This window comes from Schistocerca americana, chromosome 1 (genome assembly GCF_021461395.2).
Source record: "Schistocerca americana isolate TAMUIC-IGC-003095 chromosome 1, iqSchAmer2.1, whole genome shotgun sequence".
Lineage (NCBI taxonomy): Eukaryota > Metazoa > Arthropoda > Insecta > Orthoptera > Acrididae > Schistocerca > Schistocerca americana.
This window is the reverse complement of record NC_060119.1, coordinates 1,201,988,009-1,202,276,366: the sequence shown is the minus strand read 5'-3', so window position 1 is coordinate 1,202,276,366 and position 288,358 is coordinate 1,201,988,009. Positions and strand designations below refer to the sequence as shown.

Here is a 288,358-nt window from a genome sequence, read left to right as displayed (position 1 = left end):
AGCAAAAGGGTGAATGGCTTTTCAGGCCAAGATGCGCAGATTTTAATACTAAAAGTCTTTTGTGCTCAAACAAAGGTCACATATAGTTGCAAGCTATGTAGAAAATTAATCCAACAGCAACCTTCTTAAGGAACAAGAAAGGGAGGGTGTTTATAGTGCTGATAGCATAAATGATAAATATAATGCTTTCCTGCTGGCCACGGTGGTCGAGCGGTTCTAGGCACTTCAGTCCGAAACCGCGAGACTACCACGGTCGCAGGTACGAATCCAGCTTCGAGCATGGATGTGTGTGAAGCCCTTAGGTTAGTTAGGTTCAAGTAGTTCTAAGGTCTAGGGGGGACTGATGATCTCAGATGTTAAGTCCCAGAGTGCTCAGAGCCATTTCAACCATCTTAATGCTTTCCTTAACTCATTTCTCATGCTCTTGCAGAGTTGCTTTCCATTAGATCTTTCTAAACGGGATACTAGCAGCAATAGTCAGCCTGCGTGGCTGACTAGTGGGATAATGATATTATGTAGAACAAAATGGGAACCATACAAAAATGTTAGATGAGGTCTCAATCAAGCTACAGTAGACCACTACAAACAGTATTTTATTAGGAAGGCAAAGAGTATGTGGTATGCAAAAAGAATAGCTAATTAACTGGATAAATTTAAAACCATATGATCAGTTGTGAAGGAAGAATCTGATTAGCAGCACAAGGTCGACGTTATAAAGTATGTTCGTAGTAAAAATGTTTCTGTTACTGTTGGTGCATTAAATAAAAGTTTAGTTTCTACAGGGAAACATATAACTGTCTTGACGGATACCTTTCCGAGATATATGTCTGAAATACTCCTCTGTGATAGAGACAAGGGGGAGATTGAGTCAACAATTAAATCGCTGAAGACTGAGGACTCTCATGGATATGATGGAGTGCGCGCATGTTAGCCCTGTATTTAGTAATATTTGTGATTTTTCCTTTAGGAATGAGCAGTTTCTATACGATTAAAGTACTCAGTAGTAAAGCCACTTTATAAAAAAGGAGAAAATGATAGTGCAGACAATTTTAGACCTATTTATATGCCATCAGCCTTTGCTAAAGTTATTGAAAAGGCTGTGTATGTAAGAATAATTGATCATTTTTTATCATACGATTTGCTATCATATATACAGTTCATCTTTATAAGTCTTTTAACAAAGGAAAATGCTATATTCTCTTTTCTCTGTAAGGAACTTGATGGGTTAAACAAAGGTTTCGAACGCCATGTATATGTTTTCATTTAACTAAGGTATTTTATTGTACTGGTAACAAAATATTACTCCAGAAGTTGGACCATTACGGAATACGGGTAGCAGCTCACAACTGGTTCACCTATTACTATAACAACAGTCAGAAAAAGGTCATTGTTCGCGATGTTGAGAACGGCTGTGATGTGGGGTGTGAGTGGGCCTCATATTTCTCTCTTGGTTCTTGTACATATTACATATTACACATCTTTCCCTATTGCTGACTCCGATGTTTCTCAGAATTTCGCTCGTCTTTCACATTTTACACTGTCGAACGGCCTTTTTTTTTTTTTTTTTTTTTTTTTTTTTTTTTTTTTTTTTTTTTTTTTTTTTTTTTTTTTGGTCATCAGTCTACTGACTGGTTTGATGCGGCCCGCCACGAATTCCTTTCCTGTGCTAACCTCTTCATCTCAGAGTAGCACTTGCAACCTACGTCCTCAATTATTTGCTTCACGTATTCCAATCTCTGTCTCCCTCTACAGCTTTTGCCCTCTACAGCTCCCTCTAGTACCATGGAAGTTATTCCCTCATGTCGTAGCAGATGTCCTATCATCCTGTCCTCTTTATCAGTGTTTTCCACATATTCCTTTCCTCTCCGATTCTGCGTAGAACCTCCTCATTCCTTACCTTATCAGCCCACCTGATTTTCAAGATTCGTCTATAGCACTAGGTCTCAAATGCTTCGATTCTCTTCTGTTCCGGTTTTTCCACAGTCCATGTTTCACTACCATACAATGCTGTACTCCAGACGTACATCCTCAGAAATTTCTTCCTCAAATTAAGGCCGGTATTTGATATTAGTAGACTTCTCTTGGCCAGGAATGCCTTTTTCCATAGCAAGTCTGCTTTTGATGTCCTCCTTGCTCCGTCTGTCATTGGTTATTTTACTGCCTAGGTAGCAGAATTCCTTAACTTCATTGACTTCGTGACCATCAATCCTGATGTTAAGTTTCTCGCTGTTCTCATTTCTACTACTTCTCATTACCTTCGTCTTTCTCTGATTTACTCTCAAACCATACTGTGTACTCATTAGACTGTTCATTCCGTTCAGCAGATCATTTAATTCTTCTTCACTTTCACTCAGGATAGCAATGTCATTAGCGAATCGTATCATTGATATCCTTTCACTTTGTATTTTAATTCCACTCCTGAACCTTTCTTTTATTTCCATCATTGCTTCCTCGATGTACAGATTGAAGAGTAGGGCCGAAAGGCTACAGCCTTGTCTTACACCCTACTTAATACGAGCACTTCGTTCTTGATCGTCCACTCTTACTATTCCCTCTTGGATGTTGTACATATTCTATAAGACCCGTCTCTCCCTATAGCTTACCCCTACTTTCTTCAGAATCTCGAACAGCTTGCACCATTTTATATTGTCGAACGCTTTTTCCAGGTCGACAAATCAGTGTCTTGATTTTTCTTTAGCCTTGCTTCCATTATTAGCCGTAACGTCAGAATTGCCTCTCTCGTCCCTTTACTTTTCCTAAAGCCAAACTGATCGTCACCTAGCGCATTCTCAATTTCCTTTTCCATTCTTCTGTATATTATTCTTGTAAGCAGCTTCGATGCATGAGCTGTTAAGCTGATTGTACGATAATTCTCGCACTTGTCAGCTCTTGCCGTCTTCGGAATTGTGTGGATGATGCTTTTCCGAAAGTGAGATGGTATATCGCCAGACTCATATATTCTACACACCAACGTGAATAGTCGTTTTGTTGCCACTTCCCCCAATGATTTTAGAAATTCTGATGGAATGTTATCTATCCCTTCAGCCTTATTTGACCGTAAGTCATCCAAAGCTCTTTTAAATTCCGATTCTAATACGGGATCCCCTATTTCTTCTAAATCGACTCCTGTTTCTTCTTCTATCACATCAGGCAAATCTTCACCCTCATAGAGGCTTTCAATGTATTCTTTCCACCTATCTGCTCTCTCCTCTGCTCCTGGGTACGCCTTACAATCCAGTATCTGATTTCGGAATCTCTGTCTGACCATGATGTAATCTAATTGAAATCTTCCCGTATCTCCCGGCCTTTTCCAAGTATACCTCCTCCTCTTGTGATTCTTGAACACCGTATTCGCTATTACTAGCTGAAACTTGTTACAGAACTCAATTAGTCTTTCCCCTCTTTCATTCCTTGTCCCAAGCCCATATTCTCCTGTAACCTTTTCTTCTACTCCTTCCCCTTACAACTGCATTCCAGTCGCCCATGACTGTTAGATTTTCGTCCCCCTTTACATACTGCATTACCCTTTCAATATCCTCATACACTTTCTCTATCTGTTCATCTTCAGCTTTCGACGTCGGCATGTATACCTGAACTGTCGTTGTCGGTGTTGGTCTGCTGTCGACTCTGATTAGAACAACCCGGTCACTGAACTGTACACAGTAACACACCCTCTGCCCTACCTTCCTATTCATAACGAATCCTACGCCTGTTATACCATTTTCTGCTGCCGTTGATATTACCCGATACTCATCTGACCAGAAATCCTTGTCTTCCTTTCACTTCACTTCACTGACCCCTACTATATCTAGATCGAGCCTTTGCATTTCCCTTTTCAGATTTTCTAGTTTCCCTACCACGTTCAAGCTTCTGACATTCAACGCCCCGACTCGTAGAACGTTATATTTTCGTAGATTATTCAATCTTTCTCTCATGGTAGTCCCCTCCCGGTGATCCGAATGGGGGGACTATTCCGGAATCTTTTGCCAATTGAGAGATCATCATGACACTTCTTCAAATACAGGCCACATGTCCTGTGGATTCACGTTACGTGTATTTAATGCAGTGTTTTCCATTGCCTTCTGCATCCTCATGTCGTTGATCATTGCTGATTCTTCCGCCTTTAGGATCAATTTCCCACCCCTAGGACAAGAGAGTGCCCTGAACCTCTATCCGCTCCTCCGCCCTCTTTGGGAAGGCCGTTGGTAGAATGTGGCTGACTTCTTATGCCGGAAGTCTTCGGTCACCAATGCTGATTATTTATCAAAATTTAGACAGTGGCGGGGATCGAACCCGGGACCGAAGACGTTTTCGATTATGTATCTAAGACGCCACCCATAGACCGGGGTATTTACTCGAACGGTTCATCCAGATCTTAATTAGTGGTTCAAGTGGCTCTGAGCACTATGGGACTTAACTTCTGAGGTGATCAGTCCCCTAGAACTTAGAACTACTTAAACCTAACTAACCTAAGGACATCACACACATCCATGACCGAGGCAGGATTCGAACCTGCGACCGTAGCGGTCGCGCGGTTCCAAACTGGAGCGCCTAGAACCGCTCGGCTACTCTGGCCGGCGATCTTAATTATTTTTCAGTCTTACTTCCATTGTTAAGAGCAACGTAAGAACTATTTTTGTGGTGCCTTAAGATTTCCAAAAGGTCCTCAGTTTTCTTCTCGGCAACTTGGATTCATGAGCTGTTATCCCGACTGTGCAGTAGTTCCCTACTTCTCTGCCCTCGCTACCTTCGGAACTTTGCGAAAGTCTGATGGTATGTAGCCGGTCCGTTAGATTCTACACACCAAGGTGAACAGTCACTTGGTTTGTCACGTACCCCCGGAATTTTAAAAATACCGTTGGAATGTAATCTATGCCCTTTTTCATTACATGATCTTAAGCCTTCCACAGGTTTATAAACTCTTACTCCAGTATCTGATCCCCATATCGTCCCAGTCGATTCTTGTTTCTTCTTCTGTCACGTCATCAGACAAGTACTTCCCCTCACTGAGACCTTTAGTGTACACTTTTCGCATATCCGGACTCTCCTCTGCGTTCAAAAGTGAACTTTCCATCTCACTTGCCACCTTTGTTTTTAAATTCACCGAAGATTATTTTGACTTTTCTATATGCTGAGTCTGTCCTTCCGATGATCACTTCTTTGTTGATTTCTTAACATATTTCCCGTACCCACTTTGCCTTGGCTACCCAGCACTTCCTGTTTCTAACATTACAATTTGCTTTACATTTCTGTATCACTGTCTTTATCTGAAAATTTTTGTACACCCTTCTTTTAAGTATTTCTCCTGTTACGCGAGGCTTCTTCGCAGTTACCTTCCTAATACCTGTGTTTATCGTTCCAACAGCTGTGATTGCTCTTTTTAGAGACGTCCACTCCTCTTCAACTAAACTGCCTACTCTGGTATTCCTTATCTCAGTATCCACATCAGTAGCGAACTAAAACGCGTTTTACAATTCCTCAATACTTCAGTATCCCATTTTCTTACACATTGAATTTTCCATACGATTCTCTTAAAGATCAGTCTACTCTTCATCATTACTAAAGTTTGATTTGAGTCTACATATAATTTCCTCATCATAAACAATCGTACTCCAGTTTACCATGTTCTGCTGCTACCCTATTTTCGTTTGACCAGAAATCCTCATCTTCTTCCAGCTTCACTTCCCTGTCCCCCACTATATCGGTTTGATAAGAGGTCTTAATCTGAAAAATACATTTTTGAGAATGCATGTCCGGAACACTGAACTGACTGGGTAAACTGGAAAACAAGGGAATTAAAACGTTTGACATGTGGTGTTACAGATGCATGCACAACAACTAAGTTGACGTTCAAGATAAGAAATCAGTAGCTCGTCCACAGAATCATGGAAGAAAGGAAAATGTGGTATAATTGACTAGAAGGAGAGACGGAATGAGAGGACAGGTGTTATGAAATAAGGTAATAACTTCCGTGGCACTAGATGGAGCTGTAGAGTGCAAACACTACAAGGGGGCATTGAGGTGGAAAGATACTTAACGGATAGGCGGGAGTGTTTTGTGTTGGTGAGCATCTGAGATGAAGAGGTTGAACGAGGCGGCGAAGTCATGGTTTCATACATCAAACGAGTCTGAAGATTGCTGACGTCAACCGTCCCATGCCCACTCCAGGATACTAAACGAAGAAGTCGCCCGCTTAATCGACTAGGGAATAAATGTAACGGAACCACTGACTGAAAGAAGACGAAAGGTGATAGGTGTTATTAAAAAGACAAGGTTAATTCCCATGGCTGTAGATGGATCCGCAGTGGGCAAAAACTTTAGGGGAAGAAAAGTGGAGTACACCCAACAAATAAACAAGGACGTTAAGTGTAAGTGCTGTTCAGAGATGACGAATTTGGCACAAAAGAACGGGAGGGATACTTCAACCGAATCTAAAGAGTAATGCCTCTTCCACCCAGACTAGTGTTACACCAAAGAAAAATGAGCTTCATTGCGGAGTCTCCATCTGCTGGCATTCTATTGAATATGTTTTGTGATCAGAGTAGAAAGCGAGGAAAGCGAGCGCGGCACACGGAAAGGGAAGTGGTCATTTGCCATGGAGATGAGTTAGTGGTACTCCAGTACAAAGGAGGACTGCGCAGACTGAAGCAGTTAGTGTGGCGAATCTAATTTGCCTGTACTGCGAGCAGAACACACGTCGCAGGTGCCCCCGTGTCTCTGAGGTCCCACCCACGCTGCCTGCGATTCACCTTTGTGCTACTCCCTACTCTGTCCTTTTGTCGCATTAGGTTGTGCGGACGGAGTGGCATAGTTACAACGTAGACCGCTAGGTCGCCTTATACGACGTTCCATAATAACAGCTTCCCAGAAACAGTTGTTTCAGTGCTGCAGCATTGTTTCTAAAGTGCTCATTAAGAAGCGTTATATTCTCTTGCGTAACTCATGCCGTCATTTTATGTTGCGCTAACGTTAAATGTCGTTACTGTATAACTGCAGCCGGCAGAAGTGGCCGAGCGTTTCTAGGCGCTACAGTCTGGAATCGTGCGACCGCTACGGTCGCAGGTTCGAATCCTGCCTCGGGCATCGATGTGTGTGATGTCCTTAGGTTAGTTAGGTTTAAGTAGTTCTATGTTCTAGGGGACTGATGACCACAGAAGTTAAGTCCCATAGTGCTCAGAGCCATTTGATAACTGCATATGCCCTGAGTTGCCGACGGGCTGCGAAGACAGTCGCAGCCAAATTCTCATATTTGACCGAGAACTACTCGTTGCTTCACAAGCTAAGATTATATAATCCTTATCTAATTGTTTTTCAGTCTGGGTATTTCATTTCAAGCTGTTTATACTGTTACAATTCAACGTGAAATTAGGCTAAACACAGGAATGTCTGTTAACATCTGTGAGTAGACGACACTTCCAGATCTATGTGGATGTCAGTGAAAAATATCTTTTCTAGAAAACTGTTTTTGGACCTAGAAAGTAATCCAACATTGTAAATAAGTTTGATCCCACGGAACTGGCCATGTTTCAAATCAATAAAACGAAACGCGTATGGTGAAGTGAACACAAAATTTTAGTAATTGCAAATATAGAATAAAATTTATTTATTCTTACGTGAAAGTAGTAACCCACAGTTAGTTCTGTGAAATTTACATGCTCAAGTCGTGCTTAATTCTAACTATATGGCATGTTTTAATTTCTACGTAAGCTAAATAGCAGCGTTTTTACTTGCTTTTCGTTTCTTCCCTAACCTGTAGGTCTGAAGATGGACAGTGGCGTTTGAAACCAGGATAGACAATTTCAAAAACATTGTTTGCAATCACGGGTGCTTATTTCGCGACTGAAATGACATTTCGTCAACAGTTACCTCTATAGACCAATTGGTTTCCTAGACATTCTCGGATTCCTGCCTTGGCCGTCACAGTGTCAGCCTTAGACGCATAGAACAATGAAGGCTATCTTACAGTTGATTATGACTATTATGCTGCGGTGTACGTGGGCCTGGGAGAACTGGGTGCAAGATTCATTATGAAATACTGAAAGGTAGATGTAATAATTTTTTTAAATTTATGATACTCTCTCAGCTTCATTCATGTTTAAGTTCCGATATTTATTTCGACAAGATGCTGCCGTTATCAGGTGCCCAGTTTTTAGTATTTTATGCATCTGCAGCTACTCTATTTGTATTTATTGAAATAATCGAGAGCCGGTTGCAAAAAATAAATTTTATTTACAAGTTAGATAAGAATATTCAATGTTTAGAACGAAAAGTTTAAAACTTATCAAAATTATAAGATAAAAAATGGTACACTGTTAGAGCTATTCCATTATTCGCGAGTGCAAAAATACGATGCATGCAGCGATATTGCTGTGCCGCTAAAAAATACAAGAACAATGTAGTGGAATAATGAATCCATTGATACAATAGATGAAGTTCACAGTGCCTGTACAAAAATGGTATAAGCAAGCCCAACAATAATTGCAGACGCCGTGCTAGCACTGGAGCTAATCAGCTACTTGCATGCATATCCTGAGGCCGGTCCCAGGGAGGGGTTAAAGTACGACAGAGTAATAAAGCGAAACCTTGTACAACGTAGTTGCCATAAGGCATAAACGAGAATGAGATAGCCCATATGGAGCATAATAAGTTACATAAAAAACTAATGATAAATATACTGACGTTATACCAATAACAAATGGCCCTAAATTGCGGAACTAATCTCCAATCATCTGTGGTGATGTCAGCAGCACGCTAGCATGGAACCTGTCAGCAAAAGCAATCCGCAGAGTGCATCATGGGGATGGAAACTCTAGCTGGAGCAAGTGGAGAGGCAATACGCTATCATTGGCTAATATTAAGGATAGGAAAGTGACTATAGAGGAAAGGAAGCTTGGGTACAATTGTATACTTCTAACAACGGGTAAAAATCGGTCGTCTGTTTATTTGTGCTACTTTCTAATATGTACTTGAATCAACTTCGTCAATTGGAATCATAACGGTTATTTTTCCTGAAGATTTGACTGCTCTTTTTGGACATTGCCTTACTTCAAGTCAGTTCCAGTGGGACGATGAATTTTGTGAGCAACGTGACTTTGTAGGAGTGGGTAACCCATTACGTCTTGCGATCGCTCACTTCTATACGGAGAAATTCGAACAATCGGCTCTGGAAAAAGCAAATAAGAAACCATTTCGCTGGTATCTGTTTGTATGTGACACATTTGTGGTTTGGTCCCAACGGTAGAAAGGCTTTGGACGAATTCGTTGGTCATCTAAATAAAATAACTCCAAAAATCCAGTTCACCATGGAAATGGAAAATGATAACAATTCCTACATAGGTAGGAATGATCATCAAAATAAAATAAGAGACATCAGAGCTCGAACTGAAAGGTTTAGGTGTTCGTTTTTCCCGCGCGCTGTTCGGGAGTGGAATGGTAGAGATATAGTATTATTGTGGTTCGATGAACCCTCTGCAAGCACTTAAATGTGAATTGCAGAGTAGTCATGTAGATGTAGATGTAGATATCTTCCTTAGATGCTTTAGTTATGAGACAGTCCAATGGAAGTTTGGAACATAAAGTTTATTTTTAATAGCAACACATACCGACGGATATTTGCATAAAAACTCCAATCACCATCCACAACAAAAGAGAGGTGTCATTAAATGTCCTGTCGATAGCGCTGAACGGATATGCACATCGGAACACCTGGACGCTGAAATAAAACATCTGAAGTAGACCTTCGAGAAATATAGCTCCTCAGGGAAAGAGGTAAAGAGAATTTTGCGACCGAGGAACAGAAGACCAAAGGACAAGGATGATCCGCAACGACGGAAAAATACAGTTTCTATCATTTTTATTTAAAAAATAGAGGATCAGATCGGTAAGAGTTTACAGAAACATGACATCAAGCCTTTATTTAGACCAACAAAGAAAATAAGTCAAGTACTCCGATCTGTAAAGGATAAACGCCCTCCTCTGTCGACATGTGGCATGTACAAAATTCCGTCTACATGTGGTAAAGTTTATACTGCAACTACCAAGAGGAGCATAATACGACTAAAAGTGCCTAAAAGTCTTTGCCAACTAGGAAAAATATAGAAATCGGCTGCAGCAGATCATGCTCTTCAGTCAGAAAATCACGAAGTTAAGTTTTATGAAACAGAAATATTATCTAAATCGTCGAACTATTATTCACGACTATATACAGAAGAGACTGCAATTTATAAGCATCAGGATAATTTTAACAGGAAAGAGGAGGCAATGAAACTTAGTGACACATGGACAGTAGCTCTGCAGCATAGCTAGACAGTTTTATCTTTGACATGAGGACAGTCGATAGTTAAGTTTTATCTTTAACAAGGGTCATCTCTGCTCATCACGTGTTACTTCGACCACGCCCACTTCCCCACAGTGTATTTGTCGCTCACGGACATCCGACCGGTCAGTGGGCAAGACTCAGCGGAGGAGTGCCTCTGAAGATGTCCAGCGCAGTCCTGAACGAAACGTCATGGAATTTCTTGTACCAAGACCTCACATCCCGAAAGGTTTAAAGGTTTACAGCAGAGAAGTTAAAATGTCCAACTCCTTAAACAGATGATTACAAGATAACCGTGTTTGAGCACAGAATAATATTCTTACAGCACATTGTTTTTGAGTACTGAAGACCTTTATTCTTAAAGATGAGTTGCCCCTGAAGATTATTCCATATGACATTTTGGAATGAAAATACGCATAACATGCGTACTTAGTGACTTCTCTCACCCTGAGAAAGGCAGTGATTCTAAGTGCGAATGTGACTGAACTAAGATGTTGTAGGACTTCCAAACTGTGCTTTCTACATTTTACATTCAAATCAATATGGAGACCGAAAAATTCTGAAGTTTGCATCCAGTTTATTAGATGTACATATGTGAATATGTTGTGTCTTTTTATGGTAGAGGGTGACACCATCCGCAGGAAATTAGTCAGTGACACTTTTAAGAACATTGTTTACCATTTCTCCTGCTGCTCTATGTATACTTGAATTGAATGGAAAGGTAATCTCATCCGTGAAAAGAACTAATTCTGATTACTGAATATTAGACGGAGGATCACTTAAGATAATACTGTCATCAGAATATGTTTTGCTTTCTCGAGTAAAATAGCAGCGTTGTGAAGCGAAATTTCGAATTCATCAGTAAATTTTTGTGTAGCATTAAAATGTACGGGATTTGATTAGCAAGAACAAAGAAAGCGGGAGTGTGTATTTGTATTAATAACTCACCTCGTTATTTGGAGTTAAGGTTGCAATTCAGAATATAGTGTAGTAATACCTCAATATATTTATATGCGTCCTTCTAGTATGAGGCTCCAGAAACCCAAGTTCACTATCTATTCTGCGTCAGACAAAAAGAGAAAACGGCAGGAGCAGTACATCTCCTTACGAATAGAATCCTCCCGAAAAATACCATCATGAAGCAACATAATTTCCCGTGAAACTAAACAGAAAGTTACTGTTGCAGATGTGGAAGGTATCGCTGCATAGGTTTTCATAAAAGTGACCACCATCTTTCTCCCAAATGCTATGCTAGGAAACTTATACCAACATGAAGGGAGTTCTCGACAGGGTCCTACAAGGAAACATCCAGGGTGCTATGACTGGGAATTTCACTAGCCATTACTAACAGGCTACTTTCAACATCGCACAGGCGGTGAACGCCACTACAACAAATATTATTGTTCATAGTCTTGTGAAATGTTATGCGCCCTATTGTTCATTGTATAATTTGAATTAATGTTCTTTTTATTTAAAGAATTATTCACATTTACGCTCATAAACGTATTCAGAATCTTTATCTGGCTCGTACTTTTTTTGTTGCTATTGTTTCAGCAATAACCAAACCCATTGAACCAAGACTGACAAATTCTGAAACTTTCCCACACTTTTACATTACACGTTTCATGGCACACACATTCAAAATATCCAGAAAAATTCATAAATAAAATTTTGTCCATTCATCAATCAGAGCTTCTGTCAAAAACTAATGAGGTGTTGAATGCTACAAAAAAGTGACAAGCATTTTTATTTTTGAGCCTTCGTTCTTCTGACTGGTTTGTTGCGACCCACCACGAACCACGAATTCCGCTCCTGTGACAATCTCTTCATCTCGAATAGCACTGTCAACCTTCATCCTCAATTATTTGCTGGATGTGTACCAGTCTCTGTCTTCCTCTACAATTTTTAGTCTCTACAGCTCTCTCTAGTACCATGGAATTTATCCCATGATGTCTTAACTGGTGCCCGACCATCCTGTCCCTACTCCTTGTCAGTGTTTCCCAAATATTCCTTTCCTTACCCATTCTGTGGAAAACTGCCTAATTCCTTACCTTATCAGTCCATCTAATTTTCAACATTCTTCTGCAGAACTGCATCTCAAATGATTCGAGTATATTCTTTTCCGGCTTTCCCTGAGTCTACATTTCACAACCATGCAATGCTGCGCTCCCAACGTACATTTCTTCTTCAAATTAAGGTCTATGTTTGGTACTAGTAGACTTCTCTTGGTCAGAAATGCTCTTTTTCCCAGTCGTAGTGTGCTCTTTATGTCCTCCTTGCTCTGTCCGTCATTCGTTATTTCGCTGCCTAGGTAGAAGAATTGCTTCACTTCATCCACTTCGTATTCAGCAATCCTATGTGTAATTTCTCACTGTTCTCATTACTGTAACTTGTCATTGCTTTCATCTTTATTCGATTTACTGTAAGTCCATATTTTACACTCCATACTCATTCCGTTCACCAGTTACACCTGAGAATTCTAAACTTTTAAATCTATGCTCAGAAATCATGTTATAATCGATGGCCATACCATTACTTGGCCAGTAGGAATGGTCAGTGCTTATCGATGAAAACTGATGTCCGAGAACTCAGTTTTTCGTATTAAGGTGACCAAGGTTTGCAAGCAGATACAGGCATATTAAGCACACTGGTGTCCAAAATTAAAGCAACAAAGTTTTAGTTCCCCGATTTGTGTATAATCAAAAGTGTAATCATACAAACTGTCAACACATGTACGCACGCTCGTGTTCTGCATGCAAGGTGGCATTCCGGTCAATGGACAACCATGCCATCGATAATGTCAAGGCACCTATCAAACGGGGTAGTGTTTGCGAGGTAGTCAAGCATCCACAATTGCTCTGTACACAGTCACAGACGGTGCCGTATGGCACAGAGAAGAGCCTACCAGATTCTCTGCGGTGGAGGGCCTTAGGAAGAATGGAAGCAGGACAGTCACAAACTCATGTGGTCCAATGGCTTAACGTGAATCGTTCTGTTGTTTCTCTGTTGTGGGCGATAGTTGAAGAGACCGAAATTGTATCCCGAAGACCAGGGCAAGGCCGATCATTTGTGACATAAGAAAGAAAGGACGATTATTAGAATGAAGGGCATGCTGGTTCAGCCTTCGTGCTCTACGTATCTACATCTACATCTACATTTACACTCCGCAAGCCACCCAACGGTGTGTGGCGGAGGGCGCTTTACGTGCCACTGTCATTACCTCCCTTTCCTGTTCCAGTCGCGTATGGTTCGCGGGAAGAACGACTGTCTGAAAGCCTCCGTGAGCGCTCTAATCCCTCTAATTTTACATTCGTGATCTCCTCGTGCGGTATAAGTAGGGGAAAGCAATATATATCTCATCCAGAAACGCACCCTCTCGAAACCTGGCGAGCAAGCTACACCGCGATGCAGAGCGCCTCTCTTGCAGTCTGCCGCTTGAGCTTATTAAACATCTCCGTAACGCTAACACGGTTACCAAGTAACCCTGTGACGAAACGGGCCGCTCTTCTTTGGATCTTCTCTATCTCCTCCGTCAAACCGATCTGGTACGGATCCCACACTAATGAGCAATACTCAAGTATAGGTCGAACGAGTGTTTTGTAAGTCACCTTTGTTGATGGACTACATTTTCTAAGCACTCTCCCAATGAATCTCAACCTGGTACCCGCCTTACCAACAATTAATTTTATGTGATCATTCCACTTCAAATTGTTCGGCACGCATACTCCCAGATATTTTACAGAAGTAACTGCTACCAGTGTTTGTTCCGCTATCATATAATCATACAATAAAGGATCCTTCTTTCTGTGTATTCGCATTACATTACATTTGTCTATGTTAAGGGACAGTTGCCACTCCCTGCACCAAGTGTCTATCCGCTGCAGATCTTCCTGCATTTCGCTACAACTTTCTAATGCTGCAACTTGTCTGTATACTACAGCATCATCCGCGAAAAGCCGCATGGAACTTCCGACACTATCTACTAGGTCATTTATATATATTGTGAAAAGCAATGGTCCCATAACACTCCCCTGTGGCACGCCAGAGGTTACTTTAACGTCTGTAGACGTCTCTCCATTGATAACAACATGCTGTGTTCTGTTTGCTAAAAACTCTTCAATCCAGCCACACAGCTGGTCTGATATTCCGTAGGCTCTTACTTTGTTTATCAGGCGACAGTGCGGAACTGTATTGAACGCTTTCCGGAAGTCAAGAAAAATAGCATCTACCTGGGAGACTGTATCTAATATTTTCTGGGTCTCATGAACAAATAAAGCTAGTTGGGTCTCACACGATCGCTGTTTCCGGAATCCATGTTGATTCCTACATAGAAGAATCTGGGTTTCCAAAAACGACATGATACTCGAGCAAAAAACATGTTCTAAAATTCTACAACAGATCGACGTCAGAGATATAGGTCTATAGTTTTGCGCATCTGCTCGACGACACTTCTTGAAGACTGGGAGTACCTGTGCTCTTTTCCAATCATTTGGAACTCTCCGTTCCTCTAGAGACTTGCGGTACACGGCTATTAGAAGGGGGGCAAGTTCTTTCGCGTACTCTGTGTAGAATCGAATTGGTATCCCGTCAGGTCCAGTGGACTTTCCTCTGGCATCTGACCCCACAGCATCCACTGGACGTGTTGTATTGAGGCACTGGATGTGTTGTATCGAGGCAAAAGATTTAATTAAGACTTCGGGAGAGTAGCTTTTACGTCGGAGATATGCTGTATGTGCACCTCTGACGCCACTTCAAAGAATGGAACGTCTGGTGTCTTCAGCTTGCCACCTGGACAGTCGAACAATGGGCCAATTTTACTTTCAAACACGACTCCCGATTTGTTCTGGAGAGTGATTCTCACAAGACTCGCATCTTGAGTGAATGTGGAACTCTATTTAGCGACCCGAACAATATGGACAGAGACGGACTGATACTGGAGAGGATCCCTAATGGTGTGGGCGGGGATTATGTTGACAGCTCCAACACCTCTTTACGAAATCGTACAGGTGAACCGACAAGGTCTAACAGCTGTCAGTTATAGTGACGAGATGTTGGGACCTCACTTGCTGTTGTTGCGAAGTGCTATGAATCCAGACCTGGTACTGGTGGACGATGATGCTCGACGTCGTAGAGCACGGGTGGTTGATTTTCTATTGAAAAAGGAAGATACTCAACTCATGGCGTGGCCTGTTCGCTCTCCCTATATGCATCCCATAAAGCATGTCTGGGATGCGTGGGGAGATGGGCTGCGTCACTTCAGCTTCCACCAATCACTCTCCAAGACAGGCGAGCACCTCTGAAGAGGATCGGGCCCTATTGCCTCAGCATGAGATTAATGACATCATTTAGGGCGTGCCCTGTCGTTGTCATGCCCGTATTTTTGCCAGAGTTGCTCGCTGAGCACATTAATCAGATGTTACAGTGTGTCAAGTTGGAAGAAATGAAGAACACTTTTGTCTACCATTATGCATGTTGCAGTTGTTTGCGTTCTGTATTCCTTACACCGTTTCTGCTTTAATATCACTTGTTTATACTGGTTTGTGGCAAAATAAAGTAGATCTTGCAAAATTTAAGCTTGATGCTTCAGTTTCTAACACCAGTGTAGATACAGGCAGGAGATCAAATTGAATGAAATTTTCACTCTGCAGCGGAGTGTGCGCTAATACGAAAGTTCCTGGAAGATTAAAACTGTGCGCCGGACCGAGATACGAACTCGGGACCCTTCCCTCTCGCGAGCTCCATCGTCTGAGCTACCCAAGCAGAACTTACGCCCTGTCCTCACTGCTTTACTTCAGCCAGTACGTCGTCTCTTACCTTCCAAACATCACAGAAGTTCTCCTGAGAAGTCATTATTACGTTTTTAATTATTACTGTTCCAACTAGTTGTTTTCCAGAAAAAATAGAGAAATATTCTGCTTCTATATGAATGAAAAATCTATGTTTCAGTGAGATGTATATCTGTATGCTGTAATGGGGATTTGAATACAACTGGTTTTTTATTGACAAAACAAAAAATGTTGTTTGAGAAAAATTCAAAAGATGAATTTACATTAAGTAAAAATACATGAAAATATCTAAAATTTAAATAAGGAATTAATGCATACGCCAATATTTATTATTCTATCTGTTCATAAGTACTCGTTCGGCAATGTGTTTCTCTGTAAGTTGACTCAGTTCGCTTGCGATAGTATCATTCAAAACAATACCAATCTTCCGGAAGCCACAGAACATCTACGAAACTCATTTTTAGAAAGGTTTTATTTGAAAACCAAAACGTTTTGTCCACTCCAATAATACCAAGATAGATTTCACTACCGGTTACCAGTAAAAAATAACCGCTATAATCGAGATTCACCAAGTACCGAAAACTACTGGTTATTCAGAAATAAAATACCCATGGGTGTTGTAACTGGTCGGTTTATCGCTACGTGGAACTATCAACTTACATCAAGCTAGTACATCACATACCATGTTTTACACGCAATAACTCTCATCGACTGTCCCTTATCATTGTTTACAGACGAAGTATCCACTTAAGGTTCATCAGCTACTGGGACTAGACTAACACTTGCGAATAGTAACTTTAAATAATAGTGATGGCTCAGGAAGGATAAACACATTATTCTCGAATTAGACCACAGATTTACTGTTATCAATTACAACTTCATTTATTTTATTTTCACAACAAGTTTCAGATGTTTGAATTTCCATTTTTGTGAATTCATACGACAAATGGGTCAAATGGCTCTAAGCACTACGCGACTTAACTTCTGTAGCGTCTAGAACCGCACGGCCACTCAGGCCGGCATTCATACGACAGTTATGTGTAGTGTCAAAGACTTAGGAAAACGTGTGGCACTGTCTCGAGTGACCACAGGTTAAATTTGTACCGTGTTACATCACATACAACATTACATCACTTTGTAAACGAAGAAGTGAGCGAATGGTAATAGTAAATTAGTTGTTTCTTCAGGAAGTTTGCATCTCACATGCAGGCAATCATGTAGTTCGCTTGTAACAGATGGTTGTAATTAAAGTACAGCTGCACCCGAACGTCCATTGTCGACCGTATTTATCGTATGGGAGCGAAACGCGGTGGATGTGCTAATGCATTAGTGCAAAACCGATTTATATTGGAAAAAAGTTGTTCTAATTTAGGACAGCAGGTGCGAATCTGGCACTGTGAAGGCACGAAAGACGTGTAGAAATATTTCCACATGTAACGGATTAGGAAAGGGATGTGGGAAGAAAACATAAAACACGTGATATAGGCATAATGTTGATTTTAATACATATCCACCGCTTACTCATTTTGTTCAATATGAGCACAAGAGCAGCCGAAGAGATGCTGTATAGGGCCACATTGACACCTGGTGGCAAAAATTGTTAATAATTTTGTTCAAGTGAAAATCGACTCCGTGGCAACGCATTAGCATATATACCCAGTTTCACTGCCACTCGATAAATACAGTCCTCACTGGACCCCCGTAAGTAGTTGCACTTGAATTGTAACCACCTAGTACCATTTACGAATAGCTCCATATACTCGCACCATTGTCGAAATCACTGTGCTTCACCAGAAGCCTTTGACCACCACAGAAATTCCTGCTTATCAGCTTACAAGGAACTGCCTGACGGCTACCGCTGACCACACGTTTGTGAGAGTGGGGTCTCTGTTTTGGCATAGCGACGGCCACTGTTTGGCTTTCGGTCGCGGATTCTCGTTGGCGGGAATCTAATTTGCAGCTGGACCGTGGCGGCAGGGCTCACCTGTTTGTACCGAGGACGCGATTGTGGCGATTCCCGTCCCTTTGTGGTGCACTGCCGACACTCATAGCTTCCCCAGAGTCGCAGGCGCCCTCCAGTTAACTGCTCGGCGCGCCACAGGCGCTCGAGGCACTGTCAGACGAGGACCCCTACTGCGTGCCTGGAGTCCTCGCTGCGCCAGCGTCCGCTGGAGCACGGTCGGCCGCGCCCCCACTGTGAACGTATTGGAACGCGGGAGCGCTCGCCTATCCGACCGTTCCGCCAGCAGAGGGCAATGAAAGCGTTGGGGCAGCAAGCGAGCGGCTGGCTTGTTTTTGCAGCGGCTACCTGCTCCCGGCGTGTTTTGTTTACGTTCGGTTCCTGCCGGGCAGAGACATCGCTCCGGTCGGCTACGCAGGAAAATGTTTTTCTTCGCTCTCCAGCACCAAGCACCGTTGTGTTTTGTTTCAAACCCACGCACGAAATTTATTTCCCTCAAACATACATCGCCAGTTTGACATTTGAAACGAAACTATGATCACTACCGATTTCTTACATAGAAGATCTCGTATATTTGTTTGTGTTTATTATATTGTTTGGACACATACCATAAGGTAGAGGGGTAGATCACATAACTAATGAGGAAGTATTGAATAGGACTGGTGAGAAGTTTGTGGCACAACTTGACTAGAAGTAGGGATCGGTTGGTAGTACATGTTCTGAGGCATCAAGGGATCACCAGTTTAGTATTGGAGGGCAGCGTGGAGGGTAAAAATTGTAGAGGGATACCAAGAGATGAATACACTAAGCAGATTCAGAAGGATGTAGGTTGCAGTGGTACTGGGAGATCAAGAAGCTTGCACAGGATAGAGAAGCATGGGAGAGCTGCATCAAACCTGTCTCAGAACTGAAGACCACAACAACAACAACCATAAGGCTTTCCGAAAAATATCATCCGCACAATCCTGTATATATCAATGGCAGATAAGTGCGACAACTGCCACCAATTCAACTCAATGGCTCGTCCATCCTAATTGCTGTCTAGAATAATATACGGAAGAATCGAGGAGGAAGCTGAGCGTCTATCAGATGACGATCAGTTTGGTTTTCTGAAAGGTAAGGACATCAGGGATCATGAGGGAAATAGTGATTGATAAGTAAAGCAAGGTTGAAGAAAAATGAAGATAGGCTCATAGGATTTGTCGATCTAAAAAAAGCTTTCAGCACTCTAAAATGGGGCAAAACGTTCGAAGTTCTAAGTAAAATGGAAGTTACTATTTATTCGTCTCAGAAGTACCAGGACACAGACTGTGCTGATTTAAAAATATACATATTTGTAATCATGAGTAATTCAAAGACATATAAACGTATTAAAACGAACACAGAGAGAAAAAAGAGTAAGAAATTCACATTTAAATATTACACACAATAGTAAGAAATCTATATTTACGTAATACTCACAGGAGTAAGAAATCAATTTTTACGTAATAAACACATTTACACTAGTTGTGTCCAGTATTTGGCAACACTGACTGCGTTGCTGCAAGCCAAGGCCAGTTGCAGTCCTGTACACTCACACAATGTGTCTCCGCCTTGTGCGATGCCCAATTTCTTCAGGTTGTCCCTCGTTCTTGCTAAGCGGGAACGCAGTCTGTTCGAGGACTTCAACGTGCACCCTCCTTCTTGGTGACCAGGTGGCAGAGTTTCTTCAATTACGTTTCGCTCTGGATGGACAGGATGTCTTTTTTTACACAGTTCAACCTTGCCTATACTTTGATCTCTGTCAATTGGGACAGAAGACTGTAGAAATTTCTTCCTGGACTTCAGTCGAGGTGGTGGTGGCTGATGTTTGAGCAAGAGGTGGGCCGAGATATTGCATATCTTTTGCCTCTTGTTGCTAGCAGCTATCTCGCGTCTAATATCGGGTGCGGCTATACCTTCAAGTGTATATTGCTTCTGTATTGGCGTTGGCTTCAGACAGACTGTGAACAGCCTGCTGGTTTCATTGAGGGTGACGTACGATATGTTCAAGAACTGAGAACGATAAGACTGAAAGACCAAGAACGAAGGGCTCGAATTAAAAACGGATTAAATGGATTAAAAGGACAGTCAACTTCGTCTTCCGTAAGGCAGGGATCCAGTTTGTGGCCTTTGCTATTCAGACTATATGTCGAAGAAGCAAAGACATAAGTAAAAGAAAGGTTTAAAAGTGAGATTAAAATTCAGGGTCAAAGATTATCAGTGACAACACTCGCTGCCGACATTACAGTTCTCAGAAGACGAATTTTGCAAACTGATGAATGGAGTGAACAGACTAACGAGTACAGATTATGGATTGAAACGAAACACGCGAGTAATGGATAGTAGTAGAAATGATAGTAGCGAGAACTTGACATTGAAATTGGTGGCCACGAAGAAGACAAAGTTAAGGAACTCTGCTACCTGTAAAGCAAGATACTGTATAAGAATCAAGGAGGATATACAGTGCAGATAAGCACAGTCAAAGAATTAATTCCCGATCAAAATACGTTTGCTTGCATCAAAAATTTGCCTTAACACAAGTAAAAAGTTCTGAGAGTGTGGAAATAAACATTCTGGACAGACGAATACATCGTTACATCTTAATAAAAACGGTAGCAGAAAACTGTGGAACGGGAACAGGATTACTTACGAATATGACATTGGGCAGAAAGTGCGTTACTGCGAACAGCTCTTGTCGTAAGAACAAACGTCAGAATAACTCCAACAAAGATTATGCAATGCGACGCTACAAGCAGAAAATGAAGAGATAGAGAAAGTGTATGACGACATTTACGTGTAATACAGTATGTAAATGAAGGCGGTAATTCGACCATAATTGGAGAGAAGAAATAGAATAAGTTACAGGAAAATACTGGGTTGGTAAGCTGGCAGTCTGAATATAAGGAAACGTATCATGAAAGGTTTCGTTTGGAGTGTGGCGCTATACGGATGTGAAACTTGGACAATTGGAAGAGAAGAAAGAAGAGGGCTAGCGGCCCTGGAAATGTGGTGCTATAGAAGGATGATGAAGATCAGCTGCAGAGATAAAGTAACAAATGAAGAGGTGCTTAGAAGAGTACAGGAAACCAGATCTCTGCGGAGGCACATCCAAACAAGAAGAGACAAACTTGTAGGGAACATCCTACGACACAACATCATTGGAAAAATAGCAGAAGGAGCTATTGAGGGAAGGAATCGGCGGAGGCGACCAAGTAAATCATACATGCCACAGATCATGAGTGATGTTGGATGTAACACATACGTGGAAATGAAGAGGAAGGCAGACAGAAGAGAGGAATGACGCTCTGCTGCAGACCAACCTCAGGGCTGAACACTAATAGAAAAGAAAGAAGAAGCTGGCAGTGGACATGAGGAACCTGTGTTGACGAATGCATCTGGAGAGTTCGAAGGAACACTGAAATATTTTAGTTAATGAAGCAACCCACTATTGTAAAGAAATTAAAAAGTAGGAGACTCTATTGGGATGGGCATGTGGCTACAATGGAAACCTACAAAATTCGTAAGAAGGGCTTTGAGGGCACTCTCCAAGCAATAAGATCACTGAGTCGACGTTGCACACGGTGGAAAGATGACCTAGAGAAGGACGTCGCAACATTAGCAATTCTCGCAGGATGGAGAAAGACAGCGGGAGACTGAAGATGGAAACAGGTCGTGGATGCAGCGGGTGGTCTACAGGATCTGTGATCGCTGAAACGAAGAAGAAGATGTAGAAATGAGAGAGGTGAATAACTAATTCAATTCTGCAATAATTTGCCGATAGAAACAGCAGATACACAGTTAAAAAAATCACGTGATAAGTAGGTATATTCAGTAAAGGCCTGGGGATGCAGGGTCACTCCAGCTGGTTTACATTGTAGAGACTCAGAAACGGGACGTGGGCATGAAAGGTCAAACAAGTGAGAAAAGGGTAGTGTTTATTTTATCATTAACAGATTATTCAATATGAGCAACGAAGACGTCGACGAGAGGCTGGGTCCGAAACGACGTGACAAACAGCTGCTCGTAGCACTTCCGGTGGAATCTCAGAAATGTGTTCCTGTACACTGGCCTTCGGATCGTGTAGAGACTGAACGTGTCCCTGTTAAACACGACCATTTAGACACCCACGGAGCTAAAAGTCACATGGACTCAGATCAGGTGATCTTGCAGGCGACGCATCTCGAAGACATCTGGCGATAACACGTTCGTGGAAGGTTGCATTATGCAGGAATTTCAGTCGGCAAGCGACATGCGGTGTTGCCCCATCTTTCATGTAAACAGTGGTTTGCACACAGTACGCCCTTCCAAACCAGGGATCACGTGCTGCACAAAGAGGTCTCAATAGCGTGCAGACATCACGGTGCACTTGACACGCCCTTTGGGTGTATTGTCTTTAAATAAGAACGGAATGAGAATAGTGGTGCTTTGAATCCACACCACGCACTCCCATAAGGCGTGCAGAGGTCTTTCGTGCACAACACGCGGCTTCACAATAGCCATGATTCGGCAGTTCTGCTCATTCACTGCGTCCTCTGCCTCGTCACTCAAGAAAGTATCGCCTGGCCACATGTTATCAACCGAAGAAACAGAAGAGCAAGTTCAGAACGTTTCTGGGGGTTATGAGGTTCTGTTGTTGCATTGTCTGGATCTTGTACGGGTTAAATAGACCGCAAAGTTTTCCTTACTGTTGACCGTAAGATTGACAATTCTCACGACACATACGAGCACTAGCAGTACCTGGGAGTCGGCCACGGTGGTCTAGCGGTTCAGGCGCTCAGTCCGGAACCGCGCGACTGCTACGGTCGCAAGTTCGAATCCTGCCTCGGGCATGGATGTGTGTGACGTCCTTAGGTTAGTTAGGTTTAAGTAGTTCTAAGTTCTAGGGGACTGATGACCACAGATGTTAAGTCCCATAGTGCTCAGAGCCATTTTTGAATCAGTACCTGGGAGACATGGTAAGTTATAGCAACCTCGTCAATAACTTCCACCGGGGTAGGACGCCTCCCTCTTCCAGGTGTCACACCAAGTTAACCATTTTTCGAAGTTCATTGCCATCCTCTTTAAACCACTTAATAAATCGGGCTTCTCGATAGGTCATCCTCTCCATGCCGCACTATAAATGAAGCCGTTCACATAAAACAGCTTCACTGACTGCGCTCGGTAGCCATACTGTTCACTCACAGTATGGCTTATCGAAAGACAGCGTGGATGCAATACCGTCAAACAAACAGTGTTCAGAGCCAAGCTTGCACCTGGGGGCCACAATTAGAGATAATTTGTTTTTCAGCGTGAATCGTTTCTTCATTAATGCATTACCATATCTACCAAGTTTCACTGTCATGCGATAATTGCAGACCACAACGTACCTCCACGAGTACCTGCACTTTAATAATAACCACTTGGTATTTCGAGAGAAACAAATAAAGGAGAAAGAAAAGGCATTAGATAGAGAAAATTTTATATCTTAACATAATAAACACAGAAAACTTTCGTATGTGTTTGGACTCAGTCACCCAAGCGAAATTATTGTAGTATATGTAGCTCATGTTAACATATTCATGAACACTGCAGATGAAATGAAAAATAGATGCTCAAAGCGAGCCATGTTGATGTGAAGTAAAACAACGTGTAAATATAGGTGACGTTGTGAGGTGCCGGGGCTAGCAGTGTATTTAACACTAAATTCTTCTAGAATCTACATATGTAAATGATGCTCTAAGCCCCCCCCCCCTGTTCTAACTCCGACTTTTGCTGTTGCACATGGATTAAAAAGGAACGCGAATTGACTGTAATCGACCCTGCAAGTGGAGTAGAAAAGAGTTTGGCACCTGCAATAACTTAATTTGATAAATAAGTTAAATAAAGGAAAGTTTCATTAACGTAGTGAGAAATGATAGGGTTGCTCTACCGATTAACAGAATGAAAGTTCTGTCCAAACTAACAATATGATTTATTATGACTAAACTCAAAATAATAAACAAAACACATGAAACATTTACAATACATCAAATTGGCTCAAATTGGATACTCAAATAAATGCTGTGAAGGTGAAGTTGACCCTAAACTAGATTGTGACATTTATGACGAAGTGGTACTTGGAGCCAATTCCTTGCAATTCAAACCTTAAGAGACACACAGCCAACCCAACATTAATTGCTGCTACAGTAGTGAGAGCTCAGACAATGAACACCCAAGACAGAACAAAGTTAGAAAAGACGAACAGGCGCGCTCTGCTCAGCTCTGATTATCACCTAGAAAAATTGCCTGCATTGCCAGTGCTGCGGACGTACATTACCAAGCTGTCTTCGTAACTGCACGGACACGATCTGGCGTACCGGAGGCGATGGCTGGTTGCTTCGACGTCCCGTCGTGGTGATGATAATGTCGCGAGTATAGCCCGAAACAAATTATCCTGGTCTGGTTGTTCCAGACTAAATACTTCCTAGCAATACAAATGCGCCTCTGAGGGAGACGAAGAAGGCTCGCCACACTATCACTGACGGTACAGTGATTGATTTTAGCAAGTGAAGCCACACAGTAACTCCAATACAGTCAACTTTAGCCAAAACTGCTCAAGACAGACAACATAGGCTGCTTGTACGCAGAACGCTCAATTGCCAACTGTACTCGGAAAGTTACATTGAAGTCGAAACTTCAGCAACTTCGTCAAACAGTTACAATCAAATAAAAGTATATTAGACAGCCAACGGAAGGCAGGCTGTCGAAAGCTGCGAGAGCTCAGTCCTCTAACCTACTCCGACCGAAAGGCGAGAGCCGACTACCACAAGAGCACCCGTACGAACCGAACACAGAACATTCCCGCCCCCACGACAGTGACCGTTGTTAAATGTTCCAATCAGCAACTTGAAAACCGCCGGAAAATTCCACTCTATTGCCGAAGCACTACCATTCCACCAATGGAGACTCTTGGCGCCAATTTCTGCGCCGATTTTGCTACGTCATGGAGCTATGCCCTGAGCAATTTAATTTTGCAGAAAACGCGGGAATTTGCCAGACAAGGCTGCCTGGGAACACAAGTCATTCCCATGCCTCGATGGTAGCCCGCCAGAAAGTGTTTTCGCTAAGTTTCTGCGAAGCAGTGGAATCTCTAGCCCAGCCGCTCCTTCAGGCCCCTGTGGGCGTGTCTCCGCCGCTATTATGACAATGTCGGCGTTTGGAAAGCATTCACTCGACTCCCTCACACCTGTCGGCTTAACCCTTTCAAGACCAGCAGAGCCCACCTGTCACCGGACCACCTGGGTGACGAGAGACGCTGTGGGAAGTCCGCGTGTGAAGGAATAGCAACTTTTCACCGCATGCAATTAGAGAGGAAAATTAATTACTCAGAGTAAGATAGAAATACGAGAGGGGGCTTCTGCCACTTTTCAACGTCAATGACAATAAAACTTACGTTTATCATGTTGTTCATTTAAATACAAATAAAAGCAGTGTACAGGATGGCGGGTATGGGCAGGCGGTGGGCGTTATGGAATAATAGTGTAATTTTTAGAGAAAGGCCATTTATTGGCTAAAGCATGATGAAAGGGGCTACATAGGCCTAGGGAGGTGAGGGTGAGCCAGAGCTTGCAATTTGGCGAACATTGTTCGCGAAGCTACCGAAAGTGGTTGTCTGCCAAAACTAAGTCCACAGTGCCGCAGCACCGGGAGAAGCGGGAGATGTTCAAAGCTACAGGGCGCGCATCCGACTCGCGGGTGAGCAAGAATACAAGAGAGCGGGCCCGGCGACGGGCGGCCGGGTATGTTCGACGCACCACGCGGCTTCCTCCACCCTGATTGGTCAGGACCGAGCAAACCGTGCGGGCGGCATGGAACTTTCCAGAGCGTTGCCTGCTAAGCGACGCCTGGGACGGCGTTACCTCGTCAGCACACGAGAGAGGCGCGTGAACAAGGTGCCCTTTCTCGGTGCTGACTTCCTGTTACTAGACCGTGGGACGAAAGAATTTACAGGCAACTAACACTGCCGGCTGTGGCTTGGCCGTAATGGAAAAATGAAGTTACCGTTTGGGTGCTCATATAATAAAGTAAAATCCCTTATTGTCTGGCTCATCCTTTACATTCCTCCCCCTTCCGTGGGAGCGGAGAACGTATGTGAATTCGCTCAATGCAATTATTATTTGAATGTAAACAAATTTATCTTGCAAAAGAAAGTGAACATTGGCTCTCACGTAAGACGGCAGGGGTCTTAATCTATGGGAGGGTATAGAGACTCTAAAGACCTCCTAAGGGTCGCAAGGGAGCTTACACATGTCAACAATATTGTGTGTATACAAGAATCATCATAAAACATCATAACATCATAAAACATGAAAACATCATAAAATCTTCACAAAATTAGAACAAAACATAACAGTGTGAATTAGGTAAACATGCCAAGTGTTCTTGTTGCTAAGTTGAAGTAAAAATGTCTTTTTTTTCCTTTTGTTAAAATAAGTTGAAAATTTAAACACATCACCACTGATGAGTCACGGCGAGGGCGACAGACGCGAGGCGGTGTGGTGTGTTGTCCTCAGCGGGCAGCGCGCAGGCTGTCGGCGGGAAGGGGGCGTGGCCGTGGCCAGGTCCGTGCACTGTAACTCAGCGCAGGGGGAGTATGAGGGGAGGTTCACACGTTTCAAAACACAGTTGAAAAGGGAGTTATCACTAAGGGAACACTTCACTACACTACGCTAGTTTTTCCACATTAACTGATATCTCAGTTTCACTCTTAAAACTAAGGGAGGGCACATGCCTGATAGGTTCTTGTTTTCTCTTTTTTGTTTGGTTTAATTTGCGACTGTTTGCCATTCATTTAAGTGTCAACAGGCGAACGTAAGAAATTTGTCCTTTTTCATGTTTTAGCAAATCATCAATTGACGTTAGAATGTTATTATTTGATTTTTTAGGTAAAACTTGAACGTTAGCTGACAAGGGAATCATGAATGAGCTTTCAGGTATAAAAGCATAATTAAATGGGTGTGAATACTAAGTAAGCCGTAGTGGCATGAAAGGTTATTAGTGGTGTTCCAACGGGAACCGTTTGCTAAAGACCTGCGCGGAGGCTACGTCAGAAAGGCGCGCGGCAGATAACTTCAAAAGCCAGCGCGTCGTCAGGGCTGCACGCGGCAGCTGAGGGGTCTATGACTGTCAAATTCCGACTGTCAAATGCAACAAAATAGAAGTGGGACTACGCGTGACATAAAGCTAGATGAGCTGTTACAGTGGGTTCTGTTTAAAATTACATTAACATACATAAATATAGAAATGAAGCACACAAATATCATATCAAATTGTTGCAAATACCATATCAATAACTGAAAAAAAAGTTAACTGTCTCCTTGGGCTAACCATCCAAGTGTAATAACATTCACATTTTGAGAAGAATTTTCTCGTAACTCAATATATTTGCTGAACACCATTAAGTGAGACTGACAAAGAAAAGTGACACCAGATTGGTGCAGGTGGGGCGTAGATTGTGTCGTAGGATGTCAACGTTGTAGCTAACGAGAGGAGAGAAACAAAACTCGACGATGTCCATAGTGGACACAGAGAGTATAAGGAATTGGATTAGAAAAGACTAGGTTGAGCGTAATTTCTGAAGGACTTTCCCTTTATGAAGGTATAGTGCGCGGCGCATCGTTGACACGACGTTATCGCCTTCTTAACTGTGTAAATGACAATTCTGCGACTCCAAGATAGCTGCTTCATACTTCTTCTTCTTCAAAATCGACTTCTCTCACCTAAAACAAAACTTCACTGCGCGACAAAATTCACCGTCTTCATCCTCTCAACATCTTGCGACTAACTTTACTTTGCGACCAAATTCGCCGTCTTTTTCCTCTCAACATTTTGCGACTAAACTCGCCGTATCTATAACTCCGTAGTACTGGCCTCCTTGGGCCCAGCTGGTTGCTTAAAACTCCGTCTATCCTTGCTTGTATCGCAGTGTCCTGGGACACGTCATACAGTTAAATGCTACTACTTCAATAGTCGGTATTCCTTCGGAAAATAAAATGGGGAAACAAAGAAGGCTCAAGGTTTTGAACAGAGATTTCCGCTTACTGGCGTTTAGCTGCGGGCTAGACGCGGTTCGCGTCTGACGTTGCCTGATCAGCTGTCGTCAGAGAGCACGGAACACTGTTCTCGTGAATTCTTCTTCGAGATGGAAGATCAAAGTCTGGGCTGAATAGTTTTGTGTGTTGAAAGTTGACAGATCAAAGTGGGTAGAACGGACTATGCCGCGAAACGGAAAAGTGAAGAAACGACACAGACAGCTAAGGGAGCGCGCGGGTGCCAGCCGCGTCACGTAAGATACGTGCCCTTGCGGGTGTAGCATGACTCTTCAAGGGTTGTTCTGTTGATAGTGGAAAGATGAAAGTGGGTAGAACGGACTATGTCGCGAAACGGAAAAGTGAAGAAACGACACAGACAGCTAAGGGTCCGCGCGGGAGCCAACCGCGTCACGTAAGGTACGTGCCCTTGCGGGTGTGGTTCTCTTGTTCATCCAACAGACTAGGTATATGGCCAAACCTTGCTCGTTCTGTGGGTGTGATTCACTCTGTTTACGTTATCTATCACGGGGGTAGGCATGTGGTATGTCCCTCCAGATAAACATTCAAATACAAATCAAAATAAAGCATGGTTACATCCTAAACTACTCTTCCAAAACAATTTATCACCTAAGACCTCATTATTATTAAACAAATAATTGGCAGTACTCGGGAACTTACTCTAGCATACTTGAAATCCTACAAAATTATTATCCTCATCAGTATAGTAACACAGCGACACATGGAAACACTAGGTTGATACAAACACTAAATTACTGGTGCTGGCAAAACTTTAGCAAAATTCTCTAAATAGTTAGTAATAAAACAGTCAAAATGAACAACAATAAGATAATACATGGACTTAAGTAATTGGACACAAGTAATTAGACATAAGTAATTGGACGTAATCAATTAGGCACAAGCAATTTGACATAAGTAATTGGCAACTCGTCATAGTGATATAAGCGATGGCAAAACCGTAACAAAAGCAAAAGTTTAAAATATTATTTCCTTCAAACAAAACTTCCTTATCCTCCAGTTACATTTCGTAGCAAAATGAATGTAAGCATCCCTTGGTATTCCTTTAAGCTCTCGTTTGTATTTTCATTCCAACCGATCTTTGGTACTTCTACCCACAGGAAAACTGTCATTAAGTAATGGCAATGTTATGTGTAATGCTGTGGAATAGTGTAGTGTCACGTTAATACTTCCTGTAACAAGATTCTGATGAAAAATGATTTTATGTCTCCTTCAATGGACAGACCAATAATTATTAAACGTGTGATAAACCGTTTCCTGTGTTGATTTGTATTTGCAAATATTGACGATCATCAGTCACCCAACCAATCGTTCCGGTGTGTATTGGTTGTTCCTTTTGTTCATTCTCTCACTTACCTGCTTCCATATAATCAATATTGGCGGCTCGACGAAGCTAGTTGCATCTCGAAGACGTCGATATGACTTACCTGTCGGTGCTTTGGTTTTTAATAAAATTAGAGTTCATCTGTCATATAAAGAGTGTGTAGGGAGCAAAGTAAGTTCCTGACTATTGAAAATGTGCATAACGTTATTCATAGGGTTCGTTATATAATGGTTAAGAATTTCTGTGTTGAGATTCAGTGCAGCTTGAGGTGCTAAGGTGCGACACGCGTCGCGCTCGTGAGATTGTAAAGTTGCTGACAGCACAGCTGACAGTACGGCTGCGTCCGGTTTCACTGGCTGGGCGGCAGAACTGGCGTTCACGCTGGGTCCGTCCTCTTGCTACGCGTGGAGTTAACCTCTCGGTACAGTCACAAAATTTCCTTCCAGAGTTATCTTATGTTGTTCACGACAGTTATGCATAGAGAATGTTCTTTTCTAAGGGACTCTAATAACTTCAATCGCTAGAGGTCACAAAACTATCGGGTTACAACTATTTTACTTAAACACTCTGTTCTTCAAAATTTAGGTAACTGGCAGGTGTTAGGCTTCTAGATAAACTGTATTTTGCGATGGCATTCCAAACCCAACTCCTTGGCTAACGCGTTTCCCACACAGCGGTCGTTTACAGGACAGATATAGCGGCAAGTGCCGGCTTTCTTGACGCCATATAGATCCGTTTATTAACCGTGGTGGTGATACAACATAGCCGGAGATCGATCTGAAATTCCAACATTTACCAATCCTGATGGTTTAGGCAATGCGTACCAGGAAACGTTCTCTCTCACGATTTTTGTTCCATACTGAAAATTCAAATCGACAATACACATAGATTCCCGTCTTTAGATAAGACTAATAAAATCTGTAGGGCAATATTAAGCTGGTGATTTTATTTCTATAACCATCCCTTTAGGTTTGCTGTTTAAACTGCAACGTACGAATGTAGGAATGTGTAGCGTGGCTGAGGCACGTGCCCTGCAGGGCGATGGTTGGGGGGTGTGGAGGGGCGAGGGGAGAGGTGCAGATGCTGCACGCACCATGGACAGAGACGGTGGGTGGGGAAGGGGGAACTGCAATGGCCGCTCTCTCGGCAGGCCGGTGGGTGGGGAGGGAAGGGGGCCGCTTCGCCAGCTGACAGGGAGGGGTGGGACTCGGCGCATGTGAACAGCTGTAGACCACAGTGGAGGTATTTACGCACTCCTTCCGTGGCATTTAATATACAGAAATACGTGGTACCAAAAAACTTACCTCGTTGTCTGTTCAACATCGCATCATGAAAACAATAAAATAGCACTTCAGGAAGACTCCTTTTACTTTAGAGTAGCCTATTTGTTGTTTAACTTGGACGTATTTATTCTTGTTATTATCGTTGCGTGATCATTTAGCAAAACATACATGTAATAGGGCGTCTTTCAAAGTACAGGTAGACGGCTGCATGTAGTCACTGATCTACTGGCAGTTACGAAGGCCTATTAGTATCATGTTTTTATGGTAAAGCTTTAATACCTGTGTTCGTGCACTATTCACTAAATTAACAAGTGAAATGTGAATCCCTTTGAAATATACAAGATTAACTGATTCTTTCTCTACGTGTTCTTTTAACAAGGACAACTTTCCCCTTAATTCCATGATTAAAGAATGTCTGTGGTTTTAATTCTCGGCTGCTACGATAACATTACTGGAGACGTTAAATGACAAGACAAAATGATTACATAACTTCAGTCACTTCCATTAACATGTAACGTCATAAATTCTATTACCAGTTACCAACAGTTGCCAATTTTTATGTCTACTTATAACTAACATGCACAATTTAATTAAATGTATAGTAACTACGGCGTTTTCCGTCAATTGATTCTCTTGCTGCATGCAGGACTTTTCCAACTGTTTACATACCATTCCAGACCTACTTTCAGGAACGCAAATCATAGGGGTTTGACCTTAGAGCATATCTACGTTGCTGTCTAGGCGGTTGTATTACCTTCTTTCTTGCTTTTTTGGGTGGAACTACTGGCGCGATAGGCCCGGTTTCTCCGGTCGGAATTTCGTGCTGAACCAAATCCGTAGCCGGTAGAAACTGCCTCTCTTCAAACAACCACGAAAATTCCTCTAATACGGGCTGCGACATCCTTTTCTCCTCACTATTTAAATGACCTAACTTCTCTGCTAACTGACTCCTTATCGTCGACGCGACATATCGCACTTCTCTAACTGAACATTTCTTTCCTTTCCTGCCTTTCTTATCTTTATTTCGTTGCTTCTCAGCTCCTCTTATTTCCTCAAAGATTTCCTGACCACTGGCAACAATAGTACCATTCGGTATCACAACATCTTCTACACCAAAATTATCTATACTTACTGGTATCGCAAAACCCTTCTGTCTCCTTTCCGGTCGGCAGATACTTCTCTTTATATGTACTGACTGACGATCTAAAACATCATTCTGGGTGAGCGGGTCAACCAGAATGTCTGTATTAGGCTGTTCTTGATTTTTGACATCTATCCAGAGAATCTTTCCACTTCCGCCTTTTATCCTCACAGGGTCAGTGGTTTTTATCGCCCACATCTGCGGTTTTATAGGAGACTGTGAACGGCGCCTTTCGCAGCTCCCTCGCGTCTGACGGGGGTGCGCACGGCCAAATCGGTGAATTGCTTCGCCGAACTGCACAGTTCGCGTTCGATAATCCACTATCCCCTGATAACAGTGCAGGAAGTCATTCCCTAGTATGATGTCAAATTCACCCTTCTTTAGCCTCACTACCTCCATCCTCTGACTGTATTTACCACCGTCGATTTGCAGGTTCACTACACACGAACCTGCAGGGACAATTACTTCCTCTCCAAGGCCACTGATATGGTACCGGGGTGGCTGTAACACCCTTCGATCATTTTTCTCCACAAACAATACACTAACTTGAGCACCAGTATCAACTAAAATTCTAACTGATTTGTTCCCGAGTACGCCAAATAGACTAACGTGTTCCACCTCTTTACATTTTTCGGTCCTAACCGGGTGTATTATTTTTGTCGGGGGCGCGGGTGGGTGGCGGAACCTGCCCCCCAAGCGTTTCCCTGATTCGACCCCGCGTTGCGGCGGTGGCCGCGCATCTGATTTGAAAATGGTGACTTTGTGGAGCAAACATTATTAGCATGACCTACTGTCTGGCAAATAGTGCAATACGGCGCGCGACAGCGCATTGCCGTATGGTTGGGCTTCCCACAACGCTGACAAAATACTTCTTTTGCTGGGACCGGTACTGGGTCCGATGGGCGCGGGGCGGCAGCGCAAAAACGCAACACCTCTTCGCGAAGCATTGCCAAACGAACAGCTTCAAACAGAGAAGTGGGGGAGGCAGCTTTGACTTCTCCTCCGATGCGGGGGTCAATACCGCGAACAAATGCATCAATTGCACGCGCTTCGGCTTCTGAGCGCAAAATTCTGTTTTCACTGGTATTTTCACCTAGCTTGTAGGTACGACAAGATACTGCTCGTATGCGATCTGCAAAGGCATCAAAATCCTCATTAGGCTTCTGCCTAAGGGTTGATAATTGATCTCTGTAATACGTGGTACCTCTGGTATCGGTATAACGCATAGTCAATCCGCGGGCCAATACTTCAAATTCGTGCGTGTCACGCAATTCGTCCACTGTTTCTATGAACATTCGAGCTTCCCCTGTCAACTTGAGTCTGGCTACATTGACCAATAGATCGTCCGGCCAGGCACACGTGCGACCCACATCACGAATATTTTGTAAGAACATAGCTACATTTTCGTGGGACTTCCCAGAAAAGGTGGGAATGAAATCAGCCGCAGGAAAATTGCTTACAGTCGCCATGTTAGCAGAAATTGTGGCGTTTGTATTAGAGACAGAATTAGTGTTAGTTGCCTCTGTTTGAGCATTTGTTACAGGGGTGGAGCTAGCCACAGGTATGGAAGTTCGCGCACTAGCTTCTAGCGTCTGTTTCAAGACGCGGTTTTGCTCAAGTAGCTTCTGATTTTGTGCGAATAACTGGCGCATTTGTGCATGTATGGCCTCGAGCGGGTCTTGCGAGGCAGATGCCTCTACGGGGGTATCCCGTTCCGTCGCTCGTGTTCCCATCGGCATGTTTACAATTTTATGGGACGCTAGTGACCAGAAAAAAGTAATGATTGTTACAAAAAAAGGACGGCCACAAAGATTCTCAATCCAGCGGCGGAAGATCGTCGAAGATATAGTTGTAAGCATCGCGGCGACTTACATGGTGATGGCGGCGGTGCGACGCATTGGTGGCGGCGACGGCGCGGTGCAGTAACTGCGGCGGCGGTGGTCGGTGGTCGGCGGGCGGTAGCGGGCGGCGGCGGCGGTGTCCGGACCCTCGGGCGGCGGCAGATTTGTTGGCGGCGGACGGCGCTGGCTCGGCCGGTCGGCGATGGCGGCAGCCCCTGGCGCGTCGGTGACAGCGGCGGGCGGCGGCGGCGTGGCGGATGACGGCGGCGGATGACGGCGGCCCGGCCGGTCGCGCAGCGCAGCGCAGGCCCCTCGAACTCAGGCAGCGGGCAGCGCGGCGGCGCCCGGCTCACGTGGCTGACTAGCGTGGGCTGCCTCGCTGCAGCGCGCGCCCTGTGCGTGTTTAGTGGAGCAGCCACGGCCCACGTGGAGCAAACGTGGCGGCCGGTTGGCGCATTCCATGCGCGAAGTGTACGGCGTCTTGCCGGGAGAAATTTAGTGTAGCGACAAAGTCACTACGGGAACGGAATCCAAACTTCTGACACCAATTGTACAGGATGGCGGGTATGGGCAGGCGGTGGGCGTTATGGAATAATAGTGTAATTTTTAGAGAAAGGCCATTTATTGGCTAAAGCATGATGAAAGGGGCTACATAGGCCTAGGGAGGTGAGGGTGAGCCAGAGCTTGCAATTTGGCGAACATTGTTCGCGAAGCTACCGAAAGTGGTTGTCTGCCAAAACTAAGTCCACAGTGCCGCAGCACCGGGAGAAGCGGGAGATGTTCAAAGCTACAGGGCGCGCATCCGACTCGCGGGTGAGCAAGAATACAAGAGAGCGGGCCCGGCGACGGGCGGCCGGGTATGTTCGACGCACCACGCGGCTTCCTCCACCCTGATTGGTCAGGACCGAGCAAACCGTGCGGGCGGCATGGAACTTTCCAGAGCGTTGCCTGCTAAGCGACGCCTGGGACGGCGTTACCTCGTCAGCACACGAGAGAGGCGCGTGAACAAGGTGCCCTTTCTCGGTGCTGACTTCCTGTTACTAGACCGTGGGACGAAAGAATTTACAGGCAACTAACACTGCCGGCTGTGGCTTGGCCGTAATGGAAAAATGAAGTTACCGTTTGGGTGCTCATATAATAAAGTAAAATCCCTTATTGTCTGGCTCATCCTTTACAGCAGTAAGTACATAACTCTATGTTACGGAGCCCAGTCTCTAAAACGGCACTGTGAATTTTAGTCATTTTTAATGCAAACAGTGAATGTAAATCTGTTGCATCTCAGTTTCCATGTATCCTAAGTGACTGTCATAGAGAAAGATACAAATGCTACATTACGCATTGTACATCATGCAAAATTTAACATCAAATCGTCAGATAAAATTAAGTCTATGTAATTCTGTTGTCTATCAGTGAAACATTAATAAGCAAGGTAGTACAGTCGTATTGGAAAACAGTTTTCATTTAATGCAATGTCATTTGCAGTACAAAACGAATGCTACAAATACAATTCAAAGTTGAAGTCAAAGACAGCAAAATCGCTTAACACTAGAACAGTGGAAGGGGTCAAAATCACTCATGTCGTAAGTTTTTCTTTCACTGTCATATCAAATTTATTTACATCGTTAATGAAATTATATGACATTCCTAATTTTTTTCCTCTTTTTGAAGACGTTTTAGTGTTTACAAAATATTTAAATTTTCTTCACCATTTCATTCAGTACACCAATTTCACCCCACTGTAATTTCTCTTCTGAATATAAGTAAATTATCCAACAATACAGTGGTACAAGTGAGCAGTAACTCAGAGCAGTTGCTCCTCATTGTTGCAACTTTGCACGTTTACATTCCATTCTGCCACAGCTTACGTTGTGTCGCTCAGTCAGTCTTTGTCTGTGAAACACCTTTTCGAACATGTATCGTCAGCTTGGACTTTCTGACGAAGAAGTGTTACATCAGTTAGAGAATTCCAAAGTTGAATCGGAAATTGACTTTACTAATGAAGATGATCGTTACGTACATGACACAAGTGAAGATGAAGACATTGTGAACGAGGGGCGATTAGTGGAAGAGGATTCAGAGGCTGATATACGTCAATCACCACCTCTTTCACCACAGCAGGTACAGTTGGAAGCGTCTACAAGGGATGGAAGCATGTGGGAGATTGGAAATTATTCATCTTCTGGAAGGCTGTCAGCTGTGAATGTTCTGAAGGAGAGAGGAAGTCCTACTGCTTATGCTTGCCAACGAGAATCTGTGTTTTCTATCTTATCGTTGATGAAGCAATGCTACGTCTTGCTCGAGAAGTACTAAAAAACGATGACTGGACTAGGTCACATGAGGAACTGAAGAAACTGATAGCCATTAAGTATGTTCTGGGTGTATTCTGTGCAAAAGATATGTTTGTGGATGATCTCTGGTCGCACTCTTGGGGCCTACTTTTATCAAGAACATTATTCCAAGGGACAGGTTTCAGGAGCTTTTCAGATTTCTCCGTTTTCATACAAAATCATCCTGGGCTGAACGCCTGGCAGCCAACAAATTAGCATTTGTACCTGAAATTTGGGGAAAGCAGTATTCGCGCTTACCACCATGGAGAAAACAAAACCACTGACGACCAACTGTTACCATACAGAGCCAGATGCAGGTCATGTCCAACAAACCAGACAAATGCTGTCTCAAATTCTTGTTGGCTGTTGATGTAACGACCTCGGCATAGAGGACACGCATAGAGACAAACAACCACTTGGAGAGTACATCGTTCTGCGTTTCATGGAGCCATTTGTAAGACAAGGAAGAAATGTGATCACTGACAACTTCTTTACGTCTCTTCAACTTTCTTCAAAACTCAAAGAACAGAATAGTTGGTACAAGGAACAAGATCCACCGTGAAATCCCCGATGAAGTAAGGAAGCTGAATCCTGAAGTACACTCCACCACAATACTGTACAGTAGTAGCAACACAGACTGCACCACTGTATACGAAGGAAAGAAGAATGAGAATGCCATTCTTCTGAGTATGCTGCATACTAAAGTAGCAATAACCAAGGAAGGAAAGAAAAAAAAACCGAAACCGTAACACTCTACAATGCAACAAAGTATAGGGTGAACATGGTTGATCAAATGACCCTTAAATATACTACGATGTTGGCATGTAGGAGATGGCCAATGGATGTCTTCTACAACATATTGGAGATGGCGGTAATAAACGCATGGGTCATCTATAACGTAGTAACGAACAAGAAAATGGAAAAGGAGAAGTTCATACTTCAACTGCCAAATGAACTCAAAGGAACGAAACAGCAAGCACATCAGGCAAAGGAAGAGGATAAGGGACTGAAATTACCTAGAAAGCGGAGGATGTACCAAATCGGGCTCTGCAAAACCAGAGAAAATTGCGTTAAGTGACACAAAGCCATATACGGAAAACGTACGCCTGAAACAGAACTCACCTGTGCCGAGTTCATCTAGCAGCTTCAAATGAGTTGAGTTAAAAGTAATACAGAGCTGTTTCTAAAAACCACATGAGAGAAAAATGGACCAGAAATACTAAATATGCCCAGAAGGTTGTATTAATAGTTAATAAATTAAAATATATAGTTCAGAAACTTGTTAGCAGTAGCAACAATAAATTTTTATGTGTTGGTGCTCAAATAAATTAGTAATTATTATTTGTAATTGTAACTAATTGTTATCAATTCTAGAAATAAAGTATGGATTAATGAACACTAAAAAAAGTACCTGTTTAAGTCAAATATGAAAATATTATATGTGGGGTCAAAATGACCCCTTTCCATCGTTTTGGGAATGTCAGAAACTTCGCCGTTCTAGTGTTAATTTACCAAGAGAGATAAATGCACGTGTACAGCTGTAAACAACATAAAAATAACTTCAAAACAAACAGAAAATGCGAAGAAAATACGTCAGACCACAGTAGTGTACTGATAAAACTTAGTAATGGAAATTTTTTCTGTCATGAGTCTTCTGACTGATTTCATGCAGCCCACCACGAATTCCTCTCATGTGCCGAACCTTTCATCTTAGAGTAGCACTTGTAACCTATATCCACATTTATTTGCTGGATGTGTACCAAAGTCTGTCTTCCACTACAGTTTTCATCCTCTACTGGTCCCTGTAATACCATACACGGTTTTCCCGACATATTATTTTTCCGATATATTCTTTTCCTCGCAGATTCTGCCGAGAATCTCCTGGTTTCTGACCTTTTCACCCCACCTGACTTCCAACATTCTTCTGTAGCACCACATCCAAAATGCTAGATAGACTTATGCAACGAAAAAATTTCAGGCAAGTTTCATGAAATTCGAAATGTCCAGTCTGAAGATAAAATACCAGAAATATTTATTGCAAGTGCGCACAGCATCGAAAAACAAATAAATAATAGCTTATTTCATCTCTTGCATAAAGCATCAGTGTGTTTTGGGGTCATTGGTAAACCCGTGTACTGAAAATTCTTAAGAAGAGAGAATAGTTAGTAACCGATGTCAATTAATAAGGTCGGCCGCTGTGCCCGGGTGGTTCTAGGCGCTTCACTCCGGAACCGTGCTGCTGCTGCGGTCGCAGGTTCGAATCCTGCCTCGGGTATGGATGTGTGTGATGTCCTTGGGTTAGTTAGGCTTAAGTAGTTCTAAGTCCAGGGGACTGATGACCTCAGATGTTAGGTCACATAGTGCTTAGAGCCATTTGAACCATCAATCAGTACAAATAAGAGAGAACGTTATCTTGCATATAGGTTTCCTTTAGTTATTACAGAAACATGTCGCAGTGGCGACCTGAATTACCTCACGCCATTGCGAGCTCCTGCACTGGCTCATTCCCCTTCATGACCGAGGGCGGAGCCTGGCTATAACGAGTTGGGCAGATCTGCTATAAATACTTGTACTTGCCGCCAAGAACTGGCAGGATACTTGTCTTCGATTACTACCAGCGCCGAGGCATATTCCATGCCAGCTTATGTCCCATGTCAGTCAAGCAGCTTCGTCTGTATCTGGCTGAATCAGCTATCTACTGCTTCACACGGCGCTGCTAGATCTGATGATTAAGGGGCCAGAGGCAGAACCACCACATGGGAGCCATCACCAGGGTAACCTCAACCGGTCTCTGGGCGTCTCCAAGGGGCCTTGGGTTCGAAGCCTGCTCTCCAGCGTGCCTCACATTTGGCCAGCTGCTATATCCGCCAACTGTCCGGCGCTCCCTTGCCCACGAAACATGGATCCACCGCTGCAGTCTCGAAGCCAAAGAAGCCAATAAAGAGCAGGCGAGAAAAGGGGAGGGAGCCCCAGTGAATGCCAAGACTCGACTATCAGCTGGAAACGTTATCTTCCGTTGTTTTTTCGACTGGCGAGTTACTTTGCTTATTTATTTTTTGCATCAGTAATGCACAATCAGTGCTGCGTGGTAGTGCTGGCTATTGAAGAAGGTGTGGGACACAGATCTCCACAAGCGACATTACCAACCGTCTCTACAGGTCATCCTCCTCCGTGACAAAGCCAAGCACTATACTGCAGCTCTAATGGTCTCCAAATTACGGGAAACGCACTGGACTAAACTTAGTCATTCACCTGACAGCCCAAACCTGTCACCCTGCAATTTCCGCTTGTTAGGACCACTTAAGGAATCCCTACGAGGGCACCGATTTGAAGATGACGGGGGCATGTGCAGTTGGCTCCTGATGCAACCATCTTTATTCTACGATGATGCAATAAGAACTTTCCTCCTTGCTGGGGAAAATGTAGTTCCAAAGTAAGAAATCATCTGAAGAAATAAACTGTAACTGCTCTTTGTTTTACAGTGCATTGAAGTTTTAGAAAATAAAATTCTGTTTATATTTGATTCACCGCCATAGATGGTGAGCAGGTGCAATCTGTCTGCATTGGTAACTCTGGAGCAGCAGACATGGAATTGTCTAATGATTTGTTGGCTGCCAGTTTGGAGGTTGCAGAGGAGGATGATCTGGTTGGTATAACTTCAGACCCGGATCAGAAGCAAGTACAGTTAACTGCATTATAGGAGAAAGTAAATCATTTAGAAGGAACAAAAAAATCTGCAATGAAGGAATTGCTGTTAGTATTTGAGGACTTACTTTCCTTGTGGGTCTTCCCTGCAAACAAAACACTGAATTGCAAATGGAAATGAAGCATCTGTGTATCATAAACTGTATTGTGTACCTCATGACCTACGATCAGTGATGATAGAAAGTAAGGTATATGGAAAGAACGGAATAATTAGCAATGAAGGATTTGCTGTTTACCTTGTGAGTCTTTCCCTGGTGATACAACATCGAATTCCATCCGGAAATGAAATATCAGTGTATCATAAACTGTACTATGTACCTCATCACCCACATTGATTAACTAACATTTACTGGACGACGTTATTGGGGAAAGTACCAGTCCTTGCGAAGCATCAGTAGTAGTTGCATAAAAAAAAGTACAAATGGAACCAAACCCTATCAGTTGTGCTGTGACTACTGATATCTTCATATCTGCACAATTATGAATGCCTATCCAATACCGAATATAAAGGATACGTTGAACTATTTGGGACAGTGCACATACTTCTTCTCCATGGATCTGTGGAGTAGCTGACATGAGATGCAGGAGTAATGGTCAACCAAACACGACATTTAGCATTCTTTCAGGACACTACCAGTATCATTGTATGCCATTTGGACTGAAGAAAGCACCTGCCACATTTTAGTATTTCTTAGATCGAGTTTTGTGAGGGGTAAAAATGAGGCAGTGTATGGTATATTTTGATAATATTCTTATCTCTGCGATGGATATGTAACAACATGTGCTATGATTAGAGATGATTAAGATGTTTCAAGCACTATACTTCATATTAAGTACAGGAATGTGTCTCTTTGTACTACAAGAAGATGGTATTTGGGTCATGTGATTAATTGTAATTGGGTTCAGACAGTGAAGGCTGTACAGTATTTTGCAGTGCTCATATGGAGCAGGAGCCATAGCAACTCTTGTGGTTAGCGAATTAGTGTAGAAAGAGGTTTGTCACAAAACTTACCGGAATAGGTCTGCTTCTCACATATTAAAAAAAGATGTAGAGCTCCAATGGATATCAGAGTGTTAGCATACGTTCAGAAAATTAAAGGAATTGTTTACCACAGATCCAGGTTTAATTTACCAAATTACTGGAAGGATTCTTGTTTTTTCTTATGACATAATCATGTGTTAGACCCTGTTTTAAGACAAGAATTAAACCGATTAGAGTGATCAGTAGTCTATGAGTCACGCAGTTGAATAAAGTGCAAAGGAATTGTTCTAGTATGTAGAAGGAAACGCTAAGCGTCATATGTAGTGCAACGTACTTTTGATGTTACTTATATGATTTGAAATGTAAGGTAGTAACAGATTAAGCAACATTCAAGTGGCTACGTGGGTTGAAAGACAAATCAATAATTACATTAACGTAATGGACACTGAAACTTAGCGAATTCCATTTTGAGATAATCCATTGACGTGGCTAGAATCATCGGAATGCTGATAACTTCAGTAGAAAGGTCTGTCGGTTACAGAGAGTGCGTCACACCATTGTGGAGTTGCAGGAGGTGCAAGAAGTTGATAAGGACTGTAAACTACTTGCAAAACATGACTGCAGCTAATTGTCCACACTGAGGTGCTAAGTAAGGAAATTTATCTCTGGAATACTGTTGCCGTTCCACGAATGATGCATGAGGATGTATAGAGACCGGTGCATGATGATGTTTTGTCAACTCAAAGGAACTGCAGAACCATGGAACAACACGTGGATTGGCACTACTGTTGGTGTACATGTAAAGAGGACGTGGAAAGCCAGTATGAAGGCACTCAAACATACAAAACAGACGAGACATCAAAGGCGAAGCTACCTCAGTACTTCAAAGGAAAAGTTTATTTGCTTACTTATTTATTTAACATGTTCTCATTAGAGCCATCAGGTCCTCTGTTACATGAGACAAGGGTTTCACTGATACATTATCTATTGACATATTATTTGCCTAAGAAATAAAAATTTTAATATGGTAAAAGGTATTAAAATCAGTTGAGTGTCTGAAGTGACAATGGGAGTAAATAATACTGACTATGAACCCATAAAAATAATACTGACAGAACTTGTACTACAGCAACTGCTCCAATTAATAGTGATAATAATAATAATATAGTAATCAGTTTAACGAAAATAATGACGACAGAAAATATAAAAATAATTTATAGGTGTACAGGATAGATGTTTCCCAATACAGCTATTTCTTAACTTGAGCATCAGCTAAGAATACACAGACATGAGGATGTGCTTGTTGGAAGGAAGGATGTACACAGGTAACGAGTGCATTCAGGGACAATGATAATTCACATTGTTTCTTTTTGTAAATATGTCATTAAATGTCTTCTGAAGCTGGAGACGTTTTTCAGTTCTCTAATATAACGTCACAGGTTATTCTGGAGATGGCTTCGTGCTACTGTGAAGGGCTTTGAGAAAGTGGGTGACGTTAACTAGCCTCTACACGCAAGGGGAAGACAAAGAAATTCTTCACTCGTTATCAGGGTGCACATCAAGTAATTTAAAAGACCTCACCAGTGACGTAAAGCTACAGCTTCCTACGTCCACGGCTTTCAGGGTGTGCTTGACTCTTTACCGTCATTATAGATACCAGAACGCAGACATGGGCAAAAGAGGAAGGAAGTGGAAGATGCTTCAAAAGGTAGAACAGACTGCGCCCGCACATAGCCCCATATGAATCATGTCCCAGAGTTAAGGCAACGTAGGAGGAAGGGACAGTATATTAGAAATTTTAGTGTTGTAGGTGCCTTTTTGCATATAAAGGAATAAGAATATGCGGAAGGATTGATGTAGGGGTGGAGAAAGAGCTTTGTCTGTATTTGTGAATATTTTTCTTGAGATGGTAGATTATAAGCTGTAATGTGTTGATGTGTTTCAGTTTTTGAAGTATTTTACAGCTATTTGGGGTGCAACGAGTATGTTGTGTATTTGGATTAACTTTAATTGTTGGTTTAATTATTTGGAAGACGTTTTGTGAGGAACTGTGTATGATAGGAGTTGATCTTTCTTTATTACGCGTGTGATTGTAGTCCATATGCCACTAGATTTGCCTCTGGCAAGCACCAATGTCAGATATGAGAGTTACGTCATTCATCTTAATCCTGCAAAATGGCTTTTGGAAAGCTTGTACGTGTTAGGACAAAGGAAATTTAGCACATCACACCAGACAGTAAAAAAAAAAAAAAAAAAAATGCGTCGATATCAGCAGACAAGCTGCGACAATGTCAGAGAGAACATTGTACGGTATGCCTTTCCATGGAGATTCAGACTGTCACAGGAATGTGTGAGAAAGAATTGTTGCTAGTGGTACCAGAACCTCCCCGTGATTCAATCTTACTTCGATAACGCAGGACCTCACTGGGTGTACTCAGTTACCCTGTTCTCGTAGTCCCTATTACCCTGTTGTAGTAATCGCTTCACGCTGCGAGCAGGGACATGCAAATGATGCAGAATGCTTGGAGTTGCTGGACAGCAGTATACTAGTGGACGGTACAAAATGCAACATCCCCGGATCTCCTTTTCGGCTTCCGGTAGCAATGAAGACTCGAAACCTAATTATCCACTACCTCATCTGTCCAAGAATCCTATGGAAGTACTACGCTTTAGGAAGTAGGAACCTTATATTTTTGAGTGATACCTTGGGTCCTACGTTCCTCAGGTCTCTAGACGAGTTTTCGCCACCCAGAAAGAGTTGCATTAGCGCGGAGGAGATGTTGCTACATATCTAGCTTTATCGCAACAGATAAAAGTGCAGGGTCATAGTGATGCTACAGCTTCCTACGTCCACAATTGGATCATCGGAATTTTAACTTCAGGTACCCCTTAATCCTCGTATTCATTCGTGCAGCATATGTCTACAAATGGCGGGGAACCGCCAGATCCCCCAAACGCTCAGTCCCTCGCATAGACTACCGACCAAGAGCGTTATCCCTAAGATTTAAGTAGTTATGAGAGTACCAGTACATGTACATTGTGTGCCAGTGTGTTTTATGTCGTCTCGTTGTCTCTGTGAAGCTGTACCATGGGAAGCAAGGAGAGGATGTTATTTGGTGGCTGGTACCCTCCTTCTATAACACAAACTGCACACATATATTAACTTGGTTCTACATTCATAAGAATAGAAAATTGCTTCTCTCAAGATCGTCGTTATGGGACAATCTCTCTGCATACTCCACGTTAGCCTCACTGCTGGTGTAGTACAAACTCCGCTATGTACACTGTTAGGGTTGTTATGTGCTGACTGTCTCTGAGTTAGCGGTGGAGCTAACTGCTACTGCGATTCCCGATGTGCTGTAACTGATGATACTGGAATTTAATCGGTGCGACAGACTTCGATAGACGCACCCTCCGGTCCGCAGCGGTGATCTAAATACTGCCTGCCGAGAGGGCCTTGCGACGCGTTTCTGGCGAGTCTGTTGTGGCATCTGTCTATCGTCTCACAGCCTCTTTGCCACATGGTGAACTGACGCCAGCTTGTGCCAACATAGAGTGCACAAAGGACACACAGTGCAGGAACTATCACTATGACTACAAGTGAATAAGTGAATGTAAAAATTGCCATGGTGTCAGCTTGATATTTTCAAGGTGATGCTCAAGACTTTGGGGGCTGATAGGGGGTTGATTTGGGGGAGTAGGCCAAACAGCGAGGCCATTGGTCCCATAGAATTAATGAAGGATGCGGGAGGAAGTCGGCCGTGCCCTTTCAGAGGATTCGTCAGGGGATGTGTCCGACGCGATTTAGGGAAATGACGGAAAACCTGAACAGGGTGCCCGGACGCGGGTTTAAACCGTTCAAAATGGTTCAAATGGCTCTAAGCACTATGGGACTTAACGTTTGAGGTCATCAGTCCCCTAGACTTAGAACTACTTAAACCTAACTATCAGAAGGACATCAAACACATCCATGCCCCAGGAAGGATTCGAACCTGCGACCGTAGCAGCAGCGCAGTTCCGGACTGAAGCGCCTGGAACCACTCGGCCACAGCGGCTGGCTTTGAACCGTCGTCCTCCCAAATTCGAGTCCAGTGTGCTACTCACTGCGCCACCTCACTCGCTCTTAAAATTTATGTCTAACTCTTGTGTGTATACTGCTTTCAGTCGTTTGATATCGAGACTAAATGTCGATGATTATTGTTCTGTAGTCAAGTGATGCTTCAAGCTTGGTATAGAGACCGAACATCGAGACCGACTTCAGATGGGGACACACCTTGAATGAGGCGAGCAATACTTATGTGGTAACTGACCAACGGTGGATGAACTCCCGGAAATGTAGACGTCAGTCTCGACCTGAGCCGATACCAAAAGGCTCTCTTAGACAGATTCTAATTATTCTTCAGATTAAGTCGTAAAGTCCTTTTAACGTGTATTGCTCATTCATTATGACTCGATCGTACCCTGCGATCACGGCCAGGATGCGATACATCGTGCTGCGTCCTTTGTACTGCCTGGCTGTGGACAGTGTCAGAGTGCGTGTACCATCGTGCTGGCCACTTGGACGCTAATCACCAGGAAGCGGCGGCGCCTCTGGTGTGGGGGAGGGACGTCCGAGCGCGCCTAATTGACCGCCCAGGCCACCCCGGCCTCCTGGAGGCACTGTAACCGCCCCCAGCCCCCAACTCCCACCCCCATCACACTGTATCGCATCACTGCCTCCTGCTCCACTGCCCCTCCTCCGATCACACGCGGTCCAGCGCTCGTTTCCGGGCGACGGCATTGTCCGATCTGTCGCCTGCCTATGCTTGGGACAGTGGGTGGCAGAGCACGGCAGCCCTGAATGCAAGACCACGTAATTACGTCATCCAGCAGCGCACAGTGGTCGGCCGTCCAATTAACTGCCCTATGCTACAGGCGCCACTGATGATTCATGAATATGATTATGCACGTTCCATAAGACACCCCCCGTTAACCAGCTATTGTTGTTATCTGTTTAGAATATCGGAACTTTTATTCAAGTATAATCTACGAAATGTGTTTGTTTTTCTTTTCCGTTTGTGTGCTATTCCGTTGTACAAATGTGTTTTTATAACGACCCTTATTATTCTTTTCACTGAAATATCCTTGGAATTATGGTTCGGCAGATAAGTGCCTACATCCACAAAACGAAATTCTAATCTGATGTGTATTTCCACTCGAGAAAGCGAGTGTATACCGTCTAAATGTGTCGCTGAAGGAAACAAGAAGTGATTGCAGCAGAAAATATTTTAATTTTTCTTTTATACTACAAATTATATATTAATTTATATAATTTGTGATATACAGAACAAATTAAAATATTTTCTGCGGTAACTGGCCTGGAGACACTGAAAGGTTTCAGATAGATTATATAATAGTAAGACAGAGATTTAGGAACCATGTTTTACACTTAAAGACATTTCCAGGGGTAGATGTGGATTCCGACCACAATCTATTGGTTATGAACTGTAGATTGAAACTGACGAAACTGCAGAAAGTTGGGAATTTAAGATGTGGCCTGGATAAACAGAAAGAACGTGAGGTTGGTGAGAGTTTCGGAAAGAGCATTAGGAAACAACTGATAAGAACAGGGGAAAAATGCAGTAGAAGAATAATGGGTCGATTTGAGAGATGAAATAGCGAAAACAGCGGAGGATCACATAGGTAAAAAGACGAGGGCTAGGAAAAATCCTTGTATAAGAGAAGATATATTGAATTTAATTGATGAAAGGAGAAAATATAAAAAATGCGGTAAATGAAGCAGGCCAAAAGGAATACAAACGTCTCAAAATTGAGATTGACAGAAAGTGCAGAATGGCTAAGCAGGGATGGCTAGATTATAAATTAGATGATGTAGAGGCATATGTTACTAGGGGTAAGATAGATACAGCTTACAGGAAAATTAAAGAGACCTTTGGAGAAAAGCGAACTACTTATATGAATATCAAGAGCTCAGATGGAAAACCAGTTCTAAGCAAAAAATGGAAAGCAGAAAGTTGGAAGGAGTATAAATATGGTCTACACAAGGGTGATGTACTTGAGGGTAATATCGTGGAAAAGGAAGAGGACGTAGGTGAAGATGAAATGGGGGATATGATATTGCGTGAAGAATTTGACAGAGCACTGAAAGATCTAAGTCGAAACAACGCCCAGGGAGATGACAACATTCCATTAGTACTACTGATAGCCTTCGGAGAGCCATCCGTGACAAAAACTCTACCGTCTGTGAATAAGATGTATGAAATAGGCGAGATACCCTCAGACCTCAAGAGGAATATAATAATTCCTATCCCAAAGAAAGCAGGTATTGACACGTGTGAAAGTTACCGAACTATCAGTTTAATAAGTAACGGCTGCAAAATACTGACACGAATGGAAAAAATTATAGAAGCCAACCTTCAGTTTAGATTCCGGAGAAATGTAGGAACACATCAGGCAGTACTGTCCCTTCGACTTGTCTTAGAAGATAGATTAAGTAAAGGCAAACCAACGTTTCTAGTATTTGTAGACTTAGAGCAAGCGGTAAAGGAAACAAAAGAAAAATTCGGAGTAGGAATTAAAATCCACGGAGAAGAAATAAAAACTATGATGTTAGCCGATGACATTGTAATTCTGCCACAGTGAGCAAAGGACATGGAAGAGCAGTTGAACGGAATGGATAGTGTCTTGAAAGGAGGATATAAGATGAACATCAACAAAAGCGAAACGAGGATAATGGAATGTAGTCATATTAAATCATGTGCTGCTGAAGGAATTAGATTAGGAAATGAGATACTTAAAGTAGTAGATGTATTCTGTTATTTGGGGAGCAAAATAACTGATGATTGTCAAAGTAGAGATGATAAAATATGTAGACTCGGATTGGCAAGAAAAGCGTCTCTGAAGAGGAGAAATTTGTTAACATCGAGTTTACATTTCAGTGTCAGGAAGTATTTTCTGAAAGTATTTGTATGGAGTGTAGCCATGTATGGATGTGAAACGTGGACGATAAATAGTTTGGGCAAGAAGAGAATAGAAGCTTTCGAAATGTGGTGCCACAGGAGAATGCTGAACATTAGAGGGGTACATCATGTAACTAATTAGGAGGTACAGAATAGAATTGGGGAGGAGAGGAATTTGTAGAACAACTTGTCTAGATGAAGGGATCGGTTGGTAGGACATGTTCTGAGGAATCAAGAATCATCAATTTAGTACTGGAGGGCAGCTTGGAGGGTAAAAATCGTAGAGGGAGATCAAGAGATGAATACACTAGGTAGATTTAGAAGGATGTAGGGTGCAGTAGTTACTAGGAAATGAAGGAGCTTCCACAGGATAGAGTAGCATGGAGAGCTCCATCAAACCAGTCTCAAGACCGAATACCACATCAAGAACAACCAAAAGTAGTCAAAGTTTTCAAATCGCAACCAGACGTGACCGCCATAATGTTAAACGAAGACTGCGGTCTGAGAGCTCCGTGCCAAAGAAACGAACCTGCGGGACACATATGTCATTTAGCTTTGCCTATCCTCGACGTCGCCAAGGCGCACGAACAAGTAATGGGTGAGTACTACGGACATGCTGAGCAACGTGAACAGAGAGCGGTTTAGACGCTGTCCATCTCACGAAAGCTTGCTTATAATGTTTCAAGAGCTGTCATCAAGCAAAGAATCTTGAAATTTACTAGTGCCCTCCCATACATCGCTCTTTTATTGACGGACAAAAAAAGAATAGTTAAATTATAGCACCCACGGAGGCGTTCAGCCAACCATCCTTCCTGCTCTCAATTCGCTAATTGATCGGTAGGAAAGTAATAATACGATGGAGGTACACTCTGCCGGATCCTTTTCAGTGGTTTACGGGCAGATCTAGAAACGAGAACTCAACTGAGCCTGATTTTTGACTACCAATGCCGCTTTTGTTCTGTCAGTAAACTGGAACCAAATGCTTAATTCCGTATGATACGTGCGACAGCCAAAGCCAAATTCACGGGACCAGAAATGTGACACATGAGATCCGGTACGTAAATAGCATTGCACAGCCTATCGGTCAGAAACTCGAGAAATCCCGCAGATCACGCCAATGAACAACCTCGCTTCTTGAAACTAAATCTTACATGATTTTACTTTTTAGTGGTTAGAAATTTGAGAGTAGATATCGATAAGTATTACAAATCGATTTTGGAATTAGCATCTTAGTTCCTCGACATTTGCACTTCGAATCTTTGCAGATCTTGGCTGGAGAGAAATCAGTAAGCTGGACATATGTTGCGCATTTTTGTTGAATAATATCAAATGGATTAATTTTCAAGAGTAAGGTATCATTACGAAAAACGTCCTCAATCCTCAAAAAGTATTGTAAAGATTATATGTGGTGCTCACCGACGATCATCTTGTAAAAATTTGTGTAAGGATGTGGGAATTTTGACTACTGATTTATTGTGTATTATTCACTCTGAAGTTTGTTATAAACAATCCACTACAGTTCAAAGGAACAATATTGTACATAATTCTAACACCACAGGAAAAACTGACATTCATTACTCCACATTAAGATTGTCTTTAGCACAAAAATGGGTGCACAATGCAGCAACCAAAATATTTGGTCACTTAATCATTGATATAAAAGGCCTGTCAGACAGCAAAGAGAACAAACGGTAGCAGTTTAACTTGTACAACCCTTTCTATTCCGCAGAAGGATTTCTGTTTTAGTAATATGTAAATCCTAGGTGGTGGGCATATTCCCATCAGCATTCAAAAGACAAAAAAAACACCTTGTCAGTTTTGAGCATATAGTCATATTTACAAATGAATGGGTAAAGTGAGTGTGAAACAACTCGTTCCACAACATTACAATCAATCGTAGAAAAAAACATGAAACTAACTCGCTAACTGATTTTCACTGAATAGTTAATGTTAACCGGTCCGTCCACTAACTGTTTAAGCCGTATATGGAAGACCTTTCCGAGGACTAACGACGGTGTGGATACTTTCAGGAAGACAGAGAAACAGCACACTCTGCTTTGAAAACCTTCTCGCGCGTGCTTGAGGCGTTCTATGAGGAGAGGACAAACAGCAGAGACTTCTGACCAACTATATTGCTTAACCTCAAGTGTATTCAAATAATGCCCACACACTGGAAGGGCTACAGAAGAACACTAAAGCGCTAGTACTTCTGTACGTCAAGCAGAGCTGCTACGAGTGTCTCACACTTCGATAAATCGAGCAGAGCGCAACATCGATGTCAACGGTAGCCTTCCCAGCATCTTCGTGAAGTTCGTTAATAAGTGGAAGTCCGCGCGTCAATTTTACTGAAAATATTTTGCGGGCTACTTTCATTTTCCCCACCTTGTGTTAGTGAATCGATCTCTGGCGTCTTCCGTGGCGATCACTCCTTATTAAAAAGAAACAGGAGTCACTTTTTCCAGATGCAGAGTGCTCTCGTGCTTCCCAAGTCGTCACAGATGAACTTGCTCTTTGACATTTTGCTTTTTCTGGGTACCATGACGCGAAGGACAATGGACCGTATACTAATTCATATACAGTGATATAGAATATATTTCAAAACTTGTTTAAGAAAGGAAATTGTCAGACACAGAACATAGCTTTGGTGCAACTTCCAAATGCGAGGATCAGTTTACAATAGGAATACTGAAAATTTATAAATGTAACTCACGACGACTACGCATTTGATTTAGCTATTAACTGAGAATACACTATCTCCGAAGGCTATTCTGTCCTTCCATCATCTGGTCAGAAAATCGAGAGAGAGGGCAGCGTTTCCCAGACGTCCTGCTGATGCTCCGATCTTCTGGTGTTGGAAACTTATGAAGATTTTATTCTCGAAGATTGCCACCTGTCTGTTTAGCAATGGTGTACTGCATTAGTTTCCATTTCGTCATTACCACTAAACATAATCAGCTAATTATACTTTCACCTATGACAATAACATTTTAACTGATAATTTATCACCACTGTGGTCTCATTAAATGTATTTCATTGTGTTAGTCACGATATTCTATTTGAGCAATCAAGATTTAAGAAATAAAGACTTTAACTCGTGCCTAATTTAGTTGCTATTTCAGACATAGAATGCGGGAAGCTTCACTTAAAAGCTCGATTGAAACATTTGGGAAGGCCGTATCGGCTGCTTGGGATAAAACACTAAGTGCGTTCACAGGATGCATTCATTGACCCATTGCTGTTCTTGCTTTCGGTTAATCATCTATCATTTTGTTCCTTGATTTGGGCAGAATCTTTTGTACAGGTTATAAGCAACATTACCTCATTGTCCTGGCACATATGTTGAGGTTCAAGTTGTTACATGGTTTTACCAGAATAGGCTAGCTTGTTAATGAAAAAAATACAAGTATTCCATTATTTTACCTCCAGTAATTCTCAGTCTACTATTAATACAGAGCACTACCACCAAACAATAACTAGGCTACAGAGAACTAATGCCTAATAATGAAACAGTAAACAAGAAAAATCAAAACATAAACCTACTAAAAAAGATGACTTCAGCTACTTTACATATAAAAGCAAAAGGTTCAGCTACTTTAGACGTAGGAACAATTGACAATTTTGGGAACATAGAGATCAGCAAGTTAATATAGTCTGATCATTTTACTTACTGATATCTTATAGTATGATATCTCGGGGAACTTCCACATAAGCAAAAAGTATTCTTTGCGCAAAAGAAACTAATTGTGTATGGAGTTTACATACATACATTACAGTCAACTGTTTACAAAACTGGAAATATTAACAACTGCTGTAAGGTAAATTGTACGCTGATCTCTTTTATGGACGACGTACAAAAATTCGATGGCAACCATCCGTATCTTTGAATTCAGCATAATATGCAGACATTTTCTAGACAGTTGAATAACTATTATGAAAGAACGTATCGTTTTTTTAGTTTATGCAGATTATGACTCTTTTATCTCTGTTGACCGCAATACTAGCCATACGTTTATTCTGTTTCGAGCCTGTTATTAAAAACTTTGGTTTTTTTTCTTTCATAATTTTGCTGTTGTATATTTCTTACTTATTTCATTCTACTTTTCCATTGAGGAATCAGATACTGGAACAATTCTACTAGTTCTAAGCCTTGTCTTAGTCGAAAGTTGAAGCGTTTATTAGGCAAGAGTAAATGATCTGAAGCGCATTTGTGATGTACGCTTCGTCTAATTGGTTTTGGATGATGTACTATTAAAATTTTTATTTGCTTGGAGTTTCTCGTTTTTTTATGTTTTTCCAAAACGAGTGTCAGAATAGTTCCTTATAGTGAGAACATACTCGCAAGTCGCATTCGTATATGTCTATCAGGCTGTTATGGGTCTAAGTGCTGATATTGAGACCTTTTTGGTGACAGAGGACATTTTTCTGAACAAATTTCATCAGTATTTACTCAATTCACAGCCTAAAAGTATAGCTATGAGGCGTAGTAACTGTTAGATGAAAAGAAAACACTACCTACAGATTAAAAAGGGTAGATATTATGGTACCAATGATCCCAATACCTGTACTTACATGTCTTAATTTCAAAACTGTTATATCACAGTCAAGTTTGTGTGATCGTCAAGCACCTGTTTTCAAATTACAAATTTTACAGAAATATCTTATTGAATTGATTTAATTATCTTATTTTTTGTGAGTGGTGGTGTAAGGTTCTCACAAAGTTACGGGAAAGAGTTGTCCACTAGAGATTTCCTGTTGAAGCAGGACATCTAAACGCTTTCCTAAGAGGCGAATAATAGCGGAAGTGGTTTCGTCGCTATCTGCAACGAAGGTGGTACAGCTCGTTTGAATGGAAATGTCAACTGTCAAGTTTTGTGTCGAGAAAATTTTTCCTCTAAGAAACTAGGATACTGGCACCTTTTCAGATCTATTTCTTGAATAATACGCGCCAGATTCTGCTTCGACATTTGATTAATTGTCTTCGATATCTGTCTTACGGATTACTTTTATTTTTCTTCAGTTTCAGTTTCTTGGTAGCAGCTCATTCATTTTGGGTATTAGCTACTGGCTACTGCCCACCGGTATCCTAGCGACAGTGTTGTTTATTTTGATTAGTTATGCAGAGTAGTACTTCGTCCACTTCACGGGCAAATTCCGTCTGCAAACACTTAACCCTTTGACGTGGCAACAAAGATAACATCAACTAGGTTAACAGTACATTTATTCAGTGGTGGAATTAATTGACAACAGCATATTGCAGCGTCAGACTAATAAAGATAGTCACTAATACAACAGTAGTAGACAAATAATAAGCATTTCTTTTCAGTGAATTTAACTTTTGCAGAGGAAGCAGTGAAGTACACACTATTATTATTATTATTATTGTTATTATTCAGTTTTACTTTCTTGTAGGCAGCTCAGTCATTTCAGGTATTAGCTAATGCTCATTGGATAGCGGTATTCTGATGACATTATTGTCTATTTTGATTAATTAGGTAGAGTAGTACTTCTTTCACTTCATTGCAAAATTCTGACTGTAAACCATTAACCTTTCGATGTGGCAGTACAGGTAACATCAAATAGGCTCACAGTACATTTATTCGGTGGTGGAATTCATGGACAATAGCCTATTGCAGCATGAGACTCTAAAATATATTCAGGGTATGTTTCATATTTATTTACAATTTTCTTAATTAGTTTTAAAATTAATGTATTACTTTGATGAAGAATAGTTGCTCCATTAGTTGGCAATGCTAAACGGGATTTAAGTAACTACACTACGAAATCTGTTAACTGGTTTGCATAAAGATCCATTCGAAAAAAGTGTGAATCTTAACCCAATTATTCCTCCATTACAAAGTGTTATATGTAACATTTATTCAGTGAAGACGGCTGGGGCACGACCGATGATTAAATCGCATGAGAATTATGTAAGACTTAAACTTTTTATCTGCATTAATTTTGCGAAGCTAGTGTTTCGAGAAAATGTGCGCCGTTATTTATCCATAATACTTTCCTGTATTGCGTATCAGTGACTGATACTCATCTTCCCTTTAAAGTCTTTCTCTTCTTTATAGTGTAGTGTTCTCGTCTGATGTTGGTAGCGAGATGTTTTCGAATGTGCCATTTTTAGGTGCAGTTTTCTCTGGATCACCACCCATTTGATAAGACTTATTGTTAGTGTGGCTCATGATCCTAATTAATTTCACCCCATTCCGATATTTTAGATTGTGTTTGTGGCTGTCGTAACGCCCTTTATCAATGGTTTAGTTCGCTCGAGGACTGGTGTGTGCATGTGTTGAGCAAGCGTCCATAGTCCGTTAAAAGCAAAATGTTTGTCATGCAAAAAAGTAAAGCTGCAAGTGCAGCTGTGGCAGATAAATAGGAGAAAAAAATACGTTAGAGTTTCAACGAGAGTGTTTCATCACAGGAGATTAATCACTGTGGACAGCTGTATCTGTCGTTGCATCGGTGAGAACAGAAAAATCAATTTATATATTGCATTACTGTCACTGGTATCATTCGTAACAACAGCACAACTTACTGATCTATTGGCTCATCTTCTCCAACGACATACACATGACGCAGTACGTACCGTAGGAGAAATATTTCGTACCGTCGGGATGAAGCGATCAATATTTGTGTGCAAACAACATTCCGTGTCTGTCCCACTCAGCAAACCTACGTCGTGTTTCCAATGGAAGGTCGCTAGCGGTCATCATAAGTCAAGACAGCAGCGATAACATTTCCTGCGTGTAGTTAATGTGACTGTAGCCACGTATGTGTGTGTGTGTGAGTGTGTGTGTGTGTGTGTGTGTGTGTGTGTGTGTGTGTGTGTGTATGTTTGTGTAGATTGCTGGCTTGGATGCCATTTGGAGTGTTTGCGAAACTTCCTCACGCACGAAGGACGAGTGCCACACAGCGTCGTGTTTACCACGAGTTCGACCTCAAGGATTACGATCTTCACTGGTGTTAACGTTCTCGCTAACGGACAGCTGACAAGATAACATTTCTGAACTACAAAGACTGAGTCTTGATCCATATATCATCAAGATGTGCGTAGGGATGGGCTCGAATTGTGTCTGGGTTGATTGATAAGTATGTGAGTAAATAATTTTATTGGCCCTCTTCCATTTTTTGCGTTCATCGGATTTGAAACCCATTGCCCGGACATTAATTTCCTACGAGACGTGCGACACAGCTCTAAAAAAATCGCTTTTGACAAGTAGAGAATTTGGGAGCTTGAAACGTCATCGTCTTCATAACATATTCGTATGCAACAAGATTGTAACTCTAACGTCCGTGGCTCTAATCTCCCTTCACGCATTTACTTAACTTGCATCTGAAGCTCATATTTATTTACAAACCAAAACGTTAATAAACCAATATTGAAGCATAAATTTCTGTAAAAATATCATTTTCAAATAATTATTGGTCGTCTTAGGAAAATAAATTAAAACTTCATACAGATATGTGAAATCTCTTTTTGGTTAACAAACAACTGTTAAGTACACCAATTCTGTTCCATCTTTGCAAATAAATAGGTGTTTTGTTTTCTATTTGATGTTTCGTATTTTCATGTTATATTTTAATTTATTGTGAATAGTCGTCATTCCATACAAACAGTAATCAAACATTTTTTAAAATTATGGTTTAATATTCGTAAATTTATATTTATTTTCTTAATAACTAATGAATTACAATAAATATGGGGTGTACCCTAATTCCACAGACAAACTTGCCCAGGTTGTTCAGGAATATCTTGGCTATTCTTCATTTGGTTTCTTGCCCCTATTATCTTTGTGTCTGTACTGCACTAAAAATTGGGTAAAACAGTGCCAAGGTCGACGGTATGCGCTGTGTGCCTTATTTCCATTTCCTCAAGGTACTTAATCCTGTCAACAATAATACCTGCGGTAACTCGTTGCATTCATTACTGCTCGGTTTCTGCCTAGGATTCTGTTTTGTGCGATAACGATGATACACATTAGTATTGTGGATAGGTTTACTTGTGAAGAGTTGGCCGTAATGCACCACGGGTGTGAGTTCACTGAATGCAAGGCAAGAGTGGAACGAAGACGATATAATTATGCCGAGCTGTGCCCACAACGGCGGCAAACCACAGTACTTTTGCACTCGTACAAAGGAACGTCGGAGAACACAGCATCCGCCAGTGTCGTGCAGGCATTTCCACAGAAACAAAGGTAATTGCAGCGAAAATTCGTTCAAACGATAAGAACATTATTGCTCTGTAACGAAACCAAAATACTCAGAGGGGTATCCCTGAACCACTTGTCAGTTATAATCTTAGTGCATTATACATGAACCTACCAAAGAATGTGGTAACTAATAATATTTTTATACTTAATATTCGTCGGTGTTCGGTTTATTTTCAATGGCGAATTTCTTTTATTTGTTTTGATATTTGCGTCGCACTGCTTTAGTTAATTGATGTCACTGACACTCAGATCTTAAAAAAATAACGAAACTGGAAGAGATTCAGCCCTAAAGACCCCCTGTTCATCTCCTACCATAGTGCCCTCACAACGTGAGCATGAAATTTTAAATCCAGTCGGATGAGTCAACTGTTTCTTGTGAGGTTCTCTGACATGGAGGCGTCCACCTCCTCTATCGATATTAATTCCCATACAGTGAAATATATTTCAATTAGGAAAATTAAAAAAGTCAGTTGAGACTAAGGTAGATGAAACGAATTCAGAGGTAATACAATTTCGCCATTGAAATTGTTCTTGTGCAGTCTGTACTGTTGACCTAGTGATATGAAACTCTACTGCAAATAGATCTAGCTCGTTTTCCAGTTTTCTTTCTTGATACGTTCAGGCGATGGAGCGCATTAAAAGCTGCTTACTGTACTTTGTTTATTTCAGTGATCTATAAGAATTACATGATTGTAATATCGGGATTTTTCATTCGACAGACTGTTCTCTCTTCCTCTGATGAACGCATTCAATCTGCTGAAAAATTTCTCCAATTGACACAGTACTACGCTCTACGGGACACAGAACTAAATACGTCACTTCATCCTTTTCCTGTTCTGGTAGTAATTGATGCGCAGGAAGAGTGGTTGCTTGTAAGCATCCGTGGGAGCTCGAGTCTTTGTAACTTTAAATTCACGCACTTTTCGCAAGGTGTATTTAGTAGGAATTAGTATATTGGTAGATTCTACTCGGTATTTTGACAGTACATCACACTGTGAGAGAGGACCTCTCTCTCGTAGCCTTTTCCCGTGTATTAGGTTGCCATCCATTAGGAAAGTGGGTGCACCCAGCGACTGTGATATGATTTATAAATTATCGAGCCGAGCAATCAGTCCTCCTTTTTGTTTTTGCAGGTTTTATTTGGCAAATCCAGATTTCGGCTAGTGCCTAGCCGTAAATCTGTATTTGGTAAATAAAACCTGCAGAAAAAAAGGACGACTGATTGCTGTGCTCGATAATTTATAAATCGTTCCCTGTAATTGTCTGAGCATCTTCGTGATGCTGTCGCACTTACTAAATGTGCCTGTGACGAAACAAGCTGCGCTCCTTTGGATCTTCTCTATTTCCTCTATCAGACGTGTCTGGTGCAGCTCCCAGATGAGGAGCAGTCTTCAAGCACTGGCCGAAAAGGAGTTTTGTATGCCACTACTTCTGACTATGGATTACAAAATAAAGGTTCAAATGGCTCTAAGCACTGTGAGACTTAACATCTGAGGTCATCAGTCCCCTAGAACTATTTAAACCTAACTAACCTAAGAACATCCCACACATCCATGCCCGAGGCAGGGTTAGAACCTGCGACCGTAGCAGCAGCGCGGTTCCGGACTGAAGCGCCTAGAACCGCTCTACGACAGCGGCCGGCTGTGGATTACACTTTCTGACGATACTTCCAATGAATCTGTCTGACATCTGCCTTAGCTGAAGTTCATTTGCGTGGTTATTGCGCCTCAAGCCCCTCCGTACAAATACTCTTGAACAGAGCTTGAATTGTAGTAAATGACGTTCCGCTACTGTAACCATTCAGGTTGTGTTTTTGACATCTAGACTCCCTAAAGAGTTACTTTAACGCTTTTCTGACAATTACAAAAATGAGAATACAAGATTTGATTTACGTCGCTTAACCGCAACAAAATTTCTATTGCACCACATCTCAAAATCTGCGGTTCTGGTAGTTCGTTTTTCTTCAGTGGTACCGGTATTGGTGTACAGGTGCATACTATCACAAATCAAACATTTCTCCTAAACAATTAATGAATATCAGAGACTGTTCTGCAATGATGTAATCAATCAATAATGGATTTTTCTGCCTATTTACGTGGAATATATTAAATTAGTTTGTGTTGAGGCCCAACTGCCAATCCGTGCACCATGCAACCATCCTCAGCACGCGTTCACGTATGTCGCTACAACTTCCTCGCGTTGTGACATCAGCATTTGACTTCCTTTAAACATATTTCGTGAAGAACACGGCCTTGCCACTAAAATACACTGTGTTGTCCAGTATCACGAGTAAAATGAATATGCGAGTATCTGAAATTAATGAACTGAAGTTTCATTTAACAGGTGTAATATGCCTTTTTCTGCTTTACCTATTACATTTGCCTCTGGTAACACTAATGAGCGATAATGCCAAATTCTGCAGTGAACAATTACCATAAAGTCAGCAACAGTAACATCCAGCACACATGTAACGGTTTCATTTTCAGGTTTTCGTGAAAATTCTAGTGTTCTTATTTATTTATATGTCTGCAATAACAGCTTATGTAATGGTTTTCAACTGTCAAATAACCGGCGTTTTCCAATTATGTCCTGCGTGATAATGTCAACCGCTCGACTTTTAAGATTCTCAGACAATAATTAAAATTTATTGAGTGACAAATAAACAGAAAACCAGTCAGAGGACGTGTAAACGCACAATTACGTTTTCTTGTAGCCGGCAGTCAAACAGTTGAGAAGGGAATAGTTAAAAACCTCGCGAATTCGATTTTTTTTTTTTCATTTTCTACGTTATACCTATATTACTTGACTCCTAACCACTAAACCAAAACATCGTGTTGATTTGAAACTTCCAACAAAAGTTGGTGTGCTAGAAGCCAGAGTCTACGAAGATGGTTAACACCAGAATTTGAAACTTCCAACAAAAGTTAGTATGCTAGAAGCCAGAATCTACGATGATGGTTGATACCAGAAGAACGAATCCTCCGTGGGTATACAGAAACATATAAGACCTGACAATCTTTCAGCCAAATTCGTTCCAGCGTAGTATGTAATAAGCCTTAGTAAGGAGTTCGCTTTTAGATACGGTTGTATTCTGTGAATACAGGGCTGTTTAGGTCTCATTGCACTTCTTACAGCGTCACCGCGTCCTGTCTCGTGACATCAGTGTTTTTGGTGATGTGATAATTTGGGCTGAAGTTAGTGTATCTGTGTTCTGGTTGCTGGCGTTTGATGCGATCAACAAATAAACAAATACTCCTCGACGATCCGTTTCAAATATCATGAACACAATTTATAATTCATATCGGAATCTTGTAGCAGGCAGAGGACGACAATATGACGTTACTGAAAAGCACAGTGAAAATTTCCATTAAGGTTCACACTAAAACAAATAAAAGGCTTCTTAAATGTGAACGTCACTGCGTTACAAAACATTTTTTAGTTGTATACTAGCAGAAACAAAATGAAACTCTGCGTTCAACGAATGCACTTGGCTCCAAACATATCAATGTGGCAGTAGTTTCCGTTTTGAGTGGCTTGCTTGCACACTGCAACTACACAGCTATATGATAGGATCAAATGGGTTTAGCCAACAGGTATTGGCAAAAATGAACAGCCACACGGACTAACAACAGTTTATAATGATTTATTGAATGGTTGCTACAACATTTCACTGGAGTTTTAAGATTGTGCTTGGCAATATACATGAACTGTAACTTGCACTGATCTATCTTGAAGGACTGGCGTTGTACTATGTCCATTAACGATGACTACTTCCATTTGTCTAATGTAAATTTGGCTCTGCTTGGCGGAGACTGTAGGTGGGACCTAAGACACTTACTGAGACGCTGTAATGCGTTGAGGTACTGTTCTTGAGGTTCTGACTGACTAACTCACTGAGTGGATCCTTGAGTCTGCTAATATCCACATTTGGTGGATGGATGTCATGAGGCGTGAACCGTGAATTAACTTTCAAAACCATTTCCTAAGAATTTACTTTATTTACTAGCGATTCATCAAGAACATTAATACATTTAATCACACTATGTGAGCGTGCAAGTAGTTGCCAATTGGTAACTGATGAAACAAATGATATTTCAATAAATGGAAATTTTATTCCTAAAAGCCCTTTTTCTTTAAACAGATTTAAAATCATAATCAGAAAGCACCCTGTAATTATCAAGTTACAATTTATTCAGAGGCAGAAATTATAATTCTTTTTATTTTTATTTATTTTTTTATTTTTTTTAATAGTCTGAGCTTTCGGGCTGAGAACCTTGCCGCTTCCTTTTAACACGGCCGTAGTCACGACCGCTCACAACAACCTTTGAAAGGCTACACTGGTGCAAATCCGCAACACACCAGATTACTTTAAACTAAAAATTTTAACAACTTACACAAACACATAAACTATGCACCCCGTAAGAGCGATGGAGATGGTACAAAACACTCGCATTAAAAATTATTTGCCACCGAAAGTGCAACTTGTTTTTAAAAGAACCCTTACGGTGGAAGGGTGGCAACTTTATATACAGAAATGACCATTTAAATAAAACCCATTAAATGCAGTTTTACCTAAAATGTAACAACATGCTCTACATTAAACAACTACCACCTCGCAAGATGATAATCAAGATAGACACATATTTCAGGAATTCGGCCTTTACACCTTGAGCAATAAATTCGTCAATCCGACAAACATGACAGAGGCAGCTATTAACGTACGGCAGGCCGACAGACAGACAGACAGAGACTAACTGCCTAACAAATGCGAACGAGAGACAGACCCAGACTGACTTGGCTGACCAAGTGACCGACTCGCCTCACTCAGACTGCTACTGCCGAGCTCATAGCGCCCCTTAAATGCACGTGAACAGGCAACTTTTCCCCTTTTCCCACCAGAGGGAGACACCAAAGCTGCCACAGCGGCGCCACCGCCAGAAACGGAGGGTGACTGCTTCACACAACGCGCTGCAGCGCGCTCTTCAAACAGCAATTTTTACCACGGCTCTACATCTACATCTACATCTACATTGATACTCCGCAAGCCACCCAACGGTGTGTGGCGGAGGGAATGCAAGGTGAATGCAAAACGTAGTCATTATATGCCCGCCTTATCTTCTGGAGGACACAGTAGAAATAATGTTTATTTCAAAATGCCGTCAGTAATTCCTTCAAATGCCTCAGAATACAAATAGGAACACTTGATAATGGGTTTAATAATGATAATTTTAATTTATCTGTTGGTTTACTTAGAGCGTGCAATTGATTTCGTCTGAGTTTTCATTATATAGACTTTTACACTTGTTCTGTGGTTATATACCGGTATTTGAGTCATCTGGACTTGCAATTCATGCTTATTGTCTTATACTGTAATCTAATTTAACAGTGCGAATTACAACCGAAATGTCTGTTACTCGTGGCTGTGCTCGCATACCAGCAGATACCCAATCCACCCCTCCACCGTGCCTCTCCCGCCCCCAATTACTCAAAAATGCGACACGGCCGCACGTGCTTCTATGCATCATGCCATTGAAGTAGCTATATGATAAGCAAAGTGTACATTACTCAACAAATTTAATATTGTTTAGGATGGTTTATCCTCTCTGACGTAAAAAAGGTTTCCCATTTCCTACTATATTTTCTTAGGAAGTCGACTTTTCTTTATTTTTTACTTTCTAAGTAACGTAAGTTCGTAGTCAACGCTGTCTTCATATCAAATTTCATAAAATTACGTTCAGCGGTCTGACTGTGAAATCATAATAGACAGACTCAAAAAATGGTTCAGATGGCTCTCAGCACTATGGGACTTAACTGCTGAGGTCATCAGTCCCTTAGAACTTAGAACTACTTAAACCTAACAAACCTAAGGGCGTCACACACATCCATGCCCGAGGCAGAATTCGAACCGGCGACCGTAGCGATCGTGCGGTTCCAGAGTGTAGCGCCTAGAACCGTTCGGCCACATAGGCAGACTCAGTTTCGCATTCATGTTATTGGTACGGAAGTATAGATTAAACGATTCAAGAGTCGTACAACGTTCATACTGATCACGGTGAATCGTATTACGTAGATCATAAGAAATGCGATAAACTTAATACGTCAAAGAGTACATTGTTTTTTCAAAGAATAGACATTGGTAATTTCCAATAATGATTGCCTAACGAAGTCGCGGGTTCCAAACGATACGTATCGAACGTGCGATCTTAAATCGATCTCTGGTGGCGGACGCTGTGAGTATGTTTACGGTGGTCACTACAGCAACGACAAAAGAAGATCGTTACAAAAATACTTGTAATTACAAAGGAAACGACGTACCTTACTCCTCGTCCGTGTTGTCGTCATGTGAAAGTCCATGTGATGTGCACGCTACGGGATCTATTCCTTTTTTGCCATAGCCTGGGTAATCTCTGCAAATTTCACTCAAGAATATGGGTAGAGTACCACGTGCGCAAATTTTTTCATGCAAACGCAAGTTGTGGAAATAGAGGTACTGAAACAAGTATAGTTCATCTCTCTGTCCTGGACGCCTTTCTCTTGTAATGGAAGATTTCACAGATTTCCACAGCCGGTCGATGTTCTGCGTGTGCACACTGGGGTCTTCCGGAGGCACGAACTCCACAGATTGGCTGACGAACTCGTGGTCAAATCCTTCTGCTCTGAGTGTCTTGTAGGACTGGAACTCGTCAGTAATGACTTTACTACCAGGCGGTATGAAGTGCTTAGCCAGGCGCACTAAAGTGACCTTGTCTCTGGAAAATACTCTGACAGCGAAACACTTCAGGAACTGTCTTTGTATTCCATCAAATGTCCAAATATGATCGATTTTACTCTTTAAATGTCGTCCTCTCTGATTCTTGCTTCTTGAGATGTGAAATTCGGCCACTTCAACAACTTTACTCAGTCCACCAATCGGTACACCGTCACTAACACATAACATACTGCTATGTAAAACCCGAAATAGTCGCACCCGGTATTATCAGATAACTCAATTTCCGTTGCTGTTGCTTGCAAGGTGTAGTCTCTAACACAGCAAGATACAAGAATTACGCTGTTCTGGATCGATAATTTGGAAGAGTCGAACAATGTATCCTTACTGGTACCCGTTCGTTTTCGCACTGTCCGCAATAAAATTTTAACGTTATTTCAGCATCGAAACTCTTCCTACGATGTTTCGCACACTTCGCACCTTCACATTCTACGCAGTCTCTCGTTTCCTCGTCCGGTAGTACTCCATATTTGCGACGAAAAGTCAAACAATTTTCTATGCTGGATAAGCATGGAATTAGATTTTTCCATGTGAGAGAATCCGCCGAAGAAACGTCAAGATCACCAGACATCCCGCTCACTATCGACATAAATCGTCTGGGTTTCCCTAGAAACTCAGAAATAATTCGCAGCAGTATGTAATTTGGAACAACTATGGGAGCGACAGAAAACAGATAAAAATGACAATCACAAATAATTGATCATAACGCCCACCACCAGAGTCGTATGATCGATTTAAGATCACACGTTCGATAGGTATCATTAGGTACCCACGACTTCGATAGACAATCATTCTTGGAAATTACCTACGCATTTTCCGCTAATTCTCCTTATATTCTTCAAATCAAGAAGTATCTTGCATTACACACTTCGTAAAGTAGTCTGTGCTCTTCCTCAGCGTTCAAACTATCTCCACACCAAATTTCATCAAAATCGGTTGAGCCGTTTGGTCGTCAAAAGCTAACGAACACCCTATCGCTATTATAATATTAGTATGGTTTGTGTACGTTCTTAATTTACTTTAGTATGATAATGTGCTGATCGTTGATTTCAGGTTACTACTTCCTTTTGTTTTGGTTGAGTTGCCACTTGAGTGTTTTTAATTAGTAGAGACATAGACCGATTAATCTGTAGATGACTAAATGCCATTCGTTTAGCCATCATATCGCTGAGATAATATAAGTTACATACAGTTTGTTATTGTGTGTAATCGTACACTATGTATGAAGTATTTGCAATATGGTAAGCTTTAATAAAACTTCACCAGAAGCATTTCGTCGCCACTACTGTTCCTTTACATTTTCTGTATTTATTATCTTCGAGATCTCTGAATAAAACGTTATAGTTCTCATATGGATCCCTGCTCTCTTTTATATTCCTTTAACGTCCTGGCATATTTTAGAACTCCAGTTCGTAAGAAGAAGCGACTGTAAATCGAAATCAATTTATTAGACTTTCAGTGATATTCCCTTTGTTGTCATTTGGTTCACAATAACGTTGTAGTAGAAAAGAATCCACTTACCACGCTCTGTTTCTCGTGAATGAAACCGTGAGAGCCCGCATCTCGTGGTCGTGCGGTAGCGTTCTCGCTTCCCACGCCCGGGTTCCCGGGTTCGATTCCCGGCGGGGTCAGGGATTTTCTCTGCCTCGTGATGGGTGGGTGTTGTGTGCTGTCCTTAGGTTAGTTAGGTTTAAGTAGTTCTAAGTTCTAGGGGACTGATGACCATAGATGTTAAGTCCCATAGTGCTCAGAGCCATTTTGAAACCGTGAGGAAATACGGCTGTATTTGTAGCAAAGGATACGGCGCCTTCTTGCGGGACTGTTTGAGTATTTCTGCCCTAATTCGCCGCGTTGCATTCGGATTTAAGAGGATTCCAAGTTTCGACAGCATTTCGAGCTGCCTGGCTCGTGACTAAAATATCTCCCTTTCCAGCTTGTTGCTCAACTCGGCGGAGGATTGACTGCAGCGACACCGGAGTTAAACGAGCTGCTATTGAAGAATTAACGCTGGGACTGCAGGCGTCTGAAAGAGCAGCGAGGCTGCAGGGAATTGGAAGTTCAGAGTGCGTCTGGTCAAGGATGAACTAGTTCCCCAGTAGCCTCGCTGGCACGAAGACCCATCAACAGATAGTAGTATTACAGTGCTTGAAAATGACAACCGAAAGTACTAAAATAACGAAGTAATAAATCAGTAATAAGCAGAATGAGGTATACATCAATTTCTACATCCACATCTACGTCTACATCTACATGGTTACTCTGCAATTCACACTTACGTAAATGGCAGAGGGTTCATCGAACCATTTTCATACCACTACTCTGTCATTCCACTTTCGAGTGGTGCGTGGGAAAAAGGAACACCTAAATCTATCCGTTCGTGCTCTCATTTCTCTTATATCTGAATGATGATCATTTCTCCCTACGTAGGTGGACGTCAACAAAACATTTTCGCATTCGGAAGAGAGAGTTGGTGACTGAAATTTCGTAAATAGATCTAGCCGCAAAGAAAACCGCCTTCGTTTCAGTGACTACCCCAACACGCTTATCATATCAGTGACACTCTCACCTCTATAGCGTGATAACAGGAAACGAGCTGCCCTTCTTTGCACTTTTTCGACGTCCTCCGTCAATCCTACCTGGTAAGAATCCCACACCTCGTAGCAACATTCGAGCAAAGGACGGACAAGTGTAATTTAGGCTGTCTCTTTAGTGGGTTTGTCGCATCTTCTAAGTGTTCTGCCAACAAAGCGCTGTCTTTGTTCCGCCTTCCCCACAATATTATCCATGTAGTCTTTCCAATTGAAGTTGCTCGTAACTGTAATTCCTAGGTACTTAGTCGAATTGACAGTCCTTAGATTTGTGCGATTTATCGTATACCCAAAATTTAGCGGATTTCTTTGAGTACCCATGTGGATGACACAACACTTTTCATTTTATGCCAATTGCCACTTTTCGGACCATACAGAAATTCTCTATAGATCATTTTATTCTGGGAATTGATCGTCTGATGATTTTACTAGACGGTAAATTACAGCCTCATCTGCAAACAACCTACGGGGGCTGCTCAGATTATCACCTAGATCATTTATGTAAATCAGGAACGGCAGAGGGCCTATGACACTACGTTTCGGAACGCCAGATATCACTTCTGTTCTACTCGAAGATATATCGTCTGTCACTACGAACTGTGACCAATCTGAGAGGAATTCACGAATCCAGTCACACAACTGAGACGATACTCCATATGCACGCAACATGATTAATAGTCGCTTGTGAGGAACGGTATTAAAAGCCTTCTGGAAATCTAGGAATGTGGAATCGATCTGAGATCCCTTAATGGGAATAAGATTTTTCTGAATCCGTGTTGGTTACCTAGCAATAACTCATATTCTTTAAGGTGATTCATAATATTCGAGTACAGTATATGCTCCAAAATCCTACTGGAGATTTAGGTCAGTGATATGGGTTTGTAATTCAATGGGTTACTCCTGTTTCCTTTCTTGAGTATTGGAGCGACCTGTGCTGCTTTCCAGTCTTTATGAACCGACCTTTCGTCAAGTGAGCGGTTGTATATGATTGCTAAGAAAGGCGCTATTGGGTCTGCATACTCTGAAGGGAACCTGATTGTGTACCATCTGGACCGGAAGACTTGCCATCTATCTACATCTATCGAGTATACTAAAGCAGGAGACGGTTACTGGATAGACGTAATGTTTCTGCGTCATTTGTGGATGGCTCAGACGGTAAGAGCGTCGCGTATAAGACACCATGGTGTATATTCAAGATGCAATCGGAAACAATGATGTGATTGCTGTGAACGTTTTTAGACTCGTATACTTAGTTGCAGAAGGAAGTGTCGATTCAGAGAGAACAGTTACATCGTGGTCGAGGCATTTATTGCCACAGAAGGTCTCACAGGAGTGCTGGTACAGCAATATTCAGTAATGTCTGCTCTGTCGTCGCTTCTTTAAGAGGCAACCATAAACACTCTCTCGATCATCCTTCGACACGGCAGACATAAAGGAATTGTCCGTCGATGTTCCTTTCTCGATAGCTGTCGAATCCAACGACTTTCTGCAGCCAATGATATTGCGAATATAATTACATTCCTCATTCTCATTTTTTTTAGTGTGTGCAGTGTGTGGTTGTCCCCAATTTGATTCAGTTCCATCTAAAAATGCAAAAGTTGTATCAAGTCGGTATGTATTTAATCCTTGATTTTGTTCAAAATAGTGCTTGCCTTCAAAAGTTTATCATCGTGATGAATCTAAATTATAAACGCAAGGTCAGAACGCTATTTATTGTATTTTTATTTTCCATACCTCTATGTATCTTTAAGCCCCATATTGAAGTTCCTGTGCACCTTCTGAAGGCAAAGCAGAGTATTTGGAAACAAAAGTCACTCAGGTGATCTGGCGTGACATTTCTCATATCACTTTACGAAATTTCAAAAGTAATTTATGGCTCCGAAGTTCTGTCTGGTCACATTGGCCACTTTTTACCGTAATTAGTCTCCTCAACCAAAAATAGAAATAGTCGTATCATTGAAAAATGGGGGCTGAACCATCAGATGAAAATATTATAAGAATTCAAGTAGGAATCCATAAAATACCAGACATTATCAATAATTAATTGAACAGTATATTTTTAATCAAATAAGAGTAATTTTTCACGAGGTTTGTCTTGAGTGACACGTCTTCTAAGATCTTTTACAATGACATGAAAAATTAAGGTTTCATCAGCGCTCTGCACATAGTTACTAAACTTAATATTGCAAATTATGCGGCTCAGAACTTCGTCAAACTATTACCAGACTGCAACAGATAATGAAGTATACAGAAAATCATTGTTTACGATTTGTAAGACTTGAAACACTCTTTAACAACAAAATTGTGTCTTTATTTTGTGACGTGTTTTAATCCATGGGATAATCAGCAGATGTGTCTGTCTTCCAAAACTCGTAAACAAAACAAAAAACCTATAGTCATGATAGGTAAATTTAAATGATATGAAACGAAGACAGTGATAAACACATACGATCGGCAGCAAAACATCACTGCCAGCAAATTTTCTTGTTTAGTAATTTAGGACGATAATTTTATGGATCGAAACCGGACATACGATAAAAAAAATTTTTGCGATCGATGATTCTGAATGCCACAAACTGCAATGATCTAACCAGGTGTGTCCAAATATACAGAAGAGTTGATGTCAATGGATTAGAAAGGGATGTATATGCATGAAGATGAAGTTTTTTGACTGGCCCCATATTACTCATCAGTGATCTACGAATGTCCGCTTCGTGCTGAAACGTCGAGCAACAACAGTACTTCCTGGTTCGCTGATCTTTGCAGAGGCAATCACAAGACGTTGCTTGCCTAATTGGACGAATAGCTGCTCTCAGAAAGAAGAATGTTCTTTAATAACGTTGCTAAGTTACGTGAATTACTAACACCTGTAAACACAATGGTACGTGAAATCATTAAAGCAAATGTACATTTCGAACAGAAGCTAATATATTATAAGCCACGCCAGCAGATAATTTTAACACCCACATAGAAGATTTTCCTTTATGACTGTATGTGAATTACCTTGAGTAGATGTGGCGACACGTTTGTTTTGCGGACTAATCTAGGAACGGACATCTGATGTGGAGCGTTGAGGAGACGTGAAGTTGGACAACGTCTTATGTACCTCAAAGGCTCTTCCACATAATAGAGATTTCCGTATTACATAATTCGCCAAAAAAATTTTGGGTTTCGTGTTATACACTGCTCGCGTGGAAATAATTACACCTAATATATTCTGTAGATACTACCAACATTGATACCAGATTTTAGTTAAGCTCTTATACCGTTTCCGCTACATGTTATGCTCGAGTCATCTTCGAAAATGCTGATCGTGAAAATACAATGTGAAGAATGTAATTGCCTCAAAATTTAGACCACTTCGTAATATATACAAAAACGCAGTTAGAAGTACACATCGATAGGGTGTTCGTTGTCTGATCAGCACCGTTTGAAGGGCAGAGGTGGTTCTGCATATAAAGAGCTTATCAGCTCAGTTACGATTCGTGCATCGTTATCCACCACATGTCAGATTTTTAAGCGCATCGGTAGGTATTATCAACGCCAAAGAGCACTTTGAGAGCGACTCATAAATTTCGAATAAAGGCTGGTGTTCCACTCTTGACAAGAATGTGTCTTATCGCCAATTCGCAGATCGTAATGGGCTGTGTGTGCAAGACATGGGCAGTAAAGGCACAGACGAGCCGTAAACTTGTTAACGGGCCATTAAATGTTACGTCAACAGCAATACCTCTTTCACATGAGGCCGAAGGACAGTAGAACTTCGCCTAAACTGAAGACGCAGAATTTGTGAAATGGTACGAATGTAACATTGTTATCCATCCAAGAAAGACAGAATCATCTGCTTAAAGGTATTATGGTGTACAGTGTGTCCAGAACAAGAGAAAGACAATTTACCTACAGTCAGCTCTATCAACCAGCAGTTTTGTGCCAGATAGTATGTATACAGGTGGGGTGGGTGTGAGCGAGCACCCGCGCTTATGGGTATGCTGTAATATTAATGTAAAAGTTAACGTTGTTAATGATCAGCATATAGTTGCATTCCCAGAGAAACGAAATTACGCTTTTAAATCAGATGACATGTTCCGCTTCTTGCAATGTGAAAGAACGTAACTGCCTGACCATTCTGTTCAAGTCCTACTTTTGTCGTAACCTCCTCGTCCAGTCCCACCTCTCCCTCCAACTCAAGAATGTTCCGTACAATCAGAGATGGTCGCGTGAATGTTGCTATTGCAATTTACTATCAGAATTCCGTACAGAATATTTTTTCTTTAATACTGACGGCACGAGAGAATGGATGTGAAACCTATGGTTCCACTAAATATGCACAATAGTAAAAGACGAAGAGGTTCCGGAAGAAGATCGATGTGGTTCCAGAAAATGAAAATGTACGAGACAAGCTAGTCGTAATGGACAGACGAATAATTACGAGATCCAATGGTGGACACAGAAAAAAGCATTCGACAACGAAGCTTGAATAACAAGTCCACAGTCTTGGCAGAAGTTAGGCTGCAGTTCAGAGATATGACAGTATTCTATATCTACAAAAACCAAATGGGAATAACAGATGTCGACAGTGAAGACTGGAAAGTTCGTAATAACAAGAGTGTATGATTATTTTGAATCCACAACGTCGATTTTTCCTTTAATTAAATAAGGTTCAATTTATTTACATGTTCCTTATTCAGTTCATATTTTTACTGTTTGTACATCCTCTTGACTTAATTTCTGACTTCCGATGTCACTCTTCGTAATCTGCTTTTTGTGAACCTCCTTTCACTCTAGAACCATCTTCGATCCTACCTTAATTATTACATCCTGTTCTTCTTCAATATTTCATTTAAAAGTTTCATTTTGGTTACTGGTGACCACTTCAAAGCAGATCCATTTCAATCAAGTTCTGTCTAGATTTTCTGTCTTCTATTCTGTATCAGTGTTTATCGGTATTCCTCCAAAATTTTACCACAACTTTCAAATCCTTGAACGTAATGCGTTCTGTCTCGCCCTTTGGATCCTTTTAACCTCCCACACCCGTACCAGGTACCAGCCGATAAAATACCTGCCGTCCGCTATGGCCGAGCGGTTCTAGGCTCTTCAGTCCGGAACAGCTTTGCTGCTACGGTCGCAGGTTCGAATCCTGCCTCGGGCATGGATGTGTGTGATGTCCTTAGGTTAGTTAGATTTAAATTGTTCTAAGTCTAGGGGACTGATGAACACAGATGTTAAGTCCCAAAGTGCTTTCAGCCAATTGAACCATTGGGTAAAATACCTATATCTCTTCAAAACGCTTGGAAAACAGTCGCAGAACCTTTGTCCCCTCAAAATAGAATCCCGACATCAACAGTTCATGTGTTTTCACTAGTTCAACGAATCTCCCTCTCAACATCACGAAACCATTTCTCAATTGTTCCCTTTCTGTTGTTGCCCCACGGCTTCTTTTAAGGAGGCATCAGGAACGCGTTGACGCAAGAAGCTTCAGAGGTGGGGCACACAGAGCGCAGCTAGGCATCCTTCCGCATGAAACAACAAAATTGGCTTTGCTGAGCAAGAATCGCCGCCCAGGCCATGCAGTACGCAAACCAACCACACCTCTCTCACCTGCTTGGTACGGCTGCATATTGCTTACACAGCAGAAGCACATAAGCCGGGCTGTATTAACGCCAAGGAGCTACTACATGTCCTTGCCAAGAATGGGCTCTTCCCTGCCCAGTCTGACAAGGGAGGGACGGGATATTGGAGTTTAACGTCCCGTTGACAGGAGGTCATCAGAGATGAAGGAGGAGCTGGGATTGCGAAGGGTTTTCATCAACAGCATTGTTAGGCAGGTCATGAACGCAAAGGGATCACTTTTTTTAATTAGAGAAATTAATCGTAAAGCTCAAGATTTAATCAAGTTGCACCTTTTTAAAAAACGTTATAAAACAGGGCTAATTTCATTTTATATTCGAGCAGACAGATGTATTGGTTTCTCCTGCACAAAATCGCCCAAAGCCAAACAAAAGCATAGTTGCAATCAATAGAACAAGCCAGATCAAATCAATCGAAAGTAATGCACTGGAGCCAGTCGTTTCAATTGTCTTGGTTTCCTCCCCGTCGACGTTCATTGCAACGTGTTGGATTCTGGTCGTGCCTCGTGTCCTTGTGTCCGTCTGACTTAACCCACCCTTTCTAACATTCGTAATTTATCGTCTAGGTCTTGTAGCTCTTCGAGTGTTTGGTCGCGCGCATGCCGTTATGATCCTTCAGATACCTGTGGTGTGCTTTCGGCTCGCTCATGGTTATGGCCTCTTGTGTTGCTGTGACATCTTTCGATGTTGCCGCGGTATTCTAGTTGTTAGTTGTATCTGAGGATCATGAGGTGTGTCAGTACGCAGTCTGGCAGATACGCTACTGGTCATTAAAATTGGTACACCACGAAGATGACGTGCTACAGACGCGAAGTTTAACCGACAGGAAGAACGTACTGTGATATGAAAATGATTGCCTTTTCAGAGCATTCACACAAAGTTGGCGCCGGTGGCGACACCTACAACGTGCTGACACGAGGAAAGTTTCCAACCGGTACTCATACACAAACAGCAGTTGACCGGCGTTGCCTGGTGAAACCTTGTTGTGATGCCTCGCGTAAGGAGCAGAAATGCGTACCATCACATTTCCGACTTTGATAAAGGTCGGATTGTAGCCTATCGCGAATGCGTTTCATCGCATGGCGACAATGCTGCTCGCGTTGGTCGAGATCCAATGACTTTTAGCAGAATATGGAATCGGTGGGTTCAGGAGGGTAATACGGAACGCCGTGCTGGATCCCAAAGCAGTCGAGATGCAGGCATCTTATCCGCATGGCTGTAACGGATCGTGCAGCCACATCTCGATCCCTGAGTCAACAGATGGGGACGTTTGCAAGACAACAACCATCTTCACGAACAGTTCGACGCCGTTTCCAGCAGCATGGACTATCAGCTTGGAGACCATGGCTGCAGTTACCCTTGACGCTGCATCACAGACAGGACCGCCTGCGATGATGTACTCAACGACGAACCTGGGCGCACGAATGGCAAAACGTCATATTTTCGGATGAATCCACGTTCTATTTACAGCATCATGATGGTCACATCCGTGTTTCTACATCTACATGATTACTCTACAATTCACATTTAAGTGCTTGCAGAGGGTTCATCGAACCACAATCATACTTTCTCTCTACGATTCCAATTCCGAACAGCGCGCGGGAAAAACGAACACCTAAACCTTTCTGTTCGAGCTCTGATTTCTCTTATCTTATTTTGATGATGATTCCTACCTATGTAGGTTGGGCTCAACAAAATATTTTGGCATTCGGAAGAGGAAGTTGGTGACTGAATCTTCGTAAATAGATCTCGCCTCGACGAAAAACGTCTTTGCTTTAATGACTTCCATCCCATCTCGCGTATCGTATCTGCCACACTCTCTCCCCTATTACGTGATAACAGAAAACGAGCTGCCCTTTTTTGCACCCTTTCGATGTCCTCCATCAATCCTACCTGGTAAGGATCCCACACCGCGCAGCAATATTCTAACAGAGGACGCACGAGTGTAGTGTAAGCTGTCTCTTTAGTGGACTTGTTGCATCTTCTAAGTGTCCTGCCAATGAAACACAACCTTTGTCTCGCCTTCCCCACAATATTATCTATGTGGTCTATCCAACTGAAGTTGTTCGTAATTTTAACACCCAGGTACTTAGTTTAATTGACAGCCTTGAGAATTGTACTATTTATCGAGTAATCGAATTCCAACTGTTTTCTTTTGGAACTCATATGGATCACCTCACACTTTTCGTTATTTAGCGTCAACTGCCACATGCCACACCATACCGCAATCTTTTCTAAATCGCTTTGCAACTGATACTGGTCTTCGGATGACCTTACTAGACGATAAATTACAGCATCATCTGCGAACAACCTAAGAGAACTGCCCAGATTGTCACCCAGGTCATTTATATAGATCAGGAACAGCAGAGGTCCCAGGACGCTTCCCTGGGGAACACCTGATATCACTTCAGTTTTACTCGATGATTTGCCGTCTATTACTACGAACTGCGACCTTCCTGACAGGAAATCATGAATCCAGTCGCAGAACTGAGACGATATCCCATAGGCCCGCAGCTTGATTAGAAGTCGCTTGTGAGGAACGGTGTCAAATGCTTTCCAAAAATTTAGAAATACGGAATCAACTTGAGATCCCCTGTCGATAGCGGCCATTACTTCGTGCGAATAAAGAGGTAGCTGCGTTGCACAATAACGATGTTTTCTGAAACCATGCTGATTACGTATCAATAGATCGTTACCTTCGAGGTGATTCATAATGTTTGAATACAGTATTTGCTCCAAAACCCTACTGCAAACCGACGTCAATGATATAGGTCTGTAGTTCGATGGATTACTCCTGCTGGTCTTCTTAAACACTGGTGCGACCTGCGCAATTTTCCTATCTGTAGGTACAGATCTATCGGTGAGCGAGCGGTTGTATATGATTGCTAAGTAGGGAGCTATCGTATCAGCGTAATCTGAAAGGAACCTAATCGGTATACAATCTGGACCTGAAGACTTGCCCGTATCATGCGATTTGAATTGCTTCGCAACCCCTAAGGCATCTACTTCTAAGAGACTCATGCTAGCAGAAGTTCGTGTTTCAAGTTCTGGAATATTCCATTCGTCTTCCCTGGTGAAGGAATTTCGGAAAACTGCGTTCAATAACTCCGCTTTAGCGGCACAGTCATCGGTAACAGTACCATCGGCACTGCGCAGCGATGGTATTGACTGCGTCTTGCCGCTTGTGTACTTTACATAGGACCAGAATTTCTTCGGATTTTCTACCAAATTTAAAGACAATGTTTCGTTGTGGAACCTATTAAAGGCATCTCGCATTGAAGTCCGTGCCAAATTTCGCGCGTCTGTAAATTTCAGCCAATCTTCGGGACTTCGCGCTCTTCTGAACTTCGCATACTTTTTCCGTTGCCTCTGCAACAGCGTTCGGACCTGTTTTGTGTACCATGGGAGATCAGTTCCATCTCTTGCAAATTTATGAGGTATGAATCTTTAAATTGCTGTTGCTATTATATCTTTGATTTTGAGCCACATCTCGTCTACATTTGCATAGTCAGTTCGGAGGAATGGAGATTTTCTCTTAGGAAGGCTTCTAGTGACCTTTTATCCGCTTTTTTAAATAAAATTATTTTGCGTTTGTTTCTGGTGGATTTGGAAGAAACGGTATTGAGCCTAGCTACAACGACCTTGTGATCACTAATTCCTGTATCAATCATGATGCTCTCTATTAGCTCTGGATTGTTTGTGGCTGAGAGGTCAAGTGTGTTTTCGCAGCCATTTACAATTCGCGTGGGTTCGTGGACTAACTGCTCGAAATAATTTTCGGAGAAAGCATTTAGGACAATCTCGGAAGATGTTTTCTGCCTAACACCGGTTTTGAACAAGTACTTTTGCCAACATATCGAGGGAAGGTTGAAGTTCCCATCAACTATAACCGTATGAGTGGGGTATTTATTTGTTACGAGACTCAAATTTTCTCTGAACTGTTCAACAAATATATCATCAGAGTCTGGGGGTCCGTAGAAGGAGCCAATTATTAAATTAATTCAGCTGTTAGGTATAACCTCACCCATACCAATTCGCACGGAGTATCTGCTTCTACTTCACTACAAGATAACTCACTACCGACAGACACAAACACTCCACCACCAATTATGCCTAATCTATCTTTCCTGAACACCGTCAGAAACTTCGTAAAAATTTCTGCATAACTTATTTCAGGCTTTAGCCAGCTTTCTGTACCTATAACGATTTCAGCTTCTGTGCTTTCTATTAGCGCTTGAAGCTCAGGGACTTTCGCAGCACAACTACAACAATTTACAATTCCGACTGTTCCTTGATCCAAGCACGTCCTGTATTTGCCATGTACCCTTTGAGATTGCGGCCCACCCCGCACTTTCCCGAGGCCTTCCAACCTAAAAAATCGCCCAGTCCACGCCACACAGCCTCCGCTACCCGTGTAGCCGCCAGCTGAGTGTAGTGAACTCCTGACCCATTCAGCGGAACCCGAAACCCCACCATCCTATGGCGCAAGTCAAGGAATCTGCAGCCAACACGGTCGCAAAACCGTCTGAGCCTCTGATTCAGACCCTCCACCCGGCTCTGCACCAAAGGTCCGCAGTCGGTTCTGTCAACGATGCTGCAGATGGTGAGCTCTGCCTTCATCTCGTAAGCAAGACCGGCAGCCTTCACCAAATCAGATAGCTGCTGGAATACAGAGAGAATTTTATCAGATCCAAAGCGACACACGTCATTAGTGCCGACATGTGCCACCACCTGCAGCTGGCTGCACCCTGTGATCTTCATGGCATCCGGAAGGACCCTTTCCACATCAGGAATGACTCCACCCGGAATGCACACGGAGTGCACCCTGGATTTCTTCCCCTCCTTAGCCGCCATATCCCTAAGGGGCCCCATTACGCGCCTAACATTGGAGCCCACCCTCTGTGATTTCCCGAACCTTGAAGGCTGAGAATCATCTTCTGAAACAGGGCAGGCAGCTGCATCTGGCTCAGCCAGACACAGTACCTGAAACCTGTTTGTCAGACGCACCAGGGAGGCTTTCTGATCAGCCTCCGGGAACGTCTTTCGCTACCTGCCACGCCTTGGAACGACCTCCCAATCAACCAAAGGCGAGGGCTCAGCCCCACTGCGGGCAGCAACCGGGGCAATCATAGCGGCAGACCGATCTGGGGACAGACGGGACGAGGTTGACATCCCCGTGATACCCAAGTCCGGCTCCCCACAGTGGTGCCCATTGGCAACAGCCTCAAGCTGCATGACCGAAGTCAGCGCCGCCTGCAGCTGTGAGCGAAGGGATACCAACTCAGCCCTCATCCCAACACAGCAATCACAGTCCCTGTCCATTCTAATCGATGTTGAACAACAGTTACTGAAACACGAGTCCGTGCCTAGATAATGCAAGGGAAACGCTAAAAGAATGTATGAACTAACCTGTACAAATGCCTAACGACTGCGTTACAATCTGTCTGAATTTACGATCACAGTAACTAAAACTCGAAATTCCACCTCCTATACGAGACTCACACGCAATTTAAGTAAGAATCTACGAAGTAAACAGAGAAAAGAAGCTAAATACGTATCTTTCTGCGCTGTTGATGTGCACCAACTGGGAGCTCAGGCTAGGAGCTAGGAGCATACGACTTGCTGCTGGCAGCTGCTTATCCAAAGGCGGCGACATTGCGGTGATCGCACATTGGAAGGGTGTATTCGTCATCGCCATACTGGCGTATTACCCGTCGTGAATTTGGAATATGTTTTGTGCTCGCGTATTATGACATTTTTGGAGGCCAAAACTCTCCTCTGTAATAATCAACGCGGCTTCCGAAAACCGCTGCCGTGTGAAAACCGTTGTGAATCGTGGCATTGCAGCGATGCTTTGAGCTGGCGCCACATATGCTCAACTGAATAGTTTGCCGCTGTGTGGTACGCTGAGGTTCTGATTCGCTTCATCCTTAAAAAACGCAGTTGAAATCCGTTTGACGTATGAAAGCGCCATCTAGCGGGTCAACCGAAGCGCCATCTGGTTTCCCCCTTCAAGCTAGACAGGTTTAGGTCTTTGTAGTTGTATGGGGTGCCATTGGTTACACGTCTAGGTCACCTGTTGTTCGCATTGACTGCACTTTGAACAGTGGATATTACATTTCCGATGTGTTACGACAGTGGCTCTATCCTTCATTCTGTCCCTGCGAAACCCTACATTTTAGCAGGTTAATGCACGACCGCATGTTGCAGGTCCTGTATGGGCCTTTCTGGATACAGGAATTGTTCAACTGCTGCCCTGTCCAGCACATTCTCCAGATCTCTCACCAACTGAAAACGTCTGGTCAATGGTGGCCGAGCAACTGGCTCGTCACAATACGCCAGTCACAACTCTTGATGAACTGTGTTATCATGTTGAAGCTGCATGGGCAGCTGTACCTGTACGCACCATCCAAGCTCTGTTTGACTCAATGCCCAGGCGTCTCAAGGCGGTTATTCCGGCCAGAGGTGGTTGTTCTGGGTACTGATTTCTCAGGATCTATGCACCCAAATTGCGTGAAAAATGTAATCACATGTCAGTTCTAGAATAATGTATTTGTCCAATGAATACCCGCTTATCATGTGCTTTTCTTCTTGGTGTAGCAATTTTAATGGCCAGTAGTGTATGTTTTCTTTCTTTTCGGGTCCCTCCGGAATTTGCTTGGTAACAACAGCCAGAGTGGTGTACCCTTTTTCCAGGTCCCACTACGATGAAGGCATTAAGTTTCCCAGTGGTTGTACAGAAATTTCAGTTACTCTGTCAGCCGGAAGGGCCTCAGTGCTTGCTGTTAAGGTAGTTGTGCGCACTGGAGCTTCCAGTAAAGGTTCCCGCTGTCCCGCAGTATGTGCTCGTGTTGCGGGAGTGGCATGTGTTGAGAAGAAATGTAGGTTTCCTGTGTGGGCGTGGATGTTCCTACTCTAGTTGTTAAGTTTTGGATATGCTGTTTTTAAATGATCCGCAAATGGCACAGGTGCGCGGTTGTCCGTCGAATATTACTAAGGCCTTAAATCACTGAATGTATATGTTCCGGCGTAAAGACAAGCGCCGGCACGCCAGTCGGAAACGACAGAGCAGAGGGGGACGAGAAAAAGACGTCAGACAATAGCACACTGACCGACCCCTCTCTAGGACAACAACGCGAGAGCACCGGCCTCTGAAGAGAACATTAGCTCCGCTCCCAACTGGCAGCGTCAAACGTCAAGACCAGCGACCTGGATAGCAGCAGCCACTGTGTTACTTCACTTGTATTGGAATCGTTATACTGAAGGACACTGATTATATGGCATGTCGCCCTTTGTTTGCGACACATCTGTATTTCTCAAAGTTAAGTATTGTCATTGATTCATTTGGTAATAAAACTCTTTAATACGATTTGCGTCATTTGTTGTATAGCGATCCGAGAAGCAGGCTTTCTAGACCCCATCTTTGACAACTAGGCAGGATACAATAGTACACATATGATGCGATACGTTTCTGTAAGTCATTTCCAGCATTCTTCGCCTTATTTGCAGAATGGTCCCATACTAGCCATGTGTCTTCCGAAATTAATCCAAAGTTACTTCAAATGAAACACTGAAAATACTGACTGCCATAAATTCGAGATATGCATAAATAATAGACACCTTGCTGACCTCTCCGTTTGTACACACAAAGTCCGCAGTTCCTTGTACACATAAAGTCCGCAGTTCCTTGGGAACTATCAATAATTGTAGCATAGGTTTCAACACATATTTTAACACATCTACATCTACATGTTTACTCTGCAATTCACACCTTAGTGCCTGGCAGAGGGTTTATCGAACCATTTTCATACTCCATCTCTACCATTCCAGTCTCTAATGGCACGTGGGAGAAAGGAACACCTAAATCTCTCCGTTCGAGCTCTGATTTCTCTTGTTTCATTATGATGATCAATTCTCCCTACATAGGTGGTGTCAACAAAATATTTTCGCATTCGGAAGAGAAATTTGGTGATTGAAATTTCGTAAATAGATCTCGCCGCAAAGAAAACCGCCTGCGTTTCAGTGACTGCCACACCAACTCGCGTATCATATCAGTGACACACTCACCCCTATTGAGCGATAACACATACGGGCTGCTCTTCTTTGCTCTTTTTCGACGACGTCCGTCAGTCCTACCTGATAAGGATTCCGCACTGTGCAGCAATATTCCAGCAGAGGTCAAACAAGTGTAATGTAGGCTGTCTCTTTAGTGGGTTTGTCGCATCTTCTAAGCGTTCTGCCAACAAAGCGCAGTCTCTGTTTCCCCATCCTCACAATATTATCTATGTGCTCTTTCCAAATGAAGTTGATCGTAATTGTAATTCCTAGGAATTTAGTCGAACTGAGAGCCCTCAGATTTGTGCGACTTATCGTATACCCAAATTTTATCAGATTTCATTTAGTACCCGTGTGGATGACCTCACTATTTTCTTTGTTTAGTGCCAATTTCCACTTTTCGCACCATACAGAAATTCTCTCTAGATCATTCTGTTATTGGACTTGACCATCTGACGGTTTTTACTAGACCGTAAATTACAGCGTCATCTGCAAACAATCTAAGGGGGCTGCTCAGATTATTACCTAGAACATTATGTACATGGGGAACAGCAGGTGGCCTTTGACACTACCTTGCGGAACGCCAAATATCACTTCTGTTCTACTCGATGATTGCCGTCTATCACTATGAACTTTGACCTCTCTGAGAGGAAATCACGGCCGGCCGGTGTGGCCGAGCGGTTCTAGGCGCTACAGTCTAGATCCACTCGACCGCTACGGTCGCAGGTTAGAATCCTGCCTCGGGCATGGATGTGTGTGATGTCCTTAGGTTAGTTAAGTTTAAGTAGCTCGAAGTTCTAGGGGACTGATGACCTCAAAAGTTAAGTCCTATAGTGTTCAGAGCCATGTGAACCATTTGAAGAGGAAATCACGAATCCAGTCATAAAACTGAGACGATACTCCACATGCACACAATTTGATTAAAAGTCGCTTGTGAGGAACGGTATCAAAAGCCTTCTGGATATCTAGGAATATGGAATCGATCTGAGATCCCTTGTCGACAGCACTCATTACTTCACGGGAGTAAAGAGCTAGCTGTGTTGCACAAAAACGATACTTTCTGAATCCGTGTTGGTTATGTTTCAATAAGTCGTTTACTTCAAGGTGAATCATAATGGTCGAGTACAGTACATGCTCCAAAATCCTGCTGCAAAATTAGGTCAGTGATATGGGTCTGTAATTCAATGGGTTACCCCTATTTCTTTACTTCAATATTGGTGTGACCTGTGCAACTTTCTTGTCTTTAGGAACAGACCTTTCGTCAAGTGAGCGGTAGTGTATGATTGCTAAGAAAGGCGTTATTGTGTCTACATACTATGAAAGGAACCTGATTGGTATACCATCAGGACCGGAAGACTTGCCTTTCTTAGGTAATTTGAATTGTTTCGCAATACCTAAGATATCTACTATTATGTCATTCATGCTAACATCTGTTCTGGTTTCGAATTCCGGAATACTTACTTCGTCTTAGTTACTGTATTTAGTAACTACGCTTTAGTGGCACCATCATCGGTAACATTTCCATCGCTATCGCGCAGTGACGGTATTGGCTGTTAGGCGTTTTTAGAAAATCGTGCTTAAAACAAAACAGTTCATTGTCACACATACCACTTTTGGACGTTCAAAGCTGTATGCGAATGCAAACCGCAATTAACATTTGCGAATATTGGATATCACGGTTGTATCAAACACTGTACTCATAACAAGAGTTTTGCTGTGCTGTAAAATGTGCAGGCGAGGACGCTGCAGAGCACGTAAACACGTCCTTCCTCGGCTACCCTACCAATACGGCTTGCACATCGGCACGGACTACTCTGGTCCAACGACCTCCCTAACACAAACTACAATACACGCCTTCATCTCATTCTCTGCTTCTAAAACTTTTGCCTTGCTGACGCCCTCTGAGGTTGTAATAGAACCCCATCTTTGTGCGTAATGGGTAAGTCCTTCCTGTACCCCAGGGATAGGTGATCTATTGATCTGATGGAATTACTATGTCCTAAGGACATATGAGTCTCAATTTCAGTAAAGTTAGAAGGCGAAGAAATGAATTAAAATTTATGCCACAAGCAGGGATTTGAACTCGGATCTCCTGAACGTGGTACAAATTTTACTTCAGTTCTTCAGCATCTGTCAGTATCGAAGATAATGTTAAGACTCATATGTCTCGATGAAATTGTACTTCCCTTAGAGAACAGTAATGCGGGAAACGACGACTGAAAGAGCGGTTACCGGTCTCCAGGACTAACGACGTAACAGGAAGCTGGGAGTCAGGGGTGGAATGATTCATCGAGCATTAGAGGACCTTCACTTTTGGTATACATTTATTTAGAAAAAAAAAGACTCCAAAAATAAATTTCAACGCGCAACAGTGCCTGAAATCAGTTATTAACAGAAGTTAATCATAATTTTAGAAATACACAAAAATAAACACATCTCTATTAAACAACAGACTTGCAGCCCTCAGGCTCCTTAATATACGTAAATGTTAAATAAGAATATATTTCAACTATTAAGTTTAAACTGATATTTCATGATAGATCGCCAGCTGGTATTACGAAAATTTGAACAAAATCTTCCCTGAAATGGGTTGGCGACTTCTGTGTAATCAAACGTAATAACAGTAGAAAACGTGACAGATGAACAGTCCCTCTATGCCGTTCAATGGTACTATTAACAACACTACGTAAAAGAAAGAATAGTATTTGATTATGGCGCATTAAAATCAGTTCTTCAAGAGAAACAATATCATTAGCATTGTTAATACGATACTGCAATGCCTGTTTTCTTCCGAATTACGGTGCAATGTTCCTTCGGATACGCATGGATATCAGAAGGAACCGGCACTGCGGAGACTACAACCATTATGAAACACATGAGATGTATTTTCAGTTGTGAATGCGGCCAAACGTCAGCTGTATAATGGAACGCCGACAATGAAAATTTATCCTGGACTGGGACTCGAACACGGATTTCCCGCTTATTGCGAGCGGTCGCCTTACGTTTCGGCTACCCGAGCACGACGCGCGACGTACCGTATGGAAGGTAGTGTGTGGCCGTCCGTCGTGCGCGGAGAGCCAAATGATATGGCGCCCTCTCGTAATAAGTGGGAAATCAGGGTTCGAGTCTCGGCCCCTGCACAAATTTTCACTGTCGTTATTCCATTTTCGCAACTACGAATACATTTCATGTATTTGCTTATGATGTGAACAAGTCGCAAACTGTTGACAAAGCACGTTAATATTTTCATACAGAAGCTATAGCATCTGACCAAAAAAGCTCCGAGACTGATTTTACTTATGATGTATAAATGACATCAAGGCACTAACTAGAAGAAATAAGTTCAAAGAACAGATGTGTCTTCGCCCAGTCAGTTGTGAAAAGCCAGTGTTAGGAAGGGCATGTACGTCCGGAGTGCTTAACATTGCTGTGTCACAAATGGCTACGCAGCAACGTCTGCAAATCAGGTGCTCATGACTTTTCCTGAATGTTTTCAAGAAAACACAAAAGGTGTGTACGAAAGCCATTCCGTACGTCTCGACTCAGGAACAAAATCTACGACGCGTGTACGCCTTCCGCGAAATGACTGAAATGCAGAGCTAGGAAACTTCTCCTGTCGAAAAAATCATCACGGTTCACGAGACATGGTATTATAAATATAAACCTTCCACAAAACGACAAAGAGCATAAATTCACCGCTTGGACTCGATAACCGTCATTCAAGCTGTGAGAGTTGCACAACGGCCCAAAGAAAAGCTTTCTGACAGTTCGACATTGTCGTAAGAATGCACTGTGCGAAGTACGCAGGTGGGGGCAATCAATACTACGCAAGACGTCATCTGAAGCATTAAAACCATCATCTTAATTTTCCTCTGTTTCTAATCAGCCATTCTCCCAAGGTTTGGACTGACGGTGTAAGAATACAGTAGCAGTACAAATAAATGTTTTGTCATAAATTATTGTAATACAACAGGAATTAATTTAATATTATTTTCCATTGTAAAAATATCGGTAAGAGAATTGCTTACTATAGGCAAGTTTCCAAGTTCTGTTCCCGGTCAGAAACACTTTTAATCTGACAGAAAGCTACAAATCAGCGCACACTCTAATGCAGAGTGAAGAAAAAACCATTCTGCAATTACAAGTTTTCCTCAATTCCTGCGAACCCTAGTGTTGATGTCGGTTCCCCTCAATGTTTTATTCCTTTTTGGAAATTTAGTGTCATGTTCGAGTTCTTTTGCGACATTCAAGCTGAACAACAGCAGTGCCTTGACCTGGCTAATTCATTGTTTTCTTTTTCAATCTGTTGTTGCAATTCGAGGCTAAAGAGGATTTTACGGGATGAATTTGCTAAATGGGGACACACTGCAGAAAAACAAGAGGATATGGAGCAAAATAATGTCATATAGACATACCTAGGGAGGTACACCGACTTCAAAGTGACACACGTCAATCCTTCATTGAAATGGCAGGCCTCATGTGTTATTCATAATTGTTTAGCGTCACTACTATCTGAAAGCTGTTTCCGTCAGTTAGTAAAATATTTAATGCTTGTAATTAGTAACATCAGTGATTGACCGAATTAAGCTGCCTACTTTGGTATTAATTTCTTCTCTTTCCTAGTGGCCGTTTTGCATGTAATATTTAGCTGGATATGTGATAAGCCAGGCTGGGCATATAAGCACAGGCCAGTGACTTCGTGTTATGTACGGCCTCCCTGAAAGTTGCATATCGCCTTTCAGAGGAGAGAGTGAGGAGGTAAGGCGAGTTGACAAGACATGCACCGGACGACGGCCCAGTACTGTTTTGCGCAGGTGTCTGTGTGTCGCATTCCTACAGCATGTGGCACAATGTGCTCTGCGTAACATGAGATACACGGCTACATTCACAGATGTAGTGCAACGCATGATGCATGAGGAACACCTGCGCTAACACTGAACCTTAGTTTTTACTAACAGCGCTATTCAGTCAAATAACATTTCAAAGGAACTTTGTTTTGTGGTGAGTGGTCGCCTTCTGAGAATGTTGCAGGTGTGGAAGTCAGTAATAGAAAATGATCATAGTATTCCGTGAGCAACAACGGAGGTGCATTGTGGACAGGAATTCCTTTCTCTTCGTACAGGGATGGGCAGATTTTCTGGCATCACTTTACGTGTGGTGAACTGAACTCTGCCTGACCCAGAAATTTGTAAGAGTGCCGGTCGAAGTGTCCGTGCGGTTAAAGGCGCTGCAGTCTGGAACCGCAAGACCGCTACGGTCGCAGGTTCGAATCCTGCCTCGGGCATGGATGTTTGTGATGTCCTTAGGTTAGTTAGGTTTAACTAGTTCTAAGTTCTAGGGGACTAATGACCTCATCAGTTGAGTCCCATAGTGCTCAGAGCCATTTGAACCATTTTGTAAGAGTAAACCTTAAAAAGGGGAGGAGAAGGAGAAGTCGGGACATTTATCTATTTATTTAACCTGGCAAGATTAGAGCCATCAAGCCCTCTCTTACATCTAACCAGGCATTCTACTTATTTTACATTCATATGTTTTAGTAGGCATGTTAAACTACATCTAGTACAAAAAGTGAAATAAACAATTACAAAGGCACACTTGGAAAAATACATAGATATAGAGTTTATGTTCGTAGATGATAAGGACTGTTATAATTAGACATTATGAAAGAGACAGAGTTTAGATAGGAATGCTATCAGCAGGGAGTAGGTGGTAGACTGATGGTGAAGGGAGGAGAAGAATAGAGAGACATGGTGTAACATAATTAAGGAAATATAAAGGAAAAGAAGATTGCGTGGTTAATAGAGATAGATAAAGCGGAAGAAGAGAAAGGAGCAAGATAGGAGACACTAACTTTGCTATTTGACAGAGGATTGGCCTTGTACATTAATTTTGTGGAAAACGTTATGAGGATGATGGTAGGAAATGCTTCAACTTCTTCTTAAAAACAGTAGGGGATTGAATTTTGCGCAAGGTAAGGGGCAGTTTGTTCCAGAGGCGGACAGCGGCAACTGTGAAGGAGTTTGCAAAAGTTTTTGTTTTGTGAGTGGGCACAGTTAGGATACCAAATAAGAGTGACCTCGTGTTTCGATTATGATGGCATGAAAAGTGTTTAATCTGTGAAGCAAGATACTGGGGTGATTGCGCGACGAGAAGTCGGTGAAGTAGATATAGAGTGTGGTAGTCACGCAATTTGTCCAGCCGCAGCCACCCTAGCTGGGAGTATGAAGCACTAACATGATCATATCGGCGAATGTTGCAGGTGTAACGCACACAGGGACATGGATGTGGACGTGGATGTGAGAGTGGAAGGCGAAGTAGAAAACTTAGCTGACGACTGGGACAGTAACTCAGCATTCTGTAAGAACTCCATATGTACGAGTGGAACGATTGGTTAATGTTGTAAAGCTTTTGCTAGAAGGCCAGAATGTTGCAGAGGCATTTTCATCGGTGCTCTGGAATTGTGTGAGGAAAAACAAGCAGGTGATGGTGGAGAACACTTTTTCGGTGATTGTGAAGAGAAAATGTTGACTCTGGCTCGGGAGGTGCGACGCAACACTCCAGGAGATCAACTAGAGAGTTGATGTGTTGCAGTATGGAGCACCTCATACATCAATGAGTGCAGAATGTGGTGAGAAATTGCAGCTTACGCTATGCCTGAGTGAGCGAAGTTTCGTTGACTACTAGATCAGCAATGCTGTCTACATGTGTAATATCCTACTCTCCTGGCGGATTCAGGCAAACACTGTGTGGCCGCTGCGTACTTTTCTTTCTGCAATTCAATCGTAGATAGCGGTTTCATCTCGTTCACTTGACGCATTCATTGAGATCAGTACTGTCTTATGTCAGCAAAAATTACATTTCTTATTTTCTGCGTTTCTTGTCATCGAAGGGCTCCTGTACTAATAATTTTGTTCGTTAGCACGGAAATTTAGAATATACAGGGATTAATTTGGACTATTGTTTCATTTCATAGTCAGATGATCATCTTGTTTGTTACACCTACTTCTAAATGATTACCTTGCATTTCACAATTAACGCCTGACAGAGCGGTTATCGAACCACCTTCGAGCTACTTCTCTACCGTCCCATTGTCGAACAGCGCGCGGAAGAAACAAACACTTAAATCTCTCCGTGCGAGCTTTTTCGATGTCCTCCGTCGGTGCTATCTGATGCGGATCCCACACCGCTGAGCAGTACTCCAGAAGAGACGTACAAGCATAGCTTAGGCAGTCTCATCGGTAGACCTGTTGTATTTTCTCAGTATTCTGCCAATAACTAGTAGTCTTTGGTTTGCTTTACCCATAATACAATATTATCTATGCAATTGTTCCAAGTTCAGTTACTCTTAATTAGAATAACTAAGCATTTAGTTGAACTTGCGGCCTTCAGACTAATTTGATCGAAATTTAGCGGATTTCTTTTGGTAAACTTATGGATGACTTCACGCTTTTCATTGTTTAAAGCCAGTTGCTATTTTTTGCGTCGTACAGATATCCTGTCTAAATCGTTTTGCAGTTTGTTTTGGTCATCTGATGACTTTGTTAAATGACAGCATCATCTGCTTACAATCTAAATCGTTTATGTAGAACAGGGACAGCAGAGGGCCCGTAACACTTCCTTGGGGAACTCCAGCTATTACTTCTGCTCCACTCGGTGATTTTGGGCCAGCTACCTTCTAAGGCTCTGCAGTCATGGACTGTGCAGCAGATCCCGGCGGAGGTTCGAGTCCTCCCTCGGGCGTGGGTGTGTGTGTTTGACCTTAGGATAATTTAGGTTAAGTAGTGTGTAAGCTTAGGGACTGATCACCTTTGCAGTTAAGTCCCATAAGATTTCACACATATTTGAACATTTTTTTTGGTCAGCTACTTTGAACTGTGACTTTTTTGACAAGAAATCACGAATCCAGTCACTCAACTGAGATGGAAGAGCACAGGCACGCAATTTGATTAGAAGTCGCTTGTGATGAACAATGTCAACAGCCCATCTGGAAATCTAAAAGTATGGAACCAATTTGACACCACTGTCAAAAGCATTCATTATTTTGTAACAACAAGGAGCTGGGTGTGTTTCACAAGAACGACTTCTCTGCATCCCTGTTTGCAGTTTGTCAACAAACCATTGTCTTGGAGGTAACTCATTGTGTTCTAACACAGTATATGTTTGAAAATCCTACTGAAAAATCGACGTCAGCGAGTTGGGTCTGTAATTCTGAGGATTACTTCCTTTTCCTTCTTGGGTATTGGTGTGACTTGTGCAACTTTCCACTCTTTAGGTACGGCTCTTTCAACGAGAGATCGATTGTCTATGATTGCTAAATATGGAGCTACTGTACCAGCGTACTCCGAGAGAAACCTGACTGGTATACAGTCAGGACCGGAGGCCTTGCTTTTATTGTTTTAAGCTTCTTTGCTACATCGAGGGTATCTACTTCTAAGTTACTCTTGTTGAAAATCGTTTTAGATTCAAATTTTGGAATATTTACTTCATCTTCTATCGTGAAAGAATTTCGGAAAATGGTATTTAGTGTCTCTGCTTTTGTGGCACAGTTATCAGTAACATCACTACTTTTATCGCGCAGTGAAGGTACTGATTGTGTCTTTCTGCTGGTGTGTTTTACATACGAGCAGAACCTCTTCCGGGACAGAGTTTCGTTGTGGAAAGTATTAAAGGCATTTCACATTTAATTTCGCACTACATTCGAGCTTGCGTAAATTTTCATTCCTTCTGCAATGGTGATGTTACTTGCTTAGTGCCCGCCCGGTTAGCCGTGCGATCTAACGCAGCGCTTTCCGGGTGGGAAGGCGTGCCGGTCGGCGGCACGAATCCGCTCGGCGGTTTGGTGTTCAGGTCCGGTGTGCCATCCAGTCTGTGGATGGTTTTTAGGCGGTTTTCCATCTGCCTCGGCGAATGCGGGCTGGTTCCCCTTATTCCGCCTCAGTTACACTATGTCGGCGATTGCTGAGCAAACACTTTCTCCACGTACGCGTACACCACAATTACTCTACCAGACATTAGGGTTACACTCGTCTGGTGTGAGACGCTCCCATGGGGGTCCACTGGGGGCCCAATCGCACAATAACCCTGCTTTCGGTGTGGGGCGGCGGTGGGGTGAGTGGACTGCTGTAGCCTGTTATGGGGTTGTGAACCGCTACCGCTGCCGCCTACGGCGGGGGCGAAGCGTCTCCGTCGTTTCTAGGTCCCCAATTCCATACAATACGATACCTGTTTAGTGTACCACAGGATATCCGTACAATCTCTTATTAATTTACTTGGTATATGTCTCTCAACAGCTGTCGATACTATTTCTTTTGCATTCAAATCACATACGGTCTACGCTTACATATTCAGAGTGGAAGGAGTGAAGACGGTCTCTTAGGAAGATTTGACGCCTTTTGTGAGATGCGATAATAATGTCTCATGTTTTCTAGGACCACCTCTGTCCTATTAATCATCTATTGTACGATACCTTTTACTTAACGCATATGAGCCAGGCACATTAGAGGAATTCGTGGTCGGCCGCATCAAACGAGTCGTAAGAAAAAAAGTCCGTGGGAAGCGATCTGGCTATCGGATATCCCAGCTGTTGCGAATCTTTCTGATATCCACAGGGGTATGTCGAAAGCTCAGCTGCGCCCTCAAAAATGTAAAGGTAAAAGATTTTTTATGGTGACTGCGGTATAAGGGTCCAGGCAGGCGACCTTCCAGCATAGGTTTTGAAAGTCAGTACCGCCATGAGACTGTTGTTTATTTGCATTGTTACATTTACACTTACACGATCATGATTTCGGTTTCAAAGAGCCATTACCAAGCGTTCTTAGTGTTGTAAAGTGCCGAAGATGGCATGCTCTCGTATTTAAAATACATTATTAGACACATTGTCTAAGGGTCGATATTTCTGATAAAGCCTACTGCTTTGTTTCGTCACTGAATATACCATTTTGACATAGGGTTGCCAGAGGACCGCGTGGAACATTTTTCTATAATTACTACTTATAACAAGTGCAGGCCTTTTTGCCTGTAGACTTGCCTCTGCAGCGAGGGTTTCCTCGCTGGTTCGTTGGACAGGCGTCAGCGTAGCAGGGGTTTCTGTCAAACATTATATTCACAAATGAGGCCTCCCTTATGGGCGTTGGCATCGTCAACCTTCACAACACCCAGCTGTGGGATATGGAGAATCCTCACGGTATGGTGGCAATCAACCATTAGCACCACTTGAACCTCAGTGTATGGGAGGAGTTATCTTTCCACAGCACTTCACAGGCGCGGCATATCTACAATTCCCACTGCTTACCCCGCCTTCGCCTCCCGAAGACGTGCCTTCGGCGGTACGAAAGCTAGTGTGACTGCAGCGTCAGAGCAACCCGGTTTACGGCCCTCTTGAATGCAGGGCTAAAACGTTATTACAGACAGAACATTAATACTTACCTGGTGTGTTCCCATGTGCCCTTTCAATAATTGAAACCTACACTGTCAAATATCTTTTATCTTCACCTTCAGATGGGCATACCTCCATTGTAACGCATTTCCAGCGATTTATCGATATGACTCGTTTGCTCCCTTACCCGCTCTGATATCGTTTCTTGCAGATTTTCTCCATTTAGAAAACTCACATTGCATATTTTCAAGATGTGTGGTTATATGATGTTGACATCTCCAATGATGTAGCTTTGTGATCATTACACGTTACGTTTTCGGTAGATATCATTCTTAGTCTTTTCGTTGAGATATAACACGTTTTGTGACTGAAATTGTGAACTAATAACAGACCAGAACTGTTGCTCTCTCAGCATGGACTGAAATTTAACGCTGTATCTCCTGACCGTTGTCGTAAGGCACACAGTTAAGCATTCACTCTCTTTTTACTTAGGACGTGGTTTGCCTAATACAACTAAGCGAGACACTGTTTTCATTGTATCTTCAGCCTTTCGATTCTTTCTATTTTTGAAACAAGTTCAGTGGCCTGTAATGCAGTTTACTTTTCTATATAACATTTGCGTTACATAATAATTACAGATTTGTCACTGCGATAGAGTGTTTTGTTATTCTTTAGTTGTTAGGTGAGAAACAAATTTTCAACCAGGAGTTTCGTGATGCTACGTTAATACACGTTTACATGACACTTCACGACAACGTACCTTTTAGATTAAGGTACCATTTCTATTTAGGGCCCACAGTTTTTTGTTAAACGGCCAATAGTGACGCTCTGTTTAGTTTCTTCCTTGAGGTGGCTCTGCTATATTTTGACTTTCTCGCCACTTTATTTAGTGTGCTATCACTTGATTGTTCTGCTGTGAATCAGTAGTTGGACGTCTTAGTTCTTATTTTATTTACTGAATTGTACAATATGTGGTGTGTGAATTAAAACGACTATACTTTCGCTAAAGACGTAATTAAGTCATTAATTCTTTCAAACGTAATCATTCCCTTTTTCGGACAAATGTCACCAAAACATTTGAAGTTGGATATTGATATTAATTTGGAAAACATGGAATGTCTGTCACGCTAGAGCTCAAACTAGAAGTTTTATGTCACATAGAAGGTGATGAAGAAACAATAAACATTTTTAGGCCAATGACACTATCGATGTCCACTGTTCAGAGTATTCGGGATAGAAAACAAGTAACCATGCCGCATTCGTTACCTGCTGCACATTCAAGCGTTTTAAAATAAACTTGCCAAAGAAGTAGATAATGGGTAAAAACGGAAAAATTGTTAGATACGTGGACTGACCGCTGTAATCAATGGAGGATGTCAGTAAACCCAATGACTATCCAAGAAAAGTGTTTTTTCAAAAATTACACAGGTGAAGATGATAATGAATCTATGAAAGACACAAAATTTCAAGAAGCCTAGGTTGGTTAGAAAAATTCAAAATAGCCACGATTTGCACAATTCAAAAATGAAAGGTGAAAGAGATAGTGCAGATACTGACGCACCTAAAGAATATCACAACATTTTGAAGAGGACTGTGAAACTGGCGAACAGTGACTTGAACAAGTTTTCGTTGTGAACGAGACAGGGCTATACTGGAGCGAATGCCTGATGGAACTTACATTTCTAAATGGGAATAGTCTTCATGTGGATATAAGGTGTCAAAAGAGTGATTAACTTTGTTCCTTGGTGATTTTAAGCTAAAATCACTTTTAGTATATCTTTCCGAAAATGCAAGTTGTGTTAATTGACGGAACAACAAACAATTTCCCATCATTTATAGGTCCAACAAGAAACTTGGATGACTAAAATTCTCTTCCAAGGTTGCTTTAAAAATTACTTTTGCGCAGAAGAAAAAAAATTGAAAGATAGTAGCTTAAGCATTACTTATTTTAGATAAACTCGAGTGCACCCGTTTAATTTATCATAATTTCTGTTGAGTGGACACTGGATATCTTCCCAAAAATACAACAGTACAATGGATGAGATTGCAATAGCCACTTTGAAGCCTTATTGTTTACCCAAAACTATTCACAAACTTATACACGAAATCGATGGTGAATCTATAATAGGACAGTTTTGAAAAGAAGAGAAACAACACTAGATATGCAGTAGACAACGTAGTGAATCGTGGAAGGGATTAAATTCCATGATATTGTAGTAAGTCAGGAAAAAATGGGCCATAATGCATAAAAACTAATGAATTTGTAGTTCATTCACTTTCTGATATTCGACAAGACATACTAAGCTTAGGAAGCCATCTTGGGTTTGAAGATTTGGAGAAAGGTTGTTTGATAGTCCTTCTAAATGCTGACAGAGAACCTCTTTCAAACAAGGAACTGAACCATTTAGAAACAGAACGAGCACGTGCTGAAGAGCTAGAACCTGCTGTGTGGCAACAGCATAATGCAAAAAAAGCTTGTCGAATGCTCTTTCTTCGTCTGAGCATGAAATGAACATTCTTCTTTAGAATGATACCGGCGGAGACCGTATCGCTAAAGTCTCACTGGGAGTAAACTAAGCCTTTGGCTGTTAAAAAGCATTGCTAAAAGAGGCAGAATGCATGTGAAACAGAGTTCTTTGCGCTAGTATTTTAATGTGGTGCAATCCGCAACAGTTGAAATTGAGGATGGTAGATGAGGATGATAGACTATGATAGTTTAATGATTCTTCGTGTTAAAGTTCGTCGTTACATTAAAAGAGTCTTTAAACGTTTTTATTGTGTGTATAAACGTATGTATGTGATATTATTTGTGTTTCAATTTGTTTTAGGTTTAAGTAATTTTAAGTTTATCTCGCTTCTCGTAATTGAAATGGTTAATATTTTCTGTCTCTTCTATTGGATTGTTATTTATCACTGACATCCATTATGTTACTAAGATTCCCAAGGTCCAATCTGCGCGCCTTTTAATTTGGTTTGTACCTTGTGCTTGGCTTCACAGTATTCCGTGTGTGTAACTTGTAGTTCTATTTGACGCATAGCAATATATTTTAGTATGTTGACGACTCCAAAAGATTGTGTGTGTGTTTTAATTTTTTGTTTCTCACTCGGATTTTGACGTTGTTAGTTTTCTTCTCTTTCATAACCTACCGACACCGCGAGCTGTGTTTTAATTTAATTTAAGTTCATTGTGCAATGTTTTGTGCTCATAGGTTATATCCTATCGTATGTGGATTGTCAAGTGATGTTCGGACCGGTCTTTTGACTGTTTTTTGGAGATGTCTTAGTGAACATGCATAGCTCTACATCCACACACACACACAGGTACTCCGCAAGCCACCGTACGGTGCGTGGCTGAGGGTACCATGTACTGCTACTGGTCATGTCCCTTCCCGTTCCATCCGAAAATAGAACGAGGCGAAAACGACTCCCTGTACTTCTAGTATCTTATCTTCGAAGTCCTTACGCGCGATATATGTGGGCGCCAGTGGAATCGTTCGACAGTCAGCTTGAAATGCCCGTTCTCTATATTTTCTCAATAGTGTTTCTCGAAAATAACGTCGCCTTCCCACCAGGGATTGCCATTTGAACGCACGAGGCATCTCCGTAACACTCACGTGTTGTTCGAATATACCGGTAACAAACATAGCAGCCCACCTCTGAATTGATTCGATGTCTTCCTTCAATCCGACCTGCTACGGATCGCAATCACTCCAGCAGTACTCAAGAATAGTTGGCCCGACAGTCCTTAGTGTGGTCTCTTTTACAGGTGAGCACAACTCTTTGCTAAAATTCTCCCAATAAACCGAAATTGACCACTTGCCTTCCCTACCACAATTTTCATCTGCTCGATCCACCTCATATCGTTTTTCAACATTGCGCCTAGTTATTGGCTGTGCCAAGCAGGACAATATCAATACCCAATTCGACATTACAGGTTCCTTCTTCCTACAGTCCACATTAACTTACATTATTCCACATTTAGGACAAGCTGTCATCCAGAACAGTAACTGGAAATTTGGTTTAAGTCGTCTTGTCTCTTCTACAGTGACTCAACTGTAACACCTCGGCATCATCAAAAAACAACCGCAGATTGCTGCCCGCCCTATCTGCAAACAACGCTACTATCACACTGGGACACTCCTGACGAACACTACTAGATGTAGATGTAGATCATGCATGGTTCAGATCAGGTTTATCCAAGGTTGTACAGAGGCGAGGAGGCGAGACTTTTTTTTTTTTAATTTGTGGTAAGTTCGTATGGGACCAAACAGCTGAGGTCATCGATTCCTAGGCTGACGCACTGTTTAATCTAACTTAAGCTTACGATAAGGACGACACACACACACACACACACACACACATGCCCGAGGGAGGATTAGAACATGTGAGGGGGAGGAGGGGGGGGGGGAGCCGCACGAATCGTGGTAAAGCGTCCTAGACCTTGGGCCTACTTGATTTTACGCGCAATTGTACCTTGTAATTAGTGGCACACAAAATATTAGTTTTTTCGAGTACTTCGCTTTACTGTCTACTTTGTTCGGTAGCTTATGTTGACTTCTAGTGCTTTCACTTATGTAGTCTTAATCTATAGGCAGATATGACAAAGAAAGAAATACCTACACTGGATGAAACCGCTCGTCATATCAGCTATTGCGGATTTAGACTTTCACTCAGTTTTAATGCAGACTACTTCACCATCTCTGATTTTGAATTAGTTGATTATCCCTCACAGTGAACAAGTTTTTTTAGCTGCGGTTGCCCGACTTATAAAGTTACTTGTAGATGGGTGTGTTATACGGAAGTCTGACTCGGTCCGAGGAACGTGCTCATATAGCCTAAGTGGTAACGCGATTGCTCCCATTGAGCGGCAAATCAGGTTTCGAGTCCCGGTCGGGCAGAAACTTTCATATGCCCTGTTTAGGTAGTACAACCTATTACAGTTAACTTGAATTTCAGGAATGAATTTCAACATGACGGAGAAGGCCATAAATGGAACAAAAGAAAGAAAAATAATAAAGAAGATGAAAGAACACTCAGAATCGAGGGCACCCTGGGGCCGAAATATTTCTACATGTTATCATTCAGAAGAAAACGACATGCTAATCCTTCGTTTCAGTGTCGATAATCAACGTCTAATCATATTTAGGTTTCACTATCTCATTCAGTATCAGTGATACAGAAACATAATTTTGAATAAGTTATAACACAGTGGTTGGCTCTACAGTCAACCTGGTTATTCAACAATTTGTCAAACACTTTAAATTGGAGCATATAAATGTTTTCTTAAATGATTAGGAGAAATAATTTCCTACTAAAAATATTTGTTAAGTACACAAAATGAGAAACTGATTTTATTACCGCTTTATTCCTTTAAGCAGCTAATGTTGGAAACAGTAAAATTTGATTGACCTTTTATTTTGAATGGTCTAGAAGTGCCGTTTAACTAAAGTGTCGCACGCAGTGCCACCGCGGTATGAGTCGACATGTCACAGACTGCGTTGCCCCTCTAGTCCGAGGTTCGAGTCCTCCCTCGGCCATGGGTTTGGGTGTTGTTCATGGCATAAGTTAGTTTAAGTAGTGTGTAAGTCTAGGAATTCCCATAGGAATTCACACACATTTGAACATTTTTGAACCTAACGTGAAATAACACGTAATTCAGTACATAAGGTAAAAATCAATTATCACTCGATTATGGAACTCTGCAGTATTTAGATTCTAGACATACAGCGGTCACAGTATACAACTTGAAGGTTTCATTTCAGTACCTGATAAATTTTTTGTGTTCTTGTGTTTCAAAGTAGAAGAGAAAAATGTAGGCCATGACATCTAGCAATATTAATTACATTGAGCCAAGTAGTCAAACGTGTGATTTTTGCCACATACACTCCTGGAAATTGAAATAAGAACACCGTGAATTCATTGTCCCAGGAAGGGGAAACTTTATTGACACATTCCTGGGGTCAGATACATCACATGATCACACTGACAGAACCACAGGCACATAGACACAGGCAACAGAGCATGCACAATGTCGGCACTAGTACAGTGTATGTCCACCTTTCGCAGCAATGCAGGCTGCTATTCTCCCATGGAGACGATCGTAGAGATGCTGGATGTAGTCCTGTGGAACGGCTTGCCATGCCATTTCCACCTGGCGCCTCAGTTGGACCAGCGTTCGTGCTGGACGTGCAGACCGCGTGAGACGACGCTTCATCCAGTCCCAAACATGCTCAATGGGGGACAGATCCGGAGATCTTGCTGGCCAGGGTAGTTGACTTACACCTTCTAGAGCACGTTGGGTGGCACGGGATACATGCGGACGTGCATTGTCCTGTTGGAACAGCAAGTTCCCTTGCCGGTCTAGGAATGGTAGAACGATGGGTCCGATGACGGTTTAGATGTACCGTGCACTATTCAGTGTCCCCTCGACGATCACCAGTGGTGTACGGCCAGTGTAGGAGATCGCTCCCCACACCATGATCCCGGGTGTTGGCCCTGTGTGCCTCGGTCGTATGCAGTCCTGATTGTGGCGCTCACCTGCACGGCGCCAAACACGCATACGACCATCATTGGCACCAAGGCAGAAGCGACTCTCATCGCTGAAGACGACACGTCTCCATTCGTCCCTCCATTCACGCCTGTCGCGACACCACTGGAGGCGGGCTGCACGATGTTGGGGCGTGAGCGGAAGACGGCCTAACGGTGTGCAGGACCATAGCCCAGCTTCATGGAGACGGTTGCGAATGGGCCTCGCCGATACCCCAGGAGCAACAATGTCCCTAATTTGCTGGGAAGTGGCGGTGCGGTCCCCTACGGCACTGCGTAGGATCCTACGGTCTTGGCGTGCATCCGTGCGTCGCTGCGGTCCGGTCCCAGGTCGACGGGCACGTGCACCTTCCGCCGACCACTGGCGACAACATCGATGTACTGTGGAGACCTCACGCCCCACGTGTTGAGCAATGCGGCGGTACGTCCACCCGGCCTCCCGCATGCCCACTATACGCCCTCGCTCAAAGTCCGTCAACTGCACATACGGTTCACGTCCACGCTGTCGCGGCATGCTACCAGTGTTAAAGACTGCGATGGAGCTCCGTATGCCACGGCAAACTGGCTGACACTGACGGCGGCGGTGCACAAATGCTGCGCAGCTAGCGCCATTCGACGGCCAACACCGCGGTTCCTAGTGTGTCCGCTGTGCCGTGCGTGTGATCATTGCTTGTACAGCCCTCTCGCAGTGTACGGAGCAAGTATGGTGGGTCTGACACACCGGTGTCAATGTGTTCTTTTCTCCCTTTCCAGGAGTGTATTTCGTGTTTGCAACTGTACCTTGGAAACCGTGGATGCACCGACCTGTGATGTTTTAGGTATTACGGTTTGAGTTGACAATGCGCGTCTGAAGCTTGTTTTTGAGTGGTGACGAGGCCTAATGGCATAGAAAAAATTTTAAAATATTTATTATCAAAAACTGTCTTCATCACAATTTATTTATTACGGTGACCAGTTTCGACCACTACTGTGGTCATCTTCAGACCTACAAGTCGTATACAAAGCTTTAATTAGAGGGCTACATACATTAAAGAAGAAAGCTCTAAAGCTATGAAACGATGAATTACCAATGAGTAAGAACCTCCTTCTGCTGGAGAATCACTACTGGAGAAAACAGTGCACGTCTTACTATATGTAATGGAGGCTCCGCCCACTTCTGACGGTAAGATGTCTTTACTAACCAATGACTTATAAGTCGAATAAAATGTAAAATTTCTTAGGTAAAAGGACATTTTCAAGAAATAGAAACCAACACATACTAAACTTAGCTTATTTAACAGCTATTGTCAATTAAGAAGCGTTAAAAATATTTAAACATGTAGGATAAATGAACTTCGTTCTGACAGCACATGGGTTGCCCTCTCAAGACCTGTTAGTGGACCATTTGGAACCACTGGTTGCCATGGTGAAGTTGGACGCCGTTCCAAAGATGAGGCAGCAGGCTTCTTTGCACTGAAGCTCTTGTAAAGTCGATAGGTAAACTAGTGGTGTCATGGTGAGGATAAACGCCAGTGCAAATATGTGGCAGCAGAGTTCTTTCTAACGAAGTTGTCGCAAAAGTGGAATGGCAAAGACTGTCACATCAGACGATGTACTATTGAGCAGCAACAAACCGGTCACCGTAATAAATCAATTGTGACCAAGACTGTTTTTGATACTAAATGTGTGCAACACATTGATCACTGTCACTCCCATAATGTATTCAAAAGTAAAAAATTTTAACACATTTAAAGAGCGATATGATGCTCCGATACATGTTGTGGCAGTAATCACACGGTTGACAACTGGACTCAATTTCCCCAATATTGCTTGAATAACAGTTTTGTGATGACTTCACATCAATTATCATGACATCTAGGATGCCATAGGCCTCCTAAACAGCACGAAAGTACTATTTGTAATGCGACAGAAACGGCTTGTAACTCGTTGTTGTCTCCAGTGGTCATTAGACGCAAGGTAGTGAGCATTAAATTAGCGAACTTCCGGTTGTTGAGCCAGGGGGTGGGGGTGGGGGAGGGGGAGTCGAACAGCAAGTGAGTGTTCACTCATGCGGAAGATGGTCCTCAGCTGTTAATAGCTGAACGTGCAAACATCTTGGATCCCATAAGGTCTCCTAAACAGCATAGAAGTACTATTTGTAATGCGGCAGAAACGGCTTGTAACCCGTTGTCTCCTGTAGTCATTAGACGAAACGTTGTGAGCATTAAATTAGCGAACTTCTGGTTGTTGAGCCAGGGGGAGGGGGGGGGGGGGGTTGGACGAACAGTAAGTGAGAGTTCCTCCATTCGGAATATGGTCCTCAGCTGTTAATAGCTGAACGTGCAAGGATCTAGGAACCCATAAGGTCTCCTAAACAGCATAGAGGTACTATTTGTAATGCGGCAGAAACGGCTTATAACTCGTTGTCGTCTCCAGTGGTCATTAGACGAAACGTAGTGAGCATTAAATTAGCGAACCTCCGGTTGTTGAGCCAGGAGGGGGGGGGGGGGGGGCAGTCGAACAGTAAGTGAGTGTTCCCTCATGCGGAAGATGGTCCTCAGCTGTTAATAGCCGAACGCGCGAGCCGCCGACCAACACTTGGTTTTTGCCCCGGGCTGCCGCGCCGGAGCCGAGTGCGCATGCGCCGACCTGCGGCCGGGTGCGAGCGCGGCGCGCGCGACACGACGCTCGGTCGGCAGTCAGTGTGGCACCGCTCTGCGAGACGGACGCTGCCCGACGCCCACGCACCGCACGCACGACGCCGACGCTCCGACGCAGGCGGTCTTCGACCTGAGGAGCGCACCCACACTATCCCTCCAGGACGCTGCGAATCTACAGTAACCTCAAAACAGTTGCCCCGCAAAAGAACCAAGTGACAGTTGGCACGACACTGACGTCCTCGGCGGACACGCAGTGTCTAGCTGCTCATCTTGACCTCGGGCAGCGCCGAGCGATAAAGAAGTCTGAGACAGCCTCAATAGTGGGGGGACTGCAGATGGTGTGAGCCGGGGGACCACCGTAAAGTGGAGGCCCTTCTTCCAGGACACCGTGTACCCGAGTGATGACGAGACTGCCAATATGACCACGGGCCCGCATCCTCTTCTGACCGCCGGTCTCCTGGTTGCCGTGTACGGTAAGTGACAGTCCTCTGCCCTATTCCCACTCTGAGTCATTGTCGTGGTTCATTGTTAGTGTTTGATAGGTTTGTTCGTCTACCTTTCCCTCTTGAAAGCTTCTAAAAGGTCTAATGAAATCAATTAGCATCAGCAATTGCTGATGCAGATCACTCTTTAATCATACACTAACTAGAGTTCAGCCTTACAGTTTAATGCCTGAACGAATCATCTTAGGTATCAAAATTAAATGAAGATTTATCGAATAATGAGAGTCATTTGTAGCCTCTAATCACTGTTGTACTGACGACGCGAAGAGACTGTTACAGTTACTTTGTCTTGACGATATTCTATTTGTACTACGAACTAGATCTTGATAAATCTAGAATATATAGATCTAGTATGTATCTCTTAGATGGTAATCCACCATGACAAGACGTCACTTGCGCCGGGTGGGGATATGAATCTAAATCTCTTGCTTATGGTTACTAGCTGACAACCAAAATTTGCAATGCGAGCACGTTTCCATTACCGACTGAAACATTTAAAGGCACAGGGCTTTGGTTCCTGTTACTTTCAAGTACATGAACCAATCGTTCTCCAATAAAGTATTTCAGAAAATCTGCAACAACGGAACAAATTTAATGGAAATTATCTGACTTTCAAATGTGTCAAATACCACAGTAACTCAGTAAATGAGCAGAATTCACTGATATATTGTTTTTCAGTGGTAAACCGATATCTCCGACATTAGATTTGAAGTCGGATCGGGAAATATTCACATAAAACTGACTCAGAGCTACTTTTCACCATATCAAGTCATATTACACATCATGAAACAGTCCACTGTAAAAGCACTGTTATCGTAGTAATCAACAAGTTTACTGTTACCAGTAACTCTTTACGGACATCGACAATGAGGTTCGAAGGCGTAGATCTGCATCGATGGATTTATATATGTCACGACTGTGGGGTAACCTTTGGCACTGTCTACAATCGTCACAGGCTTCTTTGGGCTCTGAGCACTATGGGACTTGATTTCTTAGGTCATAAGTCCCCTAAAACTTAGAACTACTTAAACCTAACTAACCTAAGGACATCACACACATCCATGCCCAAGGTAGGATTCGAACCTGCGACCGTAGCAGTCGCGCGGTTCCGGACTGAGCGCCTAGAACCGCGAGACCACCGCGGCCGGCACAGGCTTCTTTCTCTGCAGTAATACGTCATATATCAACTGTCACACTTTGAAAATAAACGAAGTTTGGCACTTTATATGTGATGTTTTACGACAAAGAAAGGATCCTGTGACGACTGGAGACAGTGCCGCAGGTTACACCAGAGTCGTAACACAGCACACGCATGTGCTAGTAACACATATGAATCAATCCGATGAGGGAAATTTATGCCTTTGAAACGCGCTGTGGATGTAAATAAACAGCAGCTAATGACCGTAAACTCGTTGTCTCATACCATATCAGTAACAGTCACGATAAAACCTACCCTAAAATATGAGCATTTAATGATAAACGCTGTTGTTGATTAAACAATGACTACTTGTCCTTCATTTGTTCTAATTCCGCAACGACTGAAACCTTGAACCAGTTGAGGTGCTGGACTCACGTTCGGGGATTGTGGGGTTCAAATCCCGTGAAGCAATTCCGGTTTATGTGACCTGTGACTACCAGTAATTACTAGACGCGAAGTCCTACAAAATAATCTCTTCTATTTCTTTTTGCACAATACGTCAGAGCAGCATCAGTTATTAGTATTTGTGCAGACGTTTTACTCATATCCACAGTCAGGTTTAATTTACATAGATATTTTCGATTTCAGGTCTATGGTCTTCATCAGATAGTCATCTTCCCTGTCTCTAAACAACGATAATCCGAACAAGAGACGTCGCCAGAATAAGATCAACATCTGCAATATAAGCGTGTGACGACAGACGGTGTATGTGAAAATGACCATAGGGTAACAACCGATAATAGCTGGAATCGGTTACTATTCAGAAGTTTCTATCCTCGAGTAAACCTGCAGTCTATTTGCATACCCACCGTTGTTGAATGAACTCCTAATACACCCCGAATGACTTCGTCACGACGGTATATTAAATTCCAGCCGTTCATCCTTCGGTTTTGCAGCTCTTAATTCACTAACTAAAACGTACGTTATTGCGCCCTACCAGAACGACAGTTCCTTATCGACTTAATTTTCTTTCTTTCACATTGCGTATCTGACAAAATTCGTCCTTTCTGGCACTGCTGTAAGCCTATTAACATTAGCTCTTCATTTGCTGCGACGTTGCATCCGAACAGAGTCGTGCAGTGGCTAACGTTATTTTTTCCTACCGTTGACGGGCAGGGTTCAAACCTCGGTCGAGTCATAATGACAAACTTTCCCCAGTTTTAAGAAAATGGCCAATCTGGTGTACTAAATCATTACAGTTCATCAGAACTAGAGCTCTATGAGTAGAGTCGGCGATTTTCTGTGTCCAATCTTCGTTTCTCTATTTTTTTTTTTTTTTTTTTTTTTTTTTTTTTTTTTTTTTTTACCATTCGACAAAGAACATCAACATTTCCGCTTACACCGTAAGCGTCTAACCTATTAATGATTGTCTATGAAGAAGCTACTCATAGAAATGTTATAGCAACAGTCACGACAAAGTATTTTTAAGATTCACCTCTCCGATAGTGACATACCTTTACTGCAGTCATAACGTGTACGTAATATTTCCAGCGGCTAATTTCGTAGAGATAGCTCTCTCTCTCTCTCTCTCTCTCTCTCTCTCTCTCTCTCTCTGTGTCTGTGTGTGTGTGTGTGTGTGTGTGTGTGTGTGTGTGTGTGTGTGCATCCCATTTCGATTTCGTACGTTAATACGCATAAAGGATCTTGCGAGATGGATGAGCTAGCATTTCTTTAAATGTGAAGGGAAGGAACTGCTTTTCATTAAAAGTTCAGTTTACACGCAAGCAGAATTTCTATTTCTCTACAGACAGCGGTGTTGCTATGAAAGATACGTAAATCTCGGTATTCTTCATGGTGAATTCTGTAAGTAGGAAGTCAATTATAAGTAGACCGGAATAGTTGGTGAAGACTAGCAGTTGATTGACCTAACGCGGATCGGAATTGTTTAAATTGCATCGATAGCCGTGTTTCTCTCTTTCGTGTACATGGAAACACAGAGATTTTAAGAATTTGAAAAGCATTTAATGAAGGAGGAAATACAATATCCTTGATATTTCGCTGAATGCTTTCCAGTAATGAGCACGCGAGAATACTGCGTACGTATCTTGTTGGTGTGCAGCAGGTTATGTAACTGCAGACCAGTTGTTCTTACATCTACCGTACAGTTTCTTCAAAAGTTCAACTTTTATCAGCTTTATTCGTCACTCTGCTTAAAAACTTAAAAATGTAACATTTGCAGAAACGCTTTAGTAACGTGCAGGATGCCAATGGGATTCTTAACGTGGTTTACAGAAAAAATTTTAACGCGGATATTACATAAATTCTGGCCAGTATGAATGATCTAAGATTACATAGTACCTAACATGAAACCAAGTGTATAGAAATAATGACCGTAATTAGTAAATATTTCCTGGTACGACTGCAACATCTCACCTTGAACGATGTCACTCAAAGTCACTATAGACAGATGAGTGGCATTTTACATCTACAGGGTGTTACAAAAAGGTACGGCCAAACTTTCAGGAAACATTCCTCACACACAAATAAAGAAAATATGTTATGTGGACACGTGTCCGGAAACGCTTAATTTCCATGTTAGAGCTCATTTTAGTTTCTTCCACCTACGCTCAATGGAGCACGTTATCATGATTTCATACGGGATACTCTACCTGTGCTGCTAGAACATGTGCCTTTACAAGTACGACACAACATGTGGTTCATCCACGATGGAGCTCCTGCACATTTCAGTCGAAGTGTTCGTAGGCTTCTCAACAACAAATTCGGTGACCGATGGATTGGTAGAGGCGGACCAATTCCATGGCCTCCACGCTCTCCTGACCTCAACCCTCTTGACTTTCATTTATTGGGACATTTGAAAGCTCTTGTCTACACAACCCCGGTACCAAATGTAGAGACTCCTCGTGCTCGTATTGTGGACGGCTGTGATGAAATACGCCATTCTCCAGGGCTGCATCAGCGCATCAGGGATTCCATGCGACGGAGGGTGGATGCATGTATCCTCGATAACGGAGGACATTTTGAACATTTCCTGTAACAAAGTGTTTGAAGTCACGCTGGTACGTTCTGTTGCTGTGTGTTTCCATTCCATGATTAATGTGATTTGAAGAGAAGTAATAAAATGAGCTCTAACATGGAAAGTAAGCGTTTCCGGACACATGTACACATAACATATTTTCTTTCTTTGTGTGTGAGGAATGTTTCCTGAAGGTTTGGCCGTACCTTTTTGTAACACCCTGTACAGATTGGCTGCCATTCCGATTCATCATTAGCTCTTGGCTTCATCTGCATCACCAGAAATGTCATTTCTAGCTTTGGACCATTCAAATTAAGCCCATTGTAGTACTTATGGAAATGGATATTGACACCGCGTGAACTATTGGAGTCTTAAAGTCTTTACCAGAACTGCACTTGAGGAAGGGAAGGACTACCTACTTTGACTATGTAGTCGGACCAGTCAATATTAGGTCACTAACTAGCGAAAGGAAGGAACGCGAAGTTTGTGAAGAAGCACGGGGACTGTGCTCTAGGATTTCCGAACTAGCACTCAAACGTGCCTCCATCTAAATTGAGTGCAATGTGGCACCTTCACGGACCGATCGTTACCTCGGTTAACACTTCCAGGCTGAGACGCTGACACTGATACGCAAACCTAGTTCCTAGCGTTTCGTTCCCAGCTGGGAGAGTCATCTTCACCAGCTAACTGCAGTTTATAACCCACAGCTAGAAATAGTGAAACTATGGCTTTACTGTTCCATCAGATGCTATCCGGTAACCTGTAACTTCGTAAGCCTTGAATAACAGTAGAGGCCTTAGTTCATATTTCCTATGAAATGGTCTATGATACGTGAACTCGAATTCCCAGACGAGAATTTCCGTGTAACCCTTATGATAATAAGTGCAGACGCGATGTCCTGTGGGTGGACAGTTCAGCATCGTAACTTTACTGCTGTCTTTAAATTGGGCACGTCGTCAGATGCAGCGTATGTGTTAGAAACTCTTCGCTAAAGGGTTACAAGAAGCCAGTAGAGTTCCATTAGCAAGAATCATCCCAGCAGTTACCTGAAATGACATACCGAAAGCAAACTGGCCACATCAGAGTTTAAACTTAATTTTCATCTGCAAATGAGTACAGCGTCGCGATAGTTATGTATCATTGTAATTAACTGAAATTGTTTCACCTGAATCAAAAATTCCAGTATACAGTTGCAGCAAATTTTCTCTTACATTTTCATCGTGTACTATTAGGGAATCAGCGTAAAAACTGCTGATTTCTTTTCTTCTTGGAATTTCTGGAATATTTATCTGCTGAGACAAAGAAAAATGTGAATGAAAATAATGTAAGCGGTACTGTAAAGCCAGTTTTAAAATTATCTATTCAGTTCAAATGGTTCAAATGGCTCTGAGCACTATGGGACTCAACTGCTGTGGTCATCAGTCCCCTTGAACTTAGAACTACTTAAACCTAACTAACCTAAGGACATCACACACATCCATGCCCGAGGCAGGATTCGAACCTGCGACTGTATCTATTCAGTCCAGGTGCCATTTCAGAATATATAAATGTTGCCAAAAGAAATGTAATCTTATGCCAGTATGTTTTCGGACTGAAATACTAATGACTGGTGAAGTCATTTCCACTACTTAACCGCATATTTCCACGCCCTGGCTCGGGTCAAAAAATTTCGATATTCTTTGTATCCCAATTCTTGGTTGGCACAGAACTGCAGACCAACTCCTCTAACGTCCGTTTGTTTCAGGATTCAAGAGAGTATTTTAAGCTTCGAACGTCCTGATGTTCCTGGGGAAAGAAAGGCTTCCTTCCTCCCCCCCCCCCTCCCCTCACCACCACCCCAAATAACAAAGAAGACCTATTTGTGCCCATCATAAGGTCATCGGAAAAAATTGTAGTCACCCCTGTGCACAAAGACAGATGAATCGAACCACGAGCTTAATCGTTCACGCATTGGCTCTACGATAGCATAAGGAAATAGGTATCAGTCAGACATTGTTTTTTCAAGCGGACGTTGTACGTAAAGATGGTTAATTATAGTTGTATGGACGTCACAGAGTGTCAAAAAGGGACGATCGTGTTTGGCCGTGCCCATGGACCTATAGTGTGTGAAGTTGCTGGAGTTGTATAACTTTCACGGCGGACTGCTCAACGTTTGTACAAGCGGCGGCATAACACACGTGACCACGAAACACGACGTCAGAATTGTGTTGGGAGAAAGGTCGTGACCGACGCGTACTGGAAGTTTCATATCAGCACACACTCCGCTGCAGAGTGAAAATTTCATACTGGAGACGCATTTCACAGCTTCTGAACCAAAATCCCTACCAAACCCTACAGTAATTTCTGCAGGCAGTGAATGAACATCTATGCCCTCGTGTTAGCTAGAGAACATTGCGACGGGAACTGCATGGAATGAAGATTGGCAGTTGGTCACCTTGCACGGGCGCATAAAGCTCCGCGTCTTCAGTGGGCCACAAATAGCAGAGCGTGGACAGTAACTGGTTGTCGGACGTGATGTGGGCTGACGAATCACGTTTCTGTCTATATTGAAATGACGCACGCTGTAGAGTGCACCAAAGGCCACAAGGAGCATTTCATTAGGAATGTGTGCAAGGTCAGGTTCAAGCCGGCTGTGGGCTTGTGATCGTTTTTCTTATCATGAACTGGGCTCACTCACTGAGGTAAACAGTAACTTGAGTCAGCGTACTTATTTCAACATTCTGGAGGATCAGGTGTTGCCTGCAAATGTTTGCGTGGTAATACCATATTTTTTAAGACAATGATAGAATTCGTCCGGCTGGAAGAATATGTCACAGGTCTTCTGAATAGTCCCTCGCCCTATTACATCTCGATTGGTCTGCAAAATCGCGTGACTTGAAACCCACAGAAAGTTTGTGCGACATGTTGGAACAGCGTGTAAAATGCAGACACCTGTATCCCTACAATTTGGTGAAACTGCACGATCATATCCTCAGGAAGTGGCATAGCATGGATCCGACGCACCAGAACGACATTGTGGACTCATTTGCTAACGGAACCCTGGCGGCTATCAAGACCAGGGGCGTAATTATACGGTATTAAATGGTGCTTGTAATGGTTTAGTTAGGGATGGCTAACTTTTTTTTCCAGCGAGCTTTGTTTGCACACACGGACGAAGGTTAAGACTTAGATTTTGTCTTCAGAGATTTCAAAGAGGCATTCGATACCGCACCGTATTGTCGATGAACAACCGACGCACTGTGCGACAGAGTATCTTTCCGGATAACAGAGTGCCTTGGAAGGATGACTAATATAAAGCAGGGCTTTATACTGGACGGAAAATATTCAATAGAAACAAACGTAACGTCAGGTTCGCTCCAATATTCTGAACACACATAAACGCTTTATCAGATGGTGACAGGAACTTTATTACACTGATGTCGTCTACTTAAAGCCTCTAATCTGAACAACCGTAAGGAAATGAAGAAAGCAACAAAATTCTGAGTTTTGTGTAACGAACACAAGATGTCCTTTAACAATGTATCAACGGCAGAAAATTCTCGCTGTAGAGAGAAAAATGCCTAACAGTGTCCGATTGAGATATTAGAGGTAAAATGTCGTGAGTTTTGGTAACACATGAAGCTGACAGCAGAGGTGCCATCTTTAAAGGAAACCGTATGCAAGACGCTACTGCGGACCGTTCTAGCGTACTCGGGTGGTATTAGTGACACCAGACATTGTACGGTTTCAGACGCGCACTGTTAGTATGCTAACAAGTCGATAAAGCCAATAAAAAGCTATAACTGAGATTCTAGGGAATCTGAAAAGGGAGGAAAGACGACACTGTTGTTTTGAAACTCAGAGAAATGATATTAGCAGGAATATACGACTATTTTTCTGGCAGCCTCGTATACGTTGCGTAAGTATAATGATAATAAGGCAAAGATTAGGAAACTTGCAGAGAGATTTATAGCTTTTCGACTGCCAAGTAGCCGGACGTGGTACCCTAGCGGTTCTAGGCGCTTCAGTCCGGAACCACGCGACTGCTACGGTCGCACTTTCGAATCCTGTCTAGGGCATGGATGTGTGTGATGTCCTTAGTTTAGTTAGGTTTAAGTAGTTCTAAGTTCTAGGGGACTGATGACCTCAGATGTTAAGTCCCATAGTGCTCAGAGCCATTTGAACAATTCGACAGCCAAGTATGCAGATAAAACATGTCAGAATAATAATAGCATTTGCGCAAAACACGCTCCGGAATACAATATACAACTGCGTGCGAAACGTATATGAACACGTAATGATTCATCGGAATAGGATGCAGCGAAATTAGTCTTACGTGACCGTAAACTAAGAACCTTATCTCCAACGACCTATAGGTTGGCGAGACACTGTACTCCTAGCTTTCTAGCTTGTGAATGAGTTTCAAGTCAGAACTTCGCACCTGTCTCAGCATAAACCATTCACCGGCTTCTTCACAGAGGATCTGAAATTACTTTGCGAGCTTGAAAGCCAAACAAATGCATAGACGTCAACGCGAGGAAGAAATTTTTAGTAACCGTATAGTTGTATTGTTCACTGCATTGAATGGTAGACGTAGTGAATTGAAGGAACGCTGGGAAAGTAGAGAATGCAAGCTCTTCATCTCAGAGTAGGACTTGAGATCTACGTCCTCAGTTATTTGCTAATGTATTACAATCTCTGTCTTCCTCTACTTTTTCTGCCCTCTACAGCTCCCTCTAATGCCACGAAAGATATTTCCCGATGTCTTAACAGATGTCCTACCATCCTTCTCCTTGTCGTTGTTTTCTACGTATTCCTTTCCTCTCCCATTCTACGTAGAGCCTCCTCATTCCTTAACTTATCAGTCCAATTAATTTTCAGCATTCTGCCGTAGCACCACATCTCAAATGCTTCGATTCCCTTCTGTGTCTCATTGCCCACAGTCCTTGTTTCACAATCACACAATGCTGTGCTCCAAGCGTAAATTCTCAGAAATTTCCACCTCTCATTACGGCCTATGTTTGATACCATTAGACTTTTTTTGGCCCTTTTTGTCACTGCTAGTCCGCTTTTGATGTCCTTACTCCATCCGTCAGTGACTATTTTACTGCCTAGGGAGCAGAATTCCTTAAGTTCATCTACTTCCTGAGCATCTACCCTGATGTTAAGTTTCTCGCTCCTCTCACATTTCATCCGGCCGGTTCCAGGCGCTTCAGTCCGGAGCCACGCTGCTGCTACGGTCGCAGATTCGAATCCTGCCTCGCGCATGGATGTGTGTGATGCCCTTAGGTTAGTTAGGTTTAAGTATTTCTAAGTTTAGGGGAATGATGACCTCAGCTGTTAAGTCCCATAGTGCTTAGAGCCATTTGAACCATTTTTTTCTTCTCATTTCAGCTACTTTTCATTACTTGCCTCTTTCTTCGATTTAATCTCAGTCCATATTCTGTACTCGTTACTGTTCATTTTATTCAGCAGATCCTGTAAGTCTTCTCCGTTTTCACCGAGGTTAGCAATCCTTTCACCTTGCTTTTTAATTCTACACCTGAACCTTTCTTTTATTTCCAAATTGCTTCTTCGATTTATAGATTCAACGGTAGGGCAGAAAAACTACATCACTGTCTTACACTCTTTTTAATCCGAGCACTTCGTTCCTGTCCGATTCTTATTATTGCCTCTTGGCTCTTGTAAACGTTGTATATTAACCGTGTCTCCATATAGCCTACTCCTATTTTCTTCATAATTCCGAACATCTTGCACCATTTTTCATTGTCGAACGCTACGAACGTGTCTTGATTTTCCTATAGTCTTGCTTCCATTATCAACCGCAACGTCACAACTACCTAAAGCCAAACTGATCGTCATCTAACACACCCTCAATTTTCTTGCCCTTTCTTCTGCATATTACTCTTGGCCTCGCTAACTTGGATGCATGAGCTTTTAAACTGATTGTGCGATAAATCTCGAACTTGTCGGCTCTTGCAGTCTTCGGAATTGAATGGATGATACTTTTCCAAAAGTCGGAGGGTATATCGCCAGACTCATACATTCTACACACCAACGTGAGCAGTCGTTTTGTAGCCACTTCCCTCCATAATTTTAGAAATGCTGATGGAATGTTATCTAATCTTCCACCTTATTTGATATTACGTCTTCATAGCTGTTTTGAATCCTGATTCTTATTGTGGATTCCTGTCTATTATATATCGACTCCTGTTGCGAGCTAACATCCCATACATGTTCGGGCTCACATGCGGTTCCTGTTCGTCGAATTGTCTTGGCTCAAACTCGTCCATGGGTTGAGCCGCACGTGTCGCATTACACACCCTAAAGTAGACAATAGTTTGGGAAATACCAAGTTAACATATTATAACAGTAATAATAATATCTGGAACTAAATTAACGAACCATAAATGATGTAGGCCACACAGTTGCGATCTTCTTGGAATAATGTTTATTCAGAAAGGAAACTAATAGCGAAAGAGGTCATATTTAGAGTTACTGTAACACTCGAGCGCATATCCATTTGACACAGTTCCGTCATTCACAATCTCAGAGAGAATTACAAGTTCGATACTCCACCTCGTTAACTATGCGAAAAGTTAGAGTTCACATTAGGAGCACGGCTGTCCACGCTCAGAGACTAAGTCTCGCGATACCACACAACGTGACATTTTCTAAGTCGTTTCACATCCTAGCTGGCTAAAGACCGAATGTCCGTTTTCGTGTCTCTATCCGAACTGTACCCTTTGGCGTTTCCAGCCGCACTGTACTCTTTGATGTCTAGACCGGAACTGCCCTCTGCCTGTCTCTGACCGCGTTTCCCGAGCGCCGAACATCTTCGCTCAACTGACTAACGTAGTTCCCTTTCCTGAAACCTTCCTTCCGATTGTCTACAGCTTATTCTACATTACTTTTCATTTTAACATATTTAAATAATCAAGGCTTGACCACTTTCACGTTCTAAATAAAGTAACAATAATATCCATTACATAATGAAGGTTACATTCTTTTACATAAAACCAATACAATTTCCTTCTTAACTTTGAATGTCGCGGCACCAATGTGCTTTCCGATAAATAAATAAAGAACAAAAGTAACTATTACGCACTAAACGAATATTCTGTTACCTAATGATTCAGTTACGGTGTCATGCTGTCATCCTTCAATGTGTTTTGTGTGGAGGAAATGATGATCTAATGCTTAACTGAAGATAGTGATAATTTAAATTTACTATATCTTTTACACAAATAAAGTTACAGAGTTGATATTTTCAACGTTTGTCATTTTAATGATGCGGTTCTATATGAAATGTCGTTCGTTAAGGTCGACTAAAGCGTTCAGATTTTAGAATTCAGGTTTTTGTTACAAAACTTTTGAATTTCACATTAACAGTAAATGCTAAACTATTATAGATTATTATTGGGATCACCATGAAAATTTATGAAGGATGGTAGATCAAAATTGCTGTTGCTTGATTCCCTACAGAATTAAATAAGTTTTCATAAATGTTTCCCTTAATGGCCAATCTTAGTTCCGCCATATTTAACACTGATGCGTCTCCTTGGCCACAAAAGCCTTCTTCTGGGTTTCCCTATGACGTAGGTCCTCGTCTGCGTCACTCGCACACTACAGCGCTTAGGCCTCAGTAGACAATAGACGCCTGTGAGTTTCCCCATCTCGTGGTGAATCTGTGCGCTCTCTGGCATGCAGTCCTGGACGATAGGGTTCGTTTCACAATTCCTGTAGGCTGCTTCTTTCGGCCATTCACACTGTCTCTTCATCTGTCTCATGAGACAAATCTTCCCACCTTCAGAGCAGTCTTTTGACTTATCCGTCTCTCCTCTGTATTTAATAGCGAGATTCTCATTACACACTTAACGTTAACACACTTGCTTTTAATTCCACTTATGGTTCTTTTGACGTTTCTGTATGCCGGGTCAGTCCTTCCGACAATAATTTCTTTGTGATTTCTTTGTATTTTCCAATATCCAACAGGATACTGAGAACTTTCGTCGTAAGAGCTACCCTGAAGTGAATGATGGGGCAGAGGAGAGGAAATGTAGTGTGCTGTACCATACTGCCTTTCGTTAGCATAGCTCTCTGGTGAGATGTACTATTGGCGTATCCATGGCATTGATTGTGCGATGTATGAGAACCAGAAAATGAAAACACCTCTCTCACATATTCAAAGCGTCAAATTACCGAGACATTTCTCTCTACCCTGGAGGACTATGTGGAGGATGCGGTAGTATGACATTGTAGGAAGTGCTAATGTAATTCACAGCTGCTACCTTCTCTTTTATTTTTATTAATATTTAGCTGTGTCACTTGAATGAGGCGAGTTAGAACTTCATGTGCGATCGATACGCGACCTCAAAAATTGCACGCTATAAATTACGTAAGATGAACAAGCCCCATGGACCTCAAAGCTGGAACTGTCCCACTAATATGATCTCCACTGTCCAAACCGTTATTCTTTTGGACTAGTACATACAGTGGTCTATGTTTCATCGTCCAAATCCTCAAACGTGTTACTGAGGTCAGCTTTGCAGGTCATACAAAATCACTCAGTGAGTTGGTGCACAGTCTGATGTACTGTTATCGTATTCAGGAAGCCAGCAGTTCAAATCCCAGTCTGTCCATTCACATTTAGGTTTTCCGTTAGTATAACGTTTCCGGGCTTCCCGCATTGTCAAATACTTACACACCCACGAGCTCTCACCAGAACGCTCCTCGTTCACTGATCTCAGTGTGGTTGCTGTGCACGTCTGCTACACACGCTTCAATCTCGCAATGGCCGCTTTCTGCACTGTGCTCTGTTCCAAACCACCATCTTTATTTGTAGTGTAGCTTCGTTATTAAACTTCGCTATGGAGAGGGATTCAAATGTAATGCCAGTCACTTTGGGGTAGATTACGTATAACAAAACATCAAAAAAAGTTAATATAAACAGATGTTTGAAAAATCTTCGTCTTCGAGTAATTAATGAAAGTTTACAATTGAGGTGACTGGAGCTCATCAACGCACAATCTCAAAATAAATGGTCGGAATGTCCTCATCTTGCTTCTACGCACGCATGCACTCGTCGAATGACGGAAAGGACTGTCATGTCCTTTACAATACTCTCTGGTGGCCTCAAACGGATTCACAATCTTCGATGAGGATGAGGAATTTCTGGAATTGGCCGGTCTGCTGCATAGACTGATTGCTTAAGGCGCCGCCAGACATTATAACCCCAAAGGGTTGAGGTCGGAGGAATGTGCAGGTCACGAAACTGGTCCTCCTCTATCCATCCATATGCCACGGTAGATACCAGCTAGTACACCTCCAACAATGAGAAGTCGTGAGGCTCCATCACGCATAAAACACACGTTTCTTCTTATTAATAGGCGTATATCTTCCAATTGCTCTCGGTGGATGTTTACAATGAAGTCTCTGTAGACAGGTGGAAGAACATGTGGCTGTACCACAGTCATCTACAATTCCACACATTAATCTTAAACTAATACTTACGTCTAGCCTGTGCTTTAGCTTGAAGATTACGCTCGTCTCATTTGTATCGGATGTGGATATTTGTTATTAAACCTCCTCTAAAAGTTGCTTGATTTATAAACATAGCAAACAATGGATTGGCAGTTTGTGGAACAAACCGACACCAGAAGTTCTACCGTGGTGGGTGATCGGTAGGCTTAAGGTCCTGCACACGTTGATTATGACAGTGATACATGGACTGCCCGTGAAGTATCCCCCGTGCTGAGCTTAGAGATGGACCGCACTCCAGTTGACTTGCGCTAATTCCCGATTCTTCTTCGACAGCCCGTAGAATGTGCTCTTCCCGGTCAGGCGTACGAGCAATAGATGGTGTATCTCGGTCTGGCAACGCCTCCTGATACAGCCGTGCAGCCAAGTAGCCAATGCCTTACGCGTGGCCATACATAAAAATCGTGTTTGACTGCTCACAAAATAAATATTCTGACCCATTAGAATGGAGCCTGTGGTACATGTACACAACGAACGCGTCGAAGACAGACAAGTAAATAATTCACCCTGGTAACATGCCATCTAGAATACAACGAGTTGAACGTGTGCATTGAAACTGTTGGGTTGTAGGGCCTACCTGGAAAGCCAATGAACAACAGCTTTCATGAATAATTTGAAAACGAACGATTTTCAGACCTATGTTTGTACAGTATAAACCTTTTCATGTATTTGTGTGAGAAACATGGCCCCAGGGTCTGAAAAGTATTTTTGAAACACCCCGTATATCATTAGCCTTCTCTGTAATAGAGGTGACGTTGAGTGCAATGTAACGACTGCCTTCCAACGTATGTCCAGCTACCACTGATTTCTCTGGATGGCGGGGTTACAGAAACCTGTCATGTTGTATCCGGCGTCGTCCTATCGTGTGCATGATCTGGGTAACGTAATGATCTCCGCACTCACACGGTATTTTGTCAGCAATGGGCGTTCTGCGGCCTACGTTACCTTTCAAGGACCTCATAAGGTTTTCCGTAATTTCTGCTGATCAATTGTGGTGAATATTGGCAATGAAGTCGCACAGTTTGATATCCTTGCTTATCGTTCTCCAATCCTAGCTTGTACTCCGTCTCTAATGACTTCTTCATCAACGAAACATTAAACGGAAATCTTTCTTCCGTGTCATACACAATCCGAATTGTAATACAAGTTATGTCCCGTCTGTTGCGACTGTACTAGACCCGGGTTCCCGGGTTCGATTCCCGGCGGGGTCAGGGATTTTCTCTGCCTCGTGATGACTGGGTGTTGTGTGCTGTCCTTAGGTTAGTTAGGTTTAAGTAGTTCTAAGTTCTAGGGGACTGATGACCATAGATGTTAAGTCCCATAGTGCTCAGAGCCATTTGAACCATTTTTTTTTTTTTTTACTGTACTAGAAGTATTATTTTGACCCTACGGATTTCTCTATCTTACAGCATCTTCAATGGTCACTGTAACAGCAATGTTTTTGTTAGAATCTGCTCCCATGTTTTTAATTATTACTATTACAGTGTAACGTGATTAATTTACTAATGTTTATTAGTGGTAATTTAAAACGTGATGCCGGCCGGAGTGGCCGTGCGGTTCTGGGCGCTACAGTCTGGAACTGAGCGACCGCTACGGTCGCAGGTTCGAATCCTGCCTCGGGCATGGATGTGTGTGATGTCCTTAGGTTAGTTAGGTTTAATTAGTTCTAAGTTCTAGGCGACTGATGACATCAGAAGTTAAGTCGCATAGTGCTCAGAGCCATTTTTAAAACATGATAATTACTTTTGATCTAGGCACACAGATTTGTACTAAAAAAATTCGTATTGTTACTCTGACCACTGAAGAAGCCTTAAAATAAGGCGAAACGTGTTCCAAAAACTAATAAATAAAAAGAGCGAGGAAGAGAAATGGAAGGGAGATCTGCGAGTGTTAGTCGCGTTCTGATGGTTCCGTAGAAACTAAATTATATATATATAGTGTAAGTATATTAAAGACGAACACTACCTTCACTTAAGGAAGGTTTATTCAGTACTTGCACATACAAGAGCGCGGAGCGAGCTGCCTCCGGCCAGAATACATACGTTATACATACAGCTTCAGAACATTCCAGTACAATGATTCCTTCCATCTGTGGATACTTCTAGAATGTACTCGAATCGAATATGGAAATTAAAGTTTTACACTTCAGGCGAGTTTTGAACTCATGACTCTCCATGCAACAGTCTAATATCATTACCAATTCACTACGAGGACTGTACCACTCAGCTTCTTTTGCGACATCGCTCCCCCCTTTTTTTTTAAGAGGTCGTGTTCTCGGTGTTGCTTCGCCCTAATCCGGGAACGAGCCATCGGTCCTGTATACTCCGACTCCCGATGACTGATGTTCACCCTTGCGGTGACCTTTTTAGATCTTCCCTTGACACTACGTTCTTCGTCACCTTTCAGCTTGTTGCCTGTCGCTGGAGCTTCTAATTTACCCTGGGATGCAGGAGCCTTATAGAGCTTCATTCAAAGGACGTGGACCGTATCTCTGATCTTTCGTCGTCTTGTGTCGGGGTCGAAATCTTCAACTTCGTAAGTAACATCAGACAACGGTCTTATAACCTTATAAGGTCCAACGTAGCGCCTGGGGAGCTTCTCAGACAGACCAACCTTCCGAACAGGAGTGAAGATCCAGACGAGGTTACAAGGTTGGTAGACAACAGGGTGACGGCTCGCGTCAGACCTTCGGCGATCGTTTTATTGAGCCTGCCGCGTGCGGAGTCGAGCTAGATGATCTTGTCTCGTAGTGGTAGCGCTAATATCGCCCGCAGACTCGGCATGGGAGGTTTCTATGACGCTCAGATGTTCTGCAATTAACGGCTCAGCGTTTGCTACGCACATGCGTCTTGGAAGGATCTGTGGTTCTCGGCGACAGTTAACTATCTACAACTCACCGACTCTGTTCTTAAACGAGATGACAGAGGCTGGGATGACCAAGCTATTCTTCAGTCGTATGCATCTCTTACATTCCACTACAATATCCATGGATTGATGCAAGGCATGACACATGACAGTTACCTTTCTAACGCTGACTGCAGGAATGATTTCATCCGGTACACATAATCTCCACACCCCCAGAGGCGCATCTTCCTGTCTACAGTATCTCATCTCGTCTAGCATAATCTTCTAGCGACCACAATCCATAATTGCCTGAGAAGCTTTCAAAACGTCCCATCCGAGAATGACGTCATGACTACAATCTCGTAAGACTACTATGAATTCTAGGGCTGTGTATGGCCACTTATACGCACACGAATACACATCTTCCTGTAGGATTTACAAATTTCCCATTAGCCTCGTTGAGCAGAGATGTTTTGCTGTCGATGAATACGGTTTTCTGCAACTGGAGACGGTACTTCTCCGAAATGACTGAATATCATGCTCCAGAGTCAACAAGAGCTTGGGCTGGTCGGCCATCCGTTGAGAACATATATTTACTTGAATTACAACGCCAACTACCAAGAATCAGAACAAATGTTTAAGATAAAATGTACGGAGGTTTTTATGCAGAATCTGACTGTGCAATAAAAAATGGGGCTTCCTATTTGAAATTTTAAAGTTGCCTCCCTCCCCAACACCAGGGGGCTGAGGTGGCTGGCTAATTTTAGCACCAGCAGATGTCCTCCTCGGAAATAATCAACTTTGGATTCTAGACTTTTTTGTGTGAAGCTCATTTTTCGAGTTATTCTAGTTTGTCAACTTTTTTACTCCCTGTATATACAGCTACAGGATATTCCAGTACAATGATTCTTGCCATTTGTGGATACTTTTAGAATGTACTCGAACCGAATGAGGGAGTTTGCCTGTATCGAAATAGGTGGGTTTAAGTGGCCATAATATCTGTTGACTATATAGAATTAGGAGGTTAAATTGGAAGCATAGATGAACAGACTCACTGACAACAGAGTGATATTGTGAGGGTTCTATTTTAACGGTTGAGGTACGGAACCATAGAAAAATAACATGTATAATCACCATTGTGCCAACCATTCTGAACTAAGATTCCTTACCTTAGTGAAAGTTGCTTGAAACTTGCACGACGTTCCGACTGAGAAGACTGCCGGTAAACTACAGTGAGTGAAAAGTTTGTGCGGCGACTCTGACGAAATAACTGGTATTAAATGATTAAAATTCATTACATTCCGAACTTGTGTCCATTGTCAACTAGGGCATAATGTGTGACCAGCGCGGGCACGAATATACTTTTACACGCGTTGTGACTTGGAAGGAAACAGCCTCTGATTGCCGGCTTGAGAAATTTCTCGCCACGCTTAAACACATGGTTCAGTTCATGAAGCGTGCTGGTTGTGGACTGTTATGAAAGTAGGCTTCTTCCCATTGCGTCTTAGGGGTAACAGAAAAGAGTAATACGATTTCCTCAAGATGTTTTCTGGTCTGAACTGAAGTGAGCGTGATGTCTTGCATTATCCTAGCTGATGGTGCCTTTTGGTGACACAATCACGAATGTTTTGGCATAAGGATTTCCCATTTTCGCCACACACCGGCGAATATGGAAAATCTCACTCCCCTGTGTTCTTTCACGAGGTCAACTAAGGACACACTGGAGTCGGTCTGGTACCAACGAAGTGAGATTCACCGCTGAACTCCACAGAATGCCACTGAATAACCCACATCACACTGGCTTTACGACCACAGAAGTCTGCGTTGCTTGCGGTTTGGTATCACCAGTAAACGACGTATAGCAACTGGTGGTTTTGAACTCAGCTGCCCCTATTCTGTTCCCGACGTATCGTGGCAACACTCTTCTTGTAACGCGCTCGCGTTTCAGCTTCTGACAGCCTTCAGTTCATTAGACCCAGTCTAACAACCCTAAGGCTCTTTCGTAGCGCATTCCTTGTCGTAGGTGCTCTCCATGCCGTTTTCGTCAGTCGGTCTCGTTAGTACTCATTCTACAGAAAACATTGCAACTGCCTTCACGGTTTATCGGCATGACATTCCCATGTCCCTCATGATAAATATTACTTTACCATGAAAGTTGATGACGCAACCAGCCACAAAAACTTTTTAAAGGTTTTATCTAAGTACCATAACTGGTTTCGGGCTGTCATGACCGTCTTGAAATGGCTAATATCTTTCTTTACATAGATATTTTGGTCAACAACATGTCGTCTGCTCCACACTCCACAGGAATATCTGAGTAAACAAGTGATAAAGCGGCACTAAAATCTCCGATATTCTTGTGCAATATGCAGTGTGGAGAAGAAGACAAAAGACCAAAGATCTATATAAAGAAAAATATTAGCCATCTGAAGATGGGCATCGTACCCTGAAACCAGTTATGGCACTAAAATAAATACAGATCGACTGATTGATATTCAGCGATCACAGACCCTGCAGACCACGCGCTGCTTCCACAAACTGCCTCCATTCCTTCCTGTTTTGTGCCCCGTTCCTCCAGGTGTCTTCGATTCCCAGGGCTGCTAGGTCCATCCAGCGCTGTCTTGGTCGTCGAACTGGGTGTTTGGTTTCCCCGCTAGTGCCGTCTTCGCCTGTCTTCCATCTGGAATACGGGCTACATGGCCCACCCATTGTATTCTTTTGCTCTTTATCTTCTGTAGGGTAGTTGGGTGTCGCATCAGAAGGTAGATTTCCTCGTTTTCCCTCCTCCTCCATTCACCGTTATCTAAAACTGGTCCCCATATCTTCCTCACTACTCTTCTTTCCTATATTTGTAGTTTTTCCTATTCTCTCTTAGTCATGCTCCATGTTTCTGAAGGTACTAAAATAAAACATTTAGAAATTATTTGTGGCTTATTGCGTCATTCACCAACTGACATTAGCGGCTGCAGGATTCACAGGATCCAACCTGGATAAAATAACATTTTAGCATATATTATTGTCGCCAGTTGAAAATCATTTTATTTGCCAAGGTCAATATGCTAAGACAGCTACAGGATTACTAGTTTCGGCGATGTGTATTGCCATCCTCAGATCCATAAAACCAGGAAGTGATAGTTACACGACAGTGATACAACTACCATTGCACAATTACATAACAATGGTGTAACTATAGCTGCTAGGTTTTATAGATATTAGGACGGCTATACATACTGCCCAAACTAGTAATCCAGTAATTGTGTTAACATAGCGATCTTGGTAAATACGCGACATGACTATAATATAAAATTACAGATCGCCTCCTGCACTGAATTATCATGTCCGCTAACCATAATGTTTTATCAGTCTAAGAGTCCTGATGTAGCGATATGCTCCACGTCCATGTCTCGTGGTTAACGCCGGCCAGAGTGGCCGAGCGGTTGTAGACGCTACAGTCTGGAACCGCACTATCGCTACGGTCGCAGGTTCGAATCCTGCCTCGGGCATGGATGTGTGTGATGTCCTTATTTAGTTAGGTTTAAGTAGTTCTAAGTTATAGGGGACTGATGACCTTAGAAGTTAAGTGCCATAGTGCTCAGAGCCATTTGAACCATTTTTTCGTGGTTAACGTGTGTTGCGAAATCCCCATGAAAAGTTCCACTAAAGTTAGACATATATTATAGCTACCAAGTATTCACACCATCTAGATATACAAGACTACTATGGCAGAGGGATAATCGAAGCACCTTCAGCCCATATTTCTACTTTTCCACTCCCGAACTGCTTGAGGGAAAAATGAACACTTAAATCCTTCTGTGCTAGCTCTGATTTTTCTTACTTTATAACGATTATCATTTGTCACTATGTAGGTCGGCGTCAACAAAACAACTTCACATTCAGAGGAGAACGTTGGAAATTGAAATTTTCTCGTCACAAAGAAAAACGCCTCTGTTTTAATGCGACCCCAACTCCCATATCATATCGGCGAAACTCTCACCGGTGCTTTGCGACAATATATTACAAACTCCCCTTCTTTGAATTTTTTCATGCCGTCCGTTATTCCTATCCGGTAAAGTTCCCTCAACGTACAGCAACACTCCAGAACAGGACGGAGAAGCGTGTTGTATGCAGTCTTTAATAGTTTAGAGGCCCAAGGTGAATGGCCTCTTCAGTGGGAGAATCCAGTAGCGGCAGTGGTTACTCGTCAAGATGTTGGCCGTTGGTAAGACATGAAAACAGCATCAGTAGTGAAACATTTTATTCAGGCTCAAGTTGCAAGCGTTGCTGTGCACCTGCGGACACCCCCCTCCCCCCCCTCCCCCCCCATCGAGACACCCCTCCCACCTGTGTGAGTGGTGAGGACAGCATACGGAGAACCGCTGAGGTCAGAAGGAGGCTAGAGGTCAGTTGTGAGGTGAACGAGCGGTGGAATGCAGACGCCGACGCAGCTGCACGTGCTCCGGCTATGCACAGCACGAATGCTTGCTGCAAGGCCTGCTAGCTGGTGCGGGGGCCTGCTGTAAATCTTGCAGGGGATTTCAGCCGCTGGATAAGGAATTCCCCCTTACGAGTAAAGACGCCCAGCAGCAGGACACTAGCACCAGCGCAGGAGGGTTAGCGACAGCACTGCTCTGGTGTCGAACGGCTGCCCTCCAGGGCAGAAGTCTGCTGTGGTTGGAGTGAGCTGGAATGCGGGTCACCAGAGGGAAGACACCACGTCGAAGACGGCAACTCAATTCCTGCAGTCGGGGTGACGCTGGTTAACGCCGAATCTGGCTTTCAGAACCATATGGCTCCACCGCGTGGCATTTCCCTCTCCTTGTAGTAGGTGCTGACGGACTGGGACCCCACTGGTTAGCAATGATGACTGTTTATACTGGTTGTGTGCTCATTTGTTGTGCCGATGTACCACTTCTAACCACGTACGCAGCAATCAATCCGTCGCTCAGAAGTGTGTCAGTCCTGCGTTAGCGCTGTTTGTTTGTTGTGTCGCCTGTATTGTGATACTCGGCTCGACTCGACTGGCATTGCGTAAACAGGCCAACAGCCGCAACCAGTATCCACAACTGCGATTCCGGTGCTTTTGGGTCATAAAGGGTTATAAGGTTTCTCACAACTGCTGTAGCAGTGATGCTATTTTCGTGGCAGTGCTCACAAAATATTACTGCGCTATAGTCACATAGCGTTGGTGCCAGGTGTGATTAGAAAGTAAGTCCACTATATTTTTCATATATATTTGAAAAATATGTGTTTCAAAAAATTAAAAGATATTGCTGATACACTTGTCGACTACTGTTCCACATAATTGTCATCCAGTTCAGTGTATGTCGTCGCCCGCGGCACAAGCTTCCTTATGCCCTCCTCGAAGAACTCTCCCACCAGCTACTTCCACCGCTTCATAACCTATTTCTGCACCTTTTAGTAGGATGAAAATTTAATTTCACCTATGTATCCCTTCAGGAGGCTGAAAAGATGATAATGTGAAGACACAAAGTCCCAGACAATTTAGTGCAAAAAAGCATACTCCTCTTGTTAGCATTCCGCTCCTTTTGTTTTGAATGTATTTTTTTGAGTTCTTTAAGATCTCACAATTTCTTTGTCCATTGATTGTTTCCTCGTGAGGCAGAAATTGGACCAAATGACACCTTTTCAGTCCCAAACGTGAGGCCATGATTTTTTTCCCGAAACTGCGGGTTTGAATTTTTAAAACACACGAGGAATTGGTGTGACACCACTGTGACTACTGTCTTTTTGCCTCAGGCGTGTGATGAGCCTCCCACGTTTCACTTTCAGTCACAATAGAGCTCAGAAATTTCTCACGTTTCATTTCAAGTCGGCCGGCCGACGCGGCCGTGCGGTTAAAGGCGCTGCAGTCTGGAACCGCAAGACCGCTACGGTCGCAGGTTCGAATCCTGCCTCGGGCATGGATGTTTGTGATGTCCTTAGGTTAGTTAGGTTTAACTAGTTCTAAGTTCTAGGGGACTAATGACCTCAGCAGTTGAGTCCCATAGTGCTCAGAGCCATTTGAACCAACCATTTCAAGTCGCTCAAGAAACTAGTGGGTGCTGCTGATCGGATTTTTGTTGTGCTGCTGTGTAAACTGTTTTCGAACACATCTTGCGTAGTTTCCGGTATGTCAGCGTTTCTCCGACTTTCTCGTATAAGAGAGTTCTGGATAGTTGTGGAAACATCGCAGATATTTTGTGCACTGTCAATCAGCGGTCTTCACGAACAGTTTCCTTGATCTTTTTTCCTTTCTTTTGCACAAACTCATAAGTTGAACCGGAAGGTCTCCCACGCCTCTGGTAGTCATGAACATTATTTCTGCCTCCATTACATTCCCTACATCTGTTAAATACAATCTCATATGTTAAGCCGGAAGGTCTCCCACGCCTCTGGTCATCATGAACATTATTTCTGCCTCCATTACATTCCCTACATCTGTTAAATACACTCGGTTTGTTGATTAACACCTTCGCCGGCAACTGTTTTGATTTGCGAAAAATTTTCAGTAGGTGTTACTCCTTCCAGCGACTAGGACGCTGATCACAGCACATGACTCCACTTGGAGGGATTCCTTAGCGACGTCCTTCATACAACTGCAGAGTACAACGTGAGTTTACGCTCTACCGAGTTCCTGAGATTCGCACTCTTGTCAGGGAGTCCCTCTCTACCACTCAGTGCTGCCAAGACTCAAAAAACAAAAAACGAAACAAAAATCACAGCCCATTATTCAAGTATCTCTCAGCGGGAACACAGGAACAATAGTGATCAAGTTTTAATACACTTATTCATAACGAAATACGTCAGCTTCGACAGTAAGAACAAAAGCCATTAAATACAGCGTCTCACTAGGTACAGGTACTGAGACTAATGTCGCCTGACTATATATAGTACGCATTAACACTGCTAGGAGCTCCATAGGAAAATGCTCTTGCAGGGATATAATGCTGAAGAATATCGTCCTGTTTAGCTCCAGCACAGGCCCAGGAAAGTCTGTCCTTAATTCAGTCTAAGGCCATAGAGAAAGGAATGACGAAAGCTGAGAACTGGGGAGTCGGTCCCTACGATGTGTTTCGAGAGCGTCCTGAGTTGCATTTGGGAGAACTTGTCGAAAATGGTTTTTGTTGGCAAGTCAGATTTGCAGATTGGTTTCATGGATGCGACTATATACTAAGGTGAAGAAAGTCAAGGGATAGCGATAAGCACATTGAGGCCTACAGATGACAGTTGTATCACGTACACGAGATGTAAAAGGACAGTGCATTGACAGAGATGTCATTTGTATTCAGGTGCTTCGTGTGAAAAGTTTTCCTACGTGATTATAGCCGCACGACGATAATTAACAGACTCTGAACTCGGAATGGAAGTTAGATCTAGATGCATGGGACATTCCATTTGGAAAATTGTTAGGGAATTCAATATTCCCACACCCACAGAGTCAAGAGTCTGCCGAAAATACCAAGCATCAGACGTTGTCGATTACCACGGATATGGCAGCAGTTGATAGCCTCTACTTAACGATCGAGAGCACCGGCGTTTCCATAAAACAGTCAGTGCTAATAGCAAGCAACACTGTGTGAAATAACAGTGGAAATCAATGTTGCACGTACAACGAACGTATGAGTTAGGACAGTGCGTCGAAATTGGGCGTTAATGGTCCGTGGCAGCAGACGACCGACGCGTGTGCCCTTGGTAAAAGCACGACATCGCCTGCAGCGTCTGTCCTGGGCTCATGAGTATACCGGTTGGACGCTAGATGACTCGAAAACCATGGCCTTGTCAGGCGAGTCCCGATTTCAGTTGGTTAGAGCTGTTGGTAGACTCCAGTGCGGCGCAGATACCATGAAGCCGTGGAACCAACTTCTCAACAAGGCACTGTGCGTGCTGGTGGTGGTTGCATAATGGTGTAGGCTGTGTTTGCATGGAATGGACTGGGTCATCTAATCCGACTGAACCGATCATTGATTGGGTATGTTTATGTTTGGCTACTGGGCGACAGTTTGCAGCCCTTCATGTACTTCACGTTTTTATGGATGACAATGTGCTATGTCACTGGGTCCGAACTGTTCGCAACTGGCTTGAAGAGTATTCTGGACAGTTCGACAGAATTATTGCTGTCACCCACATAGACCGATATGAAACCCACTTAACATTTACTGGATATAGTCGAGAGGTTAGCAGGTGCACAAAATCCTACACAGCAACACTTTCGCAATTGCAAACGGCTATAGAGGCAGCATGGCTCAATATTTCCGCAGGTGACTTCCAACGATTTGTTGAGTCCATGCCACGTAGAGCTGCTGGACTACGACAGGCAAAAAGAGCTCAGACACTGTATTAGGAAGTATCCCTTAACTTTTGTCACCTCAACGTGCAGCTGTCGGGTGCGGATTACTGGTGAAACAGTTTCCTTGTCACGTGTCGTGCGGGCGCGTCTAGGTCCCTCGGAGAGGCGGCCTCCGCCAGAGATGTTATCACCGTCAGTGGCCCGGTCGAGGCTTCGACATGGAGAGCACGTGATGATAAGGCTTGCAATAGCCGTGTATATTCCACGTGGGCAGGGGTGCCCGACGGGTTGCAGCTCCCTGTTGCTTAGATCTCTGATTTAATAGTTGCGATCACAGTGGACTTACACTAGTGGCCGTTAAAATCGCTACACCAAGAAGAAATGCAGATGATAAACGGGTATTCATTGGACAAATATATTATACTAGAACTGACATGTGATTACATTTTCACGCAATTTGGGTGCATATATATTGAGAAATTAGTACCCAGAACAACAATCTCTGACCGCAATAACGGGCTTCATACGCCTGGGCATTGGGTCAAACAGAGCTTGGATGGCGTGTACAAGTACAGCTTCCCATCCAGCTTCAACACGATACCACAATTCGTTAAGAGTAGTGACTGGCGTATTGTGACGTGTCAGATGCTCGGTCACCATTGACCAGACGTTTTCAGTTGTTGAGAGATCTGGGGAATGTGCTGGCCAGGAAAGCAGTCAAACACTTTCTGTATCCAGAAAGGCCCGTACAGGACCTGCAACATGCGGTCGTGCATTATCCTGCTGAAATGTAGGGTTTCGCAGGGCTCGAATGAAGGGTAGAGCCACGAGTCATAACACATCTGAAATGTAACATCCACTATTCAAAGTGCCGTCAATGCGCACCAGAGGTGACCGAGACGTGTAACCAATGGCACCCCATACCATCACGCCGGGTGATACGCCAGTACGGTGATGACGAATACACGCTTCCAATGTGCGTTCGCCGCGATGTCGCCAAACACGGATGCGACCATCATGATGCTGTAAACAGAACACGGATACATCAGAAAAAAATGACGTTTTGCCATTCGTGCACCCAGGTTCGTCGTTGAGTACACTATCGCAGGCGCTCCTGTCTGTGATGCAGCGTCAAGGGTATCCGCAGCCATGGTCTCCGAGCAGATAATCCATGCTGCTGCAAACGTCGTCGAACTGTTCATGCAGATGGTTGTCTCGCAAACGTCCCCATCTGTTGACTCAGGAATGGAGACGTGGCTGCTCGATCCGTTACAGCCATGCGGATAAGATGCCTGTCGTCTCTAATGCTTCTAATAGGAGCCCGTTGGGATCCAGCACGGCGTTCCGTATTACCCTCCTGAACCACAGATTCCATATTCTGCTAGTAGTCATTGGATATCGACCATCGCGAGCAGCAATGTCGCGATACAATAAACCTTCATCAAAGTCGGAAACGTGACGGTACGCTTTTCTCCTCCTTACACGAGGCATCACAACAACGTTTCATCAGTCAGTGCCGGTGAACTGCCGTTTGTGAATGAGGAATCGGTTGGATATTTTCCTCATGTCAGCACGTTGTAGGTGTCGCCAACGGTGCCAACCTTGTGTGAATGCTGTGAAAAGCTAATCATTTGCGTATCACAGCATCTTCTTCCTGTTGGTTAAATTTCGCGTCTGTAGCACGTCATCTTCGTGGTGTAGCAAATTTAATGGCCAGTGGTGTAGCATCTGTAGGTGATCGGTTTTACGAGCAACGTACTGTCGTTTAATTTCTGACTGCAGAGGAAGAAACTGTGGAGAATATTCTCAAACGCTTGTGCGAAGTCTATGGAGCCCTCTGGTGTCTACAGAAGTATTGTTAGTCGCTGGGCACGGAAGGCGAGGTCATCAGAAGGCGGCTCGGTGGAGCTTCACAGAAGAAAAAATTAAACGCAACAGGCTCACCATGTTCTGGGACTGCGAAGGTGTGATTATCATTCATGTGATGCCGTAAGGCGGTACCATTAATTCAAAAGCATATGTCAACACATTACCAAAAATCAAGACGCACTTCCGGCGACTTCGGTGCCACAGCAAACCAGGAGATGTTTTACTGCAGCACCATAACCCAGGGTCTAACATAAATCTGAGGACTGCGAAACACATTGCAAAACATTGTTGGACGGGGTTACACCATCCACCCTACATCCTTGACCTAGCCCTCTCGGACTTCCACTTGTTTGGGCCATTAAATGATGCCATTCGTGGAAGACATTTTTAGGACGATGAGGAGGTGATTCATACAGTGAACCATTGTCACCACCACCAGGACCAGGTTGGTACTAGAGTGTTGCAACGCTCAATGCTTGACCGGAAACGGCTCGCCTGTTGACAGGGGGACCGAGCCGCTCGTGTCCGGCGCCACACGACTCGGCTCGGTCCCATATTCGCCCCATGTCTGTTGTCCGGATTCCAGACACGCGGATAACCGAGCGTGACCGGGCACCTCTGACATCTCACCTCGTCTCGCCCCGGCTCGCTGCACTGTACCGTACAAATCCAACGCCTCTCTCTCTCTCTCTCTCTCTCTCTCTCTCTCTCTCTCTCTTCCTCTCTCTTACTCGCTCACACACACACACACACACACACACACACACACACACACACTGTATTTATCTCTGTCTCACTCTCTGTTTTATTACAAAAGGAACGTTTCAAAGAACGGGTGCGTGACACACCTAAATTCATAAAGCACTTGGAAAGTAAAACGATATTTCAATACAATCACAGATAGAACACGAGTCTCATTTCCAAACAGAAGATATGTTTCTCCTTTCGCTAAGAGGAAACATTAAATCAGTACTGTCCCTGTAATCTAGAAGACAACCGTCTTCATAAAGAAAGCATACAAAGAACATTAAACATTTACAGTCGTAACTTGTCATACTCTTCACTTGTTTGCAACAGAAGCAAAATCATAGTTATTGTTGATCAGCAGTAGATCACTACCGCGTTCCGGATCTAATTGGCTGCGGCGATTTGTTAGTAACATGCCGGCGGTTGTAAAGCGTCTTTCACTAGGTGCAGTTGTTGCTGGAGTACATAAAGTACGTCTTGCAACTGCAGCCAGGCCTGGCAGATCTGTTTCATGTCTGCTCCACCACTTTAAGATGTCATCATCATCTCCGGGGAGCATTAAAATGTAGAGATCTACTTCATCTGCTGAGGATGATCCGTTGTTCCTCCATTCCTTGAAACGATCTCTCTTTCTGGGTGGTGATGACATCGTACTTGAAGAATCTATGATAATAAACAAAAGCTCTTCAAAATGGCTCTGAGCACTATGGGACTTAACATCTGTGGTCATCAGTCCCCTAGAACTTAGAACTACTTAAACCTAACTAACCTAAGGACATCACACACATCCATGCCCGAGGCAGGATTCGAACCTGCGACCGGAGCGGTCAGGCGGTTCCAGACTGAAGCGCCGTTAACCGCACGGCCACACCGGCCGGCTAAACAAAAGCGATAAGTAATACAGAACTGATGTGGAAATCATCGAAACGTTCCCGTAAAATCGAGATGTTTTGCGTTAATGAAATATTATACGTATTACAACATTCCCGTTTCTCTAAATTACACTGTCCACTAACAATGCAAAAACGATTATGTTAATGATTGCATGTTGTACCTGCGTACGTAGCACACATTTGTCGCACATTGCAAATAATTTCCTGCTTTTCATTTATTTCAAACGTATTAAGATCACGGAAAGACGCCCAAAGAAACGTAGCATTTTCTTTCTGGAAGTGAATACAATCTCCTCACAAACATAAGTCAAGGCTCGATTTTTAGTCCTTCGTACCTCCTGTTAAAAATACATATCTGTTACTACACATCAATTACGCTAGTTAATTATAAATCTATCGCGTATCGTAATAAAACAGTGCTTTTAACTACAGTAATTACTCACCTGACAGTCAGTGTCATTGGCACTGCTAATTGCTGGCAGTTTGTGAAACCAAAGAAGAACTAACTGGATTGTCGGTTCTTTTTCGCCTTCTAATTCATCTGTGGCCTCTTTAAATGGTCTCAGAAAATACGCAATTTTTCCTGAAATCTCAGTATCATATGCTTGCAATCTGTAAGCGGAGTCCTTTTCCGTCAGCAAAACATCAACTTCGTTATACTGAGTGCGTAAGGATTCCAGTACAGTGTACAAGCTGTTCCAGCGTGTGCAGACCACTTGTTTCGACAATGATTTCAAAGACGAGCAGACGCCATTTTTCTTAATGTACCTTACAATGCATTTTGCAGTATTTATTGTTGATGCGATGTTCGGGGCATGATTTAACTAGAAGTTATCTTCATCGAAAGTATAGCTAAGTGCTGTGTTTATACAATGCGCAGCACAAGGAATCCTTTCGCGAGTTCCCAAATCCTTTATTACATTGGCACCCTGGTCGGAGACCAAAACAAAAGTGCGCAACATGTCCGGCGAAATGTCCCAGTCAGCCACCCTCCCTTCAATTTCTTTCATAATATTTACCCCGTCTTCTTAACGTCCAGGAATTTTGTAGTAAATAAAATGTTGTTCGCCAGAGACCAATCTGAGTTAATGTAAACGTCAGATAGTGCACCTGATTAGGCGAATCAGTCCACATATCAACTGTCGCAGCACATGTTTTATTAATAACTTCCGCAATAACAGAAGGAATTATGCTGTTTCGTACTGCATCAGCTTGTTCTTTGACATGTCTGCTTGTAGTAGAGGGATGTGGCATAACATCTGCCACGTTAACTTCTCCATAATGTGCACCTAGTAGTATTAACTCTTGGCCTAGTTCTCTGAAACCTTCAACGGACACGGCATTAAAAGGTCTCATATCTCTAGCACGCATTGCAACGCACTTTGCTGTAATACTATTTTTTATTACTGCCGGTATCCCTGAAGGAGCTGTATCTTTGTGAGGTTTCTTGCAACTGTGTTTCTTAACGAGGGCCGTTTGAGAAGTCCGTGCAAAGTCCCAGAGATGGCACCACCGGCTCGTATCGAAGGCATATTTAGTTAGTAGCATCTTTTGAAAGAACGCACACCAAGTTTCAGCCGTATTTGTCTATTTCTTTGTGTTTGGCATTAGTGTGAATCAAGGAAGTCGAGCGACTGTCAAAAAATGGATGATAAAGAATTTGATGTGGTGATTAAACATTATTTTACGAAAGGCAAAATGCCTCAGCAGACTAAAGAGAAGCTTGTTAAACGTTATTATATTATTGGAATAGATCAGTTTGTAAGTGGTTTCAAAATTTTTGGAGTGGCCATATGGGCAGAAGTGATGCTGAACATTCTGGACGCCGTGTGGAGGCTACGACTCCAGAAATCATTGATAATATCCATGATATGATAATGGATGACAGAAGAGTTAAGGTGTGTGAGATTGTTAGTGCTGTGAGCATCTCGAATAAACGGGTACATAATATTTTGCATAAACATTTGGACTATCCGCAAGATGGGTTCCGCGATTGCTCACGCTTGACCAAAATCGGAATCGTGTGAAGTGTTGCAACGATCGTTTGTAGCTTTTCAGGAAGAATCCGCAGGACTTCAAGGTCGTTTCGTCACTGTGGATGAACTATGGATACATTACTATACTCCTGAGACCAATCTAAACAATGGGTTACCAAGGGAGAATCTTTACCAAAAAAGGAGAAGGCCATTCCTCCGGCCTGAAGGTTTTTCGTGACTGTCTTTTGGGATTCGTAAGGGATACTCTTCAACGACTATCTGGAAAAGGGTAAAACTATTACTGGTGCATATTATTCATCGTTAATGGACCGTTTGAAAACTGAGCTACAAGAAAAACGCCGGCGATTGGACCGCAAAAAAGTCGTTTTCCATCACGACAATTTACCAGCACAAATCTCAGCAATTGTGGACGCAAAATTAATGGAAACAGGATTCCCACCCGTTTCACATCCCACAATCTCCAGACTTGGCTCCCTCGGACTACTGTTAGTTCCCCAGTTTGAAGAAATGCCTGGCGGGACAAATTTTATTCAAACAATGAGGTAACTGCAGCGACTAATAGCTATTTGGTAGACCTGGACTATTAGTGTTATTCGTAAGCGATCAACAAATTATAACAGCGTTGGACGAAGTGTATAAGTCTAAAAGGATACTATGTCGAAAAATAAAAAAGGTTTACCCCAAACATGTAATTAGTGTAATGGACTTTTCAAGCACCCCTCGCAAATGAGTGTTTCCCGACTGGAAACACAATAATTTGGAGCAGTTTGGGCACGATACGTGCCCAGTAGACGCACTGTTTTCGTCTACAGTCAAAAGAAATCTACTCCATACTTGGCTTTTTAGACATTTCCGTTTCTTCAACGTGTAAACATTGGTTTCAATCTTACGTCTTACTGCACTGGCTTCCTCGCGCTGCATGATTACAGAGAGAGAGAGACACCACAAACGAGAAGCCCGGAGTGGCTGCAGTCTCTCACGGATAATGACACGCGTAATGTGTTTGAAGTTACGTGCTACGTATTCGGTCACGGCTTCTATACTCGGTCACTAGTACTAGTGCGGGCAGCCTATCCAGTTGGAGTGTGCTCGCCCCATCTACATCTAGATCTACATCTACATCTACATACATAATCCGCAATCCACCATACGGTTCGTGGCGGAGGGTATCTCGTTCCACAACTAGCATCTTCTCTCCCTGTTCCACTCCCAAACGGAACGACGGAAAAATGACTGCCTATATGCCTCTGTACGAGCCCTAATGTCTCTTATCTTATCTTTGTGGTCTTTCCGCGAAATGTAAGTTAGCGGCAGTAAAATTCTACTGCAGTCAGCCTCAAATGCTGGTTCTCTAAATTTCCTCAGCAGCGATTCACGAAAAGAACGCCTCCTTTCCTCTAGAGCCTCCCACCCGAGTTCCTGAAGCATTTCCGCAATACTCGCGTGATGATCAAACCTACCAGTAACAAATCTAGCATCCCGCCTCTGAATTGCTTCTATGTCCTCCCTCAATCCGACCTCGTATTTTGTGCTCGCTTACTCGGTCGTGCTGGACTCTAATTAGTATCGACCGGACATACATGCCCTTGTTTCGCGCTGGAGGAAGGCCATATTGCGGGATGGAGATTACGTGGGTAAATAGGGTGTGTAGATAAAACACCTTTCTTTCGTGTGTGTAATTGTATTTATGTTCAATAAAGAATGTTGATAGAAAAAAAAAAAACGTGGTGCACTACTTTGTGGAAAATCCTCGTAGCTTCTTCTGGACAAAAAATGAGCCTGCAAATGGTTCAAATGGCTCTGAGCACTATGGGACCTATCTTCTGAGGTCATCAGTCCCCTAGAACTTAGAACTACTTAAACCTAACTAACCTAAGGACCTCACACACATCAATGTCCGAGGCAGGATTTGATCCTGCGACCGTAGTGATCGTGCGGTTCCAGAATGTAGCGCCTAGAACCTCTCGACCACTCCGGCCTAAATAAGCCTGCATAAGGACGAGATTTTAATCAGTGTATCCCACAAGCTACAGCGTTCGGTAAGTGTGTTCGTGGTGTAAAGCACTCCACTGCCGTTAGCAGAGGTCGGCACGGCACCTCTTACGAGACGAACGCATTTGATCTCAGACCCGCGAGCAGAACTCTGCGACGGCCTAAAAGGGCGAGTACCACAATGAGTCGAAGCGTCGTAACGAACGGAAGAGTGGCAAATTATTCATGCCGGGAAGTTGGCAGAACTAAGTTTGTCGAACGTGATAACTGAATAGCTTGGCAGCGGGGGTGGCGGCGGGGGCGGTGGCGGCGGCGGCCGCGTCTGCGCCGCGCGACGCCCGGGGCCCGGCGGCGGATGTTGCTGCGCCAAGTTGAGCGCCGGCGCCAATTTGAATGGCCTCATCCGGCGCCCGGGGCACGCGCGCGCCTTGTTAAAGCCGCGGAATTGTTGCGGTCTCGCTGGAGGCGGCGTCGGCGGCGGCGCCTCTTGCGAGGAACGTGGGGGCGGCTGCAGCGCCCCCAGCCAAAACCCACAACTTGCCGGCCGCTCACTGCCTGCTGCTGCATTTCGCAATAACTTCATTCTAGCAGCGCCGGTCTTAGCCGAATTCGCCTAAAAGTTGCTCCGCTCCATCTGTGGGGAGCACACAATTAGCGCGGCTCCTTGTATAACACACGCCCTAGTTCGCAAGTTTCGGCGCGGAAGTCGGAATGTTTACACGGGGTCGGTTTATTAATGCAGACATTTTCTTACCCTTTCCAGTACAGTGCAGACTTCAAACATCACCTAACTCAATAGGCTCCATGTCCGTAGAAAACTGCATGGTGTCTGAAAAGTTACGGTGAAAACTTTAATGTGTTATAGCATGCAAACTATGAGGGAAGCCAAAAATTATCCTCTGTGTACCTATACCATTTACTGCAATGCAAATAGCACACATACGTTTATATTCAAATATAGCCGCATTACTTTTTAATGCACTTATCCATCGCCGCACAAGCTTCCTGGTGGCAACAGAAAAGAACTTTCTCGACTGCGCAGCGAGTCACCAATCCATCGCGTCTTGACAACTTTGCCCGAGATGAATCGACAGCCCCTTAATGCCTCTTTGAACGGGACAAACAAGTGCTAGTAGGAAGAAACAAGATCGGCACTATACGGAGGAGAGCCATTACTTCAGACTTCAGTTCCCGGAGCGTTTCAGCAGTGTGAGCATCAGTTCGTGGACGGGCATTGTCATTCGACAACATTACACCTGAAACTTTCTGGCAGATTAAAACTGTGTGCCGGACCGAGACTCGAACTCGGGACCTTTGCCTTTCGCGGTCAAGTGCTCTACCATCTGAGTTACCCAAGCACGACTCAAGTCCCGTCCTCACAGCTTTACTTCTACCAGTACCTCGTCTCCTACCTTCCGAACTTTACAGAAGCTCTCCTCCAAGTTCGCAGGAGAGCTTCTGTAAAGTGTTTAAGGCAGGAGACGAGGTACTGGCAGAAATAAAGCTGTGAAGATGGGCCGTGAGTCGTGTTTGGGTAGTTCAGTTGGTAGAGCACTTGCCCGCGAAAGGCAAAGGTCCCGAGTTCGAGTCTCGGTCCGACACGGAGTTTTAATGTGCCATAAAGATTCATATCAGTGCACACTCCGCTACAGAGTGAAAATCTCATTCTGGAACATTGCACCTTTCGACAGTAGTCAGCGGCGTTTGCTTCGAACTGCATCTTTAGCCCGACAGTAGTAGGTACATTGTTAATCGTTTTGCCATACTTCAGATAATGTTCCAGTACTTGGCCTTATTCGTCCCGAAAAGCGGTAAGCATCAGTTTTCCTACGGATGGTTGGCTGTTGAACTTTTCCTGCTGGGCGATTGTAGATGCACCCATTTCGTATTCCGCCATACGCTGCTGGATGGAAATGGTGGATCCGTGTTTCGTCACCAGTGCTGCTTCTGTCTAAGGAGCCATCACGTTTGTAACGATAGTGATCCAAATGTTTTGTAGATGTCCAAACCCCTTTGTTTATGCAACACTGTGACTTGTTTCTGTATCCATATTGAGCCCAGGGACTCCAGCCAATCTGGCGATCTGGGGACACCTGGATTAGAACATCTCGCACAGACTGAACCCAATGTTTCGGTGCACTGTCTTGCAGCAAAACGACTGGGTCATGGTTGTCAGCCTTTTTTCATCGAGAACCGCTCCAGCAAATTAATGTAACTGTTACAATTAACTGTTTCTTCTGAGAAATAACTGGTAAAATGGAAATGAGCGTGGCAGGCAGGCAGGCCCCTAACGGAGGAGATCCGGTTGCCTTGGTGCAGGTCGTATGATACTCGACGCCACATTGGTCGATCTTCTCCCCGGATTGGGGATGAAATGATGATGAAGACAACACAACGCCCAGTCCCTGAGCGGAGGAAATCCTCGACCTAGCCGGGAATAGAACTCGGGCCCCTCAGGACGGCAGTCCGTCACGCTGATCATTCAGCTGTCGGGGCTGACAAAAATAACTCGTCCCACAATTGCACAGATCAAACAACACCACACATTCACTTTCGAGCGGTCTCGTTCCTCTTCCATCACAGAACGTGGATTTCTTGTGCTCCAGATGCAAATATTGTGTTTATGAAATTGCAGTGTCTGTGTTATTATTAAGAAGTGCAATGCAATCCACTGCAGCGACCACGTCTGCCAAGAAATACAGGTAACGTATTCGCAGTTGCCAGTATGAACCACAATCGGCTGTGTATTGGAATGATGACACAGGCAACTGGTACCGGATCGGGACACGGAACCGGATTTCCCGTTCTACGCGAGCGGTCGCATTCACCGCTTCCGCTGTCCGCGAACGAACCATAACCAGACCCAATCTTACATATGTCGTCATCATGTGTCACAACCCGCACACGTACGTAATGTATTTTCTCGTCAGAAGGAACACTGCATCATATTCTTTCTTTGCCAATACTAGTGGAATACTCCAGTGGAAGACTCTGCAGGAGAGACGCTCAGTAGTTCCGTACGAGCTTTTGTTGAAGTTTCGAGAACATACCTTCCCTTCACCGAAGAGTCAAGCAGTATATTGCTCCCTCCTACGTATATCTCGCGAAGAGACCATGAGGATAAAATCAGAGAGATTAGAACCCACACAGAGGCATGCCGACAATCCTTCTTTCCACGAACAATACGAGACTGGAACAGAAGGAAGAACCGATAGAGGTACTCTAGGTACCCTCCGCCACACACCGTCAGGTGGCTTGCGGAGTATGGATGTGGATGTAGATGTAGATGTAGATGTGGGGCCTCGACTCTCCATACATATGCCCTTTCAGGACTGATTACTTTGATTATACTTACCCCCTCTTCTGCAGTATTGCTGTGCTGTGTTGGATCCGCATCAGACTGGGTTGACGAACGAAATCGAAAAAGTCCAAAGAAGGGCAGCTTTTTTTGTGTTATCGCGAAATGGGCAAGAGAGTGTGTAACACCTAAAATTCAGATAAAATATCTTCTGCACCATCAAAAAATGTTCGCCATTTAATATCCGTTGATAGCTTGTACTGCACTTCTGACTGAATCTGTAAGCTTTATTACAGAAACTATACTTAATACGTATTTCTGATTGCATGGAACCCATTGTTTAGGTCTCTAGAAGAGCGTAGCGTTCCAAAGGATTGGAAAGGGCACAGGTCATCCCCGTTTTCGAGAAGGAATGTCGAACAGATGTGCAGAACTATAGACCTATATCTCCAACTTCGATCAGTTGTAGAATTTTGGAACACGTATTATGTTCGAGTATAATGACTTTCCTGGAGACTAGAAACCTATTCTGTAAGAATCAGTATGGGTTTCGAAAAAGACGATCGTGTGAAAGCCAGCTCGCGCTATTCGTCCAGGAGACTCAGAGGGCCAAAGTCACGGGTTACCAGGTAGATGCCGTGTTTCTTGACTTCCGCAAGGCATTCGATACAGTTCCCACAGTCGTTTAATGAACAAAGTAAGAGCATATGGACCATCAGACCAATTATGTGAATGGATTGAAGAGTTCCTAGATAACAGAACGCAGCATGTCATTCTCAATGGAGAGAAATCGTCGGAAGTAAGAGTGATTTCAGGTGTGCCACAGGGGAGTGTCGTAGGACCGTTTCTATTCACAGTATAAATAACACCGGAAGTTCACTGAGGCTCTTTGGGGATGATGCAGCGGTATATCGAGAGGTTGTAACAATGGAAAATTGTACTGAAATGCAGGAGGATCTGCAGCGAATTGACGCATGGTGCAGAGAATGGCAATTGAATCTCAATGTAGACAAGTGTAATGTGCTGCGAATACATAAAAAGAAAGATCCCGTATCATTTAGCTACAAAATAGCAGGTCAGCAACTGGAAGCAGTTAATTCCATCAATTATCTGTGAGTAGGTATTAGGAGTGATTTAAAATGGAATGATCATATAAAGTTGATCGTCGGTAAAGCAGATGCCAGACTGAGATTCAGTGGAAGAATCTTAAGGCAATGCAATCCGAAAACAAAGTTAGCAGGTTACAGTACACTTGTTCGCCCACTGCTTGAATACTGCTCACCAGTGTGGGATCCGTAGCAGATAGGGTAGATAGAAGAGATAGAGAAGATCCAACGGAGTGCAGCGCGCTTCGCTACAGGATCATTCAGTAATCACGAAAGTGTTACGGAGATGACAGCTGAACTACAGTGGAAGACTCTGCAGGAGAAACGTTCAGTAGCTCGGTACGGGCTTTTGTTGAAGTTTCGAAAACATACGTTCACCGAGGAGTCAAGCAGTATATTGCTCCCTCCTACGTATATCTCGCGAAGAGACCATGAGGATAAAATCAGAGAGATTAGAACCCACACAGAGGCATGCCGACAATCGTTCTTTCCACGAACAGTACGAGACTGGAATAGAACGGAGAACCGATAGAGGTACTCAAAGTTCCCTCCGCCACACATCGTCAGGTGGCTTGCGAAGTATGGATGTAGATGTAGATTGTAATTATAATGAAAATATTGTAAATCGCTGGGTAATATACAATAGAACTTTACTTAAATGTATCGATTGCAACGACTAAATGGCAGCAGCTGTACTGTTGAATATCCTTGCGTATGGAGAAACTCTGACGCTTTGAGAGCAGAGAGGAAGCAGAAGAACTTGAGTCATGAAAGTGCAGAAGTGTTTGCCGGGCGCTCCCGTAGACGCGGTGTGCAGCTATGATTGCGCCAGTATATGGGCACCAAAGTCGTTAACCCCCGAGTATTGAGGCTGGAGAGGCGGAGGAAGCTGCGTTCTAAGTATTGCCTGTCCCGTAATTATCCATGGCTCTAGAGACAGCTCGTGGTTCTCAACCAGCACCAACAGCGACAGTTTAGCATTGTCGGTGGATACATTCTTCGTCATCCGCACAGCTACAATATCGCAAGACTGTCAAGTGAAAAATTGTAAACTTATACAGCCATTACGAAAAGGCATTTCTTTCACAAAGTAAGACTAACCTGAAAAATACCCTGCAATAGTTGACATTTGTAGGGCAACTTTATTGTCATTGTCCTGAGACATTATTACCAAGCAGGGTCTCTTTCCTACCCAGTCGTAAAATTATGGAAACTGATTAACATTATTGTGTCAGTTTTGCGTGTTTGCTAATAACCAGTTTCAATCTAAATTTTCTGCCTCAGTAACTGTTCATTCTTGTACTGCATAACAGAGGCATAAGTAATCTGCAGTTTTGAGTATTAACTTAATTTACGTAAAGTAAAGTAAAATTTCACTGGCAAAACTAATAACCAAACATACAGCTCAAATTAAGAGTGCACAATTTCATTTATTCTGTATTTCGCTTAGCAAGTGACTTCTGCCGACTTGGTATGTATTTAATTGTTGTTATATTGAAAGTAAAATCAGTTGTTCATTTGCTTAAAGGGAATTCAATTTAGTCTTTCAGTAATCAGAAGTAAATTGCCTGCCCTTTTCTAAACTTTGGCAGCGGCCTTGCCGCAGTGGATACACCGGTTCCCGTGAGATCACTGAAGTGAAGCGCTGTTGGGCGTGGCTGGCAATTGGATGGGTGACCATACTGTCGCCATGCGCTGTTGCCATTTTTCGGGGTGCACTCAACCTCGTGATGCCAAATAAGGAGCTACTCGACCGAATAGTAGCGGCTTCGGTCAAGAATGCCATCATAACGGCCGGGAGAGCGGCGTTCTGACCCCACGACCCTCCTATCCGCATCCTCCTCTGAGGATGACACGGCGGCCGGATGGTCCCGGTAGGCCACTTGTAGCCTGAAGACGGAGTGGGGTTTCTAAATTTTGAGTTACTTTACGCTGACGTTACAGAAACTATTTTTTTATACATAACAAAATTTTACTTACACTTATTTAACAAGTAACTCCATTTAATTTTACTTTTTACATTTAGCATTTCAGAATAAAAAACTGCAAGCTCAGTGCTTTCTGATCCACTTACTTTCTTGTTAAATTTTCTGCTGTGGAAAAGCGTGACAAACGTCTGTTGCCACGTCACTGTTTATTTGCCTAAATTTCTTTGACATTCCCTTTCTTAAGATCCTGAAGATTTCATTGCTCTCGCTGGCTAGCCACCGTTTAAGTATCCCCTTTTAAGCTAATAAGTGTTTTCTTTGTATTATCAGTATTTTTTGTGGTAAATATTACGTGGTGCCACTTTCCATCTGCTTCAGAATTATCATCGGAATTTAGATCAGGTTTAGAATAGATTCTTCCTTCAGAAGGGTCTGTGGTACACTTCCCTATAGATTCTTCCTTCAGAAGTGTCTGTGGTACACTTCCCTGCAACTAAGCGGTGTTATTTTCCTTCGGTAACAATAGTGTTACTTATGTAAAATTTCGTTAGACATATGCGATCACGGTCAGTTATATTCCAATTAGGAAGGGGAAGGTTACAGGTGTCACGGATATCATACGCGAATTGGGGTGGCAATCACTGAAGTAAAGGTGTTTCTTGTTGCGGCAGGATCTTATTATGAAATTTCAGTCTGAAACTTTCTCCTGAGAATGTGAATGTATTTTGTTGACGCCTTGTCCATAATGAAAAAAGATCATCATCACAAAACAAGAGCAACCGGATATCGCAAGGAGAGATCTAAGTACTCGTTTTCCCAACTAGCTATTCGAGAATGGAACGGTAGAGAAATAGCTTGTAGGCGGTTCGACCACCAACCCCCTGCGAATCACAGTTGTGAATTGCTGAGAAGTCATATAGATGTCGATGTAGGTGCAGAACCCGCGTTCCTCTGCCGACATTTGTTTCCGCTGCTGGTACTGTCACCCTTTAGAACATATATTCCTACTATTTAGGCACCACATTGAGACTGTTTAACTGAGTGCTATAGGCACCAGGAGCTAGGGGGCCCTTAGACATTCGTTAGTTAACCGAAGATCTTCTTGGTTGTTGCTTGCTAATTGTTGTGACAGGAAAATTATCCTGAATTAAGTTGGCAACTCGTAATTACGACCGCAGCATGAACATCTAATCCTCTGAGCCGCTTGTAGCGTAATCTTCCACGTTCTGCTGCCATGTGGCCGTGCGGTTCTAGCGCTGCAGTCCGGAACCGCGGGGCTGCTACGGTCGCAGGTTCAAATCCTGCCTCGGGCATGGATGTGTGTGATGTCCTTAGGTTAGTTAGGTTTAAGTAGTTCTAAGTTCTAGGGGACTGATGACCTAAGATGTTAAGTCCCATAGTGCTCAGAGCCATTTGAACCATCTACTGCCATGTGCCATTATTAAACAGTATCACCCTCTCTCACTCTCAATTACATGTTTCATTTCTTTATTTTGTACAGATGCTCTAATTAGATACATGCGGGAATTTTCTTGATTTCCCGTTGTCTCCCTTATTCAGTCGTCTGAGCTTCATTACTGATGGTTTTGTAGATATTCATCAACTCCCTTCAGAACGATTCTTCTACCACCAATGTGCATCTACTGCTACAACAGCGATATACGTATATATACACATTCCCTCTCCTCCGCATAGTGCCTAGTGGTGTGTATATGTGGACGTAGGTGTAGTTATATCAGGTGTATAAGTATGAAACCGAAATTTCCCTATAGATGGTGATAACTGTCAGTGTAGGGCCCGTGAGACCGCGTCTGTAGGTGCATCTGCTTCCTGTAACAGCTGACGTTAAATGTTAACACACAGTAACCCAAGTTCCACACACCGGTATCTGTTTCAAACCCGTGCCTACGAACTACGATTTTGCGGACAGCATTTGTTTCCTGTTATGATTTGAAGAAAACTGCTGCAGAGCCGCATCGAATGATTGTCAAAACTTTCGGCTAACATGCTCTTGGGAAAACACTGTTTTTCGAGTGGTTCAAAAAATCAAAAATTTGTTATTTTATCGTGGGAAACGACGAGCCCGGAAAACCACCGAGAAAGTTCGAAGGCAACGAATTGCAGTCCCTACAGGATGAAGATGATACTAAAACTCAAAAGAAACACGCGGAACAATTGAATGTGACGCAGAAAGCCGTTTCTCTTCCGTTGAAAGCAATTGAGAAGATGCAGAAAGTGGGAAGCGGGTTCCACATGGGCTTGTGAAATGCAGCTCGCCAGATACAAAAGAACGTCCTTACTCCATCGAATACTGACAATTGAAGTGAAATGAATATATTTTGAGAATCCTAAGCGTTGTAAATAACCGATGAATCCAGGCAAACCATCGACATCCACATTCACTGCAAGACCAACTTGATTTGGAAATAAGACAATGCTCTGTGTTTGGTAGGATAAGTAGGATGTCATCTATCATGAGCTGCTAAAACCTGGCGAAACCGTTAACACTGGTCGCTACGAAGAGCAAATGGTAGATTTAAGTCAGCATTATGTGATAAACGACGGGAATATGGAAAAAGACAACACAAAGCCATATTGCTCCATGATAACCCCCATCACATGCAGCAAAACGGGTCAGGGAAACGGTTGTGGCGTTCAGCTGGGAAATAGGAGGCCATGCGGCTTATTCTCCAGACTTGCCTCCGTCCGATTATCATCTACCTGCATCACTGGGACTCGCTCTCGCTGAACAACGCTTCAGTTTGTATAAAAATGTACTAAAATGGCTCGCTGACTGGTTCGCTTCAAAGGAAGAACTGTTTTTTGGGCGTGGCATTCATAGCCTGCCGAGGTGGGAGACATTTATAAAAAGCAGTTGAAATTATTTTGAATAAAATATTGTTTATCAGTTTCAAATAACAGACGTGTAATTATTCCAACCAAATTCCGGTTTCATAATTATGCACCTGATAACGGATGTTTTTTGAGTATGCAGATCTCCTTCCAGGTTTCATTTCTAGATTTGGTTCATGTATTGTTGTATTTTCTTCTATATACTGTTACTCTATCGATAACGTGTTCTGAGTCTGTTTCATTGAACGGTTATAAACGTTATATATGGTGATGAGAGTTCTGCTCTTATAGGCCATTTTCATAATTCTATAGCCTGGAATAATGGCTTCTAATTTCAATGCAGCCGACATGATAAATATTACTCTGTAGCCAATAGAGATCCGATGTGGGTCATAGTTAGTTGATACTGCTTGTAATCACCTATATCAGATCACAGAGGTTACCAAAATGCTTTACGTTTCAACTCGTCGTATTTCTCATTGGTATTATGCACGCCCATAAAAAGTCACGAAATATAACTGAAACATGTAGTTTCAGATATCTTTAATTCAGCCCACAAACACAAAATGAGGCTTGAGCGTGTGGCGTACGCATTTTACTGGAAAGAAGAATTGCTCTCATCGTGGAAGGTTTGTTTAGGATTCGCACAACTCTTCCAGCGGGTGGACAAGTATACGGTTCACAGAATTTGCTTAGAACGCCATGCTATCGACCTGAGAATGAAATGTCACCGATATTAGTGCCAAATTCAAATGCAAACAGCGGTAAATTTGAACAAATGCATCAGATGGTGCGGAAATTTAACTTCAAAGGAAATTGTTCAGAGTAAACATACACGTATTGCTCATAAACCGTCATGAAATAAATGCGCACAGAACTGGAATGAAGTAAATGTCAAACTAATATTTTAAAGTTGGGTATGACGTAAAATTTCGGCATATGCTAACTTTCCAAGTTATCGTTACACGAAACATGCAGATATTCACGAGTTTTTACACAGGCTGTAATAGAGTTTCTTTTGTGAATTTTGAGGAGCGGATTTCTCACATCGAAACAGAAAATAAGCCAATATGTACATACAGTTTATAAATAATCCGTTTCTGAGCTATATTCAACGCCTTTCGATTTAAAATCGGACAACAGAAGTATATAACTAAGAAGGAAAATACTTTGTGTCAAATAATCTGGTGATGCGACTGTAACGCAGAAAATTACATCCTGTCCCACATGAATTCTGTGCGATAGGTGATAGGCTAGTACCCGAAAACGACTGGGTTTCTCGACGCCTGATAACAGTACAATGAAAGAAATTCGAACCGTCAACATGTAAGGTCGTGGCGATGGTTTTTGGGATCTGTAACGTATTCTGTTGGTGTCTTTTGCGTCAAAATGTACATGGAGATTAATCTCGTGTTGCTCCATCAAATTTCTGGCGTTCAATATAAATCCCACTATTTCTTCAGAGTGAGCCAAGCATGAAGAGGCCCGACGTTGTTTCAGTTATGCGCTGGATGATAATTTACGAGTAGTGTTGCGTTCTCTAGTTCGCCACCGGATCCCGCTGCAATGAGGTAGCAATATGCTGCTACACGCAATGGAAGTGGATGCAACCATCGTTGTCGTGTTCAGTAACAATACGTTTATTCACAGTGGTCACTATTTTGAGATATTTTTAACCATATGAACCATTTGTAACACAGGGGGTGTACCAAGTCTACGAGTGCATGCGTATATAAAGTGGAAGTAGAGGACATTCTGAAAATTTGTTATGGGTTTGTAACTTGAGGCGGGAGGAAATCTTTCTTTCAGGAAAAACAAAAACCCGCGCTTTTCGATATACACTCTACTGTTTCGAAGAAAAGTCAAATACCAGGACGGAGATATGTGATTACAATGAAGTTTTGAGCATGCTATTTCAAATTGCTGAAACCACAGCCAAATTTCCACATTTTCAAAAAACTAACCCGTACTGGCTGTAGAACAGATTTTTATTAGGTCACGACCAGTTTCGCGTTAATAGAAGATGCATTCCCAGGTGATAAAGACACTTTTTAAAAAGTCGTCGCCGAAATGTAACTGCCCTACACCCACTCCTCGTCACATAGCCAAAGTTGCAAACAAACAGCGCGCTAATAGCGGTAGTCCGTATTTTAAACTGAGGGAACTACCACTTATAGCGGGTCACTTATTTACAACTTGAGTGAATATCGGGAAGAGGCTCTAAGACAGTTACCTTTTGGCGATGACTTGTTAAAAAGAATCTTTATCATCTGAGGATGCCTCTTCTCGTGCCACGAAAAACCGGTCGTGACTTTTAAAAGGACTACTCTAAAGCCAGTGCCGACTGTTTATTTGCAAACAATGAAATTTATTCCACCTATTGCGGACATGACACTAGACAAATGCACAGACTTGTACGCGCGCTGTGTCTGTGGAAATTCAGTACGGAGTTTCGTCACCAAGAACTACACTCAGAGCCGCTAGAGGTCCTGGCATAGAATCAAGGAGCGCATGAGTATACTACCGGGGAATACTCTGCCACGCGGTTTGTAGGCGCGTCCACAAAACATCGACTGTGGTTGCAGGAGTACCTGAACGAAAGACTTGCTGACTGACCATATCTCAGACATGTTCAATGTGCGACATGTCAGGCTAACGGGCGGGTCAGGGAAGCAGTGGTACTCGTCGTCCTTCGAAGAAGGCTCGCAAGTTTCTCGGCACTTGCGGCCGTACGTTGTCCTGTTGAAATATCGCATGTGGAACTGCCTGCAGGAGGAGCAGTGCCTCGGCTGTAAGACTTTCCTGATTTACCAGTAGCTGTTCTTATCTCTCTCAAGACGTAGGAGGAGAGATTGCATGTTATAGGCGTCCCAAAACATTATCTCAGCGTGAAGATGATTCTTATTATATTGTTGATTGCGGTTAGTTCAACTTATGGGTTGACATTTTTCGGTTTCGTAAACATTTTTTAATCTATTATTAGTTTTATGTTGTAATTTCAAGTACTGACACGTTCCATGACCTGGGAGATTTGCTCCTCAATTTGGTCCTACGGAACTTGGCGTGTGAATAAAAAAAATAGTAAATAAAAATAAATGTCCGCTGTAACGTTCAAGTCTCAGCCCGATTGGGTTCACCGAAGGAAGGAAGGAAAATTGGGTTTAGCGTCCTGTCGACAATTAAGTCGTTACAGGCAAAGTACGAGCTCGGATATTGTCAATGATGGGGAAGGAAATCGATCGTGCGCTTTCAAAGAAACCATTTCGCCATTTGCCAGGAGCGATTAGGGTAAATTACGGAAAACTTAGATCTGGATGGCCGGATGGCCCGAATGCGAGTCCAGTATGCTAACCACTGCACCACCTCGATCCGTGACTGCGTTCGGCACAGCGGCGTCAAACGCGCAAATACACTACTGGACATTAAAATTGCTACACCACGAAGATGACGTGCTACAGACGCAAAATTTAACCGACAGGAAGAAGACGCTGTGATATACAAATGATTAGCTTTTCAGAGGGTTCACACAAGGTTGGCGCCGGTGGCGACACTAGAACGTGCTGACATAAGGAAAGTTTCCAACCGATTTCTCATACACAAACAGCAGTTTCCCGGCATTGCCTAGTGTAACGTTGTTGTGAAGCTTCGTGGAAGGAGGAGAAATGCCTACCATCACGCTTCCGACTTCGATAAAGGTCGGATTGTAGCCTATCGCGATTCCGGGTTATCGTATCGCGACATTGCTGCTCGCCTTGATCGAGATCCAATGACTGTTAGCAGAATATGGAATTGGTTGGTTCAGGAGGGTAATACGGAACGCCGTGCTGAATCCCAACGGCCTCGTATCACTAGTAGTCGAGATGACAGGCATCTTATCCGCATGGTTGTAACGGATCGTTCTGCCACGTCTCGATCCCTGAGTCTACATATGAGGACGTTTGCAAGACAACAACCGTCAGCACGAACAGTTCGACGACGTTTGCTGCAGCATGGACTATCAGCTCGGAGACCATGGCTGCGGTTACCATTGACTCTGCATCACAGACAGGAGCGCCTGCGATGGTGTACTCAACGACGAACCTGGGTGCACGAATGGCAAAACATCATTTTTTCGGATGAATCTAGATTCAGTTTACAGCATCATGATGGTTATATCCGTGTTTGGCGACATCGCGGTGAACGCACATTGGAAGCGTGTGTTCGTCATCGCAATACTGGCTTACCACCCGGCGTGATGGTATGGGGTGCCATTGGTTACACGTCTCGGTCACCTCTTGTTCGCATTGACGGCACTTTGAACAGTGGAGGTTACATTTCAGATGTGTTGCGACCCGTGGCTCTACCCTTCATTCGATCCCTGCGGAACCCTACATTTCAGCAGGATAATGCACGACCGCATGTTGCAGGTCCTGTACGGGCCTTTCTAGATACGGAAAATGTTCGACTGCTGCCCTGGCCAGCACATTCTCCAGATCTCTGACCAATTGAGAACGTCTGGTCAATGGTGGCCGAGCAACTGGCTTGTCACAATACGCCAGTCACTACTCTTGATGAACTGTGCTATAGTGTTGAAGCTGCATGGGCAGCTGTACCTGTACACGCCGTCGAAGCTCTGACTCAATGCCCAGGCGTATAAAGGCCGTTATTACGGCCAGAGGTGGTTGTTCTGGGTACTGATTTCTCAGGATGTATGCTCCCAAATTGCGTGAAAAGGTAATCACATGTCAGTTCTAGTATAATATACTTGTCCAATGAATACCCGTTTAATGGCCAGTATTGTAGCTATCATTGTAAGACAAGTTGAAGCGGTATTCGTCCGAAAACACTACATTTTGCCACTCAGCACGACAGTGTCGGTGTTCACGTGCCCATTGCTCTCTGCGGTGTTTAGGTGATCTGGTCAATGGAAGACGAAGCAAAAGCTTGCGTGCCACCAGTCCAGCCAGCTGCAACAGCGTCGAACCGTCCACACAGACAATTCCACCCCGTTGAAGTGCTCCAAAGGTGCTCCAAAACTGTGGGCCAACCCGTTCTGTCCGTTAAGGAAAAGCGACAGGATGGCGGTTATCTCTTGCTGTGGTCACACTTTGTCACCCGGTACCCAGTCGGCTCTACGTAGGGCCATCTTCTCTCGGATAGTTCCACATACACCTCACTGTTGAAACAGGCGCACCGTACCAGTCGCAACGTCGCGGAACGAAAGACCCGTCTCTTGGAGACCAATCCTTCCGCTCGTTCGAACGCATTCATATGCCGATGTTCCACACTGTGTTGTCGGGAAGCCATAGTGGCACTTAGCTAAACATTTCCTCTTCTTATGGTGGCTCCGCACCAACTGAAGGTCCCGTTACACTGACCTGTCCGGTCACACAACAGAGGGTGCTGCCGAGACTACGTTGACGCCACCTCTCTGCCATTTAAACCACTTATTACCGCTCCGTTGTTTTACACATCGTGTTATTGTGGTGTGTTGCAGACCACTGCTTCTGAGTGTTCCGCTTCTTGCCGACAATAGTGTATTTACGAGAATATCAAACAGTAGGTCAAACGTTTTTATGGCAGGTTAAGCAACCTTTATTGAATGCTGCACTACACTTCAAACTGACACATCTATGACACTATTTCTCGACGTGGTCGTCAATCCTCTGCAAACAATAGTCGAAACCTCCTATCAAAGCTTGTAACTTGTTTTCTGAAGTCTCCATGTATACGGAATTCCTTTTCCTTTGCGTGGAATCTCCGTTATTTGTAGAAGATATTACCAACTTGCCTGAATCCTCTGCGAACCACGTCCATCAATTAGTATAAACACGAGTTCTCGAATGGTTTCATTTTGATTTCGTACAAAACATTTTTGTTGTTCTTATCGGGTTCACGAGGATTCGTTTAAACTCCCGTTGCAGTTGAGTATTAATATTTACGCATCAGAAAGATAAACACGGAATTGTGAAGGGGAGCTCACACTGTACGCCAGCGATGCTACTGAAAGGGAGTTCAGCAAAAATAAACATCACCGGATAACAGATATTGTCATTTCAAGTTTTGTTCTTAAAATATACTTCGCTTGCTATTTACGAAATTCAGCACAAGAGTCTCAGACAGGCGATGTTTCCTGGTCGTTTGTCTGGTCTCAAAAATTACAAGAAAAGGCGTACGACCTCTATTTTTTTCGGGAGGCAGTGGCGCAGCTAAGGTATTTCACTTCTCTTTTGTTTCGCTGCTGTTATTTCTGTCGCAGAACAACACGTAGGTACGTGAAGAATGTATCAGGAGGTTTTTCCTCATCGCAGTACGCGAACTCCAGCTTAAATGGTGTATTATGAATTTCAAGAGAAAGAAATACTGGAACGATACGTTCGACTCTAAATGTAAGTCAGTGTTTGTTACGAATAAACTGGTAATTTATTCCGGTGGCACACTTGCTGATAATTTTGTAAGGGAAAAAAGAGATATTAATAATATAAACCATATTCTTTATCTAGAGTGCGGATCGAAATTACTGTTGTAGAAGAATCTGACTCAGTAAGAACTTACAAAACATGAGGAACAGTTGTCAACAAATAGACGCAGTTTTCACAGAATGGGATATTTTTAATAAGAAATACTGTAATACCAAAAAGTTACATTTTCCACAGACAGATGTTATTTCAGTACAGTCAGTATCTCATTTCGTTCCAGTATCTCATTTATCTATGTAGTACATTGCACAGCAGTAGGTACTCACATTTTCAACAGACTTACATGCCAATATACAACCCGACCGTTTACGAATATCGTTGCATAATGCTATAAAGCTACTATAGAGAGCAGCAGCTACATAAAGACCAAAACGGTAATGACTAAATGGTGAAAGAAGAAACGTGCCACGTTGAAGATTACTGTATTGGATGTATCAACTGTACGAAACACTGACAGTAGAAAGAAAAATTACTAGGAGAAGTTGGAATCACGTAGAAGCGAAATTGTTGGAGTACAGCTACAATGATAAACATACAATGTCAAGACATCTCACACACCAATACAAACGAAAGGGGTGAAACAGCTCACATAATGTGTAGCACAACCACGTGTCAAAAATAATGTCTGCCCATCAGTCAGATGACGAAAAGCACTGGTATTAACAACGAAAGATGAAATGACCATTAACGTAAATAAGAAGTTTAAGTAACAGGAATCACAGCGAATTATAATCATGAGGTAGAGGGTGGAAGAAATATAAAGAAAAGTAAGAGAATATTGATGTGCTATGCAGAAAGAGAAAGCAATGAAACGTTCAGACATATGTGTAAGAAGGAATCAATATTATTCAGGATTAACGTTTTGCGATTTGGCGATAGATCAACGGCAACGGAACTCAGAGTTGGTACAGATTGCGGGACTGAGCCATTTTTGTATTCTGGTTTGGGTAAATCATAGAAAATGTCAGCGTTGACATATCGGGATATGAACAATGCAACTAGGGAAGAGTTGAGCGTACGGTTCTTCATACCTTGGCCTGTCTAAAGAATGCTGACGAGAGCACTTCGATAAAAGATAGATCGTGGTGAAATACAAATATGAAAGCATTGCGAAAATTAAGGGTACATCTCGAATGGAAAATTCGGTATGGGTTGCAGTTCTTTGCGAAATGTAGAACTGAAAAACGAAAAGATGTAGTGTAAGGGGGAATTAGCAGAGATGGAAAGCATCTGGCAATGGACAACCCTCCAGCTTCATGTTACTACAGAAATGGAAGACTGTATAATTGAATATTTACTTAGAGCAAAATAGGAAACGGGGTTGATATACAGGGTGATCAAAAAGTCAGTATAAATGTGAAAACTGAATAAATCACAGAATAATGTAGATAGAGAGGTACAAATTGACACACATGCTTGGAATGACATGGAGTTTTATTAGAACCAAAAAAAAAAAAAATACAAACGTTCAAAAAATGTCCGCGACATGGCGCTTCATCTGATCAGAATAGCAATAATTAGCATAACAAAATAAGACAAAGCAAACATGATGTTCTTTACAGGAAATGCTCAATATATCCACCATCATTCCTCAACAATAACTGCAGTCGAAGAATAATGTTGTGAACAGCACTGTAAAGCATGTACGGAGTTATGGTGAGGCATTGGCGTCGCATGTTGTCTTTCAGCATCCCTACAGAAGTCGGTCGATCATGGTATATTTGCGACTTCAGGTAACCCCAAAGCCAATAACCGCACGGACTGAGGTCTGGGGACCTGGGAGGCCAAGAATGACGATAGTGGCGGCTGAGCACACGATCATCACCAAACGACGCGAGCAAGAGATCTTTCACGAGGCTAGCAATACTTTTTTTAGCGTTCCAATAAAACCCCATGTCATTTCAAGCATGTGTGTCAATTTTTACCTCTCTATCTACATTATTCCGTGGTTTATTAACTTTTCAAATTTATACTGACCTTTTGATCACCCGGTGTATAACGTGCTACTTGTTACCGTGTAGCACGAAAGCGTATCACAGCTATCAGCATTTTTTACACTGTCCTCCGCTCATCTGATACTATCCACAGCAACCAAGAATCGAAACTCTCAGACTCAACCAGAATGTGACTCATTCGTGACGGATATTTGGAACCACCCTACTGAAAAATGTGTGGCGAAGGATTCTCATTGGGAACACGAAGGTCGAGGTTGTGGCTGAAGTGACACTCCGATACTAGCTCAAGCCGTTCCATCCACTTACGGCTTCTGCCTATCACGGTAGAAAGCATATTTTTCTTAGTAACGCGTAGGTAAGAAATCCTTCCGCCTTGAGGAGAGACGTTCATCATATAATGTGCGAGGATGGATCTGTCAATGTACCATAAAATCCATTCACTTGAGGTAATGGTGGTCATAACGCCAGTGAAGAGCCCCATACGATAACTCATCATTAATAATCTCATCATTAATAATCTGATTTTGGTTACTATGAAGTAGATAATAAGCTGCATTTATTGTTCAGCTCACTACCCGTTTCCGAGGATTACGCATCATCAGCAGGATGTGTTTGAGATAAAAAGGCATAGACACTTTGTAGTTATTTAGGCAGTTGGTTGCATGTTCCATGGATTATTTTGAAAAATAAATCGTAATTATGTGGAACGAGTCATTTTTACATTCACATGGCAAATTAATTTGTACATGCCGCTACATTCTGAACATTTCAATGTTTTCTCTTAACCTTTGTAAAGAAAAAAGATGTACACATGTGAGTCAGTAATTCATACCCATTGTCGCCTACTCATTACGATAATAGAATCCTTCTACGAAATACAAGGAATTGTCAAAGAGAAAATTCCTGAGTTTGCTATAAAATTTTACCTTGCTACCTCTCACACATTTTATATCAGTGCGTAAATGATCAGAACTACTTGTTGCAGCATTGTGCACCTCTTGTGCTAAACACAACCTTAATGTGGAGCAATGAATATCAGTTTTCATTCCGGTATTGTAATTATGTACCTCATTGTTCCTTTTGAACCATAATGGGTTACTTACAACAAACTTCAAGAAGGAATAAATATACGGGGCAGCAGTAGTCAAAATGTTCAACTCATTAAACAGATGTCTACAAGCTGATTGTTGCTGAGTACCATATATTACTCTTACAGCACATTTTTGCACGATCTACATCTACATCTACATCCGTACTCCGCAAGCCACCTGAAGGTGTGTGGCGGAGGTTACCTTGAGTACCTCTATCGGTTCTCCCTTCTATTCCAGTCTCGTATTGTTCGTGGTAAGAAGGATTGTCGGTATGCCTCTGTGTGGGCTCTAATCTCACTGATTTTATCCTCATGCTTTCTTCGCGAGATATATGTAGGAGGGAGCAATATACTGCTTGACTCCTCGGTGAAGGTATGTTCTCGAAATAACACGAAAAGCCCGTACCGAGCTACTGAGCGTCTCTCGTGCAGAGTCTTCCACTGGAGTTTATCTATCATCTCCGTAACGCTTTCGCGATTACTAAATGATCCTGTAACGAAGCGCGCTGCTCTGCTTTGGATCCTCCCTATCTCTTCTATAAACCCTATGTCGTACAGATCCCACACTGCTGAGCAATATTCAAGCAGTGGGCGAACAAGTGTACTGTAACCTACTTCCTTTGTTTTCGGATTGCATTGCCTTAGGAATATTCCAATGAATCTCAGTTTGGTATCTGCTTTACCGACGATTAATTTTAAATGATCATTCAATTTTAAATCACTCCTAATGCCTACTCCCAGATAATTTATGGAATTAACTGCTTCCAGGTGCTGACCTGCTATATTGTGGGTAAATGATAAGGGATCTTTCTTTCTATGTATTCGCAGCACCTTACACTTGTCTACATTGAGATTCAATTGCCATTTCCTGCACCATGCATCAATTCGCTGCAGGTACTCCTGCATTTCAGTACAATTTTCCATTGTTACAACCTCTCGATATACCACAGCATCATCCGCAAAAAGCCTTAGTGAACTTACGATGTCATCCACAAGGTGGTTTATGTATATTGTGAATAGCAACGGTCCTACGGCACTCCCCTGAAATCACTCTTACTTCGGAAGACTTCTCTCCGTTGAGAAAGACATGCTGCGTTCTGTTATCTAGGAACTCTTCAATCCAATCACACAATTGGTCTGATAGTCCATATGCTCTTACTTTGTTTCTTTCTTAAAGACGAGTTACCCCAGAACATTATTCCATTTGACATTATTAAATGAAAATATGTATGCCGATTTTTCTTTGACCAAGATCTACAATGATTCTAAGCGTTAACGTGGCTGAAATGAATTGTTTTAAGAGTTTCAAAATTTTTGTTCTAGTTCATATTTTCATCAATATGCACCCCTCAAATTTTTTAAGTTTCCACCCTGTTTATTATTTCCTCACCATGTGTTACACTTATCACTGATGTACTAACATTAGATGTGCAGAACTGAATATGTAGTGTCTTTTTAAAATCGGAGGTGAGACAAGGCTCAGAAAACCAGTCAATGATACCTTTAGATCTTTGTTTACCGTTTCTTCTATTTATGTACGCATGTTTGGACTGATTACAATACTAGTGTCATCTGCAAAAAGAAGTAATACTGCTTGTTGTATACTAGACTGAAGATCGTTTGCATACGAGGAATAGCAGTGGACTTAAGACTGAAACATCGGGAGCCCCATACGTGATTTCTTCCCACTCACTAATTATGTCCCTGAATTTTATTGCTTCAATTGCTAAATACAAATTTCTGCATTCTTTGTTTAGATATGACGTTACCCATTGGTTGGCTATAACAGCAGGCCCAAAAAACTTCAATTTTTGTAGTAGAATATTGTGATTCTCATAATCAAATGCCTTGGGGAGGGAGTAGAAAATTCGAACTGCTGCTATTTTATCATTTGATTCATGTAAAATCTGGTGGGTGAACGTGTGAATGGCATTCACAGTAGAGCAACTATTTTGAAATCCAGACTGTGAGTTGCTAAGGATACTGTTGTTGCTAAGGTGAGATACTATTCTAGAATACATCATCTTCTAAAAAATTTTGGAGAAGGATGTAAGCAGTGGAAGAGGTCAGTAGTTATTCACATCGCTCTTATCACCTTTCTTAAAGAGATACATTTCTGTCTCTCCGGAAGAATGCCTTGAGTAAATGATGCGTAACGTATTTCAGACAAGACTGGGATTATTACATGAGAACAAATGTTTACTACTCTACTAGAAGCACCATCAAAATCAGACGAGCTATTGTTTTTGAGAGAATGTATTATTTTCTTAATTTAGGACGGGGATGTTGGTGATGGTCGAATTTTATGGATGTTACGTATTCACCATACTGCTGTGATTTTTCTCTTGAACTGTTTGTTCCTATGCTTTCTATTATATTTAATAAATAATTATTAAATGCGTTTTCTACCTGTGACTCATTATTTATGGCCCTTCCATTGTTCAATAGTGCTGATGTTTTGTTCTGTGCATGGCTGTCCTGTCTCTCGCTTCACTTCATTCCATATAGCCTTAAGTACACTATCGGAAGTTCTGATTTCTGAAATTATTTGCACGTTTCTTGAAATTTTTAATAACCTTTCTTAGTAATTTTGAGTAATTTTTCTAGTGTGCAACTACTACAGGATCCATACTTGTTCTTGCTAAAAGATACATATCCCTTTTCCTTCCACAAGATACTTAAATACCTCTAGTGATTCATGGTTTTTTACATGGCTGTTTAGTGTCCTTGCTGAATAGCTTACGTGGAAAGCTATTGTCATATAATGGTATGAATTAATCATGGAATATATAAATTTTATATTAACATTTGGTTCACTATAAATTACATTCCATGCAATCTCCTGTCAACTACTCTTGAAAACATTTGTCCTGGAATCATTAATCATTCTAACGGATTTCCTCTGAGAAGTATTCAAATTACGCTGCTGTATGTTATTTATCCTAATTGTGCAAGGTGATCAGAGAGGGCATTTGTTACTGGTTAAACAGTTATTTTCTTACTTTGAGCTTCATGGAAGAAAACATTATCAGTTAGGGTCCTACAGTTTTTTTCCACCCGTGCAGGAAAGTTTGTTACGGATATCAAATTACAGAATCCAAATAAGGTTTCCATATCATTTGCTTGTCAGAATCCCTTATGAAATCGCTGATCTAAATCTGAATCTAAAATCTATGTACGACTTCTTCTGATCAACGTGAGGTATGATCTTACAGTGGTCACATGTTCCTCCTCCGGTATTTTTACGTCACACACACTTTCTATGCACTCAACAAAGTAAATATGCTGTATTAGTTCGATTGAATGTGTGTTGGTTGGCGTTTACGAACCGTCGCTCTCGATGCTCATCTCGTGAATCGATGGAATTTGGAATTCACCCTTTGGGTTCTGAGTTGTCCGGACTCTTTACAAAATTCAGCGTTTCAGATACAGTTCACTGTACCCTTGACCCCAAGCTTGCTGATAACTTACATATACCGCATGACATCAGAAACTAAACAGCGGAAAATAAGACAGCCAGTCCATAACAACACAGCCGAAATTCAACAAGTGATCTACAAGGTTTATTATGGAAAAGATGAACGCATTATATTTTGTTTACCAAAACGTTTGTGTGGTTTACAGTATCACTTTACGTACATCAGTATAATATCACTGATTATCAGGGTTGAGACGAGTCGGAAGCCTTACCGTTTCCTGCGAAACGTCACATTTATTGATCATTCAAATGGTAGGCAGGAAGAATCTGTCTCAAAGGAAAGTGACCTGTGATGTTCCTCTGTTGCGTTGAAATCCAGGGAATTCGTGCCCTGGCTATAAGGATGTAGTAAATAGGTCTAAAATTTAACATTCTGTAGACTGTGAAGAAAGCACACCCATTTCTATTAGCGGAGATTTTCTGCAACGATACGTCCTGCTCGTAAATTCTTGCAGGAACATATTCCAGTAGCTTAGCATGCGATAGTTGTTAAACTTGTTACCTGGCACTACTTTTAGATAAAACCCACACAGTGAGTTCTTGAAATTTATAGTTTCTTACGAAGTTGGTAGTATGCAAATCTATTGAAGTTTTTACCGTCGTTGCACCCAAAGGCTATGACTCAAGCTAGGTATTACGCCGTGCGTAATGTTGCTTGCGCGATAACCAGTTCGCAGCAGACAAAGCTTGATAACCTTAAAGATATTGTTTTCTGCCCTATATCCCTCACAAACGTTTGCGGTAACCGCGACACGCTTACACAGCGACAGTTGCTTTTCTTCAGGAGAAGAGCAGTTAACTGTTAATACATTTGTATATTCCCCATATACATGGAACTGCCATTGTCATCGGATGTATACACAGTGTGGGGGAGCTAAGATAGGCCATCGTAGATGTATCCAGATTGAAAAAAAATATATCGAGGTGCGGTATTCATCAAGTTATATCGGAGAATATGGCAAATTTTCTGACGTTCGTAAGTAATTACTATCGTTTATTGTCATCGAATTACTGCACCCAGTCTTTTTTATTTTTATTTATTTATTTTTATTTTAACGAAACTGTATACTTTCTTCTGTGCCTACTGAAAGAAGCAAGTAAGAGAACATGACCAATATAGCATGCATGGAGAAGCAAGTAAGAGGATTTGACCAACATAACATGTATGGGACTTGATCGAACTGCCACGCAAACCACTGTAGCGTCGTCAGTATCGTAAAAGAGATTCCACAAACGTCTGCCCTATTATACCAAACACCATACGTAACTCAGGTACGGTTGTCTGGTCTTGGCAACCTGATACAGTGGTCATTTGTGTTTGTGTGTGTCTGCGTATGCGTGTGTGTGTGTGTGCGTGTGTGGGCGTGTGTTGTCTAATACTGATAAAGAATCTCAGCTGTGTGGTGAGTAGCAACTATCCTTTTCATAATACTGTCAGGTACGGTTCGTGTGTTTATTATCACGGATATCATACCATGTGCTCAATTCGTTGACCTTGAGCGTTGATACGGGCTACAAAGTAATTATGGAGATACAGCAGCGCACGTAGAATATCATCTGGAGTTAACGGCAACACAGGCTCATGTTGTAAGACATTTCATGCCTTCTTGAGTCTTCCGTATTTATAATATAACTCTTGTTTTAAAAAATGGTTCAAATGGTTCGGAGCACTATGGGACTTAACTTCTGAGATCATCAGTCCCCTAGAACTTAGAACTACTGAAACCTAACTAACCTAAGGACATCACACACATCCATGCGCGAGGCAGGATTCGAACCTGCGACCGTACCGGTTGCGCGGTTCCAGACTGAAGCGCCTAGAACCGCTCGGCCACACCGGCCGGCTCTTGTTTTAATTTTCGCCACAGATATAATGTGTAGAATTGTTAAGTTTGGTGAGTGCGCAGACCAATTTTCGCTTCCTCAACAACCGGTCTAATTCTCTTCGAATGTTGTTTCAAGAGGGTACGTCATTACATTTGCAGAATGGGACGGAAATCCGTCACGTTTACGATATTGCGTTACCTGTTTTATTCCAAATCACGATGCATATTTGTACCACACTAACTGTCTTACGTCCAGTGGAATGTCTTTCAATAACTGTGGCTGCAGAGTATCTTAGGAATTCGAGATTCTTGGGTGTATTTAAGTTCCTATAAATAAAACAGGAACCAATGGTTCAGCTCTCGAAAAACACACATCAAACGCTGATATACCAACAATGTTGTTTAAATCAGCACAGATTTTTAACTGACGATTAGTGCATATTACGGAGACTGACTTACCCATGGTTCGCAAACGATTTCTTTCCTGAAAGTTTTGCATAAATATCCCGCATCACTTCGCAATTTTCGTAGATAACATATGGAAGACTATGACCAATTTTAGAGGCCACTGTAACGAAGCTGTATATGCAGTGAAATATAAAGAGAATTAAATGTGATGGAATCTAGCGTTCGCAAACCTCCTAGGTGCCTCTTAGTGACATTTTCGTTGTGTGTCACTACCACCAAAATGTGAGTCTAATATCTTTTATCAATTTTTGTTCTCATTCCTAGGCATATTTTACTCTCCACTCTTCCAGTTTCTTGAACCCTTTTTCATAACGTTTGCAAAGACAGATCGTGCGTGCTTGGTAAGCAACCATAATGCTGCCCCAATAGTTTAGCGACATTCACCATAACGATATTCACTTTGTTGAAACTTCCTGGCAGATTAAAACTGTGTGCCCGACCGAGACTCGAACTCCGTACCTTTGCCTTTCGCGGGCAAGTGCTCTACCATCTGAGCTACCGAAGCACGACTCACGCCCGGTACTCACAGCTTTACTTCTGCCAGTATCTCGTCTCCTACCTTCCAAACTTTACAGAAGCTCTCCTGCGAACCTTGCAGAACTAGCACTCCTGAAAGAAAGAATATTGCGGAGACATGGCTTAGCCACAGCCTGGGTGATGTTTCCAGAATGAGATTTTCACTCTGCAGCGGAGTGTGCGCTGATATGAAACTTCCTGGCAGATTAAAACTGTGTGCCCGACCGAGACTCGAACTCGGGACCTTTGCCTTTAGTGGGCAAGTGCTCTACCAACTGAGCTACCCAAGCACGACTCACGCCCCATCCTCACAGCTTTATTTTTACCCGGAGAGAGTTTGGAAGGTAGGAGACGAGGTACTGCTTCGGTAGCTAAGAGAGTAGAGCACTTGCCCGCGAAATGCAAAGGTCCCGGGTTCGAGTCTCGATCGGGCACACAGTTTTAATCTGCCAGGAAGTTTCATATCAGCGCACACTCCGCTGCAGAGTGAAAATATCATTCACTTTGTTGACTGTCGTAGGCACTGAAAAACTCTAAGCAGCCGTACGAACAAGTTATCTGACGGGCACGGCAACGAAATACAGGCTGATAGGCTTCAAAGACACAGGTAAACACAAGAACCGTACCTGAGGTACGTGTTCGTTTACGTTTGGTATAATAGGGCAGACGTTTGTAGAACCTCTTCTCATGGTTGCAGGACGGTGATTTGCGGCGCTGTAATCTTGACGAAACGTGAACACCTCCCGCGCATGTTATGGCGTTGAAGTACTCTTAGAAACTTTTAAGCTTTCTTCAAATGTCACCAAAACAAATTCAGGGGCTATAAACGATAAAAATTACTTCCGCAGTTCAGGAAATTACCAATTTTGTCCGCTATAACCTTGATATATTTGTTCATCCTGGATGTATATCCGATGGATGGATGAATGGATGGATGGAAGGATGGATCCATTTGTTTTTAGGCGTCTCACGCTCTGCACACAAGGTGTGTATTCACCCAAGACGTGCACCAAAAATATCGCGGAAATGAGACGTGACATTGATGTGCGGTTTTCATAGAATTGAGTGGTGGTCAGGGGCTCGTATTTTTGGCCAATCGACAGATTTTATAGATCTTATAACTAAGTATTCCCTGAGACATTTAAGTCTCATCCTTATGTACGATGTAAGGGGGAAAAAGAGCTGAAGATATGGATTGAAGTTTGTGTTGTGGAGGTCACTTGACCAGGGTCGTTCGTGCAACTCTGTTGACCGAGTGCTCCGGTGGTCTAGTGGTTACCGTTTCTGCCGAGCAAACAAAAAGACCCGAATACGAGTCCCAATTCTGGCTCAAATTTTAAAGTGATTTCTTCTGTTTCCAACACAATCGACAAATTGTAATAATACTTTTGATGTGTCCTTTTTTGTTCAAAGAAACACTATTCTTAATGAACCAATGCCTACTGACATTAACAAATTAAAATTAGGTTAAATTAGAATGTGAGTGGTGTTTGCTGCAGCATTATAGTGCGAGATACCGTATTTTGAAAAGTTCCCACACTGACATTTGTACAATACCTGTAACAGCACACACTAACGAACAACAGAAGTGCATACTGTAGCAACGTGGATTGTTGCTAGTAACAAGGCAATAGACCATCAATGGTTGTGTTCAAAATGACCGCCGGCAGCGGCAGTACTCGAGTCCAGTCTGCTATGGAAGACTGATCGACACGTGGTAGCATTTCAGCGGAGATGTCCGAGCAGGATCCAGTAATACGTAGTTGCATATCGTAGAGTGCAACTGGTATGGCCTGGTTGAAGCGTCATTCAGCTGTCCCCACAGATAAAGGCCTGCAGGCGTTAAATCCATGGACCAGGCCGGCCGAGGTACAGATCCTCTGCGTCCAATCCAACGATTTGGACACAATTCGTGGAGACATGCTGCAGTACTTTCTGAACTATAGGCCATCATATTGGTGCCACTGGTTCCGTCTATACTGCAGAGGAACCTCTTCTAGCATTCGTAGAAGATGGTCTGTTAGGAGCTTGCGATACTTGTGCGTATTGAGCGCTCAGTCTATATGAAACGGGCCTATCAGCTGATGGCTCATTGTCAAACACCGCACGTTTACACTCCATGGGCGTTGGCGTTCCAATGGGGATTGTCAACAGACGAATAGTGCACATTTCATTGATTTACATTGCCGTGATTGGTGAATTTGGCTTCTTCACTAAACAGGATACAAGATATATCTGGAGCTGTCTCAACATCCATGTACAGAAGTTAACACGACAGGGAACCTATGTCGAAGGAGAATGCGTAGGACACGTGCCTGACCCATGTCAGTTCCTCTTGCGATTCCGCGGGAGCTAGCGTGCGGATCACCTGCAAAGCAACAAGAACGTTAATTTCCCTCTCTTCTGTAGTCACTTGTTTCCTTCCGTTATGTAGTCTAGCCCTTAGACTACTACTTTCACGTAACTGGTTGAAGAGATCCACGTAGCTGGTTGAGGAGATTGATAAATTGTTGCCGAAATGGTTGACGTCTAATGCGATACCTTGACGCAGACACCGTACAAGAACGAGCTGTGTTCTTCCTACCTTCTCCAAACCCCATGATCCTGTTCGCTTTTTCTGCCTTGGTAAATCCCATCACCCACTCGCATCCTGCGGCTTGGACTGTGACACATTGACTGACTAGCAAGTCGCATTGCATTCAGGGAATGCCGGCCGCGGTGGCCGTGCGGTTCTAGGCGCTCCAATCCGGAGCCGCGCTGCTGCTACGGTCACAGGTTCGAATCCTGCCTCGGGCAAGGGTGTGTGTGATGTCCTTAGGTTAGTTAGGTTTAAGTAGTTATAAGTTCTAGGGGACTAATGACCACAGCAGTTGAGTCCCATAGTGCTCAGAGCCATTTGAACCATTCAGGGAACATGCAAGCACACTGTAAACGGACATGTAAACATTGTACCAACCAATTACGCAAGTTGGACAGCACAAACAAGTGTAGTTGTGGCAACTTTTCCAACTACATACGCCGAAAACGCTTCGCACTAGGATCCTACAACAAATACCACTCACATTCTAATTTACCTTACTTTTAGCCTGTTAATCTCAATAGACATTGTACCATTTAAAGACGTGTATGCTTGTACAAAAATGCAATTTCTGTGTATCGTTACAGTCTGTTTATTGCAAACAGTACAAGCCCCTGACTACCAATCCATTCTGTAGCACTTTCCATTTCCTCTGTCTTTACGGTGCAAGTTTTAGGTCAGTCACGCTGTATATCATACTGTCATTCCGCGCATACATAATACTACAAAGAGCAACCACGGGTACACTGATGTCAAAACATTTATTCATTATCCTCCATGAGCTTGAATGCCGCCTGTTACCGTTGCTGGATCGCGATGCTGTAAGGGCAGTATACAACAGGAGCAGAGAGGAATAGGGAATTATTCTAGCGATGATTCTATATGGAAAACGAGGAAATCCAATAACATAAACGACATCGAAAAAGGGCAGATTTTTACGGTCCATCACCTGCGATTGTGCGTTTCGAAGATCTTCAACTGTTGGTGTGGTACTTGCATTAGAACCTGCGGAAAGTGGTTGAGCCGACCACTGTGGGCGAGCGGTTCTAGGCGCTTCAGTCCGGCGCCGCGCGGCTGCTACGGTCGCAGTTTCGAATCCTGCCTCGAGCATGGATGTGTGTGCTGTCCTTAGGTTAGTTAGGTTTAAATAGTTCTATGTCTAGGGGACTGATGATCTCAGATGTTAAGTTGGTTGGTTGGTTGGTTTGGGGAAGACCAGACAGCTTGGTCATCGGTCTCATCGGATTAGGGAAGGATGGGGAAGGAAGTCGGCCGTGCCCTTTCAGAGGAACCATCCCGGCATTTGCCTGGAGTGATTTAGGGAAATCACGGAAAACCTAAATCAGGATGGCCGGACGCGGGATTGAACCGTCGTCCTTCCGAATGCGAGTCCAGTGTCTAACCACTGCGTCAGATGTTAAGTCCCATAGTGCTTAGAGCCGTTTGAAAGTGGTTGAAGGTCGGTGAAACTATGAGTAGACGACAAGGTTTTAGACACCCACGCCTCGTTAATGAAGTCGGAAGTTTGGCCGCCTCGCGAAACAGGATAGGCAGCCGTTGTGGCAGATCTGACGACCGAATGCAATGCTTGTTGCTGGAACATTGTTGAAATACGGGGCTCTGCAGGAGAGAACTGCGTTTTCCTATGACGAGTCAACAACCTCATCAGTTACGATTGCTGTCGGCCCGGGATTATCGATATTGATCAGCGGATCAATGGAAACACGTCACCTGACCACGTGAGTAATGTTTCTTGTTACACGAAGTCGATGGTAGTTTCCGGATACGCTGTAATGCAAAAGAACTGCAGCTCGATATATTTACAGCTGCAGGAACGCAGTCCGGCGGAGGTGGGGTGCTGTAGGAGACATTCACTAGGGCTTTCAATGGCCGTTTGTGAGTACTCGAAGGCATTGCGACGACTGAGGGTTGCATGAATATTATTGCAGACAACCTGTATGCTATCTTGATTGATGTCCTACCAAACGGTAAAATGGAAATGAGCGTACGGCAATGTGGGCCGGGAGTCCCCCAGTCTGGGAAGTTCGGCCGCCGAGGGCAAGTACTGTATGCGAAGCCACATTGGGCGTCTTGAGGGTTGGAGATGGGCATGAAATGATGATGAGGACAGCACAACACTCAGTCCCTGAGAGGAGAAAATCTCGTGCCCCAACCGAGAATTGAACCCGGGCCTCTTGGCGTGGCATTCCGCCGCGCTGACCAATCAGCTAACGGGAACAGACTTACCCACAGGTGATGGCATCGTCCAGCAGCATAACTGCGTCACAAGGCCATAATCGTGCTACAGTGGTTTGAAGGACATTATAGGGAATTCACGTTGATATCTTGGCCATCAGATCAGACTGATCTAAGCCTAATGGCAGCATCTGGGACGCGGACGGTAACTGTCGGTCCGCAGTTTGTACATACCTCCGAAGACGCACCTAGTACTTGTGCATCCACATCAGATTCAGAACTGCCCTTTGCTCTTCATTTTGATCAGCACGAGCGATAGTAATTCCCACATCAGACACTATCACCTATTTACGAATCAACACGAGTAAGACAGAAACTCAGGTAGAATCAATATTATTCTTTGATGTAAATGTGAAACAAAATGCAACTTACTTGACAAACCTTAACCTTTTTATACATTGTTACAAAAAATTCGACTGTAAGAGATACTGTGTGTGTCACACTGGCTGCGTAACAGCACCCTACGACAATCCACAAAAAGGCGTTGATCCCTCCGTCTCGAATTTTGTGTCTTGCTTAGTTGCTGAATAAGCGTGTCGAGTGTATTCAGATGCAAGTACGAAAGAAATTTCTCAACAACAACACAGTAGATTGGGAAGAAACGTACACCGAAGACTGTGATCGAAAGGTCATGGATAGGGAATATCTAGTCAAAGCTTTTTTTTCCGATGCATCAGCTTCTGCTTTTATATCTACGTCAATATGGTGGAGCAGCTTTGACAATTTTCTGTGCTTTGTTATTTTGATAAAATTTCTGTCTTCCAAGGTAGCACGTACGCTCTAGCAATATTTGGCTGAAATGTGCTACACAACAAATTTTTTCGTACTATAATAAGATTAAAAGGTGAAAGAATCAGGCAAAATTTTCGTTCTAGAATGCACGACACGTACTCTTCATATTTCCTACGGGCCATGCTGTTTATTTCTGCCTGAAACACATATCAGTTTTAGAGTTGGCACCTTTAAATAAATTGTTTCTCTCGTTCACAATTAGTTTACATTTTCCGGAATATTTCAATATGTTGCTATGTTATAATGGAAGAATGACGCTTTCTAGATTTAGTTTCTTTCGTTTCTCTTGCTAACTTACCTCTTCGACGTAACAACTGCAAAATTTGGTGTTCATGGTTACACGAAGTGAACATTAACACTAAGGGGCCATAATTACTCCAATCAACATTATCTCTTTTCACAATCAAAGTTTCTGAACAGTTAATACCACACGCACTTCTCTCTCTCTCTCTCTCTCTCTCTCTCTCTCTCTCTCTCTCTGCTCATTTTGTTGCTGTTGTTGTGTTTACAGTCCGAAACCCTGTTAGATGATCTCTACACGGTACTTTTATCCTCTACGTGTCTCTTCATCTCGGCTTAATATTGTAATCTACATCCTTCTGAATTTGTTTCATCAAATTTACATTTCATTAATGCTTCACGATATGATTTGTCAACCGAAACCTTCCTTTAATCAGGGTGTACCATAAATTTATTTGCTCTCCAGTCAATTCAATACTTCCGCATTAGTTATTGTATATCTATATATAATTATAAGCACTATTCTATAGCACTATATATCAAAAACTTCCCTCCTCTTGTATGAACTGTTTATCACCCATGTTTCACCTCCGTATAAGGGTACTCTTCAGAGAAATGCATTAAGCAAAGACCTCAAGCATTTACTGTTATAAGGGGCGTTAACAGATTCTTCTATTTAAGAAACTGTCTTCCTGGTAGTGTTTTATATCACCTCTATTTCAGCCATCATCAAGTATTTTTCTGCTCAAATTACAAACCTCATTTACTACTTTCACTGTCTCATTTCCAAATTTCGTTCCGTCAACATCGTCTAAATTGTTCCATTCCCTTATGTTAATTCCTTTGTTGCACATAACGTCTTTCGAGACACTGTCCCTTCGATTCAATTGCTATTCCAAGGCGTTTGCTGTGTCTGACAGAACTATATTCTCACGAACAGACTATAAAGATTTGTTTCTTGTCCCCGACAGCTTGCTCCATGTAAAAACTGTAAACATCTGGGATTGGCTACAAGTCTGTCTCCCTTCCTTCTCAACTACGGCTTCCATTTCATGAGCCTCAACTTTAATAACTGCAGTCTCAATTTGCAAAAGATATAACCGTGACTCCATCTTTGCTGCTTCCTGCTGAAATGGCAAAATCAAAGTCTACCGTACGTCAGTTTTCAAACGCTGTGCTATGATGCTTGATCCATAGTCTGACACTAACTTGTCATGCCGAAGTAACAGAATATCCTGTTTCAGAGAGCAGACAAATCAAATTTATCGGAGGCAGTCAAATGAAAATCGAACACTCGCCACAAAGGGCCAATGATACGGTTCCATCAAAAGTGATCACCGCATGTGTTACGACATTCACTCCACTTGCAGACGAGACGATCAGTTCCTGTTTCGTGGAACGTGGTTAGCCGCAGTGGGATCCACAACCGCATCCACTCTTGCACTTCCTCGTTGGACTGAAACAGACGTCCACGAAAGTCTTTTTTCAGATCATCTAAGACGTTGAAATCACACGGTGAAATATCTGGGCTGTACTGAGGTTGCTGTACTGCTTTCAAACCAAATCGCTGTGTCATAACCATCGTACGGTGGCGGTGTGAGAGTGGGAGCTACCGTGCAACAGGAGGATTCCATCCGACAGCACGCCTTATAACACTACTGTATGCTACTGCTATACCATAACCTTAAAGTTGAAGGCAGATAGTGAAATAAAACTATCTTGTTAAAGCAATTATGGTATAAAGCAACAGAGCAGTGTTACCCTCTGAGAGGAATTTTGTTATGTTGACCCTGTACCTAACGGAAGTGGCTTATCGGAAGTGAAAGTCAGAATTACATAAGTATTTGAACAGCAACAAACAATATTTTTGACTAGCTATACTGTTTCAAGAATAAGGAAAACGGTCGCCAGCCTAATTAGGCAAGAGAATGATTAACATTCTTGTTCAAGAAAACAGTTATTAGTAACTTTAACGGATAAACACAACCTATACTTTGTCACACGCGAGTGCAATGAACTCTGACACATACATATGTTTACGGTAAGATTGAAGCTAACAGCTAGAGCAGCACAAACTATTTGCATAAATATAACAAATAACGAAACACACTATTACTTTCAGTGTTTATTCAAACTGAATGATCTTTATAACGTTATTATTACTATTCACTGCAGAACCATAAATAGGACATAGGTTAAGTCTCTTTCACTTAAATACTTTACTATTTAAAATGAGAGTTAATTGGAATCCACTAACAGGTTGCTTCTCACTATCGTTTGAATAAAGAAATTATGGTTTTCATAAATAGTGGTCTTCCCGTTACTTGTTACCTAGCATTAGCGCAATAGACAAACTGTGGATCCTGCTATACTATTAATATGCACTTCCAATACACAAGAGAGACAAACAATTAGCAGTCATGAACATATAATTTTCTACTATTGCAGTTTTCCACTTTTACTACAGTGAAACACAATGTTGACAAAATTGCAAGAAACTGACTCACCTTTTAGAATTTATTACAGCCACCAATGTGATCATTTACTACGCAAAATTGTATAAGCCTCAGTTTTAAGAGCTTTTATTCTTTAAAAGAAACTGCAAATTGTCTTTATTACCACAGTCTTCTACTTGCAAGTAAATGATTAAATAGGAGACTTTGAAACTCCACAAAACTTTAAATTAGACTGTTTCCATTCCTGGGAGGCTTTCACAAGTTTATATTTACTACCTCCCACAATTTCACTAAATCCACAGTAAATCTAAACACTCCCTTCTTACCAAAGATCAAACAACATTATTTAATGTTCTGAGGCTTTCATTTTTTTCCAAAACTAGGACACTCGGTAATCGTAATTTAAATGGAGAGGAACCTGAAAGGTGTTGTGATAGGGAAAAATCAAGGTAGGTACATAAATTCTGTTATAAGTTACCTTATATTTGTGCACACTAAATTAACAAATAAGCCGATCCTTCACTGTACATTATTATAGTACTCCTTTACAGTGATTGCGCAATGTGGTGGCAACTGCATGTTGGTAGGTGGATTTGCAGACAGAATTGCTGGACTCTGACCTTTCTTGGTGGCGATGATGAATACCAATTCCAGAATCGTTCCAGCTATTTATCTATCCATCCGAGGCATTGGAAAGTAGCAGAAAAAGCCTCTCTCGGAACTAAACCTTTACATGGCAGTACACAGTTTGGTAGTTCGTCCCCGACTGACTCTTGGTTGCACCTTTTCTACCTAGGCCAACCACAATTTGCGCGCGCTACACAGTTCCGTTCCCGAGGGGAACCACTACACCTTTTACATACAAACTAACAACCCTAAGTGTGGATCAGCAGTTTACATAACAGCAACCAAATGCATTAAATAAAACAGAACATTTGCGCATACTGACATTTCTACAAAAAATTATTCACACAGAAATTTCACTTATATATAGTAACTTTTGTTCCCTCCATATGGGACAAAGAATTTAAATAACAGATGTACTGCACTGCATAGAATCAAACCACGACATCAAAGTTTTAACAAAGAAAGGAGTATACAATTTTATGTTATCGATTCAAACACATTTACAGATACTCAGTGTTATAACATTAAACCAAAGGAAAAGGCAAAATAAATCCGTACAGCATTAGAGCCACGGTGTTACAGCCTGGGCGTTCTGGCTTTATGGCGCATCGCAGTTTCTGCGAAGTGTCTGCATAGCGCTGTGGATTGATGTTGGTTCCACGTTCGCGGAACTCGAACCCTTCAGTCGAAGGAAGCGGCCTTCATGACCGAATGGGAACTTGTGAGAAGGGCACTGTATTTATTTGGCGGGGGAGATTTAGTATGTTTCCACTGTTGGTTTTACCGTTTGCCCTCGGGTTCAGTGGCACCACGTTTCGTCCCCCGTGACTGTACGGGACAAAAATGCCTGCCGTTACTTGTGGACTCAGACCAGACTCCATTCTGTCAATCTTTTGTCCATTCTTCAGAAGATGCAGCACCCACCGCGTCCATATTTTGAGGTAGTGCAAGTGGTCTTTGATGATGGCATGTACGGAGCCGTGGCTAATACCATCCTCAACACGAATTTCGTTCTTCACGATTCGTCGATCTCCTCGGATAAGGCCACCAATCTAGCCCTATCACATCAGGGATAACGGCTCGATGGGGCTGCCCCGGACCCGGATCGTCTTGCAGTGATGTGCACCCCTCCAGTAATCTCTTTTTCCACTCGTGCACAGACATCAGGGTCATTCGACGATGAATTTTGCGTTCTACAGCACCATCATCCACCCGGAAACGAATCATACCTCACAACAGCATTTCTTTGATAGCCTCCATGTCGATAGCTGGACGAACACACTAGACCAGTACCCCAACAACTACGTGCAGGTGTGATGCGGCACTACACTGCTCCCCTACAACCAAACGGTGACAGTACCGAAACCTAACGACACTGGGTCCACCAATCGCACGGACTGTGTACTACGGCAGGTGTTCGGTTTCAGTTTGACTGCCCCTTACATTGTACGTATGACAGACTTAACATTCACTACTTACGAACATTTTGCTATCAAACTGCCATTTCTGTGAACTTTCTAAGTTGTTCACTGTCCACCTGGGCCACCCAATATAGACCAGAAAGTTTCCACATGTGAAAGATTTTTCAGAATTATTTGACAAATTTCGGAAACTCTAACACAAATGTACTACTGCCAAAGCGGCTGTTGCCTCTCTCCGACATACCAGGCTGTTACAGTAACTGACCTATTACTTGCAGCCAATTTCGTCGCGAAGTACGTTAAGGCAAGAATCGAACGTTCGAGTCCACCTACGAGCCATTGATTTCCTCGATGCTTCATTGCTCAGTTTTGACATGATACCACCAGGGTCGCTACGGTCGCAGGTTCGAATCCTGCCTCGGGCATGGATGTTTGTGATGTCCTTAGGTTAGTTAGGTTTAAATAGTTCTAAGTTCTAGGGGACTAATGACCTCAGCAGTTGAGTCCCATAGTGCTCAGAGCCATTTTGAACCACCAGGGTCGTGTGCGCTATTTCGACGTCACATTCGCTAACCATTTGGCATTTATGGATACATATATTTCACACGCATTTGATTAATAAATATAACAACTGCGTACGTTACTAGCCAACATACATTTGCAGGCTGCAAATGGCAGCTGTCATCATTTGTCCGTAGAAAATCTCTCGATGGTTTTTGTATATCAGACAAGGTAAAGTCTGCAATAAATAAATATTAAATGTGGTACAATTTAAAGGATTAAGAAGTGTTACACCTTTGTTTCTATAAGGCTTTAACTAAATATTTACGATCCCCCAGGTGGCCTTCTTTTGTAGGCAACTCAACTTCGGCGGCACACAAAATTCAGGGCTTAAAGGCGCTTCCCTTGTTTACCACGTCTCAGGGAGTTCTCCCAAGTGCAGACTACCTAATGGGAATTCGATACCCAGCTTGCCGCTTTACGGCAATATTTAATTTAAACTCCAGCGACGTTCCATCGATCCTGCCCAGAAATGTGATCTAGCTCAGCCGTGAGTTTTAATAATTTACTTATGCCTTAATTTACACTCGGCGGAGCGCAATGGGTCGTAATCGTCCGTTTGTGAAACTTTGTTCCTTGGAAAGTGTTCCCACTGACTGCTGTGTATAAATAATCTGTGCACCTTCTTTCCGAAAAACTAACATAAGCACTACGTTATGTTTGTGAAGAGCGGAGTGCATAAAATGGACCCTATTCTATTATATCATTCGCACTGCTTTGGCATCTTGTTTCATTTGGTACGTCAGTACGCCAAGTATACGTAATGTCTGAGACGTATTGAGCCGGCCGGGGTAGCCGAGCGGTCCTAGGCGCTACAGTCTGGAACCGCGCGACCGCTACGGTCCCAGGTTCGAATTCTGCCTCGGGCATGGATGTGTGTGATGTTCTTAGGTTAGTTAGGTTTAAGTAGTTCTAAGTTCTACGGGACTGATGACCTTAGAATTTAAGTCCCATAGTGTTCAGAGCCATTTGAACCATTTTTTAGACTTATTGAGGAATAGGGTCTGGTTTCACTGTGTGAAACGGTCAGCTCTGGGTCGAACTATTCACATTGAGGGTTTGGGTCTTTTTTTAATCACATCAGAGGTTGATGTAGTTTTCTTCAGAGGCGTTGACAAATGTCGTTTAGTAATTTTGATACATTCAGCACTATAGTGGACATACAACTATTTCCATACGTCCCTAAATCTCTCTCCCTCTCTCTTTCTCTCTCCCTCTCTCTCTCTCTCTCTCTCTCTCTCTCTCTCTCTCTGTCACATCGTGTCCGCCCAGCGTAGCGCAGCAACCCGACGAGGCACGGACTCAACTTGTCGTTGGAAGTCGTCTGCAAATACACTTATCCCTGATGTCTCTATAGCGATCCATAATTTTGAATGTATTGCCCTTGCAAGACTTTGTCCATAGATTGACCTCTCAATTACGTCTCATAAATGTTGAATGGGGTTCATGTAGCGCGGTCCGGGTGACCAAAGTACTCTCTCGAATTCTCCAGCATGTTCTTGAAACCAGTCTCGAACAACTGTGGCCCAGTGAGGTGGCCCTTTTTCGTTGACAAAAAATCCATCGTTATTTGGGAACGTGAAGTCTATGAACGGCTCCAAACGGTCTCCACGTAACCGAACATAATTATTTCCAGTCAGTGATTGGGTTCGACCAGAGGACCCAGTCCATTCCATATAAACACAGCCCACATAATTATGGAGCCATCACCAGCTTACATACTGCGTTGGTGGCAACTTGGATCGACGGTTTCGTGGGGTCTGCGCCACAAACGAACCATACCAACCTTGCCAACATATATCGGGACTCATCTGAGCAGGCCACGGTTTTCCAGTCGTCTAGCGTCCAACCGACAAGGTCACAGGCCCTGAGGCTATGTCGTGGCTGCCGGCCGGGGTGGCCGAGCGGTTCTAGGCGCTACAGTCTGGAACCGCGCGACCGCTACGGTCGCAGGTTCGACTCGTGCCTAGGGCATGGATGTGTGTGATGTCCTTAGGTTAGTTAAGTTTAAGTAGTTCTAAGTTTTAGGGGACTCATGACCTCATAAGTTAAGTCCCATAGTGCTCAGAGCCATTTGATGTCGTGGTGTTAGCTAAAGCACACGAGGCTATTGTCTGCTGCGATAGCCCAGTATCACCGAAATGGCCTAAAGATACGCTCGTCGTACGTCCCACAGTGATTTCTGCGGTTATTTCATGCAATATTTCTTGTATGTTAGCACCGACAACTCTACGCAAACGTCTCTGCTCTCGGTCGCGAAGTGGAGACCGTCGTTGCGTTATCCGTGGTGCGAGATAATGCCCGAAATTTGGTATTCTCGACACCATCTTTCCGCTGGGGATCTCAGAAAATCGAATTACCTAACGATTTCCGAAATGGAACGTCTCGTGCGTCTAGCTCCAAGTACCATTCCGTGTTCAGAGTCTTTTTAAATGCCTTCGTGGAGCCATAATGAAATCGGAAGCCTTTACATATGAATCGCCTGAGTACAAATGACAGCTCCGCCAATGCAGTGGCCTTTTACAATTTGCGTAGGCGATAGTACCGCCATCTGTATATGTGCATATTTCTGTACCGTGGCTCTGTCACCTCAAGTGTAATCATTAATACGAGATATGTCCACCTTTCGCCTTTCTGACGGGTTGAACTTGGACCACTCACCATGAGATGTATGGATGCCTGTGGAGAGAATGGGCACTGGGGACTGGAGCGAAACCGACTTTCTAACTCATCCCAAAGGTGTTCGCTGGGTTTAGTTCGGGTCTCTGCGCAGGCCAGGTTGTTTCAGGAATGTTATTGTCCACAAACCGTTGCCTCACAATACTGCTTTATGAGAGGGTGCATTTTTATGCCGATACAGTCATCATCTCTAATCTGTTTCTCTACTGTTTACAAAAACATACTTCTGTAAAACAAATTCTTATCCTTTCTCGTTCGGCGTTTACTAAAGTTCAAGAAGGAAACCACACACTAACTACGAAAAACACGCGCATACCGTAGCACTATATTCTCCATACATCACTGCAGACACCCCACAAGATGACAGGTAACATTCAACAGGCATTCTCCAGGTTATTCACAGGTACCTCCGCGGTTCCAGAGATGACTACGAGACACACAGAAAGGTGACACATATCAGTGGACAGGGCATTTTTCCAGGTTTCGGTTCGTAATGTGCACCATGCAAAGAGAACTATTAGGCGACGGCCTGGTCAGGAAATGACACATAATGGAGGGTCGTAAGAGTTCTGTGTCCCTGAATTCGGCAAATGTGAATCACAAGCTGCGACATGGTCGCGAATAAAACAGTGATCCGAATAAAGAAAAAAATTCCTTTACTTTACGTCTATGGTCACAAATGTTTGTTATCAGACATCGGTTTCGGTCTGTAATGAACATATTCAGATCTGTTTTATCAAAAAAACAAAAAAGTCCTAATTTACTGGAGCCTTAGTGGTATTGTCAAATGTGCTGGTTCCGATTTTGTGTTTGACATTTGATGATGCCACTATAGCTCCGATACATTAGGACATGTTTTTATAAAACAGATTTTAAGATGGTCATTATAGAACGAAACCAGTAGTACGATGACAAAAATTTGTGACCATAGACGTAAAGTAAAGGAAATTTAAACGTGAGTCAGTTGTAAAAATTCAGCGACGTCTTCGTACCGTGTGTCAGGTAACTGCTCCAAGGTAAGAAAGAAGTCCTCGGGTGGTACAACGACTTGTCTCTTCTTCGGTGATCCCACAGTCACCTGAATTCACTCCAAATTATTTTTTCATATCAGGTTATGTCAAAAATTCTGTGTTCCTGCCTACATTGTCATTTAATGTGTATGACTTGCAAGGACGGATAATTAATGTAGCGCTGATAATGATTATGACTTTTGGAACACATAGGGCAGGAGCTGATATTGACTTTCCCGCATCAGAAAAGTGTCCGCTTTGTGCACCTGTAATGTGAGTTTAAAACGTGGGCTCCGCCCAGTGCTATATGTCTATTTTCTTTGTGTCTTGCAGTTTTCTCGCAGTAGTCTCCCGAAATCCCAAAGGAGGTTAGGAGTAACCTAGTATAATAAATTTTTTTCTGTTGCAAAGGTTTTGGATGCTGCTAGCCGATGCCCTTGGAAGGTGAAGGTTGCAACTCTCCGGCGTTGTTGTGGATTTCGTGTAGTAGAGCTGAAAATGTGTCCAGCAGCACTGAATTATAAGCTACTGTATCATGATGGACTCTGTTTCTTTTGATGTGAACTGTTATCTTATCGGTCTGCCCAGCCACCTGTAATACAGAATTTCATTTATCGCTCGACTGGAATACAAAGTGGACAGCAAAATTGATTAAGGTATTGTGGAGATATCATGTTGCATCAGTAGAGTGAACTGCTATAGCGCTATTTCAATTTAGCAGAAGAATTCATCCCTTGAACAAATTGTGACATGACCATATTATGTGGTGGTACTGACTGGCTATGGGCGAGTCTGTTATTTAGGAGATAAAGGGAAGCATCACCTTGGTTTCAGCATACCTACTGTACGTTGGTTTAGTAAATTACTAGGTTAAATATATTTAATTAACGTCATTAATGTGTAGGTCATTACAGCTACGTGCATCCCAAGTTGCTTCCTGTGAAGTTTAAGATGGTCACTGGGTGATGCTAACATCTTTAGCAGATTCCGTCTAACGTTAATCTGTCTTGGCTAGTTAAGGGATTGAGGATGTTGGGTCACATTCACGATAACGAGGCATGTTCAATTCCATTGCCTTCTGAAAGATTTTGGGTCTGTTAAGATATACTAAAGTTACCTTTTAATAAAGGACTTAAATTTTTCTTAAAAAGACGATGACGATTATGAGCGTATGGCATTGGTGGCCGATAGATCGCTCACTGGGCGGTTCGGCCGCCGCTCCACAAGTTCTTTAACGCCATTACGGCGACTTGCGAGTGAATGAGGATGAAATGATGATGAAAGACACACAACACCCAGTCATCTCGAGACAGAGAAAACACCTGACCCCGCCGGGAATCGAACCCGGGACCCCGTGCGCAGGAAACGAGAACGCTACCGCAAGACCACAAACCGCGCACAAAAAGACGAAGATAGTATTGGTGGGATAAAATCAATTTTGTTGTCATTTGGTTAAGCTTTTGTCTGTTTATGCATATTCTATCGAAATTAAATTTTGGATTTAGCAAAAGACTTTTATGAATTGTGAGAGCGAGAACTTTAAATGAAGGTGCTGCAATGTTCTTGCAAATAACTACAAAATATTAATGCAACCAGCCCACTAAGCAATTCCTTCATAAACATTTATTTGTTCTAGCAGCACGAATATATTCTGGAAAATGCTTCTCAATTTTGCTGCATTGAATTTTATACATTTATTACGATCGGTTTCGGTTTTCATCCATCATCCAAGGAAAAGCAACGAACAATACGACTTTACATTCCAGATACTATGCTACAGACAATGCCACACTGCAGGTCGTATTATGATACACATCAACGGTTGTCAGTGAAATAAGGCATTCGTCTGTAGCGTGATGTATTAAACGCGAAAGTCTTTTTTTTTCCTGGCTAATGGTTGAAAACCGGAACCCGTCGGAATAACTGTGTAAAATTCAACACAAGAAAGTTAACACGCATTTTCTAAAGCAATTCCTGTTAGTTTTACTGGTATATTCTTTCGAGGATGCCTGAGTTTTCGATGTGGTAACATTGCGCACTGGCTATATTTGAGGTGGCGTTAAGCTTTCTTAAGGCACACCCGACCAATATTTCATTTCTATAGAATATTCGACATTCAGTGTAGCGTATTAGATTCTATTACTCTTAGATTCATCGAGCCGGTCACATATTTGTGAGAATAAACCTTATGATCCTATCTTGTTTGGCAAGCAACAACATACTGCTGTGACGAACGCTTTTGGAAATTTAGGAAGATGGACCCCGTGTCTTCACCTGCAAACAGCGGTATTTAAAAGATGTGTATGAAACGGGCCGAATGTGTTTCATACGAATAGTTTTTCCAGCATCCATGATTATCCTTTGAGTGAATGTTGTTACCGTCGGTGTGCCATAATATTTAAGTTTCAAATACTTTCGCGATCCCACAGCAGACGGATATCAGTTAGCGCTCTTATTACACTGTTACAGAATCATATTTAGTCTACTGTGTGAGCACAGTATTTGGACCGCCGCTGTGTAGTGGCAATGGGTGAACAATAGCATAGCTGTATCTGAGATCACTGGCCGGACCAATGACATCCAATGATCAAAATATTCTGTTCCCTTTACAGACAATTCGTGGACACAGTACCCGGCACAGCCAACCGTGTATTGAGGGAGACCACTTGCTCTTCAAAAATTGCAATTTGCAACATCTACGGTATCAGATAACTGGCTGGAAAATATAGCTGTGAGAGTGCTCCGCGGAGGTTATTTAATGAGCAGCCTCTGTTCATAATTATGACGAAATTCACACAGGACCACAAAAAAAGTCACGCAAGTGAAGACACGCTAATACCGACTTTAAACTAGATTTCCTCTATGTCATTTTCAGCTGAAGCCACGCTTTGATGACAATATGTCACTGAGCTAAATAAGTGCCGGGATGTTGTTTCACCCGCTGTTACAACTGCGTGTCTAATTAAGTCCGTACGCACCAGCATAAAGCTTGGAGAATGAGCCAGAGCAACTCCTAAGTGGAGGAAACTCGTCTGACAACTTCGTTATCGATTTCATAAACAGAGGGCTTAATTAAGTGCGAGCGAGTGTGGAGGATTGACACAGCCTTTACCTAGCGTGGCCTACATACTGTGCGCTCGTCGGATATTCTACATCGCTGCGCGTCAGTGTAACTTCGCTGAGGCAAATTCCTCTAATTTTCAGCTTTTAATTGCTGAATAAAGGTTTTAATGCACCACTCGTGGTCTCAGGTTTTATAGTCTGCATAGTCACCCGTGTTGTCCATTCTAATTTTAAGCTATTCAGTACACAAACCCTTATGAACATACGAGATATTTCGAAATAATGCGATTCATGGAAGCAGATCCCATTAAGTTCTTCATTTCTTGCTGCAGCACATTCCTCCGAGATACTATCTCATTTTCTTCGTTTTAATAGTGTTGCACCAGTATTGTACAGGGTGATTCAAAAAGAATACCACAACTTTAGGAATTTAAAACTCTGCAACGACAAAAGGCAGAGCTAAGCACTATCTGTCGGCGAATTAAGGGAGCTATAAAGTTTCATTTAGTTGTACATTTGTTCGCCATTTCAGTCAATAAAGTTTTTGGTCCCTTTTTCTTCGAAGGTGCTACTGTAACTGGACTACAGTATCTGGAGATGTTAGAGAATTGGCTGTTCCCTCAGCTCGAACAAGAAGCACAACAATTCATATTTCAGCAGGATGGAGCGCCACCACATTGGCACTTATCTGTCCGTAACTACCTGAACGTCAACTACCCGAGGCGATGGATCGGCCGCCAGGCAGCCCGTGACAGAGCACGTCATCACTGGCCTCCAAGAAGCCCTGATCTTACCCCCTGCGATTTTTTCTTATGGGGGTATGTTAAGGATATGGTGTTTCGGCCACCTCTCCCAGCCACCATTGATGATTTGAAACGAGAAATAACAGCAGCTATCCAAACTGTTACGCCTGATATGCTACAGAGAGTGTGGAACGAGTTGGAGTATCGGGTTGTTATTGTTCGTGTGTCTGGAGGGGGCCATATTGAACATCTCTGAACTTGTTTTTGAGTGAAAAAAAACCTTTTTAAATACTCTTTGTAATGAAGGTTATATTATGTTTCTTTCATTAAATACACATTTTTAAAGTTGTGGTATTCTTTTTGAATCACCCTGTATTTTAATTTACCCTTTCTACATGCAGTGTAGCTGACGAAAATATTCAGCCTCATAGTACTGCGTAGCAAACACTGGCGCAGCTACTGAAGAACATATTAATCACTGTAACATGTAAATTTTAACTTGAGTGCTATTATAATGGAGATTCGTTCTTTTTTCCGAAAATTCGACTTCGCTGCAGACCGGTTCCCAAGCACGGAAAGTACATAAAACTCTCTTGGTCTCAAAACGCTTACGTAATAATTCCCTCTACAGTTTATACCGATTTATTTACTGCTCTTAGCTGTTACTACTACTGTTATACACACACACACGCACACACACACACATACAAATTCGGTAAAAACTCATTTTTAATTGTTGTTGATGCTCCACGGTGTGCTTTTAAAGTTCACAGTATATCGATTATCTGGTCATCATATAAAGTTGATAGTCGGTAAAGCAGATGCCAGAATGAGATTCATTGGAAGAATCCTAAGGAAATGCAATCCGAAGACAAAGAAAGTAGGTTACAGTACACTTGTTCGCCCACTGCTTGAATATTGCTCGCCAGTGTCGGATTCGTACCAGATAGGGTTGATAGAAGAGATAGAAAAGATCCAACGGAGAGCAGCGCGCTTCGTTACAGGATATTTAGTAATCGCGAAAGCGTTGCGGAGATGATGGATAAACTCCAGTGGAAGACTTTGCAGGAGAGACGCTCAGTAGCTCGGTTCGGGCTTTTGTTGAAGTTTCGAGAACAAACCTTCACCGAGGAGTCAAGCAGTATATTGCTCCCTCCAACGTATATCTCGCGAAGAGACCATGAGGATAAAATCAGAGAGACCGGAGCCCACGTAGAGGCATACCGACAATCTTTCTTTCCACGAACAATACGAGACTGGAATAGACGGCAGAACGGATAGAGGTACTCAAAGTACACTCCGCCACACACTGTCAGGTGGCTTGCGGGGTATGGATGTAGATGTGGATGTCCTCTTGTCCCAAGAGCTCCTTCACCAGCACTATTCGATGCGGCCGTGCTTTGTTACCCGTAAAAATGAAGTCAAGGCCGGATGTAACCCAGGAAAACACGGTTATCAGGACAGAGTACAGTGTCAGAATAACCTGACCTGGCAAGTGTTCCTTGTGCCAAGATCTGGAGGTCAGTAGACGCATGCAACATTATGCTTTCCCATACTATAGCCCTTGGAGCACCAGAACGATCATGGTCGACAATATTCCTGGTTGAATTACATATTCACACCTCCCGCCACATGTGAGTAGCACGTCCGACGTCTAGAATCACTAGGCCGGCCGCTGTGGCCGAACGATTATAGGCGCTTCAGTCCGGAACCGCGCTGCTGCTACGTTCGCAGGTTCGAATCCTGCCTTTGGCATGGATGTGTGTGATGTCCTTAGGTTAGTTAGGTTTAAGCAGTTCTAAGTTCTGGGGGACTGATGACCTCAGAAGGTAAGTCCCATAGTGCTCAGACCCATTTGAACCAGTACCACTACTCAGGCTGGATCCGCTCTCATCCGAGGACAGCACGCTATCCAACGCTTCGTTGGTCCACCCCCTGTGATCTTGAAACTGTCGTACATGGTCCCACAGATAAGCGGGTGTCAACGGTCGTGCTGGTCGTCGGTCAAACAGACCACCCACAAGCACTCACTGCTTCCCTATGGAGCGTGAGATTGCATGCCTTGCATGCCTGTTAAATGTGGTTGCAATTGTGCCCCCTGTCTGACGTGGGTCCCTTCTTGCATAATACACAGTGCAGCCGTCATCTGCTGCCGTAGTTGACCCTGGTTTACCACCTCCTCTCCTTCTGACAGTAGTATGTGGGGTTGGGAACACTTCCCAATCGCGTGAAGCTATGCTGTGAGCTTTATCAAACTATCGGGATACACTCGTCACACTTCGATATTCTTCGACTTTGTCGGTAATTCTTCCCGGTTCGAAGTCATCGAAATGTTGGCTCTGAGCCATATTATAAAGAAGAATATCACCATAGTGTGCCGTACATGTGCTAGTGCTTCTTCCTGGGCGTAGAGTCGCGTCACTTCGAAGGTAGTTGTTAACTGAGTGGATATATCTGACCTTTCGGCCGTGGTTGCAGTGTGCTTCATCTGCGTCAATTAATGCAATTAATGCGAGCTGCCTTAAATGAATTCCAGAACTTTGTCCACAAATTTTTTCTGCGCTGGCCTTTTACTTATTCTGCATGGTCTCCTTTGGAATAGTCTCCTCTACAACTGACACACAGCTCCCAACGGCGTTTCCACATCAGGAAGCAGTCCTGGTATGCCTCTTGCAGGAGCGCGCAAAGCGCCGCTTGCGAATTTTGCTTTATCTCGTCTGTTATTGCAAATCCACGTCCTTTCAATGGGGTTTTCAACTATGGAAATAGAAAAATCCGCAGGGGAGATTAGGCAGCACAGTGAGTTCGTTTTTTGTGCAATAGTCACGCACCAAGAGGGATGAGTGTGTAGGCGTGTTGTCGTGATGCAAAAGGCATTTTTCAGAATGTTTCCTTCTCGCATTTTCTCGCAGGTGTCGCATTACGTCTCGATAGTACCATCGATCAACAGTTTGTCCCTCTGGTACGAATTCATGATGAACTAATCCTTCAAAGCCAAAGAAAACTATCAGCATAGCTCTGACATTTGACTTGATCGGATGAGCATTCTTTTTTTTAGGAGAACTTCTCCCAATCCATTTTGAAGGTTGAACCTTGGTCTCAAAATTATAAGCGTAGACCCTCGTCTCATCACCAGTTATGATTTTCTTAAGGAACATCTTGTTCTCATTTGCACGGTCCAAAAGCTCTTCACAGTTTGCGACTGAAAGATCCTTCTGATCGTGACTCATGGGACATGGGACGAACCTGGCGGCAACACGATCTACATCTACATGGATACTCTGCAAATCACATTTAAGTGCTTGGCAGAGGGTTCATCGAACCACCTTCACAATTCTCTGTTATTCCAATCTCGTATAGCGCGCGGGAAGGATCAACACCTATTTCTTTCCGTACGAGCTCTAATTTCCCTTATTTTATCTTCGTTGCATTCCGTGATGTTGTGTCAAGATTTCATGACATGAAACTACTGAAACGTTACGTTATTCTGCTATCTCTCGGACAGTCAGGCTTCGATTGGCACGCACAATTTCAATGAGGTTCCTGGCATGAGCGTAGTCGGTAGACGTCGAAGGGCTTCCTGAACGAGGATCGTCTGTAACTTCCTTCCGGCCATTTCAAACCTAGTGAACCACTCGTAAAACTCAGTACTGCTTAAGCACTGATCACTGTAGACCTCCTGCATAATGTGTCTCCTTAAAAGTTTTCTAGAGTTTAAGGCAAAATTTAATGCAGACGTGTTGCCCCTCTAACTGTGTGACACAACGTTCTACTCAGTACAGCACTGAACAATAACTAACAGACATACAACAATGTAACTTCCCGCAGTTACGCACAGTAGACAAAGGAGTGTGCAGCGATGCCAACCGCATTACTGGGGAGAAATTACGAATGTTCCGGAATTTTTTTATCAGACTCGTACTCTCTGGATTTACACAAAAATTCTTACTCCACCTCAACAATCTATCCTGTTGCATTCCATGCACATAAATAAACAATATGCATCACCGGTATTGGAAAACACCTGTGACATTCATTTCCTGCACTGATTTTATTTCCTTGTCACATATCCTTCTGTTCAGTAGTGACAATAAACATTGGTAACAAGCGTTAACCAAAGAGTTAGGGCCAGGACAGAAGCTGCAGAAGAGAGCACCCACCGGGTGCATGACACCAGATCACTCGCTCCTCTAGGCGGATAAACAGCATACGTGGGGCTTCGCGTGACACCGGTGGACACAGGGACGCCCCACGCATGTGGCCGAGTGTGACACCTCGCCGCCTACGGCCAGAGAGGTCAGCCGTGTCACGCTCTGTATTGAGTGTTTTTCCACGTCCAATATAAAAGCTTTTACGTTGCAACTCGTTTGCGAGTACACTGTACCCTGCAGAGAAGTATTACGATTGTTTTTTTAGACTGTAAATGTAGTCTACCCTCAGACAGTTAGCGGTGTTCTTTTGCGTTGTTGATGACATGAGAACACTTTGCTTACGGAATCAAAACGATTTCAGTCGATGAAAATGTATTTTTTTTCCTATTCACAGTTTTGTTCCAGAATGTAGTTTTCCATCAATATACATGTCATTGCAGAAGATGCCGTGGCAAAGTAGGTACAGTTCACACTAGTTTGGTATCACTTACCTCAGTGACTTACAGTATCATTACATCCATAAAAAAAGAACAAAAATGAACAGCAGTGATTACGTGTGAGAAAAAAAGTAATTTTTAGCAAGCTAGCAGAGAAATCCTTTCTTTAACTCTCGAGTCTGAATCCTAAAGCCAGCTAGTAATTACGAGCACCTCTTTGTGACATTGTCTGTATACTCGTATTGTGACACAATACAAGTACCATATGTGGCACTCCCTCTGAACTTCAGTTCTGCAGTAGTGACATTAATGCATGTATACGGTTAACATATGGTTTTTTTCGTGGTTTCTTCAGCAAATTTTAGGAAGATATCTATGAAGGCCAAATTCTTCCGTGACGTTGTAACGATGGGAGCCACTGTTCCGAATTCACACTGCGCAAGAGAGAGAGACAGAGAGAGAGAGAGAGAGAGAGAGAGAGATGGAGATAGAGATAGAGATAGAGATAGAGATAGAGATAGGGATAGGGATAGAGATAGATAGAGAGATAGAGAGAGAGAGAGATAGAGATAGAGGTAGACAGATATAGAGAGATATAGAGAGATAGAGACAGATAGAGAGAGAGATAGTGAGAGAGAGAGAGGGAGAGAGAGAGAGATAGAGAGACAGTGAGAGGGGGGGGGGGGGGGGGCAGAAGTTCGTGTGAGCTGTAATGTGGGTTAACGTCTTCACATTGGCACCAAATTTCACCACAAATCTGCCCAACGTCACCATGCACGTTTCACATAGCGAGAAGGTCATCACACTGCCTCTTACCCACATTTCATCCCTCAACGATGGAGGTCAGAACCACGACGACCTAGGTTTGAATCACGCAGTTTTCTTATGGGTGGCCGACAAAAACGTTTCAGATACGTCGCCGCCCAGAACTGACACGAAAATACCTCGGGAGGTGGCATAAGTGGCGTAAATGAAATCATCGCTTTGCTTCGGCTGGAACCTCCCTTTGAAAATTGAGAATGACATTGCTGGAAAAACTCTTACGTTATTTGATTTACAAACAACTGAGCTAAACTGAACGTACTCAGAAAGTTCTCTCTTTACTTATTCTGATCATCACAAAACCGGCACACAATATTTTTAGCGCAACGCAATCTGAGTAACAATAACCTATACCTTCATGAATCACTTACCTCACATAAATCTTCGTTAGTCGAACTACTGCCATACAGCGAGCACCAATATTGCCAACTAAATAAATGATTCTAACTACTGAAGGCACTAAGTACTGATAGGCACAGTTAGCAAATGAAAGATTTTGATAGAGAACAAACAATGTATTTACCTTAATAGTTTTTTTTTAAAAGAGGTGGAGCCCCTCCACGCCCACACCGGCATGATGGCCAACACAAAAGGTCTACTGCCATCTCTGCATGAGGGTTAGTATTCACTAAAGTGAGGTGTCGCAGGATGTGGGTACTGCGATGTTTGCGTACGTCTGGTTAGGATTAACCATTAATACGCTCTCATCTGGAGATAGATTGGTCGAAATCTGACGAAGGGTAGCGGTTTGAAGGGCAGGGGAAAAAAAGTGCCAAGGCAAGAGCCAAGGGAAAAAAACCTCTGCGAAAGTTAGGTCGGGCGGCAAGAGCAGTAGCGGTTGTTATGCTGCCTGCGATAGGTTGTGCAAGGCATGTCGATACCTTGACGTTGTGCGTTTGTGCTGCTCGGCGGCTGGCGCTGGGTGCTGGTACAGAGTCCTCGTTCAGCGTCAGCAACCTGCAACAGTTAGGTTTGTTATCGATCTTGTGTCCGATAGGTCATATACCGGAGGCACAGTGTGAGGGAATGTTGGCAGATTGTTTGTGCGTCTGTGGGCGAGCTCGTCGGTGTCCCTGCTGTGGCCTGTTGGTCGGCACTAATAGCAGCTGGTAGTTGCCAGTCAGTGTTGCTGATATGCAGGGGCTTGCCGACGTTTGTCGCTGTTTGGGTATGTTAGTTAACCATAGGTGGCTATGCCCTAGCTAGCAGTGTCTTTGGCCGCTTGTGCTTCCACCTGTGGTTGTGATCGTAGTTTCCCAGAGTGAGGACGAAAGGATTGTTCGAGTGTGTCGAGTTCCTGTATAGTCGTGTGGCGTGTTTTTTGAATACTTCCTTGAGGGTATCAAGGCGGTATTCATGGTGAAGATCCACGGTGCGAGTGTAGCGTGGAGCGTTGCTAATGATTCGTAGCACCTTGTTCTGTATGATCTGCAGGCGGCGCAGTCGTGTAGGAGCTGCATATCCCCAGACGGGACCTTAATAGTGTTCAAAAGTCATTATATATATGAGTGACATCCAATTAAACAAATTTCCTTTTTCTGACGTACATGCGTCCAGATCGTCCGCTCACAGTAATCTCTCAAATCTCCGCCATCTCTCTCCCCACATCCACCACTACTGGCGGCTCACCTCCAACTGCTCCAACGCTACGCGCTGTTCACATCAAACTGCCCAACACTACACAAGTGAATAACCCAACAATGAGTCCAACCAGCCACAGGCTGCACACAACGCAGTTAGCGATTTTCATACAGAGCGCTACGTGGCGTTACCAACATAAAAATCTAAACAGCCTACTTACAGGGCATTGACACTCAGAAATTCCGAAGTCGAAAACGACTGTCCGCAATGCGATGAACAACAGGACAAAGTTGGCATCGTTCGACACGTCTGACACACCCTGGGCTTTTCAACTCTACTCTGAGTATCTCGTGAGATCATCGCCCCTTTTGAAGCATGACAGCAGTTTTTTGCTCTACTATACAGCCTGGTATCACCAGGGACTGTTAGAAACGATTTAGACGAGTTCTGAACGTGATCCGTAGCAGCAAGGGTTCTAGGTTTTGTGACTCTGTTAATCTCTCCTGTTTTGCGTACTACGGCGTGATCACAGAGGGTGTGGGCTGGGGGGGGAGGGGGGGGGGGAAGAAGGAAGGCGACTGCAGCATTAAGATATTAAGATCAGCTGAATCGGCAAGGGGTCTCTCTACGACGCTCTCAGTTCGGCAACATCCCGGTGCCACCCACACGGCAGATGAACACGTTACAGATGTACCTGTGGGTTAGGCAATCCCTTTGACGCACCAAAGGTGGTGTTTGCTTGCCTTGAGGTACGATTTTTATAATCGAGGTAACAGACTCAAGGAAATTGGCGCACAAATAAAGTCACGTTTAGCCGACTGTAGAGGCTCAAAGTTACTTGGGCAGTTTCCTACTATCTTGACAGCCTCATAACATCGTCAGAAGAATTGAATATCTTCCTGGGATGGTTTGCCCCTTAAGAACACCATCTGTTAGCTACACATCGTGGCTCTGAAAAGCAAAAGATACTCATCATCACATTTCGCAAAGACAATCGGCCTTCGCCTTTATCGGCGATAGTCAATCCACATGTATCGACGGCTTGCTTTGTTCTGTTACATCGGGATCATGGCTATATGCCCAGCAGTCATCCAAGGACATTGGGTGATTTAAGATGTCATCTCCATTGTCGTGACAAAACTGCAAAGTTTCCGTTGCTGTCTCAGTTCGGGTAAATTTTTTAACGGTTACGAACACTCACCTGATCAGGAGGGCGGCGGCGTCCTTTGTCACATTTCGTAATGTCGTGCAATATGTTGGAGACTGATCAAGATTAATTTTCACTTTTTATCGTCTCGCACCTTCGAGCCCATTTGTCTTGCGTTTCCCAGTTCCCTAAAGACGTGCCTGACATAACTGGAACCGTCAACGCAGCCTAACCACTGTGTCATCTTAAGGTACACTGTAGCACGTATTGTTGCAGCGTGATTTCTGTTGAGATGCAAAAGAATTAATTATCGCACGATACTGTAGCTCATCTATGGGCTGCACTATCTGTTTTGGCTTTCTGGCATGTGGCATTTAGTTTTCAGCCTTAAACTATTTTACCCTAAAGCAGGCAGCTATAAGTACGAAGCGTATTTGGAAAGTAAGGTCCGATTAGGTGCCAAATGGAAACTGCTGCGAAAATCCGATGTAACTTTGCACAGTTGCGTTGGGCAGTGTCTTTAGTGTGCCTGTCGGTCGCTTCACGTCGCTCTTATCGGTTTAGAGCGCAAAATGATCACGTAGAACTGTCTAAAACAACAGTGTTTCCCGCCAAGTTTGTGGATCTGGTGAGAGATTTCGCCTGAAGCTCTGCAGCCCACATAACATAAATGTCATTCGTTTCTTTCCTCAAGATAATTTTCTGCCTCATTCTGCAAGGGCAAGAAGACGCCCCTGCAGCGTTTCCGATGGGAAGTGTTTGATCACCCACAATACAGCCCTTAATTGGACCCCTCCGCTGGTCATCTCTGCCCACATGAACTGCTGGCTACGAAGACAACATTTTGGCACAATCAACGAAAGGCAGACCAGCGTAGAGAACTGGCGGGAAGCACAGGCGGCTACTTCCTGTGACGACGGTGCTGAAAAGTTTGTACAACGCCACGACAGATATCTAAGAGGGAGCAGCGACTATTTAGAGAGGCAGTTGAAAGATGTGGCTAACTGTTGCGAATAGAAAAAAAAATTGATTTTCACTGTGGTTTTCATTTCGCGACAGGTCAGATCTTACTTTCCGAACATTCCCCGTATCAGGCACATGTATCGGGCAAAACTATCATCTAATCGGGAGACGCATTTTTCTTAAAAAATTATGCCGTCTCCTTTATTTGGTTTGATTTTTAACTGGTAGCAAAATTTTCCTTAGTATTTTTCTTCCTGTTATTTTCGGTGCTTCCGTCATCCCTTTTTGTTTAAACATTCTGTTGCAAAAAGTGCTCTTGGGCTGATTAGAGTAGAGTAGTGTCTAGTTTGGTTTAGCATTTACTTAGAGAGGTAGCTAGTCGTTTTCATCATATTAACTATTGCTTTAATAGCTTCTGTCTCCGAAATTTCTTGTTGAGTTACTTGTACTAGATACTCGAATTAATTTTTTTCTTCATTAGCATGGGCGCTGCCTTAATCTTTGTCATAAAATTTTGTTTCTTCAAGGATATTAGTAAGCTTTTGCTTCACTATTCTCTCAGCAATTGTTTTTAATAGCTGTTTACATTGAGTAATAGAATAGGTAGGTAGTCTGGAAACGTTAGACATTCTACTTGAAGGTTGTCCCTTTTCTAACTTAACATAATTCTCTAATCGATGTCCATTAAACATCACCTTCGCTACTGTGAAGTTGGTCTCTTCTACTGAACAAGTGCTCATCGGTAATAAGAGTCTCATTTTAGAGCAAATATTTACCTGTCAGTTTTTTCTTATTTTGATTCATACTACCTCCCCAAATATAGAAAACAAAGCGCTTGCGATAGAAGAGATTTGTTTCATACTATCGAAAACAAAGAAGGGCGAATAGATCTTAAGGTATGCACCTTACATCAAATGTATACTAGACGTCAAAGGATCGTTCCTGACGTGTTCCTGCGTATTGACCAATCTTCATGGGGCACACAGTATGTCTCATCGGGGAAGTTATGATTTTTAAGATTATCTACTTTTTTAAAAATCTTTATTCTTTGAATACAAGATACAAAATAACCCACTACCTCACTATCTACTACATTAGTGGGTCCTAATTTATGCTTATTATAATTATACTTGCTGCAGCTTATCTAGTTCTAGAATATGGTGTTCCAGTTTTCTCTATGGGCGTTACTTGCTGTGTCTTTGGGTTACCATTGTTTTACTTATCTACTACTTATTGCTAGTCTACTCTACCTGCAGCGTTACAGGGTTTTAAACATGCATTGTTGGCTGTACCTACCTAGGGCATGCCCCTTGGGAATGCCCTCGGCTCCGGTTTGGCCCAGAATAGTGAATCGCTGCAGTACTATGGAAGGATTATCTGCTTGCTTCATTGTACCCTGTCCGCAGCTCGTGGTTTTGCGGTAGCGTTCTCGCTTCCCGCGCGCGGGGTCTCGGGTTCGATTCCCGGCGGGGTCAGGCATTTTCTCTGCCTCGTGATGACTGGGTGTTGTTGTGTCGTCTTCCTCATCGTTATTCATCCCCATTACGGTCGGAGGAAGGCAATGGCAAACCACTTCCGCTAGGACCTTGCCTAGTACAGCGGTGGCGTTCTCCCGCACCGTCGCCTACGCTCCTTGTAGTATGGGACCTCATCATCTTTGTCCTCTGCCCGCCCATTTTCTTTGTACCTGTAATAGTAGACAAATAACGCCTTTCTTACCTACAAAACAATAACTCGCCGATGTTGCAATCTGAAATGTGCCCACTTGAATAAGTTTTGAAGTCTTAAAATCCGTTGTACACTAACTGGTGACGCAACTGAACTCGGTATTCGAATTAGAAACTGATACTGCTCACACTACAACGGGAACAACGCCGCGCCATCGTGGAGCTTACGTGGTTCCTGTAAGTCGGAACGCGTGTGCAGTGTGTGAGATTCAGACAGCAGTCTGCCCGTAGGCGATCTCAGACAGCGGCAGGGAACGGCAGCGGCGAGATTTAATAATGCAGCCAGGGGGGCAAGGGGGAGGGGCGCGCCGCCGCCGCAACGGTCTGACTCTTCTCAAACAGATCTGGAGACCGCAGCGGAGCATGATCAGCTGGAGAAGTGATAAGGTCTTAGGAATGTGCAAACGCCATCTGCGGCTTCGTATTCGTCTGTCATCCAATATGAGACTAAGGGGTAATTTGGATATCGACCGTGGTTAGCAGACAGGTCATCATCATCATAATTTTTCATTTGTGTGACCAACTTGCCAGTTGTTGCTTTAAAATTCTTGAAGGTAATTTCGTTCTGTCGTTGCAACTACAAAAAGTGCTTTTTCCTTTCTTTTTTTTTTTTTTTTCACCAGACGCGTTTAGTTTTATTGAGCTAAATCATCATCAGTGGTCTGTAATATATTAAGATATATAAATTTTAATTTGCTTTAAGATCGAGAAACAGTTCGTTAACAATGTGCTGGGCATTACTTATGGTTCCAGAATGAGATTTTCACTCTGCAGCGGAGTGTGCGCTGATATGAAACTTCCTGGCAGATTAAAACTGTGTGCCCGACCGAGACTCGAACTCGGGACCTTTGCCTTTCGCGGTCAAGTGCTCTACCATCTGAGTCGTGCTTCGGTAGCTCAGATGGTAGAGCACTTGCCCGCGAAAGGCAAAGGTCCCGAGTTCGAGTCTCGGTCGGGCAAACAGTTTTAATCTGCCAGGAAGTTTCATTACTTATGGTGATTTCCTCTTGATTTCTCGCCTATATTGGGAAATGCCGTCTGCTAGCACATCGTTGATGTTTTTCTTCCTTAGGTACTGATAGCTGTTGTCTAGTTTCTAGTCCCTCTGAAATATTACGCATTTTTTTACGTTTTACACTGCACACCTTTTCACACACTGTTTTCCGTTTGTTTTCATACTTGTACTTGTGTATTGTGGTTTGTATTTTGTAGTGTTGCCACCATAACCTTCTCACAAGTTTGTCTTGGATCTATACACTTTTTTTAGTTTAGTGTATCAGTGTAATTCTGTTTAATTATGTTATATGAATATACGGAATACAGCTGTATACAAATATCCGGCAACATAGTTATATTCTTGTCATAATTCAAGTTGCTGGCAAGAATAATATCTACATCTATCTTCGTGATTACTCTGCTATTCACAATTAAGTATCTGGCAGAGGGTTCAATGAACCATCTTCGAGCTGTCTCTCTACCGTTCCACCCTCGAACGGCACGGGGGAATAACGAGAGCTTAAATTTTTCTGTGCGAGCCCTGATTTCTCAAATTCTATTGTGATGATCCTTTCTCCCTATGTAGGTGGGTGCCAACAGAATGTTTTCGCAATCGGAGGAGAAAACTGGTGACTGAAATTTCATGAGAAGATCCCGTCGCAACGAAAAACACCTTTGTTTTAATGATTGACACTCCCATTCTCGTATCATGATTGTGGCACTATCTCCGCTATTTCGCGATAATACAAAACGAGCCGCCGTTCTTTGAACTTTTTCAATATCATCCGTCACTCCCACCTGATACGGAACCCACATCACACAGCAAAACTCCAGAATAGGCCGGTCGAGTGTGATGTAAGCAGTTTCTTTAGTAGATCTGTTGCACCTTCTAAGTGTTCCGCCAATGGATCGCAGTCTTTGGTTTGCTCTACCCACAACATTATCTATGTGATCATTCCAATGTAGGTTACTTTTAATTGTAATCCTTTGGTATTTAGTTGAGTCTACAGCCTTCAGATTTGTGAGAGTTATCGCGTAATCGAAATTTAGCAGATTTCTCTTAGTACTCATGTGAATAACTTCACACTTTTCTTTATTCAGGGTCAATTGCCACTTTCGCACCACACAGATATGTTATCTCAATCATATGATTACTTTACAAAATGGTAAATGACAGCATCATTTGCAAATAATCTCAGAGGGCTACGCAGGTTGTCTCCTATGTCGTTAATATAGACCAGGAACAATAGAGGGTCTATACCACTTCCTTAGGGAACGCCGGATTTTACTTCTGTTTTATTCGATGACTTTCCGTCTATTAGTACAGACTGTGACCTTTCTGACAGAAATCACGAATCCAGTCGCACAACTGAGGCGATATTCCATAGGCACAAGTTTGGTTTGAAGACGCTTGTGAGGAACGGTGCGAAAGCCTTCTGAAAAATCTAAAAATATGTAGTCTATTTGACATCCCCTGTCGATAACACTTCTGTAAAACTTGGCCAATCTTTGGGATTTTGCGTTCTCCTAAATCTGGCATGTTGTGTTCCTCAAGAACGATATCTTCTGAATTCGTGCTGACTGTGTGTCAGTAAATCGTTTTCTTCGATGTGCTTCGTAATGTTCGAATACATTATATGTTCCAAAATCCTACTGAAAATTGATGTCAGTTTTATGAGCCTGTGATTCAGGAAATTACTCCTATTTCCCTCTTTTGGTATTGGTGTGACTTGAGAAACTTTCCAGTCTTTAGGTACGTAACCTTCTATGAACGAGTGGTTGTATATACACTCCTGGAAATGGAAAAAAGAACACATTGACACCGGTGTGTCAGACCCACCATACTTGCTCCGGACACTGCGAGAGGGCTGTACAAGCAATGATCACACGCACGGCACAGCGGACACACCAGGAACCGCGGTGTTGGCCGTCGAATGGCGCTAGCTGCGCAGCATTTGTGCACCGCCGCCGTCAGTGTCAGCCAGTTTGCCGTGGCATACGGAGCTCCATCGCAGTCTTTAACACTGGTAGCATGCCGCGACAGCGTGGACGTGAACCGTATGTGCAGTTGACGGACTTTGAGCGAGGGCGTATAGTGGGCATGCGGGAGGCCGGGTGGACGTACCGCCGAATTGCTCAACACGTGGGGCGTGAGGTCTCCACAGTACATCGATGTTGTCGCCAGTGGTCGGCGGAAGGTGCACGTGCCCGTCGACCTGGGACCGGACCGCAGCGACGCACGGATGCACGCCAAGATCGTAGGATCCTACGCAGTGCCGTAGGGGACTGCACCGCCACTTCCCAGCAAATTAGGGACACTGTTGCTCCTGGGGTATCGGCGAGGACCATTCGCAACCGTCTCCATGAAGCTGGGCTACGGTCCCGCACACCGTTAGGCCATCTTCCGCTCACGCCCCAACATCGTGCAGCCCGCCTCCAGTGGTGTCGCGACAGGCGTGAATGGAGGGACGAATGGAGACGTGTCGTCTTCAGCGATGAGAGTCGCTTCTGCCTTGGTGCCAATGATGGTCGTATGCGTGTTTGGCGCCGTGCAGGTGAGCGCCACAATCAGGACTGCATACGACCGAGGCACACAGGGCCAACACTCGGCATCATGGTGTGGGGAGCGATCTCCTACACTGGCCGTACACCACTGGTGATCGTCGAGGGGACACTGAATAGTGCACGGTACATCCAAACCGTCATCGAACCCATCGTTCTACCATTCCTAGACCGGCAAGGTAACTTGCTGTTCCAACAGGACAATGCACGTCCGCATGTATCCCGTGCCAGCCAACGTGCTCTAGAAGGTGTAAGTCAACTACCCTGGCCAGCAAGATCTCCGGATCTGTCCCCCATTGAGCATGTTTGGGACTGGATGAAGCGTCGTCTCACGCGGTCTGCACGTCCAGCACGAACGCTGGTCCAACTGAGGCGCCAGGTGGAAATGGCATGGCAAGCCGTTCCACAGGACTACATCCAGCATCTCTACGGTCGTCTCCATGGGAGAATAGCAGCCTGCATTGCTGCGAAAGGTGGATATACACTGTACTAGTGCCGACATTGTGCATGCTCTGTTGCCTGTGTCTATGTGCCTGTGGTTCTGTCAGTGTGATCATGTGATGTATCTGACCCCAGGAATGTGTCAATAAAGTTTCCCCTTCCTGGGACAATGAATTCACGGTGTTCTTATTTCAATTTCCAGGAGTGTAATTGCTAAATATGGAGTTATTGCATTTGCATACTCTGAAAGGCACGTGACTGGTATACCATCTGGACCTGAAGCTTGCCTTTATTGAGTGATTTAAGCTGCTTTGCTACACCAAGGATATCTACTATGTTTCTTATCTTCAAAAATGTTCTTGGTTGGAATGCAGGAATATTTACTTCGCCTTCTTTGGTGAAAGAGGTTCGGAGAACCGTGTTTAATAACTCTGCTTCGGTGGCACTGTCATCAGTGACTTCACCGTTTTCATCGCGCAGTGAAGATATTGATTGCATCTTGCCACTGGTTTGATTTATATATGACCAGAACCTATTTGGGTTTTCTGCTATATTCCGAGACAGAGCTTCGTTGTGGAAATTATTAAAAGCATCTCGCATTGAAGCACGCGCTATGTTCCGAACTTCTGTAAAACTTGGCAAATCTTCGGTGTTTTGCGTTCTTTTAAATTTGGCATGCTTTTTTCGTTGCTTTTGCAACAGTGATTTGACCCGTATTGTGTACCATGGGGGATCAGTACCATCACTTATTAATTTATGTGGTATACATTTCTCAACTGCCGTCGGTAGTATCTCTTTGATATCATTTCCCATCTTTTCTACGATTACGTGATCAGAACGGAAAGAGTAGAGACTGTCTCTTGAAAAGGCGTTAAGAGAATTTTTATCAGCTTTTTTAAATAGATGTACTTTGCGTTTCTTTTTGACGGTTGTGGGTGTTACGGTATTCCGTCTTGCAGCAACTGCCTTGTGGTAGTCTTCATGATACTCCCTATTCGTCCAGGATCATTATTTGCTAACAGGTCAAGTATGCTTTCGCAACCATTTACGCTTCAATTAGGCTCATGAACTAATTACCTAAATAAAATATACAGAAGACTTGAAAATAAAATCAATGTTTTGTTAGATGAGATAAGTTTGGCTTTAGGAAAGGTAAAGACACAAGAGAGGCAGTTCTGACATCGCGTTTGATAATTGGAACAAGACTGAAGAAAATCATGATTTGGTCATAAGATTTGTCGACTTGGAAAAAGCGTTCGACAATGTTCAGTGGCTCAAGATTTTCGAAATTCTGCGAAAAACAGCAATGAGCTATAGGAAGAGACGGTTAATAGATAATTAGTACAAGAACCGAGAGGGAACAATAAGAGTGGAGGGCCAAGAACGAATTTCGTGGATTAAATGAGTGAAAGACAGGGATGTAGTCATTCGCTCCTACAATTCAATCTGTACACTGAAGAAGCATTGACGGAAGTAAAATAAAGGTTCAAAAGTGCAATTAAAATTGAAGGTGGAAGGATATCAATAATTAGATTCGCTGATGATAGTGCTGCTCTTAATGAAAATGAAGAATTACAGTATCCGCTGAATGGAACGAACAGTTTCACCAGTACTGAATACGGACTAAGAGTAACTCGTAGAAAGACGAAAGTAATGAGAAGCAGCAGATATGACAACAGCAAGAAACTTAACATCAATAATGGTGATCGCGAAGTAGATGATTTAAGGAATTCTGCTACCTACTGAGAAAAAGAACCCATGACGGACGGAATAAAGGGACATAAAAAGCAGACTAGCACTTTCAAAAATGTCCTTCCTAGCCAAGAGATGTATATGGTATCATACACACCTTAATTTGAGCAGGAAATATCTGAGAATGTACGTTTGGAGCATAGCAATGTACGGTAGTGAAGCGTGGACTGTGGGAAAACGGGAACAAGACAGTTGAAGCGTTTGGGATGTGATGCTATGGAAGAATGTTGAAAATTAGGTGGACTGATAAGGTAAGAAATGATGAGGTTCCCTGCAGAATCGGCGATGAAAGAAATATGTGGAAAACACTGACGACAAGAAGGCGCAGTATGGTAGGACATGTTTTAATGACGCCAGGAATAACTTTCATAGTTCTATATGGAGCTACAGAGGGTAAAATTTTAGAGGAAGACAGAGGTTGGAATACATCCAGCCAATAGTTGAGGATGTAGGTTGTATGTGCTACTCTGAGATGAAGAAGTTGGTGCAGGAGAGTAATTCGTGGCCGGTTGCATCAAACCAGTCGGATGTCTGATGACTTAAAGAAATATATCCACTTGGAAATGAGGTAGATGTTCACAAGTGTTAATATTACCACCAATTTCATTATTCATTCTTGCAAAATACTGACCGGAATTATTTGTGTAAATGGGGAAAAAAACTAGTAGGAGCTAGCATTATCAAAACTTGGTATTGGCTTGGTTTGGAGCTCGCAGCTACAAACTGTATGTACCTGCTTCGCCAACATCCGAGAACATTTCTGTGATGCTTACCGCTGTGGTTCTCCCCTTGCTATCAGCGAAGGTCCTTCGCTGCAACAAGGGAATCTAGGATTCGTTCAAATTGAGGCTTTCCTAGTTCTTGTTGAATCTATTGTCATGTTTCTAGGTTTCTATACCTTCTCTGAACAAGCGGGTGTGGTAGCTCTTTTCTACAGCAAGACTTTCCTTGTGAGCGAATTATGAAAGGTGTTCGGAAATTCCCGGTGTAAACTGCTATGACTTGTAGAGGGGAGTGAGTACATAATATTTTGAACAGGAACTCCTGTCCCTAAAACGCATCTTTTCCGTTGTACGACGGTTTCAAATTGAGATGTTTAAGGGGCTCCGGAACGCCCTATACTTGCAATGTTAAAATAACGCTTATAAATTACATCTTTCCTCACAAAGTATTTGAGGTAGGAAGTTGAACTTTTCACAAATTATTTATTGGAATATGGGCTACAACTTAACACAGGGATTTTACAGAATTTTAGTTCAGTTATTAAAGATGATTTTTTTTCAATTGTAATGATAATTCACAACATTTTTTTGCAGTTTTTTTATTTATACACTCCTGGAAATTGAAATAAGAACACCGTGAATTCATTTGTCCCAGGAAGGGGAAACTTTATTGACACATTCCTGGGGTCAGATACATCACATGATCACACTGACAGAACCAAAGGCACATAGACACAGGCAACAGAGCATGCACAATGTCGGCACTAGTACAGTGTATATCCACCTTTCGCAGCAATGCAGGCAGCTATTCTCCCATGGAGACGATCGTAGAGATGCTGGATGTAGTCCTGTGGAACGGCTTGCCATGCCATTTCCACCTGGCGCCTCAGTTGGACCAGCGTTCGTGCTGGACGTGCAGACCGCGTGAGACGACGCTTCATCCAGTCCCAAACATGCTCAATGAGGGACAGATCAGGAGATCTTGCTGGCCAGGGTAGTTGACGTACACCTTCTAGAGCACGTTGGTTGGCACGGGATACATGCGGACGTGCATTGTCCTGTTGGAACAGCAAGTTCCCTTGCCGGTCTAGGAATGATAGAACGATGGGTTCGATGACGGTTTGGATGTACCGTGCACTATTCAGTGTCCCCTCGACGATCACCAGTGGTGTACGGCCAGTGTAGGAGATCGCTCCCCACACCATGATGCCGGGTGTTGGCCCTGTGTGCCTCGGTCGTATGCAGTCCTGATTGTGGCGCTCACCTGCACGGCGCCAAACACGCATACGACCATCATTGGCACCAAGGCAGAAGCGACTCTCATTGCTGAAGACGACACGTCTCCATTCGTCCCTCCATTCACGCCTGTCGCGACACCACTGGAGGCGGGCTGCACGATGTTGGGGCGTGAGCGGAAGACGGCCTAACGGTGTGCGGGACCGTAGCCCAGCTTCATGGAGACGGTTGCGAATGGTCCTCGCCGATACCCCAGGAGCAACAGTGTCCCTAATTTGCTGGGAAGTGGCGGTGCAGTCCCCTACGGCACTGCGTAGGATCCTACGGTCTTGGCGTGCATCCGTGCGTCGCTGCGGTCCGGTCCCAGGTCGACGGGCACGTGCACCTTCCGCCGACCACTGGCGACAACATCGATGTACTGTGGAGACCTCACGCCCCACGTGTTGAGCAATTCGGCGGTACGTCCACCCGGTTTCCCGCATGCCCACTATACGCCCTCGCTCAAAGTCCGTCAACTGCACATACGGTTCACGTCCACGCTGTCGCGGCATGCTACCAGTGTTAAAGACTGCGATGGAGCTCCGTATGCCACGGCAAACTGGCTGACACTGACGGCGGCGGTGCACAAACGCTGCGCAGCTAGCGCCATTCGACGGCCAACACCGCGGTTCCTGGTGTGTCCGCTGTGCCGTGCGTGTGATCATTGCTTGTAGAGCCCTCTCGCAGTGTCCGGAGCAAGTATGGTGGGTCTGACACACCGGTGTCAATGTGTTCTTTTTTCCATTTCCAGGAGTGTATATTCGAAAATATACAGTTTTTTGGAAAATGGCTGTGTTAAATTATGCAGAATGTACTGTGTAACATTTACTGAAAGTTTGAAACTAATATGTTTGGAAGATCCTTAGAAAACATGTAATTAGTATGAGAAAATAAAAGTTTTGGGAATCGAGCGACAAAGATTGGATTAACTTTTTAGTGTATTCCAGGTCCATAGGATGGATTATCTTCATCCTCTGCAAACTCGTCCTCCACCTTCCTCTTGTTGCTCCTCCTGTTAACTCTTGCTTGTATTTCTAGACTCTTTACAGCCCTGTCTGCAGCCCGAAGGCGTTCCTTGTCTAAAGCAAGCATCGCTCGTTGTTGTGTTCGTAGATTTTGCTACCATTTTCTTCAGTTGCAGTTACTGCAACACTGTTCCAAAAGGTGGTCATGTATGAACACTTATCACATTTCAGTTGTATTTCACTAGCAAGTCCTACGTGCTTTGTTATGGAGAGTTCCAGACCAACTTCACTACAATGAATACATCTTACACAGTTTGAAAAAATTCCTTTGAGAACCGACATATCAAATATTTCATTCACATCCGATTCGCCCATAAAACATTCATAGTTTTCACTCATTGAAACAAGCTTCCTCTGTGAATTATTTTCTTTCCCACTTTGACTGCTATGGGCAGGTGTACTTGAGAGGTTAGGTTCACTCACTTGGTTATCGTCTTTATTGTTTACAGTAATAACACATACCTTTGGCTTTCCAACATTTTTCCTTTTCTTAAAGGCCTTCAGAGGATTTCTAATAACTTTACTTTTACTCATTATTATACTTCAACAAAACAGAGACTCAAGAAACAGAATTAATTACGATTATTTTCGAGATAACGACAGAGTAAATAAACATGAAACAATCGACAATCACACCAGCGATATATATTGAACCATCACAGGTTAGCCTCAACACATACTTTATCTTACATCACTAAAATGTACCTGATGAACACGGACGTTAATAATAACACCATTTGACAGCAGTTTAACAGCGCCACAGTGGGTCACGCCCATGTAAAACACATTTCAAATTTGTTTTAAATATAGTTGTAGTCTTCGGAATTGAATAAATTATATATTTATTAAAAGGTAATAGTCTGCAGATTCAGAAAACGCAAAAAAGTAAAATTTGAACTTTTCATGATTTTGAGCCTTTCCGGAGCCCCTTTACTCATCCACGTCTGCTTGAGGAACTGATTTAGGCGCCGCGGAGTGTAGTTATTAGGTAACAAGTCGATAGTTAACATAACGAAACATCCATCTATCAGTTAAGCACAGTTGTTTGTAAAAAAGCTTAAACATAGAAAAAGAAAAAAAAAAAAACATATTGTACGCGCAAACAGTACTGATGCGTTTCAACAGCGGTTCGATGTGGCGACGTCCAACTTTGTTACAGGCATTGTATTTACAAAGCATGTTTTGTTACACTCCCTCCATCCTGCCTAGTGCCTCCTCAACTGCTAGTGCTGAGGCAGAACTACCGCCAGCAGATCTCCCTCCGTTTTTACCGGAGGCTAGTAAATTGAACAATGCGTACGACTCCATCGGATGCAGTACACTTTACATGTCTACCCTACTGCATGGCACGACTAGCAATTCCGAGAATTTTCTCGTTCCCTGGTACCCCTGGTATCTGCAGGTACCACTGCGTTTCATTTTGCCATTAACTCTCACTTTTAAGGGAAATTATTTTATATAGAGGCTTTAAGGAAACATATTTCTTGTACATAATGGCCTGGTGCTTCCTGTCGGAAGATTCAGGTGGCATCCTGGAGACATTTTCGCTGGTGGCTCATATGTCCGATGCGAGAGCCGACTTGGCGCCCACAAGCGAGGCAAATATGAGTCACTCCAGCACGAGGGTTAGTCACACGTTCATGTCTGCGCGATCGTTTTGCAGCTAGATTGTTTAGCCATACTTGATCGTGCAACTTGCTTCCATTTGCAGTAGTTTCCACCATTTTAGAGACTTTCAGGGAGAGCATTAGGGAACCATTGACAAGAATGGGGGAAAGAAATACAACAGTAGAAGAAAGGGTAGCTTTGATAGATAAAATAGTGAAGGCAGCAGAGGATCAAGTAGATAAAAAGACGACGGCTTATAGAAATCTTTGGGTAACAGAAGAGATATTGAATTTAATTGATGAAAGAAGAAAATACAAAAATGCATTTAAATGAAGCAGGCCAAAATGAGATTGGCAGGAAGTGTAAAATGGCCAAGCAGGGATGGCTAGAGGACAAATGTAAGGATGTAGAGGCGTATATCACTAGGGGTAAGATAGATAATGCCTACAGGAAGACTAAAGACCTTAGGAGAAAAGAGAACCACTTGCATGAATATCAAGAGCTCAGTTGGAGACCCAGTCCTAAGCAAAAAAGGGAAAGTAGAAACGTGGAAGGAGTACACAGAGGGTCTACACAAGGGCGATGTTCTTGAGGCCAATATTATGGAAATGGAAGAGAATGTAGATGAAGATGAAATGGCAGAAATGATGCTGCGTGATGAGTTTGACAGAGCACTGAAAGATCTAAGTCGAAACAACATTCCACTAGAACTAATGATAGCCTTGGGAGAGCCAGCCCTGACAAAACTCTACCATCTGGTGAGCAAGATGTATGAGACAGGCGAAATTCCCTCAGAGTTCAAGAAGAATATAATAATTCCAATCCCAAAGAAAGCAGGTGTTGACAGATGTGAAAATTACCGAACTATCAGTTTAATACGCCACGGCAACAAAATACTAACACGAATTCATTACAGATGATTGGAAAAACTGGTAGAAGCCGACCTCGGGGAAGATCAGTTTGGATTCCGTAGAAATGTTGGAACATGTGAGGCAATACAGACCCTATGACTTTTCTTAGAAAATGGACTAAGGAAAGGTAAACCTACGTTTCTAGTATTTGTAGAGTTAGAGAAAGCTGTTGAAAATGTTGACTGGAATACTCTCTTTCAAATTCTGAAGGAGGCAGGGGTCAAATACAGGGAGCGAAGGCTATTTGCAATTTGTACAGAAACCAGATGGCAGTTATAAGAGTCGAGGGGCATGAAAGGGAAGCAGTGTATATTGAGCAAACAGTAAAGGAAACAAAAGAAAAATTCGGAGTAAGAATTAAAATCCGTGGAGAAGAAATAAAAACTTTGAGGTTCACCGAGGACATTATAATTCTCTCAGAGGAAGCAAAGGACTTGGAAGAGCAGTTGAACGGAATGGACAGTTTCTTGAGAGGAGGATATAAGATGAACATTAACAAAAGCAAATAAAGTTTAATGGAATGTAGTCTAATTAAATTGGGTGATGCTGAGAGAATTACATTAGGAAATGAGACCCGTAAACTAGTGAATGAGTTTTGCTATTTGGGGAGCAAAATAACTGATTATGATCCAAGTAGACAGGATATAAAATGTAGACTGGCAATGGCAAGGAAAGCGATGCTGAAGAAGAGAAGCCGGCCGGGGTGGCCGAGCGGTTATAGGCGCTACAGCCTGGAACCGCAAGACTGTTACGGTCGCAGGTTCGAATCCTGCCTCGAGCATGGATGTGTGTGATGTCCTTAGGTTAGTTAAGTTTAAGTAGTTCTAAGTTCTAGGGGATTGATGACCGCAGAAGTTGAGTCCCATAGTGCTCAGAGCCATTTGAACCATTTTTTTTTTTAGGAAGACAAATTTGTTAACATCGAGTAGTAGCATGTACAGCTGCATCAAACTAGTCTCTGGACTGAAGACCACAACAACGACAACAGTGAGAACTGTCCCTAGTGTTTCCACACTATACACCACACCAAAAATTGCAGTCGCACAGTACTCGAAACGGATGAGAGCACATTTAATGGGACTGCAGCCTCGTGATGTCTTTAGAGCAGGGTTGACTCGCCCAGGAAGTGAAAACATTGCCAAACACTGTAAATAGTGTCGTCCTTCTGCTCGTCGCATTGCAAACTGTCGTTTCCGACTGCCACATGTGTGGGAATCACTGTCTCAATGAAAGAGGCTGTCTCAATGAAGCCCATTATGCCACCCTCTGATGCCTTTTAGTTTCGATTCTGAGCGGCTGTGTGTCTCAAATGTTTTTCTCAACCACTCGTAAGACAAACAGGGGATTTCAACGTCGCGTTTCTGGTCTCCATTGCAGAGGCGTCCAAAGAAGACTGAAAAGTTGATAAAAGAGGCTGTGAAGACCATCCTGTCTTGTACACGTCTACGGTGGCGTTGGACAGAATTGTAATGAAACTTTGTGCCAATGTGATATCATTAATGTAGGATCCTGGCCACTTGTGTAATATAGGGTGCCTAGGAAGCTGTTTTCTCAGATAGCTAGACAACATACCAGCAAATCATATTAATGGATTTTATCACAGTAATTGAGTTGACCGTACTTAACTTGCGTTTCTACATTGAAGTGTCGCAAGAAATCGGCGACATGTAAATAAATGTCCTTCGCTACATATAATTTCAATGCAAGCAATTAATATAAGGCACAAGTCTCAGCTAAACATTTAGGATGACGCCTCGTCTTCTTGTTCGTCTTCTACCGCCTCTCTTCCAGTGCGGCTCTACTAGTACGGCTGAGGTTACCTGGAGCGGCGCTAGTATTCTCTTCAGTTAGAGGCCACTCCTGTCGTGGTGTAGTCCTACTCAGCGTACTGTCTGTTGGCGTCGTCTCACAAAAATGGTTAAAATGGCTCTGAGCACTATGGGACTTATCTTCTGAGGTCATCAGTCCCCTAGAACGCAGAACTACTTAAAACTAACTAACCTAAGGACATTACAAACATCCATGCCCGAGGCAGGATTCGAACCTGCGACCGTAACGGTCGCGCAGTTCCAGACTGTAGCGCCTAGAACCGCTCGGCCACCGCGGCCGGCGTCGTCTCACTGCCTTCTCTGTAGTTACGTTCCACGCCGACGTGCCGGCGCTTGAAGTTACGCCGGAACAATTAATTCACTTTACACGTCACATGAACATCTATTCGCATATATCGGCATGGCTGTTTGAAGTGTCGCCGAGCGCAACGCTTTTTAATTATTTTAGAGGGGTTTTGTAGGCACCTTTGAGGCAAGTGTCGAAGTTATCCGTTGTAATGGGAGAGAACAACGTGGTTCGGAAAAAATGACCATTTAATTCGGTTGCGCTATGTATTAACCCTCGAGCTAACAAAATAGCGCCAGGTTCTCAGTGTTTAAGGCAATGTCATCTAAATTAGGACAATATTTAGCTGTTAAAGTGATTAATTTCTGTAAGTCACGTGTTCCTGTTGCGTATTTGAATGACTACTTTAAAAGGTGGTTGATCCTATATCAGCGTACTGGAATTTAACGCACAGTTCAACTGATTAAGTCAGTGGTTATTCAGGGAAATATTGTAAAAGGTGGTGTATTTTGGGCATACAAAATACTGCCTCAGGATGAAGTCTTGCTAAGTGATGGACTACATGGGGTGACCAATAAGAAAGCGTACTACAAAAGTTTCAATGTTTGGTCTTTTATCCGATAAGCTACCATTTCATACGTGTAAAAACCACTAAATCTACCAACAGTCAAACACACAGGCACATAAGAACGATTGACATTCAATTTATTAACTGCTTTGCCGTGAGACTGTCATGATCATGAACAAATTAGCAACGGCCAAAGTACTTTATATGGCTCAAATGGCTCTGAGCACTATGCGACTTAACTTTTGACGTCATCACTCGCCTAGAACGTAGAACTAATGAAACCTAAGGACATCACACACATCCATGCCCGAGGCAGGATTCTAACCTGCGACCGTAGCGGTCTGCTTTGCCTTGAGACAGTCATGATCATGAATAAATTAGCAACGGCCAAAGTACTTCATATGGCTCAAATGGCTCTGAGCACTATGCGACTTAACTTCTGAGGTCATCAGTCGCCTAGAACGTAGAACTAATTAAACCTAATGACATCACACACATCCATGCCCGAGGCAGGATTCTAACCTGCGGCCGTAATGGTCGCTCGGTTCCAGACTGTAGCCCCTAGAACCGCACGGCCACAACGGGCCGGCGTACTTTATAAAAAATAGTCTAGTTGTAGAGTCGACGTTCCTTCAGGGGCTCCATACTGAATTTGCAGCTTTAACACTACAGGCGCCGGAATTCATATGTTAATAAATCAGTCACGATTTAATTATATATTATGACACAGTAGAATATTTTTTGTAAATGACAAATTAGTGGTTAACTAGGGCCATTAGGAATCTACATTAGTTAAATAAAGTAAAATTCCAACTATCCACTCTGCACTGACAATAAAGCGGCGCTAAACTAGACTCGATGGTCTGAAAAACTTTCGTCATTATCTCCACGAACAAAGGCGCAGTTCGTTTCCCTCAATAATTTTGTCTCTAATCTGTTCTAGGAACAATCGATTTGTGCCCATCCTCTCTGACATGAGGTTCTTTAATTATATAGAACGAGACTGAATAGTTGCTGAGGCAAGACAAACAACTGGAAAAGAAATGCTGCCCGGGCACTGCTTGGCTTTCCCTGTGCTGTCCGCAGCAGGGGGACTCATCGCAGCTCGTATTTTCTATTCAACCTGCGTTTACTTTGGTTGCCACGCGACGCTTAATTTCGCCGACAGCGTGCCAGTTGCCAGTTTCATGTGGCATGCCAGATGTTATCGAATGTCGGATATCGATCCTTGCCTAACACAAAAATATGTTACAAAACACCGCGTGCTCTGTAGAGCGAAAATTCTGGTGCGCTGCAAAGATACATGATCGTGAAAGGGAGGCTACTCTTTCGACTTCCAGGAGATATTTTATTTCCATTACTACTACAGGTACAGTAGCAATGAATAAATATTCATGCCTTATTCACTTCGACGTATCTCAAAGGAACATTTGGAATATGTTCGGTTTGTGACTCCACTTCACCCAACTGCTACATAATTTACAGCGGCGATGTTACAGATAAAACCCTCTGCTCTCCGGATTACAATCTATGCAAGGCAGTAATTTTTATCAGGAACAACCCAAAATCCTAACAGCTTGAAAAATTCGGTCTTAAAATAACATCTCCATGGTGGCCAACCAATATCTTCACGATATTCTCTCTTCCACCAATGCTAGACCAGCACAATGTGTAAGACAGCCTCTCTGAAGTTTGGAAGAAGGTTACAGGTTTTGCCAGAGTTGAAATGAGGGTGAATATTGAGTCGTGCATGTATCACTTGGTTGTATTTTAGCTGTATCGTTCAGTTAAATAATTTTGAATGCTGCACAAAATTCTTAGTTTTAATCAACTTCAGTCCGCGGCTGATGACGAGTGAGCGACATTGAGATCGAAGGAGACGGAAATAAACAACACGCCAGCCTAAGCAATTGAGAAAGGTTGGACTGAAGAACGCTTACAAGAGAAAGACGCTGAACACCACTATGTACTGAAAAACATCAGAAGGCATTGTGCAAAAAGTGGACAATGTTAAATACTACTGCTTGCTGATTGTGCGTTTAAGAAGATTAAGCATCTAAATTCATGTTCACCTCTCGCAAGCGGAATCAGTGTACAACATCAGTCAGCGTCTAGAGTGTATTCGAAGTTTAAGTGTTAGAAAGTTTTCTAAAAATTTGCGTAGCGTGTATCTGAGGCCGGATGTCGGTACCAGAACAATATTCACCTCGTCAGATGTGGGAAACCACCTAAAAACTATCTCCAGGCTGACCGGCACACCCAACATCGTCATTCGAAATGGGGCCTGTGCATCTCCACATCCCAAAAGCAGGTGCTTTAACGCTCATGGCTTTCCGGGCAGGTGATAGTTTTAAATGCCTCGGCTAATATACAATAGGAAGAAACCGAAACAAGACGGGGTTATTAGAGAGGATGAAGTATAATACGTCTGTTATCTGTAGGATGAGGGAAGTATCCAATAAGAAGAATATACAAGGTGTTATGGGTATAAGTCCAGGTACTTTTATTCGTAACCGAGGACAGCGCACTGAACAACATTACATCTTCATTTCCTTTTTGAAGACTAATAACTACAGCTATTAGGAGCATTATGTTTCCAGCCTGTTCAGTACAACCAAACACACGTGGCAAGATCAAGCCATCAATGCTGATTCCCCCTGGGTAGCAGGTCACCTGCTGAAGTGTGGATGCGTGGACGAAAATTAGTCAGTCCATACTGACAGCCATAGTGGTGCAGTTACATCCGTGCAGAAAACGTAAGGTAGAGTATTTTGTGACGTGTCTGCAGGAAGACTACTAGATTCAGAGGAAAATCAACTTACACGCTGAAGTGGGTGCATGTTGAGGTACCAATGATCACAAGATCAGCACTTATACCCCTGACACGCTGTATGTATGGACGCAAAGATCAGACGCTGGAAGGCAAGTCTGAAGAATGTGGTGCATATTTAACTGCCACGGGAGCACGAGGAAGACAAGTAGGGGACGACTAAAGAGAGAACAGAGGAAGACAGTCTGCAGTAGAAGAGGCAAGAGAAGCCAAAACGGAAAATCTCAGAAAAGTGGGAGAGTGGAAGGGAAAATATGTTCTAGAAGGAGAGGTAGGAAAGCAGATCTATGTAAGGAGTACCCATGATACTGGAGTGGCCGTAATAGACATAGATGTAGCTGTTCATTAATTTTTGGCAAACGTGGGTGTATGATTTCAAATGTGGCTGCACTTTCATGAAGATGACCCACATTTATGACGTTTCCAATATGCAGAACACACAAGAAGACACCAGGGAAGTTGCATTATTAAAACCGACATCCAGTTAGGCGTATAATAAATAACCCATAAATATTTGAAGAAGGAGTATGGAGTACTTTAGATGAAGGATCTAGTATGAAGGAGCTTCATGCAGAATGGGTGTCGTATTTGTTGAGTGCTGGACGCACCAAAAGTGGATGTTGAAAATATTGCGAAAGCTGTTGTCACTTCTGTGCCACGTTCGAGGATTTTTCTCCACTATATTGAGCTCGACGATATTTTTGCAACAGTGATTTGTAGATGATGCCGTTGTGCGCACGGTTTTTGCGGAAAGTCATTGCATATACCAGAAGTAGGAAATACTTCATATGAGAAATTAATAACTTATTGTAATATCATCTGTAGTTTACTGACGAAATTACTGGAAGCATTTCACAAAGCCCCATTAATTACAGTCATTGACCAAAAACGCGAAATTATGAAGGGGCTATACTGTCATCGTTAAACAACATCTAAAGTACCAACAATATTTTACTGTTTTATTTCTCACTTAAATTTTTAAAAGCCGGAGACATAAACTAAAATGCAACATCTGTATTAGAAAGTTCAAAACACGATCACCAGTATCAGCTGAGTAAATTGAGATATGATTAACAAAATTTACAGACATAAAAGGGCAGGATGATGGAGCATGTATGAAGACTTTACAGAATAACTTCATGTACCAAGGCAGTAAAAACTATAGGGAAAGACAGAGCCTGGAAAATATCAAATAATAATTGAATTAGCGTGCAAGAGCTGCTCTGAGATGAAGAGGTTGGCAGTGACGTTCGTGTCACGATGCATCAAACCCCTCAGAAACGTGATGACTTAAAAAAGAGGGTAAGAAGATCGACGGGTAGAATTTAATTTTTCGCTGACGTCAGGATTATTGGCTGGCAAATGGCTCTGAGCACTATGGGTCTATGGTCATCAGCCCCCTAGAACTTAGAACTACTTAAACCTAACTAACCTAAGGACATCGCACAACACCCAGCCATCACGAGGCAGAGAAAATCCCTGACCCCGCCGGGAATCGAACCCGGGAACCCGGGCGTGGGAAGCGAGAACGCTACCGCACGACCACGAGATGCGGGCGGATTATTGGATGTAGAGTACAGTGTTAGTTAAAGATGGATAAGAGAGGACGTGGATTTTCATTCCTTTTTTATGACTTGTGTTAAAGACTACATCGACATATTTTTCGTTGTCTTTTAATGACGCTTTCTTAAGTCTGGTCTAAGTCTCTTCTCACCATTTGTGACAGACGTAGGAGTGTCATTCTTCCTATATTCTATGTTACTAACTGAATTAGATTAAGCAGTCTACCAACGTATAGGAAGCACCTTCTAATATTCAGATGTCACAAATCCTACTATACAGGCACCGAAAGCGGTGGCCAGCCATGATGATCTCAGACCACTCAACCGCAGTCCATCTGTAAATGGGCCTAAAGAATATATATCTCGCTTACTGATGTCTGAAGCATTCCCAATAAAAACGAGGACACTCAAGGCCCTCCTTTCCATGGAGTATCGTTGAAACCATTATTACACAATTCAGCAGCAATGAGAGAGGCGTATTGTCTCTTTGAATGGTTGAAGTGGTTCAAATGGCTCTGAGCACTATGGGACTTAACATCTGGGGTCATCAGTCCCCCAGAACGTAGAACTACTTAATTTTAACTAACCTAGGGACATCACACACATCCATGCCCGAGGCAGGATTCCAACCTGCGACCGTAGTGGTCGCGCGGTTACTGACTGAAGCGCCTAGAACTGCTCGCTCACAGCGGTCGTCGTCTTTTTGAATCTAGCCTATGATATGTTAAGGTGAACCAACATTTGAAATTAATCTTCCATTAGTTTCTTATATCTTCCGCCAATGAGAGATAATGGAATTCTCCGTTTCAATCCCCTAGGCGAAAACACCTCCATTGTCTGCTTGAATAGTATCCTGTTAGTAATCATAACGAATAACAAGATGTAGTTTTCAACAGATTAGTACTGTATCACTGGTGTGTACCAACGCGTATGACGATTCATTAGTCCAGACGATCGTTTTCATTTCTTGTATCTCCAATGGTAGAGTTCTTGTTCCCATGCTATTCTCGGTGCTGTTTGGCTTGTGGTGAATGGAGGTACGCATGTAGTGCGTTGATTTCTATACAATATAGTGAGGGGGTGGTATGGCTGCCATCCTTCAATGAAATGTTGACTAATGTGCTGTACCGTAGCCCGACTATTCGCTGGACTATTCGCGATAGTCCACTACAACCCCTCCTACCAACATGTTGTTACACACGGCAGACGACCGACAGCAATCGTTAACCATTATCGAGGTGCTCGCAGAATACCATTGACACGATGAAATGCGTAGAGTCTAGTGCCCGACTGACCGCGGAGTCTGACGACACCGCGGAATGTGATTGGTCGTATGTCGGGCACCCACTATCTCACTGCAAAGCAATCTGCTGGTACGGAGCGACTTAATCATTCTGTCATCGACTGTTACGCCAATGGCAAGTAGTAGATCTCAAATATCCGTGCCAGTTTAGTATATGCGCAACTTTGCTCGCTGCGGACACTGCAGAGCTCTCTTTTCGACCAAGGAGCTATACCTAATTCGCTGAGACCAAATACCAGAGTACTGCATGACGGGCATTGGCCGGAGTTGCTAAAATTCCGCTAACCATAGGAGCATAGTCAACGCGTTTCATGTATCCCTGAAATCGACTGTCCGGTAGATTCAGGTCATATGTTCAGACTGGCGAATCTGCAGATGAGACGTCATCATCTCATGTAGATCCTTTAAAATAGCTGGAAGGCCTTTTTCCAATTGAGAATCTATTCATCACTTCCCTACTTACTGCTGCCATATGATCCACGACGGTTCGTCGTTAAAAACAGCTTCCATAAATATTCGTAAACAGTCATTTTGTAATGATTCCGGTTAAAAAATATCCGTAAATTGAAAATATAATGTTTTACGTTTCGTAACAAATGACAGTGAATGAATATTCAGTTATAATTACTTTGAAAATTTTTCCTTTCTCCTTTCATCACACGCCTGATATCTCTTTTCCAAATAGTTGCAAGTTAACTGTTTCTGCCATCATCAAGGACGCATTACTTTTTTTTTTTTTTTTTTTATTTATTTATTGTTCCGTGGGACCACATTTAGGAGAAGTCTCCATGGTCATGGAACGAGTCAATACATGAAATTATAACACGATTGTAGAAACAGATAAAATGAAATATAAGAAACATATTCAGGTGACAAGTCGTTAGTTTAAATAAAGAAAATCAAGAATGTAACACTGGAATTTGCTTAATTTTTTAGCTCTTCCAGGAGCTCCTCGACAGAATAGAAGGAGTGAGCCATGAGGAAACTCTTCAGTTTGGACTTAAAAGCGTTTGGGCTACTTCTAAGATTTTTGAGTTCTTGTGGTAGCATATTGAAAATTGATGCAGCAGAATACTGCACTCCTTTCTGCACAAGAGTCAAGGAAGTGCATTCCACATGCAGATTTGATTTCTGCCTAGTATTAACTGAGTGAAAGCTGCTAACTCTTGGGAATAAGCTAATATTGCTAACAACAAACGACATTAAAGAAAATACATACTGTGAGGGCAATGTCAAAATTCCCAGACTATTGAATAGGGGTCGACAAGAGGTTTTCGAACTTACACCATACATAGCTCGAATAGCCCGTTTTTGAGCCAAAAATACCCTTTTTGAATCAGAAGAATTACCCCAAAAAATAATACCATATGACATAAGCGTATGAAAATATGCGAAGTATACTACTTTTCGTGTTGAAATGTCACTTATTTCAGATACTGTTCTAATGGTAAATAAAGCGGCATTTAGTTTCTGAACAAGATCCTGAACATGGGCTTTCCACAACAGCTTACTATCTATCCGTACGCCTAGGAACTTGAACTGTTCCGTCTCGCTTATAACATGCCCATTCTGTCTGATTAAAATGTCAGTTCTTGTTGAATTGTGGGTTAGAAACTGTAAAAACTGAGTCTTACTGTGATTTAGCATCAAATTATTTTCCACAAGCCACGAACTTATATCATGAACTACATTATTTGATAATGTTTCAATATTACACACAAGATCCTTCACTACCAAGGTGGTGTCATCAGCAAACAGAAATATTTTTGAATCACCTGTAATATTAGAAGGCATATCATTTACATAAATAAGAAACAGCAGTGGCCCCAGCACCGACCCTTGGGGAACGCCCCATTTAACAGTGCCCCATTGGGACTGAACATCATTACCACTCTCAATATTGCGGAGGATTACCTTCTGCTTTCTGTTCTTAAAGTAGGAGGCGAACCAATTGTAAGCTACTCCCCTTACTCCATAATGTTCCAACTTCTGCAGTAATATTTTGTGGTCAACACAGTCAAAAGCCTTCGTTAAATCAAAGAAAACACCTAACGTTCGCAACCTTTTATTTAATCCGTCCAAAACCTCACAGAGAAAAGAGACTATAGCATTTTCAGTTGTTAAGCCATTTCTAAAACCAAACTGTACATTTGACAGCAAATTATGTGAATTTAAATGCTGCAGTAACCTTGTATATACAACCCTCTCGATAACTTTAGCAAACACCGATGGCATAGAAATAGGTCTATAATTGTCAACATTATCCCTGTCTCCCTTTTTATAAAGTGGCTTCACTACCGAGTACTTTAATCGGTCAGGAAACCGACCACTCCTAAAGGAAAAGTTACAGATATGGCTAAGTACTGAGCTAACATATGTGGAACAATACTTCAGTATTCTGCTAGATACCCCGTCATATCCATGAGAGTTCTTGGTCTTTAGTGATTTAATTATTAACTCAATCTCCCTCTTGTCAGTATCATGGAGGAGCATTTCAGGTAACAGTCTCGGAACACTTTTTTCTAAGAGCGCTATATGATTCCCTGTTGGGACTAGGTTTCTATTTAGTTCACCTGCTATATTCAGAAAGTGATTATTAAGTACTGTACATATATGCGACTTATCAGTAACACAGACATCCCCACTACGCACTGATTCTATATTCTCGACCTGTCTCTGCAGACCAGCCACTTCCTTTACGACTGACCATATGGTTTTAATTTTATCCTGAGACTTAGCTATTCTATCTGCATACCACATACTTTTTGCCTTCCTAATAACTTTTTTAAGCACTTTACAATACTGTTTGTAATGGGCTGCCGTATTTAGATTTTGACTGTTTCTAACGTTTTGATATAATTGCCACTTTGTTCTACAAGATATTCTTATCCCTTTAGTCAGCCACCCACGCTGCCTGTTTGTGCTAGTACCCTGTTTTGAACGTTCTAACGGAAAACAACTTTCAAAGAGCACGAGAAAAGTCTTGAGGAAAGCATTATATTTATCGTCTACTGTATCAGCACTATAAACATCTTGCCACTCTTGTTCCTTGATAAGGTTTACAAAAGTCTGTACAGCAACTGGATCAGCTTTCCTAAAAAGTTGGTAACTATCTTTAACATGTGTTGCAGCACAAAAATCTTTTAGACTTAAAATTTGTGCATCATGATCTGAAAGGCCATTCACCTTTTTGCTAACAGAATGCCCTTCTAATAATGACGAATGAACAAAAATATTGTCTATGGTTGTTCTACTGTTCCCTTGCACTCTCGTTGGAAAGAATACGGTTTGCATAAGATTATATGAATTAAGGAGGTCTACCAGCATCCTTTTCCTTGCACAATCACTTATACAATTAATATTGAAGTCACCACATATAACTAACTTTTTGTATTTCCTATAAAGTGAACCAAGAACCTCCTCTAGCTTTAGCAAAAAAGTTGTGAAATCGGAGTCCGGGGATCTATAAATAACAACAGTAAGAAGTTTAGCTCCACTAACTTTAACCACACCTGCACAACATTCAAACACCTTTTCAGTGCAGTACTTTGAAACATCAATTGACTCAAATGGGATACCGTTTTTCACATACATGGCTACTCCCCCACACCGCAAAGAGCTCCTAGAAAAGCTGCCAGCCAACCTGTATCCTGGTAAAGGAAGCCTCTGAATTATCTCCTTATTTAAGAAGTGCTCAGATATACCAATAATTTCAGAGTCAACATCTATAAGCAGTTCACTAACTTTATCTCTAATACCTTGTATATTTTGATGAAATATACTAATTCCCTCATTAATTGGATACCCAAGCTTTGACCATGTACCTGGAAACAAACGAACAGATTGGAATGTATCAGAAAAAGAGGAGTAAGACGTTATTCTTCATGTTTGATTTATTCAGGTCATATAACTCTTGTGACATTAATATGTGAATTTGTGATTTGTAAGAAATACTTTCGGTAGTAACTTAAGAATGTACGGGAGTAGGGATTGCAACGAAGTCACTAATAGGCAGACATTTCTCTGTCTTTTTCCGCCTTTTAGATATAGGCCTAGCAAACGTCTGAATTTCCAGTGGCTAGATTCAACGTCATTGCTCAGTTCGTGCGTGTCTAGCTCAAGATATCCATCCTTTGTTGACGAACCCACATACGTATTTTCAATGCGCGCTGTGAGGAAATAAAATATCACACGATTCCAATGCTTTCGATGAGGATTTCAATGTGGTCCCCAGTGTTCCTCTCCTACCCACATCGTTCCGTTGGAATAAACTCAGTTAGTTTGTAAAATGTTGTAAAATATTACTTGAATGTGAGTTATCGAGATGGTTGTTTAGAACAGCCCATCAGTACACCAGATGTTGCGAAAACAAAAAACAATATTGAAACAATCTCTCCTGCGTGCATACACAATGGAAAATTTTTTTTAGTAATAACATTCATACATCGCATAATGCCACAAAAGAACGCGCGCAGATATTTGAAATCGTGCGATATATTGTGTACAGATTATGAACAACACAATTTTTCGATTGATTACGTGATCCACGGTAAAGATTGTATACTGTTCGACTGTAGAGTACAGTGTGAAGTAAAATAGCCTTGTATGAATATGGGCTGAAATGAATGACGTCATATGGAAGAACACTTCCGCACTGTTAAAAATTAATTTAATGATATTGTGAAATAAAAATTTTTTTTCATGTCTAAGCTTCAAGTGATCTGGAGTTGAATGCCGAACATTTTCGATGTGTTAGAACAAATATCGTTACAGTGCCTGTCAACAGCAAATTTTTTATTTTCTTCGTGTGTAAAAGAACAGAATAAGTCGGCCACAAACAACTGACAGGAGGGCTGCAATATGCAGGATTGTTCGGCTAATTAAATTTAAAGCGATTTTGTCATTTGATGAGAATCTAATTCAATAAACTGTATTTAATTATCTGCTTAATTGCTACGTTAATATTGAACCAGAGTATCACGCTGCAACGTGAGATATATTTTTTTTGGTAAACATCGCTCTTTGACCATGTACCTGGAAACAAACGAACAGATTGGAATGTATCAGAAAAAGAGGAGTAAGACGTTATTCTTCATGTTTGATTTATTCGGGTCATATAACTCTTGTGACATTAATATGTGAATTTGTGATTTGTAAGAAATAAAGTTTAAACTGTGTTACAATTTCTAATAAACTGAAGTTATCGTTCAAATACAGGAAAAATACCGTAAAGCAACGGACTACCAGCATGAAATGTCACATTGAATTACGTAAGTGACCTCTAATAGCGGAATTCAATCTTTTTCTCATATAAAACTAGGTGATTAACTCTCTGAAAGATGAACAGTAATATGCAGAGCGTCACGTGACTAACCTAAGGTTTGAGATTTCTAATTTTGTTGTTTCAGACAGATTATAACTAGCAGGGCGATAGTAAAACTCTGCGGAAATTTATAGTTTTCAGGGGGACAATATGTAACAGGGAGTCATAACTTTACGCGTCGTCGACTGCCACAGAGAAGAAATAATCATCTAGAAAAAGGAAACTTCTCTTTCATTTTTAACTACGAGAAATACCAGAATTAGAATAAATGCGTAAAATCCTCAACACTAAGACTATCCACTAGTATTTTATCTGTGACCGCGGCCCCTTTTGTCGACAACTTTTTGGCTTATTCCTGTTTCTTCCTGTGTGGGATTGTAATGCATTTTTTAATTGTTTAGTATACTATCTGGCAAGACATTCGGTTATGGGCAGTCAGAGGTTTTGGTTTGGAATACTCATTTCTTACACTCTTCTGTTCATTATGCTATTCTGAATCCACTAATGAGTTTGTTTGGTCTTCCGAGACATTAGCACCAGTTGAATAGCATAAAAATGCACGTCTGACCGGATAGAGGATTATGGTGTCTTATTTCTTCATATAAAGGCTTTCATAAAAAAAATTGGATAATGATACGCTGCTCTTTACTACTACAACACGTCGTAGCTTGGCTCCACAGATCTTTCTAAGGATGAATGTGAGTACTGATCTACCTACCACGTAAGTAAAGAAAAGATGAGCTGTTCCCATCGGAAACTGCAATACATTGAGAGTCGGTAAGGGTTTCTTTGAGGTGCTCTGCTACTATTTACTTGTATTTCTTCATTTTCCATTTCAAAATGAATGAAATCATCTATATGTTCTTCTGTCGCTGGTTGAAAATGCTGTAGAGTGAGTGCCATAATGGTTCAGCCGCTTCTACAAAGACAACATGAAGAATGCGCATTCGTCGAATCACTCAGTGAAAGTATCTACATAAAATGTTTCCTTTTATACCACGAGATCACGCTGCAAGCTAAAATCCTTAACACCGAGCGAATTTGGCAACGTCGCAATCATATACGTTTCGAGTGTACAGTTATTTTAGGGTCCCAATTTCCATAACACATTGTCTACAACGCAACCGCGGCAGAGATGAAGTACAGGGCGTTCTTCTGGAGAGATCGCCAAGGTTAAGCGCTAGCGAGGTATACACAGCGTCTACCACAGAATCCTACAGGGATGTTATATCTGGAGATCGTGGTGTCCACTTTGTTAGTTCATAACGTCCATATCACCGCTGTGAAAGTATTCGGTGCAGGGTCACGAACATGTGAACTCCAGTTCCGTGGTGCACCATCGTGTTGGAAGATCAGATATGCCTGGAAGGAAAGAAGCTGAAGAATATTAAATTGCTGAAGCATGTCCAGATACACGATTCCTGTTCATGTTCACTCGATGAAGATAAATGGTGCAGTAATGCTGTCTTTAAACACTGTTTCTGAGATGTTCCCGAAAACTGGCGTGCTTTCGGAACTCCAGATGCGAACATTGTGCCGATCTGACTTCCCCATATGTGTGGAAGTTTGCTTCGTCAGGCAAAAAAAATTTCTACAGACTTGGGGTTTTACTCGAGCCTGCACATCTCAAAGGAAAATACGTTGCGAAGCTACAAGTCGTTCACTTCAATGCGTGCGCAATTTGAACTTTGAAGAGAGAACCCGAAGTGGTTTATGCTCAGGCTTGTGATCTGTTGAGCTGTCTCCTCTACCATTTCATTACATGTACTTTTTGTCATAGAATCTGTCTGTTTACACTCTTAGTGGCTAGGACTGTTTACACCAAACCTTATTCGTCCTAACTTCTGGTGGCTACCTTTTCGATTCATGTCACAAAATTTCCATGTAAAGCATTGTGTGATTTAGTTTCCGAATACCACATCACGCACTGGGCTCTTTCTTGAGGAACAGTCATTTCTGGTGATTAATTAGGCATACTACCTGAAACGAAACTAAAGAAATCGTTTAAAAAAATCAACTCAGAAGTTTTTGAGTCGCTTTACATGATTACGCGAAGAGCAAGTATGTATGTGTCCGAGATCTGTTGACTACATTTGTAAATCAGTGGGTTCGATGACAGGACCCAGCATATACGGAATAATAACATAAATATCTGTCTTTTGAACGCTAATTTTTTGAACTGTAACGGAATATTTGTCAGTTTTCAGGAACTTGCCTAGCTGTTAATGAGTTTTCACACCATCTTCAGGTAACTGTCGTTCTGAAATAAGAATTCCGACCCTTTGATGAGCCTCCTGAGGCTAAGTAGCTTATAGTCACTTGGATTTTCGATTTAACACTTATTACATCTCTCGTATCAACCAGGTATGAGACAAGGCCAAAGAGATATTCAAACAGAACAGTGGCCATATGTATCGAAAGCTCCAATAAACATGGGTCGAGATACAACACATTTTCTGTTGCGGTTTATCACTGTCTAGGAATAATGTTGTCTCTAAACGTTAAGGTAGGTGTTTGAAAGATTATCCATGCGTCTGAGCGCAACTCTGAACTCGTGTCTAAAATGAATTGTGAATCCTCTGTCCTGGGGAATTCTGAAAATGCTGGAAGTCTGATTCAATCCGCAAGCGTAATTCCTCAAAAGAGTTGAGATCGGTGGCGTACACCGGGCTTTTGATATGACCCCACACAAAACAAATTCATAATATTTCAAACCGGAGACCTACGAGGCCATGGCACAGGTCCACGTCTACCTATCCAATGTTGACCATACGTCCGAGTTAGGAACCTACGCACTCGTAAATGAAAATTTGCTGGAGCACCGTCATGCATGACCCACATGTTCAAGCGTTGTCTCAGTGGCACACCATCAAGTATATCTGGAAGTACAGTCTGCAGAAACCGCATGTACTGCTGTGGGGTTAGTCTCTGTGGCAGAGAGTGTGGTCCAATTATGTGGTCTCCGAGCAGTCCTGGCCAGACGTTCAACGAATAACTATTCTGATGTCGTGATATGTGTGTTGCGATGCGATTGACTTTAACCCAACAGAATACTGGCCCTGAAACAGAGGATTCATGGTACACTGTTGTTGCACCCAATGCAGAAATTATCTCTAAGAGGAAGGTCTGTCGGCTGCTGTGACCGAGCGTTTCAGTCAGGAACCGCACGACTGTTACGGTCGCAGGTTCGAATCCTGCCGCGGCATGGATGTGTGTGATGTCCTTAGGTTAGTTAGATTTAAGTAGTTCTAAGTTCTAGGCGACTGATGACCTCAATGTTAAGTCCATAGTACTCAGACCAAATGGAACAATTTTTTTGAGAAAGGTTTGCATTGTTTAGGGCTTGGTCTCGTTGGAGATTAAATGGTTAGAGTACTTACCGATGTAAAATCCGCCACACACTGCTGCGACTCAGGACACGCTCTTTGGTAGTAATCTTTCTTGGTAAAGTACGTGAACGTTCGTGTACAATGCATAACACCCTTTCCTTAACACTGGATTTATTGGATCTGGGTCGACCTTCTCGTACATGGTATGCAAAACTCCAGTTTTCTCTAAGGCACTACCGGCCGGTGTTGCCGAGGGGTTCTAGGCGCTTCAGTCCGGAACCGGCTGCTGCTACGGTCGCAGGTTCGAATCCTGCCTCGGGCATGGTTGTGTGTGATATCCTTAGGTTAGTTAGGTTTAAGTAGTTCTAAGTTATAGGGGACTGATGACCTCAGATGTTAAGTCCCCTAGTGCTCAGAGCCATTTGAACCATTTCTATAAGGCACTGATGTAACTGGTTAAATGTACGCCTGTTTGTCTGCCTGCAGAGAGGAAAATTTTCTTCGGACAATAGTGCACTCTGAAGGACACTGCCATTCGCTTGTCATACATGGAGTAGCGCGTGGATTAGTTGAGAATTTGGGGCTGCCAGGAGGCGTGATAGGATAGATGCACTCCCTCTGGATAGCGCAGTGGTCAGCGCATCAGGAAAGTAACCGGGAGACCGGGGTTCGAATCTTCATCTGGCACATATTGTCAGCTTTCCCCATTGATTTAAATCAATGCCCTGCCACAGCCAATGTTTGTAATTCCTTTGAGCGGTTTCGAAATCGGTATTCAGGTACTCGTAAATTCCTGGTGTACTATTAAGAATCCCCCCTTCGTAGCTCATCGTCGCCGTTTTTTCCGTTATTCTTTTGGTTCTGCCATCCTGGCGCATTCCTGAAGATAAAAAAACAGCAAAAACCGAATTCATTATAGGACTAGTTATTACGGTCCGATTTCCACGATCAACTGAGCTACGTCTCGTTGATTCTTCACTCTTTGTAAACAACCAACGACCAGCGACTAGTAGCGTCACACCCGCGAATGTACGAAAGCGAGTACGAATGTGCGTGACACACTTTCCAATCTATGCAGCGTGGGATCGTATCATAAACTTGCCCCGGTAGAATGGTTTCGCCTTTAAACCGCGGCAATCTGAAAGCAGCACCGTCTGAGGTAGACACGATTTCTGCTCTGAGGACGTTAAACCGAGATGCAGGCGCGGCAGGACGAGGAGGATAACCTGTCGATTCGAGAGCCATGGGGTTTGAGAGGTAGAGAGGGAGGCATGGCAGCGGAAAGGAATCGGCGCCGCGGGTGGTGGCGGGTGGGTTGGGGGGAGAACGGTGGAGGGGGAATGGGGAGGGGGTGGGGGTGGGTGGAGCGGAGGTAAAGGCGCAGTGTTCCGCGGCATCGGCAGCTTTGATCCGGGCGGCTCAAAGCGATTTCGCAGCCGGCGGCCATCCTCGAGGCAGGTTCGCCAACTTGCGCCGCCAGAAGAAGAAGAGGAACGCTAATCGCCTCGCCCCCGTGCCGTCTTACTTTCGTTACGGATCTATGTCTCCCTTCCGCCAAATTTCCGCGCCTGACAGCCAGTCGGATAATCTAGACGGAATGAGGCGTCGGGGAGGAACGGCGAGACGATGCACGTTGCTGACCTGGCTAGAGACGGCAGATCGCCCGCGATCTGCCGCTCATCAGGGCCGCTAGCTGGAGATGATGGCTCAGCGGAAAATTCGCGGCGTGCGGTCGTCTCCGAGAGCACTCCCTGCATCAGCGGATCACAGGGGCGCCGACTGATTTCTCCCTAAAGTCGTTTCACCTACCTCGCTCACTCACATCTGCATGGGCTGCATGGGCACTCCGGACTATGATGAACAAATAGAGGATCTAGAACTACACCTTTACAGGCCATGAAGGCCCAACGGTACCGACCAGCCGCCATATCTTCCTCCACTGGCCAGAGTCTCCGGAGGCGGATATGAAGGGCCATAGATGGGTTAGCATAACCCTCTCGTTTTCTTTTTCACCTCCATACAGGTGACGATGCATCGAGAAAGTAGTACTTTGGCTTTGTAATAAAAGTTTTACTAGCAAATTTTATGCAGGTGGCGCTAAAGAGCTAGTAAATGTTTATAGTACGTCGTATTTGAGTTGTGTAACGGAAGCGAGGTGTAGCAAAGCTAATGCAGTGAGCGCTCAGCTACGATCTACTCTCTTCTGCAAGAAGGAAGTCGGTACCAAGACTAAGTCATCTGTGCACCGTCCAATCTTTCGACCAACTTTGTTGTATGGGAGCGAAAGCTGGGTGGATTCAGGTTACCGTATCAATAAGGTTGAGGTTACGGATATGAAAGTAGCTAGGACCATTGCAGGTACTAGTAGATGGGAACAATGGCAGGAGGTCGCCCACAATGAGGAAATCAAAGAAAAACTGGGAATGAACTCTATAGATGTAGCAGTAAGGGCGAACAGGCTTAGATGGTGGGGTCATGTTACACGCATGGGAGAAGCAAGGTTACCCAAGAGACTCATGGGTTCAGCACTAGAGGGTAGGAGGAGTCGGGGTAGACCAACGAGAAGGTACATGGAGTCGGTTAAGAATGATTTTGAAGTAATAGGCTTAACATCATAAGATGCACCAATGTTAGCACTGAATAGGGGATCATGGAGGAATTTTATAAGGGGGACTATGCTCCAGACAGAACGCTGAAAGGCATAATCGGTCTTAAATGATGATGATGGTGATGAACGGCTCGTGTCGATAGAGGTGTTCCTCTTTGATTCTGAAACCTAGCTACAATTATGTGGTCTCTTTGTAGAGTGTGTAACTTGTCTCGACGGCCTCTTTTTACAGCGCTGTCCGGACCGGTTCGCTCTGACATTCTCAGTCTGTGTTCCTCCTTGAGTTTCTTGGAGACTTTGTGCTGCCAGCGACCAGTGTATATGGTCACATGCTCAGCTGCTACGGGCGCCACACAGCTGTTCACAGCATCCCGTCGGAGGAGATGTGCTCGGTGTGACTATGTTTGAGGAGATATGCCGTAGTTTCAAGGGTTGTGCTGGTGACTGGCACCAGATGCGACTGAGGAAACAGGTGTGTGTTACTTAGCCCTCTGCACAGCCAGCGGAACACCCATGATAATTAATTTGATGACAAGCCCCTCAAAAGCACACATTTATGCCGTTGGGTTTGATACATGTATATCCACCCTGGCTTATGTGTTATTTAAAATTATGTCTTGTTACCGGCATTAACTGCAAACGGCCCCGCCGCCGTGGGAATACTGGTTCTTGCCAGATCACAGAAGTTAAGCGCTGTCAGGCTTGGTTAGCAAGTAGGTCAGCCACCGTCGGGGTCTGCAGACTGCTTTTGGCAGTCAGGGTGAATCCAGCCCTCGTGAGACTAAATGAGGAGCTACCAGAATGAGAAGGAGTGGCACCAGTCACGAAAACTGACAGCGACTGGGTGAAAGTAGTGGTGACCACATGCCCCTCCGTATCCAACTCCCATGATGCCTAAGGGATGAGGATGACACGGCGGCCGGTCGGTACCGTAGGACCTTCACGGCCTGTTCGGGTGGAGTTTCTTGGTATTGGCATTAATTATTGACTGTTCTATGAGTTTTAAATGTTAACAGTTCTTTTATTTAACATTACCAGATTTCCCTAAATATTTTTTCGGAGCTCTGAAATTCCTGTAGTTTTACATCTTCTATGTGTAAGTTGAAGTTTCCTCTCTCACTGTTTTTATTAATTTATTAGTAGCTCTAATATTACTAGCGTTTTACATTTTTATGGGTTATCTGAAGTTGTCTGTTTTCATATTTTTATTATTGTGGGTCCTGCGTTTAATGAGAATTGCCTGATAAATAATGTAGTAACGATGTATAGTCACTTTTTGTACTACCTGAAACTGTCAAGTCTGACAAGGAGTGCACGTTCAGTCTTCGTGATGAGGCCAGCTCTTGAGTGTCAGTTGCATTTCCTAATACGCGTCACTACAAATTCTTTAAGTGTGTAAGTGTTTGGCATGTGATTAATTCCCCATAATTATTGTTAATATTTATGACAGAAAGACAGCACAGATTTTTTTTATTTTGGTGCTGTACGGGCTTCAAAAAGTAAAATAATTTTTTTCCTTGGAATAAAATTTTTCTTGGCCTGGTAATATCCGCTCCCAGCTCGGCGCTCGCAGTCTTTCAGTAGTTACCAAGCTAACTTGCTTCATCTTTTTTCCTAACACGTTCTCCTTAAGACAGTGTCTGCTTTTGTGTCAATGTGCACCTTTTCTTAAGGTCTGACGTTGTGGGACTCAGATCTATGGACATTATAATTTAATAGTGGTCGACTACAAATAACAAATGAATCATAAAACAATGCCTAGTAGATAGTGTCGGAAGTTCCATGCGGCTTTTTGCAGATGCTGTAGTATACAGAGAAGTTGCAGCATTAGAAAATTGTAGCGAAATGCAAGAAGATCTGCAGCGGATAGGCATTTGGTGCAGGGAGTGGCAACTGACCCTTAACATAGACAAATGTAATGTATTGGGAATACATAGAAAGAAGGATCCTTTATTGTATGATAATACGATAGCGGAACAAACACTGGTAGCAGTTACTTCCGTAAAATATCTGGGAGTATGCGTGCGGAACGATTTGAAGTGGAAAGATCATATGAAATTAGTTGTTGGTAAGGCGGGGGCCAGGTTGAGATTCATTGGGAGAGTCCTTAGAAAATGTAGTCCATCAACAAAGGAGGGCGCTTACAAAACACTCGTTCGACCTATACTTGAGTATTGCTCATCTGTGTGGGATCCGTACCAGATCGGGTTGACGGAGGAGATAGAGAAGATCCAAAGAAGAGCGGAGCTTTTCGTCACAGGGTTATTTGGTAACCGTGATAGCGTTACGGAGATGTTTAGCAAACTCAAGTGGCAGACTCTGCAAGAGAGGCGCTCTGCATCGCGGTGTAGCTTGCTCACCAGGTTTCGAGAGGGTGCGTTTCTGGATGAGGTATCGAATATATTGATTCCCCCTACTTATACCTCCCGAGGAGATCACGAATGTAAAATTAGAGAGATTCGAGCGCGTACGGAGGCTTTCAGACAGTCGTTCTTCCCGGGAACCATACGCGACTGGAACAGAAAACGGAGGTAATTACAGCGGCACGTAAAGTGCCCTCCGCCACACACCGTTGGGTGGCTTGCGGAGTATAAATGTAGATGTAGATGTAGATGTATACGTTTGACTTTAAACAACTTGTACTACTCAGTGTACGTGGGTGTACAGGTATGAGACTGTTAGTTGTGTAAGCCCATCCACCACGGCGAGCTCATATTACATCGAATAGGGAAAGTCGTACTTAATTTATCTGGAGACCAAAAGCCGCATAAAATGCATCACTCACATCGGTTTTTAACTGTACTGAGGCCAAAAGCCACATAAAAAGCATGAATCAAAATCAAATAGGATTATTAATTTACGTGTGCCTGGCGCTAAACATGTTCAATATGCCGTCCATAGTTTTCTGAAACAAGTTCAAATCGAGAAACCGCATGTTCCACAACTGATCGAAATGTTTCCAGGGCCACGTTCGGAAAGTGTTGCGCAATGCGTGCCTTCAGTGCAGCTAAGTTTGCAAGCGGAACATTGAACACAACACCTTTCATATAGCCGCACAGCCAGAAGTCACAGCCGGCCGGTGTGGCCGAGCTGTTCTAGGCGCTACAGTCGGGAACCGCGCGACCGCTAAGGTCGCAGTTTCGAATCCTGCCTTGGGCATGGATGTGTGTGATATCATTAGGTTAATTAGGTTTCAGTAGTGCTAAGTTCTAGGGGACTGATGACCTCAGAAGCTAAGTCCCATAGTGCTCAAAGCCATTTGAACTATTTATTTATTTATTTTTGAACCAGAAGTCACACTGATTAAGATCAGCTGTTCGGGACGGCCAGGCTGTAGTGAAATGGCGGCTGATAATTCTAGCATTTCCGAAATGGTGCTTCAGCAGCTGCTTAACTGCATCTGCAATATGCGGAGATGCGCCATCTTGCATGAAAACGATTCCATGCACACATCCAAGCTGTTCGAGAGCTGGAATGAGGTAGTTGTGCCTAGAACGAAAACGGCATACGCACCCAAGGTGGGGAATTCAGACAGTTTCTTCGAGACGAGGCAATCGACATATGCCTAGTTTCGGAAACAATACTTAAGCCTAACATATACGTACGCACAGCAAATTACACATACCACCACACAGATAGGCTAACACATGGAGGAGAAACTGCTATATACATTAAAAACTGCATTAAGCACGATGTTGTGCAACTGCCTCCACTTCGCGCAGTCGAAGCCACAGCAGTCTTACTAAAAACATCGTCAGTGAAACCACATTCGCAGCTGCCTACCGACAACCAGGTAAACTTCTGGACCGGGCGGACTTTGCGGCATTGTTGTCCATCCGCGGTAAAATCTTTATTACGGCTGACCTCAATGCCAAACATGCCGAGTGGAACTCCAGAGTGACCAATGCAAGTGAGCGTCGCCTGATAACGGTAGTCCGTCGACATAACGTAGTCGGCCTGGGGCCGAATAACCCCATCTCCTACCCTGCGAAAGGCGGCCGCGGCGTGCTTGACATCGCCCTGCTGAAGGGAGTGGGCAACCGAACAACGGCAACGACTCGAAACACGCTCTCGTTCGATCACCTCCCGGTAATTTTCGACCTGGAGGTCAAAGGTCAGCTACTGCAGAGCCACCGTAGACCACTAGGAAAGTCCACTGGGAGCAGTTTAGAGAGAGCCTGCAAGGCACACTCAATGATGTAGGTACTGATGAGGCCATCAGAAGATTTAATGCAGCAACTATACAGGCTGTAGAAAAGGAATTCCCCAGAGTCCCACAAGGAATGAAAGACTTCTCCCGCCAGCTCTCCCCAGAACTATAAGACGCCATAGCCCACAAAAATAGAGTATTCCGTGAGTGACAGGTTATTAGAAGTCCAGCCACTAAGTGCCTCCTCAACAGGCTCAGGAGAGAGCTGAAAGTGGCGGTGGACGGACAACGAAATAGGGAATGGAAAGGGAAAATAGCTAGCCTGCAAATAAACGATGGGTCAGCATTGCAAATGACGAAGTACTTCTTAAGGAAAGGTCAAAGCATCCCTCCTCTACAATTTGAGGGTGAGGTGACCTGCGTGCCTGACACCAAGGCCAGTGCCCCGGCTGATGTCTTTGCGGAAAACTTCACACCCGTAGAGGACCCCATTGACGAGGAGCACATACGTTTAGTGCAGCAACGGCTCCCAATCTTTTTCGAGGGGGAAGCAGTAGCAGATATCGAAGAATTCACAGAGGAGGAAGCAGAGGCACAACTGAAGCAGCTAAACCCGAGGAAAGCTGGTGGGTGTGACCAGCTGGAAAACGCTATACTACTCCAGCTTGCGCAAACAGCCATTCGTTCCGTCACCGCGATCTTCAATCGAATTATTCAGACCGGCAACTTCCCCTCTGCATGGAAACATGCATAGGTGGTTGCTATCCCAAAACAAGGCAAAGACATCAGCCTCCCATAGAATTACAGGCCCATCAGCCTTCTACCAGAAATCTCTAAGATATTCGAGCGCCTGTTGTCTAAAAGGTTAATGCTGCATGTAAAAGCGGAGGAGCTTATCCCGCCGGAACAGTTCGGCTTCCGAAGGAGACACAGCACCGAGCAACAGCTGCTACTTCTGACAGAGGACGCGATGAGTACCCTAGAGAATCGACAGTACGCAGAGGCCGTGCTGCCTGATGTCTCTAGGGCTATCGACTCTGTATGACACAAGGGCCTCCTATACAAACTGTTCGCACTGGGGGTACCGACTCCAAACGTCCGTCTTATCGGGTCCTACCTCAGTGGACGAACGTTCAATGTCCGTGCGGGAGAGGGCATATCCATAGCAAGGCCCATGCAGGCGGGAGTACCGCAGGGTTCTGTTCTCGGACCCCTGCTGTACTCCCCGTACACCTCGGACGCGCCAAATGCCAACAGAGTCTCGCTCGCATTATACGCGGATGACACCGCGCTGTATACCATAAGCGCGAATGCGAACCTCATGCGCCGCCACCTGCAGACGGCATGTGAAGCTCAAGGCACATGGGCCACAATGTGGTGCCTTAAATGCAATGCTGGAAAAAGTAAGGCAGCCATCTTCACGAGGAAAAATATCCCCATCGACCTACAGCCGGTGCGGATCATGGGAGGCCCCATCCTATGGACCCGCACTGTGAAGTACCTCGGGGTGACCCAGACAGACGCCTCACGGGGGGGCCACACATGAGGGACATTAGGGGTAAAGCCTATGGAAGATTGAGAACACTCTACCCGATCTTGAACCCGAAGACAACCCTACCCACACGCTGCGGTATTACGTTGTTTCTCGCCCTTATGAGGCCGGTAATGGAGTGTGCGGCCGTCATGTGGGGCAATGAGGCAGACTGCCACATCGAAAGATGGAAGGGCCTCCAGGGTCGAATCCTTAGGATGATCATCAAACTCCCGCATGAATTCCCAAATAGAAAGCTAAATAATATCATAGGAGTACAGACAATAAAGGATAGAATTAGACCGACGGCTCTACGTTTCTATGAAAAGTCACAGCAGTCCAAAAATAGGCTTGTCTCGAATCTCGGAAACAACCCACACAAAAGAGGCACAGAGAGATGGTCCGACCTGCTAAGGCAGTGAATTATTGCCACAGTGATGTATATTAACCACCATAAAATGTTCAACACACAATAGGACCAACACAAACAATAGGACCACCTAAAATACACATTAGGAAGTGCAGCAATAGTGGAAAGCACTTAACTTGTGTAATCTAGAGATAGTCAGGCACCATCCAACTAGGTAAAGAGCGAGAGAGCGAGCGACTTAGTTGTGCAAACGACACTCATAGCGTTTACCAATGACGGTAGAGGTAAAAGGACCGGAAGCACCCGTGTCTTCGAAACAATATGGCCCTATGATAAATGAGGTCGTAAACACGCACCACACAGTGACCTTTTCAAAATGAAATGGTACTTGTTGATTTGCGTGTGGATTTTCCGTTGGTAATATTCGACAATTCTGTGTACTGACATATCCTGTCAGACGGAAGTGGCCTTCGTCTGTCCACAAAATCTTCCACGGCCAGTCATTGTCCACTTCCATGCGAGCAAGAAATTCTAAATCAAAGGTCTCTCTTGCTGGCAGGTCAACAGGAAGCAACTCGTGCACATGGGTAGTGTTGAATGCTTAGGAACGAAGGATGTTTCGTAGGATATTCTGCTCCTAGCACACGAGTATGTCCAATTTTCGGGCAGTTCTCAGTGAACTACACGTTTGCACACCACCACTCGTCTCCTCCCGCATTTCTGTGGCCACTGCTTCCACTTACGTCGAATAAATTCGTTTCCTCCCTCTACCAGTTTGCACGCCAAAAGAACCTGTCTTTTCGAATTTCCGAACCATTTTCTCCGGAGACACGGCAGTCATCAGACCAACGCCTGTTTTCAAACCCTTCAGTGTCTGGAACTTCTGCAGAGCGACGTGTGCGCAGTTATCATTCTTGTAATACAGCAGAGCGCGATCCTGCATTGAGACACTCATGCCGAACGTCTCAGACGCGAAAGGAAGAAAAGCCGTGTACCCGGTGTGTTTATACCAACTTCAGTTAGTCGAGAGCATGACAGGTGTTTTTATTTACGTATTATGACAAATACAGTGCCATCTATTGATCAATTTCCACTGTATTTTTTTTCTTCTACCATACGTTTTTCCCCTTCTTCGATAATATTCCGTCGCAATTTGACGTCATTCTTACCAGTGGTGTTATTTCTACGACGTTTTGAAAGTTTAACATTAATTATAATCACTCGGTATATTTGACTTTATGTGGTTAGGCATCACCACAAAGCACTCCAATGAAGTCTCTGAATTGCATCCATGTCGCTTCACTACTTGCTGGCACAGTCTCAGTGACGTTGTCTGCAGTCGAGTACGTAGATATAGAAATGTGTCCATCATGGTACGAGAAGCTCCAGGAAATTGTGCGTTTCGATGCACTCAGTGTTGTGGATGTTTAAACCGAAGCCCAGTGTTTGTAAATGTTCTTATTACGTTTGGGCTTAAGTTTCAAGATCCTCCCTCGTCACATTGTCAATATATAGCACTATACAGATTTCTGTAAGTTGCGCGTTATGGTATCCCTTTCGATAACGAAGAGTAGCGGAAACAGAACTGAACTTACTGACAAAAATAATTTATTTGCTACCACTATTGACTGCACCAGTCTTCATCAGCTATAATGACAGTTCAACGTACTTGATCGAGATAACATTACGTCGTCAGAAATAATAATTAACCTGTACAATTCCGTTTTATTCATAGCTAGTGTAAGCTTATACTGTATCAGAGCTTCGATTGCCATATGGCTTCATTCACAAATTGTGAGTAGGGGGAATGTTTTGCAGTGAGTCCACATTGTTCACAACTCTGCTTTTAATAAAAGTTTTGTACATGGCTGCACGTTCAGAGACCGTGAATAGTTACAATTGAAAGAATACAGCCCTCGGTCACTATTTTTAACGAATTAATTGGGTTTCAACACTGCTAGGAGTGTCTTGGCTCTGAGCACTATGGGACTTAACATCTATGGCCATCAGTCCCCTAGAACTTAGAACTACGTAAACCTAACTAACCTAAGGACATCACACAACACCCTGTCATCACGAGGCAAAGAAAATCCCTGACCCCGCCGGGAATCGAACCCGGGAACCCGGCTAGAAGTGTTTTCCTCAGAATTTAAATCAAAGAATGGTCTATGACATGGTCACAGGATTAAAGTATGATACAGAGTATAAATACGGAATCATCATGAAAGACTTGCAGTATTTACGTCATTTATAAAATAACAAATATGCCAAAAGGGCATTAGTCACAAAGATATTTAAGATGAAGAGAACTGTGATGGCGAGCCACTAAGGGCTGCTCGTTACTTGCGTGGTGCAGGTTGCAAAACGGACTGCATTCGTTAAAAATAGTGACCGAGGGCTGTTTTCTTTCAATTGTAGCTTTTAATAAACACTGAATAATCACAATTGATTACCTTGCTTGTGTAACGCCCCACGATTATTTCAGTGTTTGTTTTCGGCAAGCGGACGAGCGGAAGGGGTAGCGATTACTTCTAGGTACGTAGGCAGCTATTGCGTTTTACCGATCTACAAACTGCTTCATGTGCTTTTAGGGATCCTTGTTTAATGACACTATTGTAATGATAAAAAGTCGCTCAACTGTAACACAGACTGACTGTTTATCCTTGCAACAAGTATATGGTCCATGGTCTACCATATACGCTCTCACAGCACTCGCCCTAACAACGAAAAAGTAACCGTGTGAATTACGCTCATAAAGATTTAACTGCGCCTCTAGTTCAGCCCATAGACAATTGGGCTTCTTCTAGTGTCCACTGACATCGACGGTCACATTAGCAATATTAAAAAGGCAACATGGCATCAATGGTTGCCACTCACGTAATATTCAACGATCAACTTTTCTACTTACAACGTTCGATGCTTCTCAAAATTCTTCCTCTTTTATATAACCACTTTTTCTATTCACTCTAGTTCTTTTGGCCTTAAACTAATGTTTAACCAACGACATAAAATTCGCCCGACGCTCTGTTCGACGCCTGGACCGTCACCATTACCCACACGTCCAACTCTGCCATTATTCTTCCGCGCCTTCCCAGGCGCCGCACGCTGATAGGGAACTCGCCGCCTGTTGGCGCGAAACTGTTCCTTCTGGAACGTTCTAGAAGTCCAACGACATGGCAATCTCCGAGTTAGGGTCTGTTAGTAGTAAGTGTACTCTACATTGCTATCCTGACTTGGTCGTGTAGCGTAACGCACAGAGTGCTATTTTACGAGTCAGGGTTGGTGACTGATGCCCCAATCGAATCCGCGCTGTGGATTTACGGCCTCTGATTGGTAAGTGGCTTTTAGGCTATTTTCCACGCTCGTTTAGGCAGATGATGTACTGGTCCCCAAATTCTTCCCCAGAGATTACGATACATCAGCCGTTAAAATACGATAGCATACTGGACTACTCTTATATCCTTCACAGACAGATGGACCACAAGGGTTCCCTCTCTTGGGCTACCTTGATTACTGTGTCAGATCGGCTATCTGGTCATAAAATTAAATAATAAAAGAAATTTTTTCCAAATCCTGAAAAGGCGGAACCCGCACAAGACGGTACAAACGCTAGGGAAGAGAGAGAACAAAGAAAGATTTCTTAGGTCCTAGTGTGTATTGGATAATAACACTAGCTGTTTCCCCTTGCCTCACGAACTCATAAGTTATTCACTTAAATTACAAAACCGTCAAGATTGCTCAGAAGTTTGGTTTTATTTTAATGGTCAACTAACTACGCTCAACGCTCACGTAACATTGTTTTGTTGCATCCAGCAATGAACAGTCGTACGCAAACAGCATTTTGCACTCATCTACTCATACAAGTAATGTGGCCGGTGTATACACATTGTGGATGATTCGATAATGAACTACAAAGGTACAAAACTGGCCACCACTGAAAAAAAGACAAGTTCTTGTGCAACTTTGACAGTTTTGTAATATTACTGAATCACAGCAAGTTATTGTCTATTGCCATCCAGCATGCCGAAAATAAAGAAGTTATAAATTATTTTCTCTACTACAGTCCCACTTTACCATCACTTGTTTTTGACATTTTAGCCACAATTTGGTTTGTTTTCATTGATTTTATTTCTTTTTCATGTTACTCTATCGGCGCGTTGTGAAAGTGAAATGACAATATTTTTTATCTTCCTAAGCTCCGCTAGTTAAGTTATAGTATGTGGCAGAAGGTACTTTGTGTAGCATTGTCGCTTCTGTTCGCAGCTCATGGTCTAGTGGCTAGTGTTGCTACCTCTGGATCACTGAGTACCGGGTTCGATTCCCGACCGGGTTGGGGATTTTTCTCTGCCTGGGGATTGGCTGTTTGTGTTGTCCTCATCATTTCATCCTCACCCTCATCGTTCGTGACAGTGGCTAGATTGGACTGTGAAAAAAAAAAATTGGACTGAGGAAAAGTTGGGACTCTGTACGGGCGCTGATGACCGCGGAGTTGAGCGCCCCACAAACCAAAGATTATCATAGGCACTTCTCGCTTTCCTGCTCCAGTAGCGAATAGTGAGTGGGAAGAACAATTGTTGGATAGGCTTCTGCAGAGCTCCAATCTAAGTTTACTTTCACCGCGTTTTCCAGGGTTATATGTAGGAGGAAGCAATTTATTGGTTGCATATTCGCTACCGTAGCCGAGGTAACTACGCACGCCTTTGCTGTGGCGCTCGACCTGGAGATAAGCTGGTTCGAATCCTGGAGATGGATCTTATTTTCACTGCCTTTATTTGGCTAGCAAGGGAAGAATAGGTGGTGGCGTAAGGCTCCTGATGACCAGACCTTGTAACAGTGTCCTGGCCTAAATTCCAAACGTGTCAGCAGCGTCTCATTAAGTGAGAGCATTTGTCAGTGTTGCTGGCGATCCGTCCGTAGGATGGACATGCTAGGCTCGGCACCTCCCGTAATAGTATTCCGGAGGAGTAGAATGTGTGCGGCACCGGGTTTCAATCCTTCCTTACTCTCATTATCATTATCGCTCGACCCAAACGTTGCACTGCAGATGCACGCATTACGCTCACCTACAATCTACAAACACACATACGTGATTACTCTCACATACCCGAAAGGAAAAGCCGTAGAAAAACACCCATTTTGGACAGACAGATGAACCCACCTCCTCGGATATTACAGCCAACAATGCCATTCACCATTTACATTTCCAGCCAGCCGCGGTGGTCGTGCGGTTCTAGGCGCTTTAGTCCGGAACCATGGGACTGCTACGGTCGCAGGTTCGAATCCTGCCTCGGGCATGGATGTGTGTGATGTCCTTAGGTTAGTTAGGTTTAAGTAGTTCTAAGTTACAGGGGACTGATGACCTAAGATGTTAAGTCCCATAGTGCTCAGAGCCATTTGAACCATTTACATTTACACTGGTTGAGACTTCTAGGAAGTAATGCTCCTAACGTTGAACTACAGTTTGATGTACAATGTGTCTGGAAGAGTTCTTGTACTGGAACTGCATGACCATCTTCGAGACACATCAGCGCATAGTTCTACTACCACAAAGTACGCTGGAGACCTTCTCAGAAGTTTGGAAAGTAAACCGATGGGCTGCGGTTCGTGAGTCGTGACAAGATAGTTCAGGCGCTAGGAGCACTGCACGCGAAATTAAGATTTTCCGGATTCTAGTCCGGCACACAGTTACAGTCTGTTATTCTTTTTCCTTTTTTTCCCAGCCCTCACTCTCCCGATCGGTTTGAAGCGAGACGCCACGAATTCTTTTCCTGTGTCAATCTCTCCAATGTCTTCCTCTCTAGATACCACTTGCACTCTACATCCTCAGTGTCTTCCTGCACGGTTTATACACTCTACAGCCTCTTCTAGTGTCATGGAATGTACTCTCTTACACCTTAATACATTTTCTGTCAGCCTGTTTCTTCTTCTTGTCAATATTTTCCATGCGTTCTTTCCATAGTCGAGTGTGCTAAGAGAGCCTTCATCATTCCTTACCTTATCATTCCACATTATCCCTAAAATTCTACTGTAGAACCACATCTCAAACATTTCGATCACGTCCGTTACAGCTTTTACGGAGTCTGTGATTCACTACTACAGTGCCGTGCCCCAAGCATTTATTCCTCAAAATGAGGACTATGTTTGTTACTAGTATTCTTTTTTTGCCACGAACGTCCTCTTTGCCTGTGCTAGTCAGCTTTCTATGTCTTGGCATTGTCCACTATGGGTTATTTCGCTTACAACGTAGCACAATTCCTTAACTTCGTGATCACTAATTTAGTTGGGAAGCCTCTCGACATTGTCATTTCTGCTAATTCTAACTACTTACTTCTTTCTTGCATTTCCGCTCAGTTCATATTCTGCACTTATTCAAGGGAGCCCGTAGTTCTCTACCTTTACTGAGGATAGCTAAGTAATCAACAAATTTTATCATTCGTATCTTCTCACCCCGAATTTTAATCCCGTTCTCTAACCTTTTATTTCTGCCTTTGCTTTTTCATTGTATAGATTGAACAGTAGAGGTGAAAGAGTGCACTCTTTTTAATCCAAGTACTTTTTTCTTGATGTTCCATGCTGACTGTTCGATTTTGATTCTTGTACATCTTGTATGTTACCCTTCTGTCCCCATAGATCACCCCATTTTTCTCAGGATTGCGGACATCTAGTATAGTTTTACGTTGTTAAACGCTTTTTATAGGGCGACAAATCCATTTTTTTCAATCTTGGTACCATTGCCAGCCGCAGCTTAAAAAGTGCCTCTCCGGCGCCTTTACCTTTCCTAACGTCAAACTCATTGTTACGTAACATATCTTCAAACTTCTTTTCATTTCCTCCGTAAATTATGCCGTCAGCAATTCGGATACATGCGCTGCTAAGCTGACTGAGTGATGGATTTTGCAGTTGTTTTACCTTGCTATCTATGGAATTCTGTGGATGATATTTTTCAGAAATCCTAACGATATAGCACCAGTCTCATAGATCTTACACACAGAACTGAATAGTCGATTGGTTTCCACTTCCCTCATGATTTTATAAATTCCGATAGAATATTATCTATCCCTTCTTCCTTATTCGATCTTAAGTCTCCCAAAGGTGTTTTAAATTTCGATTCTAATTTTGGACCCCCTATCTCTTCCCCATCGACTCCGGCTCCTTCTTTGGCCACCTTATCGGATAAGTCGTCCTCCTCATAGAGGCCTTCAACTATCCTCTCTTTCTTCCGTATTTAAGAGTGAAATTCCCGTGGCAGTCTGAATGTTGCCAGTCCTGTTTTTAATTTTATTTAATGTTATTTTGATTTTTTGCAGTCTGAGTTTGACCATCCGATGATAATTTGTTTTTCGATTTTTTGACATTTTTCTTCGCTGCACTATTTGTTTCAGTCCTGTGTAATTATGTTGCTGCATTCCTGTCTTTTTTTGAACATTTTTGTATTTTCTTCTTTCGTGAATGTATTGAAGTATTTCTTCCTTTGCATAATGATGTTCTTCTAGGACGTAACAAACAGCTATAGCTCTGCTGCAGATTGAAAGATCAGTTCTCAATACTGTAGCATATTGTTACATTTGTGTTAGCTAGCTCGGCATCCCATTCAAAAATTCATCTTTCCCTTTCAACACAAAACTCTAATTCTCGAAGGGTATTTAATTTTAAATTAATATTGCAGGCATTACATTTTGCTACGAACAGCGTTGGCTGGGACTTGAAAAGGTACAATATGGGAAAATATTTGAAGATTTCTGACAATTGTGTTCGAAACACGGAACACGAAAACATAGACTTTCCTAGCCTATTTAGAAATGTGATCCAGCTCAAAAGAAGTGTACATGCATCGCGCCCATTTTCTTCCTATCAACCCGAGCGATCTTCGCCGTTACTCATTGCGAGCGCTTGACGGACGCTTGCTGGGTACGGCCACGCGCTCGTAAATCAGCCGTCATCTCCAGTGGCACAGATAACTGTTGCTGCTAAGAGAGTTACCGGCCATCACGGAAAACAGGAATTTATCACGTCGCCCCGCGAGGCAGCGCCTGCGGGCAACCTCTCCGGGAATGCGGTTCGCGAGCACGCACGCACGCCGCCGCACATATATCAACAGGTGCTTCGAAGAGAGAGAGAGAGATAAGCGCTGTGATTAATACGGCCGTACAGTAGCGAGCCGGGAACCGGGAGGTGGGCGCCCAGGTGCGGCAGTAGTGGGCCAGCTGAGCAACCCCGGGGTCGGCTCGCCAGGGCGCCTCCTCGCCTCGCCGCCGCGTTGTCCGAAGCTGCTTCTGCAAAGAGCGTTTCGTCTCTGTACCTTGCCTTATTTACAGAAACAGTACTGGAATTAACGGACAACTACGGAAAATTCTGTAGATATGACAATACGAGGCCCTCGCCAAACTCAGTTTGCGCTCTTATCACATAATATACGGCAGAACTATGGTTGAGTGCACTAGACATGTTCCTTGTATCTAGATTTCCGGAAAGTACTTGACGCGGTACCCCACAGCAGGCTGTTCAAAAAAGTACGAGCACAGAGAATGAGTTCACAGATACGTGAGTGGCTCGAAGACGTCTTAAGCACCCATTATGTTGTCCTCGGTGACGAATGTTCGTCAGAGACAAGGGCATTGTCAGGAGTGCCCCAGGGATGTGTGATTGGACCACTGTTGTTCTCTGTATGCATAAATGATTTGGCGGACAGAGTGGGCAGCGAAATGCAGTTGTTTGCTGACGGTGCTGTGGTGTACAGCAAGGGGTCAAAGCTGAGTGACTGTAAGAAGATGGCTTTCTTGTTGCTGTGATGAATGGCAGCTAGTTCTGCATGTGGAAAAAATGTTAAGTTGATGCGGACGAATAGAAAGAACAAGCTTGTAATTTTCGGAAACAATACTACTAGTGTCTTCCATGACACAGTCTAGTCTTTTACACATCTGGGAGTGACGTTGCAGAGCGATATCAGATGGAGCGAGCACGTGTGACCTGTGATAGGGAAGGCGAATGGACGAATTCGGTTTATTGGGGTAATTTTAGGAAAGAGAGACTCCATATAAGACGCTGGTGCGACTCACTCTTGGGTACTGCTCAAGTATTTGGAATTGGTACCAGATCGCATTGAAGGAAGACATTGAAACAGTTCAGATGTGTCCAGAAAGAGATTTTCGCTCTGCAGTGGAGTGTGCGCTGATGTGAAATTTCCTGGCAGATTCAAACTGTGTGCCGGACCGACACCCGAACTCCGGATCTTTGCCTGTACCAGTACCTCGTCTCCTACCACCCAAACTTTACAGAAGCTCTCCTGCGAACCTTGCTGAACTACCACTCCTGAAAGAAAGGATACTGCGGAGACATGGCTTAGCCACAGCTTGGAGGATGTTTCCAGAATAAGATTTTCACTCTGCAGCAGAGTGTGCGCTGATATGAAACTTTCTGGCAGATTAAAACTGCGTGCCCGACCGAGACTCGAACTCGGGACCTTTGCCTTTCGCGGGCAAGTGCTCTACCATCTGAGCTACCGAAGCACGACTCACCACCGGTACTCACAGCTTTACTTCTGCCAGTATCTCGTCTCCTACCTTCCAAACTTTACAGAAGCTCTCCTGCGAACCTATCAATGATCGCTTCATTTTGACCATAGGACGCAGTCCATGTAAACACACAACACACGTTTATGGAGCCACCACCGTTTGCACAGTCCTAGTTGACAGTTTGAGTCCTAGGCTTCATGGGTTCTGTTCTGCTCCCGGACTATACAATCAGATAAAATGGTGACTTATCCGATCAGGCCACGGTTTTCTAATAGTCTAGGCTTCAAACGGCATGGTCACGATCCCAGGAAAGGCGCTGCAGGCGATGTCGCACTGTATAGCAAAAGCACTCGCGTTCGTCGCCTGCTCCCATAGCTCATTTTTATCAGGTTATGTTTTTGCGTAAATGATGACTACATCTAAGCCCCCAGTAGCGACATCTAGGGAGGATGTAGGCAAACAGATTTCTGGTAGCTACTGCACTCCAGTAGCCAGTTGCAATAACAACTGTTTGGACGATGGGGCCTATTCTACACCTTATTTCAGACCTATGTGACAATGCTGTGCTGATTATATGTCTTGACGATGCCATTACGGCCTTATCACTTTAGGACATGGCGTACAAAAGGTACGTTTTACCGTATTTTATCTGTACATTTCCCTGGTTGTATGATGGTATATTGTGATACGTATTGCTGCATTATGATGAAAGACACACCGCTCACTAGGTGTATATATTTGTATATTGTAGATCTGAGGATCGTTATTACGGACTGAAACCGTAATCGTCCAAAGTATTGATATTGTGATCAAAGACTGGAATAAAAAACATTTGTCAGTATTGGATCACTGCTTGTATACGCGACTATGTCGCAGCTGGTGAAAATAAAGCCACTAGTGTTGCGAATTTGATGTGAACGCTTCCCCACGTTAGTAGGTTTGTAGCTGTAATTCAGCAGACGTACTACACAAAATGTGTAAATATAACTTCGTGACATGCACATATGCATCAATTTCGATTCGAACCCGTCGAAACCAGAGGTAAGAACATTGCGATAAAGACGATGTTCGCACCAGCCGAATGAGAATATTTTGAGACACTGGAGCTATTAACTTCAGTCAAGTTGTTGTTGTTGTGGTCTTCAGTCCTGAGACTGGTTTGATGCAGCTCTCCATGCTACTGTATCCTGTGCAAGCTTCTTCATCTCCCAGTACCTACTGCAACCTACATCCTTCCGAATCTGCTTAGTGTATTCATCTCTTGGTTTCCGTCTACGATTTTTACCCTCCACGCTGCCCTTCAGTACTAAATTGGTGATCCCTTGGTGCCTCATAACGTGTCCTACCAACCGATCCCTTCTTCTAGTCAAGTTGTGCCACAAACTCATCTTCTCCCCAATTCTATTCAATACCTCCTCATCAGTTATGTGATCTACCCATCTAATCTTCAGCATTCTTCTGTAGCAACACATTTCGAAAGCTTATATTCTCTTCTTGTCCAAACTATTTATAGTCCATGTTTGACTTCCATACATGGCTACACTCCATGCAAATACTTTCAGAAACGACTTCCTGACACTTAAATCTATACTCGATGTTAACAAATTTCTCTTCTTCAGAAACGCTTTCCTTGCCATTGCCAGTCTACATTTATTATCCTCTCTACTTCGACCATAATCAGTTATTTTTCTCCCCAAATAGCAAAACTCCTTTACTACTTTAAGTGTCTCATTGCCTAATCTAATTCCCTCAGCATCACTCGACTTAATTCGACTACATTCCATTATCCTCGTTTTGCTTTTGTTGATGTTCATCTTATATCCTCCTTTCAAGACACTGTCCATTCCGTTCAACTACTCTTCCAAGTCCTTTGCTGTCCCTGACAGAATTACAATGTCATCGGCGAACCTCAACGTTTTTATTTCTTCTCGATGGACTTTAATATCTACTCCGAATTTTTCTTTTGTTTCCTTTACTGCTTGCTCAATATACAGATTGAATAACATCGGGGACAGGCACGTAAAAATAACTGGCAAAATTTGTTACACAGCTTTACATTGGCGAAGGTTTCTCCTTGGTCAACGCAAGTAGATGCAGAGTTAAATCGACACCACGTCTGCGAGACGCCTTTAAGGCCTCCTGCAGGTGCAGAAGCGGGTCTTGGTCGGAGTAACCCACCGTCACCTCGTGCTTTGAGCACGGGCGTCCCGGCGGCCATAATAAATGCGTGGCGGCGCGAGTGTTGCATGCAAAGAGGCGGTAATTAACGCGTTCAGCCGGCGGCCCGCTTTGTCGCCGCTAATTAGCGTAATCTCGGCTGACGTCCCGGGCTGCGCGCCGCTCGCGACTGATTACCCGACCTCCGGGTCGCGGGGCGGTCATCTTGAGCATTTCCCTCCGCTCTCTCGAATTTCTTTTTCGTCTTGAAATCTGCTGAAGTCTTCAGTTCTGAAACTAGCAGCGTCTCAGAGTTGGCAGCGTTAAGTATGCGAATTCAAAGAGCGCTAAATGAACTAGCGAACGCAGAAAGGCATCAGCGAGAAACTAATAGAAACACACTAATTTCGTACTGATTTTTAGTTTATTTAGATGCTATAGGTGTTTACTAAGGAGTTTAGTCAATAGGAAAGCAAGTAAATCAAAGGAAAGCTCTCTTGAAGAAATACACGGAGAAGTGGGAAGAACATATGCGAAATGGAAAAATGATATAGCTTGCAGAAAAGCAAATACATTTTTTAACAGACTTAAAGGAACGATATCGGGTACAGTCAAAGACAACCCCAAAGGGGAAAACGCTGTTTGGTGAAAAGATGGAAAGAATACGTTGAGGAATTGTAAGACGAAACTAATTTAATGGAGAATGTAATAGAAAAAGTAGGGGAAGCATTTGGCGAAGCCTGTCAACATACCTGTTTTGAATGTGGCCAGCCCATTCCCAATTTCCTACTGGAAAATTGTGTGGTTTATTGTCTATTACAGGTTTGAGAGAAGAAGAGACCCCGTCACCACTTCCCAAATCCATGAAACAGGATTGTCCCAGAGAGTAAAGCGTTAATCATTTTAACTGCTAAAGACATTTGTAATGCTACAATCAAGATCGAATTTGTAACACCATTCCAGATTAAATCTGCAGAGTAAGAAAATCTTTCAAAAATTGGTTTTTCAAAACCAAACCCACTACATCCCGTTTATAATTTATTGTTCTTGTTTGGTCAATCGAGGCCTATAGTAGAAATAACGTGGCGTAATAGTTTTGACTTTTTCTAAAATCGCAGAGACGTGTCACTACAATTGCCACCTACAAACCATGATTAAAATTTTCGGTGGTTTCTATTAATCACCTCATAGAAATGCGAAGTTGGATTCTCATTGGGGGTCACTGCTAAAATTTTGTCTTATCCATGTCCTTGCTATGCATGAACTTTTTAAAACGTTATATTTCCAACTTTCCTGCTGTTAATTTTTTCACCACAGCAGGGAAAGGCAATCTTTTGTTTAATGCACGACACACTATTTCTCTGAGACGGACTACTGGCTCTCTCACATTTCTCTTGATTTCCCTGCTTGTCCGTAGTGCCTAGAGTCCAAGTTATTCAGCTGTTCTCCTGTTTTGTGGTAATGCAGTCAATCACTGGACTGTACTTTATTATAAGTATTTTGTATTTTATCTCTTATACCCCCGAAAACTACATATTCATTGAAATGTAACGCAACGAACTATAGTAAGCTGCACTTGCTATAAAAACATGTAAAATACCATAAGAGGAATTCAGACGGTTGTCAGAGATACGGGTTCCCTTTTATAGAACTGAGTGGCACCAGTATATGCAAAATACGTTTTATTCTTATTTTCTGCAGGAATTCGTAAGTCCGTAATTTATGATACGCTGAAGTTGCAAACTGCAAGTAGGCCTAATAGCGGTCTACGGCGACTGAAGTAGTTTTGCTATTCATGAGCTGGTTCCAGTAGGCTATACGTTTCCACTTCTGTTCCCTTTATTCGAACAGACCCGGCATTAGAACCAACGAGATTAAATTCGTAATTATATTCAATCGCCTCCCATTTGGGATGCAAATTAGCTCATCCTAGAGGTTCCGTATAAGAGTCCTGGAGAGCAATAGACATCCTCTTTTTGTATTTGGCTTGATTTTTGTTCTTGCACGCGATAAGATTTAGTCAAAGCTACATTGGTATGTATTCCTGGAGTGTGGTACCCTTGAAGCACATTATCTACGAATCTTATAATACCAGGGTTCATAAAACGTATCTAAAATATCAATGTAAGGAGAAAAATCTCGAAAACATAAAGATTTAGTTTTGCAAAAATGCGTGAAGAGGGAGGACGGGACATGAGTGTATTTCACATTCGTTCGTCCCTTTGACATGTTTGCAAATGTATTCATTGCGCTGTGTGAAATATGGAAATATATGCTGCTACTTGGGGCACAACTTTTATTGTAGGTCATCAGATATCTGACCGGTTCGATGCGGTACACCACGAATTCCTCTATTGTGCCAACACTTTAATCTCAGAGTAAACTTCACCCAACGTCCTCAATTATTTGTGGGTTATATCCCCATATTTTTCTTCTCCTACAGCTTTTAACCTTTATATGTCCCTTAGTCATCCTGTTCCTACTTATTTTTAATGTTTCTGAAATGTTTCTGATCTCACCGATGCTGCGAAGGATCTTTTCATTCCCTGTCTCATCAGTACACCTAATTTCAGACATCCTTCTATCTCACACGCATCAAACGACTCCAGAATTACAGTCTCAGAAATATCTTCCCCAAGTTAGAGCCAATATTTGAAAGTAACAGACTTCTTTCAGCCAGGAATGCTATCTCAGTTTTTGCTCGTCTAGTTCACTGTTCACAATCTTCATGCTACCGTTATAGCTCTTCTCATGTCTGCTACTCCTCATTAATCTCGTCTTTATTCGATTTACTACATTAAGAGACGACATTTTATCTGCTGCTTGAAAAGAAGTTTGTTTCAAACAACGAGGCGTTTAGTTGATAGATCCATCTCACAGCTAACAAAGGTCTTTTACAAATAAAAAAATTGGCCACATGCAATAGGACTACAGACAGTTTATCCATTCCGGTAATTGAATATATTGACGACTTTTGCTGTTAACGACATTAATACTGCCAAGATATCGGGCCCAGGGGCTCCAAGACTTTCGAGAACGTTTAAATTTCAAGTCTGATTTTGGATAACAGATCACAAAAGAAATGTTGTTTCGTGTGATACAATTACTAACTGACAATTCCGGATTTTTCACTTTACTTGCAGTGTGGAACATTGTTTCTTGCCAAATTTCATTATTCTAACTCATATAGTGCAGCGCTTCGAAATAAAAATAATAAGCTATGATATATTACATTACACTGAAGAGCCAAAGAAACTGGTACATCTGCCTAATATCGTGTATGTCCCACGCTAGCACGCAAAAGTGCCGCAACAGGAAGTGGCATGGACTGACTCTTCGCTGCTGGAGGGAACTGACACCATGAATCGTGCAGGGCTGTCCATAAATCCGTTCGAATACGAGGGAGTTGAGATCTCTTCTGAACAGCACGGTGCATGGCATCCCAGATTTGCCCAATAATGTTCATGTCTGGGTAGTTTGGTGGCCAGCGGAAGTGTTTATACTCAGAGGAGCGATCAAGGAGCCACTGTAGCAATTGTTGGGTGTCCCTTTATCCTGCTGGAATTGCTCAAGTCCGTCGGAATGCAGGCAATCATACAGGATGCTTATGTACGTGTCAGCTGTCAGAATCGTATCTAGACGTACCAGGCTTCCCCTACCATTCCAACTGTGTACGCCCCACACCATTACACAGCCTCCACCAGCTTGAACAGTCCCCTGCTGACATACAGGGTCAATGGATTTATGAGGTTGTCTCGATATCCATACAAGTCCATCCGCTCGATGCAATTTGAAGCGAGACTCATCCGACCAGTTATCAACAGTTCAACGTCGGTGTTGACGAGCCCAGGCGAGGAGTAAAGGTTTTTATCGTGCAGTCATCAGGGGGACACGAATGCGCTCTCGGCTCCGAAAGCCCATATCGATGATGTTTCAATGAATGGCTCGCACGCTGACTTGTTGATGGCCCAGCATTGAATTCTGCAGCAATTTTAGGAAGGGTTGCACTTCTGTCACGCTGAACGAATCTCTTCAGTCGTCGTTGGTCCCGTTCTTGCAGGATCTTTTTCCGGCCGCAGCGATGTCAGACATTTGATGTTTTACCGGATTCCCGATATTCAGGGTACACTCGTGAAGTGGTCGTACGGGAAAATTCTCACTTCATTGCTACCTCGAAAATGCTGTGTCCCATCACTCGTGCGCTGACGATAAAATGGTTGCCGACTGCAGTGCCGTATTCTGGCTGTTTGCATATCTCTGTATTTGAATTCGCATGCCCATAGCAGTCCCTTTGGCGCTTCTGTGTATTGATATTTGTTTAGGTAGATATGAATAGATTGTTTAGAATGGAATGTTACTTGATTTTATCTCTGCTAGTAAACATCACTTTTAAGAAATCACTGAATAACTGGTAATTACTGGTTGAGAACACTACATGAATCATTCTGGCTCTGCTGGAGGCAATACTAGTGAAATGATGAAACATGACACAGAAAAAGTTTACTCCCTTTTCTAATTAAGCTCAACTCTGCCTTCCATCCCCGTCATTACATGAGACCGGCGAGTGCGTTGGTAATCGACGTTGTTTGGAGGCCAACGACCGATCTAAATTTTATGTAGCTCGCGTAATAACATTTGCCTGTACAATGAGATAAAAATATCGCTAAAATGGTGTCAGGGACGTATGAATTGTAATCTGATTGTTTAAACGGCGAATGAACACTAACAGTGTTCGGCCGTGGTCACGAAATTATTCGTCAGCAACATCTCTGCGATGCAGCCTGAAACTGGACTAAGAAAATGCATAATAAAATCATATACAACATAAATAGCAAGGAAAGGGATTTCAAGTGAAACACGGCAACTTAACGTCAAATTAAGATAATTATTTAACAAAAGCGTTCTAGTAACACACAGTCTGTCTCGATAGCGAAGGACAAACGAGAGAGAGAGCTCCTCGCGTTCCGATTTATTTTATCACTACACAAGCGAAGGTACTTATTACGTTTTGTTTCACAGAGTTTTGTTTACACGTTTTAACTTACACATACGTCTTTGCAAAATAATTCACGAATAATTAAAAATACATCATCTCATTAGAACATCGTCTCTTTCAATTAGTATCAAATATACTTATATATGTAAAATTATTTATAATATTTTACTGCATTAATTAAAGTTGGCGCTACTTTTTTACTTGTTTGTAAAGTAACATTTCAGTAGGTTTCGACGAGTGTGTTTTCGAGTATCAAAACATTTGGCATAAATGGCCGTATGTTTTGACTGCATTCACATAGCAGCTTAAAATTTTTACTCCGCCAAGGGGCCATGGATATTAGTATGTGACATAAATTCGAACATGATATGCCAAACCGTTCCAGAGAAAAAGGGCCTTAAGAGATGGATAGAAAAACACACGGGTAAAAAAAGACACAACATTTATTTTTATTATATCATTAGAAATTAGGAATTTTTGGATTTTTTCCTTTCCTTGTACTGAGAAACCTTAGTACCTGCCAAATTTCATGATTCTAGGTCAACCGGAAGTTTTCCAGTATCAAAATATGTAACATAAATGGCCCTTTCTTTGGATAGAATTGATTTAGATGCTTAAAATGTTTACACCGGTAATTGAAATTAATAAGTCTACCCGTTCCTCAGGAAATGGGTTCTTAACATTCGGATGCACAGAAAGACAAACAGTCGTATGGACAGAACGACAGACGGACAATACAGTGGTCCTGTGTGGGTTTCGTTGTTAGTTACGGAACCATAAAAATGGAATAATGGTGGTTAGTTGAGTGTTTAATGTGCTTCGATGTTTCAAACCACTGCAAGAAAATCAATTTATACTGGCGTTATACGGTAAATCTTGCAGCGTAATACCACAATTACTTTGAAGGTGAAAGCCAAATAGCAGACTATGCCAACACGCTGAAGCTGCGTTACAGTGCGTGGCTGCTTCGTGTACCTCTACCATTTCCTCACCCTTTTTTCCAGTCGCGATTGATGACTATCAATAAGACACGCATGAAATAAAAGATCTCTTATTCTGCTAGTCAAGATAACTTCGCTAGATGTGCGGGGGAAAACTTTATGTATTCCTTGACTTTTATCGCGGGATTTTAACTGAAATCTCTCTGCAATGTACAAAGCTTCTCTTCTAGTGAATGTCACTGGCGTCTGATCTACATCTCCGTGACGCTTCCAAGCTTCCTACAAGAACACCAGACAAAACGCATCGCTCTTCTTGCGATAATCTCTGTGCGCAACATTGTAAGGGTCTCAGTTTGCCCAGGAACCATATTAATGTTATTAGTGTTCAGTATAGGATTACACAGCCAACAGATTGCACATTACTGGTAGGTACACTCATATAGGTTTCGACACCTGCTAGGGGTGTGTCTTCATCGCAATGAAATTGTGATAAATCGTAAAATCACATTGCTAAAATGCAATGGTCAGAATTTACATCAGCTCTCCTCTACATTCTGACCTTTGCTTTTTAGAAATGTAATTTTACGATTTATCATAATTTCATTCTGATGAAGACGTCCCTAGTAGGTGTCGAAACTTCGGTCGATGTACATACCAGTTATATGAAATCAGTTGGCTGTGTAATCCTTTGTTGGAACTAGTATACAGTTGCTGAGTAACAGCCATGTTTAAAACTGTAAAATCTGCGTTCATTTCTCTATTGTGCATAAGATAAAGTGATGGTTAAAGGGCAGGTATGGGGGCGGGGGGGTTAACTGTGTGAGCAGCTCTCATGCAAATTCAGTTAAATCCAAGTGTTACATACACGCCTCCACCCCAGCAAATCACATGGTGGCCATCGAGCAATCTGTCGCACCGCAGAAAGACACGGAGAGGAGTTTATTCATTCAGAGGCCTTGTCAAAGTGGACAGTAAACAACACCTGTCGTTTCGTTACACACTGCCATCCTTGCATCATTACACAGGCGGGTGGACCGTTAATGGCCACCCTCCTATAGTGCGCACGCAGCGCGCGCTCAGCAGTTATCGGGCCCCCTGCCCCCCTGCCCCCTCTGCCCCCATCATTAGTGGTGGAGGCATTAATGCAGCGAGCGCCCGTGTGTTGCACAGCGGCGGCGGCGGGCGCGCTGCAGCTGCGCCGGCTGAGCGTGCCGCAGTACAAGGTGCGCGGCGACATGGCTCTGCTGCAGTGCCTGTACGACCTGGAGGACGACGCGCTCTACTCCGTCAAGTGGTACAAGGACGACGAGGAGTTCTACCGATACGTGCCGCGCTCACACCCGCCGCAGCACAGCTACAAGATCGACGGCGTCAAGGTCGACGTAAGTACCCTGTCTTGTACACTACGTAGTTTCCTTCTTGACAATAAAAAAAAAAAAAGATTCACCTAAAATTCCCAGAAAAATGTGTACCCGTTCTGAAGAAGACCTCTCACAAATTATGGGACTCACCATGGTACGATGCTTTCTCTGCCTCAACTGTACAGATTGGAGGGGTGACAACGTATATAGTCCCTCATATCCGGGGCTGATACAGAACTTTTTTATGGGGAAGGGGACCAGAGGTTATAAGGGTGACCGTGCCCTGTAGGCTTTGTCAGATTGATTTCAAAATAAACTCTCCCCCGCCCCCTCTTCTCTCTCTCTTTCTTTATTTCTCTCTCTCCCCTCTCCCTCCCTCTCTCGCCCTCAACCCTTTCCCATCCGCTTTTTCTCCCTCTGGGGAACACCACAGCAGAAATACCCATTCTACATCTACATCCATAATCCGCAAGCCACCTGACGGGGTGTGGCGGAGGGTACTTTCAGTACCTCTATCGGTTCTCCCTTCTATTCCAGTCTCGTATTGTTCGTGGTATAATGGAATATATAATGGAATGTAGTCGAATTAAGTCGGGTGATGCTGAGGGAATTATATTAGAAAATGAGACATTTAAAGTAGTAAAGGAGTTTTGCTATTTGTGGAGCAAAATAACTGATGATGGTCGAAGTAGAGAGGATATCAAATGTAGACTGGCAATGGCAAGGAAAGCGTTTCTGAAGAAGAGAAATTCGTTAACATCGAGTATAGATTTAAGGGTGAGGAAGTCATTTCCGAAAGTATTTGTATGGAACGTAGCCATGTACGGAAGTGAAACATGGGCGATAACTAGTTTGTACAAGAATAGAATAGAAGCTTTCGAAATGGGGTGCTACAGAAGAATGCTGAAGATTAGATGGGTAGATCATATAACTAATGAGGAGGTAATGAATAGGATTGGGGAGAAGAGAAGTTTGTGGCACAACTTGACCAGAAGAAGGGATCGGTTGGTAGGACATGTTCTGAGGCATCAAGGGATCATCAATTTACTATTGGAGGGATTCGTGGAGGGTAAAAATCGTAGAGGGAGACCAAGAGATGAATACAGATTCAGCAGGATGTAGGTTGCAGTAGGTAATGGGAGATGATGAAGCTTGCACAGGATAGAGTAGCATGGAGAGCTGCATCAAACCACTCTCAGGACTGAAGACCACAACAACAACAACATAGTTCGTGGAAAGAAAGATTGTCGGTATGCCTCTGTGTGGGCTCTAATCTCTCTCGCTGTTTCCTCGTGGTCTCTTCGCGAGATGTACGTGGGAGGGAGCAATATACTGCTTGACTCCTCGGCGAAGGTATGTTCTCGAAACTTCAACAAAAGCCCGTACCGAGCTACTGAACGTCTCTCCTGAAAAGTCTTCCCCTTGAGTTTATCTATCATCTCCGTAACGCTTTCGCGATTACTAAATGATCCTGTAAAGAAGCGCGCTGCTCTCCGTTGGATCTTCTCTATCTCCTCTATCAACCCTATCTGGTACGGATCGCACACTGGTGAGCAATGTTCAAGCAGTGGGCGAACAAATGTACTGTAACCTACTTCCTTTGTTTTCTGATTGCGCTTTCTTAGAATTCTTCCAGTGAATCTCAGTCTGGCATCGCCTTTACCGACGATCAACATAATGATCATTCCATTTTAAATCACTCCTAATGCCCACTCCCAGATAATTTATGGAATTAACTGCTTCCAGTTGCTGACCGGCTATATTGTAGCTAAATGATAAAGGATCTATCTTTCTATGTATTGTCATTCCCTGCAACATGCGTCAATTACCATCAGAGGTAAGTCATCTCTGTCTCACTCCATCAATCACCCTCTTTCTCCGTGTACTTTTCAGCAGCAAGGACCTGTCTCTCGAATGACCTCCTTCATATACATCAGAGATCTGAATAACAGACCCAGCTTCACAAGACAGTTAATGACACATCCAATGAAACGACAGTAAAGTGCGCATTCTTTCCTGTACATGATCGTTACCCTGTTACAACTACAATTATCGTCTTAAAAAGAGCTGCATCCAAAAGGTTAAGACGGATTACGATCATTGCTGGCAAGCAGGCAGGTTACACATACGAAATGGTTACACATTCGGCTTTGAAGGACTGCGAAAGAAGACCAACATCAGTCGCGACCTGGAGCATTTTCTCAGCATGCAATGGCCCCAGTCCTGTGGCTAGGGCCTCCCGTCGGCTAGACCGTTCGCCGGGTGCAAATCTTTCGATTTGACACCACTTCGGGAACTTGCGCGTCAATGGGGATGAAATGATGATAATTAGGACAACACAATACCCAGTCCCTGAGTGGAGAAAATCTTCGACCCAGCCGGGAATCGAACCCGGGCCATTAGGACTGACATTCTGTAGCGCCGACCACTCAGTTACCGGGGGTCGACATGGCCGCAGTATGCTCATATCTATAAGGACGGTGCTAAATGTGAAGCGGATGTGGGATACGCCTTCTTTAGCCCTTCTAGTGGTTTCTGCCAAATGCTTGCAATTCCACTTGAACCTTGTCTCTACAAGACGGAGCTAATGGCCATCAGGGAACCTATTCATTATGGTACCAGACACTGAGGTTCGTCCTGATACTTACAGACTCTCAAAGTGTGCTGCTGAAATTGCAGCATCCCGCGTTTTATAAACAGACCAACAGACGTGTTCTGGAGGTCTTGGCAGCCACTAGAGATGCGCAGACCTTTAGCATTCTCGTCTAATTACTCCGAATTAGACATAATGCCATTCTTGATAATGAGACTGTTGACCGCCTTGGCAAGAGGAGTATTACAGAAGGCCAGTTACGCCCAACAACAGACCCTTACAGACCGGCCGCTGTGACTGAGCGGTTCTAGGCGCTTCAGTCTGGAACCACGCGACCGCTACGGTCGCAGGTTAGAAACCTGCCTCGGGCGTGGCTGTGTGTGATGTTCTTAGGTTAGTTAGGTTTAAGTAGTTCTAAGTTGTAGGGGACTGATGACCTCGAGATGTTAAGTCCCGTAGTGCTCAGAGTCATTTTGTGAAGTCCCTTATAAGGATTTCATATCGACGATGCGATAGACTGTTTATTACTCTTTGAACTGTAAATGGCATGTCCCTCAGCAGTCTACGGGCAGCCATATAACCGATCATCTCTTTTCCACCATGTTTCAGAAATGTCTCTGAGCACTATGGGACTCAACTGCTGTGTTCATTAGTCCCCTAGAACTTAGAACTACTTAAACCTAACTAACCTAAGGACATGACACACACCTATGCCCGAGGCAGGATTCGAACCTGCGACCGTAGCACCATCGCGGCTCCGGACTGGAGGGCCTAGAACCGCACGGCCACCGCGGCCGGCCACCATGTTTCGCCTCGGTGCAACTTCGTAGACGTCATCTGACTTCTATCATTCGAAAAAGGCCAGGACATGCGTGTTACCCCGTGCACCTGTGTCGGTTGAATATTATCACATCAGGACACTGCGATAAGGACACACCGGGAGGAGCGGATCAGAACCACATCGTATTGGCATCTTCCAGGTACATGACTGCACGATCAGACTTGAATAAGAAGTTGGTTGCGAGAGTTTATCCCTCCCCACAAGTACTGTTTTGAGAAATATAACTTGCATTTCTCATATTGTTGTATGATGATACTTGCAATTTTGTACTTCAGCTATTGTTGTACTTATTGAATGTTATACGGTGTTTTCCCCTTTCATGTTTTGTCTTTTAGCATAAGTGCATATGCATTTTTGTCATTATGTTGATGTATCTTGCTGTTTGTAATTCTGTTCCAATGTCACTGTCACCACTGGCGCCGGCTGTCTGGTGTTTATATAACTCCACTTTTATTTTACTTTAAGAGTCTGTCAGTGTGCTAACTTTGCGTGTGTTGTTACTAGCAGAAGTTAGTTTAAGGTAGTTTAAGTAGCGTGTAAGTCTAGGGATCGATGACCTCAGCAATTTGGTCTCTTAGGAAGTCACACACATTTGAACACACACATTTTAATCTCTACCTCCAGTCACAACAGAAGTAGGACTCGTCACTAAAGATTACCTGCTGCCAGTCTCCAGGGCCTCACTTCCGTAGTTGCCAATGACAGGTGAGTCGAACGCAGCGATGCACTGGTGTCAGTGGCCGACATTGTAACGGTTGGCGTGCGACGAGCCCTGGGTTATGCAATGAACTTCTAATGGTATTATCACTTAAGCGCTGTTGTATAGAAGGGAGGAGAGTGCACTGGATGGCCCCTGTCGCTGCCGTTGTATCTGTTCGCGTTTGGCGCACGATCCGTCGGCCGTTCCTCCTGTTGAGGTGTCCAGATCCTACATGTCATGCATGCTAGTCATCCTGTATCCACTGTCGACAGCCACAAAGAATGATGGTGTCTGTGCTACCAATGTGGTGCGCAATACGACAACAGCCACTCAGCCTCAAAAATGATTCAAATGGCCCTGAGCACTATGGGACTTAACATCTGAAGCGCATAGAACCGCTTGGCCACAACGGCCGGCCACTCAGCCTCACAAGGTCGCACGACGTAACCCTTATTGTATACGAGTAGCTGTGCAACCCAGTGTCCAGCTAGTCGTCTGGCCACAGTGATTATCCACGGGATGGTCAAGTGAAGCTGTACCAACCAATGGGCATGACATTACGGCCTCACCCATTTTCTGCGCTTGCAGAAGTATTAATTGGTACAGCTGATGGTGTGCAACATACCCATCCAACTTGCAGTGGATTGGTCGGGTCCTTTTGGGTGCAGTTCCTTTTATGATGATCAGTGTAAATATCTTTCATTCCAGCCCGATCCTCCTCATTTCCCAGAATTCTTATTTGGCTTTGTTTATTTAAATTTCTTTCCCTCGTAGCTCGTTATTACAGCAAGTACCACTGTTACACATGTATATATTTACTTTGTTTTATTGTTGTTATTACTAATATTATTACAAGCTTCATCTGTTTTGTTCCGCTGTTACAACATATTTGTTCCTAGTCAGTATTGTTATTCACTAATAATTTTTATGCTATTACTACCATTTTATTATACCTCATTGTGTTAAAATTATTGACAATTCTTGAGCAACTATGAGTAAAACTAATGCGGTGTGTTTAAAAGTCTGTACAGACTTATGAGATAAGGGTGAATAAGTAAATAAAAAGTCAAAAGTGCCATCATGAAACAAGGCCAAATTAACATATGGTACCATTAGACAGCTAACAACCCTTACATTACTTTTAGGGGCAATAGTCTGGATGGCTGACTGATCTGTTCCCGTAAGCTTAATGAAAAAAGACGCTTACCGCTTACGAAACTTTAATGCACATTCGAATTACAGATTTCGAGTTATGTTGTAGGTCGTCTTCACATTCATATCGAACTACTGCACTTCGAATTTCGTCAGCATGGCTTGATTTATGTCAAAACGCATCTTGCGGCGGCAAGGTAATTTTTCTGTGATCATGGGGGCACAGAGACGGGTGCTGGTGGTGGTGGAGGGTGGGACACGGGAGAGAGCTTTTATATCATGTTAGCCAACATAGCCTTGCTGCAAACGACTGAAAGCAAGTAGAAACTACAGCCGTTCAAATTCCCGAGAACGTGCAAGATGATCAGGGCGTTTCCTTGAGTAAAGTGTTCTTTGCCTTCTTCTTTTTTCATTTTGTGTATTAGGTAGATTGATTGTTACGGTAACAATATCTTGCACAGTCTTCCTACAGTTCTGCTGCAGTGTTTTTATAATTTACAGCCTTTACCGGGAACATTTCTTCACCCATCGCTCTACTTCTTCCTTCCATTATCTCCCATTTTTCTAAATATTTCCTTATATCCTCATTTCTTTTTAGTTCTTCCCTTGTACATCCTTCTACCCTTCCTATAAATCTCATTTCTTGAGCCTGTATTCTACATTCTTGATGTCCTGTTGTTGCCCATGCTTCACGGGTTGGTACTGTTACTTTTTTATAAAACTTCAGCCTGGGATTCCTTTCGTGGCTTTATTCTGCAAACTTTTTACGATGGTTTCACATGCTGAAGTAAATTTGTTTCATTTTGTTCCACGTCATGGTTATATTCGTATGCGTTTTCGCAAGCTAGATATTTAAAATGCTTTACTTGCTCCAAGATTTTATTATTCAAGACTATTTTAGATCTTACTGGTACTCTGCTCTGAAATGCCATCACTTTCTTTTTTCTACTGACAACGTTAACATTGTAATCTGAGTATATTTGCTGAAACTTTAGACTCCTATCTGATAGTCACCTTCATTCCCTGTAATCATAATTTAGTAATCTGCATATAAAATGGCGTTTAGTATAGTGTCACGATCTATAAGAACTCTATTTATGTTCAACGTTAATGGTAGTCCATTGATCGTGACCGGGCCAAATATCTCCGAGATAAGCATCAAACGAAAAAACTACAAAGAACGAAACTTGTCTAGCTTGAAGGGGGAAACCAGATGTCGCTTTGGTTGGCCGTCTAGATGTCACTGCCATAGATCAAACGGATAAAAACTGCGTTTTTTTAAAAATAGGCACCCCCCTTTCTTATTACATATTCGTGTAGTACGTAAATATATATGAATGTTTTAGTTGGACCACTTCTTTCGCTTTATGATAGATGGCGCTGTAATAGTCACAAACGTACAAATACGAGGTATCACGTAACACTCCGCCAGTGCTGACTGTATTTGCTTCGTGATACATTACCCGTGTTAAAATGAACAGTTTATGTATGGCTGTTGTGATCAAAATGCCCAACGGACGTGTGCTGTGTACGCTTCTCAGTATCCTGGACTACATCATGCGAGTGTCCGGACCGTTCGCCGGATAGTTACGTTATTTAAGGAAACAGGAAGTATTCAGCCACATGTGAAACGCCAACCACGACCTGCAACAAATGATGATGCCCAAGTATGGGTTTTAGCTGCTGTCACGGCTAATCCGCACATTACTAGCAGACAAATTGCTCGAGAATCGGGAATCTCAAAAACGTCGGTGTTGAGAATACTACATCAACATCGATTACACTCGTACCATATTTCCATGCACCAGGAATTGCATGGCGACGACTTTGAACGTCGTGTACAATTCTGCCACTGGGCACAAGAGATATTACGGGACGATGACAGATTTTTTGCACGCGTTCTATTTAGCGACTTAGCGTCATTCACCAACAGCGGTAACGTAAACCGGCATAATATACACTATTGGACAACGGAAAATCCACGATGGCTGCGACAAGTTAAACAGCAGCGACCTAGGCGGGTTAATGTATGTTGCGGCATTATGGAAGGAAGGATAATTGGCCCCCATTTTAACGATGGCAATCTAAATGGTGCAATGTATGCTGATCTCCTACGTAATGTTCTACCGATGTTACTACAAGATGTTTCAGTGCATGGCAGTTTGCGATTGTACTTCCAACATGATGGATGTCCGGCACATAGCTCGCGTGCGGTTGAAGCGGTATTGAATAGCATATATCATGACAGGTGGATTGGTCGTCGAAGCCCCATCCATGGCCCGCACGTTCACCGGATCTGACGTCCCCGGATTTCTATCTGTGGGGAAAGATGAAGGATATTTGCCATCGTGATCCACCGACAGCGCCTGACAACACGCGTCAGCGCATTGTCATTGTATGTGCGAACATTACGGAAGGCGAACTACTCGCTGTTGAGAGGAATGTCGTTACACGTATTGCCAAATGAACTGAGGTTGACGGACATCATTTTGAGCATTTATTGCATTAATGTGGTATTTACAGGTAATCACGCTTTAACAGCATCTGTTTTCGGAAATGATATGTTCACAAAGGTACATGCATCACATTGGAATAACCTAAATAAAATGTTCAAACGTACCTACGTTCTGTGTTTTAATTTAAAAAACCTACCTGTTACCAACTGTTCGTCTAAAATTGTGAGCCATATGTTTGTGACTATTAAAGTGCCATCTATCACAAAGCGAAAAAAGTGGTCCAACCAAAACATTCCTATTTCTTTACGTGCTACACGAATATGTAATAAAAAGTGTGGGTTCCTATCTAAAAACCGCAGTTGATATCCGTTTCACCTATGGCAGCGCCATCTAGCGGGCCAACCAATGCGCTATCTGGTTTCCCCCTTCAAGCTAGACAAGATTCGTTCTTTGTAGTTTGTTCGATTTTCGTGAGATATTTGGCCCGATCAATGGACCACTCTCTCTCTCTCTCTCTCTCTCTCTCTCTCTCTCTCTCTCTCTCTATATATATATATATATATATATATATATATATATATAGTATGCTTGTTCTACTCGACAAAAGCGAGATGGGTTTCCCTACTGAACTCTCGTCTTTTTTCTCTAAGTTTTACAATGTTTTTACATTGCAACATAATTGGGTATAATATTCGGAAGGTAAAATACGGAAGTTGCACATGTAGATCAATTGAAAACAAATAATTGGCCACAGACGAGAAACTATAGTACGAGTTACGAAACCATAGCTTCACATTGTGCTGATCTCGAGCTTCTAGCCGAGTGTCGTGGGTTTTTACCCACTTGACGCGGCTGGAACCTTGAAAACCTTTTCACATGTGCGATGTGGATTCTTTCATAAAGATTCCTTCGATTTTACCACATTTTCTTCTACATAAATGAAGATAATAACTTAGGCTGAAGTTTGACTTACGTATAGGACTACAAGGTTCTTATTTTTAAAAGAACTACCTGATTTTACAAGAATGTACATTAGTGTCCCTCTTAGCTTTTGGTCCTTTCTGAAACCTTATACTTCGCTACTCCCGCCCCCTGTTCATGTACAAGTAATTTATAAAATTATCTTCGCAAAGATTCTGGACAACCTGTGGGCGAACTCTAAACGGTTTTATGATGAGAACGTTATTCAAAAGTGGTAAACTCTTCCCTGGCTCGCAATTTAAGTTTTTATTCCCAAAAAAATTTATGGTCACAATTCAACGCCATCGCAGCACTTTTAAACAACATTCTGAAACCATACAAAAAAATTGAGGCTTTCGTGACCGCTTGTTGACAAACTGACCCTTGACTTGTGTCACGGGATCTTCGGCCAACGTTTGATGGGTGTTTTTTCCGCAGCGAACGACCGTTGCAGATAGCATGGGAAGAACCACAGCAGTAATGACCAGAGAAAATCCCTCAGACACTGGCACGTTAAGGACATACAGGGTGTCCCAGGAGGACATGTCAGTTTTCAGGGATATGGCGGGAACAATGATCCGAAACGAAAATTCGGGGCTCAGTAGCTAACTTCTTCATCTTAGATCTCTTCTCCTGCAAACTGTTTGCTCTTCATATCTTGAGAGATGGTAGAATCGAACTATGAACACTTATTCATCTTCGTTAACGTGCAACCCGTGTCTTCTACGGAACATGTGCCAGCAGCTCGTGGTCTTGTGGGTAGCATGCTGACTCTTGACCTCGGGAGATCGGGTTTGATTCCCGTGTGTGTGTGTGTGTGTGTGTGTGTGTGTGTGTGTGTGTGTGTGTCTGTCTGTCTGTCTGTCTGCCTGTGTGTGTCATCCTCATAATCATATCATCATCAGCGACTCACAAGTCGCCGAAATGGCGTCAACTCAAAAGACTTGCACTGGACAAATGCTCGTAGCTCTTAAGGTAGACATTTTAGAGCCAGTTTTTACTCGTCAACATTTTCTTGTTTTGATCCATACTACCTCTTCCCAAAACAGGGATAGTAAAGAGCAGTCAATAGATTTGTTCGACAGTATTCAGTAGACTTTTTTACTACGAATATTCGTTTTTCTCATGTCCTCGAAAGTTGACTATACCTTCTGAGACACCTCGTATAATTTACGGCCGCGAGCTGGACTTTAGCCATCGGCAATGGAGGGTGAAGCTCTGACAAATGTCAGCTACTAGTGCTGGCGAAACGTCGATAAACCGTCATACAAACGTCGGCCGAAGAACATGAGACAGAAATCAACAGGCTGTTTGTCTTTTCGAAGTGAATTTGCCAAAAAAAAACTATTTCTCAGAATTTCTTGTCACATTGTAACGTGAAACAGAATTTTTTCCATTAATAACCGTCAAAAATTGTGTAAGAGAGAAGTGCCTTTATCTAAACTTCTATGGAACCATTGATAGTGAATATTCTTTCCTAGGAAATGATTTCATAGATGTTCGGTATATTTTACACTGTCCATCAAAGGCCTGCAAAACAAATTGTTTCTTCTTTTGTTACGGCGTTATTATATTCTTCAATGAGTTTGATACCTCATTACGCACTCAAATGACTTCATAATTTGTTGAGCTACGCTTTTGCAAGCAGGATCATTAGTGTTGAAATATCACCTGTCAGAGAATATGGCGCGGTCTAGCTATTCTGTTTGCACTGACGCATTACGACGCGCGGGCACCTGGACACGTACTGGCCACAGAAATTTATCCACAGATCAGTCCGACAGAGCTGTCAGTTAAACTGAATAGGCCGGTATTTAATGTTGTCTCTGTTGAAGAATCAGTCTGTATATTTTGCCGGTTCGTATTTTCGAAAAGAACAACAGAGCTCTAATATATTTTACTCTGTCATAAAATTTCATGTTGGAAATACCAATTTCAAGGAGCTTTTCGTATTCGAATATACTGCAGTTAGTTTCTGTTGTAAAGACAACCAGAGATGCTCGCGGGTACTTGTAAACAGTGAAGCGCGCAAATCGTTAAGCATATCTCTGATTCGCGTTGCGTAGCTGTCAAAATATTTCACTTTTCAATATGTATTAAACTTTCAACAAACTTTAAAAACTGTCAAGGATTTTCATATTACCTTTAACTATGCCCACATTTTTCAGAAAAACTCACTTCACTCTCAATCATGAAAACAAATTAAACGCGACTTAAGCAAAAAAGAAAAGAAAAACTGAGCAGTCATATGATTTTTTAAAGTTTCTTAGTTACGTATTATTTAACCCCTTATCTCTCATTTTTAGCTGATTAGGATCTTCATTCGGTTTTAATAGCAAACTTCAGGCATACGCACTTCGAAAATAAAAATCTCCAACAGCAGGTTTTTTTTATTTTCATAATAATTATCTTCTCCGTTGGTTTATTGATAATTTTCACAATACACATAGTATGGTATACATTCCCATCAAATGACTGACTTCAATGGAATACAGACATGAACTCAACAAAATTACAATAGTAACAAGTTCTTTTTCATATTAACGATGTTATAATTTATTCTGTGTCAGATCTGCTGGCCCAACGACTTCGTCCTCTGGCGTGGCATGGCTGTCGGTTCGGCGAATACAGCGCCCAACTTCCTAAGCTGCCGTTACTGTACAGTCGTCAGTCCACCGTAGTTGTTTCAGGGTCTTCGAACACATAACATAATAACACGAAAATTCCACCACGCACAGTACATCTTTTACATAATTTCAACCTATTATGTTTATGAATATTAACCACGAAAGTCGTCTACTACATGCTACTTCATATATTACAGTATTATTATCGCAATATCACTCATCGAACAGCATTCTTGGAGGAAGGCAGTGCTCATCCACCAAAAAGGTGCGACATTCACTCAAGAATATCAGCACAGCATTAGGAAAGTCTCATTCTCTTCTTCCTTACCTCTTGCCCTCAATGAGCTGGGTAATTATAAAAAAAAGATAGATTTGTACTGTTCTCTCGTCTGTAGGTGCTGTCAAATGTTTCTGCGGTTGGCAGACATTTAACAACCTGCCAACGGCGTGGTCGGTTTTTCCAATAGAAAATCGTCCTGTTTACCGAACTAGAAGAATTTTGATCTACAACTGACGCGCTTCCTTTCCTTGTAAGCTTAGATTGTGGATGTATACGTTTAAAACGTGACAGCTTGAGGGTATTCATTTTGTGTGGTGAACTATTGGAAGAAGTGGATGTCGTTTTGTAAGTCTACGGAGAACACGTCATAGAAATCCTTCACTTCGCTAAAAATGCTTGAAACTCAAAGTTACTGAGAGAATAATTGAAAAATCATCCATAAAAATTTCATCATTACTCACAAACTAAGTAAACCAAACAGAAAATACTTAAAGACATAAAAGAATTACTCAAAAAGTAATAATAAGAGTAATAATAACAGTATTTGTGAATTTACATATCGTAAATCGTGTGAATATATTCGGTATTTTATCTTAGAAACGGCAGATAGCATGCTACTGGAAATAAGGCTGGCATGTTAATCAAAAAAGTAAAACTCACTGCAGTTTTATTGTCTACAAGTGGAAGATTAGGTAACAGAAAGAGTGAAATAACTAAAAAAATTTACTAGAAAAAGGAACCAATGGGGTAAAAATTTGTGTCTGTCGATAAACTAGTTCATAAGGTGAAACTTTAGTGTGTATAAAAGCAGAAAATGTTACAGAATGAAATGTAGCTGAAATTTTCAAAATGAGGAGTATGAGGGCGCTGCATTGAGGATGATATAAATTTATTACTCGAACTGAGGATGGGTAATGACATGAACGTGTCTTGGCGTTAATAAATCTGTATTAACAATGGCTGTTTAACGTTCAAAATGAAATAGATAAAAATGTTGTACTCATTAAGATATAAATGTATCATGCCAAAAGAGGATTTTTGTAAACCGCCAACGCTCTCTGTCGTAATTAAATCTGTATCATAAATGGTGGCAATTCTTCAAGTAAATAAGCTCCACAAGGGCATTGGTTGATCATGTCAGTATCTGAATAGGGAAACAACATCGATGTGGGCACAGTTTTGTAACAAGAGTGCCAGGACACTCGCTTACAACTTAAAGGAGTACTCTGCGATGGTAACTTCAAGATGCTGGTGCGACAGTAGAGAAGTTTCGATCACGTGTCCTCTCTAACCACCTTCTAACTGCGAGGTGAACCTGCGAGCTATAGAAAGTCGGTGCAGAAAACAGTTCGCAGGTTAGCGGTTTCACCCCCACAAGGCTGAACTGTGTTTGATGTTCCCGCAGAACCAGCTGTCGGACGACAAGCAGGTGGTGCTGCGCAGCGTCAACCTCAAGTCGACGGGCGAGTACCGGTGTGAGGTGTCTGCCGAGGCGCCGTCGTTCGCGTCCGCCCAGCAGGAGGCGCACATGGAGGTCGTCTGTGAGTACCGGAAGCGCTCTGCGCTGAGCCACCTTAACGCTGCTGAATTCCCTTTTGCAGTCGGCAACAGCAGTCAACAACTGTAGAATACTTGTGTCTCTCCAGCTCTTCCTAAAGACGGGCCGCACATCTTCGGGGAAGAGCGGCTGTACCAAGTGGGTGATGAGATCAGCCTCAACTGCACGTCGGGCAGGTCATACCCAGCGTCAGTAATCAAATGGTTCATCAACGATAAAGAGGTGAGCACTGGAATTATACACTCATATCAGATTACTTTCCTTTCTTTTTAATTTCATTGGTGTCTGCAGTCTTTTGCCCTCCATTAATTCCTGTCTTGCGCCCACCTCCTCAACCCAGAGCAGCGATTTCAAACTACGTCCTCAATTATTTGCTGCGTATATTCCAATCTCTGTCTTCCCCTAGGGTTTTTACCCGCTACAGCTCCATCTTGCCCCATGGCATTCTGTTATATCTTAACAGCTTAACAGATAGCCCCATCATGTCCTTCTTTGTGTCAGTTTTTTCCACACTTCCCTTTCCCCGCCGATTCTTTGGAGACTTCCTCACTCCGTGCATTATCAATGCACTAACTTTATGCAGCACTATATCTCAAATGACTCGATCCTTTTCTGTTCCCGTTTCCTTTCGGTCCAGGTTTCACTGCCACACAATGCTGCGTTCTCAGAAATTTTTTTGTGTCAGTTTTTTCCGCACTTCCCTTTCCCCGCCGATTCTCTGGAGATTTCCTCACTCCGTACATTATCAATACACTAACTTTATGCAGCACTACATCTCAAATGACTCGATTCTTTTCTGTTCCCGTTTCCTCTCGGTCCAGGTTTCACTGCCACACAATGCTGTGTTCTCAGAAATTTCTTCGTCAAATGAAGGCCTATGTTTGACGTTAGACTTCTATTGTCCAGGAGCGCTCTTCTTGTCAGTGCTAGTCTACTTATTATGTCCTCGTGGTTCCGAGCGTCATGGCTTATTTTGCAGCGTAGGTAGCAGAATTCCTTAACATCACCTGCCTCTTGATCTCTCGTCCTCATGTTTTCTCGCTGTTCTCATTTCTGCTACTTCTCACTAAGTTCGTATTCTCGATCCATATTCTGTACTCATTAGTCTATTCATTCCATAGAGAAGATCCTGTAAATTCTTCCTCACTCTCACTGAGGATAGCGACGTCACCAGCAAACATCACTGATGTCCTTACACCTTGAATTTTAATCCCACTCTTGAACTTTCATTTCCATCATCACTTTTTCGATGAACGGTAGGGGCGAAAGACTACATCCCTGTCTTACACCCTTTTTTAATTTGAGCACTTCGCTCTTGGCCTTCCACTATTATTGATCCCTCTTGTTTGTTGTACATTATATTACCTGCCTTTCCCTATAGCTTACCTCTATTTATCTTAGATATTCGAACATTTTGCACCATCGAACGCTTTTTCCAAGTCTACAAAGGCTGCGAACATGTCTTGATTTGTCTTCAGTCTTGCTTCCACTATCAACTGCAATATCAGAACTGCGTCCCTCGTACATTTACCTTTCATAACGCCAAGCCGATCATCACCTAATAGATCGTCAATTACCTTTTCCATACTTCTGTGTGTAATTCTTGTCAGCTATTTGGATGCTTGAGGTGTTACGCTTACTGTGCGATAATTTTCGCACTTGTCGATTCTCGTAGTCTGCAGAATCGTATGGACGAAGTTTTTCCGAAGGTCATATGGTGTATCGCGAGACTCATAAATTCTTCCCAACAAAATGAATAGTCGTATTGTTGCCACTTAACCCAATGATTTCAGAAATTCTGATGGAATGTTATCTGTCCATCGGACTTCTTCCATCTCAAGTCTTCCAAAGATCTTTTAAATTCTGATTCTAATACTCGATCTCCTACCTCTTCTCTATCCACTCCTGTTTCTTCTTCTGTCAGACCATCAGACAAGTCGTCCCCGCATACAGGCTTTCAGTGTATTCTTTCCACCCATCTGATCTCTCCTCTGCGTTCAGTAGTGGATTTTCCATTTCACTCTTAACCTTAGCACCATTGCTCTAACATTCACCGAAGGTTGTTTTCGCTTTTCTATATGCAGAGTCAATCCTTCAGACAATCATTCCTTTTTCGTTTTCTTAGCACCATTGCTCTAACATTCACCGAAGGTTGTTTTCGCTTTTCTGTATACCGAGTCAATCCTTCAGACAATCATTCCTCTTTCGTTTTCTTCACATTTTTCATATAGCAATTTCGTCTCAGATCCTATTTATTTCATTGCTACGTGACTCATATTTCTGTATTCCTGAATATTCCTGAAAATTTTTGTACTTTTTTGGTATTTCTTCTGTTACCCATGATTTCCTGTCAGTTACCTTCTTTGAACGTATGTTTTTCCTTCCCACTTATGTGATTGCCTTTTTTAGAAATTTCTATTCCTCTTCAACTGAAATGCCTACTGAGTTATTAGTTATTGCAGTATCTATAACCTTAAATAGCTTCAGGCGCATCTCTTCATCCCTTAGCACTTCCGTATCCCAGTCTTTGAGCAGTGATTCTTCGTGATTAATCTCTTAAACCTCATGCTACTCTTCATCAGTACAGAATTGTGATTTCAGTCTGTAAATGATCCTGGCTCCTGAGTCCGCCTTACAATCCAGTACGTAACCTAACTGCAATCTTCCCTTTCAGAACATCAGGATTTTCCCAAGGATATCCTTTTTTCTTGTGATTCTTGAAGAGAGTACTCGCTATTACCAACTGAAATTTATTACAAGACTCAATTAGTCTATCTCCTCTCCTCTCCTCTCTACCATGCCATATTCTCCCGTAACCCTTTCGTGAACTCCTTCCCCTACAACAGCATCACAATCCCATTTACTTAGTGAATTAAGACTTGAGTATCCTCATATAACTTCTCTGTCTCTTTGTCTTCGGCTTTTGTCGTCGACATGTATACCTGAACAATGGTTGTGGCTGTTCTTATGCTGTCGGTTCTGATGAGAACAAACGTATCACTTAATTGTTCACGGTAACGCAGTTTCTGCCCTATCTTCCTATTCACAACGAACTCTGTTCCAGTTTTAACATTTACTGCGCTGTTGACATTACCCTATACTCATCTGGCCAGGTACCCTTGTCGTCTTTCCATTCCACATCACTGACTTTCGCTGTACCGGGACAATGTTGACTCGAATGCAGACTTCAACATTCATCAGTGATAAGTTACATTGGGAGTATGGCCATCTTAACTTTGTACAGAAACCAGACAGTAGCCATAAAATTACATGGACATGAAAAGGAGGCAATGAGGGAGTCAGATAGACTAGGCCGTCTATCCATCAAGCTGTAAAGAACATTAGGGAAAATTAAGGAAGAGGTAGAATAAAAATTACATAGATTTACCGATTACATTATAATTCTGTGATAGACGGGAAACAATTTCGTAGATCAGTTGAACAGAAATAATCACATGCTGTAAACATGTAATCAGATGAACATAAATTATATTAAACAAGAGTAATAGAGTAATGCAGTGTAGTCGATGTAAATCAGGCAATGCTCAGGATATTGGAGTATAAAATTAGAGAGTAAGGTAGTACGAAAAGCTTGCTTTTTGGGCAACAAAATGATTGAGGATAGTCAACGTAAAAAGGATATAAGCAAGATAAGCGTTTCTGAAAAAGGAGAAATTTGTTAACTTCGTATACAAATTTAAGTCTACGGAAACCTTTTAGTTAGGTATTTGTCAGACGTGTAACTTTGTACAGGAATGAAACGTAGACTTCAGACAGGATGAGAATAGAGACTATTGAAGTATGATGTTGCGAAATAATTATGAAGCTCAGATAGACAGAACAAATAAGTAATGAAGAAAGGAGGGAAAGAAAGAAGATTAGGACCCGATGCCCCGACGTCAAAGCATTAAGGACAGAGCACAATCTCGGAATGTTTCAGAAATGGGGAAGGAAATCGACGGTGCTGTTTTCAAGGGAATAAAGCCGGCTTTTGCCTGGAGTGATCTAGAGAAATCACGGAAACCCTAAATCTGTATTCCATACTGGGATTTGAACCGTCGTTCTTCCGAATGTGAGTTAATACGGCGATAGAGGAAAATTGGGTGGGCCTATTACATTCGGAACCAGATTTATCTTCTGTAGCAACATATTTCGTAACGTTTTATTCTCTGCTTGTCTACACCGTTTATCGTCTACGAATCATGACCGTACAAGACTACAATCTAACAAATATTTTCAGAACATACTTGCTAATACTTATTTTTATTTGATGTATTAACGTAATTCATTTTTTTCGAAAAGAATTTTTTACTAGAAATCAAAAATTTAAACCTCTTCTACTGCTGCCATTATGACTTATTTTGCTGCCCAAATAACAAAACATGTGTTCTACCTTTAGTTCCTCAATTTCTATTGTAATTGCTCCATTATCAATTCCGTTAATGCGACCACTCTCTGTTATCCTTATTTTACTTTTGATGATAATTTTACAGAACTATTCCTTCCGTTCAACTGATTTTCCAGGCCCTTAGACTTCACTAGAATTACAACATCATAGGTCTACCTCAATGTTTCCATTCCTTCTTTCTGAACTCTTAATTCTCGTCCCAAATATCTTCCTAGTATCCCATACTGCTTGGTCCAAACTAAAGACTGAATATCATAGCGTAAGAACTATCGTAATCATCCAGAACGAGATTTTCTCTCTGCAGCGGAGTGTGCGCTGACATGAAACTTCCTGGCAGATTAAAACTGTGTGCCGGACCGAGACTCGAACTTGGGACCTTCGTGGGCAAGAGCAGTTCCCAGGAAGTTTCATATCATAATCATCACGATCATCTCCTTCTAAGGGATTAGTGTTGCAGTTACCTGTTCCAGCCTATGTCATCCATTAGCCCCGTACAAGATCTACCCCGTGCTCTCTTTCCAGTCGAGCAACAATTCATTTTCTTTTTGGCAATCTATTTTGTACCATTCTATCATCTATCTGTTTCATTCTACGCAGTTCTGTCTTGAAATTAAGTGAAAATATTTGGAAATCTGATCTTATTGTTTCATTCCTTATTTTGCCCATTTTAGTATAACCCCTTATATCTCTCATGAACTTCATCTCTGCTACCGGTGAACGTGTATTTTCTTCTTTTTTTTTTTTTTTGTAGTATCTGTTGTTCGGAACAGCCCACTCGTACAATAATAGATATAGCTATAATTTTGTAGAATTTAATTTGCGTTTCTTTCTTCTATTCCTCCGCAAACTTCAAACAGTTACCCGGTCATGCAGAGCGGTTTTAGAATTTAATTTGCGTTTCTTTCTTCTATTTCTTCCCAAACTTCAAAGAGTTACCCGGTAATGCAGAGCGATTTTAGAATTTAATTTGCGTTTCTTTCTTCTATTTCTTCCCAAACTTCAAACAGTTACCCGGTCGTGCAGAGCGCTTTGGTTGCAATGATGATGGGAATTACATGGCGTGTTGTGGCAGGTGCCGGGGGACGACCCGCGACTGGAGGCGCACCCGCTGCAGCGCCACGCGCACGGCCTGGTGTCTTCGTCGCTTGGACTGCGGTTCGCGGTGTCGGGGGCGCACTTCGTGTCGGGCTCCATGAAGCTGCGCTGCGTGGCGGAGGTGGCGCCGGTGCTGTGGCAGGGCGACAGCGAGAGCGTCGTGCAGAGGGTCACACCGCCCCCCAACACAGTGCGAGAGGCGCTCTTCCTCGGTAAGCTCACGTCTGCTCACAATGAAACACGAGGCAGGAAAGTTTTAGTGTTCCACCTTATATTTTTCTTTCTGCTTTACTTCTACGCGTTCTACCTCATGATTATTTGTGATAGTTGTTGATGTTCCTGTCTTCAGTGGAGAGGAGAGGAATGGAGAGAAGAGGAATGGAAAGGAGAGGAATGGGGAGGAGAGGAGTGGGGATGATATCAGTTCAGATGAGATGACAGACACGATATCAAAAAGGAGATGATAAGGAGATGCTATAGGACATGAGAGAGGATATCAGATAGATGAGAAAAGGAAATGATATAAGATAGAGAGGTATGGTACATGAGATTAAATGTGATACATCAGACGAGATATGGTCAGAGAGGAGTTGAGAGGAGTGAGATAAGATGAGACAGCACATGAGATGAGATATGAGACAGGATATAGGAGATGATAGAGGATTTGAGAGAAGAAAGATGATATACGAGATATAGGAGATGACATAGGGGAGGAGACAGATGACAGAGGAGATGAGAGATGAACAGAAGAGATGAGGAGATAGGAGAGGAAGTGGGAGATGAGGACATAAGAAGACAGATGAGATGGGAGATAGGAGAGATGGTGGGAGTGGAAGTGGAGACAGGAGAGAATGGAACAGGATCCAAGTCTATTCTTCGCAATTAATAAAATGTTCTTGGGACTCCAGCAGTCTCAAATAGGTAAAATTCCGGGAACTATCAACCCAATGCTATGAGCACTGACAGGTGGAACGATTGATAATGGGGCGCTGTTATGCTCTCTTGTCTATTCCATCATTAGTAACAACGAAAACTGAATCATGTGCGGTATATGGCAGCAGAAGCAAGAACATAGTAAAGAAAGATCTGCAGTACAAGTCGTTTGGCTTACTAGGTAATTGCGCATGACTGGTAACCAATCCTCAGCGATTTCAGTATGAAATATTACCGATGTCAGTATAGAAATCGTTGAAATTTGAGCATTCCTGTATTGAGTCCCTATCTGACTGGACGCAAATTTGACGAAAATGCTCATGGATTTGTGTGCTCGTATCAGCAACGTTTCTCAGTCGGTCAGACATTCTTCCTAAGGTAGGAGAAAAGCGTTCGTCACCTTTATAACAAATCCTTATTACTAACGTCTAAAATGGTCAACCTGTCACCTGGACACAATTAGAGCTGCCTGCTTAACAGCTTTCTGTGGCAACCATGTTACATATAAACTATTTATCGAATTTAGAAACTGAAACTGCTGTCTTAATTTACTCACTAAAATTAATAACCTTTCGTTAAAAGTTTAACATAGTAAGTGAAGTCTTGGAGTCAGAAACTGTGTACACATATGGAAGCAGCGCAACTCACGGTACGCAAGTTCCCTAGAGCATGTTCATCCAATATTACTGGCGATTTCCAACAAACCTTACATGTATTTCCAAACTATTTCGAAAACTTCTTTGCTGGCAACTGCCACAAAATAATGAAAGGAAATAACTTTCTCGCTAAGTGCGTTTTTTTCTGTTCATGCTGTAAAACTTTAGCAGCAAACATAACATTTTGATTTCTTACTTCTTCATTACTAAATCTGTTCGTATTTAACAGACAGAACGTGGTCTCGCTGTAGCGTTCTCGCTTCCCGAGCACGGGGCCCTGGATTCGATTCCCGGCGGGGTCAGGGATTTTCCCCTGCTCCGAGATGACTGGATGTGTTGAGTCGTCTTCATCATCATACATCGGAGGAAAGCAACAGCAAACCACCTCAATAAGGATCTTGCCTAGTACGGCGGTGCATCGCTCCCCTATGCTCTGTGAAGTAGCATGGGACTGCGCTTCCATTTCTTTTCCACATTTACGACTAAATATACATGTAAAAATGTATCATTGTAAAACGCACAGTTTAGGATACATGACTTATACGCAGAGGATTCTTTGAAGAACCAGATTTAGGGGATTACTCGTATATAATTGAACTACAACGAACAACCTTACGCGTGTCCTTCATAATCCAGTAATTTCAGAATGAGACCATAACTCAACATTGTATCACCACTAGATATTCCATGATTAGCTGAAAAAGATTATGGTTGACAAACGCATTTCAGGATTCAGTTTTTAAAGAGTCTGTGGATATTTACTTGATGGAAGGTCGTAAGGGCTGCGAAATTCTACTGGATTACTCGAGCAATGTTTACTTCTTTTTGTTTCACTCTGAAAGAGGCCTTGAAATACGACCAACGGCAACGTTTTTGATTAACTTGGCCATGGAGCCTTATCTCCGAGAGCACGCAAATCAATTGAGAGCAATAATAACTCCCACGCGCCTCACGACCACTCCGCAGTTACACAAGGCGCCCCTTGAAGATCTACAGCACGCGCCAATGAGTCAGTTGCCAGTACAAGCAGAGCAACTCGCACTAGTAAACACTAGCGATAGAACGCACATGATGATGTATGCTAGGTTTATAGGTTAAATATCTTGGACATTATCTGGATGAAGTTAATGAACATAATGGAATATTCACTCCCCTGAATACCTTCAAGGTATACAAGTAATTTAATTTTGACTTAATCCTTGTTCCTCCACGATAACATAACGTAGGAACATTACCACCACCACATCATACGTTAACAGGAAATCGAAATTCCAAATTTTTTCCACCTCAGTTGCAGTACGAGTGTTGCTTGTCAGCAATATATATATATATATATATATATATATATATATATATATATATATATATATATATATGAAATCCATAAGCACACAGACACTGCAACAATCATCTACTATATATATATATATATATATATATATATATATATATATATATATAGGGTGAGTCACATAACGTTACCGCTGGATATATTTCGTAAACCACATCAAGTACTGACGAACCGATTCCACAGACCGAACGTGAGGAGAGGGGCTAGTGTAATTGTTTAATACAAACCATACAAAAATGCACAGAAGTATGTTTTTTAACACAAACCTACGTTTTTTTAAATGGAACCACGTTAGTTTTGTTAGCACATCTGAACATATAAACAAATACGGAATCAGTGCCGTTTGTTGCTTTGTAAAATGTTAATTACATCCGCAGATATTGTAACCTAAATTTTACGCTTGAAACCTCCGACGTTCAGTTGCGTGTTGTAACAAACACGGGCCACGGTCGGCGAGCAGCATCTGCAGGGACATATTTACGATGACGACCGTGTTTACGAGTGTGGCTGTAGTGCACTGTTGTGGTTTGGTCTAGCTGTCGCAGTGTCCGCATGTAGCGCTTGCTGCTATTGTTATTCTGCATTCGTCTCTGCACGCAGACCAACTGTAGTACACCATGTTACCAGACGTCTGTGATAGCGTAGTGTTGTAGTAACTGTGACCATGGTGTATTCGAACTCTGAAAATGCGGAGATGATACTCATCTATGGCGAGTGTCGACGAAATGCAGCTGAAGTCTGCAGGGTGTATGCAGAACGGTACCCGGACAGAGAGCATCCAACGTGCCGCACATTGCAAAATATCTACCGCCAACTGTATGCAACAGGTATGATCGTAGCACGCAAACGGGTCCGTAACAGGCCCGTCACAGGAGAAGCGGGTGCAGTGGGTGTGTTAGCTGCTGTTGCCATGAACCCACACATGAGTACACGGGACATTGCGAGAGGCGGTGGACTGAGTCAAAGTAGTGTCATGCGCATACTGCATCGTCACCGCTTTCACCCGTTCCATGTGTCGCTATATCAACAATGGTGATGACTTTAATCATCGAGTGCAATTCTGTCAATGGGCATTAACAGAGAACGTGTTGCAATTCTACCTGTTTGCCGATGAAACGGGTTTCACAAACCACGGGGCATTGAATCTACGGAACATGCATTACTGGTCCGTGGACAATCCTCGCTGGCTCAGACAGGTAGAGCGACAGCGACCGTGGACTGTAAATGTATGGTGCGGAATCATTGGCGACCACCTCATTGGTCCTCACTTCATTGCAGGGGCCCAAACAGCTGCAACATACATCGCGTTTCTACAGAATGATCTGCCAACGTTGCTCGAAAATGTCCCACTGGAAACGCGTCGACGTATGTGGTATCAGCATGATGGTGCACCTGCACATTCCGCAATTAACAGTAGGCTGACCCTTGACAGGATGTTCGACGGGCGTTTCATAGGACGTGGAGGACGCATAAATTGGCCAGCCAGTTCTCCTGATCTTACACCTCTGGACTTCTTTCTGTGGGGTACGTTAAAGGAGAATGTGTACCGTGACGTGCCTACAACCCCAGAGGATATGAAACAACGTATTGTGGCAGCCTGCGGCGACATTACACCAGATGTACTGCAGCGTGTACGACATTCATTACGCCAGAGATTACAATTGTGTGCAGCAAATGATGACCACCACATTGAGCATCTATTGGCCTGACATGTCGGGACACACTCTATTCCACTCCGTAATTGAAAACGGAAACTACGTGTGTACGTGTACCTCACCCCTCATGGTAATGTACATGCGCGTCAGTGAAAAAGACCAACAAAAAGGTGTTAGCATGTGGACGTAATGTGCTGTTCCAGTCTCTTCTGTACCTAAGGTCCATCACTGTTCCCTTTGGATCCCTACGTAATTCAGTGCTCTCCGATACACACGATCGAACTGCGGAGGAGTGGTACTCAAGCATCAACTTTAGGCTACAATATCTCCGGATGTAATTAACATTTTACAATGCAACCAACGGCACTGATTACGTATTTGTTCATATGTTCAGATGTGCTAACAAAACTAACGTGGTTCCATTTAAAAAAACGTAGGTTTGTGTTAAATAACATACCTCCGTGCATTTTTTTATGGTTTGTATTAACCAATTACATTAGCCCCTCTCCTCACGTTCGGTCTGTGGAATCGATTCGTCAGTATTTGATGTGGTTTACGAAATATATCCAGCGGTAATGTTAGGTGACTCACGCTATATATATATATATATATATATATATATATATATATATATATATATATATATATATATATATATATATTGGCCACGACATCTTGGTAGATGATTGTTGCAGTGTCTGTGTGTTTATGGATTGCATTTTTTCAAATGACTTGTCAAGCAAATGGCAGCACGGCATCTCTTGCCGTAATTGTCACAAGTGTATCTGGCTGCTGAGGCAGGAGCAGTGGTAGCATTGCAAAGCTTTTTCTGCCTTAATCTGTCTAACAAGCCTTTATCATGCTTCGACGTTCTAGATGATATCTCATCACGCCACTCTGGTCTCATGCTAGCCCGGGCCTCCCATCTGTTTGTGTCGATTTCAAAGTTCTCCATATCTCATTTACAGGCGTCCTCGAACCTCAATACAGGTTCTCCTACAGGTCTTTTGGCTATAGAGATCTCTCCAAGCATCACCTCACGTGGTATTCTGCCAGGATCCACACGGTGGACGTGTCCCAGCCGGCGGATTCGTCTCAGCTTCGAGATAGCTGAATTACTATTGCAGTTAGTTTTTGATAGCACTGCTTCGTTGGTCACTCGGTCCTTCCACGTTACTCCGAGGATGGATCTCAGGCACCACATGTGGAAAGCAATAAGTAATATCTATTCCAAGAGGTTGCATAATTAAGTAGTACTGGCGAAAACGCATCACTATTCCATCAGAAATATATATTAAGTGCCACAATCGGCAAAGTAATTTGGATGAAATATTACCCTACCTGGAGAACGGTGAACGAAAGTATCTCTACATGAAATTTTTGCATCAAAGAACCATTCCCATTTCCCCCTATATCAATGACCCCTCATCATGTGTAACCTTGTACATTTTGTAACAAGTATATGTTAAAGCTTTAATATTGCCGAAAATTTGACACATCATTAAGGTACACATGTGCTAGAACATTTTTCAGAAAAAAATTGTGTGTTTCTTTCATTTTTAACGATAACACAATTGTACCTATCAACATACACAGTGATCGGCGAGAAAATTATGACCATCGACCTAAAATCGGTATAAACTCGTCCAGACGATTGTTGTTTGATGATGTTTGTTTTGTGCGGTGCTCAACTGCGCGCTCATCAGCGCCCGTACGAAGTTCCAATCTAGCCACTGTCACCAGTGACGATGATGATGATGATGATGAAGGTGAAATGATGAGGACAACATAGGCACTCAGTCCCCAGGCAGAGAAAATCCTCAACCTGGCCGGGAATCGAACCTGGGACCCCGGGATCCAGCGATAGCAATGCTATTCACTAGACCACCCAGGCGATTGTAAGTCACCTGGTGAGGAGTGACTGCTAGCCAGACACACGTATGGTGCATCTAGTATCAGTGAGCGTGTTGACCGAGCATAGAATGGGGAAGGCGCTCGATCTATATTTATTTCACCAAGGAAAATTGTGATGGGCGGATGCTCGGTACGATCATTTCGGAAATGCGTGACATGTCGCGTGTTCGAGAAGTGCTGCGGAGTGTTTCCAGCTCGTGACAAAACCAAGGTGAAACCACGTCCAGACCTACCAAGGCCACATTGCTTCCATGCCACAACGCGTCGCTTCTGTTAAACGTGCCAAAAGTGGAAATACGGGCTATTAGGTAGGTGTTCGTAACGTTCTGGCTTATCAGTTTGTCTAAAGTATTTGTTCAGTGCCACATCTTCCACCGTTAGATATATCTAATTATGGTTGCTATATCCCAGATGGCCACACATAATATTTTCGTACCATTAATTATCATGTAATTCATTCCAAATTAGTATTCTGCTTCTTGTGTTCCATAGATATTTTACCTGAAAACAACTTTGTACTGTAACTAGCCGAAAACCCGACGTTCTCCAGGTATGCACGGTCTAACACAAATCAATAAATAAATAAAAGTGAAAATCGACACACTACGAAGAAATGCCTCCCCCCCCCCATGAACCATGGACCTTGCCGTTGGTGGGGAGGCTTGCGTGCCTCAACGACACAGATAGCCGTACCGTAGGTGCAACCACAACGGAGGGGTATCTGTTGAGAGGCCAGACAAACGTGTTCCTGAAGTGGGGCAGCAGCCTTTTCAGTAGTTGCAGGGGCAACAGTCTGGATGATTGACTGATCTGGCCCTGTAACACTAACCAAAACGGCATTGCTATTGTGGTACTGCGGACGGCTGAAAGCAAGAAATGGGATCGACAGGAAGTGCAAAATGGATAAGCAGGGATGGCTAGAGGACAAATGTAAGGATGTAGAGGCTTATCTGACGAGGGGTAAGATAGATACTGTCTACAGGAAAATTAAAGCGACCTTTGGAGAAAAGAGAACCACTTGCATGAATATCAAGAGCTCAGATGGAAACCCAGTTCTAAGCAAAGAAGGGAAAGCAGAAAGGTGGATGGCATATATAGAGGGTCTATACGGGGGCGATGTTCTTGAGGACAATATTATGGACATGGAAGAGGAGGTGGATGAAGATGAGATGGGAGATATGATACTGCGTGAAGAGTTTGACAGAGCACTGGGAGTAGACAACATGCCCTTAGAACTACTGACAGCCTTAGGAGAGCCAGTCCTGACAAAATTCTACCATCTAGTGAGCAAGATGTACGAGACAGGAGAAATTCCCTCAGACTTCAAGAAGAATATAATAAGTCCAATCCCAAAGAAAGCAGGTGTTGACAGATGTGAAAATTACCGAAATATCAGTTTAATAAGTCACGGCTGCAAAATGCTAACGCGAATTCTTTACAGACGAATGGAAAAACTAGTAGAAACCGACATCGGGGAAGATCAGTTTGGATTCTGTAGAAATGTTGGAACACGTGAGGCAATATTGACCCTACGACGTATCTTATAAGAGAGATTAAGGAAAGATAAACCTACGTTTCTAGCATTTGTAGACTTAGAGAAAGCTTTTGACAATGTTGACTGGAATACTCTCTTTCAAATTCTGAAGGTGGCAGGGATAAAACACAGGGAGCGAAAGGCTATTTACAATTTATACAGAAATCAGATGGCAGTTATAAGAGTCGAGGGACATGAAAGAGAAGCAGTGGTTGGGAAGGGAGTGAGACAGGGTTGTAGCCTCTCCCGATGCTATTCAATTTGTATATTGAGCAAGCAGTAAAGGAAACAAAAAGAAAAATTCGGAGTAGGTATTAAAATCCATAGAGAATAAATAAAAACTTTCAGGTTCGCCGATGACATTGTAAATCTCTCAGGGACAGCAAAGGACTTGGAAGAGCAGTTGTACGGAATGGACAGTGTCTTGAAAGGAAGGTATAAGATGAACATCAACAAAAGCAAAACGAGGATAATGGAATGTAGTCGAATTAAGCCGGGTGATGCTGAGGGAATTAGATTAGGAAATGAGACACTTAAAACAGTAAAGGAGTTTTACTATTTGGGGAGCAAAATAACTGATGATGGTCGAAGTAGAGAGGATATAAAATGTAGACTGGCAAAGGCTAGGAAAGCGTTTCTGAAGAAGAGAAATTTGTTAACATCGAGTATGGATTTAAGTGTCAGGAAGTCGTTTCTGAAAGTATTTGTATGGAGTGTAGCCAGGTATGGAAGTGAAACATGGACGATAAATAGTTTGGACAAGATGAGAAAAGAAGCTTTCGAAATGTGGTTCTACAGAAGATCGCTGAAAATTAGATGGGTAGATCACATAACTAATGATGAGGTATTGAATAGAATTGGGGAAAAGAGGAGTTTGTGGTTCAAATGGCTCTGAGCACTATGGGACTCAACTGCTGAGGTCATTAGTCCCCTAGAACTTAGAACTAGTTAAATCTAACTAACCTATGGACATCACAAACATCCATGCCCGAGGCAGGAATCGAACCTGCGACCGTAGCGGTCTTGCGGTTCCAGACCGCAGCGCCTTTAACCGCACGGCCACTTCGGCCGGCTAGAGGAGTTTGTGGCACAACTTGACTAGAAGAAGGGATTGGTTGGTAGGACACGTTGTGAGGCATCAAGGGATCACCAATTTAGTACTGGAGGGCAGCGTGGAGGGTAAGAATCGTAGAGGGAGACCAAGAGATGAATACACTAGGCAGATTCAGAAGGGTGTAGGCTGCAATAGGTACTGGGAGATGAAGAAGCTTACACAGGATAGAGTAGTATGGAGAGCTGCATCAAACCAGTCTCAGGACTGATGACCACAACAACAACAACGATGAAAATGTACGAATATGACGGAAATTACACGTTCGCATAAACAAAAGATTAGAGTTTCAGAAAATTTGGATTATTTAATCAAGAGACAGAGTTTTTACAAATTGAGCTTGTCATTAACGGTCCACCTCTGACCCCCATGCAAGCTGTTATTTGACTTGGCACTGATTGACAGATTTTTTTTTGTATTTTTCTTCTGAGGGATGGCGTGGCATATTCTCTCCAACAGGGGCGTTCCATCGTCAGAACCCCGAACTGGTTCGAGGGCCCTGCTCATAATGCTCCTAGGTTTTCAATTGAACTGGGGAGAGATCACCTTCTTGGCCAAGGTAGGCATTGGCAAGCACGGAGATAAACAGTAGAAACTTATGCCGTGAGCCGGTGGGCATTATCTTGCTGAAATGTAAGCCCAGCATGGTTTACTAACAAAGACAACAAAACTGGGCTTACAATAAAGTCGACGAACCGCTATTCTGTAAGGGTGCCGTGGATGATAACCAAAGGACTCCTGCTATGAGATAAATGACAACCCAGACTATCAAATGGCTCTGAGCACTATGGGACTTTACTGCTGAGGTCATCAGTCCCCTAGAACTTAGAACTACTTAAACCTAACTAACCTAAGGACATCACACACATCCATGCCCGAAGCAGGATTCGAACCTGCGACCGTAGTGGTAGCGCGGTTCCAGACTGTAACGCCTAGAACCGCTCGGCCACTCTGGCCGGCCCAGTTTATCAGTACTCGTTGTCGTGCCTTACGGTGAGCAAAAGTCACGCTGGTATCCCACCACTGTCGGGGCGTCTCCAGATCTAATGTCACTGGATGTACTGGAATAAAGGCAATAAACGATAAACGCTTCCTTTTCTTCAATTTGTGGGTGGCGTCAGCAAGAAAAAGTGTCAACTTAGTTTTCACCCAGGACTGAAACGCGAAAAAAGCTAACCGTCTTCATCAAAGCAGCCAACCGCCTGTAGGAACCTAAGATGTCCTCTGAACCTGGCGAGAGGCATAATTTGTGCTTACATGAGCCAGTGTGCCAAATCGCTGCCAGCAGAAACTCCTTCACATCTCGACAAGCAAATAGAGTCGGCACTGACCTTGTTTCCCGACCTGCCATCAGTTTCCCTAAGAGGTTCCACAACCTATCTAACTTTGGTGTTCGTAATCACAAACTATCCCACTGTCTGAGTTTGTTCGGACCTTTAAGGCCAACAGACCTCTGTCGCAGTGGACAAGGCGCCCCTTCTCACTCAGATTTACTTGCTGCAGTTGACTGTACGTCAAACTAGCTTTTGAAGCGTTAAGGTACAGCCTTGAGGAGTGAGCCCACTTTCGCCTACCGTCCAGACACTCACAACCCCGCAAATGTTCGAAATTCAACGCCAGAGCGAGCGAATCGGAAGGAACGTCTTCGAAGAAGAACCTGAAAACAAAAACTAAGCTAAATCTTGCGTGTATAGGGAAATATCTGTTACTGCTGGCGCCTTTGCTACGCTCCGCTGATGTAGCTACACTCTGGAAATATCCAGTCACAAGACTAGTATTGTCTGTACAGTCCATATAGAGACAACCTGTCGGGTAAAGTTAGAAAGCGTTTATTTCAATGAATGTGCGACAGTTATGTTGTCACTGATGTAAGCCTCAGTAGGTGTCGCAAGAGGAAGGTAACATCGATTAGGTCATAGCGTGCTATTTTTGCCTCGTTAATACCGACGTACTGCTGAGATAAACCGAAATGTCTGCTGGGAAAATACGAAGAAATCCTAGCTCTTCAGTTCAGCGAAATTTATTTTGGCTGTTCTGTAACCTAAATCCATCCTTGTGACCACCATGTCGGAATGACAGATGCTGCATGTGTAGAAAATCAAAGAAACTGTCATTGAAATTAAAAGTTAGATGATGATGTTTGGTTTGTGGTGCGCCCAACTGCGCGGCCATCGGCACGGGTACGAAGTCCCAATTTGTATACAGTCCAATTTTTACATTATCCAGTTTAGTTACTGTCACGAATGGTGAGGATGACACAGACCCCGAGTTCCCGGGCAGAGAAAATCCAGAAAATCCCCAACCCGGCCGGGAATCGAACCCAGAACCTCGTGAGCCAGATGCAGCAACGCTAGCCACTAGACCACGAGCTGCGGACTTAAAAACTAGAGCGTCAACATTAAAGTCATGAAAGGAATTAAGTTGTTAAACAATGAGGAGAGAACAGACAGGTGGAAAGAATACAATGAAGTGATTGAAAATGAAACGGATATTTATTTGGAGAATATAGAGGACCCAGTATGACAATAAAATGCGGAAAGTGCTTTGGAAGACTATCAGAAGGGACGTATGACATTCTTTCGAAATTTCTAAAATACTGGAGTAAGAAGCAAGCAAAAGGTTAATCACCTTAGTTTGTAGAATCTATAATATCGGAAACGTAACAGCAGACCCTCGGAAGACTATCATCCAACCAATACTGAAGATAACAAGATCAGATAAACCCGAGAAGTGTAGTATAATCATCTCAACACAGCATGCAGACACGTTGCAGACAAGAATAATATATGAAAGGATGGAAAAGATAAATAACGATATGGTACATGGCTCTCAGTTTGATTTTTGGTAAAGAGAAGAAAATTCTGACGTTGAGCTTCATAATGGGGATAATACCTAGGGACGATACCTACCAAAACTCAAGACAGCTCCACACGATTTGAGGATGTAGAACACGCGTTCCACAACGCAAAATGGTGCTCGAAGTTTACAGAGAAATGGGTACAAAATATACTATATAGAGGTAATATAAAATATTTACAAGTACTAAGGGGAGAAAATAAGAATAGAAGTCGAAGATAGAAGTCTTTGGATTAAGAAAGATATAAAGGAAGTTTGCAGTCTGATTCCCCTACTGTTCAACATAACGGATAGGAAATGACGAAAATTAAAAACCGTACATGGACGGTAATAAAATTAAAGGCTAAAGGATGTGAGCGATAAGATTAGCTGATACTGTTAATTTCAGTGACAGCGAGGAAAAGTTGTAAGACCGGTTGTGTGGAATGGACAAAATGAGCACCTAATTCGGACCATAGGAAGACGAAAGTAATGTGGAGTAACAGAAATCAAATTAGCGGAAAACTAAGCTTAAAAATTGCTGCCCACGTACGTAGGAACTTCAGGAGGTACGCTACATACGTCGTCCCAAGACCATTTCGCCATATGAATGTCGCATTGTCAGAAGAGTACGTTTTCTGGTTATCGTTCACAGCTCTGCTCCAGTGCGTATAACAGGTGTATTTCAGTGTTCGTCTGAACAAAAGTTCAGCCGGCCGGTGTGACCGAGTGGTTCTAGGTGCTTCAGTCTGGAACCAAGCGACCGCTACGTCGCAGGTTCGAATTCTGCCTGGGGAATAGATGTGTGTTATGTTCTTAGGTTATTTAGGTTTAATTAGATCTAAGTTCTAGGCGACTGATGACACCACAGGTGTTAAGTCCCATACAGCTCAGAGCCATTTGAACCAATTGAAAAGTGGCAACCAGAAACGTACTCCAAAGCATATGTAGGCGGGACAGCATGGTTATTGTTGACAAAACATCTGAAATGCACACATTCACCGCAAAATTCTGGTGTATATGGACCATATGAGCCATAGTGAAATGATGCTAATAATTTGACCGACTCCGTACAAATGTGTGTGATGCTGATCCGGGATATAGTCCAGATCTTGCAATATACAACTTCCGTCTTTTCGGCAAAATTGCAAGAACATCTTGAGTATAACAGAATTTGCAATGATCAGGATATTCACAGAGCGGTTCTCAAGTGGGTTTGTGACCAAGGAGCGGATTTCTATCGTCGAGGAATTGGACGATTGGTAGAACGTTCCTACTGCTTTTTGAAGACATAATGTATCTGTGTTACGATGAAGTAGTGCAGAATTCAATAAAATTTTGGTATTCATAGGTAACGTACGTTCAGAAGCTCCCTGACAGCTGAAAAAGTGAATGATTACTGGCTTTCCTTGGGAGACAAATAACGCAGGTCAGATCAGATGGAGAGGATATAAGAAGCAGGCAAAGAGGACATCACCAAAAGAAATCCGATAACGGCAAACTCAGGTATAAGGATGAAATTTCTGAGACTGTACGTGAGGAAAGTTATGAACGGAAATGAATCATTGACTGTGAGACAAAGTGGTAAATAGAGAACTGAAGCGTTTCAGATTTGGTGTTACGAAGAGCTGATGAAAAATTCACTGATGAGCCAAAACATTATGACCACTTGCCTAATAGAGTGCTGGAAAGCCATATTGTGACTATTCTGGGTGGCAAGGATCTGATAAGCCGTTGGCACGTTTCCACGGGTATGTGGCAGCAGATGCCTGCACACGGATCGAGCAGGTCACATGACTTACGGGCCGGTATTTCAAATCAGTCCAATTCTATGGCCACGAGATGAGCTAGAGTTTACTACCCTGCTCCTGAAACTACTTTAACAGGACTCTAGCCTTGTGAGAAGGACACTTATCCTGTTGGAAGATGCCATCTCCGTCGTGGAAGACATCAAGCATTGAGGGATGCAATAATTCTCATGTAGTCCATAAGGGCCGTGGTGCCTTCAATTTGTACCACAGCTTCCATGGCAGTCCACGTGAATGCTCCCACAACATAATACTGCTGACGCTGGCGTGCGTTCGTAGTTCGACGAATATTTCGAGCAGCCATTCGGTTGGATGACGAGATATCCATACACGACTGAGGATATGGTGTAACAAGTAACGTGATTCACTTGACCAGGCGAGGCTTCCCCACTGAACATCGAGACCAAGGAGCACTTAAAACGGTGTCCACCGCTCTTCTGTTGCGTGTTGCTGATGGCAATTCGTTTCACTGGTCTGCGTCACAAAGATTGTTTCAAATTTATTAAGTGATTTTATAGTGTTTTCAATACTAATTTCGCCACGTGTGATTGGCCGAGCGGTCTAAGGCGCTGCAGTCATGGGCTGTGGGGGCTGGTCCTGGCGGTGGTTCGAGTCCTCCCTCGGGCATGGGTGTGTGTGTGTTTGTCTTTAGGATAATTTAGGTTAAGTAGTGTGTAAGCTTAGGGTCTGATGACCTTACTAGTTAGGTCCCACACTTTTTCACACACATTAGAACATTATTTGAACACTAATTTCGGGAAAAATTGTGAAAAAATTCCATGCAGTACAGTTATTTCACAAACTGCTTGTCTAGTTTTAGCTTTTTTCGATATTTCAGCACTCTAGTGAGTTGTAATTTTGGTTTTTAGGATCTCCATACACTGTTTCGGGCTCTACTTGAAAGATAATCATATACTGGCTCCGAGTACATCCTTTTCTTGCTATCGATCGAGGGAAATGAGTTTGTATCTCTTTTCTGTCAAGAAAGTGACCTCGTGTTTTGCAGTGACGTTCCTGGACTCATGGCACGTTTCAAAATAGAATATGCTCCGGATGAGTGGAGACTTTTTATTGATTCTTCCAAAAAAAAAAACCTTAAAGCAGTCCTTCTACAGAATGCAGTAAGGATGCTTCTATTGCTAATGGACACACGGTTCACTTAAAAGAATGTCACGAAATCCTTGAACTGGTTTTAAGCAAACTCTGCTATTCAGACTGCATATGGCCACTATGTGATGATTTAAAAGTGATTTCAACGCTGCTAGGTCAACAAATTGGCTATACAAAGTTCCTTTGCTTTCTCTGTGAATGGGCTAGTTAGAGACAGAAAGCAACACTAAATAAAGAAAGCTTGGCCCTTGAGAAAAACCTTACAGGTGGGGGTTAAAAATGTTGAGAGAAAACGCCTTGTAGATGCCAAAAAGGTGTTACTTCCACCACTTCACATTAAGTTGGGGCTGATGAAACAATTTGTTAAGGCATTGCCAAAAGAAGGGGAGTCTTTTAGATATCTTTGTGGACAGTTTCCTGGCTTATCTGAGGCAAAGCTAAAGGAAGGAATCTTTGTCGGACCAGACATTAGAAAACTAATGACAGATCCCAACTTTGTGGACGAAATGTAAACAAACGAAAAGGTAGCATGGAAATATTTTAAATAAGTTGTTACCGGTTTTCTAGAAAAAAAAAAAGAGATCGAAACTACAAGACAATCGTCGTAGACATGCTCGACAACTTTAGCAAGCTGGGCTGTAACATGAGCATTAAAGTTCATTTTCTCGACTCACATCTGGACTACTTCCCTGCAAACCTTGGTGATGTAAGTGAAGAGCAGGGCGGAAGATTCCACCAAGTCATCAAAGATATGGAAAGACGATATCAAGGAATATGGAACGTCAAATGATAGCGGACTATTGCTGGATGATAAAAAGAGATGATCCTCAATGAGTCCACAGCTGGAAAAGCAATAAAACGAGTTTCGACAGAAAGCGAAAACGTTATTATAAGGACTTATGAGCTTAAAGAGAAATTGAAGTACACTGTAAAAGTAGTTTAGAACATGCTTTATAAACAAAATAAAATTTTATAGCGTTGGGAAGAATGTGATAAATTGCTTAAATTTTGTTATTATACCCAAAAATATGCCCTTTATTTTAGAAAACCTGACGTGGTAGAAAAAATTGGATTGCATTTTTGAAATCAGCGCTGAAAATTACATAAAATTCGGTTATCAAATTTCAAACAACTTTCAAAAAATATCTTTTTTTGCAGATCTGTGTTGCTGTCGGTCGTAGCCGTTGGGATGGTAATGTAGAGAAGCCAGTGGGTCGCTCAGTCTCATAATCATGGTTCTAACAAATATGAGGCTGTTTCGTCTGCTTGTGTCAAGATTTCAGAGTCTGTGCTGGTACCTAATAGCTCAGCCTAATATGCTGTGACCGAAACAAAATACCTGCTAACTTCATTTACGAACCATAGGAAATTATTTGGAAACTATGTACGGCAATGTGACTGTCTGCCTACGTCCGATACATGATTCGACATGTTCACTTCCATCATTCAAAAAGCGAACCGATACCCACAGTAATACACAACGAAAAGCCTTCGGCCGTATATGTACTTTTATCAAGCAAGGTCCAGTCTCGATAATCCCGTGCCCACTTAATTGGTCGACATGGATACGTGTATGGTTCGTCTGCTGCGGAGTGCCTGAACACTGTGCCCTGAAACACTTTTGCAAGTACAAGCACTGAACACCGTCAATTGTGGTTTACATAATGGGCAAGTCTCCGACCTTCAGACTTCCTAATGAATCATGGACGTCCAATATCTTTGCCACAGTCCATTATGTCAGTGTATTTTCCGTTTTCGGCCTGTATCGCTGCTAGACTGAGGCCCCTTTCATGTCTGCTCTGCTTTCATACTTTCAATACGACATCACGTGCCCACGACAACAAAAGGTAACAGTAATTCTCGTGATGGGCACCTATCATTATGTTGTGGTTCATCAATATATATGATCCGATAAAATAATACACGAAGAGGTTCTTAACGGAGTCGGCGATATCAGGATTTGTGGAAAACAATAACGCTAAAAGGAGAAGGGTAGTAAGACATATTTTAATATATCAGACAATAACTTCGGTGGTTGTAGAGGAAGATTTGATGGGCAGATACAGGGGAACACCTTCAATAATCGAACACTAGGGTGTAAGTGCTGTTTTAAGACGAACAGTTTGACAGAGGACAGGAAGCATTGGCTAGCAGTTTCAAAAATAAATAAATAAGTACATAAATAAATAGATAAAATTAAATAAAAATAAAAACAAAACAAAAAACTAATGCTTGAGACGGTAACATGTTATAATTCGTCCTAGGTACCACCGGCCACACACTGTCTAATAGCCCTTAGAATTGATAGGTAAATGGGGACCTGATCGTAGTCGTCAACATCTCTCTAGTGACCATACTAATGGTTGATCGACTGATAGCAAGCGCTGTTGCCTAGCGCCTCTCCTTTCATACTTTTTTATTTATCTACTGTTTTATTTCTGTTTTCCTGCTACATCGATACTGTCGGCTACCTATTTCTCTCTTGCGCCAACCTCTGCATCTCAGAGTAGCACTTGCACTCTGCTTATTCAATGACTTCTATTCCAGTATCTGTCATCCCTGTAGTTCGTACCCTTTACAGCTCCCTCTAGTGTGGTGGATGCTATTCCATTATCTCTTATCACATATTCTATCCTCCTCACATTCTTGTCGCTGATTACCGTATGTTGCGGTCTGTGCCTTTTCTGTGGAGAACTTGCACTTTCCTTATAGCATCTGTCCAACTAATTTTCAACATCTCCTACTCCCTTCTCTTCTAGATTTCCCGCAGCCCTTCGTGATTCACCACCAAACAAAGGTACACTCAAAAAGTATATTTTCAGAATTTTCTTCCACATATTAAGGCCATGAATGACCCCTTTGCTATTTCCCAGAGCTAGACTCCATTTCAAGTGCGCCTTGCTCTCGTTTCGTGCGTCAGTGTTACTTTGCTTCTATGGTAGCAGAATGCCTAAATTTCTTCTGCTATCTGGTTTCCAGTTGCGTTGGCAAACATATCATTAATCTCATCTCACCTCATCCTCATTGGTTTCGGCTTAATTATCTTTCTTCTCAATCCATGTTCTCAGTCATTAGACTTTTCATCTCATTCAACAAGCGTTGTATGTCTTCTTCACTTTCACTGAAGATAGCATGTCATCAGTGAACCTTTGAATTTTATCAACTATATCCTTTCGACCTGAATTTCAAATCCACTTGTGAACCATTCTTTTGTTTCCTTCGACGTATATACTAAACAGTAGGAACCAGAGATTACTGGCCGGCCGCGGTGGCCGAGCGGTTCTACGCGCTTCAGTCCGGAACCGCGCGACTGCTACGGTCGCAGGTTCGAATCCTGCCTCGGGCATGGATGTGTGTGATGTCCTTAGGTTAGTTAGGTTTCAGTAGTTCTAAGTTGTAGGGGACTGATGACCTCAGATGTTAAGTCCCATAATGCTCAGAACAATTTGAACCATTTTTTCAATCAGAGTTTACTACCTTGCCTGATACTCTGTTTAATCCGAGCACTTCGCTCTCGATCTTCCATCTTTACTTTTCCGTCTTTGCTATTGCACTGTTTTCCCCAGAATTTCAAACATCTTGCACCATTTTACGTTGTCGAACGCTTTTTCCAAGTCGACAAATCCTAGAACGTGACATTATTTTTCTTATGTCTTTCTTCCATTATCAATCGCAACGTCAGAACTGCTTCTCACGTGCCCTTACCTTTCAGAAAGTCAGACTAATCGCCAGTTAAGAGATCCCCAATTTCTTTTCCATTCTTTTCTACTTCATTCTAGCTAGCAGCGAAGATGCGCAAGCTTTTAAGCTGACTGTGAGGTAGTTCTCTCGTTTATCTGCCATTGCTATATTCTGCATAGTGTGGACGATATTTTTCCGAAAGTTTGTACGTCGCCAAATAGGTGGATTCCGCACAAGGACTTGAGCATTCGCTTGGTTGGCACATCCCAGAATGATATCAGAAATTCCCTGGAAATGTTATCTGTCTCTTGTGCCGAATTGTATGGCCAGTTTTCCGAAGTTCTGTTAAACTCTTATTCTTATACTTTAACTCATGCGTTTTCCATATCGTATCCTATTTCTTCCTCAATCACGTCACCAGGTAAGCAGTCCGCTTAGTAGAGGCCGTCAATGTACTCATCCAACACAGCCCCTCTTTTTTCTGCACTTAACAGTGGAATTTTGCAATCTTTAATATATGCACCCTTGCCTATAAATTCAGCGAAGATTGTTTTGAGATTTCTCTATGCTGAATTAGTCCTTCCGACGACGATTTTTTCTCGATTCGTTCACATTTTTTCTGCAACCATTTCGCCCTGGTTTACTAGCACGACCAATTTATTTCAGTCTCAGTGACTTACATTTCTGTATTCGTAAATTTCTTTGAAGGTATTTGTACTTCCATCTGGAGTATTTCTCCTGTTACCCATGGTCTCTTCGCTGTCGTTTCCTTATTCTATATTATTCTCTCCAGCTTCAATGATTTCCATTTTTATGTATGTCCGTTTCTCTTCACCTGAAATGCCTGTTGTTCTCTTCATCATCATGGTATGTATACCTTTAGAGAACCTCTAAGGCATCCCCAGTACGTCAGTATACAATAGCTTTACTTGAAAATTTCGGACGACTGTCTTAAATTTTAGCCTACATTATTGGTACAAGGTGGTGAGAATCAGCACCTCATCGTGGGTGGCACCTATTAAATTCAACATAAATGTCAACATGTGTCACTGTTACGTAGTGAAGACACATGTTCACGAAGTTCTGATATTAAAGAACCAGAATCTAATATTGGTGCCTTTTCTTATACATGCACGAGCGTTACTTGTTGTCATTCATGCGACAGACCTCTAGATGACTTGATTGGAAAGTCGAAACTGGTTGCCTTATAAAACACTATCTACATAACGGCTTTTGGTACAGTATTCTTACATTTCATCGATCAGCCGCTGCCCCATGTCCATGAGCCCTAGATTGATCTCCATTAACTGATGTAAATTTCATTGAATATTCATTTCGTAAATTGTGAATAATATAGTTTATATTATTATCGTTATTTATTCCCTGAATGCTGCCGAACTCAGATAATCAGTACTAACAAACGACTATATTTTCACAACAACTACAAAAAGGGTGTTTTATGTGAGTCGTATCGTTTCTTAGAGTTTTTCGGTAAGGACCTGAAACATTGTGTAACCATGTGATAAAGGACTGAAACGAGATTCTGTCCTGAATATTGACCACTACTTACGTTGTTATACCAGCTAGGAGTTTTATTGTCCTGACAAAAAAATTTGCTGTCACTTTCCATACAATGTTATTATATGTGAGCTGTATTTCAGGAGCTGCATCATCGTCTAGAGTTTGTATACATCGGAAGCTCTCAGATGGGCTCCTCTTGCACACATGTAAATCGACAATAGAACACCTATTGAGTTCCTTCAATGAATGGTTATTGAGAAAATTTTGTAAAAATAATACAATGATAACGTGTCAGGAAGAGGACCATGTTTGTTTGGAAAGCTAAATAAAATTCCTTACAGTGTTGCTCCGCGTCTAACATGTCCCGTTCAGAGTCCCAACTAAATTTGTCTTATAAATCACCGTAACTGAGTATTACATACGATAGCATATTAGATATGATAAAAAGTATGCTACAGGGAGAAAATAACAGTTGAAAGCACCATATGAAAGATGTGGTGTATGTATGTACATGTAGGTGAATCGTCTGCGTTCCAATACAAACACTAATGCACAGTCTTAGTGGACCCAAGTGCGACCACATTAGAATACTCCGTGTATATCATCGTCGGACCTAAGATTTGGAGACTATGTAGCAAATCTGGCCTGATGTTTGCAAACTTACACTGCACTGTTGTAGCTTGTGGACGAAGGTAATGAAGAGCAGTGCAAAGATGAGTACCGACTTTCTTAACACAAAAACTGGAACGGAACAGAAGTTCTAGAAAAGATAGAATGCTCATACCTGGAAAATAAAATCTGACGAGAAAGATAGAAGCAGCGTGACACTCGCGAAGAAAACTTCTTCCGGAAAAGGGCTATAACGGTATCTAATAGTGCCCCGAAAACATAGAAGAATTTCCTGAGAGTGTGGATCTGAAGCAAACGATGATGTAACGGTAAAACTTAGTACGATAAAATAGTGATAAATACTAAGTGGACGTATAAAAGGACAAAATGAAGATACTCTTAAAAAACAGGAGGAAAGCACTTTGCGGGAAGCCATTAGGAGAAGAAAGGGACAACCTAGTAGGTCAAGTGCTGGGCATACCTGCATTGTTAACCTGGTGTTGCAAGAATCAGTGGAGGAGAAAACTAATACTTGTAGAGAAAGAGCAGGGTATACAAAACATATTATAGACGTATGGAACGATTAGCGTAAGATTCTAAGAGGTAGGGAAAAAGCATCAAAGCAGACTGATGATCTAAAAGAAAAGTGGTTCATTCCTCAACATTCGCCCCTCACCATCCCATTGTTTTGATCGTTGAATTAACCCACTAAACATACGAGTACCAAATTATGGCTCACCTTTCCACTAACTCCAAGTTTCTCAAACGTCAAAAGTTTTATTTTTTCATACTTCTAATTGGATTACATTTTCTGACAATATTTAATCTTTGGCATTCATTTAAGTCTTCTTCACCATAATTTACTAAACTAACTCATCAATCTGTGTTACATCATTTTAAAATTGAGCTAAAGAGAACCTTGACCGCAACAAAATATTTATCTGTAGTGGTAACCGGTTACGGTCAAAATGTGACCACCTTCAGGTCATACTACACCATGATGGCAGGCGGTGGCTATGAACGCAGCAGGTATCATGGATTCACGAACGTCATTGGCTGCCATTATGGTATAATATCGTGTAAAGACGGTCACATTTTGACCGAAATCTGTTACCGTTGCAGATAAATATTTTATTGCGGTCGAGACTTTCTAATTCAGTGTTGAAATATTTGATCAAGGCGGCCGACATGCTCCACGAGAGCAGTTTTCAAAAATATTTTGTTATATTTGTTTGCAAACTGCGTTGCACGACCATAATTTTTGTAATTTTGCATCTTGTGCGCCATCGCACAAAGTTCCGTCTGCTATTTTCTTATATGTATTTATGTCTTACAGTGAGAGGAACATCGAATCTCAACAGCGGCTCTGCAGTCATCGTGGCGCTGATGTCCTACTTCGTGGTGGCTGTAGGGACGTGATTGGGCCACTAAAGCATCAGCGAGGCGTTTTAGGACTATTGAGGAAGAAATGATGTTGAGTGACGAGAGACAATGCTGTGCGAGAATATTTGACACGACACCCTTCACAAAAGGATGGAGTTTCTGGCGTGTTGTATTTATGTGACTCTTGCTTCGAAAAGTGACACATTTTTTGTGAATGCATTAAGTACGTTAACGCACTGCGAAAATGTTGAGGAATTCTGTGAGTGGTAGTGGTCCGCATTTCTGCCGAGAGGAATATTGATTAAAACTCCATCTCATAATATCGAGTTAATCTCCGTTCGAACTGAAAATGACAACTGGAATTATGACCATGTTTGACGTAAGACAATTTTTTCCTGATCTGAAATCTCTACGTGCGACAACGAAAACGTATCTTTTTATTTATGTGATAAAGGAACCCACTTAATAAAACAAGCCACTTACAGAATTTCTTCAAACTGTTCTGCATACACAAGACATTTGGGATTTGTGCCTGAGTGAACTGTCGCTGTTACACAGAAAATGTTTTATGGTAGTTCTTGGAGAGAAAATACGGAAAGTGATAAATGTGCGGAAAGTGTGTAACACTGTTTATGAAAAGATTTCTATTTTTAAAAAAGGTATTACTCTTTAGAAAGCATATGAACTTTTTATCTTTCAACTATTTTGCCATTCTACTGAAAATGTTTTCTTTCATATATTGTTCACCTGTTTTCTTATTTCTGTTAAAAATGTGTGATCATGTCAAGAATAATCACCGTGATACACTTATGTTGCAGAATGTTGAATTCACAATAAAAACTAATATAAATAATTCAGTTATACATCTCAATTTTAATGCATTTTGTGCAGTAAATGTCAATCTTATTTGTAATTCTAACATACACTAAAGTAACATAATTTGGTGTTTTTTATCTTCCCTTGAAGCAAAGTTCGTTTTACTGCAAAGAAAGAAAAATGATGTGGCATAAATTAATGTAACGTAGATATCGCGAAGTGCATGCTTTTATGAAACATTATATTTTTTGTCAAAAGGGCTGTCACGTATTTTAAATAAGAACGAAGCTCAGTTCCATAACCATACTACTTTCTCGCTGTTTGTTGCACCCTGAGAATCAGATTTATTGACAATAACAATCGCGAAGATCGTTAATATGTGTCTAAAACATTTATGTTTACTATTCAGGAGTCATAAAATCATCTGCTTCGAAAATATATTGTGTATTGTTCTTTTTTTTTTAACAGTTCATGGCACATGATGTAGATTTGTTAGCAAATATCAAGGTTTTTAAGCTTCAATGGGGCACATACGTAAATACGAGGTAAGTTAATTAGCTTGTAAACTGTAGTTGTGAGGCTATTATAGACTCTGTACGATATCCTATTATTCTGTTCACAGAAACGTCATTTGACAATGCCATTTGATCAACTGACAAGACGAATCACCTTACAATGTGTATAAATTGAAATTAAAATTTCGGATTGATTGACAACGCATTAACAGTTACTTGGCAGTCGCTGTTTAAATACATCAAAGTTTTGCAATCACTCTAAACTGGCTGTTCTTAAAAGCACCTGGGAAACGGATATTACAAATGTTGCAGACTGGAAAAGCTGGGGTGACAGCGTATTCGAGTGTTGTCATCAATGCATTGTTTAGTTGGCAACCGCCGGCATCAGCGTCAATGCAGTTTGCAGCTCAAGTAGCTAACTCCAAAAATTTAGTAAAATGATACCTTAGTGAATCCTGGAAACGATCTGTTCCCAATGCTGAACATTACATTAACTTATTCAACACATAAATATAACGAAGTAAGAAACTGCCCGCATCTTTTCTATTGCATTTTTCACAATGAGTAGCAGTAGCTTTAACTCAGTCCCATTCTTCAGGCACGGATTAATTCTTCCGAACAAAAAAAAAAAAAAAAATTGAAAAAAATGGATAAAGTAAAACTGTATAATGGTTTTACCGTCTCTTATTAATTTAGCATTAATTCCAACTAGGCCAATGGACTTTCTACATATTCTTACATGTAGCGCTGTTTTTAATTCTTGTATGTCTAATTCATCCACACAGATATTATCAGTTTCTATAGAATCACCTTCTTCAATGTCTCCATCATACCGTAAATTTCTGCAATGTTGTATCAACAGATTTTCCGTTCCTGTGGTTTCGCGGTGGTTCCTTGATCGGAGATGTCCTGCAAATGTTGACGCCTAGTGCCATATTTCAACATTTGCAGGACACCACCGGAAAGAAAACCACCGTCCTACCACACCAGAAACACATGCAGTAAGAAGAAATATCTCCTAACTCTACAAGAAAACTACCAAATCCAAAACGCAGTCATAGAAAAGAAGCACTTATGAATAACCGAACAAACGATAGCAACTAAACGTTACTTAAACTAATGAAACACATAGTATGTAAAGAACAACCCCACTAGAAACTACAAAAATACTATCACATAGACCACTATACCATTGTAAAGTTATTAAATACATACCCAGTGGTTACGACATGTTAGTTTCCATTACACACACACACACACACACACACACACACACACACATGTACACACACACAATAGCGCACGCAGAGGGAGAGAGAGAGAGAGAGAGAGAGAGAGAGAGAAAGCAACAACAAACGCTCGAACTACCACCTAAACAAAACAAATGATCGCAAGGCTCAGTATCAAAACAATGTATACGAGATGGCGACTTGGACGTGGACATAACTACATAAAAACATAAATGTATTTCGTGTCAGTGAAAATGTTGTCGGCAAAAATATAGTACATAAGATTAGAAGAACATTAAGAATGAAGCAGGCAAGAAAACAAAACCACGAGTAACTAAAATAATTTAATACTGTTTATAGTAGTAAGTTAAAGCATGATGACGGTATATGAACCCAGCAAATAGAATTACAAGAAAATCCTTATCTGCGAATTTAGACTTTCTTGGGGAAATTGGGTGATGATGACTTCTCAGACTATCAGCCGAGTCAAGGCGTCGTTCAGCGGCAACGTGTCAACAAGTTTCCTACTTGTATCTTCAGTAGAAGTGTCGTCTTAACTCGACTGATAACCCGAAAAGACTTCATCATTAAAAACCATATTGTTAAGTAACGACTGAGGATGCTTTAAAATGAAGCGAAACGCGTGTAAATATGGGTTTTATTACAGTCGCAAAAGACCGTTACTTGCAAAACTGCGACTGCAGGAAAAGAGGAAAGAAACCAACATGTACAAAGAAAGATCTGCTTGTGTTACCCACCAGATGATCAGATGATCTGACCTGTTCTATAGAGACATCAAGTATGCCATCGATGCTGGATGGGACTCATTTGCGACCGATATGCATGAACTGTGGGAGGACAACGCAGCTCTAGAAATTCTGAATGAAAAGCAGTCGTGGCTTCCCAAGGTATCGACGTTCTCCGGAATTGTTCACAGAATCCCAGACGTATTGCCTCCATCAGCAGGAGATGGGGTTCCAAAGGCCAGTAGAAATGAGTCGCATCAGATATAAACTTATTCACACCAGAGGACATAGTGGTAATACTATGCAACACCACTTCTATACTTGATAATATCGTTTGTGACAAACTGAAGTAGCCATACATTATACCGTGTGTACATTATGCCACATATTTAATAATATTTTAACATGGTTTACGTTCACCTATATTAAAGAATTTGTTCCATTCCTTACTTCACATTTTTAAGTGTCGACCCTATTTATGTTTTTCTGTCTAAAGTAACCTGTATTCTACCCCAGGGATCAAGCCATCTTCATACCAAATTTCATGGAAATCAGTCCAGCGCTTTGGTCGTGGAAACGTAGTGGAATTACTTTCGCAAGTTTTACAGCACAGTATGGATTAAACACGTGAAGGATTTATAAGCATTTCCACAAATATTATGAAGTTCAAATAAATTTGTCATTTTTCCTCTTCAAACTTAAATTCATGGCATTAGTTTTCTTTATGCTCAATGTCACTTTATTGCTTATTGACCTATCATAAACTTCCTTGAGAGTTTCATTTGCTTTCTCGGTAAGGAGTTTTCTTGTTTTCTCTGGACTATAATATTGCGAAGAGAATTTTTTCATCATGATTTAAGCTACTGGGAAAGTCATTAATGTATGTCAGGAACAGTGTTGGTCCTAATATGCTACCTTGCGGAACCCCTATATTAATGTAGCACTTGCTCCCCCATCTTAGGCCTCCCACTGGCGGTGCTAGTCAGTAAGTGAAACACAATGATACTTATCCAGAAATGTTAGTAATTTACGAGAAAATTCTGATATTTAACTGGAGTTCTAGGATACATTAAGACGTCAAAACACTCTGTTGTTACTGTTAACATAACCGTACACTAACGACTGTGCTCATATCTGCAACAAACGTGTTTCAGCATCTCCCATCTCAGAAAGTATGCTTTTTCCGACCCATGTTTATCCGATCTGTTTCCATGACTACTACCATCGCTCATAATATTCAATACTTTTTATTTAACACATTGTATACGGTGTGTGATACATGGGCTGTTCTCACCCTTATTACTGTTAGTAGTATTCTTGTATCACACCCAAACTTAACGTGAACTTCTTAGCCAAACATTCAACTTACGTTAAGAATCATCATTTACTCATTTAAAAAACTATTTGTGTTACTTAGTAGTATTCTGGTGAATGTTCTTGAAAGCTGCAAGACCAAAATACGACGAAGAATAAATGGACTGAAAATGAAGAAGACGGAGTACTAGTATCTAACACTGACCGAAATGCGGTGTAAATGAGAACGGAATTTAGGCGGAATGCAGTGTAATCTGCATTATACAGAGTGTTACGAAAGTGGAGAGGGGGGGAGGGGGGGGGTAGAAAGGAAAGGGAGTAGAAGAAACTACTTTTATCAGTTGCATCACACTATGCAGGATCATTGTCGATGAAAGAAAATGCTTGCCGAAATGGGACTCGAAACCAGGGTCTCCCACTACTAGGTGGTTCCGTTAACCACTGCGCCACCCAAACACTGTGTTAATCACAAATGCGTAGATTATCTCGGCACACTCCTCGGCTGACTCATACCCGCAGCCCCCATCTATTTCATCCACTATAGCTAATTTCAGAGTCGTTCTGAAGATTGAAGGTAAATGATCATCCGCATTGCAGGCTGTGCTTTCATTGCCCACCGAGGTGAGTCAGTTATATGAATGTCTGGTGTCAGAAAGAACAGGCGCCATGCATTCTTATAAAGTGACTGTGTTCGAAGTGCTACAGTGTACACTGCATGACGGTGAAAGTTCGTAGGTATATTCATTAATCGGCGTACTGGCTGAGTATGCTGAAAACAATAATAGTTTCATTTTCTGCCACCAGTGAAACTATGGCGCTGTAAGCATTCAGAATATGAAATGTTTCCAGTTTTGACGGCAGTGCGCTGTTTGTCACTTTGCGATGCGTGTTGATTTCTTTGGTGAAGTTACTGTTCGTGTAAAGGGCTAAGAAGCTGAAGTTTTTCATTCGAAACCGATGACTATTGATAAGAAAGACCATGCATTCCTGGTAAAGTTGTTTTATCAGAACGGTAGCAACAGCAGCGCTGCATTGCGACATGCCGCTGATGAAAACGGTTCAGAAGGAGCCCCATGTCAATAAACTGGCTAAAGAATACGATTGTGAAATTTGAAGAAACTTGTGAATTAGGTGGTGCAGCATGCCACTCCCAGGGCAGATGTTGAAGTTGCTTTAGCTATAGCCGGCTGTGTACCGTACGCCTCAAATTTGCAGCCAGCGTTCGAACTGTGTGACAGGAATTGTCTGTCCCCTGGTCAACAGTTCAAAAGATTTTGTGGAGCATTTTATACAGTTATCCCTAGTAGATTCATAACGTATATCAAATGAAGACCCAATATAGGGTACAACTCCTTGACTGCTCTTTGCTTTTTGGCACGTATGAAAATCGTTGACATGTTGCCGGGGAGTATTCTTTGCACGGAT

General features: G+C 42.7%; 1 protein-coding gene and 1 pseudogene across 1 annotated transcript; both read left to right on the top strand.

Moving 5' to 3' along the window:
- Window positions 1–98,592: 98,592 nt before the first annotated feature.
- On the top strand, window positions 98,593–283,166 carry LOC124552202. The gene is made up of 6 exons (XM_047126499.1): window positions 98,593–99,014; window positions 241,352–241,563; window positions 254,557–254,692; window positions 254,798–254,931; window positions 260,190–260,424; window positions 282,267–283,166. The coding sequence occupies exons 1-6, from the start codon at window positions 98,960–98,962 to the stop codon at window positions 282,347–282,349; spliced, it is 855 nt and encodes a 284-aa protein (XP_046982455.1). The 5' UTR covers window positions 98,593–98,959; the 3' UTR covers window positions 282,350–283,166.
- LOC124556212 lies at window positions 137,356–137,472 on the top strand (annotated as a pseudogene).
- Window positions 283,167–288,358: the final 5,192 nt, after the last annotated feature.

Bases quoted from the DNA above. Each gene is read 5' to 3' on its own strand.
- LOC124552202 (XM_047126499.1), top strand. From the start codon at position 98,960: ATGACCACGGGCCCGCATCCTCTTCTGACCGCCGGTCTCCTGGTTGCC. The intron at 254,693-254,797 runs GTGAGTACCGGA...GTGTCTCTCCAG, and splicing joins GGCGCACATGGAGGTCGTCT to CTCTTCCTAAAGACGGGCCG. The intron at 254,932-260,189 runs GTGAGCACTGGA...GTGTTGTGGCAG, and splicing joins GGTTCATCAACGATAAAGAG to GTGCCGGGGGACGACCCGCG.